Source organism: Sus scrofa, chromosome 3, assembly GCF_000003025.6.
Source record: "Sus scrofa isolate TJ Tabasco breed Duroc chromosome 3, Sscrofa11.1, whole genome shotgun sequence".
NCBI lineage: Eukaryota > Metazoa > Chordata > Mammalia > Artiodactyla > Suidae > Sus > Sus scrofa.
In genome coordinates, this window is record NC_010445.4 from 71,907,053 (window position 1) to 72,189,720 (window position 282,668).

The 282,668-nt window shown below is 44.5% G+C and overlaps 1 protein-coding gene and 2 long non-coding RNA genes across 4 annotated transcripts; 1 reads left to right on the forward strand and 2 right to left on the reverse strand.

The window, feature by feature from the left end:
* On the reverse strand, nt 20,925–42,977 carry LOC110259992. The gene is made up of 3 exons (XR_002342579.1): nt 41,775–42,977; nt 35,956–36,033; nt 20,925–21,069 (listed from the first exon to the last, which is right to left on the reverse strand). It is a non-coding gene; the product is annotated as an uncharacterized LOC110259992 (long non-coding RNA).
* On the forward strand, nt 41,180–147,205 carry TGFA (transforming growth factor alpha). 2 transcript variants are annotated; one of them, XM_021085860.1, is made up of 6 exons: nt 41,180–41,414; nt 76,076–76,129; nt 128,511–128,628; nt 136,667–136,816; nt 139,407–139,516; nt 142,164–147,205. In XM_021085860.1, the coding sequence occupies exons 1-6, from the start codon at nt 41,375–41,377 to the stop codon at nt 142,169–142,171; spliced, it is 480 nt and encodes a 159-aa protein (XP_020941519.1). In that variant the 5' UTR covers nt 41,180–41,374; the 3' UTR covers nt 142,172–147,205.
* LOC110260138 lies at nt 238,723–250,597 on the reverse strand. The gene is made up of 3 exons (XR_002342988.1): nt 250,474–250,597; nt 241,600–241,711; nt 238,723–238,966 (listed from the first exon to the last, which is right to left on the reverse strand). It is a non-coding gene; the product is annotated as an uncharacterized LOC110260138 (long non-coding RNA).

Here is a 282,668-nt window from a genome sequence, read left to right on the forward strand (position 1 = left end):
ATCCCTCAGGAGAAGTGAGAGTGGTCACTATTTGCTCTGCAATAGCTCTCCATAACCTGCCTTTTTTCTTTCTTATTTTACTTAACATCTTTGTGAGAAAATTCACATACTATAAGTATACAATTCACTGATTTTTTTGTAAGGGTGAAAAGTTGTGCAACCCTTAGGGGACCATTGATTGAAACTGCCCACCTTGGCCAGGCATGATTAATACATGCTTGCACGAGTTGTCTCACAATAGGAGGCCCTGAGAAGGAACATGGTGCTGCCCTGAAGACTAACTGGGAAGATTTGGGAGGCGCCAATAGGAGGGAGGAGACAACGAGCCTCCCAGAATCCTTGGCGCTGGAACTCATCTTGGCTGGGAGGTATGTGCACGCCAGGAAGGACCCTGGGCCAGACCAAGTATCAGCCGAGCAAGATGATCGGCCAGAGACAACCCAGAAACTAACCCCATTCCCAGAAAACTGGAGACTGCAAGCCTCATGGCAGAGCAGTTTTCCTGGGTTCCCTTACCCTGCTGCTCTCCACCCAGGCACCCCTTCTCAATAAGGTCTCTTGTTTCGTCAGCACATGTGTCTTCTTGAAAAATTCATTTCCAAGTGTGAGACAAGAGTCCATTCTCAGGCCCTGGAAGGGGTCCCCCTTCCTGCAACACAACTGTTACCACAATCTAATTTTAGAACATTCCCATCACCCCAAAAAGAAATCCTGGGAGTTCCTGGTGTGGCTCAGTGGGTAAGAACCCAATTAGTATCCATGAGGATGTGGCTTCAATCCCTGGCTTTGCTCAGTGGGTTGGAAAATCCAGTGTTGCCCTGAGCTTCAATGTAGGTTGCAGATGCGGCTTGGATCCAGCATTGCTGTGGCTGTGGTGTAGGTCGGCAGCTGCAGCTCTGATTTGACCCCTAAACTGGGAACTTCCATATGGCACAGGTACAGCTCTTAAAAAAAAAAAAGAAAGAAAAAGGAAGAAAAAAAGAAATCCTGTATCCTTTTGACTCTCCCCATCTCTCCCCTTCCTACCCACTCCTAGTTTCCTCTTTTGTATAGAAGCCTATGGTTAAGGTGAGTCTCTTTACCAATTTTGAGGCTAGCATTGCCTCCATACTTAAAAAAAAAAAAAAAAAAAAACAGTTTAAAACAGTGTCCTCTGTTCCTTTGGCCGAATTCTAAAGAATCCAGGCTAACCCAGGTTTAGAGACTGCAGAGCACAGAAAGTCAAAGAGAATAACATGCCCTTGATAGGCCTGGATGTTACCGTGCTGAGCTGACTTCTATTCCCACACTTTGCAAGCATCTCTTGAGGAAGGTTGCCAGTGTGCTCTGGAATGAGCATTTGGTGTGATTTAGTTCAGTTTACCAGGGACCATCTGCCTAGGAGAGGGCGGAACTTATGATCCACCTTTGAACACTGCAGACAGTTTTTTAAAAAGAAGCCCCTCCTTCTTGTTCACCTCACTGTGATAAGTGAGAGTGACGCAAGAATAATGTCAGCCCCACATAGCACTGAATTGTAAGGGGTGCTGGGTGTTTCAGGCAAAAGCACTGCATGCAGCAATTGGAGGCTCGCCAAAGGCTTCCCAAATCCACGTCCAGGACACCTGGGGCCCTAGCAGAGGCAGGAGAGTTTTATAAAAATGCAGCTTTTGGGCTGGGTCCTGAAGTGAAGGTGTTCTGGGCACAGCTGGTGCTCGCTTCTCCGCTCCCCACCACAGTCTTTCAGGGAATGAAGCTCGCATCCTGTTTGCTGAATGCACAACAAACACGGAGCCTTGGAAGGAATGACTACTTCCTGAGAGGTTATTTTCATGTTGACTCTCTAACCAGGACCAGAAGGCTTAAACTGTGAAAATACATCTGTAGCAAACTACCCTGGCCAGACATTTTCAATTAATGCAATTAATTCTGTCACCCCCCCACCACCACCAACTTTCATGTTAATAGCATCAAGCTAATCCTTTAATCAGCCACCTACTTCAGCCCACCTCCACAGGGCTTTTGGTTAGGATTTTTAATCCTCTTTCCACAAATAAGCCTGTAGCCATTACATTTAAACTAAAACCAAGACAACTAAGTTCTCTTACTCTTCTAACTTGTCAAAAGATTTTAGCAAAAACTGCCATTACCCAACCTATTTCTCAGAAAATGTTTCAACCCTCCCCGAGTCCAAAATGACTATTTCTGGGGATATAGAGGAGGTGAGTGTTGAGGAAACACCCTGGAAGGTGAAAATAAAGCTCAGGAAAAGGTTTGAAATTTCTCTAGGGTTCACATATGAATCTAAAGTTTCACCAGCCTCAAACTACTGTCCCTTCCTGATGCTCTCAGCTGTTTGAGGACTTTTTTTTTTTTTTTTTTTACAAAAAAATCAAAAATGAAAGAGGAATTCAATAAAATAAAATAAATTATAAAAATTAAAAATAAAAGAGACCTCTAAAAGACTTGAAAAGTGGGAAATGGTAGATCCCAAACACTCAGAACCCTTGGGGCACCAAATATGAAGCTGATTTCCAAACAAGGTGTAATTGCTCAGACTCAGCACATTTCTCCTTTCTGCACCAGCCCCTCTCCAGGTACACACATCTGAGCCATCCCTTTTTCCCAAACAGATGAGAAAGCTATTTCACACCCTCAACATGAAACCACAGATACTGATTTTTTTTTTTTTTTTTTTTTTTTTAATGCTCAGAAAAGTAGAAAGAAGGTACTAATCCACTCAGGAATTCTTAAATCATTAGCATCTTACTGCAAGGTCTTGGCCAGTTAGACCATTCCTGGTTTGGCACACACAAACACACACAGACATGCACATGCAACAGCACCTACCCCCACACTCCCCACATGTCCATATGTATCGCCTGTTGTAGCTTCTTCATGGTACAGGTTTATAAGAATGAAGCTGGGGTACTTTCAGTTTTCAGGTGCACAGATAGGAACCTGGGAAGTTGCTGCTCCATCCTAATAACAAGTAAAAAGCTGAACAGAATGAAAATCAACAGCATTTCTTGGATCCGTAAGAAAGGGGAGGGCTTGGGACAAACAGCTGCCCCCAGATTGGAGGGACAGATCAGCCATACAGGGAGTCTTGGCTGCCCCAGCAGAGACTCACACAGGGAAACCATCACAGGAACTGGTGCCCAGGTATGGAAACCTGAGCTATAGTTGGTGAATTGCTGGAGGCTCAGTACAGACAACTCTGATATTTAAAAACTCCAAGAGCATCTAGGCAGAAGGGACCCTCTGGAAATTTTGGAGATTTACCTCCAAGAGCTTGAGCAGGTTTCCAGAGGAAATAATGGAGAAAAATCCTGTCGAGCTTCCTGAGAGAGGTGCGGGAAGGGGTGGAGAATGACATGACTTATTCTCCAATGTCCAGAGTGCTCTGCTTTTCTTAACACGGCCTGTCCTAGCGGACACCAGTTAACCAAAGCCCAGTGTATTATCAGAGCAAAACTAACCTGGGGGAAGAGAAATATCCAAGCCAAGATCGGTCTATCCATCCTCTCTTACCTAATGGGGGAGTAAAGATTTTAAAAACATTGGCTTTTAAAAACACAGTCCAGAGGCACAGGCTCACTAAAAGATGGAGACCTAATTCTAGTGCAGATAACTTCTCCTTTTCCTGAAACTCGTTACCACATTATTAAAGGATTTATTTATAGCAGTTCCTTTACTTGATACTCCATGTCCAACTATCAGGACAAATTACAAAACATACCAAGGCAAAAAACACAATAGAAAGAGTCAGAGCAAGCATCAGAACCAGAAAGAGCAGGGATATTGGTGTTATTAGAGTGGGAATGTAAAACAACTATGATTAATATTCTAATCAATAAAATAGCATGCAAGAACAGATGGGCTGAAGTTCCTATTGTGGCTCATGGAAATGAACACAACTAGTATCCATGAGGACACAAGTTCTATCCCTGACCTTGCTCAGTGGGTTAAGGATCCAGCATTGTCATGAGCTGTGGTGTAAGCTGCAGACACGGCTCAGATCTGGCATTGATGTGGCTGTGGTGTAGGCTGGCAGCTGTAGCTCTGATACAACCCCTAGCCTGGGAACTCCCATATGCCACACCTGTGGCCCTAAGAACAAAACAAAACAAAAACAAACAAACAAAAAAAACCAGATGGACAATATGAGAAGAGAGATGAGAATCCTATGAAATAACCAAAAAGAAATGCTAGGGATCAAAACCACTGTGACAGAAAGGAAGAAATGCCTTTGAACAAGCTATAATGGAAAAAAATAAAAATCATTTTTAAAAAAAAGGAATGCCTTCAATGGGCTTATTAGCAGACTAGACACAGCCAAGAAGAGAATTGCTGAACTTGAGGATCTCTCAACAGAAACCTCCAAACTGAAAATCAAAGAGATTAAAGACTGAAAGAATAAAACAGAATACCCAAGGACCATGGGGGCAATTACAGAAGATGTAACACATGTATAATGGGAATACCAGAGAAGAAAATGAGAGAAAGTGATAGAGAAGATATTTGAAATAATAATGACCGAGAATTTCCCCCAAATTAATGTCAAACAGAAATTCACAGATCCTGTAGCTCAGAGAATACCAAACAGGATAAATGCAAAAAGCCAAATAACAACAATAAACCCTACTCCTAGGCATATCATTTCCAAATTACAGAAAATCAAAAAGAAGGAAAACAATCCTGAAAGAAGGAAAAAACAACTTAGCCATAGAGAAACAGAGTTATATCTGACTTCTCTTCAGAAACCAAACAAGCAAGAAGACTATGGAATGAAATACTTGAAATGTTGAGAGAAAAATGCTGCCAACCTAGAATTCCTTACCCTGCAAAATTATCCTTCAAAGGTGATGGGGAAATACTTTCTAGACCAATGAAAAGTGAGGGAATTTGTTGCCAGCAGACCTGCCTTGCAATACATGTTTTAAAAAGTTCTTTAGAGAAAAGAAAGATAATACAGATCAGAAACTGAGGTCTGCATAAAGAAGGGAAGAGCATCAAAGAAGGATTAATTGAAAGTAAAAAGCACAAAGAAAGTTTTGAGGAGTACAAGTAGGTCTTCTGTAGTTGGTAGAAGACACATGGAATGTGGTTCTGTTACTAAGAGGGCTCAACTGTTGTCAAAACAATTAACTGTAGATTCAGTTAATTTGGAAGTGGTAGAGAATGAGGAGGAGGAAGGAAGAGAGGGAAAGGCAGCCTTCTACTTGAGGAAAGCAGTTAGAGAAGTCCCTTAGGTGCCATGTAGCACCTCTTTATAGTGCATAGACTTGCCACATCCTCTCCATGACACTAGAGCCCACTTTAAAAAAATCAAACCTCTTATGACATCTGAAGGTTTCCAATATCAGGCTCATGGCCGAAGACATCTAAAGATGCACACAAATTCGGGAAGCATATAAGAAGCTCTAGCTCTGTCTTCTGATATGGAATTTTCAGATTCTCCTCTTCAGCAAGAGTTCTACATTCAGCATTGCTGGGTCAGGTTTGAAGATGAAATTGTGAGTTATATGCTTCCCATTGGACTGCAATGCTTGGGTGATGTTTGGAGATAAACTATGTTCAGATTTTAAATATTTGCTTAAATTTTAGCAGGAAACATATTTTTATTATTCTATTAAAAGTTAGGTGGTTGGGAGACTATATATATATATATGTATATGTTTATGCATTTGTGTATATTATGTATTTATATATATACAATAAGCATATATACGTGTTTACAAATATATTTGTACATATATATTTACTTGTTGACAGAGATGTAGAGATGAATAGCAGGAAACTTGTTTTCGAGCTGCATATTGGGATAAAGATCAACTTTATGCAGTTGAGGAAGTGACATTAGGCAGCAGAATGAGGGGATATGGGGAGAAAATCCATCATGGTCCGAGGAGGTTCCCTGGGCAACTTGAGGTCCTATCAGGGCATCTCCAAGCTCCCAAATTGAAAAGTGACTTTATAAATTTACATTGTCAGCCATTTCCTCTCTCTCTCACTATTTATGGCCACACCTGAGCCATATGGCAGTTCGCCCACTAGGGGTTGAATTCGAGCTGCAGCTGCGACATAAACCACAATTTTCAGCAACCCTGGATCCTTAACCCACTGAGTGAGGCCAGGGATTGAACCTGCATCCTTAACCCACTGAGCCATAACAGGAACTCCATTTTTTTCCCCTCTCTTAATGCCAGGTAGTCAGACTGACAGTTTAATGTAGAACTACTCACAGTTAGAGATTCTAATCCTCCATTCTTTCCACTGCAGTGACCAAAGTTGGATTCCTTTCTTGTTGCTCAGTTGCTCCCTTGCTTGCCATCAGCAAGCTATCAACAACATCCCAGAGAGCTTACAAGGAAGACTACATTTATCCATGGATTCATCTGTGGCACTACCTAAATTCTGACATCAGGGTGCCTTGGATTAGAGGACTCTATTGAGACAATGGACTCTATTGAGACAATGATCAACTACACCAGTATACAGAGAAATGCAAATTAAAAGTTGGCAAAGCTGAAAAAAGAGAATGAAAAAGCTGTTTGCAGAGTGTTGCTAGGAATGTGAAAAATGATTCTTCAGAAGTTTCCAGTGGCAGCATAGCCTCCATAACTGCCAAATTGTCATTTCCTTAATTATAAGCTAGAGTTGTGTTCGGGAAACCCTAGAATTGCCCTTGGTACCCAAACCAGGCTTCAGAAACCAGAGACAGCAAGGCTGAGACTGGAGACTCCCACACACATACGCATCCTAACTGCTGCAGAATGCTGGAAAGCGTCTGACCTTGACCTTAATCTTAATGGATTTTTTTCCTAAAAGGGAAAAAGTCTGAGAAAGGCACAGAAATAATATTAGAATGGATGAATAATATCAAAATGAGGATGCAGGTTCGAACCCTGGCCTCACTCAGTGGGTTAAGGATCCGGCATTGCCATGAGCTGTGGCATAGGTCGAAGACTCGGCTGGGATCCCACGTTGCTGTGGCTGTGGTGTAGGCCGGTGGCTACAGCTCCGATTGGACTCCTAGCCTGGAAATTTCCATATGCCGCAGGTGCGGCCCTAAAAAGACAAAAAGACCAAAAAAAAAAAAAATTAAAAATTAAATAAAATTTTTTCAATTTATTTTTTTCAGCCCAGGTCCTATAACAAAGGCCTAGAGCATCTATTGGGTGACTTTTCAGAGTACATTGATCTTGAAGATATTTTTTACCTTCAGCATCATCACATTGACTTAATTCACTGATATCACATTAGCTACAAACTCGATACTGATATGTCTCTAAATCACATTTCAACGTGCTGCAGAGCAATTGAGCAATTCCTGTGGATGTTGAGGTTAACACAATTGTGGTCTGAAGCCTGGGTGGAGCACCAGATGGATGCAGTCTGTTATTTACAGCTGTGTGATTAAAACCAAACTACCTAATCCTAAAAGCTCTAATTACAGAGGTGATAATTTGTCTTTTCCTGCTTGTTTTCGGGAAGAGTAGGACAAAATCCCAGCTAATGAAGCAGACCCTCTTGTTTCCTGAAGGTTCAAAAATTCATACCTCCAGCCTAGACCAGTATATTTAGCCATCTACTTGACATTTTTGCTTAGACATCTACTTTTAAACTTAGCTTTTCCAAAACTGACCTTCCCCTCAAAAAACTTGTTTTAGTTCCTGAGCAACTAGAACAACCCTTGGTATGCAACTATCACTGTCTTTCCTGCATCCATAAATGGCATTTCCAACCTCCCGTTTGTTCAGGCCCAAATCTCTTTCTTTCACTCATCCTTCAGCTAATCCTGCAGCCCCTCTCATCAATATTGACCCCACATTCATCCACTTTGCAACAGCTCCATAGGTATCATCCTGGTCCAAGTACCTATTTCCTTCTGCCTGCATTAAAAAAAAAAAAAAAAATTTGTTGGACTATAATTGGTTTTCAATGTTGTATTTGTTTCAGGTGTACAGCAAAGTAAATGGATATATGTATACAGATATATATCCATTCTTTTTTTCAGATTCCATTTGCATTCTTGCAAGTCTTCCACCTGATCTCCCTGTGCATACTCTTGTACCTTTTACTGGTACACCATACTCCTCCATCCTGCTCTGGTCATGGCAGCCAGTGATCCTTTTCAAATATAAATAATATTATATCACCCCCTCTGCCTAAAACCTCCAGTGGCTCCCATTGTCTCACTCAGAAAAAAAGTCCTTACAAAGATCTACACAGTCCTGCACAGCCTGCACCACCCGCTGTCTCTACTTCTCCCATTGCTTCCCTGTGCTCACCTGTTGTCCCCATAGAGGCAGGCATGTTCTTGCCCCAGGACCTTCACACTTAGAGTCCCTTATTGGGGCCTACTCATCCCCACAAATCTGCATGGCTTACTCCCTCATCTCCTTTAGAACTTCACTCAAATGTCATCTCTTAGTGAAATCTTCCCTGACCACTCTTTTTAAAATAGCTACTCACTCCCTCATACCCTCTCCCCTTCCCTGTTTTAGACTTTTTTTTTTTTTTTTCCACACCAACAGCATGCAAAAGTTCCGAGGCCAGGGATTGAACCCACACCACAGCAGTGACCCAAACCACAGCATTGACAATCCATTGGGAAAACTTGTCTTTTCTTGTTTTTTGCTCTCTGTGTGTGTGTTTGTGTGTGTGTGTGATTCTCTATCAACTGAGTTAATTAATACACCCATCACTTCACATATTTACCTTCTTTTTTTCTTTTGCAAATTTCAACTGTTATACATGATATCAACTATAGTCACCATGTTTTACATCAGATCCTCAAACCTTATCTACTTATTATTGAAAGTATACTTTTGGAGTTCCCGTCGTGGCTCAGTGGTTAATGAATCCGACTAGAAACCATGAGGTTGAGGGTTCGATCCCTGGTCTTGCTCAGTGGGTCAAGGATCCAGTGTTGCCTTGAGCTGTGGTATAGGTTGCAGATGTGGTTTGGATCCCGCATTGCTGTGGCTCTGGTGTAGGCCAGTGGCTACAGCTCCGATTAGACCCCTAGCCTGGGAACCTCCATGTGCCATGGGAGCGGCCCTAGAAAAGGCAAAAAGACAAAAAAAAAAAAAAAAAAAGAAAGTATACTTTTTAACAACCTCTTCCTCTTTTCCTCACCCCCTAGACCCAGGCAACCACTTTTCTACTCTAATTCAATGAGGTTGACCTTTTTTTTACCCCACATTTAAGTGATACCATGCAATATCTGTCTTTTTCTGACTTGTTTCACTTAGCATAATACCCTTCAGTTTCATTCATGTTGTCACAAATGATAGGATTTCCTTCTTTCTTAATACTGAATAATATCTCACTGCTCTCTCTCGGTGTGTATGTGTTATTTTCTTGATCCATTCATTCACTGATGGATACTTGGGTTGTTTCCACACCTTGACTTTTGTGTATAATGCTCCAGTGAACATGGGAGTACAAATATGTCTTCAAGATAATGGATAATGTTTCAGGAGTTTTCTTAAAGCACAGTGAGTTAAGGATCTGGTATTGTTACTGCAGTGGCTTGGGTCACTGCGGTGGCATGGGTTTGATCCCTGGCCTAGGAACTTCTACATGCCACAGGCATGGCCAAATAAAAAAAATTAAAAAAATATAATGGTTTCATTTCCTCTAAATATGTACCCAGAAGTGGGATTGTGGATCATATGGTAGTTCTATGTTTAGTTTTCCGAGGGTCCTCCATACTATTTTCCATAGTGGCTCTACCAGTTTACCTTCCCGCCAGCAGTATACAGGGATTTTCTTATTCTTGATATCCTCATCAGCATTTGCTACCTCTTGTCATGTGGTCAGCTAATAGTCCCCATCCTCCACCTGAGTGGTTTGTTTATATAGAACTTAGAAACTTCTTAGTTTCTATAGAACAACTCAAAGATAGGCATCATGTTATCAACTTCAGCGGGAACCAGGAGTTCTGTGATTCTACTGTCCTATTAACTTCTTGAGCCCACTCTTTGGAACTAGGGGAAAACCTAGAAGACTAAAGCCTTTTTTTTTTTTTTGTTCTGCCAATAAGAAACAGGGGACAGGGAGGGGCCCTGCAGGGTCCTGCTCAGTTTCAAAACCTCCCTTTTCTTTGGTACTCCTCAATACTGAAGGGAACAGGTGTGGGACAAGAAAGGGAATAATGTCCTGGACAGAAAGATTAATCATAAACTCAGCAGAGGACCTCAGTTTTAGGGGAACTAAGTTTCACTTACTAGTAATTGATCTGTTCAGATTGTCTATTGGTTTATGACTCAGTCTTGGTAGTCTGTACGTTTCTAGGAATTTATCCCTTTTTTCTTCTTGTCCAATATTTTGGCATATAATTTTTCATGGTAGTCTCTTTTGATCCTTTGTATTTCTGTGGTATCAACTAAAATATCTTCTTTTTCATTTCTAATTTTATTTGAGTTCTCTCTCTCTTTCTCCCCACCCCAAACCTACCAAAGGGTTTATATATTTTGTTTCTTTTTTTAAAACTGGCTCTTAGTTGCACTCCTTTTTTCTATTATCTTTCTAGTCTCTAGTTCATTCATTTCTACTCTGATCTCTGCTATTGCCTTCCTTCCTTTTACTAACCTTGGGTTTTATTTGTCCTTTGATTAGTTCCTGTAAAGGTTGTTTATTGGAGATCTTTTTTTTCTTTATTTAGGCATTTATTGCTATGAACTTACCTCTTAGAACTATTTTTGCTGCATCCCATAAGTTGGTATGCTGTCTCATTTTTATTTGTCTCAAAATACTTTTTAATTTTGCTTTTGATTTCTTCTTTGACCCATTAGTTTTTCAGTACCATGTTGTCTAATCTACTCATATTTAAATTTTCCAGGAGTTCCCATCGTGGCCCAGTGGTTAACGAACTGGACTAGCATCCACAAGGACGTGGGTTCAAAGCCTGACCTCGCTCAGTGGGTTGAGGATCTGGCATTGCCATGAGCTGTGGTGTGGGTCGCAGACATGGCTCAGATCCCACGTTGCTGTGGCTGTGGTGCAGGATGGCAGCTACAGCTCCAATTGGACCCCTAACCTGGGAACCTCCATATGTTGTGTGTGCAGCCCTAAAAAGACAAGACAAAAAATAAATAAATAAATAAATAAATAAATAAATAAATAAATAAATTTTCCAGTTTCCTCCTTGTAATTGATTCTGGTTTCATACTCTTGTGGTTGGAAAATATGTTTGATCTGATTCCAATCTTCTTAAATTCATTAAGACTTATTTTGAGGCCCAGCATGCAGTCTATCCCAGAGTATGTTCCATGTGCACTCGAGAAGAATATGTGTTCAGCTGCTTTGGGATGAGATGTTCTATAACTATCTGTTAAGTCCATATGGTCTAACATGGTCTAACGGCACTAGAGCCAAGCAATCGGGGATTGTGTTCCCTGGGTGGCAGCTACAAAAACAGGGATGTCAGTTGTGTATACAAACTTCTTCCAGGAAGATACCAGGGATTTGGAACGGGCTTCAAGGAGAATGCAGAGGTGATGTCTGCTGGTTTCCCTGTCTCCAGGAAGGTTTGCAGTCAGCTTCTAGGTATGTGCTAAACTAGAAGCCTGACCCTCAGGCAGCAGGCTTTAAAGTAAGAAAACAACTCTCTTCTAGGGAAAGACCAGAAGATGAGCTTTTCTATTTGGTTTCTCTGTGCTGGGCCCTGGGGTTAAAGCTGGTTAAAAAACTGTTTCTTTGTTTGTTCATTTTCTACAAAGACCCACAGATGCAAGCCAAATTGGCCACCAGAGCCAGGTAACCAAGAGGGGTGTCCCTGGGGAAGCAGCTACAAAAGTCAATGCATCAGATGTGTGCACAACTTCCTTCCAATGACCTGGCCAGAGGGAGAATATGCCAAAGGCAACTGCCAGGGAAAGATCCCTGTCTCAGGGAAGCATCATAAATGTATGCTAAATTAGAATCTTGGTCCCCAAGCAGTAGCTTTTGGAAAGACTCGAAGATAGGCATTTCTGTGCTGATCCCTGAAAGAGAAGGCCACGGTAAATCCTGACCCCATTAAGAAATATTTCTTGGAAGTTTCCATGTGGTGCAGTGGGTTAAGGATCTGGCATTGCCACAGCTGTGATACAAGCTGCAACTGTGGTGAAGGGTCTATCCCTGGCTCAGGAAATTACACATGCTGTAGGTGTGGCCAAAAAAAAAAAAAAAAGAACTGTTTCTTTGCTTACTAATGTCTGGTGGGTTTTGTAGATACAAAGCCCCAGTGGCTTTTAAAAATAGGTGCTGTCAACTGAAAAAAATGCAGAACTAGAAGTTGAGAGTTACGTTTTATTTGGCAGACGTTCTGAGGACTTCAAGCCCAGGAGACAGTACTCTCAGATCATTCTGAGACTGCTCTGAAGAGGCAAGGTGGCACAGGGTGGGGGAGGGGTGTCACCAGGATATATAGGATATATAGGAGTTTTATAGCAAAAACTAGGTAGTCAGAACATCAAAAGATTCAAAAGATTATTGTTTTTCATTTATTTGTTTGTTTTGTCTTTTTAGGGCCGCACCTACAGCATATGGAGGTTCCCAGGCTAGGGGTTGAATCAGAGCCGTAGCCACAGCAACGCCAGATTCGAGCTGCCTCTGAGACCTGCACCACAGCGCATGGCAACGCCAGATCCCCAACCCACTGAGGGAGGCCAGGGATTGAACCTGCATCCTCATGGATACCAGTCAGATTCATTTCTGCTGAGCCACAAATGGAACTCCAGATTATTGTTAATTAAAGAAAACTAGATCTCTCGAGTTAAGAAATTTAGCACTTTTCTAAGTATGGAAAGATTCAAGAGTCTGGGCTTATTGAAATCATTCCTTTGATATGCTCCTCATCTACCTGGGGCCAGTAACCTGCGCTTTATCATCCGGAATCTCCTTAGGGTGCACTGTTGGGGGTGGTGGCTGCAGCCGCTCACTCTGCTCCACAGCAGGCATCCTGTTTCCATCGTGAGTTCCCTCAGGGCTCACTGTCAGAGAGGCTGTAAGGTGATGGTTTGATGGCTGCAATAGCCTTTGTTTACTGATACTGTAGGCAGTATTTTTCATTCACAGCGTTTTGAGGGCCCATCCCTCAGGTGGAAGTCTTAAAAGCCATCATGGTAGGTTTTGAGTGCAAACCTTTTGTTCCTTTTGTCCCTTCCAATTGATTGTCACTCTGTGGAGGATAAGTTTTATGGCAAGAGTGTGTCTCAGCCTTTCCCACCTGTTTTGATGTGGGTATTTCCTCATTTGCCCAATGTGTAGGAGTCACTCAGCTCATTTCTAGATTTTGTTCAGAGGGACCTGATCCACGTGTACATATAGATTTGGCGTGTCCATGGGAGGAAGTGAGTCCAGGGGCCCCATTGTCACCATCTCGGACTAGAACTTTCATCAAGAAGCCCCGTGACATATGTCTTGTGTGGACAAAGAATGTCACCTGCCATAGCAGTAAACAAAGGATGTTGTGGCCTTCAAGATGTCAGCCATGCAGCCCCCTCCCCCAACAGTGCACCCTGAGGGGAAACAGGATGGAGAAGAACAGGATACTGGCCCAAGGTAGCTAAGGTACATATCAAAGAAATGATATCAGTGAGCCCAGACGCTCATATTCCCATACACAGAAAAGCACTTAAATTCATTAACTTGAGACATCTGTTTTTTTCTTTAATTAGCAGTAATCTTTTAATGTTCAGCTACCTATTTTGTTTCCTTTTTTGCAAAAACTCCATATACCCTGGCTCCTCCCTAACCTCTTTGGAATAGCACCCCAGAGCTAGTTGAGAGGCAGTATCCCAGACTTCAGTCCTCAGTGATGCCTCTAAAACATAATTCTCCATGGTTAGGTTGTGCTTTTTTTTTTCAGTCGACACTTTGCAGTGATTTTTTTGGATGACAGCAGAAGCAAAGGAAACATAACCAAAAATAAACAAGTGGGGCTACATGAAACTAAAATGCTTTGGCGGAGCAAAGGAAACCATCAACAAAATGAAAAGGCAGCCTCCACAATGGAAGAAAATATTTGCAAACCATATATCTGGTTAATATTCTAAATATATAACAGACTCCTATAACTTCGTAACAAAAAACAAATAACAAGGTGTTAAAATGGGCAAAGGACCCAAATAGACATTTCCAAAGAAGACATACGAATGGCTAAAAAGGTGCTCAACATCAATCATCAGAGAAATCACAACCATAATGAGATAACACTTCACTCCTGCTCTGATGTCTTTGATTATTTTTTTAAAAGGTAAATATTAGCAAGGATATATAGAGAGAGAACCCTTCTACACTGAGAGTGGAACTGCAAATGGGTATAGCCATTAGGGAAAACATTTGGAGGTTCCTGAAAAATTAAGACTAGGACTACCATAATGATCCAGCCGTCTTAGTTCTGAGTATTTCTCCAAAGGGACTGAAATCAAGATCTTGCAGAGCTGCCTACACCCCCATGTTCACTGCAGCACTACTCACAATAGCCAAGATACAGAAACAACCTAAAATGACAGATGAATAGTAAAGAAAATGTGATATATACATACTGCTATAGATTGAATGTTCGTGCCCCCTTCCACTCATACGGTGAAATTCTAACCCCCAAGGTGATGGTATTAGGAAATGTAGACTTTGAGAGGAGATTAGGTTGTGAGGGCAGAGCCCTCATAGATGGGATTAGTGTTCTTCTGAAAAAGAAATTTCCTTTTCCCCTTCTACCATGTGAGGACACAGTGCACATATGCCAACTATGACAGGAAGTGGATCCTAACAAGTCACTGGATCTGCCAGCATCTTGATCATAGACTCCCCAGCCTCCACAGTATGAGAAATAAATTTCTGTTGTTTATAAGCTACCCAGTCTTTCATGTTTTTTAGAGCAGCTCAGACTAAGACACATACAATGGAATAGTATACAGCCTTAAAAAAAGGAAATCTTGCCATTTGTGACAACACGAATGGACTTGGAGGACATTAGACTAAGCGACATAAGCCAGACACAGAAAGACAATACTGCATGATCTCACTTATACATGGAATAACCAATCTCATAGAAGCAGGAAATAGAATGGTGGTTTCCAGGGGCTAGGGATGGAAGAAATGGGGAAGTGATGGTCAAAGCATACAAAGCTTCAGCTTTGCAAGTGTGGGCAAAGAATGTCAGCTGCCATTTCGGTAAACAAAGCATGTGCTGGCCATTAAGCCTTCAGCCACTGCTGCCACCCACAATGGTGCATACTGGGGGCGATTCAGGGTGGAAAAGAACAGGCTACTGGCCCTGGAGCATTAAGGTGCATATCAAAGGAATAATTTCAATAAGCCCAGACTCTTGCATCTTCCAATACATAGAAGAACACTAAATTCATTAACTTGAAATGTCTGGTTTTTCTTTAATTAGCAGTAAGAGTGCAATGTTTCACTACCTGGTTCGTTGTTTTGCAAAAACTCCTATAGACCCTGGTTTCTCCCTTAACTCTTCAGAACAGTCCCTCAGAGCTATCTGCGAGGCTGTAGCCCAGGCTTAAGTCCTCAGTAATGCCTCAAATAAAACACAATTCTCAGCTTTTAAGTTGTGCATTTTTCTCAATCAACACAAGATAAGTAAGTTCAGGAGATTTTCTATACAGCATTATGCCTATAATGAACAATACTCTATTGCATACTTAAAATTGCTAAAAGAGTAGATCATATGTTGTGTTCTTACCACATGTGCACACACAAAATATTAATAAAAGGTGTGGGAGGAAACCTTGGGAAGTGAAGAATGTCTATGGCCTTGGCGGTACAATGGTTTCACGGGTATATACTAATCCTCACACTTGAGGTGTGTACATTAAATACGTATAGCTTTTTACAAGTCAGTCATACTTCAATCAACTGTTTTATTTTAAGCAACATAGTGACTGAAAACGGCAATCACTTTATTATTATTTCCCTTGGTTCCTGTGGGTCAGAAATGTACAAAGGGCTTAGTTCTATGTTTCTGGGATTTCACCTAACTCTAGTTGGATATTGGCTGGACCTGGAGCCTCAGGGAACTAAAATAGAAGGAGGCGGACCAGGCAATCATGCATTCTTCTCTACATAGAGTTTGGGGGACCTCTATATGATTTCTTCACATAGGCTAGTTTGGGCTTCCTCACAGCATGACTCCTCATGGCAACTGAGGTCTCAGTGTGAAGAATATAAAGAGTAAGTATTCCCTTAAACCAGTTTGAAGCTGCGTTGCCATTTATGACCCGTCTAGGAAGACTTGTAGCATACAGGCTAATCTAGATTCAAAGAAAGGATCACTGGGAGTTCCTGTCGTGGCTCAGTGGTTAACGAATCCGACTAGGAACCATGAGGTTGCAGGTTCCATCCCTGGCCTCGCTCGGTGGGTTAAGGATCTGGCGTTGCCATGAGCTGTGGTGTAGGTCGCAGACGCAGCTGGGATCTGGTGTTGCTGTGGCTCTGGCCTAGGCTGACAGCTACAACTCCAATTAGACCCCTAGCCTGGGAACCTCCATATGCCACAGGTGTGGCTCTAAAAAGACAAGAGAAAAAAAGAAAATAAAAGAAAAGAAAGGATCACTATGCTCCCTGTATTAATGGGATGGTGGCAAAGTCACATTGAAGAAGAGCCTGTGGGATTTGGATAGGGAATATAATCCAAATATAATCCAGAGAATTTATATCGAAACAATATTATGTCTTTTGACCAGTGAACATGGTATATTTCTCCATTTATTTTGGTCTTATTTTTTTCCTCCTCAATTTTTTTTAATATCTCTTCAATTAACTTTTTTTGTAGTTTTCAAACATAGAGATCTTGAATATCCTCTGTTATATTTATCTCATCTGTGTATTTGATGATTAAGATGCTCTGGTACATAGTACTTTTATTTCATTTAAAAAATCGTTTATTGCCAGTATATAAAAATTAACTGATTTTTTTTCTTTCTTTCTTTTCTTTTCTTTTTTTTCTTTTTAGGGGTGCACTCTCAGCATATGGAAGTTCCCAGGCTAGGAGTCAAACCAGAGCTACAGCTGCCAGCCTATACCACAGCCACAGCCACACAGGATCCAAGCTGTGTCTGTGACCTACACCACCGTCCACACAGGCAACACCAGATCCTTGACCCACTGAGATAGGTCAGGGATCAAACCTGCATCCTCACGGATACTAGTCGGGTTCATTTCTGCTGTGCCACAATGGGAATGCCGAAATTAACTCATTTTTTATATTGACCTGTATTCTGTATCCTTGCTGAAGTCACTTATTAAAACCAATTGTTTGTACATTCTATTGGATTTTATACATATACAATCATGTTATCCTCAAATAATGAAAGTTTTACTCTAAGCTTTATACACCACCTCTTCCCCCAAGACTTTCAGTGCTATGTTGAATGGACATGGTACAGTGGCCATCATGGCCTTGCTCTCAGTCTCAGAAGGAAAGCATTCATTATTTCACCAGTAATTACAATTTAGGTTGTAGGTTTTCTAAAGTACACTTTTATCAGATTAAGGAAGCTCCCTTCTATTCCTAGTGTGCTGAGAGTTTTTCCATGAACCTATGTTCAATTTTATCAACTCTTTTTCTTCATCTATTCAAATGTATGTTTTCTCTATTCTGCTAATACATGAATTACACTGACGTTTACAATGTTAAAATAAATTTACATCCTGGAATAAATCTCATTTGGTCATAATGTATTATCTCTTAAAATCCTCTTCTGGGTTCTCTTTGCTAAAATTTCATGTAGAATTTTTAATTTTTATGAGAGATATTGGCCCATAACTAGCATCATTATTAACACTGCCTCTTTGCCCTCTAAATAAGTTAATTAAATGATTGCCCTAATAAATATTACATCTTTTTGCATATTATTATTAAGTTGTAAACTTCCTGAGTTTTTCTTCTGGTTCTAAAATAGACTGTTTCAAATGGTCTTGGAATTATATTCCCTTTTCCTTGTTCTGATGGATTTTTTCCATATGCCAAGTTTGGAGATAGAAACAGCAGGATTTAGTTGTTTTTTTTGTTTGTTTGTTTGTTTGTTTTTCTCACTTCAAATGAAGATGAAAACTTTCCAGACTAGATATTGGTCATTAGTGAGGGTAATTGTGTTGCCCTTGGTCACTCTGCCAATCTGCTGTGTGACGAGCATCTTTTCAGACCTGGAGTAGAACTTGACATGCATAGTGTCCAAAGCAATTTTTCAGTCTCTACAGGCATGCACCTGCCATGGCTCCACTCTACTGAGACAGCACATTCCTCCAGCCGCTTTTCTATTCCTCTGACCCACAGAGTGACCAGCAAAACTGCAACTGATATTGTGTACTGCTATTAGGGATCTTCCTGTCTCCACCCCTGCCTCTAGTGTTTAACTTGTGAGTATGGCACCTCCCAGGATACAGTACAAAATTGCTGGTTCTCCTTCCTCCCATCCCTCCCCCACACATAGACATGCACATCCTAACCAGTTATTTCCTGGGAGGGGCTACCTCTAAGTAGATTATTATTAGCATCCTCAAAAAGCAGCACTTCCACGGCATATGGATAGCCACCTGTGTTCCAGTCGATACCAACTTTGGATCTATATGTCTCTAACAAAAAGTAGGGGCAGCTGGCTTCCCATTGTGCTCCATCATGTGCGCCATAATCTGGATAGGTTTGTACCAATCCACTATGTCCCACTTTATGATGAATGAAAATGCCTCCTAGACTCTGGTCAAGCCATTGACTAGGTCTTAGTTTCTAGTGCCCTTTTGAGCTCTTGTCTTTTTCTTTGTTTTCATAAATAACATAAGGAAAGTTGGGAGAGGCTGCCTCATACACTTTGAGCCAAATAGCATTAAAGCCAGAATTCTTTTCCTTGTGGCTAATATATATATGTGTGTGTATGTTTGTGTGTGTATGTGTGTGTATGGTATATGTTGTATATTAGGTATGTGTATATATGTCATTAGGGAAAGAGGTGGGGTACCAGCAATCTGTGAACTGGGACTGCTTGTATTTGGTTTGGCATGAATGGCATAAAGAAATAGAGTCCAGACTTTATAGAATGCTATGATCTTGTCACCTGCAGTGAGCTACTTACACAGGACCTGTTTTTCTATGCACACATCAGATAGCACTGCATTGACTGCAGCACAAAGAGACCCTCTTTCCTCTGCTCCTCCCCAGTCCCCTTCTCCAGAAGTCACTTTTCTAACCATTGGGCCACTGTCTTTCCCATCAGTTGGGAACTCCAATCAGTGTGTACTCTGCAAAATCTCGGCTGCCTATTTCTCAAGTCTCACTCCGGGTTTATTCTTTCAAAACTGATCAGGTGGTTAAGGCTGAAGAGATGCAAGGAGAGGGCCAGTCCGGGAGGATCCAGCAGAGGTAGAGGGTGAGTACATGATTAAGGCACCTCATTCACAGGGGCTTGAGGCCCACTCTTGGTGAAAGTTATTCTTACCTTTAAAAAAGCAAAAAAAAAAAAAAAAAAAAAAATCTGTTTTTCAAAAATTGTGATTTCAAACATTCAGGGCTAACATAGGTGTCTCAAAAACATGTTGGGTGATGGTAATTTTACAATTTATTTTTGTAAAAGTTTCCCAAAAGGGGGGGGTTGGCGATGATTGAAAGACTTAAGAAGTTTTCAAAAATTATTTCACGGATTCATTGAAGGAATAGTTATTGAGAATCAACTACATTCTAGACTGCACTAGGCTCGTAAACATCTAATGGGGAAAGACAGACATAAAACCAACAATTTTAGAAGTTCTTATGTAACTATAATTGTGGCATGGGTATAATAGTTATGAATTTAGACGAAGGAAGAGATATTTTACTTCTCCCAAGTCAAATTAAGTCTCACTGGAGAAGCCACTTGCCCCGGCTGATCAAGTTCACCATCATGATCCTGCCACCTTTGAGCTGATATCATACAGGAAAATAGCAAAGGGCCCATTCCTCAGGCGTGGTGGCTTCCACGTTGGCTGACTCTTATCCTGGCCCATGTTCTCCTGCAGTGGCAGCCAGTTCTTCTGGAGGTTCCATTCTCTCTACCCAAGTTTGACCAATGAGAGCTCCCAGCAAGGGCTCAAGTCTGCAGACTTAGGGCCTAGGTTCCATAGGCACTTTAGCCTATGGTTGTTTATCAGAGGCCTTGCAACTCCAGAGAAGATGGGGGGATGTGGTCAGGCTCACAGAATCAGCAACCTTCTCCTCCAGCCCTGATCCCTCACAGTTCCAAGGCTCACCTTGGCTCCCACTCCCACTCCCTTCTGGGAGCCTTCCACTTAAAGTTCCAGGATCCTTTGGAGCCCAAGAGAACTGAAGGAGGGGTGGGATGGGCAGGCACCTGTATCTGCCTTTTGAGGACAGACAAAACACCCTGAGATGGGGACAAAGGAGATGCTATGAGTGCCCTTGAGAGAAGCCGGCAGGGTACTATCAGAGTTCATGGGTGGCCCCAACCAGGTCTGAGGAATCGGAGGAGGCTCCCCAGAGGAAGTGATATTCAGACTGAGCCATGAAGAATAGGAGTGAATCAGGAAAGTTTTAGTCTTGGTGGCATGGGAGGCTTTGCGTGTGTGTGTGTGTGTGTTTCCTGAGAATGTAGTAAGGGTGAAAATTTTCTTAATAGAATTAGAAGGATAATTGTGTGTGTGTGTGTGTGTGTGTGTGTGTGTGCGCACGCGTGTGTGCTTTTTAGTTCCCAGGCTAGGGGTCAAATCAAAGCTACAGCTGCCAGCCTACACCTCAGCCACAGCAACACAGGGATCCGAGCTACATTTTCAACCTATTTCACAGCTCACGGCAACGCTGGATCCCCAACTCACTGAGTGAGGCCAGGAATCAAATCCGCATGCTCATGGATACTAGTCAGATTCCTTTATACTGCACCACGATGGAACTCCAAAAGATAACATTTTGATTGTAGGTGTAATTTGATGAGGAGGGATACTTCAACTAAATCTCACATTTAGATATTTCTTACCTTTTTGGAAATTTTGGAGACATTCCCAAAGGGACAGGTGTTGGTTCTTACTTCCCAGCTGCATTCAGCAAGAGCCAGGGAATTTGGTGATGTCTCCCAAATTTTAGGTTATCTAGAATGGTCAACAGAAGTACACACAAGTCAGAATGGCCATCATTAAAAAGTCTACAAATTACAAATGCTGGAGAGAATGTGGAGAAAAGGGAACCCTCCTACACTGTTGGTGGGAATGTAAACTGGTGCAGTCACTGTGAAAAACAGTGTGGAGGTTCCTCAAAAAATTAAAAATAAGTATGTCATATGATCCAGCAATCCCACTCCTGGGCCTATATGTAGAGAAAAATATAATTCAAAAAAATACATGCACCCCAATGTTCAGAGCAGCACTATTTACAATAGACAAGACGCAGAAGCAACTTAAATGTGTATTGACAGATGAATGAATAAAGAATATGTGACATATATATATGACATATAAAACATCTATCATATATATAATGGACTATATATATGTGTATGTGTGTGTGTGTGTGTGTGTGTGTGTGTGTGTGTATATGTAATGGACTATTACTCAGCCATAAAAACAAATGAAAAATGCCATTTGCAGTAACATGGATGCAACTAGAGATTATCATACCACCTGAACTAATCAGAAAGGAAAACACAAATACCATAGGATAACCTATATGTATAATCTAAAATATGAAATGGACTTATCTATGAAATAGAAACAGACGCACCAGACATAGAGAACAGACTGTGGTTGCCAAGGGGAAGGCATGGGGGAGTGATGGATTGGGAGTTTGGGATTAGCATATGCAAACTATTATGTATCAAATGGACAAACAAGATCCTACTGTATAGCCCTGGGACCTGTATTCAGTTTCCTATAATAAACCATAATGGAAAAAAATGTGAAAAAGAATATATGTATATATATATATATATCTGTCTGTCTACCTATCTCAAGTATACATCTGAATCATGTTATTGTACAGCAGAAGTGAACACAACATTCTAAATCCACTATAGTTCAATAAAATAGAAAATAATAATGATTGGGGAAAGTGTTTAAAAAAATAAAAAAAAAAAAGAATGACCTTCAGAGGTAAATCATTAAACACGTTCCAGACTCTCCTTTGTTCTGACTTTGATTTCTTTCAAATCACTCACCAGCATACGTGTGAGAACATGTCTGCTGTCAGGACTCCTGTGTGTGGAGATCCGCACAGGGGAACCCCTCCCAAAGGGAAGCATGCTCATCATTCCTCTTTCTCTTAGTCACTGGTTTCTCTATCCAGCACCTTTGAGGCTTCTTCTGGCTGTAATATTTTCAAACGTTTTTTTTTTCATTGTCCTTTCTCCTTTCCCCCGTCCACAAGTTTTCAAAAAATTAGACATGGGCAAAGCCAGGTTTCTTTTCAGAATCAAAATGTAGAATAAGGCATTGCCGCTGTGGTGCAACGGGATCGGCAGCATCTTGGTACCACTGGGGCACAGGTTAGATCCTTGGCCCCGAACCGTGGGTTAAGGATCCGGCATTGCCACAGCTGCGGCTTGGGTCACAGCTGTGATGCAGATCTGATCTCGGGCCCAGGAACTCCATGTGCCTCAGGGCAGCCAAAAAGGGAAGAAAAGAAAAACCTGCAGAACAAATGGGAAACTGATTGTATTTAACCTTCCCAAGTGTGAGCCCCACAGGTAATGCAACCAACATTTTCAATAGCCCCTCTAGATACAACCCCTCTTCTCCAACATGGTTCCAAGTTCTACCCTCATTTCCAATTACGCCAGTTCTACTGTTATTTAAAAAAAAACAAAAAAACAAAAAAAAACCTTTTTGGTTATTGTCAGAAACTACTATATAGCTTACCCCCCTCCACCAGCAAAGCACAGAAAAGATGCAGTGAATTCGCACAAGACAGAGTCAAATGTGATTCACGAGGATCACTCAGTCCTTCCAAGAATCTGGTTGTTAACCCTCCTATTACATCATGACAAAGACTACTTACTGACTGTTATTTTCTGTGAGAAATGAGGGGATTCCTTTCTTTTTCATGCAGCTAGTACATAAAAGAGCAGTCTCATCAGCTGAGCTGTCAGGGAGAATCCAAAGAGGCCAACAGAAGGAGTTCCCATTGTGGCTTAGCAGGTTAAGAACCCGGTTAGAATCCATCCATGAAGAAGCAGGTTTGATGCCTGGCCTCGCTCAGTGGGTTAAGGATCTGGCATTGCTGCCAGCTGTGGTGTAGGTCACAGATGCAGCTTGGATCTGGTGTTGCTGTGGCTGTGGGGTAGGCTAGCAGCTGCAGCTCCAATTCGACCCCCAGGAACTTTCATACGCCAAAGGCATGGCCCTGGCCTTAAAAAAAAAAAAAAAAAAAAAAAAAAAAAGAGAGGCCAAGAGAGCTCTGAGATCTGAATACTTGTCCTCACAACAGGACTGTGTTTTCAGTTCCTCTTTGCCGAAGGTCCTGGCGATATTAACCATCTTTTCCTGGAAAGGTGGCCCCACAAGAGGGAAGAAATGCCCTTTGTTTGTGGCAGGTATGATGAGGGAAACGAAGGTTTACTGAGCCCACTGTATATTCTGAACTGGAAGTTGGCCGGCCAGAGTTCAGATTCTTGCTCTGACACTTCCTGGCTGTGTGACCCCAGAAGAACAAAGTTTCTCTGAGTTTCAGTTTACACATCTGTAAGTTGGGGTTACATTAGTAGTTTTATAACACACGGTTGATGTTAAGGATCAAATGAGATAATTATTCGGAAGCTGTTTGCAAGTGCTACCATGAAAAGGAATCCTTGGGTTATCTTATTCAATGTGATCCAAGCACAATACCTTAGAACCTGCCCCACCTGGAGGTACCATCCAGGGGAATTCCAAGGTCTTGTCCAACTGGAGAAGCCAGTCACTTGGCAGATCCCTGTCTGGCACCAGACAGCTGGCAGGCCAGATCTCTAGTGATAGGTCAGTGAGGGACCAGGCAAGAGACACATGGTCAGGCACACTGGCTCTTAGATCTGGGGTACCATTTCAGGCATAGGTAAAGGCTGAGCTGTGGTCAGGAACCAGATTATACTGAACTGTTTATTTCTATATTTGCAAACATGTGTCCTGAAGTTTATGCCAATGCTTAAAATATTAAAAACCAGAGGTCCAATCCTATGAGGGTAAGAAATAAAATGACAGCATCAAATATCTTGCAGATCAGGATAGAAGTCAAAGGATTTTTGTTGTTAATTTGGGATATCATACACTCTAAAAGGGAGAAAAAATTAAGCAAATCATGTGAATCACTGCATAAAAGCCAACAAATTTTAGATTTTTAAAAAAAATTTTTTTGGAATTCCTATTGTGGCTCAGTGGGTTAAGAACCTGACATAGTGTCTATGAGGGTTCAGGTTCAATGTCTGGCCTCACTCACTGGATCAAGGATCTGGTGTTGCTTGAGCTGTGGTGTAGGTCACAGACACAGCTTGGGATCCTGTGTTGCTGTGGCTGTGGTGGAGGCCGGCAGCTGCAGCTCTGATTTGACCTCTGGCCCAGAAACTTCCTTATGACGTGAGCGCAGCCATAACAAGAAAAAAAAAAAAAAAAGGTTTTTTTTTATTAAAGTACAGTTGATTTACAATGTTCTTAAATTTTTTTAATTAAAAAAAATAAGGGGTTCCCTGGTGGCTCAGCAGTTTAAGGATCCAGGATTGTCACTGCTGTGGTTCTGGTTACTGCTGTGGTGTGGGTTTGATCCCTAGCTCAGGAACTTCACATACCCGATGGCGTGACAAAAAAAAGATAAAGTGTCAACATACCATCTTAAAAGTAAAGGTAAAATATAGACTCTCATTACAATTAAATACAAAATCACTTGATCCCATATATCACTTTTATGAGGAATCTAAAATATGACACAAATGAACAGAAAACAGAAACAGGCTCACAGACATAGAGAACGGATTTGTGGTTGCCAAGAGGAGGGGGGTGGGGTGGGAGAGGGATGGATCCGGAGTTTGGGATTAGTAGATGCAAACTATTACATATAGAATGGATAAACAATAAGGTCCTACTGTGTAGCACAGGGAACTACATTCAATATCTTGCGATAGGAGTTCCACGGGTGGCTCAGCGGAAATAAGTCTGACTAGCATCCATGAGCATGCAGGTTCAGTCCCTGGCCTCGCTCAGTGGGTCAAGGATCTGGCATTGCCGTGAGCTGTGGTGTAGGTCCCAGAGACGGCTCAGATCCCACATTGCTATGGCTGTGGTGTGGGCCAGAGGCCACAGCTCTGATTGGACCCCTAGCCTGGGAACTTCCATATGCTGCGGGCGTGACCCTAAAAAGACAAAATATATGTATATATATTGTGATAAACCATAATGCCAAAGAATATGAAAAAGAAATGTATATGTGTGTGTATATGTATATTTATAACTGAATCACTTTGCTGTTCTACAATAATTAACACATTGTAAATCAACTATGCTTCAATGAAATGAATTTTAAAAAGTATTGGAATACTCACTTTCTTACCCTGCTGGTAAACAGAAGAAGAAGGTGAGAGATGGGCAGAGTAAGGGAAAGAACAGCAAAAATTGGCCAGAGCACCAGGCAGGGTAAGGAGCACCTGGGCGAGTGGAAATAGAGCCAGAGAAACTGCTCTTGTCACATGAAGCACAGACCTCCAAATAAGTTATCACTGATTTTGGTTTTCTGATTATTTCTCAGATCCTAGAAATAGCTCCTCTACCTATTTTAAGAAGCAGTGCTTGTTTCCACTGGTACACTTGAAAGTTTGTGATATGTGAAGGAATGGCTTAAGTTTTAGGAATTTGCTTTGTGGGATCTTAGTTATCTCTTAAAATCTGTTGGCCTTTTTTTTTTTTTTTTTTCTGTCTTTTTGCCATTCCTTGGGCCGCTCCCACGGCTTATGGAGGTTCCCAGGCTAGGGGTCCAATCGGAGCTGTAGCTGCCAGCCTACGCCAGAGCCACAGCAAGGCGGGATCCGAGCCACATCTGCAACCTACACCACAGCTCACGGCAATGCCGGATCATCAACTCACTGAGCAAGGGCAGGGATCGAACCCACAACCTCATAGTTCCTAGTCGGATTCGTTAACCACTGCGCCACGACGGGAAGTCCTGGCTTTTTTTTCCCCCCCAAAGTTCCCGCGGGTGGCCAATAAAAACCAGTGGAGAAAAAGAAGTAGGAATGCCCTGCCTCACTGGACAGCTGTTCCACTGCCTTGTGCCAGATCCTCGGAGAGTCAACTGTTTTAGTTCCCTAAAAGATCTGATGGAGGATCGTAGGATCTCAGGATCTCAAATGTGACAAGTACATGTCAATTCAGATATTCGGCTCTGATGATGATAGTAAGTTTGGAATCGATAGGCTAGAGAATGATACCATGGAGGTAAATTAGTGGTCTCACCTCCCCCCTTTTCCATATTGTTCACCTGAACCTCCGCACTTGTGCTGGGGGCCTCGCTCATCGCAGGTGTCCTTTCTCAATCTCTCCCCGCTAGAGGAGCACATCCAACTCCAAAAGTAGATCCAACGTTAGCGCAAAATCTCCTCCCCAAGGAGTTCCTGCTGTGGCTCAGTGGGTCAAGGACACAAGGCTGTCTTTGTAAAGATGCAGGTTCAATCCCTGGCCTTGCTCAGTGGGTCAAGGATCCAGCGTTGCCTCTAGTTGCGGCGTAGCTCACACGTGTGGCTAGGATCCGATGTGGCAGTGGCTGTGATTGAGGTCTCCGCTGCAGCTCTGACTCGACCCCTGGCCCCGGAACTTCCATAAGCCACAGGTGTGGCCATAGAAAGAAAACAAACAAACAAACAAAAGCTCCTCCCCAAGGTTCCTACACCTGCCCCGTTTGATAGTTACTGATACTATGGGAGTTGCTTGAGAACAAGCCAGCCTCCGACAGAAAGTCACTGTGCTTTGCCAGTCCTGCAAGTGCACCAATTTTCCAAACTGGGCAAACACTGCACCTGCCTATGCCTTATGAGGCGACAACTGCTTCGAGTCACAGCAGTGACATCTACCAGGCACCAAGCGGTTTCCTTCCATCGAGCTCGGGTTTCACCCTTCACACACATCATCTCATCTAATCTTCCATGATGACTCTATGTGCTGAGGGTTATGACGACTCCCATTTTCTAGGTAAGACAACTGCCACACAGGAAGGTTCAGAAAGCTGTCCTTGGGTCATTAGTGCCAGAGCTAGGATTTGAACTCAGAAAGGAAGAAGTTCCATATCATTACCCCAGGCCATTCCCTATAGCCCCAGGCACAGTCTTTCAATGTAGAACCACCTTGACCTTGAAGATGTGAAGACTCCTTTATCTGATTAAACTTCTATCCATTTTTGAGAGTCTAATTTTCTAAGAAGGGCAGGTTTGAAAGAATATCTGAAGGGAAAGGAGTTTTCCGTATGAGCGGTTGGGTAGAAGGAAGGAGGCAGCCTGGCCATGAATATGTGGGGGCTTCCAGCCTACAATGAGCTGACTGCAAAAGGTCAAAGGTCACTTGTTCCAGCTGACGGAGGCACTGGGAATGCCCCATTTCCTGGGAAATGAATGGACAATTCAGGGGCCTCGTCAGTGCCTGCTACTTCCCAGCCTTTAAGCCATAAAGCTAAAAAAAAATAATAAACAAGGGAAGCTCTTTAAGACTCCCTCAGCAATCTAGTCTGATTGATTTTTATTCAGGGAAGATGCCAAAAAATTCCCAACTCACTACAATTTGTTTTTTTGTAAAGAAACTGAAAAGAGGGAAAACTCAAATGTTTTTGCTATCCCTCATCTGAATGTTTCTAATCCAAAGTAAACAGGGGACCTCTGTCCTTTGTGTTGGACAGTGGCAGACACAGGGCCCTTGTTCCAGGAACGCCGTATCGGCCCATCACAGGCCCCAGTGCACACTGAGGTCCCTGTGTCCCCGCCAGTGGGATGGGCCCTGATTCCACCACACTGTGCAGCAGTGCAAACAGTTGATGCTCAAACAGTTGATGTTCAAACTCTCCTGGACCCCTGTAATCCTCTCTACCTCAACAACAAAAAAAGAGACGCCCTCTCGTCTCTCATTCTTGGCGAGTCTGAAACCCACCAAACGGTGCTCGCTGCCTTTCTTTTGGAGAGAAGTCAGTTTGTTTCTTATTACAAAAGTAAAATAAATTCATAGTGGAATATTTAAATCAGGAGAAGAGAGAAGAATAGACAAAGAATCTCTCAATTTAAGACATAAGTGCTAAACATTTTAGGATAGAGCCTGTAACTGTTTCTCTCTGCATATATATTAACATTTATGAGGCAGGGGCAACATTTGGATCACGCTGTACAGTGCTTAGGGATGTCCTGTAAATCATTACCCAAAAATGTCAGTTGGACTAAAAAATTAAATATAAAAGGTGATGGAATAAATACAGATGAATATTTATTTCAGTGGTTAACCTGGGATCCATGCATAAGCTTCAGAGAGTCTATAAATGTGTATAATCAGAAGCTCAATTTGGTATACAAATACAGATATAAACTTGAACCTAGATAAAGACATAGCTATTTGGGGTGGTGCAGGGAAGACAGTTCATAGTTTTCATCAGATTCTCCAAGATATACATGACTCCAAAAGCCAAAGATTTATACGAACTTGGCTTGTGGGAAAACTAAACAATGTAAGAAACTACCTACCACCCAGCTGGTCGGAACATGAATTGGTTAAATATTTCTGCAGAGCAGTTTGGGTGATTTTGTGTGTGTGTGTGTGTGTGTGTGTGTGTGTGTGTGTGTGTATGTGAGATTTGATTTGATTTGATTTTTTTGTCATTTTTTGTCTTTTTAGGGCCACACCCACAGCATATGGAGGTTCCCAGCTTGGAGTCTAATCAGAGCTGTAGCTGCCATCCTACGCCACAACCACAGCAATGCTGGATCCAAGCCGCGTCTGCAACCTACAGCACAGCTCATGGCAACGCCAGATCCTTAACCCACTGAGTGAGGCCAGGGATCGAACCCATAACCTCATGGTTCCTAGTCAGATTCGTTTCCGCTGTGCCATGACAGGAACTCTGTGTGTGATTTTAAATATCCATAAGAACACACTATGAAATTAAAATAATGCAAAACAGTGTAAGCTGGGTAGCAGAGATAGACAAAGTATTAACACAGAATATAAAGCCTGGGGTGGGCAGGACCAAAAATAGCACAGATTAGTGGTATGTGTTATGATAAAGTTATTATTTCACATCAGTAGGGAAAGAATTAATAAAGTTAATGCATACCAAAAACCTTGAGATTCTTCACCAAATTGTACAGAGAGTGCTACAGAATGATGGTTAGATTAGCATCCTTGTTTGGTTCCTGCCACTAATGTTTTCATATGAAGAATTTTATTCCCACTGATTTGACATAGGTATTACTTATGTTAATGAGGTAGCCTATATCTAGTTAATTTTCCTGGAACTACAGCGATAATTATGTTTAATCTTTGATTTTAAAATATATTAAAAAATAATTTGTTGGATTTCTTTTGTGGCTCAACAGGTTAAGGATCCAGCACTGTCACTGTAGAGGCTCAAGTCACTGCTATGGCGGGTTCAACCCTTGGCCCGGGAACTTCCACATGCCACTGGTGGGGCCAAAAGAAAAAAAAAAAAAAGGAATTTGAGGGAGTTCCTATTTTGGCTCAGCAGAAAGGAATCTGACTAGCATCCACAAGGACGCAGGTATGATCCCTGGTCTCACTCAGTGGGTTAAGGATCTGGCGTTGCCTTGAGCTGCAGTGTAGGTTGCAGATGCGGCTCAGATCCTGCATTGCTGTGGCTGTGATGTAGGTCGGCAGCTACAACTCAGATTCGACCCCTAGCCTGGGAGCCTCCATATGCCAAGGGTGCGGCCCTAAAAAAGACAAAAAAATAAATAGATAAATTATTTAAAACAATGAACTATGTGTCAGATGGCTTTTAACTAGATTTACTGTGGTGATCATTTCACACTATGTGCAACTGTCTAATCATTATGTTATACACCTGAAACTAAAATGTTATAACTCAATTATATATCATTTTTTGAACGTAATTATTAATAAAATATTACCTGAATACCAGAACAAACTCTACTTGTTCCTAGTATATAGTTTTTAATAGCAATTTGGATTTATTTTGCTAGCATTTTATTACTTTTTTCATCATTGCTCTTAAATCAGATTGGTCTTCAGTTTGTTTTTTTCCTTTTTTGTTTGTTTTTGCTATTTTTGCAAGTTTGGGATATCAAGGTTGCTTTCATTTGTTTTTTATTTTTATGTTTTGGCCTCATCCATGGCATATGGAAGTTCCTGGGCCAGGGATTGAATGGGAGCCACAGCTGCAGCAACGCCAGATCCTTTAACCCACTGCGCCCAGAGAGAGATCAAATCTGCACCTCCACAGAAACCCAAGCCACTGCAGTCAGACTCTTAACCCACTGCACCTCAGCAGGAACTCCTGGGTTGCTTTCATTTGAAAAACTGAACTAGGACACTTTCCAAGCTCTTTTATGTTCTGGAACATTTAAACAGAATAGACATTAAATTTCTTGATGGCTAAACTCCGTGGAAACAGCATCTTTTATGGAGTAATTAACAACTTTTCCATTTCTTTTCTGTTTACTAGTCTTTTCTAGTTTCCGATTCTTCTTTAGTTGACTTGATAATTATATTTTTCTAGATGATGTATTCATTTTAATGAGACTTAAATTCATTGACATTGAGTTATATATACTATTTTCTTATCATTAAAAAATCTTTTCTACATATGTTCTATCACCCTTCTCATTCCTAACAGTGTAAATTTTTAAATTTTCCCTTCATTCTTTATGATTAGTCTTGTCATGCTAAGACTTTATTATTCTTTTCAAAGATGCTCTTTCACTCATTCTCTGATTTCTGCCCTAATTCATTATTTGCTTTAATTGTGACCCCCACATTTTTGCTTTCCTTAAATTTATTTTTATTTTTTAATTTCAATTTCAGTTAAGTTGGTACTTCATTTAGTTTAATTATTTCTTAATAATGAAAGAAAATTTGTGGCTAAAAATTTCAGCTTTGGCTGAATCCCAAATATTTTGACTTTGATCTCATCTCAATTTTGAGGCACGATTTTAATTTTCTCTTAGATCCAAGAGAAATTAAGAGAAAACATATTTTTACTGTATGGTTAAGTTGTCCTTTGTCATTAAGTTCTAATCTAATCGAATTAGAGTTTATGACAGGAACCTAAAAAGTTTTTTTCTTCCTAGAATTTATTAAGGTTTCATTTGAAGATTACCATATGTTCATTTCTTTAAAATCGTCTAAGGATTTTTTAAAAGAGAGTATTTATATTTGTAGGGAAAAAAATCTTAATTTGTACATACTAAATTAATTATATTAAATATAATTAGAGCCATATTCATCATAAGTTTATTAAGTTTCTTTCCTTTCGAGGTACCACAGAAAGAGAGAGATGCTATAGTTTCACAAAGGGTACTCCTCATCTACGGCTGCATAATAAATCACCCCAAAATTTAATGGTTTAAAACAATGACATTTCACTTATTATTTCTAGGATTCAGATTTGGCTGGGTTCACTCTTAAGGCTGAATCCAACTGAATTCAAGCTGGATTGAATAAAGGCTGTGTTCGGGAATGGTAGCTCGTCTCTGTTCCATCTGGCCCCCCCATCCTCTAGTTGACCACACTGGTGGCAGAATCATTCTAAGATGGCAAGCTTTAATGCACAAGAGTTTTTCAAGTCTCTGCTTATAGCCTCTTATTAACTGAAGTCCCAATGAACTAAGAAAGACACATGGCAAAACCCAGACTCTGTGGAAGGGGGCAATTCAAGGACATGGGTAATAGGAAGTTTGGGTCATTGGGGGGCCACTGATGTGACAATCTACCACACAATAGGATGATAACTTGTCTTTGTAGGTATCCTTATATTTCCCTTAGTTTTGATCAAAATAATCTTGTTTATATATGAATTTATTTTTTTGCTATGAATTTTAGTTTTCTCATAATTACGTGACCCCACCAGATTTCCTCTGGTTTGTATTTACAGGGCAATTGTTTTTGATTTTATATGACTGATAGGTAAGTTTCTTTAAAGCCTTTAGTTGGATTTTGTATTTTAAAGGGGGAATTAAAACTATTCATGTTTAATTGGAATATAGGTACATTTGTGCTTACTTCTGCCATCTGATATATATGTCATTTTTTACATTTCTTGGACTTTTCCTCATTTTCTCTTCCTGCTGACTCTATCTCTATGCACCTTTTTTTTCCTTTAGAAATTTGGATGTTAAATGTTTTATTTTCATTCCATTAGTAGTTACTTTTAAATTTTTGAATGAATTCATATATCTATCAAAGAAAATAGTTTTATAGTAGTTACTGACTCTCTTCAATGAATGATAACAAAAGAAGCACATTGTTACTTTCCCTTCTCTGCCACCCTGTCCTCCCAGTTTCTATGACAATAATCTGGGCCTTTAGATTTGGGTTTTTTTTTTTCTTTTTATGGCCGCACCCACAGCATATGGAGGTTCCCAGGCTAGGGGTCCAATCAGAGCTGTAGCCGCCAGCCTATGCCACAGCCACAGCAATGCCAGATCTGAGTCATGTCTGTGATCTACACCACAGCTCACAGCAACACCAGATATTTAATCCACTGAGTGAGGCCAGGGATCAAACCCATAACCTGGAGTTCCCGTCGTGGCGCAGTGGTTAACGAATCCGACTAGGAACCATGAGGTTGCGGGTTCGGTCCCTGCCCTTGCTCAGTGGGTTAACGATCCGGCGTTGCCGTGAGCTGTGGTGTAGGTTGCAGACGCGGCTTGGATCCCGCGTGGCTGTGGCTCTGGCGTAGGCCGGTGGCTACAGCTCCGATTCGGCCCCTAGCCTGGGAACCTCCATATGCCGTGGGAGCGGCCCAAGAAATAGCAACAACAAAAAAATACAAAAGACAAAAAAACAAACAAACAAAAAAAACCCCATAACCTCATGGTTCCTGGTCAGATTTGTTTGCACTGCACCACGACAGGAATGCCTGATTTAGATTATTTTATGCTTTAACCCCAACTCCTAATCCATGTATACATATTTTCTTTCAAGTATAATCTTCAATAGTTTTATCAAGTTTCCAACCAGACCTTCAGCTTTACCTCAGAGTGGCTCAGATATTAAGGACATTTAGTTACACCATATAGAAAGAAGAGTGAGTGGAAGAAGATTTATCTTTGTTCAGCAGCTCTTAAATGTCAAGGTGTTATGTGGGCATCTCTCAGATTCTCTTGGCCTTCTCATGGTCGCAAGATGGATGCCACACTCCAGATACTTCATCCTTAGACAACCATCTTCAAGACAGGAAGAAAAGTCAGTTTACCTCACTGCCTGTTTATCAAAAAGCAAATTCCTAATAAACTTAACCAAAGAGGTGAAAGATCTATACATTAAAAACTATAAAACACTGATAAAGGAAATTGAAGATGATACAAAAAAATGGAAGGATAACCTGTGCTTTGGATTGGAATAATTAATATTGTTCAAATGGCCATACAACTCAAAGCCATCTACAGATTTAATGCAACCCCTAACAAAATATCCAAGACATTTTTCACAGAACTAGAACAAACAATCCAAAGATTCGTATGGAACTAAAAAAGGCCCTGAATCACCAAAGTGGTCTTGAGAAAAAAATAACAAAGTCTGAAGTTTATATCCTACAGACTTCAGACTATACTACAAAGCTACAGTAATCAAAAGAGTGTGGTACTGGCTCCAAATGGACACATAGATAGATCAATGGAACAGAGCCAAAAAAATATATCCACGTGCCTATGGTCAACTAATCTACAACAAAGGAGACAAGAGAGAAAAGACAGTCTCTTCAACAAGTGGTGCTTGGAAACCTGGACAGCCACAAATAAAACATTTCCTCACACTATACACAAAAATAAACTCAAAATGGTTGAAAAACTTAAATATAAAAATGGAAATCATAAAAATCCTAGAAGATAACAGACAAGACACTTTTTGACATAAATCACAGCAATATTTTTTGTATTAGTCTCCTAAGGCAAAAGAAATAAAAGCAAAAATTAACAAATGGGACCTAATCAAACTTAAAAGCTTTTGTGCAGCAAAGGGAACCTCAACAAAATAAAAAGACAACCTATGGCTGGGAGAAGATACTTGCAAATGATGTGTCTGACAAGGGATTAATATCCGAAATATATGAACAGCTCATAGAATTCGATATCCAAAAAAAAAAAAACTCCAAACAATCTAATCAAAAAATGGACAGACCTGAATAGACATTTTCCCAAAGACGTATAGATGGCTATCAGGCACATGAAAAGAACTTAACATCACTAATAATTAGAGAAATGCAAATCAAAACAACAATGGCATATCAACTCACACCTGTCAGAATGTCTATCATCAAAATGTGTACAAATAATAAAGACTGGAGAGGACTTGGAGAAAAGGGAGCCCTGGTACACTCTTGGTGGAAATATAAATCGGCAATCATTCTGAAAAATAATATGGAGATTCCCCCCAAACTGAAAATAGACCTATCATATGACACAGCAATCTCACTCCTGGGTATATATCTGCAAAAGGAAAACTAAGACACTAATTTGAAAAGATACCTGTACTCCAGTATTCAGATAAGAAGATGTGTGTATCCATGTGTGTATATGGCTGAGTAATGTTCCACACAATGGAATATACTCGGCCATAAAAAGAATGAAATTCTGCCATTTTCAGCAATGTGGATGAATCTAGAGAATATTATACTTAGTGAAATAAGTCAGAGAAAGACAAATACTGTATTTCACATATGTGGAATCTTTAAAAGAAACACAAATGAATGTATACACAAGAGAGACAGACTCACAGATACAGAAAACAAATTTGTGGTTATCAAAGGGGAGAGGGAAGAGGGAAGGGACAAATTAGAGGTATGGGGTTAACAGGTACAAACGACCATGTATAAAATAGATAACAAAGGAGTTCCCGTGGTGGCGCAGTGGTTAACGAATCCGACTAGGAACCATGAGGTTGCGGGTTCGGTCCCTGCCCTTGCTCAGTGGGTTAACAATCCGGCGTTGCCGTGAGCTGTGGTGTAGGTTGCAGACGCGGCTCGGATCCCGCGTTGCTGTGGCTCTGGTGTAGGCCAGTGGCTACAGCTCTGATTCGACCCCTAGCCTGGGAACCTCCATATGCCGCGGAAGCGGCCCAAGAAATAGCAAAAAGACCAAAAAAAAAAAAAAAAAAAAAAATAGATAACAAGGATATACTGTATCTTGAAAGGAATTATAGCCATTACCATGTAACAACCTATAACAGAGTAGAATTTGCAAAAATACCCAATCACTAGTCCATAACCTGAAACTAATATAATATTGCAAATCAATTAAACTTCAATTAAAAAGAAAAAAGAAGCAAATTTATTCCCAAGAAGCCTAACAAGAGACTTTCCCTGACATTTTATTGGCCTGAGCTTAGGCACATGCCCAGCCCGAAGCCAATTATCAATAATGTTGCTTCATCCTCTGGGTCACAGCATGTCATCCAACACAAAATTGGGATTTTGTTAGCAGGAAGAAAAGGAAAATATTCATTCTGTTGGCATCCAGCAAGGAGTACCACAAGATAGTAAACATTAGGAGTTAGGCTCAGCAGAAGCTTTTACTGCTTTATCACTCACTGCCATTGCTTCTGTAGTATTTCTTTTACATCATTGAGTTTATTTGCTTGGCTGGAATATTTTCTTGTGGAGCCTTTTCATTTATTTATTTCTTCTGCTGAGGTGATACATATTGAATAGTCTACTTTTTTATAGCTGCTTGTCTGAAATACCTTGGTTAAGAAACAGAATTCTGCATCACAATCATTTTTCCCCCAAATGCAGTTTCCATGTTTTGTTGTTTGGGGCATTTATGTAGCAAGCATGAAAATGACATTTCTTTCAGAGCTTACCTGATTCTTTTGCCGGAGGGACTTCACAGGGCAGACTTCACGTGGCCATTGTTGAAGCCCTAGTGCCTCACCCACTGCCTGGAACATAACAGACTTGTTGTCATGGATGTGTGTGTGGAATGCAGGTATGAAAGAAAACGAGAGCCATATGTCTGTGGAACTCTCGAAAGATCAATTTCACCTTTAAATCAAAGAGTTTCTTTCTCCTGCATGTTGCAACCACATAATGCTAGTGGGCAGCCAGTGTGGCTACCCTCACCATTCCCTCCTTGGCAATGTTCTCTCTGTGCCAGGATCCCTCATAGGGTCCGTGTCCTGTGTGCAACCCAGTAGCTGGGCACTACCTGGATGCTTCAAGAGGATGGAGATTTGCCCCATCTCTCTCCCTTATGATTCTCTTTTTTTTTTTTTTTTTTTTTTTTGTCAGCTCTTGTCACAACCAGCCTCCAGAGCCCTGGTGGGGGTACCTCCCTGGAGATGCCTTTCTTTTCTGTGAGATGAATTGAAGGTTGTCAAACCCTCTCTTAAGCTGGTCTCATCAGCGTTGTCTTAGAGAAATTCCTTGAAATGTCTGGTATGTGGGTGGAATCCTTTTTCAGTTTTGAACAATGACAGATTTCCCCCACCATGATTTTCCTCTGGCTGTTTCAATGGGAGTTTGGAAGAGAGGCAGAATGAGAAGTTCAATGTGACAGTTTAAATGTCTCTCACAGAACGAAAAAGTCCTTGAACTTTTCACTTTTAGACAAAGTCCCCTTCCTCTTTTAGACCTATGGGCTATATAACCTCCACCTCTCATCACTGACACCCTCCTGTCTTAGAAGACAGGAGTATTTTCTCTTTCAGCAATATGCTCCCTTTCTGGGCTCTCTATTAAAAATATTTGGGGTATTTTGATTTTGTCTTTCTCTGTCTCATATTTTATCTCTCAGTATTTTTTTTCCCTTTGCCTTTGAGTTCGGGGAGAATTCTTGTGCTTATCAGGCAGATTAATCCACCACTAAAAGATAAATTATTAAGCCCCCTTTGCAGTTCTCTTTCTTTGATTTTTCCTTCCTCAATTCTTTATGGTTTTTTGCTATGTTGCATCTCTCGATCATCACTACCCTGTTCCATCAACATCATTCTTTCCACTTGTCTAAGGATCTCTGGGCATTGACACAGGACCTTCCCTGGCACTAGCACCCCTGAGAATATGGGAGGCAATCTTTCCAGTCTTCAGAGCTATAGTTAAGGTTGCCGGGGTCGGGGACAGCAAGAAAGCAAAAGCAGAATTGAACACCTAGCTCTCCTGCCTCCATGCATGCTTAATGGACTGGTTTGACATCAGCTGTGCTGAATCCTCTGGGTACCTCTCCTGCATCCTGGTCAACTAGGCAGTTCACGAGCTGGAGGAGATGATAATGGTTTTAGTCGCAGCAGCCATGTGGTAACTCTGAGTCTTAGAGCCATGACATCTTGGAGCTGCTTGGACCATCCGTGGAAGCATCAACCTCCAGATTTTGATACTGGGCATTGAGCCATCCTGTGATAGCTCTTGGGAAGGAAGGATTCAAGCTGAAGGCACAACTTGAATGTGCATTCCCAAGGTACATCTGAGAGCTGGGGGGTAGAAGAAGTTAAGAAGAAGGTCAGACCAGTCTTTGGATCACACTGGCATGAAAACCACCCAGGTAGCTGAGGACAAAGCAAACGCCTCTGATGGCTCTGTACCCACCCATTATGCTGGTGATGAAAACTGTGAGAACGGAGTCAGTATAAGGTTTCCTACGTCTCCTGTTGGCTAGAGATAAGGACTACACTAAGAGCTGAGGCTTCAAAAGGGCCTGATACTTGAACAATACCTTACTTTGGATTAGATTTCTTCTCCTCAGTCTCATAAGACATTAAAATCTCACTCTGCCTAAACACGGTTTTCTGGAATCCTTTATAAAACTTTTCTCTTTTTCTCTCTCAGACCCAGATGACATCTGACCTTTGACATCCTAGGCAAACAGGAAAGTCAGGCACCCTCTTCTGGTTTCCCTCTGAGTCCCCCTGTCTCTGCTGCTCCCACCCGGGAAGGTCCTGCAGCCACCTGAAGCCTTCTCTGCTCACTGCTCTCTAAGGCTTGTCTGCAGGAATTGTAATTCCTTCAGTGCAGTGGCCCATGGCTGTGCTTCCTCCCTAAGAATGTCTGGACTGTTTATTCACTGAGAGCTGGGGTAAGTGCCGATCTAAACAGCGAGCTCGGCTGGCCTGAATCATTCCAGGAGGACTCCAGTGCCTATGGCCTCACCGACACTTCCACGAATGAATCAGGACGGAGGGAGAGGCTGATTACAGCGAAGAAGCGGACCCTTTAAACACACACTCTGTAATAAGTATCCAGAAGAAAGGAAAGGGAAAACTGGCAGTGGGACTTCACTGGCCTCTGAATGGAACATAACACGATTCTCCTGTTTGCACGGGGAGGAGAGGCTGTGAGTGGCTTGTTATAGAAGGGATTATCCTTGAGCTCAAGGCCAGCTGAACCAAGTGTGTGCAAAGGTGGCCCAGGCATATTCCTAGCAGGCAGGCCACAGAGCGGCCAGGGTTCATGTGCACACACAAACAGAACTCTTAGTGACCAAGCCAGACAGCTGCAGTGCTTGCAGGTGAAGGAACACAGTGGTTCCTCCCATGCAGTGTCCAGGAGCTTCTGCAGGAATTTCACTCAGCCTGGAATGCAATGTATTCCATACTGCTGAAACGCAAAGAACATCACACCACCCTGCAGGAAAAATGATTTCTTGGCTCTAAACCACAGTCTGTAATTTTTTTCTCATTCCTCTCACACCACAGGCTGAGAAAATTCATAGCTCCTGATTTACCTGTTAAACTACCCCCTTTAGGAAAGTGTACCTATGCACAAACGAAGGAACTGATATGGAAATGATTAAAAAAAAAAACTATAAGAGTAGGACATTGAGGGGGGGAAGTTATTTCACTGAGTTTTGTTTAAATAATAGCTATACTTGTTGATATTAAATAGTGTGCTAAGCATACAAATAAATTCTTCCATTTAATCCTCACATTAACCCCATGAGTTCAGTCTTATCCTTATTAAAAACATGGGAACTGAGGCAACATAACTCAGAAGCCAACATATAGGCCTGGGAACCAGCTCGTCCCACTTTCAAAATTGGGTTTTGCCACTTGCTGGCTTTCTACCTCGGAAAGTTAGACCTACTAAATTCTCTAGGTCTCCACTGGTTTCACATAAAAGGAGGATGGACTCTATCTCATAGGGTTGTTGTAAGGACTAAAGGAGATATATAAGATACCAAAGCCAGAGTGTTAACACTTTAGAATATTGGGTTTCCTCTTAGTTGTATAAATGTTCAATAGTTATTTTTCAGTTTACAAAAAAATGTTGTCGATGTTTAGAAAAATACCGCAATACCTGATTACCTCTTTGATTTAAAGGAGTTGGCACGTTAATAAAACTACAGATGTAGAATGGCTCTTGAAAATGTTGGGGAAGAATTAATGATTCCCAAGCATTAAAATGTCCTTTGATTTGGGTATTCTTTAGCCTACAAGATATCAACTTATCTCTTGATGAAAAATATTTTATAATCCTGAAGGGGACAAGTTCATTGGCTTGATTTTACTGCTACCTTCCCTCCATCCACAACTTTGCATGCAGGCAGCGGGCAGAGAGGGGGAAACTGCTGAACCTGGCTCTAGCCAGCTTGGACAGTCAGCCCTCAGCCACAGTAAACTTGATGTGGGTGTCCCAGTAGGAAACAAGCTGATAGGTCAATTTTCCAGTCCTAGTTGGGGGTCCTGGAGAACAGGAGAAGGGGATGGAGAACGCCTGACTTCTTCCCTCCTTTAGCCAAGGCAGGCTAGTCTAGGCAGTCAGAAGAGCCACAGGAACAGGTCAAGACTGGTCAGAAGGATGAAGGCACAGGTGCTGAAGGCAGTCAGGGACCACTCACTAAAGAGAGTGTGTGTATGTCCTGTACATCCATGGATGAGGACTTATCATGACACCCTCACCACAGATTATTAAGGGTTGAAAGAGCAGCAAAGTATCCTCTGATGAATGGACTGCAAGAAATGGTTTCTCAAAGTAAATTTACACTGTTTCCCAAATCCCTTTCTACACTCATGTTTCCTGCTCAAACGTTGAGGCCAATCGTCTGGTACTTCCTTTTAGAAACTAGGCCCCTCAGCCCCTCAGCCCCTCAGGCCCTCAGGCCCTCAGGCCCTCAGCCCCTCAGGTAGGCTGCAGGGATCAGGAGAAGAATTAGTCCCCGAGTTCCAGGCATCTGGAGAATACACTGGTCACTGACTCTCAAGGGCACACTGTCCCCTATGGACGTCCCCTATGATCCTTCCATTCTCTGCCCAGAATGTCTTCCCTCTGCCCCTCCATTTCCCCAAACTCCAGCCCCAGGGGCCAGCACAAGGCCACAAGTCCTTGAAAGAAGCATCCAGGTAGCTTCAGCCCATACACCCCTCTCTCAGGGGCATGTGGCTGCATGCTACCTTGTTCTTGGCCTCAGCTGGCTGTGGCAGGATGGGGTGCGGTGGCGCGGGGGTACTGGTGGTGATGGATAACCAGGTGCCCCCATAGACAAAGACCCGTCTTCATTGTCAGCACTTGGCCAGAGGTATGAGGGCCCGCTGATTTAACAGTGTGCCCGCCTGGGAACTGGGATGGCTGTGCTCGGGCAGCAGGCGTCCCCAGAATCCAGTGTTCCCTCGGATGGGGGCGCAGGTGGGAAACGTGGTTGAACAAATCCTTAGATTGATTCTGGGGTGCACTTTTCTTGAGCCAAGTCTCGGCAGGCGTGGGCGCAGCTCGCAAGTCTCGTCCCGGGCCACGGGAAAGCCCCTTGCAGCGGCTGTCGGCGCAGGTGACATTCGCTGAAGTGGCTCTGCTACCCCGCCTGGAGCCTAGGAGCGGCCACCGCGCCCAGCCACTTGGGCTCCGCACTGAGCTGCTAGACTGAGGGTGGTGTCTGAGGTCGGGCGCTTCCTGCCTTTCTCTCCGCCAGGGTGCCAGGCTCGCGCGGCGGGCTCGGAGATTCCCGGGTCGCGCTGCCCCGCCCCGCCGCCCGCACCCCGCACTGTGCGCGCAGCGTCCCCGCCCCCGCCCCACCCCTGTGCCCTCGGGGGGGCACCCCCACCGAGGCGGGAGGGTGGTCCACCGGTCCCGGTCGCCGAGTGGCGGAGGTGACGGTAACCGCCTTCCCATTTCCGCCCGGCCGGCGGCGCGGTGGGGCCAGTGCCAGCAGAGGCGCGCGGTCCTCCCTCCGCCCGCCCGCGCCGGGGGCTGGCCCTGCCTCGCCGGCGCCTTTTTCCCCCGCACCGCGGCGCCGCTTCGCCACTCGGGCACCACAGGTAGGGCAGGAGGCTGGAGTGCCTGCTGCCCGCTGCCCGTAAAATGGTCACCTCGGCTGGACAGTTCGCCCTCTTCGCGCTGGGTATGTACGCTGCCTGCTGCGCGCCCGGCGCCACCTGCCCTCCGCGACACCCCGTTTTTCCCTGTCCCCTCCATTTCTCTCTCCCGAGGGTGTTCTGCGCCCGCCTAGGAGAGGAACGGGAGGCGAATGCTTCTTGAGGCTTGGTGGCTGGGAGGCAAGGGGAGTCACTCGGCTTTACTAGGGATTTGGGGAGCCCGTTCCAAAGAGGGGACCATCGAGCGCCCAGGCTTTCCCTGGAAAGGGGCCGCCCAGCAGTCGTGAGAACGCCCGCCGGGGAAGGGGGAGCGGTGTGTGAACAGGCTTGAACTTTAATCCGCCGCGGCTGGGTGCTTGTACACTTGCCCACACCTACCTGCTTACCTGGCTGTCTGCGAGCCCTTCTCCACCGGCGTCGGTAGCGCTTAGACTCGGAGAGTGCTGTCGGCGTCCCACCCTCTGACCGGACCTTGGCTACTTCCCTTTCGTACCCCGTGAGCCTCAGTGACCTGCAGAGCTCACCCTCAGCAGCGGCGCCTCAGTCTTCTAACTTTGCGAGTTCTTGAGCTGTGGAGTGGGTTTTGGATTTTTGCGTGGATTAATTGTTCTTTTAGTTAACTTCCCTGGGAGAAGTGGTTTAAGTGTCAGCCGAGGCCAGGAGCGAAACCCTAGACGCAGCGTGGCCAATTTCCTTGGAGTTTGTTCTTGGAAGAGAACGAAGGATGGGGGAAGGGAGGGGAAGTTAAACCCGGCAAACCCAGGTCGGGTCTGGGGAGCCGGTGAGTTTTTCAACAGTGAGGGTCACTGCCCGGCAGGCTCTTGCCTCTCGCGGTGCCAGGTCTCTCGGGTGTTGAGATAGAGATTAACAGCCCAGGTGTCCTGGTCATGGCCGTAGCTTCCGTGAAATGAATTGTTCAGTCGCTCTCTCCTGAGTTTAGCCCTGCAAAGCAAGTTACTCGCTACAGGATCATTTATTAGAGCCTGAGAAAAGCTGTGGAACCCCTCCCCCAACCCCAAAATGCCCAGAGCCGCAGCCCCACCCAGTTCCGTGTACAGTTTCAGGGGGTTCATGGACCCGCCCGTAATCCTGCCCATGAAACGCTGATTAAGAACCGAAGCAGAAGGGGAGGCATCATCTGAAGGAAATACAGAGCAGTCGTGGAACCGGATTCCACGGCTGCTCAGAGGTGTACCCTCACCTAAAACTCACCAACTCACCAACGCAACCAACATGACTATGAGTGGCTCCCCCCAACCCGCCTTTTTCCAAGACCTGTTTATATTTTTGTATTGATGGTGGTTCTAATTTTAGATTTTTTTTAAGCAGTAAGTCATTAGGAATACAGTAGAAGCCTCCTGGATATGGGTCCCAATTCTAATTGTGTGTGTGTGTGTGTGTGTGTGTGTGTGAATGCCAGTAGCAATAACAATAATAGCTAACACTGAGCTCTTACTCTGTGCCAGGCACTGTTCTGAGTGCCGTACATGTACTAACTCATTTAATTTTCCCATCAGCCTGATGAAGAAGGTATTACCATCCCCGTTTTATAGAGGAAGAAAGTGATGCACATGGCCCCATAGTTAGTATGTTAGTTGGGCCAGAATTATGAGAGTGTGGAAGGAATGCAGATGCTAAAAATCATCTAACTGTGGTCACTCCATCTCCCAGGATTCAGACTTCTCAAGGCAAAGTTGTACGGAATACTTTGGAACTTGCTTTTGATTGGGTGTTCTTGTGGACTCCCAGGATCTCGAGATGGTCTTAGGTCTTATTCAGTGACAATTTGAAGCAAGAAATGATGAAGATAAGCAAAGCTAAAGCAGCCATGGGAATTCCCATTGTGGCGCAGCGGAAACTAACCCAACTAGTATCCATGAGGATGCACGTTCGATCCCTGGCCTTGCTCAATGGCTTGGGTATCCCTCATTGCTGTGGCTGTGGTGTAGGCCAGCAGCTGTAGGTCTAATTCCAGCCCTAGCCTGGGAACTTCCATATGCTGTGGATGCACCCCTAAAAAAAGCAAAAAAAATGCTCTTGTCCCCATCATTGTATACTTGCCCATGAAATCCACATTTGTTCATCATGTAATTTTTGTCTATTACCTAAGAGTTCAACTCGATCTTTGCTTCCTTATGAAAAAGATGTATAAACTTAGAAAAATTGATCAGTAACGTAAAAGCTGGCTCATACAGTTCCAAAATATGAGTAATTGAAAAAAAAGTGGAAGAAGAAGGAGGCAAGGGTAATTTACACTAATATAAAAGCCATTAGTTCTGTGCATTAACTACAACTTCTGCCTCCCATCTCATTTTCTGCTAGATTACTAAATACTCATCAATGCCCCATGCATCTTTAGTCTGCACATTTCCTCCAGAGCTGCTTTTCTCTCTAAGTTTTCTTAAATTAGTTGAAGGCAGTTCCAGGCAAATCAGCCAGTATTCCATCACTAGTCAAGGTCTGGAAAACTGGGATCTTTCCCCTTCTTCCCCACCCCTGTGGGGACAGTCTGAGGAGGAACTGTTAGGAGTCTCCGTTGATTCTCCCGATTACTTGATTGATGTTTTGGCGGAGAGAGTGTGGAGACTGTTACTTAAATGGCAACACTGAGAAGGAAATCCAGGTTCCTGTGGCGGCTGCCCTCCCATGTCAGGTTTACGTCACTGGCGGGGCAAACCTCGCAGGGGCTTGGCAACTCCAGTCCCATGTCCTCCCTGACGTGTAAGCCTGGGCAAGTTACTTAGCTATTCTGGGCCTTGTTTTGCTCATCTGGAAAATGGTGGTGTTAATATAATTATTGAATATAATTAATGAACCCGGAATGGTGCCTGGCACATAGGAAGAGTTTAATGAATCGATCTTGGTGCCCTCCTTATTGTCTTTGTCACTTTGAACCTCATAGGATTCCAGCTATCATTGCAGGTTAGATCTTTGTAACTAAGAGAGGTTGTCTTATTTGTCTCATCTCCCAGCTCCCTGCCCTTTCTAAGATAAAAACTGCCACCTAAACTAAACATATGTAGTGATTTTTGTGAGTGTCGCTCGGCAGATGAAAAATTCAAGAAAGTTTGGGAGTTCTTTTGGACTTGATGAATTCTCTCATTTTTGATGCAAAACATTTGCATTTCCTCCTTATTGTTCGGTGGTCAGTTGTTTATTGAAGTCAGCACCGCATTCCGGTTTTCTTTATCTATAAAGTGGGGATAATAAAACTGTACCCGTCTTAGAGGTGGTGATGAGAATCATACGAGAGGGTAAATGTGGAAGCTGTTTATAAACTTTAAAAATAAAGGGCTACACACAAAATGACATGGATCGTACAATACAGAAATGGGTTTTATAATCCAGAAATAAACATTATGATTTTTATGGCCTTGCACAGAAGTAGGGCTGGATGTAAACTGAAAGAAGGACGTTCTAGGACATGAAATGTCATAAGGGCTGTGGTGAGAGAGGAAACAGGTCAGCTTCCCTGGGGATTCTGGGCAGAGGGACCAGTAGGGGGCATGAAGTAAGACTGCTCTCTTTTCCATGACATGGAAATGATGTCTTTCAGAATGAACCGGGGAGGTTTGCCCAGGACACATGTTTTCCTTATTGGATAGCCATAATTAGGGAAAGTTGACTTCGAATAAGGGCTATAAAGGTGTATATGGAAGGCTTGGAGGCTAAGTTTCCTGTATTTGCTTTTCCAAAATTTGGTTTCTTAGGATAAAGGGATCTTTTCTGTAAATATTCAGTGTCCCCTGCAAAGGAGACCTTTTTATAGGAGTAAATGATGCTTCTTGTTCCCATGGTAACACGTATGAAAAATAAATGGTTTTTCCATTAGACCTATCTCTAAGGGCCTTTTGAAAGTATGTTTTGAACAAGATCCTGCTCTTTGGGCTGCCGACGAAAAGAAACGGGTATTGGGAAGAGGAGGTTGTGTCAACCGAACTATAACTGGCCTGACACACTGAATTGGGCATCTTGTGCTTCATTTCACACTCAGAAGCTCTGTAGTCTTTTCCCCAGCAGTGCCTTTAAATCACAACCACCTAGAGGGCTTGGTAAACCAGATGGCTGGGCAGGTGGGAGAGTTCCCAGGTATGGTTTATGCTGCTGGTGACAGGGGAGAGGAAAGGAACCCTGACACCCACCACTCCACAACCGCTGTTAGGGAAGCTTCTGGTTTAATCAGTTGCCTTTTGTCTAAGGTACATTCTGATGTTTAGAAATACCACTAAACCACCATTATTAAAGGCACTTCCACGGCCTTATTGACCAGACAGAAGCCGTGCTGAGAACTCTTAACTGTCCTAAGTGGTCTTATACTTTTCCCATGAAAAAGGTAATGATCCTATGTTATTAAACTTAAGCTGACCTATACTAATCATGTCATGCTTTCTTTCCTATGGTTTACCAAAAAATGACCAGAGTTTTGCTGTCATTTCAAACATTTTTAATCACTTCATTTTAAAGTCTGAATGTAATTCTGTGCTAAAGTTGGTATGTTTCAGATAGCATCTTAGAGGACTAGGGTACTTTCATGGTGACTCTTGATTTTTTTTCTCTATGAAATGTCAAGTATAAAAAATCTTTTGTAGGAAGTTCCTGTTGTGGCTCAGTGGTTAACGAATCTGACTAGGAACCATGAGGTTAAGAGTTCGATCCCTGGCTTCGCTCAGTGGGTTAAGGATCCAGTGTTATCATGAGCTGTGGTGTGGTTTGGATCTGGCGTTGCTGTGGCTGTGGCACAGGCTGGCGGCTGCAGCTCTGATTAGACCCCTAGCCTGGGAACCTCCATATACCTCAGGTGTGGCCCTAGAAAAGACAGAAAAAAAGGACAAAAATCTTTTGTAGAATCAGGAAAACCAGAAATCTAGACTACCCGAGCCATCTCTTCATGTCAAGCACAAGGCACGTTCCCTTTAAACCAACTCTAAAAATCTGGGTAAATTCTTTTGAAGTATCATGAATTAGTAATATTAAATATTACTTAATAGTTGTTACCTGGACTTAGAAAAAGTTGGAAGTGTACTGAAATGGAATTTTATGTCTCTGCTACTACTTTTCTTTCTCTTAAGTCAGAGGAAATAGCTTTTTTTTTTTTACTTTCCTAATCAAGTGTATTGTTACTTTTGCCTTTATTTTTTGTTGTCCCCTTACCTTGAAAAGCTTTCAGGTTTCTCACCTTAGTGTTTGCACTTTTTTTTTTCTTTTTTTTTTTTTTTTTGCATTTCAGAGTCACCCCTGCAGTATATGGAAGTTCCCAGGCTAGGGGTCGAATTGGAGCTGCAACTGCCAGCCTGTTGCTGGCCTCTGCCACAGCCACAGCAACACAGAATCCAAGCCACATCTGCAAGAGCCACATCTGAGACCTACACCACAGCGCACGGCAGTCCTGGAGCCTTAACCCTCTGAGCGAGGCCAGAAATCTGTGTTCTTATGGATACTAGTCAGATTTGTTTCTGCTGAGCCATAACGGGAGCTCCACAAGAGACATTCTTATACATAAATGTTTGGCATGGAGTTCCCGTTGTGGCTCAGCAGGTTAAGAACCGACTAGTGTCCATGAGGATTCGAGTTCGATCCCTGGCCTTGCCCAGTGTGTTAAGGATCCAGCCTTTCCGTGAGCTGTGGCATAGGCCAGCAGCTGCAACTCCAATTCGGCCCCTAATCCAGGAACTTCCTTATGCCACAGTCGTGGGCATAAAATAAAAAAAAAATATAAAACATGTTAAAAAATGTTTGGCACATCTTTGATTATTTAGGATCATTTTCTAGAAATTGGCCTTTTCTCCCACTAGCAGTATATGAATGCTCACTTTCTGGACTCTTCCACAATCAGAAATTAGTTTTAACATTTGCCAAGTTGATTGGAGGAAAAAAAAAAATCTCAACCCAGTTTCATATTTAATATTTCTTAGGGTGAGTAAATTTGCTTGTAGGTCATTTGTCATCTAACATATAAGCAATAACTATTTGCACCTTAACCTTTTCAAAACTTTTTCTTATTGATTGATCATCCTTTCTTGGAGCTTTATAACACACCTGATATAAACAGTTTATTAATACTTGGCAAGTATTCCCCCATTTATTGTTTGTCTTTTACTGTTTTTTTGTTTCGTTTATGGTGTTTTTGACATGCCTAGGTGTTTTATTTTTATGTGGCAGAAACTATAAATCTTCCCCTTTAAGCTTTCTACCTTTACTTGTGTAATTAGGAAAACCTCCCCTATACTAAGATGAGGCAAATATTTTTTTTTTTCCTAATAGTATCATTGTGTTGAACTATTCCACCTATAATTTATTTTAATGTATGGTGCAAGATACAACTCATGTTTCATTTTTTTTATATGCAGCACGTCTTCTGTTATAGTTGGTTTACAACGTTGTGCCAATTTCTGCTGTAAAGCAAAGGGACTCAGTCATACATGTATATACATTCTTTTATGTTTCACTTTTTTTTTTTAAACAGGCAACCCATTAACATTCTTAATTGTCATTTGTGGAATAATCTATCCTTTTTACTGTGGTCGAAAATCCCATTTTTTATCGTATGCTAAATTCTTCTAAGTACTTGAATCTGCTTGTGGAATTTCAGTTTGGTGCTTTCATTTTCTATTTTTGTCTTTGTTGTGAATGTATTTATTCATCTAGTCTACAGTCATTTATTGAGCACCTATTCTGTGCTAAAACTGCTTCTGAGTGTTAAGGAATCTGCCGGGAATGATCTGTGTCCTCATGGATCTTGTGTTCCAGTGGGTGAGATCTTTTCCCTTGCTCCATATTCTAATTGGTTATGGCCGATTTATTAAAGCTTTTTTTAAAAATATATTTACAGTTGATCCCTGAACAGCATTACGATTGGGGGGGGTTGACCCTCCAGATATCCACCTAGAATATGTAGTTGGCCCTTACATCCTCAATTTCCCCATAATCAAGTCTCCCCATCTTCAAACTCAATCAACCGAAGATCAGGTTGTACTGTAGTATTTACTACCAAAAATTTACATATGAATGGACCCATGTGGTTCACACTTGTGTCATTCAAGGATCAGTTGTATTTTGTAATGGGTTTTGTTAATTCTAATAGTCCTCCAGTTGATTCTCTTAGGTTTCCCAGGTAGAGGATCATGTAATCTTGAATAGCAATAACTTTGCCTCTGTAGTATTTTTGTCTCATTACTTTTTCTTATTGTACTGGCTACAATTTTAAGAACAACATTTTTTTAAAAAGCAGTAAATATCCTTGTATCTTGCTTGACATACTGATAATTTTTGTAGCAGTCAAGTATGAGGCTGACTTTTCAGTTATTCATATATAATATGCATATGCATGTGACTCTGTGTGTGTGTATACACGTGACTATATGTGTGTGTGTGTGTATACATATAAGCTTTATTGTGTTGTTAAGATATACTTCTCTTTATAACTTACTAAAAGATTTGGTATTTTGCTTGTTTTTTAAAGCAGGGGAGATAATGTGTTGGTGTTTTTTTTTTAATGTTTTGATGATGTTTATTGACTCGATTAAATTAAAGCCATTCTTAAATTCCTGGAATGAACCTTCTTGGCTATGTAGTGTTATTCTCTGTATCTACTGGTAGATTTGATCCATTCTGAAGTATTTGAGGCCTTTTTTCTTTTTAGGTTTTGATATCAAAAAGTGTTATGTCAGCTTTACAAAATAAATTTTAAACCATTCCATCTGTTTTATGCTCTGGAGTAGCTAAAATACCATGGAACTCAAATGGTTCTTTAAAGGCTTGAAAGAAATTGTTTGTGAAACTTGTGAGCCTGATCCCTTTTAAGTGGTCAGTTCAAGTTTTCTACTTCTTGAGTCATTTTTGGTAATTATTTCCTCACAATCTATTCAATTCAGATTTTTAAAGCTTTAGCACAGATTTATAAATGATCTCCTTTTAATTAAAAATCTTTCTGTTGCATCTGGAACCTCAGTTAACATGACTTTAACAAATATGAAACAAAATAAGCACTTAGGCCCCCCAAATAAAATATATATTTAATTTGTTTTTCTTGATAATATTTTGAAGAAAAATTTCTTCTTTTTTTTTTCTTCTTTTCACTTTTCTTTTAAATGGCTGCACCCACACCATATAGACTTTCCAGGCCAGGGGTTGAATCTGAGCTGCAGCTGCAACCTATGCCACAGCTGCAGCAACACGGGATCCTTTAGCCCACTGTGCTGGGCCAGGAATCAAACCCACACCTCCACAGCAGCCCGAGCTGCCACAGTTAGATTCTTAACCCACTGCACCACAGCGGGTATTCCAAGAACAACTTCTTTTTAACCATTAGCCAAATTCAAGTCAAAATTTCATATCTGATAGTTTATTTGCAAAAATGCATGTGCCAGAGTTGTTATAGTGATGCCATTTCTGACTTGGATGCTCACGACACTGTCATTTCTAGCAGAGGCTGCTCCGTGGCTTCCTGATGGTTTCTTAAGCTGTAAAAAGTTAAAAAATCTCCAAATCCGCTTTGGGTCCATTAGGCCCTACTGTAGTATTTGGAGCAAGATAGGAGATTTCTATTGTTTGCTCATTTACTTTTTGATGTCGGGGTGGGGGTGTTGGGGGGTGTTTTTAAGATCAGTACTTCTAGGTAAAAATGTTGGGTTCTTACAAAGAGACCATGTCTTCATCTTGGATTTTAGGCCTTTAATCTGTGTTTGAATAAGGTTGGTAAACAATTCTCCTGGGTGTTTGAAGGACAGATATACCTTTACTGCTCTTTCGTCATTTCTTTCCAGGGCTGAGGCACCCTCTGGGTAATTACTGTACTTCCAAGAGGGACAGGAGATTAACCGGCTAAATGGTACGGGTAATGCGGTGACACAAAAGCAGCCAAAGCTGATAAACGAGAGGTTTGCAATTACACACTCTGCTCCCTTCCCACTGTGAGGCCTTGGCAACCAACAAGGAAAACACACACTTGGGATACTTTTCTTGGTTGAAAGAAACCGCATAAGACCTGTAGCTTTCACCTTGGCCGTGGCGCTGAGGAATTGGCATGTGCACTCTGGAGGGACATACCTGGTCACTTTGTCCCCAAGCTCAGCTGGAAACTCTGGGCTCGGGCACCTCACACCTGGGGCGGCTTTCTGGGTTACCACGTTGGCACTGAAGGGGCACATCAAGGGGCCGGTTAGCACACGGTACACACTCCCTGCCAGCAAATTTGAACAATGACAGATGTTTTTTTGCACAGAGCAGACCTTGGGTGTTATAATTAAGGTTTCAGGGGATGAATCATAGGTCCCTGAACTGGAATGAATGCAAGCCCAGGGCCTGAGCATTTTTTTAAGGGAGGTGAGGTACAGTCGTAAATCACAGAGATGGGGAATCCTTCTGGATCTGAACTCTCCCTTAAACCTCACCAACCACTCCCTTGCCCCTGCCCCCACAAAAAAACACACCTTTTGTGCTGGCCCCAGTGCAGGCCCCTGAGTGTTACCAGGACACACACACCCTCCGGTCACACCTCCCCGAGTGGGCCACTCAGGGTACACTCCTCTGCCAGCCTTGGCTAAATCCCATTCATCCTTTTCCCACAGGGAAATAGGAATCAGAATCTACAAACAGAAGAATCTAGAAAACACCCTCAAGCTCGGCTCACCAGAGGCATCCTCATATGAGGTTTAACAGCAAGGGAGGGATCTTCCCAGATGTCTGTGTGTGTATGGTTACAGATATTTGCATATTCACTCGATTTCCCTCAAAAATGGCATGTGGTGTTTTAGAATCTGCTTTTCGCTTACAGCATGTTGGGAAAATATTTCTGTGGCAAAGAAACAAATATATCTATTGATCTATTCTTAATGACTAACCCCCTCCATTATGCAGCTCTGCCATTGTGTATTTATTCATCCCCTGTTGATAGAGATGTAGGTTGTTTCAACCTTTTACTTACTTATTTATTTATTTGCTTTTTAGGGCCACACCTGCTGCATGTGGAAGTTCCCAGGCTAGGGGTGGCATCGGAGCTACAGCTGCAGCAACCGGGGATCCGAGCCGCATCCTCAATCTACACTACACCACAGCTCACGGCAACGGCATGTCCTTAACCCACTGAGCGAGGCCAGGGATCAAACCCATATCCTCATGGATACTAGTCAGGCTTGTTACCACTGAGCCACCAGAGGAGCTTCTGGTTGTTTCAAACTTTTCAATGTTCAAACCTGAAATGAATATGTTTACAGCTAAATTATTGCCAGCATCATTGAATTATTTTCCACAGTCAAATGGATTACTAGGTGACCTCTTAATATGTTCTGACAATCTGCCCTCTAGAAAAGCTAGAGAGATGTATCCTTCCATCCAGGCATGAGTGCCTATTTATCAGCAAACTTGCCTACAATGAACATTATTATTTTCTAGACTTTGTTAATCATGAGGGCAAAATGGTATCTCTTTGTTTTAATTTGTATTTCTTTGGTTAAAACCAAAGTTTGGCACCATTGAGTCCTTTTTCATGTTTGAGTATTTGAATTTATTTTCTTGAGACTCACCCATTCCTATCCTTAGATCATGTTTGGGGTTGGCAAATTATTTTCTTACTGATTCGGAAGCACTTTTTTAAAAGATATATTACATATTTTCTTTATTTTGTCATTTTGCTATTTAAACTTACGTGTGCTATGTTTGAGTTACAGAAGTATGCTTTTGTTTTTAACTTTTAAGGACTTAAAATCTGTGCATCACTTCTTTGATTTCTACTTTCACCTTACGGTGGAAGGGATTTGCTCTGATCCATCGATCGCTCATTTCCCCTTGTATTTTTATGTTGTTACTTTGGGAGTTGAAATTTCACTTCTTTGGGAATGCATTTTGGTGCAAGTTGGGAGATGAGAACCTAACTTGCTTTTTTTGTCAGAATGATCCAGTTACTTGAACACCATTTGTTGAATAATCCATTCTCTGCACACTGATTTTGAATCCTGCTTTTGCCGCTTGAGTCATTCTTAGGCGTCCCTTGGGTCTTTTTGGAGTCTCTCTTCTGTTCCATTAACCCGGGGCTCGCCCCGTAATGAACCATTCTTTTGGGTTAGGAACATGTCATTGCCCCAGGAAGTCGAGGTGGAAAAGTCTTGAGAAGTAGGCAAGGAGACAGTGTATTATAGTGGGTGTCATTTCGCTTCTCCGTTTCATGACAAGACCTCACATCCCTCTGAGGAAGGGTCTGCTGGAGGAGGAAATGCTTGTGGGGGAGGAGGAGGAAAGGGTCCCTTTACCGTGGTGGGGGGAAGGATTCCATGTTTTAACCTCTGGGGAGAAAGGATGCCTTGCCTCATCCCTCAGTGTGCTTACAGATGCTGGGCACTGGGTCTCAGTGTCCTCAAAGGCATGGCCAACCTGCCTTTGCCCTCCTGTTCTGCCTGGAACTTTGTGTGTTGCAGGAATTGGGGGTCACGAGGCAGGCCTGCGTCCTCCATGTGACATTCTGGTTAATTTAAACTGTGTATTTTCATGCCCCCTTCTCAACTGGGAGGGCTGTCCACCTGGAACCACAGACCAAACCTGGCATATCTCCCAGGATATATTAAAGGAAATAATTAAAGAATCAAGAAGGAACTTAATTAGGAAGTCATAACATAACTGTAAAGTCTATGTGAAAGCAAACACAAGTATATTAGCAAAGAGAATGCAAGACTGAACTATCCAAATTAATTCGTAGGTATAAGACTTCAAATAAATTGTGATTGATTTCCTTCAGTTGTTTCAGGTTGCAGCCCAAGACTCTAGAGGAATGTGTATGAGTTCCTTCTCTTTGCATTTTGGGGGTTTTAATGGAAAAGGTTGAGAAGTACTCACCCATGTGGATGACTAATTTTCAGATACTTAAAAGTGAGCAAATAGTAACTAAAACAAATAACTTCATCATTCTTCTGCTTGCTTTGGATATAATTTGCTTTTTTTTTTTTTTTTTCTTTTTATGGCTGTGCTTGCGGCATATGGAATTTTCTGGGCCAGGAATTAAATCAAAGCTGCAGCTGCAGACTATGTCACAGCCATAGCAATACTGGATCTGAGCCGCGTCTGTAACTATGCTGCAGCTTGTGGCAACAACAGATCCTTAACCCACTGAGTGAGTCCAGGGATCAAACCCACATCCTCACAGAGACAATGTTGGGTCCTTAACCTGCTGAGCCACACTGCAAACTCCTTGCCTTTCTTTTTCTAAGTTTTCCTAAGGTAAAAACTTAATTTTTGATTTTAGATCTTTCTTCTTTTTTAATCTATTCAGTCAATGATGTAAATTTTCCTCTAGGCACTGCTTTCACTACACCTCGCAAATTTTGATTTTTAGTTACTTCATTTTTCCATTTTTATTTACTTCAAAATACTTTTTGACTTCTCTTGAGCTTTCTTCTTTGATTCATGTGTTTAGAAGTGTGTTGTTTAATTTCCACTATGTGGAGATTTTCCAGCTATATTTCTGTCATTGATTTCTACTTTAACTCTTTCATTGTCTGAGAGCAGACATTGTGTGATTTCTATCCTTTTAAATGTGTCAAGGCATGTTTTATGGCCTAGACTGTGGTCTATCTTGCTGAATGTTCTTTTTTTTTTTTTTTGTCTTTTTTTTTTTTTTTTGTCTTTTTGCCATTTCTTGGGCTGCTCCCGCAGCATATGGGAGATTCCCAGGATAGGGGTCGAATCGGAGCTGTAACCACCAGCCTATGCCAGGGCCACAGCAACACGGGATCCAAGCCGCGTCTGCAACCTACACCACAGCTCACAGCAACACTGGATTGTTAACCCACTGAGCAAGGCCAGGGACCGAACCCGCAACCTCATGGTTCCTAGTTGGATTCGTTCACCACTGCGCCACAATGGGAACTTGAATGTTCTTCTGAACTTGTAAGAATGTGTTCTGCTGTTGTTGGATGAAGTAGTCTATAGATGTCCATTATATCCAGTTGGTTGATGATGTTGGGAGGTGTTGTCAAGTTCAGCTTATTTTCTGCCTGCTGGATTTGGCCATATCTGAAACAGGGGTGTTGAAATGTCCAGTTATAATAGAGGATTTGGCTCTTTCTTCTTGAGGTTCTATTCATTTTTGCCTCATATATTTTGATATTTTATAGTTAGGTGTATACAGGTTAAAGATTGTCATATAACTTTATTGTTCTTTAATGATTCAGGGTATCCCCAGTGCCTGAAGATCCTCACTAGTAAATCCTTTGTCCCCATGCAGTTAATGCAAAATTACCATTACTACAAGTGAATGAGAAGAGCTTTCTTCCTGACTTAGGCAGAACCCTGCTCTTTTTTTTTTTTTTTTCCCCTTTTTAGGGCCTCTCCCACAGCATATGGAAGTTCCCAGGCTAGAGTCAAATTGGAGCTGCAGCTGTTGGCCTCCACCACAGCCACAGCAATGCCAGATCCTTAACCCACTGAGCAGGGCCAGGGATCAAACCCATATCCTCATGGATTTCAGTTGGATTCATTTCTGCTGTGCCACAACGGGAACTCCTAGAACTCTGCTCTATTTTAACTTTCCTTCTGGAGAGAAAAAAACATATAAAAGGCATTATTCCAAGTTCCTGGACCAGTGCTGTTAGGATCGAGATAGAACCTTCTTTAATTGAGGCCGTCCTTTCAAATAAGTTCTTATTTTGAACCCTCTGTAGGTTGTAGAAGGTTTTGGCGAATGGATTGCTTATGCCCCAGTGAATCACTTGAAAGTTAGAGATTTACGCTTAGGAAAACAACATCAACTCACTATGTAATGTGAGCTTATTTTCTTGTGAAGTACCTCCCTTCCCCTGCTTGTGGAACCTAGGAGAAAATAAAAAGTCCTTTCAATTACTTTGGATATTTTGGATTTTAGATAACAGGCAGGACACTTTTCTTCTAACGGCAATAACAGGAGCATTTCCTGTCATCCTATGTAGAATACAACTAAGTGGTCAAACAGAGGTTGTGATTTTTGTGAACTGGGCCTAACGTAATGTTTTATTTGTCATTCACCCAAGGTAGCTACTTTATTTACTTACTGTTGTGTTGTAGACCCAAAAGAGATAAATAACAAAAATCTGTCTGCTCCAAGTGAGGGATGCTGTTTATTTGTTTATGTTATTTTATACATGGGCGCTTCACTTCAGCAAACATTTAACTGTGTATGAGACCTTCTGCTGGTGATATTAATGCAAAGAGGACTATGACCTAGCCCTTGCTCCCAGCCCCTGAATTCTTTGTAGATTGTGGCAGAAAAAAACAGGGTTTTTCACAATATGACGTCAGATACAAAGTAACCACTTTGGGCTCAGCAGGAGGGTTCCTGGTATGGCAGAGCAAGGCACCCTTTGAGGAAATACGGCATCATTCAGAGCAATGCCTGGCCATCATTTAAAACAGTGTTTGACAGGTAATTTTTTTTTAAGATTTCTATTTTTTCTGTTATAGTTGATTTACAGTGTTCTGCTAATTTCTGCTCTACAGCAAAGTGACCCAGCTATACATATATATATATATTCTTTTTCTCACATTATCCTCCATCATGTTCCATCACAAGTGACTAGATATAGTTCCCTGTTTCTTTTTTCTTTTTTTTCTTTTTTTTTTTTTTTTTGTCTTTTTGCTGTTTCTTTGGGCTGCTCCTGTGGCATATGGAGGTTCCCAGGCTAGGGGTCGAATCGGAGCTGTAGCCACTGGCCTACGCCAGAGCCACAGCAACGCAGGATCCGAGCCGCGTCTGCAACCTACACCACAGCTCACGGCAATGCCGGGTCGTTAACCCACTGAGCAAGGGCAGGGATGGAACCTGTAACCTCATGGTTCCTAGTCGGATTCGTTCACCACTGCGCCACAATGGGAACTCCAGTTCCCTGCTTCTTTAAATGCCCTATGTATCGCACAAATTACTTTCACCCATCTAGCAATCCTATGATATATGATTATCCCTGCTTTACAGATGAGGAAACTAATGCTCAAAAACATTAAGTAATTTGCCCAAGCTCCCATGGTCCCAAGTGGGAGAACAAGGATTTGATCCCAGGACCCTTGCATGCTATCCATGTCATCCCACTCTTCTGCTTCTCCATGTCATCCATGGAAGACTGTGGGTCCTGAGAGCATCAGTCATGTGTGAGAATGCCATTTCGTAGCAGACATTAGGTTAAGTATAATCAGACTTTCAGACAGCTGCTCCCCTAAATATTTACTGCATTGAGAGTAGCTGTGATGAAAGTAATCATCCTGCTGGCTGAAAAGAAATACTGCTACTTCCCAAAGACATAAAATGTAAAGAAACAAATGTGGCAGAGTTGTTCTTTTGGGGTTTTTTTTGGGGGGGTTATTTATTTACTTATTTACTTTTGCCTTCTTCAATCACAAGCTCAGATGTTCAGGAGTTCCTGTCAGGGCTCAGCGGTTAACAAATCTGACTAGCATCCATGAGGACGCAGGTTCGATCCCTGGCCTCGCTCAGTGGCTTAAAGATCCAGCGTTGCCATGAGCTGTGGTGTAGTTCACAGACATGGCTCTGATCCTGCGTTGCTATAGCTATAGCTTCAGCAAAGGCCAGAGGCTGCAGCTCCAAACTGGAGCTGAGGTTCCCCTAGCCTGAGAACCTCCATATGCTTTGGGTATGGCCCTAAGAAGAAAAAAAAAAAAAAAAGAACCAACCAAGTTCAGATGTTCAGGACACAGATCACAGATCATCACATGAAGTGTGTGTGACTTAACATAATTTGTTGTAACCAGGGAGCCTCTAATAGTCAACTTGGTAATGGAGGCCAGGTCCCATTTCCATCATACATTTTTAGAAAGGTTTTTGTTTTGAAGGGTGATCGCTTCCATTTTTGCAGGCAGCCTGTCCCAGTGGATGACATGCCCAAAGGTCCCAGCACACGTGAACTACAGCCTCCAAGACTCTCTGCTAGGGGGCTGCCTCCGCCCTCCTCACACCCTTTCAAGCCTCCCTGGTTGGCATTTTCCCCAAATGATAGTGGAAGGTGGAAGACTCTTTAATACATTTAGTTCCTCAGAGTCCAACTAAAGATAGAATCTGTGTTTGCACATTTGCTAATAGCTGGCTTACGTTCAGACTCTTCACCCCCAACTGTTGCAATGACATGCACCCACAGCTAACACAGGCATTTCCATTGACTTGATAGAATCGCCGCAGATCAGAACAAAAAGAGCATTTACTGTTTCACTTATACATAGGAACCTCCTTCATTTCCGATGGCAGCTCTTTTGATGGCCTTTGTCCCTCTGAATAGATGGTTTTGTATCTGGGTACCCAGGTGTTAGAACAGTGCCACAGCCTGGACAGTCTACAGAGGTTGAGTAAAGGTGTTTGTTTGTTTTCCTTTAGGTAAAAGCAAGGGTGTCATGGAGTTCCCATCATGGCTCAGTGGTTAACGAATCCGACTAGGAACCCGGAGGTTGTGGGTTTGATCCCTAGCCTTGCTCAGTGTGTTAAGGATCCGGCGTTGCCATGAGCTGTGGTGTAGGTCTCAGACAAGGAGGCTGGGATCCCAAGTTGCTCTGGTGTAGATGGAAGCTACAGCTCCCATTAGACTCCTAGCCTGGGAACATCCATATGCTGCGGGAGCGGCCCTAGAAAAGGCAAAAAGACAAAAAAAAAAAAAAAAAAAAAAAGTAAGGGTGTCATATGATGGGCAATCAGTGTATCACTAACACACAAAGCAGCCATCGGGATGGACTTCTTTTGTAATGAGTGAGCTCCTGGAAAAAAAAAAAAAATGTAACTTTAAAAAATCTGTATTTTAGGAGTTCCCTGGTGGCTCAGCAGATTAAGGCCTGCTGTGGCTTTGGTCACTGCTGTGGCTCGGGTTCCATTCCTGGCCCCGGGAACTTCTACACGCCATGGACCAAAAAAAAAAAAAAAAAAAAAAAAAAATGTGCATCTTGTTTAAAGGACTTTGATAATCCCTTCATAGAACAGTCTCTCCTTAATTGGCTTGTAAGTCCAAATCGTTCACATCTCTGGTCTGCCTGAAGTAGGATGCCTCTACTGTGGTGACCCCCCCCCAAAAAAAAGTTGGCTAGTTGGTAATTGTGAAAAAGCCCCTCCAGCTGGCCGTGAGGGAGGAAAAGTTGATGTTTCAAGGGAGCCAGGAAACGAAGCTCTCTCCTGCAAGTTACCCACACAGATAGTAGCCGCTTATAAAAAGTCCTGCTGTTCTTAGAGCAGAGGGCCTACTCGAATTTTCCATAGGTCTTCTCCACACTGGGCTACCAGCTTCCTTGATCTTTGTTTCAGCTAATCTCTTAGTGATCCGCTCTCTAGTGTTTCTTTCACGGACTGATGCTCTTTAGTTGTGATATTCAACAGAAAGCGGAAAAAAAAAGAGAGAACGGTTTAAACATTTTGGAACAGAGCAATCCTTTGGGGTCAAAATGTCTTCATCTTTTCAGTGTGCACCTCAGAACTCAAGGAACCAAAATTGCACAGAGCTGGTGCTTGATAACTCGGAAAAGACTTGGGCGAGGCTTCCAAGAGGAAGAACATAATTGTTCATACATGCGCTTCACCGCCTCATCAGGGAACAGCATTATTCCGGCTGTTTTCTGTTCTCCTGTGGGAGGAACTGCCCGAATGGGGGAGAGGGTTCTGCTCCAGTGGCTGCCTGTTCACAGGCCAGGGATGGAGACGGTGGGTCTGAGAGGCAGCTCCCGCCACAGAGAGTCCCGTGAGCCCGCCTTGCGGATGGAGAGTTTATCTGAGCCTCCAGCCTTTAGAAGTGAACCCCAGGGTTGTCTGTACAGGTATGTTTTTTATCCCAGAAAGTAGTATATGATATATGCCCTCCCTTGAAAATACTTCCTTAAACAAGGCAGGTGCCGGCTGCGCTGGAGAAAGAGGGGGGAGGGTCAGGCCACAAGGTGTAACCCCCTCCTAGATGCATGGTTTGCATCCCTGAGCGGTGCTGTGACCCCAGAGGCAGGTTCTGGATTAGCCAAGTGTGTCCTCTGGGGGCTGTGATGTCATCTGAGTCTACTGCAAGCAGAGCAAAAGCCAGCAAATGGCCTTGCTGTTTGGCCTTGAAGATAAAGTCGTCAACTTTTGTGAATAAGCATGTTTGGGCTCCCAGTAAGTTCATGAGAAAGCGTTAAAGGACTCTGCATTGTTCAAACTCCGTGGCTCTGTGCTGTTCCTGGTTGTCTCCACTTTCGCGTCTTTTGTAAATGGTTCAGTCACTGTTTTCACTTGGGCTGTTTATCACCTGAGATATTTTCAGAGGTAGCACATGCAGAAATTTTCCAAACCCTAGGGCTTTGATTTATTTATTTATTTTTTTTTTTTGGTCTTTTTTTTTTTTGTTGTTGTTGTTGTTGTTGATATATTGTTGCTATTTCTTGGGCCGCTCCCGCGGCATATGGAGGTTCCCAGGCTAGGGGTTGAATTGGAGCTGCAGCCACCGGCCTACGCCAGAGCCACAGCAACGCGGGATCCGAGCCGCGTCTGCAACCTACACCACAGCTCACGGCAACGCCGGATCGTTAACCCACTGAGCAAGGGCAGGGACCGAACCCACAACCTCATGGTTCCTAGTCGGATTCGTTAACCACTGCGCCACGACAGGAACTCCGAGGGCTTTGATTTATACAAAAGTTTTGCTGTAAGGAGGTGGATAAACTGGTGTCAATAATTACTGATATACTCAGATACTGTCTCTCTTTTCCTGGGGGACAAAAGAAGAATCGACTTTCATTTCTAGTCATGCCAACAGAAGGCATCGTACTCCATTGACAATAATTGTGTGCCAGGGGGTAAGGCTGTGTGTGTGTGTTTCATCTAGAAGTTTCATTTCCTACTTCACGGGCCTTTCCTCTTACCCCCATCCTCAGCTTCTGCAGGGCCTTGCACAATATCTAACATTTAATGGTTGATCCATACATCTTTATTGATGGTAAGTAATTCACCCCCAGAGTCTTTCTGTTTCTCTCTTCTCTTCCTTCCTTCCCTGCCCCACCTTTTACTTTCAAAACATCATTCACATAGCAGCAGGTACTTTTTTTTCTTATATATATATATATTTTTTTGCTTTTGAAGGCCGCATCCGTGGCATATGGAGGTTCCCAGGCTAGGGGTCCAATCGGAGCTACAGCTGCTGGCCTATGCCACAGCCGCAGCAATGCCAGATCCTTAACCCACTGAGCAAGGCAAGGAATCGAACCAGCAACCTCATGGTTCCTAGTTGGATTCGTTTCCACTGCACCAAGATGGGAACTCCAGCAGCTATTTTTTGAGCGGAAGTGGGAAATAGTCACATTTTCTAGGCCAACTGTGATCACTTAGAAGTGGCTATTTCTTTTGTTTGTTTGTTTGCTTTTTAGGGCCACACAGACCACGTATTTAAGTTCCCAGGCTAGGGGTCAAATCAGAGCTACAGCTGCCAGCCTACACCACAGCTCACAGCAACGCCAGATCCCAGTCAGGGAGGCTAGAGATCGAACCCACATCCTTATGGATACTAGTCAGATTTGCCACATGGGATAGTCCAGAAGTGGCTGTTTCTAAGGGTTTGGAGGCTGCTTCTGAGTTCAGAGGGAAATAGTGCTGTGATCAATTAGCAATGTCTGTCATGGGCTCCATATGGAAGTAGTGGCACATGTGCCATGTACGTGCATTCCTGCTTTAGGTGGTGGACTGCTTTTCAAGAATGAAAAAAAAAGAAAGGCATGTTTCTCCATGGAATTAGTTGAAGATGTTCCCACTTATGTTGCTTACATTTCCTGCCTTTTAAAAAGTAGTCTGATTTTTTAAAGGCTTTCTATAAACCTAATACCATAACCATGTAGAAGTGCTACTGAGTCCTGTTAGGCAGGATTAGCATCCAGAAAGGCAGAGAGCCTGTGTGGGTGTAGACTGGTACATCCTGTTGTCATTCAGATCACAGGGGTATTTGCCTCCCTTCAGAGTGAGAAGCAGAAAACCACAGATAACGCAAATGACATATTGATGGTCAATCTGCTGATCTTGGGCCCGTGCTGTGTTATTAGCAGGAGTATTCTGGCTGCCTCCCAGTCAGAAGGGAACACTGATACCTCACTTTCTTAGAAAGAGGGACTCCTTTCCCCAGAGGATACATAGTGTGTCGTGGTGCCCCCCAGCCCCCAGCAGCCATCAGCATCCTTACTCCCGTATCACTGGGGGCAACCATCTCTGTTTCATTGTCCCCCATAGGCACTGTGGGGAGGATAAGAAGGAAAGTAAAGAGAAAGGCCGTATCCACAGGGCCATAAAGAGGTTGCAGCAGAGGAGGATACGGAGGGCAGAGAGTGGCCTCTGGGTCTGTACATCTGCAGCTGCACATGCTCTGGTTGCGGGTTGGCTCAGAGCCTATTCATGTTGCTCCTTGTGGGCCCTTCACCTCTGAGTCTAAGATGCTTTAGACCAGCCTGTGGGTGGTAGCAGAGGGATGAGTGGGATGACTGTGTAGGCTTCCAGAAAACCTACAGCACAGCCATCATTGTCTGGATGCCAACTTGTCCTGGATATTGAATGTGACTCTCCTAAGGAAGCCTGTGGTTCCCTTGGACTAAGATTCCTAGGATCTATCTGGGGGTGAGCAATCACAGAACATAGCCATTTCTGTTTGGCTTATTTCACTTAGGAATAGACCCCTAAGGTTCCTTCATGCCTTTTTGTGGTTTGTTAGCTCATTTTTCATCACTACATAATACTCCATTGTCTGCCACAGTTTATCCATTCACCTACCAAAGGATATTTTGATTACTTCCAAGTTTGGGCAACAATAAATAAAGCTGCTGTAAACATGTGTGCAGCTTTCTCTGTGTGTGTGTGTGTGTGTGTGTGTGTGTGTGTGTGTACATAAGTTTTCAATCATTTGGGTAAATACCAAGGAGCTCGATTGCTGGACCATATGGTAAGCCTATGTCCTCCAAAGTGACCACCACACTGTCCTCTAAAGTGGCTGTGGCATTTCATCAGCTGGTTCTGACTCCCACACCACACCACTTTCATTTAGAAGAGTCTGATTTTTCTGGGAAGTGCTTTGGAAATACCCTGACTTCTCCACGGATGCCACCTGCATTCTTCTTTCTGTCATTTTCCTTTTCTTGCCAGAGCTCAACCATCCCAGCAGAAAACTTCCTCTTCTTATTCCTCTTCCTTTTCTTTGGCTTCGCATCTCTATCCTTCCTCACCCCCCAAAGTCAAAGAGGTAAATGGGGAGAGCACAGGAGCAGGGCTGGTGAGGGGAGGTCCCACTCCCACTTTCGCATGGAAGAGCTACCATAAGTCCACAGGGGTTTTTTTCATCTTCCTATAAAATGATTAAGTTGACACCCCAAAAAGGTATGTGATACTCTCCTCCCCAAAACTCTGGGGTCAGGCGTGCCTTGTTCTCTACTGGTTTGTCTCCAGTCAGTTAAGTGAGATGCTTCCCAAACGACTAAGTGCTTTGGGGGCATTCACGAAACAGCTTTGCTATATGAGAACATGCGTTGGCCCCAAGGGAAATACCTCAGGGGCCCTGCAGTCTGGCAGAGCTCCAAGACTCAGTTGCCTGCATCACCACCCCTGCATCACATCCCTCTCTCTCCACACTCCCTGGAGACTGTTTGGAGCCCCTGCCACTATAAATCACTGGCAGCAGGTTTGTTTGTGGCTTGTCCATCTCGTTACTTTTTAGATAGGCTTCCTATTGTCCAACCCAGATGCTTCAGGGTGTTATAGAGAGGCAGACACATGAATGTAGATCAGAGGGAATTGCTGAACAGGCAAGGGAGCATCCCAGTGTACTGAGGGCAGGCTGATACCCACAGTCCCATGGCGAGCTCCCCTAGACCATTTGCAAGGTTCTCAGGAGCCGCCCTGTCCATTCATGTGACTGCCAGCTTGTTCCGTTTCCCTTGCAGTTGGAGGCTGAATGACCTGAGGTGGAAGGGACTTGCCCTGCTGGGGTGCAGAATTTCTCAACAGGACACATTATTAGCATCTTAAGCAGGCCAAAGGCCTGTGCTTTACAGTAATCTAGCATCACTGCTCTCACCCACTGAATGCTAGGAGAGCCCACATCATTGTGACAATCAAAAACTACCCCACCCGTTATCCGATGCTCCCTGGAGGTGCTAGAAGGATGAGAACCCCCGGGCTAGGGGTGGTCTGGTGAGGGTCTCGCAGTGAGAGGTCGCTCCGAGTGCCTCCTGCCCTGTCCTGGTCCAGGCCCTTCTCAGCAGCTGGTACCTGCTCTTGTCACCCACACCCTTTCTCGTCTGCTGTCTCCTCTTCTTCCTCCTCCTGCCCCCTCCCTTCCAGGGCCCAAGGAGAACTTAGACATGGTCCCAGCCTGCAGGGTGCGGTGAGGGAACTTCAGGGTGTTTTCTCCTCAACTCTTGAAAATCTGTGCTTCTGAGGCTTTGTTTCCTCCATTTGCACTCTGCTTCTCCATCGTGGTCCTTACGCAGTCAAATGAGGTCTCCTAAGGGGTATTCTGTGTGCAGCCCTGAGAACACAGAACAAGCCAGCCGTGTGACCGTGATGGTTAACATGGGTGCAGCGTCATCCCCTCTGCCCACCCCTCCCCCAGCCCCCAAGGCCGATGCTGCGTAGATCTGAAATTCTTCCAGTCACACCGGTATTTATCTTGGCTCCAACCTCAAGCCTCACTGTGCCTTCTGCGGGGTGGTTCCAGGGGTGTCCTGAGTGCAGTGGTGAGAAGGGGCGAGTTTGTCATCACTCAGCTATTCACGTGGAGGAAATGGGGCAGAGTTCAAGGATTGCTTATTTTTTACCTCCTGCCCACTCATAGCCTACTTCCAGACCACTGGTGGTGAGCGATGTGTGCATATGGCCTTGACCGAGCTGAGGGATGGGCCTGGCTTTGATGGGGCTGCCAAGAGGCTAATTCTGCTGGTCTGAGGGCCACATATGCAGAGCCACTGATGACCCTGAGCCCAGAGGATGGCAATTATGGGGCCACCACAAGGCCAGAGGGAGCTGAGGCAGGGCCAGTGGGTCTCCGTGGAGCAGGAGGGGCTTGCTGTTTGATTCCTGAGTTCCCTAGTGGCTGGGTCCACGCTCCACTGGTTCACAGTGCAGAGGGCCCTGTGGACGGTGCCACTGCATCGGCCACTTGATCCCATCCTGTCTCTAGTCTGCTCTCCCACCCCTTTCCTCTGGGACTCTGGGAAAGTCAAGGGTAGCCCTTTGCACAGACACCTCGATGCCTCAAATCAGTGTCAGTGGCTGGTACAGGGTTGCGAGCACCTCAGCTTGGCACAGCTTCTGCCACCTCAGAGCTCGGCCCTGGTAGAACCTGTTGGTGATTCAGCAGCCAGAGAACTCCAGCCAGCCCAGGAGGCCTCGGCGATACTTGCCCTGCTGCCCTGCAATCCCCGGCTAGGACTCCCTGGCCAGCCAGCACGGGAGCAGGGCCTGCGGAAGAGGAAGCTTGACTCAGCCCCCAACCCTGGTCCAGGTCTTCAGTAAGGCTTTTAACTCTGCTTCCTCCTAACAAGAAAGGGTGGGGCACAGATGGGAGGGCCTCAGGGCCTTCCTCACCCAGAGGAGATGCTCGGCGCATCCTGGTTAACTGGTGGTTTGACAAAGATATTCTGCCCCGTGTGCTACTGGCTTTGTAGGAAGGGGTGTTCTCAGACCACCGAATCAGTGGGCAGCCCTGCTCTGTAAGGCTTTGGCATGGGTGAGTCCTGGGGAGAGCAGAGAGGAAGATGTGTCTGTAGCAGTGTGAGGTGTTGCATCACACCTGCCAGGCCTTAGAAACAGAGATTGCTCAACAGGGCAGCACCCACCCCCTCCTGCAAGGGTCTCTGCAGCTTCTTTAGTTGGTCATTTCTTTTTCGCTTACTTTTCCAGAAGTCAGGAAGGGCATGTCACCCGCTTTTATAGCTGTGTTACCTCTCTGATGCCTGTGCATGTGGTTTAAGTCCTGGGCGTTTAATAGGACTTTGACTCTAAGGAACCCAAAATGTTTTGCAGATATTTCATTTGCCCTTTGAAGTAGGGAAGGGAAAGTAGTTTTCTTTTCTCCTAAGTCAGAGACGGTGGGAAATGAGGTCTGGGCTTGGGCAGCTGCGTGGAAGTGAGGTCAGGGCAGCCTAAGTGTTTTGCAAGGCAGGTGAGAGGAGCAAGTGAGACTATTTAGGAGACCTGGGTCTCGATGGACACATGGGGTCAAACAAAGGGCTTGAATAGGGAGCGTGGGAGAGGCTCTCGGAGCACAGGTAAGTGTTTGCTTCCACTGTGTCTTCAGGCTTTCTCATAAAGATTTCAGGAAAAACTGACAAGTTAAAAGGGTAAAACCTCTCAGAGGGTCGGCTCAGGTGACTGACCCACTCAGGAGCACCTTGGTGTGATCTCGGTTCCAAGGACTTGGTCCAGGCTCAGGTGAAGGGTGATACCTCCCATCCTCCGTGGTCCCCTCTATACTCTAGTGAGACTCATTCACCATGATTGGAAGAGAAGAGGCATCGTAACTCAGCCCCCAACCAGACGGTGGTACAGCCGGACGTGTATAAACGGAGTTTAGCCTGACGGTGTCCAAGAGTCAGAAGGATGATTTCCATAAGAAGAGTCCAGTGCAGAAGTGAGAAAAGGGACTTTGAGCCCTTCTCGATCTCTGCAGCCTCTGGGATAGTCTCTGCCGAGTAGCAGGTGCTCAATGAATGCTGTTGAATGAGTGACAGTCACATGTCCATGTTCTCCAGCTCCACTGAGATGGAAATAAGAACTGGTGCTTAGAGCTGTCGCTGGGGGACAAGTGAGGGGAGACTTCCTGAGAGTCAGAGGGTTGGCCTGCTGCAACCTGCGCATGCTCAGTCCTCACCTGCCTCCAACTCTGTTTGCAAGCCCGTGACCTCTTAGATGAATTCACTTCAACACGTATGCATCCAAAATCTAAGTAGGTGCCAGGCATTGCACCAAGTGTGAGGGCAAAGATGAGTAAGACTCGGCTGCCGACCACACCAGAGGGGAAGCGGGGTGAGATGTGAAAGCTTCTTAACTTCAAGGTTAAGAAAGGTTAAGGGCTTAACTTCAAGGTTAAGGACAACTCTGAGAAAGAAATGACTCTTCCAGACATTTGGGCTCGGGGTTCAGAGCCAAAGTTGATTCCCACGGGTAGAGGAGGGGGTGGGCCAAACAGCCCCACCTCTTTGTGACTCGTCTGCTCCATGTACTGCATGTGCGGGAGCCCCCTCGTTTAATCTGTACAGTAACCATGTGGCAGATGGCTGGCTTGCTCTCTTTACAGCAGAGGAAACTGAAACACAGGTAACTAAACAGAGGTCAGACAGCTGCAAGGACTTGAGCTAGGACCCCGGTGGCGTGAGCCCAAGGCACCAAGCTGGATGGAGACAGGTCGTGTGCGGGGAAGGGGGACAGTGCCTGGCAGCTGGAGGCAGGGTGCCTGACAGGAGTAGGGTGGAGGGACCAAGTGGAAGTGGCGGTTGGGACCAGGTCACGCGCCTGGAGTCTCTGTTCAGGACTTTGGACGTGCGCGGGGTTCAGAGGAAAGCAATGTGATGGTCCCGAAGCACCTGGGAAGCTCACTCTGCCAACAGGAGCAAAGGTTTAAAAAAAAAAAAAAAGAAATGAAAAAAGCTGTGATCAGGAAAACCAGTTAGGCAGCTATTGTGATAGCCCAGGAGAGATGATGAGGCCTGAATTGGGGCAGTGGCAGTAGGGATGCAGGGGGACGGATAAGAAGGGGAAGGTAGAGGCAGGATGTGTAGGAGGCCTTGGCTTGGATACAGGGTAGAGCAGAGGGAGGGGTCCTTGATGGCTATTGGGTCTTCAGCCCCACCCAGGACCCAGGAGGAGGAACAGGTCACACGACCAGGTGATTTTTGAACACATGGTTTGAGCGACATGCCACTGGAGAAGGGTCAGGGCTGGAGACGGTGCCTGGGGCCTGGAAGTGAGGCAGTGACATGGGAACATGGGTTTTGTGTGTTGGCTTTAGCAGCGCAGGCTCATCTGCCTTTGCTATAGCAAGGAGGAGTCCTTTTTCCTCCATTCATTTTATTTAATCCTTGCAGTAGTCACGTGAGGAAGTGTGATCCATATTCGTGCATGAGAACACAGAGGCTCAGCAAGGTTAGGTAACATGGCCGAGATCCCACCCTTAAGGAGTGGCAGAGCCAGGATTCGAATCCAAGGCTCCTTTCTGCTCCACCGTAATAGACCCTGAGTCAGGGTTAGAAAATGGTACAGGGTTGCAATGCAGGCACCCACCTGCCTGTCTCTCCCACCTCCCAGATCTTGAAGGTTCATTCTGAATACCGTGGGTTTTCGCATTCTGGTTTATATGGGCACAGATATGGAAACTACCCAGGAGCTTATTTTCCGTGACGTCATAGTCATGAGGTTCTGCCTTAGACTCATCAGGTTGGACTTTGCTGCTTATGACCACTGGGGATCGTTAGGCAGGGAAACTGAGGGTCCCAAGCTCACCGACCCAAGAGCACTCCTCATGGACTGTAGGCTTGGAATATATCATCAAGCCAATGTCAAGACTGCATTGAAAATGTAGAAATAGAAAGTGCCCTTTTAGGTTTCAGTTTGGGATCATTTCCATCTTTTGATATTTGATGGAAATGCCATGCTAAATTGGAAGACAAAATTATCGTAAACCAAGCACACTCAGGGCGACAAGCACTCACACCCTGCGTCTTGCCTGATCCTTCTTCAAGGCAAGGGCTCCATAATGGAATGAGCAGTGGAATGAGGCCAAGTATGTCCACCTCCTTTCCCCAGATAGATAGTTGAGGAAGACAGACGGCTCTGTATCGTTAGAGACCAGGCAGATCTTCTAGCCCAACGTTGTCATTTAAACATAAGGAATCCAGGAATGAGAGTGAAGAAGGGACTTGGTAAAGGTGACACCACTCACAGATGACCCTAATCTCTGGGCTCCCGGTTAGCGGGTGTTGCCCACATCACAGTACAACTGGCTTAGATCCAGGAGAAAAGAGGAGGGGGAGGACTTTTCTGGCATGTCTTGGCTGTACTTAACAAGAGTGAAGGAAAGAAAAATAGAGACAGCTGGGTCCATAACAGGCAGTGTTACAAGCTGGGTGACCTTGGGCAGGTGACAGTCCCCTGTACCTGCATATTCTCACCTCTAAAATGGGGGCATCGTGGAGTTCCCGTCATGGCACCGTGGAAACAGATCTAACTGGGAACCATGAGGTTGCAGTTTCGATCCCTAGCCTCACTCAGTGGGTTAAGGATCCTGTGTGGCCGTGAGCTGTTGTATAGGTCACAGACAAGACTCAGATCTGATGTTGCTGTGGCTGTGGTGTAGGCCAGCAGCTGTAGCTCCAATTGGACCCCTAGCTTGGGAACCTCCATATGCTGTGGGTGCAGCCCTAAAAAGCAATGAATAAATAAATAAATAAATGTAATGGAAGCATCATTTACCTACCTCCTAGGACTGGCTTTGAGTATTGAATGAGATGATTCAGCATGTGTCCTACATGCTCAGGTGTTTCTGCTATTATCATTAATAATGCCATCATAGTTACCATATGATCCAATAATCCCACTCCTGGACGTATATCCAGATAAAACTATCATTCGAAAAGATGCATCCCTATGTTCATAGCAGCACTATTCACAATAGCCAAGACAATAGCCAAACAACCTAAATGTCCATCAACAGATGAGTGGATGCAGAAGATGTGGTACAAACACACAATGGAATACTACTCAGCCATAAAAAAGAATAAAATAATGCCACTCACAGCAACATGGATGCAACTAGGGATTCTCATACTAAGTGAAGTAAATCAGAAAAAGAAAGACAAATACCATGTGATGTCACTTATATGTGGCATCTAAAATATGGCACAAATGAACCCATCTACAAAACAGAAACAGACTCGCAGACATAGAGAACAGCCTTATGGTTTCCAAGTGGGGGGTGTCTGGGAGAATGAAGTGGGAGGTTGGGGTTAGCAAATGTAAGCTATTCATTATACACAGAAGAGATAAGCAACAAGGTCCTACTATACAGCACAGAGAACTATATTCAGTGTCCTATGATAAACCATAATGGAAAGGAATATTTTAAAAAAGAATGTGTATGGGGAGGTGCACATGCGCATGTGTAACTGAATCACTTTGCTGTATGGCAGAAATTAACACAACATTGTAAATGTTCTTCAGTTTAAAAAATAACACTGTCAGCCACAATGATAATTATGGCTGAACAATGTGAGGAGGGAGCTCAGGAAACCAAACAGGCTCTGGGGATCTTCCCTCTACCACCCCCCTGGCATACAAGTGTCTTCCTGTTTCACCTGTCCCACGTCATGGCTATCTGGGTGCAGGGTCAGGACCCCCCCCCCCCAACAGAGTTGGTTTCTCTGCTCTGTGCGTGTGGACCCGCCACCTGAAACACAAAACAAACCATTTCAAATAATTTCTCAAGAAGACTCTCCTTGGGTAGCAGGGACCCATCTGTGTTTTGAAAGCAGTGTTCCAGCTGCTGGGATGGTGAAAGAAAGAACCCTCTGTCCCATGAGCCCGTCTGCCCAAGGTGATTCACTCCCGTGTCACATATTTCTAAACCCTCCTTGCCTTCCCCTGCGCCTTCCTAATCCCGTCTGGCCAGTTCTGCCACAAACTCCTCTGCCCCTTGGCCTGCCATCCTCTGAAGCCCGTGTCACTGGTGTCTCTGTAAGCGGGGGCACATGGGAACTGTCACCCCTTCCTTGGAGAGAAATACTGCACTGAGGAAACAGGGATGCTGTGTGGCTGCTTTTGATCATGACCTTTATGGATGTTCTCTCGGGGGCAGAAAGGGGGTGGCTCCAGTCTCCTGGTCCTGCCATCTTCCCACCTTGCCTCTGCCTGCCTCTTTCTACCTAATCGGTTCTGACCCTGAAGCCAGCATCTTCACCTGGCTGTCAAACCTCTTGCATTTCAAAATACTGAGATATAAAAAGTCACACAATACTGCAGTGGGTTGGTTTTTTTGGTGGTGGTGGGGGTGTTGATTGTCTTTTTAGGGCGCATCTGTGGCATATGGAGGTTCCCAGGGTAGGGTTCCAAACAGAACTGTAGCCACCAGCCTGCACCACAGCCAAAGCCACACCAGATCCGAGCCACGTCTGTGATCTACACCACAGCTCACAGTAATGCTGAATCCTTAACCCACTGAGCAAGGCCAGGGATCGAACCTGGGTCCTCTTGGATGCTAGTCAGATTTGTTTCTGCTAAGCCACGATGAGAACTCCCAATATTGCAGTTTTTGCTATGCAGTTAGCAATCCCGCCCTGTGTACAGATAAAATCCCAATGTTGGAATATAAGTCACAGGAGAAACTACCTTAGAACTTGGTGCCGGAAGGTATCATAGCGCCAGCAGGTCCTGAGTTCCTCGTGACCCACTTAGACATATTTTTGCGCCCTACATGGCTGTCCATGGGCGTCACCTGAAGACCTCGTGCTGAGACGCAGGATTCTCACCTTCTAGGTCCCACCCTCACTTGCTGAGCTCCTGCTCTGCCCTTTATGAATCCCCAGCCCCAAGCACAGTAGGAGAGGTGGGGGGGACCCTGGCTGCCCTCCAGACACCCACACGCCCTCCTGCCTCTCTCACCTGATTCCCGCCCCTCCCGCCTCCATCAGTTGTTTCCTCACCACCCCCTCCAAATCCAAGACATCCGTCATCCCCAAGGACCTGCTGCACCCTCAGTCCATCCTCCCCACATCCTCGACACCAAAACCTCACCTTAGGACACCAAAACCTTCCCTTAGGAAGCCTAGCTTAGGGGATCTAAAAATGGGTGAGACATGGAGCCCTCAATTTTCTAGAGCGAACCACCCGTCTGTAGAGTGGAGTCGGTAGGAGCCTGGAAGCAGGTACTGGCTGCAGCAGAGGCCAGAGGAAGGCATGGTCAACTCTGCCAGGGTGACCAGAAGATGCTTCTCCCAGGTCAGGGCACTACAGCCGAGTATCCACAGAGGAGGGGAGGTGGTCACCAGGCCGATGTCAGGGGAGAGGATGAGGGAATCCCATGCTGAAGGCACAGGCTGGGTCCCCATCCGTCATGCATGAGGAGCTGCACGGAGGGGGTGCCCTGCGCTGTGGCCCAGGGGTGATGGGCACCCTGATCTGTCAGCAGCATTTTCCATTGGCACAGTGGTGGGTGGCTTCATGGTGGCTGCACCTCATGGGCTCAGCAGATAAATAGGGTGGCCTCTCTCGACATTCTTTCCGTTGGAACCATCTCTCTGTGTTCCAGAGAGCGGAATTAGAAGCACTGCCGTCCTTTCTGGAGGGCGGGCTGGGTTCCTGCTCTACCTTGAGGTGGGGGATCCCCCTTTCACAAGGTCTTTCTTCCTTTGCAGATGGTTTTCCCCTCTCCGCCACCCCCTTTTTCTTTTTCAAGTTCACAATCCAGGGATTCCCCTCTTTGCAGCTATTTAAATAGAAATAGGATGCTGGCAGGAGCAGCCTTGCAGGGATACCAGAGGGGGGCTGGCTGGGTGGCCCTGTGGCACACGCGTCCAGCTTTGAACTTCAGGTGAGAGGCCTCAGTGGCTGCCAAGCCTCCATCTGAGGTGTGTGTTGGCTTCCCCCAGCCACGGACTGTGGCGGCTGTCCCTGCAGCTATACTGTCCCACACAGGTGCTCCAGGGAGGGATTTCCTGTGTGTCTGAGGAGCTTGAAGCCTGCCAAGGCCACATGTTTCTGGAAGGCCTTTACACAGCCCAGCTTTTGCAGGCATGATCCCTGGGGGCTGGCAGTCTGGGACAGCTGGCCTTACAAAGATGGGACGGTCTGGAGTCTGGCGTCACACCCTTAACCCTTCTCAGCAGACCTTGCTCGTGGGGGGTGGGGCCCCTGGAGGCAGTGGGAAAATGCCCAGAGGCCTCAGAAGTGACCTGTGGAAGAGGCGGATCAAATGTGGAGGCTAGGTCTGCTGAATCTGTTGTCTGGGCTCATTTAGGGGATGAAAATGGTAAATACACACCTACCAGTGTGTCGTGACAGGCCATGGTCCAAGTAACTGTTGTGTGGGGAGGTAATAATTAAACACTATCTCGGGCACAGGAGGTAGACAGACTTGAGTTTCAATTTGGTTGCAGGGACTTCCCATCGTGGCGTAGTGGTTAACGAATCCGACTAGGAACCATGAGGTTGCAGGTTCCATCCCTGGCCTTTCTCAGTGGGTTAAGGATCTGGCGTTGCCGTGAGCCGTGGTGTAGGTCACAGATGCAGCTCAGATCCCATATTGCTGTGGCTGTGGCGTAGGCTGGTGGCTACAGCTCCGATTCGACCCCTGGCCTGGGAACTTCCATCTGCCGCGGGTACAGCCCTAGAAAAGACAAAAAAAAAAAAAAAGTTATTAAAAAAAGAAAGAAAGAAATGAATTTGACTGCAGGAGCTTGGGCAAATTTCACAACCTCTCTAAGCCTCAGTTTCTTCATCTGTAAAATTGGGTGTTTCCATGGGCTGGACCAAAAGGCAGGGGAGCCGGGAGGTGCCCTATATTGTGGGTTATAGTGAAGACTAAATAAGATAATCCCTGTAAAAAGCCTGGTGCTAAGCCTGGGATTGGCACCTGCCCAATAAGTGGTACCCACCCACCTGAGAAGGGAAAGAGGCCTGACCTTGTCTTCTTGATTTGGGACCCTCTTAGGGAAAGCAGAGGCTTCACCTCCCATCACAGGGTCTCCACTGAAGATTGCAGAGAGAGCCCAGAGCACTAAGAAGTTGTTTTCCATGGGATATAAGGGTATAGAAAGGAACCATTCTTCTCATATTGCTTCAATTATGAATAAAAACCCAGTGTCTTTCATCTGTGGATCATGGTGGTTTTGCAAACTCTAATTAGTTCTCCAAACATCTTTGCAAGTCTGGCGGCTGGGAGCATCCAGGTGAGGAGCAGAGGGGATGAAGGAACTCGCTCTGAGGCTGGGGCAGTTCCCCCTCAGCCCCGTACCCCCCCATACACACCCCCGCCGCCGCCGCCACCGCACTCCCTGGAGACTGGTGAGTGGCTCTGTTCTGTCCTGGCTGCAGTCAGGCAGTGTTTGCTTTCTTGTGGCAATTTTGTTTAAGCAAAGGTTGGTGTGGAGTCCAGACACTGTAGTGACTGGTGGGATACGGGGCCAGGGAGGAAGGTGGGAAGTCAGTTTGTTCTTTCAGGGATGGTTTGTGACAAGCCAGTGGCACTTCCTCTCAAGAGGTATGCAGAGCATTCCTTTCGGTACCGCAGGTCACTGGCTACCTTTGACCCAGAGTGGTTTGTGGCAGTGCCAGCAAAGGCAGATGGTGACAAGTTCCCAGCTGACTGTGTGGAACCACTCAGATTTTTCCTGCCTTTGGAAGGAAAGCCTCACTTTAACGCTTGGTGCGTGGATTACAAACCTGGCCTCCCAGATCTGCCCAGGGGACCCCCAAGAGCGTGCTTCCAAAGTTCGTGACTGTTCAGAGAAAGACAAATGTCATATGAGATCAGTAATATGTGCAATCTAGTAGAAATGATACAATAGAACTTACAAAACAGAAACAGACTCAAAGATTTCGAAACCAAACTTATGTTTACCAAAGGGGAAACGGGGGGGGGGGGTTAAATGAGGAGGTTGGGATTGATATATGCACACTATTACATATAAAATGGACGGGTAACAAGGAACAACTGTATAGCCCAGGGAAATTTACTCCATACAGTGTAATAACTGATATGGGAAAGGAATCTGGAAAGGAAAGGATATGTGTATACATATAACTTATTTATTTTGCTTAATGCCTGAAATTGACACAGCTTTGTAAGTCAACTATATTCCAATAAAATTTTTTTTCAAATGAACCAAAACAAAAACAGGAGTTCCCATTGTGGCACAGCGGGACCGGCAGTGTTTCTGCAGCACCAGGACGCAGATTCGATCCCTGGCCCAGCACAGTGAGTTAAGGATCCCGTGTTGCTGCACCTGTGACTTGGATCTGATCCCTGGCCCAGGAACTCCATATGCCACAGGATGGCCAAAAGAAAAAGTGTCTGTTGAGCGGCAAGAAAGAATTGTTCGGGGCAGATGTGTGATTTTACTACCTTTCTCTCCTCGTCCCCCACCCCATTTTGTCCCCCCACCCACCCACCCAACTCCAGCCCAGATGAGTGGTTCAACACTCTGTAGGAATATTTGGGAAATCCAGGCCAGGCCTGCAGTAAAAGCAGTCTGAAGTTTCTGAGATGTTTCTCATGTCAAGAGCCTAAACGAAAGTTGTGAGCAAATTGCTTTATCTGTCCAAGCGTGTTTCTTCCTTGAGAGTCAAGGGCTTCTGTGTCTACACTCTGAGTAAAAGGGGAAAGGAGCCCTCACAGCATGCACGGCCGGGGCAGGGGGCACTGATCCTGAGCACTGGGGTGGGGGGGCGGGTCACAGCGCAGAAGTTTGCCTGTCTTTGTCGTTTCCGGGCTACCCCACAGGTGGCACAGCCTCTGTATGGCCATCCCAGCATCTTTTTTCAGAGTTCAGTTTTAGGAAGTCATTCTAACTTAGTTCATGCTGATTGCATAACGCATAGAGGTTCCTTCTTCCGTTTCCAGAAATCTCCAGTACTGTAACGTGCAGACACATAAGGTCATCTGCTGGCAGGGGCACCCTCATGGGTATGCAACCCTTGTGGTCGCAGATCCTTGGGCTCAGGTGGCCTTGGGGACTAACACCAGGATGCTGCAGTCTTGAAATTCTGAACAGTTTTGTCTTTGCATTGGTATCTTGTGAGTGAAGTTCCCTGGGACAGTGGAATATGAGGGGGCTGGGGAGGGGGCACTCGGATCCTGTGTTCCCAGCTACTGCCACCTCCCTGCCTCTTCTGGGTGGATTCTTGCCCCTGCCACTCAGGAAGTTGACACAAGAAAGGTTGGAGTGAGGTGCAGGTACCCCCACGGCATCTTGGGCAGGGCGTGGTGACAACCTCCCCATCCAGGCTGGCAGCCCCGCTGCATTTCCTTGGATGAGGGATGGGGTGAGCTTCTCCCCTCCCCCATCCAGCTTCCCAGGGTGGATGTTGCAGCACCCTCGGGGGGATCACTGCCCACCTTGGGTGGGGTCAACTGACTTCTGGGAAGAAGAAACCCCTGACCAGTCTTCCCTCCCTCCAGCTGGGTCACACACATCCATCCCCTCGCTGGCCGAGGGGAAAACCCGTAGTTGATGGTCACATGCGCACTTGTGCACTGTCCCTGGGGCCCGGGGGCCCTCCAAGGGGCCGTGCTCCGCCCCCACCCCCTACTGCAAGTCGTGTCATACCTCAAAGACAGCCAGACCAGAAAGAACAAATAAAATACATCCTGACGCACGCAACAGCGTGTATGTACTTAAAGCCGCTGAACTGTACTCTCAAAAAGAGTTAAAATAATAATTGCTGTGTATATTTTACCACATACTTATAAAGTGTTTAAAAACAAAAACAAAAACGAAACAAGAAGCACCATGACACTTGGAGAAAGACAGGCAGGGAACAGCTTCACATTGTATTCACCCTAAGAGGTCCCTTTTCCCTGCTTTTTGAACCAAGGGTCCCACATACTCATTTTGCACTGAGCTCCGCCAGTTCGGTCACTAAACCTGCCTGCTGCCCATTTTGTAAAATATCAACTCTCACCCTTGCTGGGGGCTGACCCTCGAAGCCTGAGAAAGTCCACTGCTGACCAGACCCTCACCTGTCCTCTCATCTTCCCCCCGACAGGTATCTTGTTGGCCGTGTGCCAGGCCCTGGAGAACAGCACGTCCGCCCTGAGTGGTGAGTCCTGACCCCTTGATGTGGGGTGGTTGCAGACCCGGGCTGCTTTGTGGAGCCTGGGTGCGCCCTAAGCTGCCTCGGGGGGGTTCCTGCCCAGTGAGGCACAGCTGTCCTCTGAGCCCTCTGTGCCAGGGGCCCAGGGAGCACTCCTGGGTGGTCTTAACTGCTGCCCCCCACCCCCACCACCCCCCCCACCCCCGGGTGGCTGCTCCTGCTCCTGCTCCCTCAGGACTTGCCCTCTCCCATCTCTGATCCAACAATCACTGTGGGCAAGGCTGCCGGAAAGCAAAGCCTGCAGGATCCCTAGGCTTGGAACCCTCACATCATAATCCATCTCAAGAAGAATCCAGATTCCTAAACCCGCTTGTCTACCTCTGCCTGCTGATCTTTGTTTAGTTATTTTCCAGTTTCTCTTCTGACATTTGTAGCAATATTTCCCTTGTTTCATTTTCAAGATCCTTGATCAACAGATGGGAAAGTTGGGGAACGTGGGAGGCAGACCGCTTGCGGGCAGAGGATCACAGAGGCAGTCTCTGCACCATTTGCACATGGATTTTAGCCTTTGTCCACATGCGCTGATATTGTTTTACAATTAGTCGCGGTGAGAAAGCTATTTGGATGCCTGCTTTTTCAACTCAAGGTTAGGAGTTGTGCATTTTTCCACGTTGAAATGTATCCATTTAAAATGTCACTATGTTCCATTAAAATGGACATGCGTGATTTAAATAGGCATTTCCCATTGGATTATTTCTTTTTGCCTCGGGTTTAAATTATAATGCTGCAGCTTGATGCCTAGAAGCGATTTCCTTCTTTTGGATTCTTTCCTTAGGACATAATCTCCAGGAGCAAGAATAACTATATTTATGACCCTTGTAGCAAATTGTGGAAGAGCTTTCCAAGTGAATTGAGCTGATTTTTTCTGCCAACAATACAGGAATCTGCCAGTTTCACTGTTCCCTGGTTGACATGGAATATGCTCCCATCTGTTACTGTGGTGGCCCCTGCTGTATCTCCCTGGTTATTTCAGGGAGGAGCCATGGCAGGGGGTGGTCCTGTGTATTCGTAAATTCTCTAACCAGCCACACAGTGTCCTTGGTACTTTGCTCTTCTCTTTCCTTCCAAATGCAGTGGAAGTGATGCTGCCACTTCCACTGGGTACCAGCCCCACAGCCTCCCCTTGGGGTTATTATCCTTGATGCCCTTGAACCCTGAAGGTACCCAGGCCCCTTGGTGGCCCATGATGCCACAGAAGAAAATTCCTCTCTTCCTCGGTGTTACACTTTGTTGGGACTGGGGGTGGAAGGGTCTGTCCATCAGAGAGCAGTGCTTGCGGAGTCCAGGGTCTACCAGAGTTTCCATGAAGTCGTTCTTTCACTTTTTCATTACGTCCCCCATCATGAAGGGCTCAGATGTGACTACATAGGGAGGGGGAGATAGCTGGATGACTCCCCCGGACTCTTTTCAGAATTGTCCCAACACCCCCCCCGACTCCCGGGCTGCATTTACCCCCACGTGCATCTCCAGCCCTCCTGACTCTCACTGGAGGACCCAGAAGCCAAGAGCCGGGTTCTCTTCTGTCACTTGCAGGTGACAGTTTGCAGCAATGGCAAATACTCCAAGGGGATGGGTACTCCTGGTTACTTTATCAGCTCCTCCCATTCCATCCATCATACAGGAAAGGCCTAGGGGATGTAGTTTCCCTCAGGGGCCTGGTGTGGCTCCTGCCCAGGCCCTTTGGGGTTTCCCAAGCTCTCCCAGGTAGCCATGGGAAGACCTGTGACATTTATCCAGAAAATGATTGTCCTTGCTGCAGTGGTGGGCAATCTCTGTTCCATCTTTCCTTTCTGGCCTTGCTTCTCTGAGACTGTCTCTGGTGTCAACAAGGACCTGAGGCTTCCTCTCCCTCAGGATGATGTAAGTTCAGAAAACCGTAGCCGTGTCCTGCTCTTTGGCCCATGACCCTGTAACTGGCTGAATGCAATTCTGTGGCTCAATGTAGTGGGTGAGAGCAGGGGCAGTGCCATACCTTCTTGGGTCCAGGGGACCTTGAGATCCCAGAGTTGGTTGGTGATACATGAGAAAGAGTGATGGACATAAGAAGGTTTGGGGGAGTTCCTGTGTGGCTTAGAGGTAACAAATCCAGCTGGTATCCATGAGGATGTGGGTTCGATCCCTGGCCTCACTCAGTGGGTTAAGTATCTGATGTTGCCATGAGCTATGGTGTAGGTCACAGATGAGGCTCGGATTCTGCATTGCTGTGGCCATGGCAAAGGCCGGCAGCGGCAGCTCCAATTTAACCTCTAGCCTGGGGACTTCCATATGCCACAGGTGCAGCCCTAAAAAGCAAAAAAAAAAAAAAAAAAAAAAAAAAAAAAAAAAAAGAAGAAGAAGAAAAGAAGAAGGTTTTGGTTGGTACATTCCTTGAGAGTTTGTTTGGAGGTTCTATCAGGGGAGCGCAGCTACTCATATGCTCTTGACCGAGGAATGGTCCTCCTCTATCGGGCATGGTCGTCCTCTTCGACTGAGCGTGTAGCTTCGGGAGGGATGCACATGGAGCGGTGAGGGAAGAAGGGGACACCCGCCTAGCCAGCCAGATCAGCCAAATCAACCCTGGTGATCAATGGGGTGACAGATGTCGCAGCCAGATCACCCTCACATCCAGGTTTTGGTACATTTCGGATTGATGCTGCTGGAGCCAAGGGCTGCAGGCACACTCAGGATGAAGTTCTAACAATTTGACTGGACAGAGCAGCAGAGAGAGAAAATTCCAAACTCTGTGTGCCAGTTAAGGGTAGAACACAAGCTTGATGAAATGGGAGCTGAACCCCATGTGGCTTTTTTGAGTTTTTCAAAAAAAAATTTCCATGTCCTCATGACTCCTCACAGTTTCCCTTAGACTTTGTAGTTGAGGTTTCATTGGTTTCCTCCAATCATCCTTTCTCTTAAATCCCCAAATGCAGAGGGTAGTTGATGCCAGAGGCATAGGAGCCTGGCATTATTGTCATCAGCAAATGCTTCTCAGACATCTGCTTTGGGTGAGACATTGGAAGGATACATGCCTTAGGCTGGAGGTTAGGAATCCTGGGTATTGGACCCATCTGGTCTCAGTTTTGCCAAGTCCCTGGGCAAATTATTCATCTGGTTCCTGTTTGGATCTTAGTTTCTTCATCTGTTGGCCTTGAATCAGAATAGCCTGTAAGACTCTTCACATGTCCACTCTGATGGATTGATAGAGACTACTTGGAAAGCTATGGTAAGGATTACAAGGCTACCTTCAAACTGTTAGGAAATAGGCTAGTGGTAGTGTGATGGCAGTGATGAATTGGTGATGCCTGCCACAGGCGTCAGGTGGGCTAGTGGTAGTGTGATGGTGGTGATCAACTGGTGATGCCTGCCACGGGCCTCAGGTAGGCTAGTGGCAGTGTGACTGCCATGTATTTCATTCTTTTGGAGTCAGATGCTGTTTTACATTCAGGTTCTAACATTATAGTCACTGGACAACTTCTACGTCCTTGTCCTCAGAGAGCCCACCACACAGGTGAAAAGACAGCATGGGAACCCACAATGAGATCCTCAAAGTGACATAAGGCAACCACAGCTGACTGCTTGGTACCTGATTTAGAAAATAATTGCTACAGGAGCAAAGTCTGAGGGTCAGGACAGAAAATTTGGATCTGGTTGGTTGTCCGTTTGGAGAGCATGCAGAGAAACATTAGCTGGAGGCAAGATGAGGGTGGCAGCACCTATAGCTTAGAACTTCACACCCTTCGCAGGGGAAGAGCTATGACCTGTCTTCAAAGGCACCTTTTCATGCCCCTTACAAGGGACAGAATGCATCTTGGTTAAGTTGTTGGGTGGCTGCTTGCTTAACCCTCTGAAATGTTGCATAGTTCCCAGGCTGCCCATCTGGTTCTCATATTTTCATGAGACTCACTCTAATGACTGAGGGGTGTGGTGAGGGCTGTGCTCAGGCACCTGGGAGCCAGGCCCCGGGCTTCCCTCTGCTACCTGCCCAGCATGATCGGATGCCCGGGGTGGCTCTTTAAACCTGAACTTCTGTTCCTTCCTCTAGCCTGTGTCTCATGCCACCCACCTGGAACTGGGCAGGGTTTGAAGCCTTGCTTAATTTAGCATCTGGGAGACTTTTCAGAGGCAATGATGCTAGAACGTGGAGAATTCACCGCTGTTATTGACAGGGAAGGTCGCTGTTATCAGCTTGCTTGGGGAGATGGTGGTCAGATTGTGGCAGGGACACTGAGCTTAGCTATGGTGAGAGGGGGAGTCGAGGCCGCCAGAGGAGGGCAAATCAGATTATAAGGAGCAGCCTCTGAAGGCGTTACTTGTTTGAGAAACAGGTAGAAGCCGGGTCAGCCAGCAAGCAAGGGATCTGTTTATTGCTCATCTCGCCTAACAAAAGCTTTTCAGAGCTGCAAACTGCTTCCCCATTCCATTGTCTGGAGCTTTCCCATGTGGAGCTGAAGTCATTCTAAAATTAGAAGACTCACGTGTTCCACCCAGGTACACGGTTCACTGTTCCAAAGAAGTGTCTGTAGCACGAGAGACTTGATTTGTCTTCTTTGCGGGCTCAAGGCACATGCATCGCTGGGTGCTGGGACTAGCTTGGGACACTTAGAGCCTCTGGAGAGAAGGAGGGAGCCTTCTTTCGTCTTTAGGATCTCTTCGTGTCATACAGTTCCTCTTTTTTTAGTTTTATTTTTTTTTTAAATTTGTTATAGTTGATTTACAGTGTTCTGTCCATTTCTGCTGTACAGCAAAGAGACCCAGGTACATGCGTCTCATTTCCTCATTTTGCCTGCTACTTTCTGCAAAGGTAACTGTGCTGGGGCAGAGGGAAGGTTGTTCCGCATAGTAGAGGGGCCATAGGACATGGAATCCAGGATCATAATTCTGACTCACGAGCTGTGTGATATCTATAGTGCCCTTCAATCTCCCTGAACCTCAGTTCTCCCCTCGATAAAACGAAGGAGTGGGATTAAAGCAGTGTCTTTCCAAACTGTGAGTCACAAAATCCCCTTGGCGGGTCACAACCAACCTTTTTGAAAATGGGATTGAGGAGTTCCCTGGTGGCTTAGTGGGTTAAGGATCTGATGTTGTCACTGCAGTGGCTGGGGTCACTGCTGTGGCTCAGGTTCAATCCCTGGCCTTGGAACTTCCACATGATGCGGGCACAAAAACAAACCAAAAAACCCTCATGATTTTAATAGTTTAGAGAATTTCAGAGTGCATGACATGAAGGAAAGACGGATAATGTTTTATGACACTCTTGTTTTAGTTATTCGTGGATTATATATTAGCATTCTGCATTTGTTCACTTATATAAGCTGCACCCATGTTGCCGCCTCTGTAATTTGCAGATTTGATTTCTTCAGAGAACTTAGACACTTGCAGAATAAGTGTCTTTACAAACCTGTACATTTCCGCACACACACCTAGTCTTTTATAGTTGTCTTGTTCACCCTTAATTTGACAACAGTTCTTTTCATTTATTCACCCTTGTCAAGTCTGTCCAAAACACGCCACTATTATAACAGAAACAACAGGTCCTTCCTTATGCATAGATATCTCATTAGTTTATGTAATATGTAATTAAATTACGTAAATACAGTAATGAGGACAACTGACATAAACAGGTTTGGGAACAAACACAAATGTCCTCTTGGTAAATATATAGCTTCAGTGGTAAAACAGAAATGGGCTGGTAAACTAGAGTAACCAACTAGTTGAGCTTCTGCCTGCTGAGGACCTAGGTCTAGACATTTTAACAGAGGAATGGAAAGGATCGATTGGGTAAATCAAGGCCATGGTTTAAGCTGAGGTCAGATAAAGTATCTCCCAGCTTTGAAAAAAGCAAAGCAAGTGACACAACTCATAGATTTCTAAAAGTCAAGGCCTATGGAAGCCTTCCTGTTCCTCCACTTTTTAGGGTTTTTTTGTTTTTGTTTTTGTCTTTGTTTTTTTGTTTTTGTTTTTGCCTTTTCTAGGGCTGCACCTGCGGCATACGGAGGTTCCCAGGCTAGGGGTCTAATCAGAGCTGTAGCCGCCGGCCTACACCACAGCTCACGGCAACACCGGATCCTTAACCCACTGAGCAAAGCCAGGGATCGAACTACAACCTCATGGTTCCTAGTTGGATTTGTTAACCACTGAGCCATGACAAGAACTCCCATGTTTTAGTTTTTGATATCTATTTAGCACAGACTTACTGCTGAGTAGCCAGGCCCCGCAATTTGTGGCCATTTACTCTGAACCTGCTGTGAAGATATTTCTAATACCAGCTCATTCCATCCCCGTGCCTCTTAGCTCAGAGTCTCAAGAGAGAGAATTGGATGGGTTTGCTTCCTCGGTCAAGTGGTTACCCAGCAGCTGTGGCAGTGTTGGGAGGGGGAGGCTGCACTGGGAACAAGGTGCCAAAAAGCAGTGTAGCCTTTGGGCAGGCAGAGTTCCTCATTAGATGTGGAAGAGGCAAAGACCAGCATCCCTGGTCCAGAGTGATTCTTTGTATCATTCATTCAGTCAATGAAGATTTATTGAGCACTTGATATATGCTAAATCCTAATCAAAGCAAAGTCTCTGTTCTTAAGAACCTTGTACTCCACTGGGAAAGATAGATACTCTGTTACATTTTAATCTATCAAACAGGAGTAGTTTGGGGAAAGCAAACACTGAGTGCTGGTGTGTGTGAAGTGAGGCAGCTACATGTATTATTTATAGCTGTGTATATTAGCTTTCTGGGAAAGAGCTTAGTATTAACGGGGGACTTGATTCCTTCGTATTAGTAAGAACATTAAAATTGTCCATACCCTGCGACCTAACAATTAGACTTTTGGCATCTACTTTACAAAAATAATCAGAGACGTGAGATTAATATCCATTATAGTAAAATATAGCCAGTTCAAATGTCAGCAAGAAGGAAATCATTATGGGGCAGGTGAATAGATTTTAAAGAAAAGCCCTTTAAAATCATTTTGAAGAAGAATATTTAATGATGTGGGAGAATGCACATGTAAATAGATAAAGTAATAAAATTGAGTGATGTATCTGAGCTTTTCCCATTGTTTAAAGTTTTATTGATGTCTAGTTGATTTACAATACTGTGACAATTTCTGCTTTACAACAAAGGGATTCAGTTACACACCTACACACATCAATTCTTTTTCAGATTCTTTTCCCATATAGGCTATCACAGCATATTGGGTAGAGTTCCCTGTGCTATACAGCAGGTCCCTGTTGACCATCCAGTCTGTTACAAGAGGGTGCATATAAACTATGCACACAGATGCAAAAATAAAGGCAAAGATCCTATAGTATTAACGTTAACGATCTCTGGTTAATAGGAATATGAATGACTTTAATTTCCTTTGTTCTTGCCTGGTTTTCTACCCTGTCTCCAGTGAGCATATTTTAATACTATAATCAGAAATAAAAGGAGTGACATTTTTTAAAAGGAAAAAAAAAGGCCATGGCTGCTGTGCTACCCTGCAGATCTGCTGGCCAGCACAAGTTGAGTGCAGGCTGCCTTGGTCTTGCTGTCCCAGAGCTGCAGTGTCACTGAGGCTCGGGCAGTGCTGCTGTTTCTGGAGCACAGGGACCTGCCATACTGGCCTGCATGAGCCACCCCCCCACACACACCCTGGTCCCTATAGCTTGGCGCCCACCCTCAGGACCTCACTGTCTGGAGAGATTGGCCCCAACAGAATAAGTCTAGGTTCACCTCCAAGTTCTAGGGATGCTCATCCAAACTCTTCTTCAATGGCTCCTAAATCCTGATCCATTTTTATCTCTGAGTTTCAAAGGAGAGGTTGGGCTTTTCTGGGCCCCCAGCCCTAGAGTCAGTCTCTAGAATCTGAAAACTCTGGAACTGGACAGAGTTCAAATTTCCCCTCTGCCACCTAACAAACTGGGAGACCTTAAGCAAATTACGTAACCTCTCTGTATCTCAGCTTCCTTATCTATGAAATAAGCATCTGATCTTACCTGCTTTTAGGGTTGTTTGTGAGAATTAAGAGATTATATGTGAAGCACTCGGAGCTCTGTGCACACGCACATAAGTGCTTTGCTGCTTCCACTCTTACTATGTTATTGGTGACACAGGTATTATGACGCAAGACCTGTGTCTTCATGGTGCTTTTATTACCAGCAGTTAAGCCCTAAGACAGCGGTTCTCATGCTTCAATGTGCAGAGAAGTCATCCTGCAGCCTGTGTTGAAGTGCAGATTCCTGGCCACCATCAGCATGTGGCCCAGACATCTGCCCTTGCTAAGGCCAGAAGGGAAGAAGCTGCGTGGCACACACCCTCATGGTGGTACCCGCCTTCGTGGTGGTACCTGCCTTTCTCCTTAAGGTAGCGGCCCCTTTCCATCCCTGGAACTCACGCACCCCCCTCAGTGGGACACTGCCAATTTCTGGGAGTCTGTGAAATGTTTGTGTTCAGGGCTGACTTTCTAGCATTCACCCGGAAGCTTAGCAAAGAGAATCCAAAACCTCAGAACTTGGGCCATCACCTTGAAACATCCTCTTTCCTGTTAACCTTGCTGTGATGAAATGATGAGCACAGCAGCTTTGAGTAAGGCATCAGCTTTGTTTTCTGAGCACCCAACCCAAACCTCCAGTTTCTGAGTTTGGGGAACAGCTCGGGGTGTCTGGTTATTTACCGATGTCCTTGGCTGTCATCAAGCTGAATTCAGGTGCCTCCTTAGCCGTCTCAGTAACTGTTTAATTTATAGTTCATTTTGAATCTCTTCTTCATTTCCTGTCTCGAAAGTTATGCCCCAACTTTATCAGAATGTATAATAGAAGGGGATTTCACACATCTTGACCATTTCATCACTAAAAGGACTAAATATTTCTTAAATACCAAAACATGCTAGCACTGAACAAGGGAAAAAACAGACAGGATGAAACAGGAGGAAGGGCGCGGGTCCCTCACGCTGGTTCCCTGGAGCTGGGGCTCAGGAGGATGATATTCTTGCCAGCTGTCATTTAGCCTGGGCTAGGAAGCTCTCCTTCTGGGCCTTTTTCTGTCCTGACTGCTGGGGGGTTGGATATAATAAACATCTCTCCCCACCTTACATGGTAGGTCTAGGAAGGCATTTTTTGAATCCTGAAAGTGAAAAATGTTAGCTCTTACTATGAAATCTGCCACAGACGCATCTTCCTGGTGCTCTGGGATATAACAAATGGAAATATAATCATGAGTCATGTAACCATCCACAGGAGCCCCTATAAAAGTCTGGGTCTAGCCGGCTTTCCGCCTGATAGCCCATTAAATAAACACAACCCAGGAGCGCAAAAGGCTCTAGAAACCAAGGTGCATATCAAATCAGGTGATAGCCACATCATTGTCAGCCTTGTAGGCATTTCCTAAGGAGGTAACCCGAGGTCCCTGCTTCCTAACCTTCTTCAGAATCAAGACCCAGTTTGAACATCAAAGTATGTGACACCCCACAGATAGTAGTTGTGCCTTTAATATTAAATTCATTAGGAGTTCCCATCATGGCTCAGTGGTTAACGAATCTGACTAGGAACCATGAGGTTGCGGGTTCGATCCCTGGCCTTGCTCTGTGGGTTGGGGATCTGGCATTGCTGTGGCTGTGGCGTAGGCCGGCGGCTACAGCTCCGATTAGATCTCTAGCCTGGGAATCTCCATATGCCACGTGTGCGGCCCTAGAGAAGACAAAAAATAATAATAATAATTAATTCATTAATATATAAAGGCTGCTATGAGAACTCAATCACATGTTAAAATGAATTTGTATCTTATAGATCACAATAGATTTCATATAGTGATATGACCTAACATTTATGGAACACTCACTTCACTATATGCTGGATGCTGAATATATACATGCATTTAATTCCTACAACTCTAGGATGGAGGTGTTATTATTAGCCCCATTTTACAGTTGGCAAACTGAGGCACAGAGAAGTAACTTCCTGGACCACATAGAAAGTGGCAGAGCTAGGCTTTGGGCTTTGAACCCAGGTAACAGCAGCATGTAAGCACTTCACTACTATGCTTTGAAATTACACACTCAGGGCATTCCCGTCATGGCTCAGTGGTTAATGAATCCGACTAGTAACCATGAGGTTGCAGGTTCAATCCCTGGCCTTGCTCAATGGATTAAGGATCCGGCCTTGCCATGAGCTGTGGTGTAGGTCGCAGACATGGCTCAGATCCTGTGTTTCTATGGCTGTGGTGTAGGCCGGCAGCTGTAGCTCAGATTCGACCCCTAGCCTGGGAACTTCCATTTGCCGAAGGTGCAGCCCTGAAAAAAAAAAGAGAGAGAGAGAGAGAAATACACATACCTCTCATAGGGACCACAAATAGTGCTTGAAGGAAGATTTATAAACACCCACCATTAAATAACTCTGATTCTCTTTTTTTCACCTTCCACAAGACAGATGGGAAACTACTTGCTTGGGTTTTGAATCCTCTTTTCCACTACAAGTTAGATCTACACCTTAAAGCAAAGTATGGGCACATATACGTGTGTGTGTGTGTGTATACACCTGTGCCCACATGAGTATTCCTGTGTGTGCACGCACATGTATACATAAGCTTCTGTTCAATTTACGTTCTTCTTATCACAGAACTTGGAAGCTTCCTTTCTACATTCCTTCTTCCATTCAACAAGGCCTGGCTCGGTGCTGGGACATGCGGAGTCCTAGGGGAACAACTCAGGCATCGTTTCCGCAGCTGTCGAGAGTCTCGGCATCTCAGAGCAGAACGATTCAGCTGACAGATAATCACACTCTGCTCTGTCGGGTGGGCTGCGCAAGGTGCCCAGAGAGGGAGGGAGAGAGGGGGGAACCCCAAACTTGTTCTTTGGGAGGAATCAGGAAAGACTTCTTAGGGGAAGTGACTCTTTTTCCTTTTTTTTTTTTTTTTTTTTTTTGCTTTTTAGGGCTGCACTTTTGGCCTATGGAGGTTCCCAGGCTACGGGTCTAATTGGAGCTACAGCTGCCGGCCTACACCACAGCCACAGCAACACAGGATCAGAGCCGCATCTGCGACCTACACCACGGCTCATGGCAACGCTGGATGCTTAACCCACTGAGCGAGGCCAGGGATCAGACCCGCAACTTGATAGTTCCTAGTCAGATTCGTTTCCACTGAGCCACGACGGGAACTCCAGGAAGTGGCTCTTGAACTGAGCTTTGGAGGCTTAGATGGAGTTGGGCAGACAGACTGTGGGGGAGAGGACGTGCTTGCAGGTGTGTGGAGGTGAGGCTGGAAGAAAGCAGTAACCAGCTAAGAACGATGGTGCATGGACTCTGTCCTGAGGTATATAGATTATTATCATGTAAATGTTTTGCATAGATCCAATCACAGAGAGGTGCTTCCTAAAGGGACCTTTTTATAGATTTATCTAAGATGCCTATGACTAGGCTTTTGAAACACAAAGGGTTAAATCTAGAGGGTTCCACAGTCACAAAGTCCATGTGGGTAATAACACAGCCCTCCTGCTCTGTAGTCTTATCCTGTGTGGTGGCCCCATTAGCTGGCTGCCTCAAGTGTGTATCCAGTGGGGTGGTTTCTAGGTTAGAAATTCTCAGTTGTTCTTGAAGCTTAAGTTTCACTTGAGTTCAGCTTTTCGTTAGCTGGAGAGGGAATTATGCCTTTTCACCTATTTAAATGTGGCTTGATGAAAAGATGCCTAAAAATAAAAATCCATATGCCTCAGGTGCAGCCCTAAAAAGAAAAAAAAAAAAAAAGGCAGTAACGTGGTCAAGGACTACACCAGGGTTAGCCACATAACTCAACTCTCAGGGGCTTGCCCTCGAAACTTAAAGGACAGGTTAGAGGAAGCCCATCAGCCTGCTGGGAAGTGGTCTTATACAACCTGCTACCTGAAGATGCCAAAAAATGAAACTTCCCTTTTAGAATTGTGGAACCCGACAGAGAGCAAACACAGCCTGGCCCTTCGGTGACAGTGATGGGAGATGTGGAGTGTCATCCTCTGTTCAGAGCAGTGAGATCTAGGAAGGACGTAGACGAAGCTGGGGAAACCAAACCACCATGTGGAACAGCCAAAGGCAGGAGGAGCCGAGGCACCGGCGGGCAGAAAAGGAAGGCGAAGCTCTCGGCTCCCTGGAAGGGGTGCACATCACAGGCTGTGGGAGTACAGAGGTGGAAACAAGACAGTTACATGCTTGAGGGATTTAGCATTCTCATTACGTGGAAGACCTTTGACACTGCTGTTTAAAGTGTGCATGGGTTGCCCTTCTCTCCCGTGATGGCATGTGGGGTCCATTTACAGCAATTCTTTTTTTTAGGGCCATACCCTCAGCATATGGAGGTTCCCAGGCTAGGGGTGGAATCAGAGCTGTAGTCACCGGCCTTCGCCACAGCCACAGCAACACCAGATCCTTAACCCACTGAGTGAGGCCAGGGATCAAAGCCGCATCCTCAAGGACATGAATTGGATTTGTTATCACCGAGCCACCATGGGAACTCCTATAGTGATTCTATGAGAAGACTTCCTCCTAATTCCTCTTTGGATTCGAATGATTCCAGAACCTAAGTGGAAGCACAGGTTAGACATGCAGAAAGATGGAGAAATAATTAGATGGTTAAACTGAGAACAGAGCTCATTGAGGAAGTAGTGCTATTGGGATTAAATGGCTTTTAGGATTAACCATCCAGTAACAACATGCCAGAAAAATCATATCTGCTCCAAAAAAAAAAAAAAAAAAAGTTATTTGGAACCCTTGAGAAAGAAGACATTATACTGAAGGGATCTTTGGCCCAATTTGAGTTGACTTTTTTTTTAAGAGTTTTTTTTTTTTTTTTTTTAATATTCTTATGAGTTCCTGTGGTGGTACAGCAGTAACAAATCCAACTAATATCCATGAGGATCCAGGTTCCATTCCTGGACTCACTCAGTGGTTAATGATATGGCGTTGCTGTGGCTGTGGTGTAGGCCAACAGCTACAGCTCCAGTCTGACCCCTAGCCTGGGAATTCCATATGCTGAGGGTGCAGCCCTGAAAAGACAAAAAAAAAAAAAAAAAAAAAAAGTCATCAGCTTTGATCCTGAGGGTTGGTACTACAAAGCTATCCAGATCGTCACCCTTGTAAAAAGTCATATTGGCTAATGAAGTCAAAGGAATTCTTCAAAGGTCTATTTTGCCATTGATGCTGTGGGTTGGATTTTTTTTTTTTTTAACTTGGCTTAAGTAGTATAACTTTGTGGGTAAATAGAATCCCCTGAGCCAGGGTGTTGTTAGGGGAGTGGGCTTTGGCGCAACAGAAATGAATCTGACTAGGAACCATGAGGTTGCGGGTTTGATCCCTGGCCTTGCACAGTGGGTTAACGATCCAGCATTGCCATGAGCTGTGGTGTAAGTTGCAGACACAGCTTGGATCTGGTTTGGATCATTGCCTGAAGCAACTCATATGGCCATACCTAACTTCAAAAGGCTGGGAAGACCAAGCCTGTGTGCTTATAAGTCAAGGAATATATTGTGTATATTGCATATACTACTATATATTGATACACAAGCCAAATGTGAATCTCTGAGGGGAAGCCAGGGAATCCACATTTGTGACTCCTTGGTGGTCCATATTCACACTAAAGTTTGGGGGCCACTGGGTAGGACAGGAGTTCTCAACCCTGGCTGCATGTTAGAATTATGAGGGTGGGGAGACAGGTTAAAAACACTGATGTCCAGGCCCTGCCCTCAGAGATCCTCATTCACAGGGGCTACGGGTGAAGTGCAGGCTTCCATCGTTGTTCAGTCTCCCCAGAGGGTTCTAATGACCAGAGTAGGGAACCACAGGTATAGCAAAAAAAAAAAAAAAAAAAAGCAAAGGCCTTTGAATTGTGATGCCAGTAGAGACTGAGCCTCTGTTTGCAGACCTTGTCAATGGCAATGAAGATCTAACAAATGTGAAAGTATTTGTCAGCTACAATATTGAACACACATCAGCTATAATTATACACTGGCAGGTGTGGACTTTTTATAAACTGGATTCATGTTCATTCTTATATGCTTTTGCCATTTCTCTCCTCCCCCACATGAAGCCAGGAGGGGGAAGAAAGTGTCTTCCATAGGCTAGCATGTGCCTTCTTTTGCAGGCGGTAAATGGTGGCGGGGGTGTGAGTGGAGGTCCCTTCTCCAGCCCCTCTGCTCATCTTGGTGATGAAGGGGAGAGAAAGAAAAAAAACCCTTCCCACTTCTCCCCCCTCCCATCTTTTGTTTTTTTAGAGCCGCCCCCGCGGCGTATGGAGGTTCCAAGCGTCCAATTGGAGTGGTAGCCACCGGCCCACACCAGCGCCACAGCCACCTCAGATCCGAGCCGTGTCTTTGACCTACACCACAGCTCACGGCAATGCCGGATCCTTAACCCACTGAGCAAGGCCAGAGATCGAACCCACAACCTCATGGTTCCTAATCAGATTCGTCTCCACTGCACCACAAGGGGAACTTTCCCTTCCCCACTTCTATCTTCCCCTCCCCTGTCTGTCCCAAGACCCTTAGCCTAGGGCTCTTCTTGTGCCATTGGCTTCTCAGGCCTCACCATTCATTCTCCCTTCACTCTGAGACCTGTGCCTTACCCCTCTAATCCCTCAGAGCCCTGTCTCCAGCCTCTCCCTGTAGCTCATTTGCCACGGACACACCAGTCTCATGTCAGGACAGACAGGAAGCACCCTTCGTGCTTGCTGGTGGGTTGAGCCTTGTAGGAAATCCACATTCTCAGAAAATTCAAATCCAAGCCCTGCGAGCCCCCTGACCCTCTCCAGCTGCAGCTCACATCTCTTTCCTCCCGAATTCCAGAGTCCAAGTCTCTGGCCTCCTTTCTTTTTCTCAGAGGAATCACACCCATCTCCATTTCTAGGCTCTGGCACTTGCTGTTCCTTCTGCCTAGATGCTCTTCCCCCAGTTTGCCGATAACTGACTCATCTGTGTCCTTCGGGTCTCAGCTCTCTTTCCAGAACCTTCTCAGAGTAGTCGTCCCCGAATGGTGACCTCCAACAGCAGCTCTCCGTCACACCTCCGCTCCTTTCCTGCGTGGCACTCACTGCTGTCTGTAATGATTTCATGTGTTTATTTACTTAGAATTTGCCTGCCTCCCCAGTCGACCTAAGTTCCTTGAAGGCCAGTATCTGGTCGGGCTGGTTCATTAATGGCCCCGCAGTGCCCAACACGATGCTTGGCACATAGAAGATACTTGATATTTAAGTGAGTGTGTAAAGAAAGAAATGAATGAATGAAAAAAAAGAAAGAAATGAATTTGCACTTCACATCACCACTGCATCTTTACCACGCTTACTGTGGATACATAGGGAAACTGAGGCCCAGAGGGTTTCAGGGGCTTGCCCAAGGTGTGAATTAGTAAGAAAGGAGTTCCTGTCCTGGCACAATGGAAACGAATCTGACTAGAAACCATGAGGTTTCGGGTCTGATCCCTGGCCTTGCTCAGTGGGTTGAGGATCTGGCGTTGCTGTGAGCTGTGGTTGTAGGTCACAGATGTGGCTCAGATCCCGCGTTGCTGCGGCTGTGGTGTAGGCTGGCAGCTGTGGCTCTGATTGGACCCCTAGCCAAAAAAGAATTAGTAATAAAGAGCTGAGATTTGATCTCAGTTTGCCTGCCTATCTGCATAAGTTTGTTTCAGAGGCAGGACTGAGGTTTTGGTTCAAGTTTTTGCCTTATTCTGTACCTTCATAGATTTATTAATAGGAAGTGTTTTGTTTATTCCTATGGCTCAAAATTTCTTGTCCGTGGCCCTTGAAATAGATCATTTCTTACAGTTCTATGCAAAAGAACCTGGTGGTAACAAGGCAGTGTTCCAGCAGGAGCATATTTTGGAGGGAGTTATAGATCTTTGCTTCAGCCTGAGGATTATGGATGATTTTTTTTTCCTTTTAGGGCCACACCCGTGGCATATGGAGGTTCCCAGGCTAGGGGTCGAATCAGAGCTGTAGCTGCCAGCCTACACCACAGCCATAGCAACACGGTATCTGAGCCTCATCTGCGACCTACACCACAGCTCATGGCAAGGCCGGATCCTTAACCCATTGAGCAAGGCCAGGGATTGAACCTGCAACCTCATGGTTACTAGTTGGATTCGTTTCCACTGCACAACGGAAGTAATGCACGTCTTAGCCTAGTTTTTGGAAAGTAAAGTAAAAATAATGATGGCAGCAAATGGAAAGCAGGGCCAAGCTCCAGATACATTAGTGATCAGTTCTCCCAGTGGCAGGAGCTTCTGAGGTTCATCCATGTGGATGTAGCAGCAGCTCTGCAGCGTCCCTGAGATCTGTGATAGCCAGACCTCTTAGACTAGAAGCCTGACAGAGGGTGCCCAGGAAACTGCTTCGAAAGGAGATAAATTACTGTCTTTACAAACCATATCGTTATATACCTAGAAAACACACATAAATCACCAGAATGCCTGTTAGAAATATGAAGAGACGGAGTTCCCATCAGGGCTCAGCGGTTTACAAACCAGACTAGCATCCATGAGGATGCAGGCTTGATCCCTGGCCTCGCTCAGTGGATTAAGGATCCAGCATTGCCATGAGCTGTGGTGCAGGTCGTGGACGAGGCTCGGATCCCATGTCGCTGTGGCTGTGGTGTAGGCCGGCGACTACAGCTCTGGTTAGTCCCCTAGCCTGGGAATCTCCATAGGTGCAGCCCTAAAAAGACAAAAAAAAAAAAAAAAGAAAGAAAGAAAGAAAGAAAGAGAGAAAGAAATATTAAGAGAATCCAGTAGGGCGCAAGTACGAAAATAATCAGTGGTTTCCTAATAATGAATTAAAAGTGTACTGAGGAAAAGAAAGTAGTTACAAAACATAGACTGTAGACAATGTAGGAATAAACCTTAAAAGATATGCTCAGAATCTATTCGAAGAATCCCCTAAAGCTTGCCTTTGGATGTAATTTTTTGACTAAATATAAAGAGAGCCATGCCTCCATAGCAAAGCACAATGGTATGAATTGTTAGTTCTCCCTATTATTACTTTAGAAACCTAAGGCAGTTCTAGTAAGTCTTCCCACAGGATCAGAATGAGTAAGGGGGAATTTGACTAAATGATTCAAATTTACCATTAAGAATAAGCCACACGAAAACATTGTTTTAAAAGGTAGAGGGGAAAAAACTAAATTAATTAATTAATTTTTAAAAGGTAGAGGGGGAGTTCCCATTGTGGTTCAGCAGGTTAGGAACCTGATGTAGTGTCCCTGAGGATGCAGGTTCATGAAATCCCCAGGCTCACTCAGTGGGTTAAAGATCTGGCATTGGCATGAGCTGTGGAGTAGGTCACAGATGAGGTTTGGATCCTGTATTGCTGTGGCTGTGGTGTAGGCAGGCAGCTACAGCTCCAATTCCACCTGTAGCCTGGGAACCTCCATATGCTGCAGGTGCTGCCCTAAAAAGAAAGGGGAAAAAAAGGGTGGAGGGATTTGTACCATCAAATAGTAACAAATAATGTAAGCTGCACAGATTTAAACATTGTGACACTGGCACAAGAATAGATACATACATGAGCCAGTGTGGAAAGCTCCAGAAGCGAACCAATTACACATAACAGGTTGACATGATTAAAGTGGCATTCACACCCCTAGGGAAAGAGAGGGTGTTGTCACGAATGATTCTGAGGTCATAGGCTAAACATTGGAAAAGAGAGAAAGATATAAATGAAAACCTAGTGACATTTTAAAATAAGTTCTAGCTGACTGGAATATTCCTTAAATGGAAGCATAGAATTTATCTTTAAAAAGATACGTGAATAGGTAGAAAACTTACACAAAAGGAGAACTAATCAGAACACTGAAGACAGAAGCCATAAAGGGAAATAGAAATCTAAAAATCATAATATTCTGGATGTCACAAAAAACACTGTAAAGAAAATTGAGACAATGTCTGCCAATATTAGAATCCTAGAAGGGATTCAGATCTTTAATGCCTCAAGTCTTCTTACAAACCAATAACAAAAAAATTAATATACCAGTAAGAGAACAAGCGAATTATTTGAATAGATAAGTCACAAATGTCAATAAATAAAGAAAAGATGTCCAGTCTTGCTAGTCATGAAAGAAATGCAAATTAATGCAAGATATCATTTTCATTGATCAAATTAGCAAAGATAAAAAAAAAGAATTATTGGGAGTTCCTGCTGTGGCACAGGGGGTTAAGAATCTGACTGCAACAGCCCTGGTCACTGCAGAGGCACAGGTTCAGTCCCTGCCTGACACAGTGGGTTAAAGGATCCCACATAGGGATTACATAGGTCACACCTGCGGCTTGGATTCAGTCCCTGGATCCAGGAACTTCCACATGCCATACCAATAAATAATAATATTAATAATAATAACAATAAGGATTGGTGTACAAAGTAGATAAAGTTGGAAAATCATACTGTTGGGCATGTGTGTCATAAGTCTCACGTGTACGAGAACAATTTGATGACACTCATCGTGAGGCTTTAAAATGCCCTACTTACCCACTGACCCAGAAATACCACTTCTAAGAATAAATCTTAAGGAAACAAGCACCGGTAGGTTTGTGTGACTTAGCTACAGTGATGTATCAGGAAACCTCCAAGTGCTGAGATGGTAAGAAGTGCTGGGGAAGGTTTGGGATGGCTTTGAAATGAATGGGCAGAGCCTTTGTCCGTGTTACTGGACCATACAGAACATTTAGTGCTCAGGTCACCATCTGAGACTCAAATGAAGCTTACAAGTAAAGAGCAGTGATGCATTTGATGGCCTGTCTTTTGGGAGTTTTGTTTTGTTTTTCCATTTTGATGGAAGTTTTTCAGTTTTGTATCAGGTTACTATGAATTGAAGGCCAGATTTCTCATGTACAGTCTTGAACTATTGAACACTTGCTTAGGTTTGTGTCATTCTAGTGGACATGATCATTTCCTTGAATGTCCAATTTGTATTGGTCCTTGGACTTTAATTGTATGAACAAAGTCATAGACTTTCTCTTCCTCCTGCTCTACCTAGTTTTGCATGTGAGAAGGGCTATCAAGCTTGCAAGTATTTACTGCAGACAACAGATAACTGGACAAACAGAAGAGAATTCGTTTTGTTTGGTGCGGTAGGCTGAATAAGGGTTCCCCAAGAATGGCCGCATCCTGAGCCCAGGAACTTGTACATATGTTACCTTACATGGAAAAGGGGACATTGCAGATTGATTAAATTAAGGGCCTTGAAATGGAGAGATTATCTTGAATTATCTGGGTAGACCCAGTGGAATCAAAAGGGGCCTCGTAAGAGGGAGGCATGAGGCCCAAAGTCAGAGCAGGACGAGGAGATGAGGGAAGCAGAGGTTGAAACGATGATGTTCCCAATCAAAGACTAGTTCTAGCTGACTCTAGAAGCTGGGACAAGCAAGGCAGCCATTCCCCCCTAGAGTCTTTCGAAGATAGCCCTGGTGACACCTTGATTTTAGCCCAAGATTCATTTAAGACCTCTGACCTCCAGAACAATAAAATGACAGCTTTGTGCTGTTTTAAGTCACTTGGTTTGTGGTAATTTGGCATAGCCAAAGAAGAAACCGGAAATATTTGGAAAAGAAGGAAAAATCAAACATATACTTGAGCTGCAGTTATACATTAGTTGGTCCTGGGCAAGAAGTTCAGAGACCTAGCATCTGGTCACAACCTTGGGAAGTCGCCTCTCTAGATCGCATTGCTTCATCCTTGAGGGTCACATCTCAACTTCTGGTCGTTCTTCAGCATCTTTTTACTGTCATTAGATACATGATTGTTATGACACTGATAAGTGTGGGTGCAGCTGGCAAATAGATTTTAGATTTGTTTTGGACACTGGCTGCACTATTGTTAGCATTTTCCTTTTGAGGGCGTGTGCCGAGGTATGAGGTATTCTCATAGGCCAGATCTTGGAGTTATCGCAGTGTGTGCAGTGGAATCAAGTGAAGATACACACAGAGGTCTGAAGCCATGAGAACTATAATGATTGGATTGTGAAGTGCCCTAAGATCGTTCATGCAAGCCTGGGGGACTCTCCCGTAGTTATCTGAGAGCTTTCTAGAAGAATTTTTTCCTAGAAAATCCCTCTTACTCAGACCCCCTACTCCAAATCACTGCAAAGTTCTGCACATACAGAACGAGAAGTTTGAGATTATAATGTCACATCAAGCCCCTGTTGTGGAGCAACCCGTGTGTCCATAGTCACTAGCCCAGCACACCCACAGGACCTGCCCAGAGAGAGAGTGGACCTTCTTCATCTCTCCTCACATGCAGTCTGCTCTCTGGCCCACAGAAGGCACAGGGTGATTGTTGCTGAAGAAAACTGTCCAAAACACTAGCAGGGAGAGTTATACCACCTGATACCACAGGGTGTTTGCATGTTTAGTAACTTGGTACATGGGCATTTGGGGTTTTATCCCATACATCCTTTGCTCTGCATATAAGTGCAAGAACCACAATCAAGATCCATTATTGTTTGAGTTTGACTATGTTCAAGATAAATATATACATCTAGTTTGCAAATTGAAGCTTGTGTCTATAAGGGATCCAGGCTACATTTTAAAATGAGAATGGGAGTTCCCGTCGTGGTTCAGGGGTTAACGAATCTGACTAGCATCCACAAAGACGCGGGTTCAGTCCCTGGCCTCTCTCAGTGCGTTAAGGATCTGGCATTGCCATGAGCTGAGGTGTAGGTCAAAGACGTGGCTTGGATCCTGCATTGCTGTGGCTATGGTGTAGGCCAGCAACTATAGCTCTGATTCGGTCCCTAGCCTGGGAATCTCCATATGCCACAAGTGCTGCCCTAAAAAGCAAAAAAATAAGAAAATAAAAAATAAAATGAGAATGAATGAATGTCTTCCCCACTGGGAACAAACCACTCTAGAATTTCCCATTCGCACCAAAAGTAAAGCTTTGTTTATCAGGGAATAGCTTGAAAGACACTTTTGTTTTTCGGCACATAATTGGTAACTGAGAAACATGCCAGGGGGTCGTAGTTATAACTTGTTATCCCAACATGGGGAGGCATTGTGAAATGGAACTGGGGTTTTTTTTTTTTTTTTTTTTTTTTTTTTGTCTTTTTTGTTGTTGTTGTTATTGTTGCTATTTCTTGGGCCGCTCCCGCGGCATATGGAGGTTCCCAGGCTAGGGATTGAATCGGAGCTGTAGCCACCGGCCTACGCCAGAGCCACAGCAACGTGGGATCCGAGCCGTGTCTGCAACCTACACCACAGCTCACGGCAACGCCGGATCGTTAACCCACTGAGCAAGGGCAGGGACCGAACCCGCAACCTCATGGTTCCTAGTCGGATTCGTTAACCACTGCGCCACGACGGGAACTCCAATGGGGTTTTGAAGTGAAGGAAAACCCCTCCTTTACGCAGAGTCAGTTCAGTAATCAAAAGGGCTATCAAGGAACAGCTAGGGGAACAGAACAGGCTAGCGTAGTAAACAAGGGGGGAAAAATCCTCTGGTTGCTTAACGAGACAGTCCCTTCCATGGCTCTGGTGCCAACCAGCAAAGCAACCTTGGGCAAGTCACTTAATCTCCTGCATCTGTTTCCTTGTCTATTAAATGAGAAAAAGTACTACCTGCTTGACTGGTAGCAATGAGAAATAGGGATGAGATGGCCACTCATCTGGTGCAGGCTTGACCTCAATGGATGAACCATCTAGACGAGAAGATGCCAGGGCCACACTCAACTGACCATGATCCAAGATGCAGGAGCTCATTCATTCCTGCTCTAGAACCCTCCCCCAGGCCCCACCTTGGCCAGGTGAGGAGAAGCAAAAGCCACATTCGAGTACCTGTTAATGCCCATGGTAGGCTGTGGAAGGCTCCCATTAGTAGGAGACAAGCTCTGTCGCTCTTCTTCCCCTTGTCTTTCCTTTATTGTGCTGAGGCTCAGGTTTATCTATAGTCTTGCCTCCTTTCCTCTCATCTTTTTTTTTTTTTTTTTTTTTTTTTTTTTGGCTTCAGTATGCAGTGGCTCAGTGTGGGATCTCAGTTCCCAGACCAGGGGTTGATCCCAGACCACATCACTGAAAGTGCCAAATCCTAACCACTAGACCACCAGAGAACTCCCTCCTCTCATCTTCTTGATACCTTTGTTTTTCTCTCCTTTGTATCAGCACAGATCGGAGTGCGGGTACTAACCTTGCCCAAGTATGAGATCTTTGAAAGTAGGGCATGTGTTGCTCATGGTTTTTCTCTTCTATACTGTTTTCCTGCACAGGTAAAGAGCTCAGTTAATATTTGGTTTTCTAAAATTGTAGAATTGGAGTTCCCTGGTGGCTCAAAGGGTTAAGGATCCACTGTTGTGGCTCTGGTGACTGCTGTGGTATGAGTTCAATCCCTGGCCCAGGAACTTTGGCATGCCACAGGCACAGACCAAAAAAAAATTGTAGAATTGAAGGTCTCACCTCCATGACACTGAAGATGTATCCTCATGCAACTCATTTCCTGGGCTTTGTGAATTCTTCATCCATGAGGTGTGGCATGGTGCCCTAGGAGTTCCCAAGGGACTCAGTAGAAAACAGAATCGTAGTATCTTCCACACTACAAGCTGTATATGAGCCTTTTCTTGGTTGGGGGGGGGGGGTGTCAGAGAAAGCAAAGAAAGACTCTCACTCATCGGAGTAGAGCCCTCCTGGGAAGGAAAGTAGTATCAACAGTCCTGGGCATAGGACCCTATTTTGCCACTGTCTCCAGGAAGGAGGCCTGGCCGTCTGGGGACAGGGTGAGAGAGACTTCTCATAGAATACACATGCATTCCTTTTGAATTCTCAAGAGGATGAGGAAATGGAGTTCCCATCGCGGCGCAGTGGTTAGCAAATCCGACTAGAAACCATGAGGTTTCGGGTTCGATCCCTGGCCTTGCTCAGTGGGTTGGGGATCCGGCGTTGCCATGAGCTGTGGTGTAGGTTGCAGACGCGGCTCGGATCCCAAGTTGCTGTGGCTCTGGAGTAGGCCAGTAGCTACAGCTCCGATTTGATCCCTAGCCTGGGAACCTCCTTATGCCACGGGAGCGGCCCTAGAAAAGGCAAAAAAAACAAAAAAAAAAAAAAAAAAAAGAAGAAGAAGAAAATGAGGGAATAAATGTCTTTAAAAGGCAACTTTCATATAGACCATTTCAAGTTCAAGGAGACTCATGGAAGCGCAGGTGGGCTTGAGGGGAGCCCTGTGGGGTTGAGCAGCTCTCCTCTGCCCATGCATGGTGAAGTGACTTCTAGATCATGCCACGATGCAAAGTTTGGTTCAGTCTGGAAAGTTGCTGGTCCCCTGTACACTGTAAGCCACTGGGCCTGGCCAGTCTCGTGACACCTCATCATTGTCACATTGACCCTCCACATGGGTTCGTCCTGGTGGGGGATCCATGCGGGCGCCACTGCTGATGCTGAATATCTGGGACAAGGACCATCCAGCAGGTCCAGTCCTTGTCCTCAGCCCAGCTCTCAAAGAACTTGCTGGGTTTCTGCTAGGGTGCGGGAGCTAACAGTGCCTTCTTTAGCAATTAAATGAGGGGTGGATGGGTGGGTCAGTGAACTCTGGGCTACCCTGGGTTTGAAATACTGAATAGTGACTGTTTTTTCCACTGTCATTTCCCAGGGAATATGGTCATGTCATATGTCAAACCTGATATGATTGGGGAGATCTGAGCCAAGAGTCACTTTAGATTTTCCTGAGTCACTTTTATGAATGACTTGAATTGAAAGGAAAAGCGCTGACTGGTACACAGATATGTCCACACCTTGTTGTTTTGGCCCCAGGACCAGATAAACGTGCAAAGTGCAGGAAGCCCTCTAAGCCTAGACTTGGGTGTCCTGCCCAGGTGGCTGAAACGCGAGGGCAGATGTCGTTTCATAGTTCACCTATGAGTTTAAAGCAAAATAAGGCAGGAAATCAGAGAGAGACCAATTCATACCCCCTTGATTATTTACTCAACATGATGCTGAAAGACATTTGTGTTTTTTGGAACTTCTGTTCCCTGGCAATGAAATAAAACCTCCTTTCTAGGCTAGAAAGATTGATGTCCAACTACATTAAAGGAGTATGTGAGTAAAAGGAAACTCTGTATTCTGCAAGGGAACACAAGAACTGCCACTGTTCTTATGGAACCATGGTGCAGAGTGCATTATCAGACCCCAGATTTGCAAGGCAGAAATAAAATTGTTCATGGAGTTCTCTTGTGGCACAGTGGGTTAAGGATCCAGCCTCACTGCAGCAGCTTGGGTCACTGCTGTGGCACAGGTTCGATCCTTGACCAGGGAACTTCCATGTGCCAAGGGCGCAACCAAAATAATTGTTCAAATAAGACTGAAGAACAAAAATATTCCTTCTTGCCATGGTTTGCAAGAAGAGAGTAGGATTCAACCTTGTTTTTATTTTTTTCTTCTTGAGGACATCATCTATCGACACCCTGTGGGAAAAGCACATCACACAAGCGGTTCTATGTTTAGTTTCTTCTCAAAGAATTTTGCTTAGTTGTTTGCAAAGTTTTCTATGGTTCTGTTCACGGTCCAGGAATTCCGGAAGGAATTTAATTTTTTCTTTCAATATATTTAGGTATCACACTTGCTGCGTATTAGAATCACCTGTGGGGTCTTAAAGACCTCCCAGTGTCCCAACAGTACCCAAGAACAATTAAATCGTCGTCTCTGCAGGCGGACCCAGGCATAGGTACTTCTGCAAGGTGATTCCAGTGTGTAGCCATGATTGAGAAGTGCTGGACCAGAGCAGCACTTAGCAAACTGCAGTGTGCACACAACCCTCCATGAGGCGTCGGGGGTGGGGGAGGGCGGTACCAGTAGCAGTCGCGAGGGTCTGGTTAAAATGCAGATTCTGATTCAGCAGCTCTGGGGTGGGTCCTGGCACTTTACATTCCAGCAGGCTCCTGGGCAGTGCCAATGCTGCTGGTCTGTGGACCACACTGGGCCGCGAGGCCTGGACTATAGAAGAGATAATACAGCTAGAGGCCAGATTGCAGAACATCGATGATCAAAGGCTGCCTGGGTTCTCCCTTGTCCTCTGACACCTGTCACCTCCTGTGTAAACAAACAGCAAAGCCACCAGCGTTAATCTTCCTTTTTCTGTAAGGTTTTTTAACATTATTGTTGTTATTTGCAAACCCCAAAGGAAAAGCGCCTCTTTCTCAGACATCGCCTGATGGCTGTCTTGTCCTTAAAACTAGGAGTCACCCTCCAAGGTGCAGATTGGTGTCCTCCACCCTTGAGCGGTTGTTCGGGCTCCACAGTCTGCAGGGTGGTGACCTGTGTTCTGTGCACCGGTGGCTCGCCCAGTTGTGGGAACATTCCCCAGGCTGCCCCCGGGAACCCTGGTCTCGTGCTTCGTCTGGTGGGGAGGAGAGATCTTAGTAAACAGTGTGTGGGAAGAAGAATGAAATGGGCCGAGAATGAGGTTAAGGATTGGGTGTGTGAAACGCCAGGTTGAGCGAGGCCAGGGTGCCCCCGAGCAGCATTCCAACGCCCACCTCGCCCACAGCTGGTGGGAGCAGACGCTCACCTGCCAAGGGAGGCGGCGGTGTGGGGCATCAGGACGCTTGTGTCCGAGAGGCAGGAAGGGGCCTGGCCCGGCTCTGGGCTCTTGGCCTGTCTGCGCCTCCCTCTGCAGCCTGGGTGTGGCCTGGAGGGGCAGCTCCTGCCCGCGCCTTCCTCCTGGGCACCCCAAGTAGGTCTCCAGGCCCCAGCCTGTGTCCTGGGCCAGGAAAGAGCATCTTGCTCTGTGTTCCGCACGCCCTCTCAATGCCTGCCAAGGTCTGATTCAAGGTCAAGACCCCTCAATTGGTTTACCTGGATTCTTTGACCCTCTTGGAAGCAAGGAAATCTTAGGACTGGACTGGACTTTCTGGATTAGGCCCTCTCTGTAGAGAGTGGGTGAATTCTGTAGAACAGCCTCCCAAGCCTGAGCGAAAAGAAAGAGACGTATGAAGACTTGCCCAAATTCTGTTTTCCCACATGACTGCTCTCTAGTCTTGAGTCTACTGTGGATCCCACTTCACAGGCACACCAGACCCCAGCTGCTCCCCCACCTCTGGCCTCTGTTCCTTTGCACATCTGTTCTGCCCTGGGGCACCAATGCCATATATTTCCTGTGCCTTTATGAAGAGCCCACGTTCAAGTTCGCTTCTCCAACAAGCTTCCTCAGATTAAATGAGCTGCCTTTATCCCTACTCCTTCAGCACCCAGCATAGACATCACCTTTTAATTTCTGTGAGACTCCAGCCTCTTCAAAGGGCTCTCTCATCCACCATCTCACTTTTGATAGAATCAGAGTTTTAAGAGGAAGGGAACCTGAGCTGTATCGGGGGAACCAATTTTACAGAGGAGTAAGCTAAGGCCCAGGAAAGGGAGTGACTGGGCCAAAGTCATCAAGTGGGGGTGTCCCAGCCGCCACAGGACTCAGGCTGCCAACTCAGTGATTCGTGTTGCCATCCCTCCAGCCTTGGCGCACCCTTGCAGCCTCTTTTGCACAAGGCTGCAGCAGGCCAGCGAGCCTGGAGGCCTTTGCAGCTCCTATCAGGAATGGTTAACTCTATGCCAAGGGCATTACAGGACAGCAACGGTCGTGGTGTACAGGAGTTCCAAGGAGCATTAGTACCGGATGCACAAAAGAAGACTTGAATAAATGGAAAGGCAGAGCATGGTTGTGATTAGGAAAACTTCATACTTAAATGAACCAGTTATCTCTAATTTATTTTTTGGAGGGGGGGTGGTGCTCCCATTGCATGTGGAATTTCCTGACCCAGGGATCAAACCCACGCCACAGCAGCAACCCAAGCTGCTGCAGTGACGCCACCAGATCCTTAACTTACTGTGCTACACAATTATCACTAATTTCTAATGTCAGTCTCCAAAAGATTTGGATATCAGGGAGGGAACTTGGTAAATGATTCTAAAGTTGAACTGGAAAAAATAAGCCGATAATTATCTGTTTTCAAACATGAGAGAGCTCAAGGGAGAATGGCCAGTTGGTACTGTATTGTAAGGTTACAGAAGATAAAGGGGTTTGGTACTGATATCAAAATAGAATCTCAAGGGAACTAAATAGAAAAACCAAAAAAATAAGTATGGTTATGATAGAGGTAACCTTTCAAATCAATAGAGAAATGATGAACTAGTCAATAAATGGTGTTGGGGAAATTGGTTGACTGTTTAGAAAATAATAAAGTATACCCTATACACTAAAATAAATTACAGATTGTTTAAAATTAAATGTAGATAGTGAAATAGTAGAAGAAAATGTAGATAAATATTTATATAATCTTAAGGAAGGGAAAGCCTCTAATCATACTGCTGAGGTGATTTCTGCATAAACAAACCACAGATTACTGGCATCATATATATATAACAAGATACCAAGTTATTCTTATTATTTTAAGGAGCTCTTACAAATAAATAATAAAGAACATATCGATACAAAAATGAAAAAAGATATAAGCAGCTAATTCAGCAAAGTTGAAATACAAATGCTAATGATAATATGAAAAAAATTCAATGTTGTAAGTAATCAAGAAAATACAAATTTATATGGGAGATTCCCATATGAAATTAACAAGGGGGAAAGAGAAGGTAATATCTAATGTTGGGAAGGAGAGAAACAAACGTTTATCTCCTCCTTATGGAAGGAAGACATTAAGAATGTCTTGGATTGCAGGAGTTCCCATCATGGCGCAGCAGAAACGAATCTGACTAGGAACCATGAGGTTTCCGGTTCGATCCCTGGCCTCATTCAGTGGGTTAAGGATCTGGCATTGCCGTGAGCTGTGGTGTAGGTCGCAGACTCGGCTTGGATCTGGCGTTGGTGCAGCTCTGGCGTAGGCCAGCAGCAACAGCTCGGTTCCTTCCATGTGCCATGGGTGTGGACCTAAAAGGACAAAAGACCAAAAAAAAAAAAAAAAAAAAAAAAAAAAAGAATGTCTGGATTGCAGCTTAATGTGATATGTCTCAGAACTCTTAGAAATGAGCATTCCTTTGTCATACTAATCCTGCTCCCAGGAAAATAATCATAAATGTGCATTAACAAAGATCTACCTGGAAGGGTATTCAGTTCTATTTTATTTGCAAGAGTGAGTTGTTGGGAAGCTATCACAATGTCCAACAAGAGGAAACTGATTAACAGAAATGGATCAGTGGGAAACCTCAGCCATTGAAGATTACCTTTTCCTATAATATTACGGAGTTGGGGAAATGTTCATGATAGCATCATTTTATTCCTATTGGGAACAGAGTAGGGGCACAGACTAAAGACAAAGGTTATACTTCAAAGTGCTAATACTGATTATCCCCAAGTGATGGGCTAATACCAGTTATCCCTGAGTGATGGGCCAACAGTGGTTATCCCTGAGTGATGGGCTTACAGATTACATTTTTTTTTCTTTTCTTTGTGCTTTTCTGTTTTCCCAAGTTTTCTGCCTTGAATATATGTTGCTTTTGCAGATTTCAAAAAGTTACTAAAACAAGGGGAAAAAAGGCAAGGCAGGAGGTGCTGTCGTAAGAATCTGGGTGGGATTTTCTCAGCTGTCTTTCAGAGACCATGTGAGAACTTGGGGTTGGGGTCTGCTACCACTAGGAGACGTGCACCCTAAAAGTGCCCAAACCAGAGCCAAAAGAGGTAAAGTATCCTGCCCTTATTCCCCAGGCCCTCCTTCCCGTTAGGGCCACTGTAGAATACATCAGAACATTCGTGGTTTCACTGCCTGGGTCTACAGAGGGCATTTCTGCTAAGTTGTCCAGAGGCAAAGATAGACCTTCCCATTCATGAAAAGTATCTCCCAAGTGGGTACTTGCAGAACAGCTGTGCTCCAGTGGACAGTAGAAAGCAATAACTTGTTGACTTGGCAGGCTAGGAAAAATATATGCAGGACAGGTTAATTAAGAGACCGGCTGTGTGAGCATTTGCCTTTCAAATACCATCACCTTGACAGCTGGAAGAGTAAAAGACCCTAAGAGTCCTCAATTCCAGGAGGAGGCAATACAGTTGTAAATTGTGAATCCTGGTGAAGGGTATGGTGTTGACCTGATGTAACTAATTAGTAGGTATCTGGTCTTTCTTGACCATTTATCTGAGACACAGTGGCGAATGGCCAACGCAACCACCAAAATGAGGTTGTTGTCCATAGAAACATTTTATATATTTATATAAAATTTAGTTTTTATTTATATGTATGTATATATGCACATATATATAAACATGGCCTATAAATATTTCAGCAAGAGATGGATGATAGGTTATTTACAGGGACATAAGCACATGTTTGGGGAAAGAACCCCTCCAAGCTAATCCATATGTCCTTAAACAGAAACTTGGGAGAAGAAAGATAAAGACTCAAATAAAACTATAAAGCCAGATGCTATGGAGAGGGGTGACAGGTATAATTTGAAAATTAAGCACCACTAAGCCCCTTTGAATTGGTTCTCAATTTTCAGTAAAATATTGAATTTATTTTTAAATTTCAGAAAACATTAAAGAAGGCCATGAAGCTATTTATTAATACAGGAAGGGAGAGCTTAAGAAAGAACATTACTAATGCACAATACAGCATTACGATAAACAGCGCTTAAGGAGTTCCCATTGTAGTGCAGCAGAAACAAATCCGACTAGGATCCATGAGGATGCTGGTTTGATCCCTGGCCTTGCTCAGTGGATTAAGGATCTGGCATTGCCATGAGCTATGGTGTAGGTCTCAGACGCTGCTCAGGTCCCACGTTGCTGTGGCTGTGGTGTAGGCCAGCAGCTGTAGCTCCAATTCGACTCCTAGCCTGGGAACCTCCATATGCCTCGGGTGTGGCTCTAAAAAGCAAAACAAACAAACAAAAACAGTACTTAAGAATTCAGGTCACTATAGTCTTTGAGCTCACTTTGGAGGCAATGAATAAGTTAAATTTGACATTTTAATCCAGTTTATGCCTTGTGGGCTTGTTAGGGAAATGTTACTGTGAAACAAATGGATGAGTCCAGTGAATTAAATGGGTGATTCTCAGATGCCGTGGGTGTTGGAGACTTGATGGGAAGGACATCATTGGACTAAGTCATTGGAGAATATGCCTTGTTCATATCACCTGGGGTTCTTTGGTTGCAGACATCAATCTGGCTAACTTAAACAAAAGTAGCCTTGTTGGAAGGCTAGCAAGAAAGCTAGAGAATCATACTTGGAAATGAAGAAAGCTAGGGAGCCAGGAATTGGGCATTACAAAATCCATCTCAGAACAAAACAGTGTTCAACACACCGTAGTTATAAGGCCTGAACTCCACCTGCATGATCTCTGTGTCTTCCCAAGATTCAAATTCTAGGTAGAGAGACTATGAGGGAAGATAAGTGTCTGATTGTGGCCACAATGCAGTATAAACCCATGGTGGAAAAGGTTAATTCCTTCAAAGAAAATCTGGGTGCTATTTGGAAGTGGAGAAATATTTGCTAGGCAGCCCCAAATTGTTGCGCATAAGCTCAACAGAGACATGGATGTTTGAGAAAAGAGAAAAAGGAGGGAATAGTGGAGTTCCTGCTATGGCAAAGTGGGTTAAGGATCTGGCATTGCTGCCGCTGTGGTGTAGGTGGCATCTGCAGCTCAGGTCTGATCCCTGGCCCAAGAACTTCCATGCGCTGCAGGTGTGGTGAAAGAAAAAAATGAAAAGAAGGAATACCAAAGGCAACATCATTGTGGATCAATTCTATGGATAGATGGTTTGTCCAAGTAACTGACTAATCCTGCATGGATTCTGATTATAAAGTAGTCATGAGGATAGAATGTGGTTTGACGGCAAGCATCAGATTGTTACATTTTTGGAAATCTCAGTGTGCCACAAATTGAACACCTGAAAAATTCTTTACATGCTTGTTGGCTGTCATATTACTCAGAAGGTAGAGAAGACAGAGGCACCTGCTTTTTTGAATGCCGTCTTGACTAGAAAGGATAACAAGTTGGTATGTCTATGTGTCATTTTATTTTTTTTAATTTTTTATTAGAGTCTAGGTGATTTACAGTGTGGTATCAATTTCTGCTGTACAGTATCACTTAGTGACCCAGTCATTTTAAAGTTTCTAACAGGAAAAAGGAAACCCTAGGCATAGTTCAACTTCAGAAAAGTAAATTCTACAAAATTCAGGTAAAACCCAAATGTGGTCCCATGAGTAGGATTCTAGAAAGGAATATGGCCTGGGGAGTTGGAGGACTCATACTGGTTTATAGTCAGAGGATGCATGGAAAGACAAGGACTAAACATTTGAAGAAGACCTGTGTGTATCCAGAGAGGGAGTTTTCTGCTGTACCATTTAATAAGCGGTACGGAGAAGATTAAAAGAAAGACATGTCCCAAGAGATGACAAAGAACAGTACTGAATGGCACTTTGTTGAGTCAGCAAGCCTGTTGATGCCTCCTAGGAGGCAGGTGTTACTCTGGGTGCTGGCAGGTGTTTACAAGAATGTCAGGAAAACTGAAGGACATGGGAAACAGACGCTTCTCCACGTGGCTATCGGCCACACAAGAAAAAGGCTTTGAAAAACTATACTTGGCGGAGTTCCCATTGTGGCTCAGCAAAAACAAATCTGACTAGCATCCATGAGGATATAGGTTCGATCCCTGGCCTCGCTCAGTAGGCTAAGGATCCGGCGTTGCTGTGAGCTATGGTGTAAGTAAGTTGCAAATGTGGCTCGGATCTGGCGTAGAGGTAGCCAGCAGCTGTAGCTCCAATTTGACCCTAGCTGGGAACTTCCATATGCTGCAGGTATGGCCCTAAAAAGCAAAAAAAAAAAAAAAAAAAAAAAAAAGTTACAGCAGACTAACTTTATTTCCTTTTAGTGTTATAGGATTGGTAGCAACAGTGTTGCTAGGATAATGTGATCCAGATAATACAGTTTGATTTAGCAAGGCACATGACAAAATCCAGGTATTTGGTAGGAAAGGATGGAGAGATGAGTTAAAAGGGTGGCCGGTCAGCGAAATGGAACAATGAGAGTGACTTCCTTAAATGGAGGAATCCCCAGGCAAACCCTACAAAGGTTCACTGTCAACTCTGGGAAGAGCGGCAAGTTTGTAATCAGAACACACCCAGAAAATCTTCGCTGATGTATTCATATTGACCTGGAGGGGCTTCAAGGGTCCACCAGCAGGATTGTCTTCCTTTCCTGTTAAGAATTAAATGAATGAATTGAAAAAAGACATATAAGGCAAATTTACCAAATTCTTTTTTTTTTTTTTTGGTCTTTTTTTTTGCCATTTCTTGGGCCACTCCCGAGGCATATGGAGGTTCCCAGGCTAGGGGTTGAATCGGAGCTGTAGCCACCGGCCTACGCCAGAGCCACAGCAACGTGGGATCTGAGCCACGTCTGCAACCTACACCACAGTTCATGGCAACGCCGGATCCTCAACCCACTGAACAAGGACAGGGACCGAACCCGCAACCTCATGGTTCCTAGTCGGATTCCTTAACCACTGTGCCACCACGATTCATTTTTTTAATTACTTTTTTTTGGCCACACCCATGACATGTGGAAATTTCCTGGTCAGGGATCAAATCCAAGCTGCAGCTGTGAGCTGCACCACAGCTGCAGCAATGCCAGATCCTTAGCCCAATGGCCACAGCAGGAACTCCAATTTATCAAATTTAGAGGCAACAAAAGCCCGGAATGATACCTGAAGGGTTGGATGATAGAATAAAGGTGGGGGTGGGGAGAGTATTGAGCTAGAACAATGGATCAAAGCCAACCAACTAGATACATTGAGCTGTGACACATTCAACAATATTTAGGTTAAGAATAACCATTTAATTAGGAAGGATAAGAGACCAAGTCTGACAAGAGTTTACGTGGAGAAAAGCTAATGGCTTTAGTTGACCACAAGCCTATATAACCCAACAGTGTTCCAGAATTGCTAGCACACTGATGAAGAACTAAGTTATGCTAGTGTAGAAATCGCATCACAGGAGATGGATTCCTGCTGTCCTCTGCTTCCATTGCCCAAAGCTTTAGGGTGTGGGCTCTAGGGTCATGCCACTGTTTTTGGATTTCCCCTCTACTTATTCTAATTCTTTGGCCAAGACCCTAAACCTCTCTAAGCCTGTATTCCTCATCTATAAAATTGTTAGACTTAATAGAACTATGTCACAGGACTTTTACAGAATTAACTTAGATGGTGCATGTAAAACTTTCAGCACCTAGCCCAACCCTAAAGCATTTGGTAAATGTTTTTGTAATAGTTGTTATTGTTGTTATCACTGTTACCTGGCAGTGGACTGTTTTAAGAAAGACACTAGGAGTTCCCACAGTGGCGCAGTGGTTAACAAATCCGACTAGGAACCATGAGGTGTGGGTTCGATCCCTGGCCTTGCTCAGTGGGTTAAGGATCCGGCGTTGCCATGAGCTGTGGTGTAGGTTGCAGACGCGGCTCAGATCCCGCGTTGCTGTGGCTGTGGCATAGGCCGGCGGCTACAGCTCCGATTCGACCCCTAGCCTGGGAACTTCCATATGCCACAGGAGTGGCCCTAGAAAAGGCAAAAGACCAAAAAACAAAAAACAAAAACCACACACACACAAAAACAAAACAAAACAAAAAGTCAGCATCTGTCCTGAGGTAAAAAGTTACAGACTTTCTCAGTTCAAGAGCATTTATAGGAATTTTAAAAGTGTGTGTAGTTATCTATTGGTATGTAACAAATTACCCCAAATTTAGCAGCTTAAATCAGTAAAATTTATCTCACACAAGTTCTGGGAGTCAGGAATTCAGAAGCAGCTTCACTGGGAGGTTCTGGTTCAGAGTCTTTTATGGAGGATGCTGTCATCTGATGGCTTGACTGGGGCCAGGATAATGGCTCATCCATAACTCTTGGCTGGAGATCTCAGTTTCTTGCCACATGGACCACTCCATTGCATGTCCTGATGACATGATGACAGGGCAGCTAGCTTCCTCCAGGGTAAATGACCCAGGAGAAGAAGAGGCAAACATTACAATGCCTCTTCTGACCTAGCCTCTGAAGTCACATACCATCTGTATTCTCTCATCACACAGCCCAACCCTGAGACAGAGTGGGAGGCAGATCCACAAGGCCCCAGACGCCAGGACCTGGGGATCCCTGGGAGCCATCTTGGAGGCTGGCTGTTGCTGGAAATTTATCACCACAAAGTATTAGAGATTTGGAAACTGACTGCAGATACACGAAAGGACTGTTTTCTGGAAGAGGGAGACTTATTCTGTGTGGCTTCCAAGGACAGAGTCAAACTAGTATGCAGAGAGGTTTCAGGGAGGCATATGTCAACTTGCCTTAAGGAAGAACTTCCTTGCAATAAACTGTTCCAAATAGAAGGAATTGTCTTGGGGATAGTGAGCCCCTGTGTACAAGAAGAGTGGAGCACAGGCAGGGAGCCCGCTCAGGGACACCAGAGGGAGAGAAGGGCTCTGGGCTGGCTAGAGTTAAACTTGAGCACCTCCATCTCTGTAATATTTTTTTTATTGTTATTTCCCCAACACAATTTTTTTTCCACTGTACAGCATGGGGACCCAGTGACACATACATGTGTACATACTTTTTCTCCCATTATCATGCTCCATCGTAAGTAACTAAACAGTTCTGAGTGCTACACAGCAAGATCTCATTGTTAATCCATTCCAGAAGCAATAGTTTGCATCCGTTAACCCCAAGCTCCCAATCCATCCCACTCTCCCACCACCACCCCAGGCAACCACAAGTCTATTCTCCAAGTCCATGATTTTCTTTTCTGTGGAAAGGTTCATTTGTGCTGTATATTAGATACCAGATGTAAGTGATATCATATGGTATTTGTCTTTCTCTTTCTGACTTATTTCACTCAGTATGAGAGTCTCTAGTTCCATCCATGTAGCTGCAAATGGCATTATTTCTTTCTTTTTTATGGCTATCATTAATAAGTCCACAAATAACAAGTGCTGGAGTGCATGTGGAGAAAAGGGAACCCTCCTGCACTGTTGGTAGGAATGTAAGCTGGTACAATCCCTATGGAGAACAGTACAGAGGTACCTTAGAAATCTATACATAGAACTACCATGCAACCCAGCAATCCCACTCTTGGGCATATATCCGGACAAAACTTTCCTTAAAAAAGACACATGCACCCACATGTTCATTGCAGCACTATTCACAATAGCCAAGACGTGGAAACAACCCAATGTTCACCGACATCTCTATAATATTTCATTTCTGGGCTAGGGAAGGATATGGGGAGATGGAACTCTTTAGGGATTTATTTCTATTACTTCACTTTCTTTTTTTAACTTTTTTTTCTGCTACTTTACTTTTGATGGAAAAGACATATTTCATCAAAATGTAAGATCTTGGAGTTCTCTTGTGGCACAGCAGGTTAAGGATCTGGCATTGTCACTGCAGCGGCCAAGTTGCTGCTCTGGTGCAGGTTCCATCCCCAGCCCAGCAATTTCTTTATGCCACAGGCACAGCAAAATAAACAAATACATATTTTTAATTAAAAATTTTAAAAAGAATCAAAATGTAAGATCTTCATTTCTGAACCAATGTGACTTGGAGAAACTATTAAAGATAAAATGACCTTGGGGTTTCTGGAATTCCCTCACATTTCTCTTTTTAAGAACAAAGTTCTGATGTGGTTGGTTTAACCTGTGGGGTTTAAACAGGAATATCTAACTTTTTACCAGAAAAAGCCTTTAGCTCGTGGAAGGGGCAGAATCATTGGCCATGAGTTTTCTCTTTGGGAATCCCAGCAGACCTTGGAGGAAGGGGTGAGGATGCAGCTCTGGGGGACACTGGCCCAGTGAGGCTCACACATCTGCCATAGCGAGAAAACAGTCCACCCTTTGAGCACACAAAAGCACTTGCTGAGACTTCGCTGGGGATTCTACAGGAAGAACTGAGAATGCACTCATGTTTAAAATAGCTTCCTGATAAATAGCAAGGTCCTACCATAGAGCACAGGAAACTATATTCAACATCCAGTGATAAACCATAATGGAAAAGGATATGAAAAAGAATATATGGAGTTCCCGTTGTGGCTCATTGGTTAATGAATCCAACTAGAAACCATGAGGCTTCGGGTTCAATCCCTGGCCTTGCTCAGTGGGTTAAGGATCCGGCATTGCCATGAACTCTGGTGTAGGTTGCAGACGCAGCTCGGTTCCCACATTGCTGTGGCTCTGGCTTAGGCTTGGCAGCTACAGCTCCTATTAGACCCCTAGCCTGGGAACCTCCATACGCAGTGGGTGCGGCCCTAGAAAAGACAAAAAAAAAAAAAAAAAGAATATATATATATATATATATATCTGAGTCACTTTGCTGTACAGCAGAAATTAACACAACGCTGTAAATCAACTATACTTCAATAAAATTTTTAAAGAATTATACAGTCAAAAAAATTAAATAAAATAGTTCCCTGGAGAAACATCAGTGCCTGGTGGAGAGGCAGTATTGCTTTCATCACCTTGTGCGCACATAGTGTAGCAAACGTCTATAGGCAAATGAAGGGGGACTTGAGCATCCCACCTTCACTGCTGCTTTCTCCCATCTGCCCTTAGCGTCTCATTGAAATGAGTGAGTGATCAATGGAACATGGAACTGTTTCTAAACAAGTATCAGTACCAGCAGCTCTGAAGAATTTCTGCCAGGGCATGTGCAGATGGGACCCTCCCTGCCCCCGAGCAGCATCCACTTCTCAAGGAGGGCAGGGGATTGTCAGGAGCAGAGTCACACCAACAGTCCAACCTTGGAAGGCCAGGGTATGGGGGTGAGAGCTGGCCATGTGGCAGTGGGGCTAGGGGTGGTCTGTCTGGGTCCCGTCTATACCTCAAGAGAGGACACCAGTCAGGGCCACACTGAGTGCTGTACTTGGTCAGCTCTTACTCCTACGGCATGGGTGCGTGGCAGACAAGGGAAGAGAAAACCTTCTGGCCCAAAGATAAAACCCTCTTCGGCACTTTCTGTGCCTTCTTCTTCTACCAAACAGATTCCCAGATATTTAAGGCCAGTATTTAGACTTTCCCTTTTCTCTCTTTATCTGGGCCCCCCAAAATTGGACAAGGCCACACTCTCATGGAAGCTCTCTTAACTCTCCCTCATACTCAACAAAGTAGATCTGTGTCTGTAAAGATGATGATGCAAGAAATTACTGGCCACATGAAAAGATATATTATATGAGAAGAATATTCTTGAGGAATTTCAATGACTATGTCTCCTTCTAAAAAAATGAGAGGAGCTCCCATCGTGGTGCAGTGGAAACGAATCTGACTAGGAACGATGAGGTTGCGGATTCGATCCCTGGCCTCGCTCAGTGGGTTAAGGATCTGGGGTTGCCATGAGCTGTGGTGTAGGTCACAGATTTGGCTCGGATCTGATGTTGCTATGGCTGTGGCTATAGCCTCAGCAGCAACAGCTCCAATTAGATCCCTAGCCTGGGGAACTTCCGTATGCTGCAGGTGCGGCCCTAAAAGGACAAAAGACAAAAATAAATAAATAAATAATAAATAAATAAATAAATAAATAAATAAATAAAAAGGAAGAAGATGTTGAATAACCTCTGATTCGTGTCTTCAAGCTGACATTGCATCTGTGAAACTGCAGTAGGGAGCTCTTTGTAAAAAACAGCTGCAAGGAGGTGAAAAAATACGGCAACCAGTTTTGAATTCACAATGGACCAGTGAGTAACAGATTGGATATTACAGCAAATCAAATCAGTGAATTTTTTAAAAATGACCTGGGAAATATCTCTTAGAGCTCAGAAGGTCACAAAGATAATAATACCGAGGAGAAAAATCTGAAAAACAGAATTAAATGATCCAATAAGCAGATAATAATTATTCCAACAGAAGAAGGAAGAAAGCCAATTCAGGTTGACACAGTCATGGATGAAATCAAGAGAACTCTCTTTAGCTGAAAACTATGTGTCCTTAAGATTGAAAGCATTGGGAGTTCCCCTTGCGGCTCAGCGGAACGAATCTGACTAGTATCCATGAGGATGCAGATTCGATCCCTGGCCTTGCTCAGTGGGTTTATGATCCAGCGTTGCTGTGAGATGTGGTATAGGTCACAGGCATGGCTCGGATCTGGCATTGCTGTGGCTGTGGTATAGGCTGGCAGCTGTAGCTCTGATTCGACCCCTAACCCTGGAACTTCCATATGCCTAGGGTGTGGCCCCAAAAAGCACACAAAAAAATAAGACTGAAAGCATTAAGTTTCAACGTAACTCAGTAAGTTTTCATTACAAAGAAAAAATCTCATATGCAATCCAGGTGAAAATAAGCAGAATTCTTACAAAAGAATAGAAGAAAGCGAGCTTCAGGCTTCTCATCCACTACAAGCCACAAGTCAGTGGTGGGAAGTCTCTGGGTCTACAGATTGTGACCCAAGTTGTCATTTACATACAAAGCCATGAATGTGGATGAGAACACGGGAGGATGTTTTCAGATGCATAGGATTTCATGATGTAGACAATACCCCTCACCTGCCCGTCCTGGGAAAAATATTCAGTTTCAAAGATCCTCTGCAGCTGGATAACAATTGTACCAAGATAAAAAGCCCCAAAATGGGACAGACGTGATGTAGAAAAAAGAGTGATAATATGTGTACAAGTAACTGTTGTTGATGTAGTTAGTACAGGTGTCAAAACTGTCAAAATTACACAATAATAATGTAAAAGGGGGAGGTCCCGTTGTGGCTCAGAAGTTACAAACCCAGTTAATATCCTCGAGGATGCGGGTTCGATCCCTGGCCTCGCTCAGTGGGTCAGGGATAAGGCGTTGCCGTGAGCTGTGGTGTAGGTTGCAGACATGGCTTGGATCCCACGTTGCTGTGGCTGTGGCGTAGGGTGGCATCTGCAGCTCTGATTCGACCCCTAGCCTAGGAACTTCCATATGCCACAGGTACGGCCCTAAAAAGCAAAATAATAATAAAAATGTAAAAAAGATAGAAAATCAGACTGTAGTAAGTGGGAACTGGAAACAAGAGGAAGGAGAAGTCAAAATACACTAAATTTCTCATCTAATGAAACATCCAACTTCATTCTTAACATAGTAATTAGACAAAATAAGTTAAATATTTTTAATCTAAAGATAACCACAGTAGATTAAAAAGAGAATACATGTATGCTAAATCATTATAAGGGAAAAGAAGTCAAAGAAACATAGTCCCTTATGTAAAGGACAACAGCAAAAAGGGAAAACTGCTAGAAATAATCAGCATTTGTAAAGTGTTCTGTAAAAGCCGTGGTTGTTTCTCAGTTATGGCAAGTAATTTTCTTAGGATGTTTGTATTTCCTAAAATTCCTACAGTGAACATGTATTACTTTTTAAATAAATTATACAGCTCTTTCTTAGGCTGTTGTAAAAAGTTGTTTTATATGTAACCCACTACCAATAAAACAAAGGCTGGATGGAAAGCCCCCAGTGATATTGATGAGATATTATCAAGATAGTCTGAGCTAAATTGCTATGTATTTTTTTCTCCTGGTGACTTAAGTTTTCGTAACTGGTGAGATGCAAGATGTGGCAATTTGAAGAAACTAAAGGGCACTACTTTCTATATTAGGAAGACTGAAGATAAGGCAGACACAGTGCTGTCCTACCTTGGTGATTTCTTTGTCCAGAGGATTTTGATAATCTAGTAAATTGACATCAACTGTGTCATTTCAAGACAGCTGGGTCCTCCAGTTGTGGTAGAGGTGCTTTATATTTTGTTGTGTTCTCAGACTTACACTCAAAGAAGTAGCCTTTGCCCCATCCATATGCTTTGCTCAATTACAAGTACTGACCTCATAAACATTCAGCAAGGACCTGTCACTCCTGGCCCCCAAAAGGTTATTACCAACCGCCAGCCTACACCACAGCCACAGCAACGTGGGATCCGTGCCTCGTCTGTAACCAACACCACATCTCACGGCAACACCGGGTCCTTAATGCACTGAGCAAGGCCAGGGATCGAACCCACATCCTCATGGATACTAGTCAGATTCATTTCTGCTGAGCCCCGACAGGAACTCCCCCCACCACTCTTTCGACATCTCAGTGTTTTCCTTCTGGAATATCATCTTGATTAAAGGACTTTCATATAAGGGAAGCCAAAAATCATCAATATAACACCTTGAAAAGGAAGAGTCACATATTTATCACGAGACAAAGTCCTAGCCCCAAAATTGCGTTTATGTTTTTAAGGCTGCTAAGCTTTGCATGAAATCTACCCCTGGATGCCTCTGTTTCCTCATTTAACATGAGGCGCCCCCTTCATCAACCCAGACTGTATCTGCAGATGGTAAATGAAAAAGGCATCTGTTACAACTTCTGAGGGCCTAGAATGTCCTAGAAAAACAGTCATCCCAGTAGTGCTTCCATGTACTCCATGAAGGGTTTGAAGGGATTATGGTTCAAAGACTCAACAAGAGGAAGCATTTTTTTCCTAAGGGGAGATTGAGGGTTTCTTGCCAACCCCTTTACCTAACAATTTTATAGAAATAAAGAGGAGAACAGAGACACACAGAGACTGCAAACCTAGGTAGCCCCAGGCTCCAACGGGGCTGTTCCTCTGACAAAGCCCAAACAGAATTCCCCATCCAGCAGGACTCAGCTCTAGTTCCCAGAGCTGTTCACATTTTGACTCAAAGCTGGCCAATGAGAGCCGAACATAGATGTCCTTGTGTACTTTGTAAATGGAAATCTGAGGTGAAGTAGTTTCAAAATGCCGGTTGACACCCAAGAGGATGTAATTAGGAAAAGGGACTTTCTGGTTTGAACAGTGAAAGAAAGAGATGATCCGTCTCTTTGAAATCCCACTATTAAATAGTGAGAGAGAGGGGAGGCTTGGCTTTCAGTCTTCAAAGCACAATCATGACCGGCAATTTTCTTAATTGCTTTTTTGCTTCACATCACCAAGGCCAAGGTAGAGCGAGAAGGGGCTGGAGAACAGGGTTGTGGGGAAGAGAAAGAAGAGCTGACTGGGGAGGAGGTGATCTTCTGAGTCTGGTGCCTTTCCCTTCTGTTTCCCTCTTGTTTTAACCGTCTGTAAGTTTAAAATGCAGGGTGGGGGCTTTGGGGGGCATGTCTCACGCATGCCTGTCCCTCATGCGCTTTGGGGGGAGGAGGCGGTGTTGCAGGTGGACACAGGTAAGAGGTCAAATTGAAATCTGTATGCTGTGCATCTTTGCTTCCCTTGATTTCACTGAGATTTTATTTTAGATTCCTAAGGCTTCTTTGCTAATTAAAACCATTTTGCCTTGGGACTTGTAGTTCTTTTAATTCTAAAATAGCCCTGAGAATTTCATGGTAATTCCTGATTTGTTTACACTCCAAATGAAAGAGTTGTCTGAACTACAGGAAGTGCCCATGAGAATTTAACCCTCAACTCATCCATTCTCTCTTTCTCCCTCTCCTCACCTCTTTCTCTCTCTCTCTCTCCCTCGCTTTCTCTGTCTCTCTCACACACACACACACTCCCCAAAGTGACAAGATGAGACTGCCAGTGTGACAGTTGAGAGGCTGCCAACCATGAGTTCTCATTTCAACTCTGCCATTTGCTAACCTAGCCACATCGAACAAACGTAACCTCCTTCAGCTTTTTTTTTTATTTGAAAAAAAAAATTAATTGTATCTGTCCTAAGAGAAATTCAATTAAAACTACATAAAGGTACCGTTTCTCTTTCATCACCTTTAAACTTTCCTCATCGGTAAGCCTGGGATAGTGCTGAGTAGCTCACAGGATTTTTGTGAGGCTTAAACAGAATTCTCTGTATAAAATGCTGGGCATGGCACTTGTATGTAGGAGGTATTATTAATAGTAATAGTCATCATTATTGTAGTCCAACCTCAGAAAATCCACCTTGGGGAAATCTCCAAGTCCAGGTACTTTAGATAGGAGGGGAACCTAGCCCAGGATTTGTTCTGTTCATGTTATCTGGGCCTCTTCTGTTGAATTAGAAAAAGGCATCAAAATAATGTCGAGTCTGCTCTTGCCTTAGAAAGAAGCACACTCAGGATGAACCGGGATTGGGGTCAAGTACTACCGGTGACTCTAGCTCTGAATGTGTGTCTCTCTCTCTCTCTCTCTCACACACACACACAGAGGTGTTGTTAAAAACCAGCATCTTTTTTTTTTTTTTTTCGGTCTTTTTGCCATTTCTTGGGCCACTCCGTAGGCATATGGAGGTTCCCAGGCTAGGAGTCAAATCGGAATTGTAGCCACCGGCCTACACTACAGCCACAACAACACGGATCCGAGCTACATCTGCAACCCATATCACAGCTCATGGCAACGTCCGATCCTTAACCCACTGAGCAAGGGCAGGGATCAAACCCTCAACCTCATGGTTCCTAGTCAGATTTGTTAACCACTGCGCCACAAGGGGAACTCCCAAAACCAGCATCTTTGGAGGAAAGTAGGAAATACATTATCTATGTTGTCTGCATCTTCACTGAGACCTTTCTTTGAATTTGGTTCCATCTCATCTGATTCCCCTGGGGTTTTACCTGAGGAGAGAAATGCTCAGAGGGAGTTAAATTAGCTCAGATGTCCCTTAGGTCCCTCCCCCCCTCACCCAGCATTTGATTTAAAGCTGCAAAAGCCATTCAGAGTCCATGTGAGCCCTGCTCTGAGCCAGAAGCTCCCGATTTCTTGGTCATGAGCCTTGTGCAGCCCAGAGGTTGGGGCTGAGGGGAGGGCATGCTTTGGGAGAGCACTGAGTCCTGTCCCCCGAGGACCAGCTCCCACCCTGCTTCCAAGCACTCCTCAGTTAACCTTCATCTGCGGGTGGCAAGAATCTCTTTTGCATCTATGTTTTTCAGCCACTGCTCCCTTGTGGGAATAATAAGTTCCATCTGTGTAGTTCCCCACTCCTCCCCCAGATAAAGTAATACTTCCTCTTGCTTCTCCTAAAAGTACCCTTTTTGATTACTAGAAAGTAATTTAGTTTCCTAACTGCCTACCAAGCTAAATGTTCCCCTTCCTCTTGGCCACATGATTTATAGATTTTTGATTCTGTGCCTTCCCAGCATTTGTCTTCCTGGACTTGAATAGCATTCTCTGTTTCTATACCTCTTGATGCTGTTAGAATCAGAGGGAACGGATTAAATTCCAATTCTAGTACTTTCTAGCTACGTGCAGTGGTAAGGTTATCAAAGCTTTAGTTTCCTTGCCTCATCTGAAAAAGAGAATACTAAGGCTTATCCCACAGGATGATTTGAGGTTTTAGGAGATAATATGATGTGAAGTTCCTGTCGTGGCTCAGTGATTAGCGAATCTGACTAGGAACCATGAGGTGGCAGGTTCAATCCCTGGCCTCGCTCAGCAGGTTGAAGATCCAATGTTGCTGTGGCTGTTGTGTAGGCTGGCAGCTACAGCTCCAATTCAACCCCTAGCCCAGGAACTTCCATTTGTCACATGTGTGGCCCTAAAAAGTCAAAAAATATAATAATAACAATTAAAATAAAATAAATTTAATAAGTGTGTTCAGGGATCATGTTATAGGGAAAATATATATATATATATATCTTTCAAGTATAAGATTTACTCATAAAATTGAGAATTTGGGGGTGGGGGGTGGTAGTTGAAAACAAATCCTGCCACCCTCCCCACCAGCCCCCACCTCATCAGTAGGATGGCAGGAGGAAGTGCAAGGCTCCTGAGAGTTACCTTTCTCTCATTCCTTAATTAAAACAAATGACCCTTCTTTCTTATTGTGAAGCAGAATGCTTTCAAATTGCTTTATACTTACTGTTTTTCAGGTATTCACTGTTGTTGGTTTTAATTGGGTTTGAGTTGAGTGATTATATTTATTTCATCCCACCAGCATTCTCACATCCCCATATTAGCAAAATAGAGTTCCCCTTGTCAGTAGCCCTTAAGAATAAGATGCATTTTCCAACTCCTAGAAAGTAGCTGGGATTCCTCTTCTGTACTCTGCCAGCTTCCGATGCCTTTTTTTTTTTTTTTTTTTTTTTTTTTTTTGTCTTTTCTAGGGCAAAAGTGGAAGTTCCCAGGCTAGGAGTCGAATCAGAGCTACGGCTTCCGGCCTGCGTAATACCCACAGCAAAGCAGGATCCAGGCCACATCTGTGACCTACGCCACAGCTTGCAGCAACACCAGATCCTTAACCCACTGAGCAAGGCCAGGGATCGAACCTGAGTCCTCATGGATCCTAGTCAGTTTGTTACCGCTGAGCCACAATGGTTACTCCTTTTTTTCCCCGTAATTGAAAACTGCCCCCAAGTTCTTCTGCCTCCTCACACAGCCTCAGGAAATGCCCTTAGAGATTGTCTTCCTTGACCAGCCGTTCATCCCTGTGGTAAAGGGCGGGCAGGGTTGCTCTTCCTCTTCGGGATCATTTCTAAAACTCTGAAAAGTTCTTATTCTCACCCCAAAATCCCAGGGGGACCGGCCCCCGCTCACCGATCTTCATCTGGAGAGGTGCCTGTGTTCTGTACTTCCAGTCTCTCTAAGCCCTGGCACTTAGGAACTGGTAGCACTCCGCCACCAGGTGTAAGCCTCTGTACCAGCCTTTCCTCCAAACGCCGGCTAGCTTTGCAGGATCATGCACTGCCTCCTCCGGGCTTGGAGCTCCATTCCTGTAAAATGGGCCTGCTGGGGGCCTAAAGTGAGCCTTCTCCGTCCCGGACCTGAGCCCACAACAGTCTGTGTCTTAAGCTCAGCCCTGGGGTGGATGGAGGCCTTGGCACTTGGGAGCTTCCGAGTGTGGATGTTAGATGCAGTCCGGTCCATACGCTCCCCTAGTTTCACAGGGACCGCTGACCAGCTCCCATCTTCATTCAGTTCATCAACTGTCTTTTCTCCTAGACATTCCCGAAGCATTCATTGGCTTTCCCATTGTTGTGTTCCAAGAGAAAATACTTAGCCCAGGGTCAAAAACCTGGCTGAAATTTCCAACTAAAAAGCCAGGTGGTGTTCTTAAATCATCAGAAAGTTAGGCATGACATTCAAGGAAGCAATGAAATGGCTATAAATGATGTAAGCTTTGCAACAGGCAAATGCGTTCGCAACTTCTGACATCTGGAGAAGGGAGTGAGGAGCTGGCTCCCAGCGACCAGCCCAGCAGAACATCCAATTAGGGATGCTTTTCACGGGGGTGACCGTCCTTGGTGGTGTGGACACTACTCCCCAGGGAACCGGGCTGTCGGAAGGTGCTGTCCAGATGGCTGCCTCCTGGCGCTTCTGAACTGGGGAGACCCCTTCTGTGAATTGAATCCTTGGTTTCCGCGCCCCTCGAGTGCTATTCCAGACTCTCCTCCGGTGAGCAGGGCAAGGCTCCAGCCCCTATTAGCGGGTCTGTGGTCTCTGGGCAGAGCTTTTCACAGCTTCTCCGGAGAACAGTGGCGTCTGCAAGATAGGCATTGGCTTAACAAGCGGAGGGGCCGCTCATAAATTTCAGAGCCACAGAAACTGAGGAGCTTTGAAACTCCAGCTGTGGACGGGCTTGGTATGAGGTCTGTTCCGCAAACCAGAGCATTTGATTTTCCAAGCAGCCCGAGTGCTCATCAGACCCGGTGCCTGGAGGAGAAAAGGGCAGGGTCCGGGGCCCGGGAGAGTGGGGAGCCCACCCCCTCATCCCTGGGGAACCCACCCACCCACCCCCGCCGGACATCCCTGGGCCTCCTTGGAGTTTTCCTGTCGGCTTCACTGCCATCCTTTCCTAAGTAAGGTGGGTTAGGGGGTTTTTTTTGTTTGTTTGTTTTTCCATTTTGAGTGTCTAGGGCTTTCCTTCTTTGGCATGCTATTACCTTGAGTTTTGAGAAAGAAAAGAAAGAAAAATTAAAAGGGGAAGACAGTCGAGGAGGGTAGAGAGGAGAGAGAAGGAGGAAAGGAGAAAGGGGCAGAGAGAGGCTGTGAGACATTTGTAGGAAGATGGGGAATTGGGAGGTTTCCCTTTTTTGTAAGATTTCTATTTTTTTCTATTATAGTTGCTTTACAGTGTTCTGTCCATTTCTGCTGTACAGCAAAGGGACCCAGTAATATATATAAATACATTTGGTGGGGGGGGGTCCTTGTAAAGCTTATTGTTTAGTATTAAAGTTACTGGTGGCGTTCCCACTGTGGCTCAGCGGTAACAAACCCGACTAGTATCCATGAGGAACTGGGTTGGATCCCTGGCCTCGCCCAGAGGGTCAAGGATCTGGCGTTGCTGTGAGCTATGGTGTAGGTTGCAGATGTGGCTTAGATCCCCCGTTGCTGCAACTGTAGCTCCAATTCGACCCCTAGCCCAGGAATTTCCATATGCCCTAGTGCAGCCCAAAAAAAGACAAAAAAAAAAAAAAAGTTACTGGCAAATCCTCTGCTGCAACTGTAGCTCCAATTCGACCCCTAGCCCAGGAATTTCCATATGCCCTAGTGCAGCCCAAAAAAAAGACAAAAAAAAAAAAAAGTTACTGGCAAATCCTCTGCCTGTTGCAACCACCTACCTGCCTCAATGTAGTGACAGTACCTGACATGGAACTCGCACTTAGAAAGTGGTGACCTTTTTCCTCTTTGCTCCTTGTCCCTTTCCTCCAGAACGTCCCTAAAGCTTCTGGGAACATCAGTAGGACCTGTCTTGTCTGTATGGGCTGACCATGCAGTAGTGTGGGCGTGTTCATTGCTGATTCTGGTGGGATCTGCAATAAACACCTTTAAAAGCCCCAACACAAGAACAGTGCCTCCCCTTGACCCATGGGGAGCTTCACAGTCTGGGCAGGGCTTTTAAATCCCTTAGTCCATGAGGCTTGCCCAGCACACCCAGGCACATGGGCCTACGCCTCCCTCTAAGGCTGCAGCAAGCGGGGAGGGCCAGTGTTTGGTCCTCTCCTCCCCACCCACTTCCTCGGTGCAAACCACATCCTCTGTTCCCCACCTGCTGAATGTGCTGTTGGAAACAGGACCCACTGAGCTGCTCAGAGTTAGGGGTCAGTTCGGCACCTATGCAGAGTCTTGCACTAAACACTCACTTTTAAGATAATTTGGAATTACATCAGGAAGATAAGCTCAAGTAACAGAATAAAACAGAAAGTTGACATGGATGTGTATGTGTGTGTGTTTGTGTGGGTGTGTGCGTGTGTGTGTGTGTGTGTGTGTGTGTTACAGCACACAGCATGTGGTTACATAGTTCTCCCTAAGTGGTGGATTAAAGATGGGTTTTGTCTTCTAAGATGCTTTTTATTCTACGTTGGCATTTACAAAACGTTTCTACAGTGATGTATCACTCTCGTAAGCAGAAAAAAAATTTTTTTAAATAATCTTCTAGAGATGCATCATGGTCATTGACTAGCATCAGGGTCCCCCAAGCCCTTTGGGTCAAGTTGGAACAGTGGGATTGTGGAGGACCAGGAGCTTGCATTCTAAGCATCTGACTCCCCATCTCGCCCTGTCTTGACTGCAGGGAGCAAATCAGTGAGTGTTCACTGCTGTCACTATGACCAGGGCAGGGTGTTTCCTCATCACCCAGGTTCTTTGGCTCTAGTGAGCTGTTAAAGGACAAACGGTTTACACTGGCGGATGCTCCTGCATTGTCTTCCCGGAGGACAGACATAATACAGGAAGTCCCCTTCAAAAGTAGCTGCAAAGAGAGGTTTCTTTCTTTTTTTTTTTTTTTTTTTTTTTTTTTTTTGGTCTTTTTGCCATTTCTTGGGCCGCTCCCGCCGCATATGGAGGTTCCCAGGCTAGGGGTCTAATCGGAGCTGTAGCCACCGGCCTACACCAGAGCCACAGCAACGCAGGATCATCAACCCACTGAGCAAGGTCAGGGATTGAAGCCGCATCATCATGGTTCCTAGTCGGATTCGCTAACCACTGAGCCACAACGGGAACTCCAATAGAGGTTGCTTTCTAACCTTAGACTTGGGCAAAGCTAAGCCCGTTCTGCATGTGCTAAACAGTCTTCTGCCTCATGAGCAGTGTGCATCCTTGCTTACCCAGCCAGGAGGCTTGGAGCTTCAGCACGTGCTTGTGACTTTCTGACGTGTGTCTCGGTAGGTTAGCAACCTGATCCCTGACTTCTTCACTCTTTTTGACCCCTTCCTTTATCATCCTTTGCTCTGCTCTGTCCTTCCCTTTCTCACTGCCTGTCTCTGTCGCTCTCTCCATGTTTCTTCCTCTCTCCCCAACTCCCCTTCTCTGCCCCCACTCCATTTCTCTATCTCTGTCCCTTCTTCCATCTCCATGTATGTGTGTGTCTGTCACACACACACACACACACACACACACACACACACACACGTCTTACTCATTTGCATCTCCTTTTTATGCTACCTATTTTTTTAGTCCTTTTTTTCTTTTGGCCTCACCCATGGCATGTGGAAGTTCCCGGGCTGGAGATCAAACCTGAGCCACAGCAGTGACAATGCCAAGTCCTTAACCACTGCCTTGAGGGGACTCCTTTATGGTACCTATTTTTATAAAGCCTCCACAAGTCATTTATGAGATGAGGCAAAATATCCATGAATACAGATTAAACGAGATTGTGGCATTGAGTCAGCCCCTCCCGCATCAGTTTTGGAGAGTTCAGTTCCCAAAGCCGGATCCGGAGTTTTTCCTTTTAATGCGTTTCTATTGACCTGACCCTCTACTACAAAGAACCTTAGCAGGTTCCAGGCTTTAGTGTCAATCACACTGGAGTCTGAAGAGCTGGAAGATGATCAGCTCCAACAAGGATCTCCTTTCAGGGTCCCCAGGTTTGACTTTTCTGAGAGGCCTTTTGTCTCTGTCCTTTGTTTCCTGTGGGACAAGCCTGTCTCTCAAACATGAGTGCACGCCAGCATCACCTAGAGGGCAAACAGTACTGTGTATCAATTCTATCCAGTAAACCTGGCTTTTGGAAAATCACCTGGAGGGAGTTCCATTGTAGCTCTGTGGTAACGAACCCGACTAGACGTGGGTTCCATCCCTGGCCTCATGAGTGGGTTAAGGATCTGGCATTGCCGTGAGCTGTGGTTTAGTTCGCAGACGCAGCTTAAGTCCCGCATTGGCTGTAGCTGTGGTGTAGGCCAGCAGCTATAGCTCCCATTCGACCCCTAGCCTGGGAATTTCCATATGCTGCACATGTGGCCCTTAAAAAAAAAAGTAAAAAATAAAAATAAAAAAATAAAAAATTGGAGTTCCCATCGTGGTGCAATGGAAACAAATCTGACTAGGAATCATGAGGTTGCGAGTTCGATCTCTGGCCTTGCTCAGTGGGTTAAGGATCTGGCGTTGCCATGAACTGTGGTGTAGGTCACAGATGCGGCTTGGATCTGGCATTGCTGTAGCTGTGGTGTAGGCCTGGGAACCTCTATATGTCACAGTTGTGGCCCAAAAAAGGACAAAGATAAAAATAAAGATAAAAAATCGCCGTGGTGTAGGTCTCAGATACATCTCGGATCACTTTTGTGCTGTGGCTGTGGTGTAGGCCGGCAGCTGGAGCTCCAATTTGACCCCTAGCCTGGGATCTTCCATATGCTACGGGTGTGGCCCTAAAAAGCAAATTAATTAATTAATTAATTAATTACCTTAAAAATCCCCTGGAGAGCTTGTCACACAGATTCCTGGGCCCCACTCCAAAGATCCTAATTCCACAGTCCAGGGTGGGACCCAGGGACTTGGCTTCCTGACAAGCTCCCGGGGATGTGAAACTGCTGGGCCACAGACCACACTTTGAGGAGCCCGGCTCTCAGTCCTGACAAGGGGCTGCCACTAGCTGCTTGGAGGTGGTTGTCTAAATGGCTTTTTGTGGAGCTTATCAAAAGCCTTTTTCAATGTCTAAATCAAATTAGATGCACTCGTCTCCACCATCCTTACTCCTTGATGAGTTGAGTGAGCACAGAGAAGCCAGTTGTGTGAACCACAGCAGACCCTTCCAGCCTCATTTACCATCCCAGTGTCTGCTGTCAGTGGGTGGCAAGCCACTTATCAGCCCCCCAGGCCTGGGGCTCACAGGTAACTCTAACCAGCCAAGGCAATCTGACCCGGTGTCCTGGGGGCTCTGCTGGGCAGGGATGTGGTGCAGCCAGGTGCTGCCAGCAGAGCCCTGGGTCTCCAGCTCCACCTGACTTTAGGCTTCTCTGCTTGTCCTCACATGTGAAAGTCACTCTCATTAGGGGCTGATGGGCACACTGGACATTTAGATGCACTGCACCGAATTTATGGCCAGAGGGGGAGATTATATGCTAAAGAAGGGACTCAGCCTTGGGGGACTGTCAGTGATGATAATAGAAGAGCACAGAGCTGAGCAGGATGTACCAGTTTGCTGAGAATGGTACTTAACAAGCTTGGCCTCGTTCAGCCTCAGAGCCAGCACAAAGCGGTGGACTCCCCATCTCATCCAGGTGGCAGCTCAGGTACTTCATCCAGGTAGCAGAGGCAGACTCAGATGCATGTCTCCTAAGCCCACCTTCATAACCTCTAAGTGCCTTCTTGCCTTCTGCATCAAAGATTCTGCTATATTTTTTTTCTTTTACGGCCACACCCATAGCCTATGGAAGATCCCTCGGCCAGGGATTGAATCTGAGCAACAGCTGCGGCAATGCCAGATCCTTTAACCTACTGCCCTGACCTGGGGATAGAACCCGCACCTCTGCAGTGACCCAAGCGGATGCAGTCAGATTCTTAACCCACTGCACTGCAGCAGGAACTCTTCTGCTGTATTTTTAGCCTTTGCTTTTTCCACTGGCATTATGAAACTTAGAAAATTATGATTCTCCTAGAAGCAATTTATGAATAAAGAGACAGCAACGTGGTTGGTCTAAAATCCCATGAATGGGCATGAAATGGGTATTAATTCACTCAAAGAGGAAGAGCTCCAAGCACATATTTCTTTTCCCCAAAAAAATACATGAGAAAGACTCACTCCTCAAATGCTCAAAACACAAAAATAAGAGGACTCTTTGAAAGACTCAACAGGTGGAGTTCCCCTTATGGCACAGCGGAAACAAATCTGACTAGTAACCGTGAGGTTGCTGGTTCAATCCCTGGCCTAACTCAATGGATTAAGGATCTAACATTGCTGTGAGCTGTGGTGTAAGTCGCAGACACGGCTCAGAGCCTGTGTTGCTGTGGCATAGGCCAACAGCAGTAGCTCTGATTCAGTCCCTAGCCTGGGAACCTCCATATGTTAGTGTGGCCACAAAAAGCCAAAAAAAAAAAAAAAAAAAAAAAAAAAAACAAAGATGCAACAGAAATATCTATTGTGCCATCTTGAAACAGCTACCTACTGTGTCTCAAGGGTTATTTGGACAGAACAAGGCTATTGAAGTCTAATAAAATAAATCCAAATAAATCCAGAACAGCACCCTTTGGGCTGGTCAGCAGGTCTCTCCATGTGTGGTTCTTTATGGTGCTCCTGGCTGGCCAAGAAAGGAAAACTCTGAGAGGGGTGGTGATGCCCCAAGCTCTTGAGAGTTACAGGTGCCGGGGCTGTGAGTGGAATCGCCTCTGTTGCCTCATCTTTCCCATCTTGGTTTTCCCAGTATTGCCTGTGCCACTTCCATGTGGACTTCTGTGCATTAAGTGTCCTTCGTGGTGTCATCATGCCTACTCCCACCACCCCAGAGAGGACTGGTACCATTTGCATGTGTATCCTTCCCAGATTTTTTTGCATCTATGTTTCTGTGTTGGTTTATATACAGTCATGCTATGCAGATTACATTGCAATGTACTAGTTCACTTATAGTCATATGTCCTGAACATTTTTTTCCATCATTATTCTGCCTCATCATCAATTTAATGGCTATAGAGTATTCTTTTGTAACTTTCTTGCCTTTAAAACAGATTTTTATGAAAACTATCTTTTTTTTTTTTTTCAGCACCAAAAGCGTGTGGAAGTTCCCAAGCCAGGGATGGAACCCGAACCATAGTAACACCAGATTCTTACTCTGCTGTGCCCCATGGGCACTTCAGAAAGCTTTCTTTTAAAAATGATCACAAGTGGGAGTTCCCATCGTGGCTCAGTGGGTTAACAACCCAACATAGTGACCATAAGGATGCAGGCTCAATCCTTGTTCTCACTCAGTGGGTTAAGGATCCGGCATTGCTTTGAGCTGCGGCTCAGATACCAAGTTGCTGTGGCGGTGGTATAAGCCTCAGCTGCAGCTCTGATACCACCCCTTGCCCAGGAACTTCCATAAGCTGTGAGTGCAACCTTTAAAAAAAAAAAAAAAAATCGCTATCCCTTTGCAGAAGTAAAAGTAGGTCGTTCTGGGGGAGGGCTTTAAATAGTAAAATTGCTCTGGTTGCTCTGAATGGCACTGAGTCCTTTGGAGAGATTTTTATTTTCTACAAAGTCAAGTAAATACGCGCCACTGGAAAGCTCACAGTGCAGCATTTCTGGTCCTGGACTAGCCATTAGAAAGTTAGAGCTGAGGAGGAGATGCTGGTAGGGACAAGAAACCCCAGCCATCCAGGCTTCCTGGGGGGTTAGGTCCTCTGGGATGTCTTGGATCTGAACCAAATGTCTTTTCTCTCCCCAGCAGACCCGCCCATAGCTGCAGCTGTGGTGTCCCATTTTAATGACTGCCCAGATTCCCACAGTCAGTTCTGCTTCCATGGAACCTGCAGGTTTTTGGTGCAGGAGGACAAGCCAGCATGTGTGTAAGTGTCCCCTGGGGTTCTGGGGTTTTGGGGGCTTCAGGCATCCCAGCAACCAATTAAAAGAGCATTTAGCTCCACAGGCCATGCCAGCTTATGCTCAAGCCATCCCTGAGAGCCCTGGAGCTGGATCTGTTAGAGAATCAGAACAGCAGGCTGAGCAACACCTGCTTCAAACCCAGCTGGTTAAAACCCAGGTACCAGAGCCCCAGTCCAGAGCCACTGAGGCAGCAGAACTCCTAGGGATTAGAGCCTGGGGATCTGTATTTTTAACAAGCACCTCACGTGACTCCTGGTGAACAAAGCCTGAAAATTCCTGCATTCAAGTTTTTTTTCTTTTTTTAAAAAAGTATAGTTGGTTTACAATGTTGTATTAGTTTCTGGTGTACAGCAAAGTGATTCAGTTATACATCTGTATTCTTTTTCAGATTCTTTTCCGTTATAAGTTATAACAAGATATTGAATATAATTCCCTGCGCTATGCTGTTGGTCCTTATTGTTTATCTATTTGATATATAGTAGGGTGTATCTGTTAACCCCAAACTCCTAATTTTGGATTCAAGTTTAATTCACTAGTTATAATTTCTAGAGGACAAGGCACTGGGTTGGATCCCTTTGAATAGCCGGAGTCTCTTAAGATGAGGTCTCTGTCCCTCCAGCATCTTTACAGTTCAACTAATAAAATAGTCTGGAAGTGCATGCAAAGGATTGGTATGCATGAGTGGTTAACAGAACAAAACAATTGGAAATAAAGATGCATGCCAAGACCACGCCCGTGGCATGCCAAAGTTCCCAGGCCAGGGATCAAACCTGAGCCACAGCAGTGACAAGACCGGATCCTTAACTGCTAGGCCACCAGGGAACTCCGGGGACTGCTCCTGAAAATATAGCTAAGGCCCATCCCAACCCAGTGAATCAGAATTGCCAGGAATGGGACCCAGGGGTCACATTAATTAAGAACCACCAGTGATTGCAACAGTCAACCATCCCAGGCAAGAAGAGCACATAAGGAAAGCCCCTGGAGCAGGTGTCTATGTTTGGTTGGTGGGGAGAGCAAAGAGGTTACTCAAGGCCTGGAGTGTCAGGGGACCTGCTGTTTTAGGTCAGTGTGGCCACAGCAGGGAGGAGACAAGATTGGTGACAAATTGGAGGCCAGAGCCTATTGGAAGTGGGCCTTTATTCTCTAGGCAGTCAGAGCCATGTCAGTTTTGAAAGGGATGTTTTAAGAAAATTAATCTCAAAAAAATAAAATAAAAATAAAAAAGGAGTTCCCGCCGTGGCGCAGTAGAAACCACAAGTAGGAACCATGAGGTTGTGGGTTTGATCCCTGGCCTCACTCAATGAGTTAAGGATCTGGCATTGCCGTGAGCTGTGGTATAAGTCACAGATGTGGCTTGGATCTGGCGTTGCTGTGGCTGTGGTGCAGGCCGGCGGCTACAGCTCTGATTCAACCCCTAGCCTGGGAACCTCCATATGCCGCAGGTGTGGCCGTAAAAAGACAAAAAGACAAAAATAAATAAATAAAAGAAAATTAATCTGTGCATTGTAGAATACTATTAGGTGGCCTTATACTCGCCCTCTGCACTGTTGACATTTGGGGCTGGATAATCCGTGTTGTTGGGGTTTGCCTGTGGACTAAAGGATTAGCATCCCCGGCCTCTCTACCCACCCCCACAGTCATGACAATCAAAAATATCTCCAGACATTGCCATATGTCCCCCAGGGTTGGGGCGGCATGAGGGAAGAGGCAAAATTAAAAATCACTTATGAAGTTGCCATTTTTATAGGTGGAAAATGGTTAAAATCAGCATTTCATATGGTCCTACCTAATACCAGTAAATAATAGTAAATGTTAGTAAAAACTAGCATTTACTGAGCTTTGCTTCATGCCAGGCACCGCTCTAAGCAGCATCCACATGTTAGGTCCCCGAATGACCCCATTAGTTGGGCGAAGAGCCCGCATTCAGACCTGGCCTGTCTGGCATCCGCAGCTGTGTTTTTAACTAGGATGCGTGAGGGTATCAGACGAGGAGCCCAGGAGGGACTAGGGACCGGGAGAGCCTGCCACCATTAGCAGTGGGGGAGGGCTTTCCTCTTCCCGAGGTGCAGCCGTGTGGGCCTGGGCAGGCTCCTCGGGGTGCCTCTCAGCCTCACCTGGAGAGGCAGCCTGGCCACCTTCCTCCTGGGAGGACTGGGTGGAGCCGCCAGGTCGCATCTGCAGAGCTCAGAGCCCTCCCCACCCCGTAAATCCAAAGCACAAGGATGAGAGGAGTCACCGCCACCATCATTCATGATTATCATTCTTATTAAAATACACGTAGGAGCCTCCAAGGGAACGATGGGAGTATTTTTCTTAGTAGCCTGGTCATCGTGGAAAAACACTGGCCCTGCCAGAAATGTTGCCCTTGACCCAGATCTCAGGAGGCCTCCCAGTGCAGCAGGTGGAAGGCCGTCTCCCCTCCAGCAGTGCCCAGTGCCAAGCCCCGCGCTACCCCAGGCTGTGCCCTGGGAGGTTCTTCTTTGGAGAGAGAGTGGAGTTCTGGCCAAAAGAGTATCAGAAGCTCAGTTTTTCCACCAGAAATTTTGAGAGCCGGCAGCCTGGAGCCTGGATCTGCAGATGACCCCAGGCAATAAGCTTTCCCATGGCCCAGCACACATCGCCTGGCAGAAGTCTTCTGAGAGCAGGGGGCAGGTGGCTCTCTTGTTCTCCTTAGTCTGGGACCCAAGCCCCGCTAGTGGCACAGGGAGATAATTGTCCACCACGTTTACTCAGCATTACCTGTTGGGGATCAGGACAACCGCCTGTCCCTCTCCCCACTCACACTGTGACTATCACTGACAATAATAATAGGAAGCGCTCAGTAAAAGCTGCAGCGCTGCAGCAGGCCCGGCTCCCAGCAGTCCGCATGCCGTGACTCACAGAGTCCCCCTAGCCTCCCTCTCAAGTGGAGATCCTCGCCCTTAGTGTGCAAATCAGAAAACTGAGGCTCAGAGAACTTAAGGCAACTCACCCAGGGTCCCAGAGCCAGCACATGGCAAAGCTGGGATCCAGTCCCACGGATTCCAACCCCCAAACCCAGGTCCTCAGCTGCTGCCCCAGAGGGCACGCAGCCTCGTCTTCACAAAATTCTCCTCAAACAGCTAAGCTCTTGTTTCCAGGAAGGGTGCTGGCACCTTCCCCCTGCAGGTAAACGTCCCTCCAGAGGAAGGTCAGGGTCATTCCCCAGCTCATTGCCCAGAGCACAGACTCTTAAGGAATCCGTCCTGTGGGCCACAGGCAGGGTCTATGGAATCAGCCGAGATACTTTTGCAGTTTGAAAAAGCTGACCATTCCAAAGGCAATAGTTTGCATCTATTGACCCCAAATTCCCAATCCATCCCACTGGGGTTAGTAGGTACAAACTGTTGCCTTTGGAATGGATAAGTAATGAGATCCTGCTGTGTAGCACTGGAAACTATGTCTAGTCACTTATGATGGAGCATAATAATGTGAGAAAAAAGATTTTACACATGTATGTGTGACTGAGTCACCTTGCTGTACAGTAGAAAATTGACAGAACACTGTAAACCAGCTAAAATGGAAAAAATTAAAATCATCATAAAAAAAAAAGAAAAAGCTGACCGTCCATGGGGAGGCGTGGCCACGCAAGCCTCTACCACCTCTTTGCCTCAGTTTCCCCAGTAGATCTTGGCCCGGGGCAGTATTCACTCCACAGACATGTTTCACCTGCCGTGGAGAGTGGTCCATATTGTTCTTTGGTGGTCTGAATTAGCTGTTAGCATTCTGGAAGTCAGGCTTCACATCTCCAAGCAAATGCCCAGCTTCCCTAGAACACGGCCTGCCCCCTCCAATTCTCCAGTTTCCACCTTTCCCTGATGCTCCCCAACACTGAAGCCATCATCAGCCCCTCAATATCTGTTGTCCCCTCTACTTGGCTCACACCAGCCTGCCTTGCTCACTTCTGCCACCGCATGAGCTTATAAGCTCAGTGCAGCAGGACCATGCCTCATACCTTTTTGTATTTATAGTGCCTAGAAGAGGGTTCTCATTCATTAATTCTCATTAGTCCAGAAACTCAGAGTCTATGCAGAGAAAGCAAAATATGTTGTCCCCACTCTTAAGAACCACCCCAACTTTGGGGAGCTGACACACTCCTAGTCGATAAAACTGACAGACCTTGAGGTAAGGCCACGTTAGAGCCTTACAAGGACAAACCCACAGGGCCCCAAGATTAGAGTCTGAAAAGAGGGAGCGCTTCTAAAATATTGTCATTCTTAAGCTTTGTTTTCCCTGAAAACAATAGTCCTCAGGTTTCCAGAGAATGAAAATGACATCTCACACTAAAATATGAAATAAAGGGGAAAAAAAAAAAAAACTTAAAACAACTAGTCAGAAATCACCAAAGGTAGTGAACATTATCCTTAAACATTTATGCTGCAAATGACCCCTAGATTGTATTGTTGGTCCCCCTTTAATAAATCCCCACTAGTAGCCAACTACTTCAGAAGACAAATAGGCAAAGAATTTCCAAAGGCAGTAAGTAAAACCATAGAAGTGCAAGGTCAGGACTCAGACACCAGTTTTTCCCTGAGGCAGATTCTGCAAACAGTTGGTCTGCTGCCTGCAGAAACCTTCAAACAAAGGAAAACAGTTGAAGGAAGCCACCCAGGTGACACATTTTAAGGGTTCCAGTGTTGGCAGCCAGTGGCAACTGGTTGAAGTGTCCGAATGTTCCTCAGTGACTGACTTCCTGACAACTTTCCCACAGCAAAGTGGGAAAACACACTGCTGTCAGCCAAGAAAAACATTCCACATGGCTCTGGCCACGGTACCTTCCAGGGGGAATCAGAACAGACACCCAGAGAGCAGGGACCACCATCCCCTCGGGAGCCTGTGTGACAGAGAACTCAGCCTCCCAAGAGATCAGGATTGGGGAGTCGTTTTCTTGTGGGTGTTTGAGCCACTTTATGTAGATCTGCTGTCATCTCATCAGCCAGCAGATGGTGGGGTATAGGGATTAAGTTAGGGCATCACCCAACCACAAGCCTGGAAAAAGTGCCCGCCCTCTCGCTATCCCACCAGAAGCAGATGCTGAGGGTTGCACAGCAGGCAGGATAACGCAGCAGGTTAAAGGCACAGATTTGGAGGCCAGACAGACCTGAGTCTCTTATACAAGTGACTTGGCACCAGTAAGCCTCCGTTTCCTGATGTATAAAATGGGGCTATTAGTACTTCTTAGGATGGTAATGAGGACCCAGTGACCACAAGGCAGGTGGAACTTTTGCTGTCCAAGACAGAAGCCACTAGCCATGTGTGGCTACTTTATTTTTTTTTTTTTATAGTTGATTTACAGTGCATTTCTTTCTTCTTGATTCTTATTTTGGGGAAACAGCCTGCATGTAATTCCAGAGCCTCGTTTTAAGAATTAAGAAGACATAATCAGAATTCCAGAGCCGGGTGTTTGGCCATATCCAGTCTAAACAGATGAAATGGAATGGTCCAAGGATATGAGAAAATGGTCAGGGAATTCCCATCGTGGTGCAGTGGTTAATGAATCCGACTAGGAACCATGAGGTTGCGGGTTCGATCCCTGGCCTTGCTCAATAGGTTGACGATCTGGTGTTGCCATGAGCTGTGGTGTGGGTCGCAGACGCGGCTCGGATCCCACGTTGCTGTGGCTCTGGCGTAGGCCGGCAGCTATAGCTCTGATTGGACCCCTAGCCTGGGAACCTCCATATGCCGCGGGAGTGGCCCAAGAAATGGCAAAAAGACAAAAAAAAAAAAAAAAAGAAAAAAAAAGAAAAAAGAAAATGGTCAGGCTTTCACATATGCCATTCCTCTTCATGATAAAAAAACTCCTATTCTGTTTTGATTCCTTTCTTAAACAAGGGTGCTACATCCCCCATCTCTCCTGCACCCGAACCAGAGGGCCTGGGGTTCAGCTCCCACCCTGGGGAAATGCCCAGAGAGAGACTGGAAAGTGGGGAACGGGAGAGGGGCAGATTTTGAATGGTTAGTTCTCAATTCTGTGTCCTTCAGGTTCTACCTCCATGGTGCTCAGGCATAGCCACACATTAGGGGCACTTGGGGGCCCCCACCAAGTGGATGGGCATCTCCAGGGGTGTGACCATGGCCCTGGCATTTTCCAAAGCTTGCCAGGTGATTCTAAAGTGCATCCAGGTGGGAGCTAGCTGAGTCAAGCATGATTCATTTGTGACCAGTGAGGTGACTCTGCCCCTCCTTGTGTGACTTGTGCTAAAATAATCTGCGTGATTAAGTCTAATATTAGTAGAGGCTTTGGAAATTAAAAAAAAAAAAAAGTATGTCACCAGACTTTTTCTTGCTCCCCCCAATAAAGAACAACAACACTGTAAATCAAGTATATTCTTGAAAGAAAGGAAGGAAGGAAGGAAGAAAGAAAGAAAGACTAACTTTAAATAAGGTACATAAAAATTGGGCTTTGGGATAAAGAGACTTTTCCATTAAGCAGCCTTAAGGACAGAAGCTATATGCTCCGGAATCACAGGTGATAGCCGTAGCAGCAATTTTTGCAGTATCCCTTGTTTGCCATCATCTGAAGCCCATACAGTACCTGTTCCTTTAACATTAAAATGATTAAGTTTGGTTAACATTGAGAAAAATCTATGTTCCAGGAAAATATACTGTATTTATCCTCTGACTCCTTCTGGCATCTGAACTGGGGTCTGGCAGCTCAGGAGACCAGGTTTAAGGGAATCATAAATGTCGACACCCCTGGAGCCAGCCCTAGTACAATAGCACACACACCAGGACCCTTAATCCACCTTCATTTTCCTTGTTCTTCAAAGGTCTTTTAATCTGAAAGTGAAGGTGACAAGCAGGTTACTTCATCAAAAGATAGACTCTTAAAAAAAAAAAGTTTAACTATCATTGTCATGTCTGGAGGGTAGAACAAAACCTTTAAATCCCATGTGTGATGTTTGGTGCAAGACCGCTCCTTGGGGAAGTCCCGTGTGGGAAGGAAGCCACCCCACCTGAGAAGGGAGTGGTGATCAAACATTTTTATTACAATAAGAAAGTCACCCTAGACAAAGGAACCTTGTGTAAGCTAAGTATTTTCTACTGAGAAGAATCATATGCTTGGAGGAGAAAAAGAAAGTGTCTGCAGCAGAAAATGACTGTCACTTCCTTATAACTAGAACATGTCCTGAGGAATCATCATGCAAGAATCACTGCAGTTCCCACCCCAGAATCTGGGTGGGGGGAGTTTAACATAAGTGAGAACTACATGGAAGAAGCAGTATTAGCCTTCAGTACATTAGAGGGGGCTGTTACTGAAAAGATTGATGCCAAAGAGTCTCCAAATAGTAGCAACACCAGTGATACTATCACCTTGTGTTGGTATGGCCCTTTACAGGCTGCATGCACGTTCACAATAATTATTCTGTGCCCTTACTAATCCTCTAGTGGAGAGAGGGCACCTTGTGGGAAATGAGGACCAGGATTCCTAAGAGACTACTGGCTTTTCAAGTCCTACAATTACCAGATAGTGTTGCTAGCTCCTAGTTCAGTACCCCATGCACTGGACCACCTAGTAAATGCTTGCAAAACTAATTAAACTTAACGAAGAAGACAAAAAAGCAAACCACAGTCTGTCTCCTGCTGGTTTAGCATGTTTTCTTTCTCTCATCACTAGAAATTCTGAATACACATGCTGAGTTTAAAAATAACCTGGATTTTTATGAACTACCAAAATGAACTTCATGTCATAAACATTTTCCGCCTTCCTCACTCCCCCAGGATTTGGCATGGTAACAATAATAAGAAGGGTTTCAGCAGCATCTTTCCCCCTCAGATGATAAGCTAATGCGTTACCCCTGTTCTCCAAGCAAGAGGTGCCTGTGCAGGGGAGTAGAAATGATTTTGCTGAAGCCTTTATCTCCAAGAGCAAAGGCTGGAGGAGCCCCTTTGGGTTTGGGTGCCTCCAGCCCAGCCTTCCTGGGGAGTGGGGAGAATGAGACTTCTGCCTGGAGAGTGTGCTGACATCCCTGTCTTTCTCAGCTGCCACTCTGGGTACGTCGGCGCACGCTGTGAACACGCAGACCTCCTGGCGGTGGTGGCCGCCAGCCAGAAGAAGCAGGCCATTACCGCCTTGGTGGTGGTCTCCATAGTGGCCCTGGCTGTCCTCATCATCACATGTGTGCTGATACAGTGAGTCTTTGCTGCCCCTGAAGCCAGGACCCCACCTGCCCTCCTGGGGCCATCTGCAGGGAGCCTGGATAACAGGGCACGTCGTCACCGCTTTACTGCTCTGTTATCTGATTGGTGTTAGCAAAACAGAGAGGAACTTTGGTGACACCATTGTGATGAGGATGTGCAGGGATGCCAGAGGCACTAGAAATGGCTCCCAGTCTCCTATGCACAGCAATAGCCACGCTTCCTCTCTGCAGAAGGCACTTTGCAAATCCTAGAGCCACTGTTGCTATTACATTAGGTCTTCCCCTTTCCCTATTTCTCTGCCTTCCTCCTCTTCATCCTCCAAAACTCAGTCTCTGCCTGGCATCTTGCAGGAAGCCTTCCTGAGCCCTAGACCAATTGAACTCCTTTTTGGGTATTCCTTAGCCCCATTTGCTTGCCCCCATCTCCCAACTGTTCTGCAAAGGGAGAGACCCTGTGGTGGTATTTCCAGCATCTGGCCAGATTTATTCCCTGGAACTCTCTGGAGATCTCTAAGTCACAGAGCAAGCCCTCAGAGTATGTTACCTCATTGGACACATGCAAGGGACTGACACAATAGCCCAAGGCTGCGATTGGCTCAGCGTAGAGTAATTTGTGGTGGAGACAATAAGTAGACAGGCCCTTCTGGCAGCGTGTTCCTGCAGGAAGCCACACTTGAGCCCTCTGAGGTTGCCTAGGGTTTGGGGCAAGTAAATAAGAATCTCCATCCTGTTTGTTTATTGGTTTGTTGCTATTGAGGCATCTAAAGCACACACTCCTGGTTCTAGTAATGAACTGAGTGCCCCAGCTTGTTAACAGCAGCCACGGCCCACTCACATCCTCCTCCCGGATCAAGCCAGCTTTAAGAGGAGCGGGTTGAGGTCTGCACTGGGCTGGCCTTTCCTTCCTCCACAAGTAGGACATCTACTCCCCTGTGTCTTGAGAAACATGTTGGCAGGTGGCAAATGTATTTTCAGGCTGGGATATGGCTCAGCTTCTACCACTCATGAGGACAGCCCCCCCCCCCCGGGAGCAATCTAATGACCCTGACCTCAAGTCTCATGCCCAGCTGGCTAAGTGTGCACATCCATTATTCCCATAGCCCTGCTTCTGTGGCCAGGAGGGCCCAAGACTAGGTGCCCTCGTGGGCCTCCCCAGAGGAACTGAAAAGAGACTCGTGCCATACTCTCTGATGACACGAACAACCCAGGATAGCCAGGCAGCCTCTAGTCCCAGGGAGACAGCCTTCTCATCTCTCCTCTGTCCTTTAGAAAAGTCCATCCTTGCTAGAGATCAAATTCAAAATCGCTAAGGCAGCATCTAAGCCCTCACTCCCTCCAGGCTGCTGTTTTTGCCCAGGCACCAAGTCCCTCCTGAGTGGCAGAGGTGGTTGGGACCAGTTCATCCCATGCCAAAGGGATCTAGAGGCCTGGATCTCACTGTCTGGGAAGTGCCTGAGGCTGGCACCCCTGGCTGGGTAACTGCAAGACAGCGGTCACTGGTCATCTGGATCAAGGCCTAGGTCCCTCTTGCATGGGGTAAGCTGGTCCCAACCTAGACTGTGTTCCTCAGGAGGCACCTGGGCACACTGCTCTGGCCACCCATGGCAGATTGGGCAGAAACGTCACAGGGTCCCTTCTCAGCTCTGCTGCCCAAAGTTTCAGCAGCTCCAGTAACCTTTCAGGGCAGTGCGGAGAGAGTTGGGGTGGGGGTAGTGCCTCTCATTTCCTCCTCTGTTTCCAGGCTCATGTCAGTCAGGAGACCTGCCCAGCCCTCGTCAGTGGATGTGTAGGTTGTATATACAGTGTCAGATTGAGCAGAAACAAAGTCCTCCGAGGTGTCCCAGGGGAACAGGCATCAGTGTTTGTAGCTGTTTAAGGTCATAGTGCTTTCTTCTCTGCTCTTCTCTCGGGTCCTCTGGCTCTTTTTTCAAGCTGACTCTGCAGACCATTCATTCCTGCCTGCAGAGGAAGGCCGGAGCGTTCATGGCCCTGACGCTTCAGGACTCCAGGCAGCAGGTACACTGAGAAGATGAGTCTTCCACGGCCTCAGAAAAAGCCTTGAAGCCACGGGGATGCATGACTCATTTTTTCATTCCTTCCATGGGTCCACGCAGCCCACACCCGCAGTCCCTGCTTCGCTGCTCTCACTTCCTGATGGATGACCCCCCCTTCCCAGCTCTCACAGCCCTGCCAGCCTGAAGCGGCCACTGCTGATCCTGACAGCAGTTCTGAGATTGTTACTTCATTTCTGGGGTTCCTCAACTGCTGCTTTGCGGAGCAAAAGTGACAGGTCCCCTCTGACAACTGGAGCCAGGTTGCCCTGCCAACCCAGAGCAAAGGGGCCACATGGAACTGGTCCTTCCGGGTGGCCAACAGGTGCTTCCTTGGGTGTCCAGCTCCCACCCCAGAGGCCACTGCCCTGCAAATTCCTCAGCCCCCTGCTGGGTCTGTCCCTCCAGAGGCCTCACGGGAAGGCTGGGTTCAAGCCCAGAGCTGCTCAGTAGGTCCCTTGGGCAGACGCTGTGCCAGCCAGGCACTCATGCCAGGCTCCTCCCCAAACCATGTTCTCTGCATCTTTGCAGCTGCTGCCAGGTCCGAAAACACTGTGAGTGGTGCCGGGCCCTCATCTGCCGGCACGAGAAGCCCAGTGCCCTCCTGAAGGGAAGGACCGCTTGCTGCCACTCAGAAACAGGTAAGGGGCTGCGTTGAGGAAGGGCCTTTTCCCCTTGGGAGAAGGACCAGCTCCTCCGATCAGGGCAGAAGTTCTTGGAGGATGAAGCAGAAAGAAGGGAGAAAAAGAAGAGGCTGTTTATCCCACCAAGTCAGCTTTAGTTTATTTGAATCTTTATTTTACTCAGAAGCGACCTCTTTTATCCCTGCTGGTGACTGTGTGACTTTAACAATAACTTAACCTCCCTGAGCCTCTGTTTGCTTTTTTTTTTTTTTTTTTGTCTTTTTGCTATTTCTTTGGGCCGCTCCCGCGGCATATGGAGGTTCCCAGGCTAGGGGTCGAATCGGAGCTGTAGCCACCGCCTACGCCAGAGCCACAGCAACGCGGGATCTGAGCCCGTCTGCAGCCTACACCACAGCTCACGGCAACGCCGGATCGTTAACCCACTGAGCAAGGGCAGGGACCGAACCCGCAACCTCATGGTTCCTAGTCGGATTCGTAACCACTGCTCCACGATGGGAACTCCTCTGTTTGCTTATTTAAAAAATTTGCAAATTGAGTAAGTACTGATATAAAGTACCTGGTATATTGTCTCACAGGCTGCAGACATGCAACAGATGTTCATTCTCTTGAGAAATCATCTTTCCCATCAGGGAAATGAGGGAGTTGGCCTCTCTTGAAGCTCTCGAAGGACGCAAAAGTCTTAGAATCCTGTGATCTTCATTCAGTTGACCATTGTTTCATGAGTGTTTTCTCCAACATCCACAAAAAATATTGGATGTCTGCACATGAGGCCAAATCCACGTCGCAGGAGCCTTCATCTGAGCATCGCTGGCTCAGGGCTCCTGGAATCCAATAGCAAGTTTATCCAGACCAGCTCTGAAAAGTCTGACTCCCACCAGTATTTCTGGAACCCTGGTTTGTCCAATAGTGCCCAGCATAAATTCCTTGTTAGGAAGTGGGGGGTCAGGAGACAGTCACCACAGGCTTGTCCACCTGGGGGCGTCCTTTTCTAGTTAACAGTCTGCATTCCAGAGGCTCAAGGTTGCCTGGCAAGGGCAGGAAGAAAAGCCATTGAGGGAGTTCCCATTGTGGCTCAGCGGTAACAAACCCAACTAGTGTCCATGAGGGCTCAGGTTCAATCCCAGGCCTTACTCAGTGGGTTAAGGATCCGGCATTGCCGTGAGCTGTGGTGTAGGTCGCAGATGCAGCTCGGATCCCAAATTGCTCTGTGGTGTAGGCCAGCGGCTGCAGCTCCAATTCAACCCCTAGCCTGGGAACTGCCTATGCCTCAGGTGCGACCCTTAAAAAAAAGACCAAAAAAAGAAAAGCCACTGGGAAGCTGCATCACTGCCGTGTTCATTAGGCCTCCTGGTGATCTGATCTGGAAGGAACTGAAGGCCCAGAAGCACCCTTTACTTGGTCTTCATTTCAAGATCCATAGTCATTGTGCATAAGCGGTCTTTCGATTCAGGAAGGTGCTGATTCATCAGTCTTCACAATAGCCTCATGGAGGAGGGCATGTGTAAACTAAGTCTGCCCAAGGCCTGCATGGGTCCCACCCTGAGGCCCTGGGGCGCTAGGATGAGACCAAGGGCCTCTGAAGGCCCCACTCATATCTCCTCCTCTACACCGGGGGACCATCCATGGAGCTAATGAGGGCAAATGTTCTTATTTTGTCTTTTAGCAGCAATAGGAAAAGGGTGTATGCCTTTTAAGAAAATTTAGAGTAGACGTGCCCGTTGTGGCTCAGTGGTTACACCCAGCTAGTATCCATGAGGATGCGGATTCGATCCCTGGCCTTGCTCAGTGGGTTAAGGGTCCAGTGTTGCCATGAACTGCAGTGTAGGTTGCAGCCTCAGCTCGGATCCTGAGTTGCTGTGGCTCTGGTATAGGCTGGCAGCTGCAGTTCCAATTCTACCCCTAGCTTGGGGACTTCCATACGCCACACATCAGCTCTAAAAAGCAAAAAAAAAAAAAAAGAGTAGATTTTGTACCATCAGTCTGCTCCTCTCTAGAGTCCTTTAGGGTAGAGTAAATTTCTTATTCATGTCCTTCTGCTCCACCCACATCTAAGAGTAGGTTAGCTTTGAACCTGGGATGGGTCTGACCTTCCAGAGATGGTCACCAAGGCTGAAGCCCCTCTCTGAGATAACAGGTACCTCCCCACCTCCAGAGAAACCATGGGACGACCAGGGCAGGAAGATGTTCAGACTGGGCTGGATTCAGGGGCTGCTGGGGACTGGGGGCATGCTGCCCCCCCATGACAGAGCCAGGATGCCTTCAGGGCCCAGCCCTGAGAAGCAAGGGGGTCTATGTCTGAAGGGCCTTAAGGAAGCCATTTTGTGGCCAGAGCCCCGACCAGCTCATGAGCTGCCCACTAAGCCATCCCTGTCACCTCCCATTGGAGAAGGCCCTTACCCCAGCATGCACCCCTGTCCTCTTCGGCCATAGCCCGTTTCCCTTTCGGTCCGCTTTGCCTTGGGCACTGAAAGCACAGTGCCAGGAGCTGCTGCCCCTGAGGAGGGACCTCAGAATGTGGCTTGGACAGCCCAAGAGAAGCTGGTGACTTTGGCTGGGGCCTCCCCAGGTATCTGTCCCAAGCCTGTTTGCCCAGCCTGGCTGGGGTCTGGCCCGCAGAGCTTAACCTGTTTTTCCTTCTGTCCAGTGGTCTGAGGAGCCCAGAGGAGGAGTCCTGCCAGGTGGCCCGCGGCAGCCTGAGGAAGAAAGGACTTCTTGAGGTCGGGACAGCAAGGGCGGCCTGGGACGTGCCCACAGACCTTCCCGACTCTGCCTGCGATCGCCTATGCGGCCTTTGCATCTCTTGTGGGCCTTTCTTCCAAACTCTGTCAAGAACTCTGTCTGCTTGGGTTTATGCAGTGTGACCTGGAGAAGAAATCAGTGCACCACAGCTTAACGACTGGTCCAAAAGGACCAGCACGGGGCGGACCTCCCATTTACCTAGTGAGGTGTGTGCGTCCCATCTGCTTCCAGGGCTGTGTGAGTGTGTTCTGCCATCACGGATGCCAGGCTGTGTTTCTCTTTAATGGGCCTATCTTCCCACAAGGCTCCATCCTACCCGACACCAGAGAGTCCCACAGTTGGTACAGTTTTTTTCTTATCCGCTCATGGGGGAAGAAGGTAGAAAAGGCATAACTGCTTTTTGCTACGTGAAGACACCAGAGGAGGGCACGTCTGCTCTCTGTCCACGAAACCCTCAACCAGCCTGAAGTCTTCCATCGTCGCATGAGGTTGAAGACCTTCCCAAGCCATCACCACCCTCAGAGATGAATTCTTATTTAGTAGATGGAGAATGGTTTTATTTTTAATCTCCTAAGTCAATGTCAAAAATGTAAAACCAGGAGTTCCCATTGTGGCTCAGTAGTAATGAACCTGACTAGTATCCATGAGGACACATGTTCAATCCCTGGCCTCGCTCAGTGGTTTAAGGATCCAGCATTGCTATGAGCTGCAGTGTAGGTCACAGACGAGGCTTGGATCTGGCTTGGCTGTGACTGTGGCGTAGGCCTGCGGCTGTGGCTCCAATTCAACCCCTAGCCTTCGAATTTTCATATGCCTTGAGTATGGCCCTAAAAAGACAAAAAAGAAAAAAAGTAAAACCCTTTCAGACATGTGCAGTAATGATGTATGTATTGCTGGCTAGAAAGTTATACTGATTAGAAATGCCTGGGAGTTCCCATTGTGTCTCAGTGGTGACAAACCCAACTAGTATCTATGAGGATGCTGGTTCGATCCCTGGCCTCCCTCAGTGGGTTAAGGATCTGGCATTGCCGTGAGCTGTGGTGTAGGTCGCAGATGCGGCTCGGATCTGGTGTGGCTGTGGCTGTGGTGTACACCAATGGCTACAGCTCCAATTCACCCGCTAGCCTGGGAACTTCCGTATGCCACAGGTGTGGCCCTAAAAACATCAAAAAAAAAAAAAAAAAAAGAAGGAAAAAAAAGAAATGTCTGGTCTTTGGGAGACAGCTGAAGCTTGAGAAAAGCCGCCCAAGATGGGTGGAGATGGAAGCAGATGAATTGCTGATGGGAGCAAAGATCAGGGTTCAGAGGTCATGCCATTTAATACCTGAAGCAGGTAAATGCCCCAGGATACATTCCTGTTGAAAAGTTAGTGGATCTGTCAGTGGAGATCTGGCACCTTGTCGAGGAAGGGAGTATGTGTGTGCGCGCCTCTGCCTGGGGAAACACAAGAGTAACTGCACGGCTCTCTTCTTAAACATGTTCCCCTTCTAGTGGGCCCTCCAAGAAACTGTTTGGAAACAGAGCATTAGCAGAGAGCCACAGGCATTTGGGTCTGCGTCCATGGAAGCAGGACCGGTCACTTATTTTCCATGTTATGACTTGGTGGATTTGATGCTTTATTTTTAAAAAGGAGAAATTGAACTTTCCTGTTTATTTTCAAGCATTAGAAGAAATATCCAAGTGATTTTTTTTTTTTCTTTTCCAGTCAGGATACTGGTTTTATTAACAAAAACCCTAACAAGCCACCTCAACAGTGTGGGTCTCGCTTTTCCCTCAGAGAAGGAAAAATTGTTCTTTGGGTCCTTTTCAACGCAGTGGGCCTGCCTTTGGGAAGCGTGGTTTCCTTCAACTGCGCACAGGAGCTCCTCCCTAGGAACTGTCATTAAAATCTGAAACAGGGAGTTCCCATCGTGGCTCAGCAGTTAACGAATCTGACTAGCATCCATGAGGACGAGGGTTCAATCCCTGGCCTCGCTCAGTGAGTTAAGGATCTGGTGTTGCCGTGAGCTGTGGTGCAGGTCACAGACTCGGCTCAGATCTGGCATTGGTGTGGCTGTGTTATAGGCCGGCAGCTGTAGCTCTGATTAGCTGTAGCCTGGGAGAACCTCCATATGCTGAGAGTGCGGCCCTAAAAAAAAAAAAGGCTTAATTTAAAAAATCTGAAACAGGAGGAGTTCTCTTGTGATGCAGTGGGTTAAAGATCTGGCATCGTCACTGCGGCAGCTTGGGTCACTGCTGTAGCGCAAGTTTGATCCCGGGCCCAGGAACTTGCACACACTGCAGGTACAGCTAAAAGAGAAAAATAAAATAAGCAAAATAAAATTTGGAAACAGAATAACAATGAAATAATATATAAACTCCTCATGTCAGGGAACTCTTTATTCACTAATAGTGGAAAAATGGAAGATTTCTACCTATTAACCCTCCAGTGCATCTAGCTCCTCACAGCGAGAAAGTGATCTGTAAACTCTGCCAAGGTGGCTTGAAATTTCTACCAACTCATTTTGTCCTCCCCACATTCTTCTGCCCCAGTCTGTCTATCTCAATGAATTCTCTCTGTATTCCTTACAACCGAGACAATGATATGACCCATGTCTTAATTCTGGCACTTTCATTGAATGATGCTGCGCCCGAGGCACCAAGAGCAGAAATGGGATCTGTTCACCCGCTGGCCCTCGACAGTGTCACTGACACAGCTCCTGGGGTTTTGGTCATAAAAGAACATAGGCTCAGGTGTGCATTCCTTAGGCCGGTCCTACAGCAGCAGATCTGCGGGCTGAGGCTTGACCATAGGAGACCATCGCAGTTGACACTGGTTTGCAGACCCCAGTTTGTATTCCCTCTTCTCATCAGGCTCTCCTGAAAGTCTGATTGCCGTTCAGAGAGACTCGTGAAAGTGGAGTAGCATCATGTGTTTTTAATGTGAGATCCCGCTTGTACTTTGGGACAATCTGCCTCAGTCTTTTAGAAACTCTTTGAGGTCTGGTTGCCTTGAAAGAACATGAACTGAGGTTGAGAACATCCTGTGGGGTTTTCTCCCCCTCATGGATGGAAGGATCAGTGTAAGTCCAAGAGCCTTTGCAGAAGGATGAGAAGATGAGGGTGGAAGCAGAGGCAACCTTCTCAGTTCGCTGGGGGGACTTCACTTGCAGTGTCTGTAAATGCTCCAGTTCAGCAAGTACCAGCTGCCAGTGCTTCCCTTCTTGTGCCTGTACCACCACAGCGTGCACGGGCACAAACGTGTGCCTCCCCAGAAGTGCCTCTCAGAGCAGCAGGTCTGAAAAGCATTGGAAGCAGAAACTGGGGTGAAGGCAGGCCGGGTCAGCCCTTTGTCCATGCTCCAAGAGATGAGAACCTCGCTTCTTTACTGATTTCTCTTTCAGAAATCAGATGGCCAACAATCATTAGATTTTTGTGCCATTCATAGTATTGGGACTTCTTGGGTTAGCTATAAAAGTGCCCCCCTTTCAGGTTAAAAATCATCTTCTAATCCATCTCTGTAGGCACCGTGTGTTTCCTTGCCTTTTAGAAAGCCCAGTTCAGCGTTCCCGTTGTGGCTCAGCAGGTTAAGAGGATGCAGGTTCAATCCCTGGCCTCGCTCAGTAGGTTAAGGATTCAGCATTGCCACAAGCTATGGCATAGGTCACAGATTTGGCTCGGATCTGGTGTTGCTGTGGCTGTGGTGTAGGCCAGCAGCTATAGCTCCAGTTGAGACCCCTAGCCCAGGAACTTCCAGATGCCTCAGGTGCCACAGTAAAAAGGGGAAAAAAAAAAGCCGAGTTCATTATGATTAGGGAGTCATTCCCAAGAGCTGACCTGGTAAGCAGCCACACACCTGAGGGTGGGGAACAAAGCTGTTTCCAGTGTGTCTCAGGAGAAATGAAAACCCCCTCGCTTAAAAAGGGGGGGTGGAGGGAGTGCTTCCACATCTTTTATGGAGCCTGGATTCTCCCACTGCTTCATGGGCTGTGACTTCCTTAAGCATACTGGCCGGAAACATCGTCTTCTAGATGGAAGGTTATATAGCAGCCTGTTGTATCTGGGAGACACTTCGGGACCCACGTCACGTGTAAGCAAGCCAGATAGGAGCTTGTCATAGTGGCCAGCAGAGGACAGGGCGGAATGTCCCCAGAATCTATTTTCCCGTGGGAGGAGAAGGTGGAATTGACATTCCCCCACACACACTGGGGAAGGAGGAGGTGTGATTCTAGAGTTTCTTGGGAGCCTGTTGTTTGCAGGCAGAGAAAGCGTCTGGCATCTTCAGGTTTCTGAGGTCCAGCGTGCCTCTGTGCGCACGAACCCCTGTCCGCTCTTCCAGGCAATTTTGGCAGCAACTGTTCAATGAGGCTCCAACCCTGCTCAGGAGATCCCAACCCTGTAGTAGGATCTGGGCCTTGATTTCTCCCAACCTGCTCAGTGGAGGAGGGGACAGGGGGATGATTCAAAAGCCCAGGACTGAGGGGGACATCCCAGAAACAGGACCAACACATACGTTTGTTCTTATTGTTCTAACGTAAGACCTGTTCTCTCTAGCCACTGATTTTACCAGGCTTTCTAAAAGATCTCGTGGTAAATACACACATGGTACTGAAAACAACCCCTCTACCCAGTGTAATAATTTACTGAAGTATTCAACTCTTCATTACCTTTATGATAGCAAACCTGATGCTTTTTTTTTAAGAACTTGTTACTCTGACTTCTGTATATGTTGCACTGAAAAGGTTAATATTTAATGTTTAATTTATTTTGTGTGGTAAGTTAATTTTGATTTCTGTAATGCCTTAATGTGATTAGCCATTCTTTTCCTTAATATCTGAATTATAGTTATTTAAAGAGTAGTGAGCGATATAAAATGCAGTTGTGTTTTTCAGTAATATGTATTGTTGTTCAGTTGTACTGTACCTTGTTTGAAAGGATGAAGGAATGAACTCTTTTTTTTTTCCTAAATCGAGACTGGAGCTTTTCTTTCATGAGATTGGGATATGGCTGAAGCATATTAAGATTTTTCTCTGCACATGTCAGTGATGAGGGGGGGAAAAAATAGATGCTCTTTTGCAAAATGTGGGACTCCTAAAATTAACTATAGTTGATCCCTGTCTGCTTGTAAAAACAAAGTTCTCTGAAGTTCTTCTCAATACATAAGTACTTCATTTACTAAGTGTCCAACAATATGCTAATTAGTGTGGAAGGAAAAAATTGAAATAATCTCTGCCCCCAAAGGAATCAAAATCTGGCTGAGAAGGTCAACGGACCTGCAGAAAGGAATTCCACACTAATTCCAGACAAAATGAAAATAAAGCCCAACACTGTAAGATAGAGAGCGTGTGTTCACAGCTATAGTTCTCCAAGCATGGTCCCCAGATCAGTAGCCTTGGGAACCTGAGTACTTCTTAGGAATGCAAATTTCCAGACCCCACCCCACACCTATTAAACTCTGGAGATGCCCCAAGGCCCCTCCACCTTCCAGACGATTCTGATACATGCTCAAGTGTGAGAACCACTGTGCTTTGGGGCTCGGTGAAGGGCAAATTCATGTGGGGCTGCAGTTTTTAGGAAAAGCTTTCTAGAGCTTTTCAGAGGAGGTGAAACAAAACACAGTTTACCCCTTAGTGTTCAAAGTTAATATCCATCAGGAGTTCCTGTTGTGGCTCAGCGGTAACAGATCCAACTAGTATCCATGAGGACCCAGGTTCAGTCCCTGGCCTCACACAGTGGGTTAAGGATCCGGTGTTGCTGTGAGCTGTGACGCAGGTGGCAGACGCAGCTCAGATCTGGTGTTGCTGTGGCTGTGGCATAGGCTGGCGGCTGCAGCTCTGATTGGACCCCTAGCCTGGGAACCTCCATATGCCGTGGGTGCGGCCTTAACCAGAAAAAGAAAAAGAGTTAATACCCATCAGACAGTATGATCTCGAAGGAAGGGCTGCACTCATTTGGCTCTTCTCTGTTCAGACTAGTTGAAGGAAAAAAACAGCCTGGCCCTCTTCCTCCACACCTCACTCACACCCCCGTTCCCCACCTCCCCGTTTCTGACCATAAGGAACTCTTCCAAAACTGTCAACCCAGTTCTTACAAGCACGGCTGCGCTTGAGTTCCCTTGGTTAAGCCTCTGCTCCTCTGACCCACCTGTGGACTCTGCATGTGCAGCATAAGCTCAGGGAGAAGCGGTGGAAAGTGAAGCAGTTGCTGTGTGATGCACGGTCTGGGTCCTAAGGAAGGTTCCGCTCTGTGTATGAGGGATGAGCAGGTGCAGCTCATGGTCCAGGCCAAAGAGGGCTTGGGATTGGCCTAACTTACAGGGAGACAGCAGCCCAGCTACGGCCTTTTCCAAGTGCCTTGGCCTGGTATCTGTCCCTCAGCAGAGCCTTTACCACCTTGGAGGAGCGAGAGGGAGAAACCTCTGCCCATACTCAGTGTCCCCCTGGTGGCACTAGTCAGTCTTCAGGGACATCCCCAGGCCCGATTTTTTTTTTTTTTTCCCTTTTTCTTTTTAGGGCCACACCCATGGCATATGGAGGTTCCCTAGCGAGGGGTTGAATCAGAGCTGCAGCTGCCAGCCTACACCACAGCCACAACAACGTGGGATCCAAGCCACGTCTGCAACCACAGCTCACGGCAATGCCGGACCCTTAACCCACTGAGCAAGGCCAGGAATTGAACCCCTGTCTTCAAGGATACTAGTTGGGTTCGTTTCCACTACACCACAACGGGAAGTCCCCAATTTCTAAATCATTGGATTTTCTACTTAGCCCCTTCCTTCTCCTCCTCTCTGATTTCCAAGCCCTCCTGCCAACACTGGCTCTGCCACTACCAGTGTCTGGTGGCCATGCAGGTGCACTGCACTGAGGGGCTGGAAAAAGCCCCCATGAACTTGGAATCATCCAGACCTTCCCTCATGTATCCAGGTGATTTTGCTATTGCCAACTTGAATCCGTGACCTGACCTAGTCCTGTTACAGCCTAGTCTTTGGGCTGCTATTGGCCCAAACATCAGACCCCTCTTTTGCCTGGTTTCTGTATGTCCTGATTCCTGCCTGGCCCAGAGTGAGGGTGCTGGAGTGTAACCTAGTCTTGCCTCCACTCTGGCTTCTTGCCCAGCAGCAGCCTGGAATTCTAGCACCAGCATTCTTTCCCCGTCTCCTGAAACTCCCTCTTCCTCTGCCACGTTTGCTCTCAGCAAGAGTTGTTCTGTACCTAGCCCCTGAGCTTTCTGTCTCGGCCTTTTATCTCTAGACGTAGGAAATCACGTGCCCATGATCACATAAACTGGGTCTAGCAATGTCTTTTCCACTAGGCTAGTGTCTCTCACCCCAGATGAATTGAATTCTAGAATCTGCAGGGGTGAAGCTGGGGTATCTTTTTTATTTTTTTTATTTTTTTATTTTTTGTCTTTTCTAGGGCCGCACCCGTGGTATATGGAGGTTCCCAGGCTAGGGGTCTAATCCGAGCTACACCTGCTGGCCTACACCACAGCCACAGCAATGCAGGATCTGAGCCGCATCTGCTACCTACATCACAGCTCACGGCAATGTCGGATCTTTAATCCACTGAGCAAGGCCAGGGATCGCACCTGCAACCTCATGGTTCCTAGTCGGATCCATTAACCACTGAGCCACAACGGGAACTCCTGGGGTATCTTTTTCAAATCTTTTCCCCTGATTCTAGTCCAATCCCTACTGCCCTCTGGAATACACCAAGCCCCAGGGAGCTCATGGCCCAGGAGAGGTTTGATGCCTGGGACTGAAATACCCACCCCCTGGTCCATGCTTAAGTATCCATTAATATCCAGCAGGTTAGACCTGGGGAAGCATGGAGGCTTGGACCTCCTTTCAAGTGGGATCATCTAAAACAAAGAAGTGAGGTGTTCCCGTCATGGCGCAGTGGTTAACAAATCCGACTAGGAACCATGAGGTTGCGGGTTCGATCCCTGGCCTTGCTCCTTGGGTTAAGGATCTGGAGTTGCCATGAGCTGTGATGTAGGCTGCAGATCCAGCTCGGATCTGGTGTTGCTGTGGCTCTGGCGTAGGCCGGTGGCTACAGCTCCGATTAGACCCCTAGCCTAGGAACCTCCATATGCTGCGGGAGCAGCCCTAGAAATGGAAAAAAGACCCCCCAAAAATTAAAAATAAATAAATAAATAAATAAGTAAAGCAAAGAAGTGACATAACACCTATGGGAAGAGGGGCCCCTAAGGAGTACCACATGGCTGGGGTTTGAGGTCACGCACAACCGGGTGATGGATTTTTGGAACCAAATTTTGATAGTAGGAATAAAAATATGGTGACATTTATACTGAAAAGTAAACAAGAGAGGAAAAAAATCCTCTCTCCAGGGACATTTACTCCAATAAAAGCCTCAGGCTCAGACAAGCAGCCACACAGGTACCCTAGGGCAGGAAGAGCCCCTGCCACCATGAAGTCCTCCAGGGCAAGCTCAAGTCCAGGGCAGGGAGCCCCTCTCAGGAGGTCAGGGGAGTAGAGTGGCAGACAGGGCAAGGGAACAGCTCCACGCCCTGGGCTGGTCTACCCTGCATGTTCTAGGGAAGGACCCCTCGGGTCTAGAAATGTGACAACGCAGAAGGACAGTGCTGTAAAGAGCTGGTGTATTTAAACCCTGTCCCACCAGAACAGAATAAGCACCAGTGCCCCTCTCCTGCAGCACAGCTCTCCCACTTGCCTCTGTAAAAGAAGCCCCCTAAACAGAGCCCCTGTGATGGAAGGTGGTCCAGAAGTAAAGATGGGATTGGCTGCAGCCCTGCTTCTTGGCTGTCACCCTGGGGTGTCACTGACACTTGCTGAGCCTTCCATGTCTGTCTGTTTAGCTCCTGCCTCTTGAGCTCAGGGAGCTGTTGAGATAAAACTTATAAACTACCACTTGCCCAGCCTGATTCTCGGGATTATAAAAAAAACCTGGTGCCATCCTAAATGCCATCATTGACATGTTGGCCAACTCAAGGGAATCCTTGCTCCACCTCCTCCAATGACATTCAGTTCCTAATAAAAGAAGACACGGGGAGGGGTGAGTGTATAAGGACTATTTTCAGAGAGCCAGTGATAAAGGAGGCCAATCCAGAGGGTTGTGGTTCCAGGACGCCACCTTTGAAGTGGTAAAGGACCCAAAGGAGTGAGGAAAATGGTCCTTGGATGTGGGAAGGTGTTCAGTGTGGCTTCAAGGAGCAGGGCCAGAGGCAACGAGGTTGACCTCAGCTCAGTAGAGGGTCTTTCTCATCATCCAAGCTGCCTCCTGGGCTAGTGCATGTCCCAATATGGAAGTGACTAAGCAGAGAGACTGGGTGATCACCAGGAACACAGGGGTAGCCTGGTGAACTAGAGCATGAGCCAGGAAGACCTCCGGGGCCGGTCTGCCTCCAGCATCCTGTCCACCATCTCCTGGCCATGGGTCTGTGTTTCCCCAGTGCTCCAGACCTCCAGTTCCCACAGCATCCTTCTGGAATAGTCTTTGTGAGCCCAGACTTAAACCTCTGTCCCTCCTCTTGTCCTTCTGTGGGTCTTTTGGCCTCCCAGGGCTTCCTGGTGATTGATGGGCATCTCAGGCCCTGCCCAGCCCCCTTCTTTCCCACCTGCTGGCTTTAGAGCCTATGGCTTAACCCTGCTCAGGTAGATACCCAGGGACTACAGCCTCAGTGACTGTTAGGAGAGGGCCTTTCCTGGCTCTTTCTCGATCCCCAAGTACCAAGATATACCCTTCCAGAGCCACTCTCCACCATCCTCTGCCCCGTGCCCCACTGTCAACAGCCTCTGTAGGGCTCTCTTCCCCTCTGGCTTCTGGTTCAGTTACTGGAAGGCCCTGGAGGAGAGACCAAGGTTTTTTTTTTGTTTATTTGGGCCACTCCCATGGTATGCAGAAGTTCCTGGGCCAGGGATCAAACCCACACCACAGCAGCGACCAGGGCCACAGCAGTAACAATGTTGAATCCCCACCCCACTGAACCACCAGGGAACTCCTGTTTGTTTTTATGGTGCAATTCTTTTCTGTTACTTTTTTAACTTATGTGTAGTTGACCAATAATATTATATTAGTTACAGGTGTACAGCCTAGCGATTCAATGTTTTTATATACTATTCTCCATTTAAAGTTACTACAAAATAATGGTTATATTTCCCTGGGCTGTACAATATCTCCTTGGAGCTTGTCTGAGACCGAGGTATTTTATCCTCACTCCCTTCCTGCTCCAGTGCTGTATCTCCAGTAATTACACCTCCAGGTCTAGGCTCTTCAGGTCCCTCCTCCCCTCTCCTCACTTCTTTTTTTTTTTTTTTTAAGGGCTGCACCCACAGCATGTGGAGGTTCCCAGGCTAGGGGTCTAATCAGAGCTGTTGCTGCCGGCCTATGCCAGAGCCACAGCAACACCAGATCCAAGCCGTGTCTGCAACCTACACCACAGCTCACAGCAACGCCGGATCCTTGACCCACTGAGTGAGGCCAGGGAATCGAACATGCAACCTCATGGTTCCTAGTCGATTCATTTCTACTGCACCACAATGGGAACTCCTCTCATCACTTCTTCTACACCACTTCCTCCACTTGTTCTTTTTGCCCTGGGGTGGTAAATGGCTTCCCACATTTGCTAGTTTTAACTCTGCCAATCTCACCTCCCGCCCCACCCCCTCCACCTTCCTCTCTAATTTCCAGGAATGCTTAACCAGAGGCTAAACATGCAAATACTTCCAAGTGAAGCTGACAGTCTGAAGTAGTACAGTTGCTGGATGGGAGCATAAATGCCCATGAGTAGTTTGAATCTGGAATGGGAGGTGGACATGGTGATACAATGGGGTGCACCGACCTCTTCTGAAGGGGGCAATTACTTCTCAGTTCCCGTTCACAATGGATATCCTGTAGGTGGCCAGATTTTCCATGCTTTCAAGAGTAGCAGAAAATCTAGACTTTTTCATGAAATAGCTCCATATCTAAATGTGGTTCAAATTTATAAGCCACTCTGTGGCCCCACTGAAATCTGTCTGCAGGTCACGTCCGATTGCAGCCTTCACTCTCAAGCTGTTCTCTTATCGCCAGCTCTGCCAGACATTTTCACGCCTCTCTGCATTCACAGTTTTCTTTGCTGAGAATGTTTTTTCCTGCTTCTTGTCCTGAGAAACCTCTGTTCCTTCCAGAGCAGGCTCATACGTCTCTTTATCTCTGGAGCCTCCATGCAGAACTTTCCCAGCACCCAGGGCACTTGGTACATAATCTGTTAAGAGACTCATCTCACGGTGCTGTTACTGTTCGGTGTCAAGCTTTTATGGGTTTCTCCTCTGCCTGGGAGTATCTTGCGCCCTGGGTGATGATAGTCTTCCAGGAGGATGGAGAAAGACCCCACCCCTCAAATGTGGCTGTTCACCTTGGAGACCTGCGGCGGCCAGGGGTAGGGTCCAGCACAAGATCTAAACCCTTTCCCAGAAGGTCGAGCATAGATTAACCACCTACAAGGATTAACTGCCCTCTGTCCCAGGACTCAACCTCCTGCCCCTCCCTTGACCTTCCCCTCCTCCTCCTTCTTTGTCGTTCCTTCCACACGTTTCCACCGTGAACTCCAGCCACAGATTCCCGCCCCAGATCCTTTATAAGCTCAGCTCCTCCTCACAGTCAGGGCCAGCGCCATCTTGAACTCAGCCCAGGTCCCTCCCCGATGCCTTAATAAATCTCTTTTGCTTTATCAACTAGGCCTTGCACGTTCCTCCCTCAGCAAACCTAACAGGTGATGAGCTTCTCAAAGTCAAAACCTTCTGTCCTATGCATCTTTGTAGCCTAAACATTTAGCCTGATGACTGAAGCATGGAAGGTGATGCCATAACTTTTTGTTGAACAGAATCCTCAGCCACACTGGCCTTTGGTTGGACCAGTGTCCATCTCTGGAGGCAGGAGAGCAATGTCATGTGGGATCACTGGTTCCTGTGGGGCTGCCTTATCCAGACTCGCTATTGGATGCTACCTTCAGGCATCTCACAGGTCAAATAGGTCTTTGGGACTCTCCCTGGTACCCTATCTGTAGTGAGACTTTTTTTCCTGTTTTCTTCTAAAAGTTTTACTGTTTCAGATCTTACAGTGAAGCTGTTAATCCATTTCAAGTTAATTTTTGTGAGTGTTGTAAGAGAGGGGTCCAGTTTCCTTCTTCTGAATGGAGTTATCCAGTTTTCCCAAAACCATTTATTGAAGAGACTATCCTTTCCCTGTTGATTAGTCTTAGCTCCCTTGTCAAATATTAGTTGACCATATAAAATTAGTTGATACAAATAAAAGTTTATTTCTGAGCTTTAAATTCTGTTCCATCACTCTATGTGTCTGTCTACTTTATTGTTTGTTTGTTTATTGTCTTTTTAGGGCCACACCTGCAGCATACGAAGGTTCCCAGGGTAGGGGTTGAATCAGAGCTATAGTCACCAGCCTACACCACAGCCACAGCAATGTGGGATCTTAGCCACTTCTTCGACCTACGCTACAGCTCACAGCAATGCCAGATCCTTAATCCACTGAGTGAGGCCAGGGATCGAACCTGCATCCTCCTGGATACTAGTCAGATTCGTTTCCACTGAGCCACAACAGGAATTCCAGTGTGTCTACTTTAAAGTACAGGAATTTTTAAATCCTTAACCATTCTACCCTCTAGGGAAGAAAAGAGCAGATTCTTCGGACAATATGCACTGTTTTCGTGGCTCTATTTATTTTCTCTCTGATAATCCATACCCAGTAGTCTTCCTCCAGAAAACTAGTGGATCCTAACCACTGTGAGCTGCTTCTGACTGGTAAGGAGAAGGTTATATAGGGAGAGAGATGAGAGGGCAAGATGGGAGGGTTTTCTCCTAAGCCTTTATCTACATGATTTCCCTCCTTGAGGTTGGTTCCTACGAATTTTAATATGTTCTCTCAGGAGGCCTCCAATCAAAACAGGTAATGATGTGAATTGTAGTCCTGTTTCAACTGAAAGAGGACAATTTTTCAGTGTTGGAAATAGGCAGTACAGCAAGTATAGGAGCAATCTAGCAACTGACTTTGCAAAATTACGTCTATCCTCCATAATGCCAAACTTCAAATTTTGTCTACTTTAAAATGTGCGTTCCAGAGTTCCCATTGTAGCTCAGTGGTAACGAACCCGACTAGTATCCATAAGGACTCGGGTTCAATCCCTGGCCTCGCTCAGTGGGTTAAGGATTCAGCGTTGTCACAAGCTGAGGTGTAAGTTGCAGACACGGCTCGGATCTGGCATTGCTGTGGCTGTGGTGTGGGATGGCAGCTACAGCCCTGATTCAACCCCTAGCCTGGGAACCTCCATATGCCACGGGTGTGGCCCTAAAAAAAAGACAAAAAAATAAAATAAATAAAATGTGAGTTCCCCCCAAAGTCGTATCTGAGATAACAACTTGAAGATAGAGCGTTTATTTTGGAGGTGATCCCAGGAAATTGGAGTGAGGAACCAAAAAGTAATCAGATAAAGAATGAGGCAAAGCCAATGATAGGTATTTTGAGCTGGTTACCACTATGTGAAATGGGGGCCAAGTTCTACTGGGCACTCACTGAATGTCACTCTCAAACTGAGCCTCTGAAGGTCCGAAGGCTGGGGCATTTATCTATAATCCACTGGTTAGGCATTGACACTGGGTCATTAACTTCCACCCCCAACCCACCCACCCCCAACACAAACACACTGATCTTAGGGATCTCTGTGTGACACTAACAGTAGAACAATCTTTCAAAGCTTCAGCTGAAATTAAATGGTCCAAGAGCATATGATGCAACAAAAAATCATCTGCTATAGTTATTAAATGTTTAATTAAAAATCGTAATAAAAATCAACTTTTTTCATGAAATCTGGATTTTTTTTTCTTGTAAGCCAGAAGTTTTTTTGAAGATGGAGCTATCCCAGTTTAGTAGGACACTGAGCTAACTAAAACAAAGTAAAATAATATACAATTAATAAGCTAATGGGGGGGGGAGGCCTAAAACATAAAAAAAATAGGAGTTCCTGTCATGGCTCAGCAGTAACGAACGAACCCAACCAGGATCTGTGAAGATTGGGGTTCAATCCCTGGCCTCACTCAATGGGTTAAGGATCCAGTGTTGCCATGAGCTGTGGTGTAAGTTGCAGACTTGGCTCAGACCCTGAGTTGATGCGGCTGTGGTGTAGGCTGGCAGCTGTATCTCTGATTCGAGCCCTATCCTGGGAACTTCCATATGCCGTGGGTGTGGCCCTAAAAAGCAAAAAAGAAAGAAAGAAAAGGAAAAGAAAGGAAAAGAAAAGAAAAAGCTAATTGATTCAAAATAAGACAAGAGAAGAAAAAATATTAAAAAGTGAGACAAATGATAGGATTAAACACAAGTAAATTCATAATTTGTTAAATGTAAATGGACTAAATGTTCCAGTTACAATTCAAAGACTGGGTATTTTTAAAACATAACTATAGAGGGAGGAGATCAAGATGGCAGAGCAAGAGGACACAGAACTTAACTCTCCCATAATCACATCAAAAATACCTCTACATGTGGAAAAATTCTCACCGAAAGCTAACTGGAGACTGGCAGAAAGACTCCTGCACAACCAAGTCTTTAAGAAAGATCCACGCAGTTGTGGCTCAGGGGTTAATGAATCCGATGAGGAACCATGAGGTTGTGGGTTCGATCTCTGGTCTTGCTCAGTGGATTGAGGATCCGGCGCTGCCATGAGCTGTGGTGTAGGTCACAGACGCGGCTCAGATCCCATATTGCTGTGGCTAGGCCAGCAGCTACAGCTCTGATTCAATCCCTAGCCTCCATATGCCGTGGGAGCAGCTCAAGAAATAGCAAAAAGACAAAAAGACAAAAAGACAAAAAAAAAAAAAAAAAAAAAAGATCCATGCAGAATCAGGTAGGAAGGAGAGAGAAGTGATCACATCAGGCCTTATACCCCTGGGAGGGGACTCGCAGGAGCAGAGAAATTACATGGACAGAAATCCTTCCTGGGGAGTTAGAGCCACTTATCGGATGCCTGAGCCCTAAGGCCTGGCACCAGGAAGACAAGACACCTTGGCTGCTTAGAGGGTTGATGGGACTAACGGGAGGGGTGTGGGAAGCCTAGGTTCTGCCCATGAAGAGCATGTGCACGTGTGTTTTCTCCAGAAGCAGAGTGGAGAGAGAAGATCTTAATCTTCTGCACAAGTGGGAGTTCCCGTCATGGCGCAGCAGAAGCGAATCTGACTAGGAACCATGAGGTTGCGGGTTCTTCAGTCTCTTCAGCAAATGGGTTGAGAAAGTTGGAGAGCAACGTGCAAATCAATAAAGACTTAAATATAAGACATGACACTATAAAACTCCTAGAAGAGAATATAGGCACAACATTCTCCGACATAAACCGTACAAATGTTTTCTTAGGTCAATCTCCTAAGGCAACAGAAATAAAAACAAAAATAAACAAATGGGAACTAACCAAACTTATAAGTTTTTGCACAGTAAAGAAAACCATAAACAAAATTTAAAAACCTACAGATGGGGGGAAAATATATGCAAATGAGGTGACTAACGAGGGTGTAATTTCCAAAATATCTAAACAGCTTGTACAACTCAATAACAACAACAACAAAAACAACCCAATCAAAGAAATGGGCAGAAGACCTAAATAGCCATTTCTCCAAAGAAGATATATGGATGGCCAATAGGTACATGAAAAGATGCTCATCATTGCCAATTATTAGAAAAATGCACATCAAGACTACAATAAGTTACCACCTCACACAGTCAGAATGGCAAGAAGTCTACAAGTAATAAATGTTAAGAGAGGATTGGAGAAAAGGGAAATTTTTCACACTGTTGGTGGGAATTTAAATGGGTGTAGCCACTACAGAAAACAGTAAGGAAGTTTCGCAAAAAACCAAAACTAGAGGTGTGATATGATCTAGCAATCCCACTCCTGGGCATATATGCAGACAAAACTATAATTCAAATAGATATGTGTACCCCTATGCTCATAGCAGCCCTAGTTACAACAGCCAAGATATGGAAACAACCTATACGTCCATCAACAGATGAACAGAAAAAGAAGATGTGTTTCATATATATTTATAAAACGGAAGATGTGTTTTATACATATATAAAACGGAATATTACAGCCATAAAAAGAATGAAATAATGCCATTTGCAGAACATGGATGATCTTAGAGATTATCATTCTAAGTGAAGTAAGTCAGAAAGAGAAAGATGAGTACCATATTATTTCACTTATATGTGGAATCTAAGATATGGCACAAATGACCTTATTGACAAAATAGAAACAGATACAGACATAGAGAACAAACTTGTGGTTGCCAAGGGGGAGGAGGGTTAAGGGAGGAAAAGATTAGGAGTTTGGAATTAGTAGATGCAAACTAGAATATATAGATGAATAAACAACAAGTTTCAGAGTTCCCATTGCAGCGCAGAGGAAGCAAATCCGACTAGTATCTGTATTAATTGAGAAAAGCCGCTGAGTAATGCTAATTTATTTTCATAATTTCAGTAACAGATTTATGGAATTCAGTTTTCACTCCCTCAAATTAAGAACGAACTTCAGATCATCACCTTCATTACTGGAAAACTGACTTTTGCGTGGGAAAGTGAGCCAGGTTATTTTTTCTTGGATAAGTTTCCCACAGACACAAGTTCTCTAGAATGAATAAACCACCCGTTTCAAATCATATATTTGAGGAACCATTTGTGAAGGCCCTTCAAAGTCATTTTGGAGGTATTGTCTTTTTAGGGCCGCACTCATGGATGAGGATGTGGGTTAGATCCCTGGCCTTGCTCAGTGGTTCAGGAATCCAGCGTTTTAGTGAACTTTGGTGTAGGTCGCAGATGCGGCTTGAATCCCACATTGCTGTGGCTGTGGTGTAGGCCGGCGGCTACAGCTGTGATTCAACTCCTAGCCTGGGAACCTCCATATGCCATGGGTGCGGCCCTAAAAAGACAAAAAAATAAAATAAAATAAAATTCATATGTAATTGCAAATGATCCGGAGTAGCTAAAACAAAGAACAAAACAGAAGGACTCATAGTTCCTGATTTCAAAACTTAAAACGATGGGAATCAAGGCAGTGTGGCATTGGCACAGGGATGGACAAAATTGATCTAAAACTTGATTAATAGAATAGAATTGAAAGTCCATAAATAAAGCCATACATCTATGGCTAACTGATCTTTGACAAGGGTGCCAAGACAACACAATGGAGAAAAACAATCTTTTCAACAAACAGTACTAGGACAAATAGATGTCTAGCCCAGCAAATGAATGAAGTTGGACCCCTATCTCACACTATAGATAACAATTAACTCAAAATAGATCATAGACTTAACTATAAAACTCTTAGAAGAAAACACAGGAGTAAATCTTTGACCTTGGGCTAAGCAACAGTCTATGCTAAGACAATAAAATTACAAGCAACAAAAGAAAAATTAGATAAATTGGATTTCATCATAATTAAAATCTTTTGTCCTTCAAAGAACACCATCAAGAGAGTGAAAAGAAAATCCACAAAACGAAATTTTTTTTTTTCTTTGGCTTTTTAGGGCCACACCCTCGGCGTATGGAGGTTCCCAGGCTAGGAATCCAACTGCAGTTACAGCTGCTAGCCGGTACCACAGCCTCTCAACACCAGATCCGAGCCATGTCTCCTACCTACACCACAGTTCACGGCAATGCCAGATCCTTGACCCACTGGGCAAGGCCAGGGATCGAACTCTCAACTTCATGGTTCCTAGTCGAATACATTTCCGCTGCACCATGACGAGAACTCCTAAAATACTTTCAAACCATATATCCAGTAAGAGTCAAATATCTGGAATATATGAACTCATAAAACAACAGAAACACAAATAGCCCAAGTTTAAAATTAAAAGGGGCAAAGAATTTGCATAAACATCTCTCCAAAGCTATACAAATGGCCAACACACATGTGAAAAGATGCTCAGCACTATTAATCATCAGAAAAATGCAAATCAAAACCACGAGATACTACTTCATGCTCACTAGAACAGCCAGAATCAAAAGGCAGATAACAAGTGTTGGCAAGGATGTAGAAGTATTAAAATCTGCATGCATAGCTGGTGGGAATATAAAATGATGCAACTGGAAGTTCCTGCCATGGCTCAGCGAAAACAAATCTGACTAGCATCCATGAGGTCACTTGTTCAATCCCTGTCCTTGCTCAGAGGGTTAAGGATCGGGGCATTGTGGTGAGCCGTGGAGTAGTTCACAGATGTGCCTCGGATCCCTCATTGCTGTGGCTCTGGCATAGGACAGTGGCTACAGCTACAATTCAACCCCTACGCTGGGAACCTGCTTATGCCAAGGGTGCAGCCCTAAAAAGACAAAAAATAAAAAATTTTTAAAAAAATGTTGCAACTACTTTGGAAACAGCTTAGCAGTTTCTCAAATAATTGATTATGGAAATAATGACTCAGAAATTCTGCTCCTAGGTATAAACACAAGAGAAACGAAAACATATGTCAGCATCAAAACTCATGCTATATATGTTCATAGCAGCATTATGCATAATAGCTAAAAAACAGAAAAATTCAAATGTCCACCAACCAATGAAGAGATTTTTTTAAGGTGGCATATCCATACCATGGAATATTACTTAGCAAAAAAAAGGAGTAGGGTACTGACCATACTATAACATAAATGAATCTTGAAAATATCCTACTAAGTGAAAGAAGCCGGTCAGAATAGACCACATACTGGCATAATTCCTATTAACATGAACTGTCTAATATGACAAATAGGTAAATCTGTTGATTAGGGGTTATCATGTGCTGGGGAAGAGAGTGTGTCTGCTAATGGATATAGGGTTTTTTGGGGGAGTATTGAAAATTCTAAAATTAAGCAGTGGTGATGGTTACACAATTTTGTGAGTATACTATAACCTGCTAATTGCATTCTTAAAGTGGGTAAAATTTATGGTATAGCAAATACATGTCAATAAAACTATTACTAAAACAAAAAGATAACTAAAAAACAGTCAGATGGGGAAAAAAAAATCACCCAACTAAAGAAATGGACCATTTCAATCATTTTTGTCTCAACACGAATACACATTTACCGGAAATACTGTTGCTCAGCATGATGAAGATAGTGTTTAAAACATTCAGGGCAAGTTAGGCAGAAAAGACTAGGTAATTTGCCATTTTTTTCTTGTAATTGATGAGAACGTAGTTATAAAAAATATCATACAGCTAACTAAACTTATTCATGGAATCCAATAAGTATTTTTGGTTTTGGTTTTGGTTTTTACGGGGACTAGAGGTTAACACAAGCGAAGAATCTTCAGACACATGCCCATATCATACATAATATGGAGGACTAAATTATTTTGCATTGAGAACATTATGAAAAGCTAATATGCACAGATGAAAAATTAGTCAGCCTAGGGAAGTTCCCTGGTGGTCTAGTGGCTAGGATTTTGTGCTTTCATCGCTGTGCTCTGTGTTCAGTCTCTGATCTGGGAAATGAGATCCCACATCAAGCCACTGCATGCTGCAACCAAAAAAAAAGTTTGTTTTTTTTTTAAGTCAGCATAGCTTCAAACAGTGCTATGGTGATGTTGTGTTAACCTGGGACTTCATATGAAATTTAATTCCACGATGGCCTCATTCTGCATGGAAACAGAATTTAAATTCATTGTGTCATTCACCAGGAACCTCTTTGCTGCTAAAACATTACAAAGAGAACACATGGTGAATGGAATAATTAACTCTGTATACTAGATCCCCGCCCTGGCTTGACCCAGACCTTAGGAGGCACAACAGATTGGCTGCACAGTGTGGCGGGCTGCTGTGCCACACAGAAGTTTGGTGACTAACTAGTGTCTTAATGCAAAGGCAATTTTTCTAACTTGTGAGTGAAAGTTGTGTGGCTCGTGTCATCCGAGGACAAGTCTCTACCTCAACCCATGGATTAAAATTGGATTAATTCCCAGCATTTTTCTTTGTCAAGACAATACCTCCAAAATGACTTTGAAGGGCCTTCACAAATGGTTCCTCAAATATATGATTTGAAACGGGTGGTTTATTCATTCTAGAGAACTTGTGTCTGTGGGAAACTTATCCAAGAAAAAATAACCTGGCTCACTTTCCCACGCAAAAGTCAGTTTTCCAGTAATGAAGGTGATGATCTGAAGTTCGTTCTTAATTTGAGGGAGTGAAAACTGAATTCCATAAATCTGTTACTGAAATTATGAAAATAAATTAGCATTACTCAGCGGCTTTTCTCAATTAATATAGATAGTGTGGATGAGGAACTATAAAGAGGTTTTTTTGTTTTTAATGTGCAAATATTTGGGGGGTGGGGGGATGTGCTTGGGTTATGGGATGGAAATCCTGTGAAACTGGATTGTTATGATCATTACACAACTACAGATGTGATAAATTCATTTGAGTAATAAAAAATGTGCAAATATTCTATCTCTGTTTAGGAGTACGACTTTTTTTTTTTTTTTTTTTTTTTTTTTTTTTTTGCTTTTTGGCTGCACCTGTGGCATGTGGAAATTCTCAGGCCAGGGACTGAACCCGTGCCATGGCAGTGGCAATGCCAGATCCTTAACCCACTGCAACATGAGAAAACTCCAGGAGCACCACACTTTTAAATGGGTATTTTTCATTCTGAAAACTAAGTATAGCCACTACAGAAGGGATTTCAGGCTAAATTGTACCTTCACATCTATTTAAAGGAAAATAATACCAATCTTGGAATTCTTCATACAAGGGTAAATAAAATTGGAATTCATGTTCTACAAAAAAAGAATAAGAAATCATGAGAAAACGAAAAATATCCTTTAAAAAAATTCTTTTAACTCCATATTTAAAAGATAATTGCCAATATCATGTGTATTTGCATCACATTGGATGTTTTTCTTCGCAATTCAATAAAAATAGTTTGATAATACTTGAGGCAGATTGTTTTTTCTACCAGGCTTGTTTTGCTCAATTGTATTAGTTCCATCATTCCTGCAGGTATTTTTATCCCTCTCTTCCATGCTTGGTAGACACGTACAAATCTTTATACCCTTACGGAAGTTTTTTTTCCACAAATAATAGATTATACTTTAAATGCTAACTATTTAATTTGCTATTTTTCACATAATATATCATGAACTTCCCCCAAGGTCAATAGACGTCAATCCAAATCTTTCTTTCTAATAGTTATATAACATTTTACTATATGAATATATACTACATTTTATTGAACCCTATGGCTATTGATAGGCATTCCATTTGTTCTCAGTTGTTTGCTTCCACAAATCAATATTATATATAAATTCTATGTAAATTTCTATATACTGGTAATTTCAATTCTTTAGGATGGGTTCACACATGGGAATGGCTGTGTTAAAAGTTATATATGTGTCTGACTAGAGGTATATTTGACTATCAATAACCAAAACCCTACCAACAGAGGTTTAAAAAAAATAAGGATTGGTTTTTCTCACATAACAAAGATCTGGCGGTAAGTAGTGGGTATTGGGTGAGAAAGCCAAGCTCTTGTATGTTTTTCTGCTCTGATATCTTTAGTGTGAACAAAAAGAACAGTGTTAGTCATCAACCAGTTGCACAAAGGGTTAAGTCAAAACCCACTGCAGTCACCCACCTACAGTGAGCCCTGAGGGGAATTCAGGAGAGAAAAAACCAGGATAAAGCATTCTGTGCTTTGGATAAGTGGGCCCCTAGAATGTTAAGATTCGTATCTCAAGAAGAATTTCAATAACCACAGATTCTTGCATCTTCAGATACCTAAAAAAGTACTAAAATCATTAACTTGAGACATCTGCTCTGTGTGATTGGCAGTAGTCCTCAAGCTATATGCTTGACTATAGGTATTTCCTAGCCAAAAAATTTGTACCTATACTGGCTCCTCCCCTACCTCTTTGGAGCCATTACTCAGAGCTATCTAAGAGGCTCTTTCCTGCCTTATAGGCCTCAGTAAGGCTCCTCGATAAAATCAGCACGCACAACATTGCATTTTGGCATTTTGTTTTCATGCTTGCCTCCTCAGGACTGCACGATGGCTGCCCCAATCATGTTCACATTCAAGGTAAAGGCAAAAAGATAGCAGCAGCTACACGGATACCTTACATCAGCAAGGCAGCGGCCTCCCCAGAGATCTTTCAGCAGTCTTTCCCTTACATTCTGTTGACCAAAACTGGGTTATGGGATCACTACCAAGTGCAAGGGAATTTAAGAAGTTGAATAACTGGGAAAAAGCAGGATTGTCATGATGGCTTAAATCAATGACAATTTACCACCTTGCTTCCATAAACAAAATTAGGATTCTACTGCAAGGAAGAGAAAGCTCTGCGTATTGGATAGACAACTAACGGTGTCTACCATAGCATTTGTTTGATTTTAATAGGTATTGCTAGGACGGTTTGCAAATAAATTGTAATAATTCACGTATCTGTCAGAGGAAGACTGCCTATTTTTTGTATCCTTATCAACCCTGTGTGTAGTAAGAAGCCATTTTCGTTTTTACTGGTCTGATATGTGGATAAGTACGTCAATGATATTTTAATTTACATTCCATAACAATTAATGAGATTGAATGTCTTGTTATATGATAATTGGCCATTTGGATTTCCTCTTCTCTGAATTATTATTCAGATTCTTTCTATCTATCTTTCTTTCTTTCTTTTTTGTCTTTTTAGGGCCACACCCACAGCATATGGAGGTTCCCAGGCTAGGGGTCAAATCAGAGCTGTAGCCGCCAGCCTACGCCATAGCCACAGCAACGCCAGATCTGAGCTGCGTCTATGACCTACACCACAGCTCACGGCAATGCCAGATCTCTAACCCATTGAGCGAGGCCAGGGATCAAACCTGAATCCTCATGGATGCTAGTCTGATTATTTCCACTGAGCTACAACGAGAATTCCTCTCTATTTTTAATCTGCTTGTTTTTCTTTGCTTATAACTTGTAGAATCTGTCTGTGTGATAGTAATTATTTTTGTCGTCTGTTTTAAAAATACTTTCACAAAGTATATTTTGTCTTTTGATTTTATTTATGATGTATTTTGCCATGTTAAAAAGTGTTATGTACATGATCAATTTTGTCTATTTTTTTTCTTAATTGATTCTGGGTTTCTTGTCTTGCTTAGGAAAGTCTTCCTTTTCTCCTTCAATGAATTAAAATCATTCCAGAGTTTAGAAAGCTGTCATTTCAAATTCAAAGCAAATGTGACTGGTGTCCAATCAGGGTGAGAGAGAGACAGAGAGTGAGAGAGAACTCAGTCTCACTTATAAATGGATATTGAAAAATTCTAAATAAAATTTTAGATTTTTTAGATTTTTTTAGATTTTTTTTCCATTTGAAGTCTATTTAAAAAGTATCACAATCAAGAGGGCTATCCATAGAAGAACAAAATTTGCCACCCCCAATATGTCTCCTTGGCATGCAGATTATTTCAAGCTGAAAGCAATCAAAGCCCCCCAAAAAACTCAAGAAGGAACTGTGACCATCTCAATTAACTGCCTAAAGAATGTAGGTAGAGGAGTTTCCTTTGTGGCTTAGTGAGTTAAGAACCTGACATAGTGTCTGTTAGGATGTGGGTTGGATCCCTGGCCTTGCTCGGTGGGTTAAGGATCCAGAATTGCTGTGGCTGTGGTGTAGGATGGCAGCTGCCGCTCCAGTTCAACCCCTAGCCCGAGAACTTCCATATGCTGCAGATGTGGCCCTAAAAAGAAAGAAAGAGAAAAGAATGTAGATAGAGAACCTGTTCCAGGATGGGACCCATCACCACAGGTCACTGTAATTTGAACTGGGTGTGTAGACAGGGCGGAATCCAGCAAAGTCTTCACATTAAAATTCTGTCCCATTGTCTCTGCAAGGCCTGCCAATTATTTATTTACCAAACATTTGCTTTTTCATCTCCACGTGAAGTCCCAAACCACTACGCCCAACATCCTCTTTTGTCTTTAGCTGAAGATGGTATTTATGGGGAGGCTTCGGCCAGTGTGGTGAGTTACTCAGTTTTCCTGGTCTCTCCCATGTATACACGTTATCAGACTTTGTGGGATCTTCTTTTGTCCATCTGTTCCCGACACACAGCCCCAGTCCATCTTTGCTGAATAGAAACATGGAGACAGAGTGTTGGGTGAAGGAGAAAAAGAGAGCTTTATTGCTTTGCCAGGCAAAGGGGGCCACAGCAAGGCTAATGCCTTAAAGACTGTGTCCCCCTTGGGAGAGATTAGGAGGCAGTTTTATAGTTTGGGGAGTGGAAAATAGGGCCATAGACAAGGTTTGGGGTAGAGGCAAGTTTGCATTGTTTCTCAAAGCTGGAGTTTATTAGCCCCAGGCCCGTTCTGGGTGTAGGTCGCAGACACGGCTCGGATCCAGTGTTGCTGTGGCTCTGGCGTAGGCAGGCGACTACAGCCTGGAAACCTCCATATGCCGCGGGAGCGGCCCTAGAAAAGGTGAAAAAGACAAAAAAAAAAAAAAAAGAAATATAAATATATGTTGAAAAAATAAAATGTTATGGTGATTTAATTGTACACTTAGAAAACCCTGGCAAAGTGAACTAAAAAATACATTGCAATTAATTTAAAGAGTCCTGTTCATACACCAATTGAAATATAAGCTTTACAAAAATTGGTAATATTCCAGAGTTCCCATCGTGCAGTTCCCGTGCGGTGATAACGAATCTGGCCAGCATCCATGAGGACGCACATTCAATCCCTGGCCTCACTCAGTGGGTTAAGGATCCAGCATTGCCCTGGTATAGGTCTCAGACATGGCTCTGATCCCACGTTGCTGTGGCTATGGAGCAGGCTGGCAGCTACAACTCCGATTTGACCCCTAGCCTGGGAACTTCCATATGCCATGGGTGAGGCCCTAAAAATCTAAAAAAAAAAATTGTAACATTCCAGCTCTCATGCGATTTTCTTAGGAAGCTCTCCTTCACCCCTCCTGGCCAACTTGGAAGTGTTTCGTTTTTCTGTTTGTAATATGTTCTCATGGGCCTCAGTTTCCTCATTATTAAAATGAAGATATTAACTGTATCTAAGTCAGGGAGGTTTTGTGAAGCTTAAATGAGTTAACACCTAAAAGCTCTTAGTCCAAAGACTGGCACATAACAAATGCTTGATAAATAGCTATTGTGTTATTATTAGCACTACAAACAATCTGCATTGCACATCCGTTTGTTTTGTTGGTTTCACCCTCATTGATCCTTGGGAATCATGTTACGCGTTAGGGACACACAAAGCAGGTGTGTTGTGAATGATCTTTGAAGCCGGTTCCCACTACCATGTCAGGTGTCTGTTAAGGGAACACTGTGTTGCTGAGGGGAGCCAAGTCCTCGCAGGGGATCTGGGCCAGCCAGGTTTCATCATGCCAGCTGCCTGGGAAACACATGCAGACCTGTGCCTGGCGACTCAGCCGTCATTGCACAAGGTGCGGGAACACGCCCTAGGGAAGGCACACGTAGTCACAAGGCAGGCATAGTGTGTCTGCCAGGGCCCCCCACCTGTAAACCAGAGGGCAGTGAGAGGTGACAGACACAAAGATGGGACTCAGAAGCCATGAGGCAGCCTCATGCCTGAGGGACTCCCGTAGGCCCTCCTCACTTACACCCCTTCTAGCCGGCCCTGGGGCCACCTGCCCCACAAGGGCCTCATATGCTGACTGACTAACTGTTGAAAATTGCTGCTTAGTGAGTGCTTTTTTAAAAAAGCATGTTTTTAAATTGATGTGTAGTCGATTTACAATGTTGTGTTAGTTTCAGTCGAACAGCACAGTGATTCAGTTATATATATATATATATATATAAATATATATGCAATAATATATATTCTCTTCAGATTCTTTTCCATTATAGGCTATTATAAGATAATGAATATAGTTCCTTGTGCCATAGGGTTGGTCTTTGTTGTTTCTCTATTTTATACACAATAGTGTGTATATATAAACTCCTACTAATTTCTCTCTCCCCTACCCCCCCTACCACCCTTGGTAACCACAAGTTTATTTTCTATGTCTGTGAGTCTATTTCTGTTTTGTAAACAAGTTCATTTGTATCATTTTTTTTTTTTTGATGCCCATCTCAGCATGTTGGCAATATTTCCCTCACAGCTGCAAGTTGGCTGCTGTGGTTTCAGGAAGCACTTGCATGGATGGTAACATCTGTGAAGAAGAAGGGCCTTTTCTTCCCAAATACATTTACTGTCACAAGGGCAAAAAAACCTAACCAGAAGGCTTCCCCTAAGGTCCTGTTGGCCTAAGCTAATCACTGAAACAGGAATCACTGTGGTTTGTTCCAACCAGTCAGGATTCCCTATCTGTGGCTAAAGTCAGAAGCAGCTTCCCAGAGCATATTGAGAATGGGAACAAATGGCCCCACTGTGGCAAAAAAAGAATGAGGAATGACTGAAGTTCCCTGGTGGCGCAGCAGGTGAAGGATCTGGCATTATCACTGTGGCGGCCTGGGTAACTGCTGTGGCGTGGGTTTGATCCCTGGCCCAGGAACTTCCATATGAAGTTTTTTGGCAGGTGCAGCCAAAAAAAAAAAAAAAAAAAAAAAGAATGGGGAATGACTGTTGGATGGATGACTCATGGCACTGCCTACCTAGGAACACTTCAAGGTCCACCTCAATTTCATCTGCCTCTGGAACCCCATCCCAGAAAGCCCCTCAAATCCTTTGAACCAAGAGGTCTGATTTCCTGGATGTTTTCATTGTAATTAATAACTCACAGTCCTGGGGCACTTAATGAGTGGGTTCAGCACAAATACATGTCAGTTCTCACAGAATGGCAGGTGAGTGAATGCATGAATGAATGAATGAGTGAATGAATGAATGGTATATGATTAAATGGTCTGGGGGGATGTGATTGGAGGAAGCAGGTCAAATGCATGCATTCAGCAAAGGGAGAAAGGACTTAGACTAGAACATATTTTCGAGTTATTTGATAAGATCTAGTCACTGGTAAAACAGACGGTAGGGGAGGGTTTGGGAGGACTTGGGGATGACTGGGTTTTCCAGCTTGGACTCCAATTCTATTCACAGGAAAGGAAAGCTAGAGGCTCCCAGGGCCTTGACTGTGCCCTCCTCTTTCTGCACTGCTCACTAATGCTCTGGGCACAAAAAGAAACCTGGGGAAGAGGAAAGAGCCCAGTCAAGAGACTGGAGCCAAGACTATGGCACTGGGGCAGAGGCAGACAGACAGCAGGGCGAAGGCTGACATCTGGGTGGTTACCTGATGGCTGGAAACTTCCTGAGTGCAAAACCCTTGCTCAAGTCCCATGGCAAGAGGGGAAGCCTCAGCTGCAGAGTGGGGCTGCTGTCATATGAACGCTGCTGCCAGTCAGCATCCAGGCAGAGGATGTAACATTACGGCAGAGCCACTGTAAGCACGGCAGGCCCAGGCTTCTAGGGAGGAAGGGGAAAGGTTCCAATCACCACAGCAGAAGGTGGGGTGGAAAGAGCCTCAAACTTTTAACTACACAAAATCACATTGACCAGACCAATTTCTCTAACTTAATTTTAAAAAAGGAACACAGAGCTATTTGGAAGCTCATGCTCCATGATTTGAAGTGTAGGACGAATGGCACCAGAATGATCTCCAATTGAGCTGAAATGTCTCTAAGAATAGAAATGTAGACTAGAACTGGCCCATATAATCAGAAAGCCCTTCCTTACACTGAATAAAGCCCACCTGGGAGAACTGAAGTAGGTTGCTGGTCAAAGGAATACACATCAGCCACCATTCTCCAACGACTCACCATTCTGAAATGTGAGGCTTGGAGTTTCCATTGTGGCTCAGCAGGTTAAGGATGGGATGTTGTCTCTGTGAGGATGCGGGTTCAATCCCTGGCCTCTCCTAGAGGGTTAAGGATCTGACATTGCCTCAAGTTGTGGCGTAGGTCACAGACGCATCTAGAATCCAGTGGTGCTCTGGCTGTGGTGCAGGCCAGCAACTGCAGCTCTGATTCGAACTCTAGGCTGCAGGTATGGCCATGAAAAGACCAAAAAAAAAAAAAAAAAAAAAAAGAATTCCTTTTCTCCTCCACACTGCCCCTTCACTTTTTTATTCTCTGGCCTCGAAAAATCTTGCTTCATTTTGCTTTTCTAAACTTACTTCTTTAATCACGTCTGCTCATTTCTGTGGCTTGTTTCCTGTTTCTCTTCTGTGACACTTTCTAATGGCTTCAGCAGGATGTCAGGAGCCCAAGCTGTGCCCAACACAGTGAGGAAGCTGCCATCATGCATTTTTCTGCCATTCTGAACTTCTTTTCCCTGAAAAACAGGCAAAGGCTATAAGCAGGCATATAAGTGGCCAGTAACATATGCCCAACTACACGCATAAAGACATGCGAAGCAAAATAACAATAGAGCACTTTTTACCTATGAGATAAGCAAAGATAAACATGATTCTTTTTCTAAATTTTTTATTAGCATATAATTGATTTACAATGTTGTGCCAATTTCTGCTGTACAGCAAAGTGACCCGTCGTACACATATACAGATATATTCCTTTTATTATATTATTTTCCATCAAAGAGACTGGATACAGTTCCCTGTGCTATACAGTAGGTCTTCTAAAAATGATTCTTTTTTTTTTTTTTTTTTTGGTCTTTTTGCCTTTTCTAGGGCCACTCCCTCAGCATATGGAGGTTCCCAGGCTAGGAGTCTAATGGGAGCTGTAGCCACTGGCGTACGCCAGAGCCACAGCAATGTGGGATCCAAGCCAAGTCTGCGACCTACACCACAGCTCATGGCAACACCGGATCCTTAACCCACTGAGCAAGGCCAGGGGTCCAACCCGCAACCTCATGGTTCCAAGTCGGATTCGTTAACCACTGAGCCACGATGGGAACTCCTAACAATGATTCTTAACATTCAGTGTTGATGAGGGGGATTTTCAAATTCTAATGATAGAAATATAATTTGAAACAAATTTTATGAGGGTAGGGCATAACTTGACAGTTGTATTTAATTTTAAGATGTAATCACTATCATCCATCCAAGTTTCTCTAGTGTAGATTAATCCTTCAGTTATGTTAGCACAAATGTGCAAAGATAAATGAAAAGAGCAGTAATATTGTTCATAGTAGGAAAAAAATGGAAAAGAATCTTCACATCCGGTAATAGAGATTGGGCAAATAAATAAAGGCACAGACACACAGTGGATTCCTATGCAACCATTAAAAAGAATGACGCAGGGATGGACTGGGAGTTTGGAATTAGCAGGTGCAAACTATTATACGTAACATGCATAAACAAGAAGCTCCTATAGTATAGGACAGGGAAATATGTTCGATATCCTGTGATAAACCATAATGAAAAGAATATGAAAAAGAATGTATATATATATGTATATATACATATATAGGTAAAGCTGAATCACTTTGCTGCACAGCAGAAATTAGCATAACATTATAAATCAACTACACTTCAAGAAAATTAATTTTTTTAAAAAAGAATGATGCAGATCCTAATCTACAGATTGGAATGATGTCTTATTTTGTTAAATGAAAACAAACTTTAAAATTATAAGGAGGAGTTCCCATCACAGTGCAGTGGAAACAATCCAACTAGGAACCATGAGGTTGCAGGTTCGACCCCTGGCCTCGCTCAGTGGGTTAAGGATCCGGCATTGCTGTGGCTGTGGTATAGGCCGGCAGCTGTAGCTCCAATTTGACGCCTAGCCTGGAAACCTCCATGTGCCTTGGGTAGGGCCCTAAAAAGCATAAATAAATAAATAAATAAAATTACAAGTAAATCATGGGTCTACATCTAACAATCTGTGTGTATACATGCACTTGTATGCGCACAGACAAAAAAAAATGCAAAACAGTGGGGTTTAAAATGAGGTCCACATACCAGCAGCCTCAGCACCATTAGGGAATTTTTTTGGCGGTGCAAGTTCTCAGGCCCCCACCCTAGACCAGCTAAATCAGAATCCCAAGGGATGATGCCCATCAATCTGATTTACAAGCCCTCCAAGTAATTCTGATGCTCCCTACAATCTGAGAATCACTGTTCCTGAAGGAGCATTTGTCCAGAGGTGGAGAGAGAAGAGACATAGCTCAGGGGGAATTTTTGACTTGTTTATTCATTTCTGCACAATTGAAAACCATTTAATTATGTTAATGAAGAATACTTCTCAAAGTCATGTACACATCTTCTTAGGTTGTGCTAATTTATCAGTTGAATCAACATCTGTGCACACTGAAGAAAATCTAATGTGTAAAAATTCAGATTCATGACACCAATGACATCGGGGAAATATAATACTGAATGGTTTACTTTACAGTGTAAAGTAAATGAACACACACACATTGGGAACTGAACTTGGTTCTGCTGTGTGAGCTGAGGAAAGGGAACTGAGCCTCTGAGTCTTGGTGGCTGAGGATGCCACCAGCCAGCTTGTCTCCTCACAGGTCACATGAAGCACAGGTGACACACGGAAAGCCTGCTACAAATTATCATATATTAGCACCAAGGTTTCTTTTTGTTTCTTTCTTAAAATTTTTATTACTGTTATTTTTTATTGCTATATAGTTCATTTACAAGGTTGTGTTAGTTTCAGGTGTACAGCAAAGTGATTCAGTTTTACATACGTATGTTGTATATTTTTTTTTCAGATTCTTCCCGTATAGGTTATTACAAAATATTGAGTATAGTTCCCAGCACCAAGGTTCCTTAAACATCAAAATGTCCTCAACCACTTGATCAACTCACTCATTTTTACAGAAACAGCATCATTGCATAAAATCACCCTGGAATGATCCTCCTGGTAGAAAGGGCTCTGCCAGAAAGCTTCGACACATACCTGCCCAGATCACTTTTACTACTGAAACATGTGAAACTTTGATGAGCCAGTGAATGCGTGCAAATGATTTCTGCTCCGGCCATTCCCAAGCCCTCCCACCCATCCCATCCGCCCCGAGCCTGCTTTGTGTGCTGTGTCTCTTTTATGGTCTGTGAAAGGCGTCTCTCTCACCTCCCTGTCCTCAGACAACAAAGCCGGCTTTTCTGTTGGCACACAGTGCTTGTTGCTCTCTTGAGCCATGAGAAAACGTGGAGCAGAAGAACAATAATGTACTGCTTCTTTCTGCTCCAATAAAAAGAGTTATGAAACAGAAGCCCGGGGCCAAAGCAGGCTTGCTGTCATGTGTTTTGACAAAGAAATCATTTCTGTAAGCACAGTCCCCAGGCAGACAGCAATAAACTAGTCCGTGCAGCACAGATCATGCAATTGGGAGGCTCCTGTCCTGTCCACAGGACCTGGTCTCTGGACCCAGCAAGCGGGACCGCCCCCCCCCCCGCCGGCCTTCCACTCAGAAGCCCCTCCTGCTGCCCCAGGGAGGAGGGGGGTGCAGGGGGCTCCCCACAGCTGCTTGGGATTGGGCCCCTGGGGGTAGCCCCAGCTCCCAGCCCCTCAGAGGTCTCCATCCGGCCCCAGGGAAGCTGTTGGAACAAATACAGGTGTATTCTCAGTTTTCCTCACTGAGATACTGATTTAGGTCTGGGGCGGAGTCTAGCAAATGGCCTTTTGTTGTTGTTGTTGTTGTTGTTGTTGTTAACTTGTCTAGATGCTTCTGAGCAGCCAAATTTATGAAGCTGTTTTAGTGTCATCTAAAGTGTTTTCCCAGCTGTGAAACCCTGTCTCCCAAGCAGAGCTGGTCTCACCACCCACCTTGGCCTTCTCCCTGTTCTTCACATAGGCCCAAAGGAGCCCCTACCGATGCGAGACTGCCTACTCCCTGGCCACATCTCTCACCCTCCAAAGGCGAGTAGGGGTCTGGTCAACTGGGTCTAACACCGAGCTTTGTCACGTTATCAGTCCATGTTCCTGGAAAACTGACTTAAGCCTTTGAACCTTTCAACTGTAAAAGGAAAATCATAATTACCACAAAGAGTAGCTGGCTTGAAATGGACAAGCTATGGGAAAGCCACGGGCACTTATTTGTAAAGCATCAGCTAAAGCTAACATTGCTGGAGTTCCCGTCATGGCTCAGTAGTTAACAAATCCAACTAGGAACCATGAGGTTTCAGGTTCGGTCCCTGGCCTTGCCCAGTGGGCTAAGTATCCCGCATTGCTGTGGCTGTGGCATAGGCTGGCGGCTACAGCTCTGATTAGACCCCTAGCCTGGGAACCTCCATATGCCGCAGGAGTAGCCCTAGAAAAGACAAAAAATAAAACTAACATTGTTATTCACAGGCCTTGGTTCAGAGCTCTCTTCCCAGCTGCTGATCCTCAAACTGGCTCCTGGCCTTTCATAGACTCCACAATGAGCAGCATCTTTCGTCCCAATCAACCATTCTCCTGTGTAAAGAGGAGAGGGACCATGAAGGCCAGCAGACAGGGCCTTGAGTTTAGGGGTGCCCTGCTTGAACTACAGGAACTCTACTTTCCGCACTGTCTCCACCCCCACAAGAGTTCCTTCAGAGAAACTGTTCTATGCAGAAATAAAACCAGGTGAGGGTGGGAGGAACCACTGAGGCACATGGGATCAGGGGTGTCTCCGCAGCACAGGGACACAGGTTTAATCCCTGGCCTGGCAGAGTGGGTTAAGAATCCAGTATTGCCACAGCGGCAGCAGAGATCACAACTGCAGCTTGCATCTGATCCCTGGCCTGGGAACTCCGTATGCCTCAGGGTGGCTGAAAAAAAAGAGGAGAAAAAAAGGGTGGGGGGAGGGTGTGGGGGGGGGCTGTGTGTGGAAGGATGGATTCCCTTATGTGCCAGAAGCTCTATTTGTTATTGGGACATAAGGAAAATGATAAAAGCAAGACTTCTTCACTCGATTTTCAAAAAGAAATCGTTCCCTTTGGCTTGCTGCTTTTTGATCCATCACTGACTTTTCCCATGCAATGTTCCCAAATCCCCGAAGTTCCTCAACATGGCTCTAAAAGACCCTTTAACAGTATTAAAATGTGCCACTCGTGTCCAATGTTTATACCATTCCCAACCCCACCCCCATCAGCACTTTGGGGCCTGAAGTTCAGGAATATAACAAAGAGCATAATTCCACTAAGTCCCTCCAACTTCACTCTTCCCTCTGCCCCCTCCTCTCCTTTCCATTCTTCTCTCCATTCTAATACTTCTTATTTTTTTAGGGCCGCCCCCACGGCATATGGAGGTTCCCAGGCTAGGAGTCAAATCGGAGCTATAGTCTGTGGCCTATGCCACAGTCACGGCAACGTCAGATCCAAGCTGACTCTGCAACCTACACCACAGCTCACAGCAACACCGGATCTTTAACCCATTGAGCAAGGCTAGGGACCAAACCTGCATCCTCATGGATGCTAGTCAGATTTGTTTCCATTGAGCCATGATGGGAACTCCTCCATTCTACTACTTCTTGTTTCAAATCTTAAGCAATGTTTTTTCATTTTTTTGTGGCCACAGCTGTAGCATATGAAGTTCCCAGGCTAGGGGTCATATCAGAACTGCATCTAAGGTCTACACCACAACCACAGCAACACCAGATCCAAGCTGCATCTGCAGCAATGCTGGATCCTTAACTTACTGAGCAAGGCCAAGGATTGAACCTGGATCCTCATAGAGACTACGTCAGGTCCTTAACTCACTCAGCCACAACAGGAACTCCCTAAGCAACATTTTTTTTTAACATCATTCAACAATTTTCTTTTTTTTTTTTTTTTTTTTTGTCTTTTTAGGGCCACACCCACAGCAAATGGAAGTTCCCAGGCTAGGGGTCCAATCGGAGCTGTAGCCACCGGCCTATGCCACAGCCACAGCAAGGCAGGATCCAAGCCCTATCTGCGACCCACACCACAGCTCGCGGCAATGCCAGATCCTTAACCCACTGAGCAAGGCTAGGGATCGAATCCACATCCTCATGGATACTAGTCATTAACGCTGAGCCATGATGGGAAATCCAATATTCTTGTTCTGATAGATAAATGCTTCTTAGTTTTTTGCCTTATTATTTTCTTCGTATTTCAGCCAGGAAGTCCAGAAGTGTTTCTCCAATACTGTATGGCTTTTTGTCTTTTGCTATTGCATAAGAAACCTCAAAGAAAGACTCTAAACCTCTTTTATTAAGTTTAATAAAATTTCTTTTCTTTTCTTTTTTTTTTTTGTCTTTTGTTGTTGTTGTTGCTGTTGTTGCTATTTCTTGGGCCGCTCCCGCGGCATATGGAGGTTCCCAGGCTAGGGGTCGAATTGGAGCTGTAGCCACCAGCCTACGCCAGAGCCACAGCAACGCGGGATCCGAGCCGCGTCTGCAACCTACATCACAGCTCACGGCAACGCCGGATCGTTAACCCACTGAGCAAGGGCAGGGACCGAACCCGCAACCTCATGGTTCCTAGTCGGATTCGTTAACCACTGCGCCACGACGGGAACTCCTATTCTTTAATTTCTAAGACAGTTAATATAGATGGAAATAATCCACACAAAAAAAACTTGTTAGAAACTGCAATTATTTTTTTCTTCTAACGAATTCCTAGTCGGATTCGTTAACCACTGCGCCACGATGGGAACTCCAATAAAATTTCTTTATAAACAAACTGATTTTTCATGACATTTCTGAAAAACCAGAGTCCTGCCTTCACACTTTCAGTGCTTAGTTTTTAAATACATTGCTAAATGTGATGGTTGTATATCTCAAAACAGGCTGTGAACTTAGAGAGAGGGTCACCTTGAAGACTGTGGGAGTAAATTAGCAATCCGAACAGTCTTTACCAACTTTCTCCTTTGTACCAGCTTCCCATCAAATCTGATTGGATTGCCACTGCTTTTATTTTGTAAAATGATACAGCTCATTCTGGAAGTAGAAGCATTTCCTTACCGGTTTTTTGTCATTTGCTTGCATTTAACCTATGGCCTCTGGTTGTCTTTTTTTTTTTTTTTTTTTTTTTTTTTTGTCTTTTTGCATTTTCTAGGGCTGCTCCTGCGGCATATGGAGGTTCCCAGGTTAGGGGTCGAATCAGAGCTGTAGTCGCTGGCCTACACCAGAGCCACAGCAACTCGGAATCCAAGCCGGGCCTGCAACCTACACCACAGTTCATGGCAATGCTGGATCTTTAACCCACTGAGCAAGGCCAGGGATCGAACCCACAATCTCACGGTTCCTGGTCGGATTCTTTAACCACTGAGCCACAATGGGAACTCCTGGCCTCTGGTTGTCTTATCCACTTTGTGAGGACTGTTTTAAAATCCATAAATCCATTCATGTTCATTGAAGTTTGTCTCAATATGCTAAAATGAACACAGCAAAGCCTGGAGGTGGCACATCGGCCTCCATGTGGCTGTGACCCCCTTTCTACTCTCAAGATAAATCCTGTGCCAGGCATGCAGGTGCTAGTTTTCATTAAATACAAGTACTTACAACCACTATGGAAAACAGTATGGAGGTTCCTCTAAAAACAATATAGAATTACCATATGATCCAGCAATCCCACTCCCGGGTATATATCTGGACAAAACTATAATGGAAAAAGACATATGTACCTCTATGTTCCTTGCAGCACTATTCACAATAGGCAAGACATGGAAGCAACCTGAATGTACATCAACAGACGAATGGATTGAGAAGATGTGGCACATATATACAATGGAATATTACTCATCCATAAAAAAGAATGAAATAATGCCATTTGCAGCAGCATGGATGCAACTAGAGCATCCATGATGTAAGACAGAAAGAGAAAGACAAATACCATATGCTATCACTTATATATCGAATCTAAAGTATGGCACAAGTGAACCTACCTACAAAACAGAAATTGACTCATAGACATAGAGAACAGACTTATGGTTGTCAAGGGGGAGAGGGGAGGGAGTGGAATGGACTGGGAGTTTGGGGTTAGATGCAAACTATTGCATTTAGAATGGATGAACTATGAGGTCCTACTGCATAGCACAGGGCCTTATATTGTCTCTTGGGAGAGACCATGATGGAAGATAAGAAGGGGAATGTATATACATGTATGACTGGATCACTTTGCTGTACAGCAGAAATTGGCACAACATTGTAAATCAACTATACTTTAAAAAAAATTTTTAAATGTAAGTATACTTAATTTCTTTCTTATTTCTTGGATTAGAAAATAAATATAAGTAGAAGACTTGGGTGCTCTTCCTGCTCTCCAGTGGTCATCCTAGAGGATCTCACACCCCACTTTGGAAAGCATTAAAACACATAGCAGGTGCCTCACACATAGCAGGGGGGCCTACTTAATGCAAGTTCTCTTCCCTGGGGGGATCATGCTCCAAAAAAGACACTTGGGATGTCAACCAGTCCTCAGCTCTCTGAATCGCGGAGGTTTAACTCTATAGGCAGGACTCAGGGAAGAGCAAGAAAGGGAATCAAGTGAGTGGGGCTCTTGATGACCCTTGAGCTTGGCCAAGGCTGGTGTGAGATCAGAGCCTGAGGTTAAGGGGTGAAAGTCACTGAGTCACCAAGTCCATAATCACGGGGATGACCCTCAGCAAAAAGAGCTCACGCAGATATTCTTGAAGGCAGACCCTCCAGAAATGGAGGGAAGACTCTGATGGGAAGGTCCATGTCCCACCCAAGCAACCTGGCCTGCTGATCAGCTGCCTGTAGCTAGCAGGAGCCACATAGGTCCTTGCAGACATGGGTCCTCCTTCAGATTCCCAGTAACACACTCTGTCTTGGATTTTAAAATGCGGCTCTTCTAGGACTCCCCTGGTGGCTCAGCAGGTTAAGGATCCAGCATTGTCATTGCTATGGCTCTGGTTACTGCTGTGGTGCAGGTTCGATTCCTGGCCCAGGAATTTCAGCATGCCATGGGTGTGGGGAAAAAAAAATCAGCTGTTCTACTATCTATAAAATAGATAACCCACAAGAACCTACTATCTACCACAGAGAACAATACTCAGCTGTTATTCTATAATAACATATAAGGGAAAATAATCTAGAAAAAAATACATATATATGTATATATGACTGAATCACTTTGAGGTACACTTGAAACTAACACAAAATTGTAAATCAAATATCTTCAATTAAAACATTTAATAAAAATAAATAAGAGTTCCCATAGTAGCTCAGCAGAAATTAATCTGACTAGCATCCATGAGGATACAGGTTCCATCCCTGGCCTTGCTCAGTGGGTTAAGGATCCGGCATTGCAATGAGCTGTGGTGTAGGTCGAAGATGCTGCTCGGATCCCACGTTGCTGTGGCTATGGTGTAGGCCAGTGGCTGTAGCTCCAATTTGCCCCCTAGCCTGGAAACCTTCATGTGCTGTGGGTACAACCCTAAAAAGACAATAATTAATTAATTAATTAATTAATTAAAAAATAAAATGCAGCTCTTCTCTCTCTCTTTTTTTTTTTTTTGCTTATTTATTTATTTATCTATTTTTAGGGCCACACCCACAGCATGTGGAAGTTCCCAGCCTAGAGGTCTAATTGGAGCTACAGCTGCCAGCCCACACCACAGCCACAGCAACGCCAGATCCAAGCCATGTCCGTGACCTACACCACAGCTCATGGCAACGCAGGATCTGTAACCCACTGAGTGAGGCCCGGGATTGATCACACCTCCTCATGAATGCTAGTTGGGCTCGTTACTGCTGAGGCACAATGGGACTTCCTCAGCTCTTCTCTTTACCAAGTGTTCTCTGGACAAAGTAGATGGAGACACAGCCAAAGTCAGGTGTGACCAGGAATACTGCTCGTGCTGCTTCTGGATCTGGGCAAACCCCATAGGCCTCCTTCTCCCTCACCCTCCTCCCTACAGAGGGGATGGAAATCAGCCTGTGGCTCCTCCGAGGGGCAGCCCGACAAGGAGGCTCTGTGCCCACACAGGAACAGCTCTGTGTGTCCAGCTGCCAGCCCCTGGCCTTTGATAAAGCCACACAGGGAAAGCCTCTTTCAGGCAGCAAGCACGGCTAGCAGCGCGTTTACTGGCCCGTAGCAGTCCTGTGATGGCAAGTCGCCGCCTCCTCCCTCCAACCCACTTCAGAAGCACAACTTAAATAACGGCTTTCATGTTTAAGCTCTGGAGTGAGCCAAGGGCTGGGAAGCTCCTGGCTCTTAAGATGTGGCTTTCCTCCTGTTTTGAATGGTCTCCTTTGACTAACCCTAAAGCAAGCTATCAATCAACAAAAATTTATTGAGCACTTACCGCTTTTCATTTCACAGCAACAAACATTTTTCTTAACATGCTCACTTATACCCAGCAACAAGCAAACCTGCAAATAAAGAGAGACAAGCTAGCAAAGAGAGGCATGGTCCAGGGATGTAAGGGACAGCATGGTGACTGTGGCCAACAATACTGTATTGTGGATTTGAAAGTTGCTAAGAGATACATATTAAAATTTCTCATCACAAGAAAAAATTATTTGTAAGTATACATGGTGTTGGATATTAGCTAAACTTACAACAGTCCCCTTTTATCGATGGGGGATATGATCCAAGACCCCAGTGAATGCCTGGAACCACAGGCAATACCAAACCCAATATAGTCTACGTTTTTTTTCCTATTCACGTATACCTGTGATAAATATTAATTTATAAATTAGGCACAGTAAGAGAGGAACAATAATAGCTAAAGAGAAAGTAGAGCAATTATAACAATATGCTGTAATAAAAATTATGCGACTACAGCTTCTCTCTCAAAACATCTTGGACAAATTTCATGCCTTTTCCATCGAAACTAAGCACTTATCGTGCACCGTCGCTGTAATTTTTGCAGTTGGAGGTGCAACAACAAGACCAGCATGAATTTCATTTTCCTTCTTCACAATTTCACAAAGAGAAGATCTGTTCTTACTGGAGGTCTTAGCAACCTCAGATGCGATTTTTTTTTTTCTTTCCTGATTAAGCTGAGGATTTTCACCTTTTCACTTAAACAAAGCCCTTTACACCTTCTTTTTGGCATACCTGAATGACCAGCATCCCTACTCTTGTGCCTTGGGGCCATTCTTAAATAAAATAAGGGTCACCTTAGCCTAAGCATTGTGATACTGCAACAGTCTCTCTGATCTGGTAACCAAGACAGCTACAGAGCAACCAACGGGCAGGATGTGCTGGACAAAGGGATGATCCACGTCACAGGACAACTAGAGATTTCATCACGCTACTTAGAACAGTGCACAATTTAAAATGCTACGAACTGTTTGTTTCTGGAATTTTCCATTTAATATTTTTGGACCGTGGTTGACCAAAGGTAACTGAGAAACTGAAGATAAAAGGGTCCTGATATATTGTGGTAATTATCTCACAGTAGACAAAGGTATCAAATCTTTATTTTACATGCCTAAAACTAACACAGTGTTGGAGTTCCCTCCTGGCTCAGCCAGTTAAGGATCCAGCATTTTCACTGCTGTGGCTTTGATTACTGCTGTGTCACAAATTTGATTCCTGGCCTAGGAAATTCTACATGCCACGGGCACGGCTCCTAAATTTTTCATTTGCTTTTTTGTTTTTGTTTTGCTCCTTAGGGTTTCACCTATAGCATTTAGAAGTTCCCAGGTTAGGGGTCTAATCAGAGTTACAGCTGCCTGCCCACACCACAGCCACAGCAATGTGGTGTCTGAGTCTGCGACCTACACCACAGCCTACAGCAACACTAGATCCTTAACACACTGTCAAGATCAGGGGTCGAACCCACATCTTCATGGGTCCTAGTCAGGTTCATTACCACTGAGCCATGATGGGAACTCCACCCCAAATTTTTTAAAATAAAAAATAACTAATATAATGTTACACGTTGATTATATCCCAATGTTTTAAATTTAATAAAAAATTTTAAAACTAAGAAAAGCATGGAGGAGTTCCCATTGTGGTGAAGCAGAAACGAATCTAACTAGTATCTATGAGGATGCGTATTCAATCCCTGGCCTCAATTATTGGGTCAGGGATCCAGTGTTGCCGTGAGCTGTGTTGTAGGTCGTAGAGGCAGCTCATATCCCTAATTGCTTGGCTCTGGAGTAGGCCAGCAGCTATAGCTCCGATTCAACCCCTAGCCTGGGAATCTCCATATGCTGTGGGAGCAGCACTAGAAAAGGCAAAAGGCAAAAAAAAAAAAAAGACAAAATGGGAGTTCTTATTGTGGCTCAGCAGGTTAAGGACCCAACATACTCTCCACGAGGGTTTGATTTCTGGCCTGACTCAGTGGTTTAAGGATCCAGTATTGCTGAAAGCTGAGGCATAGGTCACAGATGCAGCTCAGATATGGTGTTACTATGACTGTGACACAGGCCTCAGCTGCAGCTCCAATTCGATCCCTAGCCTGGGAACTTCCATATTTTGCAGATGTGGCTGGGGAAAATAAATAAATAAATAAATAAATAAATAAATAAAATATATGCATCCCTATGTTCATTGCAGTAGTATTTACAATAGCCAGGATGTGGAAACAACCTAAATGCCCATCTATAGATGATTGGATTAAGATGTGGTACATATATACAATGGAATACAACTCAGCCATAATAAGAATGAAATAATGCCATTTGCAGCAACATGGATGGACGTAGAGATTATCACACTAATTGAAGACAAAGAAAGTTCTTTCTCTTTTCTTTTTATCTTTTTCGGGCCTCGCCCATGGCATATGGAGGTTCCCAGGCTAGAGGTCAAATTGGAGCTATAGCCACTGGCCTACACCAGATCCAAGCCATGCCTGCGACCTACACCACAGCTCAGGGCAACACCAGATCCTTCACTCATTGAGCAAGGCCGGGATTGAACCTCTGTCCTCACAGATATCATTCAGATTGGTTTCCCCTGAACCACAACGGGAACTATAGGAAAGTTCTTTATAGTAGAATTCCAACAGGTTATATTATCTATGTAATGGTAATGTATCTCCCCAAAAGTAATAGAAGGAAAAGTAGTTACTTCACAGGGGAGAAAACAAGCATATGCCAGATTTAACTGAGGCTACAAAATTGACATCACCAATAATGGGACAAATAGATACTTTCCATCTCCTATTATGATGCACTGAAAACATATCCATTTTGTGATATTCTTGGCAAACTGTATTATTTAAATCTAATCATGAAGAAACATCAAATAAACTCAAACTGAGGAACATTCTACACATCCACTGGCCTATATGCTTCAAAAACACTGAAGTCATAAGAGAGACAACAGGCAGAGAAACTGTGCCAAACAAGAAACTAAAAAGGCATGGCACTGAAGTACAGGGTGTGGGCTAGTTTGGGACCATGAGTGTTTTTAAGCTATAAAAGATGTTATTGGAAGAATTGGTGAAATCAACATTAGGTAACAGCACTGTATTAATTTTAATTTTGTGATTTGCATGATTGTACTTTAACAGATGATCCTTATTCTTAGGAAATATGCACTAAAGTATTCAGGGGTAAGGCTGCAAGGTGACTGCAGTTTAGTCCTATATGACTCAGGAAAAAATATATATATTTTACCTACATACATACAGTCAATCCTCATCATTCATGGATTCCATATTTGTGAATCCTCAGATCTTTTTCAAGTGCACTATTTTTAAGTTATTCCTCATATTATACTGAGGTTTTTTTGTTTGTTTGTTTTTCGTCTTTTTAGGGCCACACCTGCGGCATATGGAGATTCCCAGGCTAGGGGTTGAATTGGAGCTACAGCCGCCAGCCTACACCACAGGCACAGCAACACAGGGATCCAGCCCTCGTCTTCAACCTACACCACAGCTCACGGCAACACTGGATCCCAACCCACTGAGCGAGGCCAGGGATTGAACCCGCATCCTCATGGATACTAGTTGGGTTCGTTAACCACTGAGCCACTACGGGAACGCCTCATACTGATCTTTTTTTAATGAAGTGCATAACTTAACATTTTACCCTATTAAATTATATCCTATTCCTTTTAGTCAATTACTATCAGGATGGACTTTATAAGCTTAATTCTGTGACCCAACATAATATGTAAAGCACCTTTCTATTTTACTGCCTCTATTCTAAGATGCAGAATTTTTCACATGTTAATGTTGTGGAAATCAAGACATAGCTTACTATCAATATCAAAAGGACTTAGCCACCAGGCACAGAAATAAATTAAAATGCTGTAGCTATTAGCCATGCACGTAGGAAATAATCCATGCATTAAAGTATTTGTTCATCTGACTCTAGTTTCCATTGAATATTTGCATTTTTAGTGCCATTCACTCTTTTAACTTAAATCTGTATCCCTAATTACAAATTTAAGTACATTTGAAAAAAGATTTCATTATGACGAAGCTCCGAAGCAGAAAGCTGTGTTACGTAGAACTTTTCCTGTCACATACAAAGCAGCTCAGTTAAATAGTCTCTCAGAATAGACTCTAGAATTTTCAAAGCTAGGAGAGATTGGAGCAATCAGTCACACCTGTTGTGTAGAATTATCCACAAAGGGCTGACTATCTATCTGTGAAACCCTCCCAGCTGATTTTCAAAAGACGTCTTTAATTTCCAATCATATTAACTCAACAAAACAGAGTTTAACTAAGGTTAGGCCAGGTAACCAACAGGCAGGTGTTCTTTGTTGCCCCTCGCATTTATCTTCTTAGTCCTCAAAGTCCAAGAGCTCCAATTATGAACAACCGCCACCACCTCAAGCATACACTCCATTTGAGCTTAAAAAATTATGATGCCCCGTCCCCAGACAGAGATGGGCTTCAGAATAGGCTGGTCACCCTGTTCTTGGAATGAGAAAAGAAAAAAGCCATGGGACTTCTAGAAAAATGTCTCCTTCCTAAGGAAAAAAAAAAAAAAAAAAACCCTGAGCAACATCTTTCTTTCTGGACCTTGCTGTTTCTGGATACAGTGCAGGAACTTCTCCATCCAGCTGCCAGCAGCCTGAAGGGGACGCCAGTTCAGTCCGAAAGGCAGAGAGAAAAAATGGACACAAGCTGCGACACTGATGACGTTACTGAGTAGCTGAATCAACCAGCCCTGAAGCTTGTTTGACCTCAGAACTTCCAAACATGTAAGATAATATATTTCCTGATTGCTTAAGCTGGCGAGTGGGAAGAGGGAGGGAGCCTGTCACTGTGATTACTGTCCATGGATAAGACCAATTTAGAAGAATCATTAAATTCTGAAAGGAACATAATGTTTTGGTTTTCAAAAATCTTTTATCAAATTTATGATGCAGCGCAGACTTGGTGGTATCTTGGAATCCAGAAAATATAGCATGTTAGACGTGCTGCCCAGAATGAGAAGATGAATTTTTTGGAAGGATCTCAATTCCTTCAAAATAATTTGTCAGTTTGTTTTGATACCAATTGAAATGCAAATGGAATTATCTTGAAACTTGACGTCATAATTTGGAAGTTCAGCTGGAAAAAAACAAAAATATGTAGCAAAGAAATATTCGAAGATGAGATTCATTTAGTTCTTGTCTTATCTGATATTAAAACAGGCTGGGAGTTCCCATCATGGCTCAGTAGGTTAAGAACTCGACTAGGATCCATGAGGACTTGGGTTCATTCCTGGCCTTGTTTAGTGGGTTAAGGATCTGGTGTTGCTGTGGCTGTGGTGTAGGCCGGCAGCTGCAGCTCTGATTCAGACCCCTAGCCTGGGAACTTCCATATGCCATGTGTACAGCCCTAAAAAGACCAAAAAAAATTTTTTTAATAAATGAATAAAATAGGCTAAAAACTGAAAGATTGAAAACAATGTGGTATGGTAAAGAAATAAACAAATCAGCAAATCAGAATGGAAAGTCCAGAAACAGACCCAAGTACATACAAAAATTAGATACATGAAAGTAAATGGTCTCAAGAAAATGGTATAATACACTTAGATAAACTTGCTGGGAGGAGAGGGAAGAACTATCCCCATACCTTCCACCATTTATCAATATAAATGACAGATAAAGATTTAAATTATAAAATGAGGAGTTCCCATCATGGCTCAGTGGTTAACGAATCCAACTAGGAACCATGAGGTTTCAGGTTTGATCTCTGGCCTTGCTCAGTGGGTTAGGGATCCGGCGTTGCTATGAGCCGTGGTGTAGGTCGCAGATGTGGCTCGGATCTGGCGATCTGGCGTTGCTGTGTCTCTCGTGTAGACTGGCGGCTGTAGCTCCGATTGGACCCCTAGCCTGGAAACCTCCATATGCTTCAGGTGCGGCCCTAAAAAGACAAAAGACAAAAAAAAAAAATTATAAAATGAATTGATGATGAGTTCCCATTGTGGCACAGCGGAAATGAATCCAACTAGGATCCATGAAGACACGAGTTTGATCCCCAGCCTCGCTCAGTGGGTTAAGGATCCAGCATTGCCATGAGCTGTGATGTAGGTCAAAGACTCGGCTAGGATCTGGCATTACTGTGGCTGTGATGTAGGCTGGCAGTTGTAGCTCTGATTTGTCCCCTAGCCTGGGAACCTCCATATGCTGTGGGTGCAAGCCCTAAAAAGCCAAAAAAAATTGTTTTAATAATAAAATAAAATGAATTGATGAAATAAAAAGTAGATGCACACTTACGCAATCTTGGTGAAGAGAAATGATTTATGAACATGATACCGAAGACAGAATCCATGAAGGGTAAAGATTGATAAATTTAACTACATTAACATTTAAAATATTGATATCTCTACATAGGGGAAAAAAACACCTTAACTATAAGTTGAAGGTTGTATGATTAACTATGGGAAATATTTTCAATATAGAGAGCAATCAATATATAAAATGTCTGTACCAATCACTAAGAAAAAAATAGAAAGAAGTAAAGAAAATTAACCTGCAACTGACAAAAGAAAAGCATGCAAATGATCAATAAATGACATTCAACTTGATAAATAATGAAAGAGATGCACTGTAGAGCCAGGACCAGGCCTGAGATGCAGCAGGTGTTGCTGATAAAGCCATACTCTCTGTTCAAGTAGACTGATACCTCTGACTGGCTAACAAAGAGCTGCTACCCAGAGCCCCCTACACCCCACTCCACCAGCTGTCCTGGCACCTGCTTCACACCGCCATGATCTAGCAACTAAAGGGTTGGTGTATAACCCGCAGAGGAGCTCCAGGATCCTGCATCTTCTTATGGCTGACATCTCTTTCCTGGTATTTCCAACTCTGGTTATGATATCCTGCATAAGTTGTAAATATACAATAGCAACAACAACGACAACAATAATAGATGTGGGCTAGGGTGTGGGAAGTAGTCCCCTACTCTACTGGAGAAAGTAATTTGGCACAGCCTTCTTAGAAGAGCACTTGGCACCATAATAAAAGCCACAAAAACAGGTATTTCCTTTGACTCGGCAATTTCATTTCCAGGAATGTATCCTGAGGAAATATTATAGGAAGTAAATGAAAATATAACTGCAGAGTGAAGATCTGTCCAAGTGAAGATCAAACTCTCCAAAAACTGAAGAAATGAATCTTGATATGACAGGGAGACACTGATTTTTCCACCATCCAATTGACAGGTTTAGGCAGAAGGGCTCCAGTTGTGTGTGGGGGGAATGGGGAGCACCGGATCTCCCCAAAACTGCTAGTAGAAACGTGAATGGACCCAGCTTACCTGAAAGGCATAGACATTGTTTTTATTGTCTTTATTGTTTTATTTTTTATTTTTCCTTTTTAGGGCCACCATTCAGCTCTTCCACTTCTAGAAAGTTATTCTGAGAAAATCATCATGAATGTGGAAAAAATTTAACTATAATGTTGTTCATCAAAATGTTCATAATAGGAGTTCCCGTAGTGGCAAAGTGGTTAACGAATCCGACTAGGAACCAGGAGGTTGCGGGTTCGATCCCTGGCCTTGCTCAGTGGGTTAACGATCCGGCGTTGCCGTGAGCTGTGGTGTAGGTTGCAGACTCGGCTCGGATCCCGCGTTGCTGTGGCTCTGGTGTAGGCCGGTGGAACCCTAGCATGGGAACCTCCATATGCCGCGGGAGCGGCCCAAGAAATGGCAAAAAGACAAAAAAAAAAATGTTTATAATAGAATTCCTGTTGTGGCTCAGTAGTAACGAACCCAACTAGTATCCACAAGATTGCAGGTTTGATCCCTAATCTCACTCAGTGAGTTAATGATCTGCTGTGGCTGTGGCTCTGGCTCTGGCATAGACCAGCAGCTGCAGCTCTGATTTGACCCCTAGCCTGGGAACCTCCATGTGCCACAGGTGCAAGCTCCAAAAAGAAAAAATATATATATTTATAATAGTGGGATGGACTGGGAGCCTGGGTTAGTACATTACCTATTACCTTTAGAATGGATAAGCAGGAGTTCCCGCTGTGGCTTAGTGGTTAACGAATCCAACTAAGAACCATGAGGTTGCGGGTTCGATCCCTGGCCTCGCTCAGTGGGTTGGGGATCTGGCATTGCTGTGGCTGTGGTGTAGGCCGGTGGCTACAGCTCTGATTCGACCCCTAGCCTGGGAACCTCCATATGCCACGAGAGCGGCCATAGAAATGGCAAAAAGACAAAAAAAAAAAAAAAAAAAAAGATAAGCAATGAGGTCCTACTGTACAGCACAAGGAGCTATATCCAATCTGTTGGGATAGAATATGATGGAAAATAATATGAGAAAAAGAATATATATATAATGTATGATTAGGTCTCTGCTGTACAGCAGAAATTGACTCAACATTGTAAATCAACTATAATTTTAAAAAGCGAAAAAAAGTTTATAATAGATGAAAACTGAAAACTGCTTGTTACATACATCAAAAGAGAATTGGTTGAATAAATTATAACATCAATATTATGGCATTCCTGTGAAGTCATTAAAATTATGAGATAAGAATATTTAATGATAGAGACAAAATGCCCCAGGTGTTTTATTCAAAACTATTGTTTTGGAGTTCCCGTCATGGTTCAGTGGTTAGCGAATCCAATTAGGAACCATGACGTTTCGGGTTCAATCCCTGCCCTTGTTCAGTGGGTTAAGGTGTTGCCGTGAGCTGTGGTGTAGGTTGCAGACACGGCTCAGATCCTGCGTTGCTGTGGCTCTGGCATAGGCCGGCGGCTACAGCTCTGATTGGACCCCTAGCCTGGGAACTTCTATTTGACTCCAGTGCGGCCCTAGAAAAGACAAAAAGACCCAAAAAAAACATTATTTTGTTCAATGTAATTCAAGCAGATTACAAAATAGTATGTACTGCACAATTCTACTTTCATAAAATATTTATTTACACACACACATACACAAATGTTTTAAATGAGCTTGTTGGTGTAAAGCACTTAGAATAATAACTGGCCTGCCCATCAATTCAGTAAATGATAACCATTACTTTTTAATCCTTACATCCACCCTAAAAGGGAGCTGCTATAACTACCTCCATTTTACAAATGTGAAAACAGAGACACAAGGCGATGAAGTAACTTGCTCAAGATCACATAGATTGTACGTAACGGAGAGTTAACCTAAGTGATGCACTGAGAAAAATTAGCACTCCATTATTTTATATTGTTGGAATCTTGTCAAAAATACATATATATGTAGATGTATCTGGATATTACCTTTTCATGGGAATTTTTGGGAAAAAAAATTCTTAAAAAAAAGCGCCCTGGAGTTCCTGTCGTGGCTCAGCTGTTATGTGAACCTGACTAGCATCCATGAGGATGTGGGTTCAATTCCTGGCCTTGCTCAGTGGGTTAAGGATCCAGCATTTCCGTGAGCTGTGATATATGTCTCAGACACGGCTCTCATCCCCAGTTGCTGTGGCTCTGGCATAGGCTGGCAGCTATAACTCTGATTCAACCCCCTAGCCTGGGAACTTCCATATACTTCAGGTGCAGCCCCTAAAAGACCAAACAAACAAACAAAACCTACACTTGACCATGAATAAACCTACCGATACCTCCTTTGCTTATTCCTGAGCCCTATGTTCTCTCTCTAAGCTATCCCCCGTGCCAAGGCAACCCTTTTTTTTCATGGTATTCAGGACAGAACCTCATAGAATCATCTTTGAGGGCCAAAGCCAGGTATTGGCCAACTCCAGTGGATGGAGGGGCGGGAATTTTCTCCTCCTGTACCTGGAGCCTGGCCCAGAGCCCAGGGTGATTTCTAGGGACAGCTGGTGTTTCCACTGGATTCAAGCTGCATGAAAGCCTACCCATTGGTGTTTCTTTATACTCAGTGATGCCTTCTCTGGAATATTCTATGGAAATAGGATCTTGGAAATTTCTCAGTCATCAAAAGTCTTCTTCACATTTAAAAAGTAAATATGGGGAGTTCCTTTGTGGCTCAACAACAAACCTGACTAGTATCCATGAGGACACGGGTTCAATACCTGGCCTCGCTCAGTGGTTTAAGGATCCTGCATTGTCACAAGCTGCAGTGTAGGTTGCAGATGTCGCTTAGATCTGGCGTTGCTATGGCTGTGGCGTAGGCCAGCAGCTGCAGCTCTGATTCAACCCCTAGCCTGGGAACTTTCACATGCTACAGGTACGACCCTAAAAAGAAAAAATAGAAGATTTGTTCAACACTAGCCAGTGTTTCATTGTTATGGTAGACGTCTTAAAAGTTGAAGATGCAGAGAAACACTTGGAAAGTTTGGATTTTTCACATTGATGCTGAGTTTTATCTGGCAAGAACTTAAAGATCAAAACCTTGAAAAAGAGGAATTCCCGTCGTGGTGTAGCAAAAATGAATCCAACTAGGAACCATGAGGTTGCAGGTTTGATCCTTGGCCTTGCTCAGTGGGTTAAGGATCCGGTGAGCTGTGGTATAGTTTGTGGTGTAGGTCGAAGACTCGGCTCAGATCTGGCATTGTTGTGGCTGTGGTGTAGGTCGGCAGCAACAGCTTCGATTCGACCCCTAGCCTGGGAACCTCCGTATGCCGCAAAATAAAAAAAAAACTTGAAAAATAATGGGATGTTCAGGATGATAAGTTGGAGCACACACTACAGTTCTCTGCCTTCTCACTCCTGCCGCTAAAGCACAAGCTGTTTTGCTAGCATACAGTTTGCTCGGGGCTTTCCCTGCACTTAGAAAGAAATTACCTAGAATTATGCATATCAGTAGCTGTATGTGCATTTATACCAATCAGTGAATAATTTAGATGTATAATTTGGTCCATAGTCTTCGAATCATTCCAGCTCGAGATCACAATAATGGAGATGGACCGCCCCTAATCAGACAACCACTGAACCCTCTTTAGCGTCCTTTCTGGTTCAAGGCAACCCTTTCCCTCCTAAGGAGCTTTTGGTGGTCACTCACTTCCCAGGGTCACTTACCTCACTGTCCCTGAGGGGGTGTTACTGCTGTTCTTTTGAATTCCTTGTGGTCAGCCATCCTGACTGAATAGTATTTTGATGATACCCAAGTATGTGAGGACCTGTACCCCAACCAGAGATACCAAAATCCAGAGAAACACCCTCCTGGCCTCAGGGCCAGACTCTGGGTGACCCTGGACCCTATGAATGGCAGTTCTGGCTGGAACACTCTTAGGCTCACTGGCTTTTCCTGTTTCAGGGCTTTATTCCCAGGGGCCTAGCCCCTGACTCTCACAGGAGACTATGTCTGCCAGTCTTGAGATGATACATTCCTTCAAATTTTCTGAGCATAGTCAATTCAGGCTCTCATGGGAGGACACTTCCTATTCAACCCATCCTAAACAATGCCTTTGGGCATCAGGCCAGAAATTAGTTTCCAGAATCTCCTGGACATGGCTTTCTCTCTTATTTAGCTGAGCCCAAGCATCAGTCCCTCTTGGGACTAATTAGCTCTTCCAGATCAAGTTGATTTATTTACCAGTTTTACCTTTAGGAATTCACTCTCCATTCCTACTGCTAGCTTCTTTATTATTATTATTATTATTATTATAGTTGATTTATAATGTATATGTGTGTGTGACTAAGTCATTTTGCTGTACAGTAGAGATTAATACAACACCATAAATCAACTATATTTCCATAAAAATTTTTAATTAAAAAAAGGAGTGGAGTCTGTGTTCCCTCCCCTTGGACTTGGGCAGAACTTTGTACTGTTTGAGCAATAGAATGGGGTGGATGTCACGCTGAATAACTTTTGAGGCTGAGTCATAAAAGTCAACACAGTTTCCACCTGGCTCTCTCTCTCCAGATCTGCACCTGGGGCATCCTAAGCTGACAGGTAAGGAGTCCAGCTACCCTGAAGCCACCCTGCTGGAGAGATCAGAGAGAAAGACCATGTAGAGAGAGAGGTGACAGAGCCCTCAGATCTTTGAATCTTCCCAGCATCATCTGCCAGATCTGTGAGTGATGTTGCAAATGATTCTAGCCCCAGGCTTCAAGCTGCCGCACAGTGGTGAGTCTTTTCCACTGTGCTCTATCTGAATCCTTGACTCACAGAACTTGGGAACATAATAAGTAGTTGTTTTATATCACTAGATTTTGGAGTAATTTGTTAAGTAGCCACAGTATTTGGAACAGGAAAGGAGGATATTTCCATCTCCGACTAGGAAGTAGAACCCACTATTTCAAAGGCAACTTTGCAACTATCTGATTCATTATGTGTTGAGTTTCTTGGTCTTTCTCTCAGAGTTATGGGATTCTCAGAAGATGCTGGGTTCGCCATCAAAGCCTTGGTTACCAGCATAGGTGGGAGGTCAGTTCATGACCTGCTCTTCACCTGACAGCAGTCTTGGGCCTCCTGATTATTGTAACATGTCAACAAGACTTCAAGTAAACCAGAGAAGGCTACCCTGCCAGAGACGCTGGAAGAGGCAACCCTTTTAAAAAAAGAGGCTTCTTTTTAAAAAAAAAAAAAGTCTCTTTGCTAGATAGTAATTGGATGCATGCCTCTTAAATTGTTCCCTTAATCAATCAACTAGGAATCTATTACATGCCCCGTATTGATGCTGTGGAAGATACATCTTTCCAGACTTCTGTATGAGTTTTAATTGTTTTCCGCTATAAGAAACAGAAACCTCAATTTAAAATGGCTTAAAACGTGAAGTTCCTGTTGTGGCTCAGCAGTAACGAGCCTGACTAGTATCCATGAGGATGCTGGTTCGATCCCTAACCCTGCTCAGTGGGTTAAGGATCCCACGTCGCCCTGAGCTATGGTGTGGATTGCCGATGTGGTTCAGATCCCACGTTGCAGTGGTTGTGGCATAGGTTGGCAGCTGTAGCTCTGATTCAACCCCTAGCCAGGGAACTTCCATATGCCACAAGTGTGGCCCTAAAAAAAAAAATTAATTAATTAATTAAATAAAATGACTTAAAACAATAGGGAAATTTAGGTCACATAACCAGAAGTCCAGAGTAGGGTAGCTCCTGAATTGGTTCATCTGATGTCATTAAGGATCCAGGTTGCTTGCATTGTTCTGCTCTACCATCCGTGGCATGTCCTTACCAGACTAACTTTCCTCATGATCCCAACATAGCTGCCACAGTTCCAGGCATCAACATGCAAGCATCAACACCACACAGGATAGTGACTGGAAGGAGAAAAGGGACTATTTCTTCTGCATCTACTTGATTTTGACTCTTCGTGGTTTACTCTGTGGGGCTGGACACAGGGTCCCTCTGAGGATATAGAAGGTGGACAGCAGGAAGTAGGTCATAGGCAGCATCCAACATCTCTGCTCCAAACTCTAAGTCTGGCTAGGGAAGTAGGACTAACTGAATGAGACAACAAACTTTACTCTCTCGCAGAGTACTTAAAGTTTCTCTCTTGTTGCTTCCTCCTTCCTCATTCTGAAGATGCCATAAGCCATGGCGTTTGTTCACAGTTCTTGCTACAGAGCCCTCAGCTCCTTGGAGAAAATTTGTAACACAAAGGACTGAAAACTTCACGTTTATTTATTTCTTTATTTATTTTTATGGCTGCATCCACAGGTACGTGGCATATGGGAGTTCCCAGGCTGGAGGTCGAATCAGAGCTGCAGCTGCCAGCCTACACCACAGCCACAGCAACTCTGATTCAAGCCACATCCTCAGCCTATGCCACAGCTTAGGGCAACACCAAATCTTAACCCAGTGAGGGAGTCCAGGGATTGAACCCACATCCTCATGGATACTAGTCAAGTTCTTAACCCACTGAGCCACATGGAGAACTCCGGAAAACTTAAGGTTTAGCTTTACCTTTTGCTCGACGATAACTAAATTATCATTTCCGTCTTAACTGACACTCCTGTGGTGAGAGTTGGTTGCCAACCATTGTCAACAGAGAGACAGGAAGACCCAGAGAGGGGGAGCGGTGGGGTGGCATTTGTCATTTATCAAGCTGCAAAAAGTGGCTGAGCAGGGGGCTGACAGGGCAAATCCAGCCCACCACATTTTGGGATCTGGTACACAAGCTAAGAATGGTTGTTTTTTGTTTTGTTTTGTTTCTTTTTGCCTTTTCTAGGGCCGCAACCACGGCATATGGAGGGGGCCAATCGCAGCTGTAGTCACCGACCTGCGCCACAGCCACAGCAACTCGGGATCCGAGCCGCGTCTGCAACCTACACCACAGCTCACGGCAACTCGGGGTCCTTAACCCACTGAGCAAGGCCAGGGATTGAACCCGCAACCTCATGGTTCCTAGTCGGATTCGTTAACCACTGCGCCACAGCGGGAACTCCAAGAATGGATTTTACATATTTAAATGGCTGGAAAAAAATCAAAAGAAGACTATTTCAAGATGTGAAAACTGTATGAGATCCACATACAGGGTCCTCAAAGAAAGTTTTGGAAGACAGCTGTTACATATTGTCTGTGGCTGCTTTCCCACTACAACAAGCAGGGTTAAGTAGCTGTGACACAGACCAAATGGCCCATGAAACCTAACCTAACAAGTGGCCCTTTTGCAGTAAAAATGTGCCAACCCCATCTTGCAGTAGATGTCCTAATGGGGCCTCCAGGCATTGGGTGGGGCTGTGCCCAAAGCCTCTGGAGCAGCCAGCCTTCAGCCCCATTCCAGACAAGGCTCTTCCTTCCCATCAGAGCTAGAAAGGAATGTTCTGTCTAATCCATTTAGAACAGGGTTCTCAGACTGGCTGCACAGTAGTATCACCTGGGGAGCTTTTTGAAAATACCAGTCTTGGTCCCCACCCAGACCAATTAAAGGAACATCTCTGGGGATGGGCCCAGGTATTTGTGTCTTTGAAAAGCTCCCAGGTGACTGCCCAGTGCAGTCAAGTTTGAGAAACACTGCTAGAGACTCGTTTGCCTAAGTCGGATCTGGTTTCTGGACCTTTTTCTAAGCCAACACCATCACCCACCCCCTTGCAGGTGTTTGGGGAACAGCACACGAGCCCTGTGCTAGGGTGGAGCAGGACAAGAAGAAGTGGAGAAGCCAGCCAGGGTTAACCCCAACTGTTCATTTTCACAGGTGTACAGTCAAGTGACCTCACCTGTGTACAGGTAAGTTCCTGAGGTTTCCCAGGCTGAGGAGTCCTCACCACCGGAGCGCTCCCCATATCTCACGCCAACTGTTGACAGAAACACAGCGTCTCACCCTTTACATTCCTTCACCTGAGAGGTTGCAAACAAAAGCCTGGTGTCTGCCTCCCTCGTGGACAGTGGAGACGTGCATCTTCCTCCCTGCCACCAGGGACATGCCTTCTCCTGGGCACGTAGTTGGAGAAGGTGGGCTACATGCTTCCTTCAATCACTCACTCGGCAGATGTTTATGAAGCACCAACACCTGCCACGCACTCTAGCCTGTATGAATGCAATGAGGAGGCATCAGCCCAAAGGACCTCCTTGCCTAGGGAAGAGGCAGCCAAATTTAGCCACTGCCCTACATAGCTGAGGGCTGTATGCAGGTGGCTGTGCAGGTGGCACAGTGGGAAATGACCATCTCTTGAAGGGAAGATAGGCTGGCACTTGTCTTGGAGATTTCCTTCTCTGCTGAAAGGAAGCATTTTGTGTGAAGGAGACAGCAGTCACATAGATGCTGAAAAGACACTGAGATGAAGATGACCAGAGCAGGGGAGAGGGCTGCTGAGGGTGGGCAGGGAGCTGAAGCCACGTAGGCATCATGGGTCACCAGAAGCAGAGGAAACTGGAGGAGCTTTGCAGGAGAGCTTCAGAAGAAAGCCCTGGCTGGGTGTGCTGCTGGATTCTGGAAGGTGGCAGGAACAAGGAGCATGCCCATTGCTCATAGTGAGATTTGACATCAAGTACTGACCTGGGTGTGGGGTGGGGGTGGGGGGTACAGAAAGGAGAAGCTAGATTCAAGAAATGCTTCAGGAGTGCAGACAATGTGACACAAATGAAATCGCTACAGAACAGGTACAGACTCACAGACGTAGAGGACAGACTTGTAGTTGCCGAGGGGCAGGGAGCGAGTGGGATGGATGGAGAGTTTGGGGTTAGTAGATGCGAACTATTCCACTTCGAATGGATAAGCCATGAGGTCCTGCTGTCCAGCACAGGGAACTATATCCAATCTCTTGGGACAGAACATGATGGAAGATAATACAAGAAAGTGAATGTATGCGTATGTGTGACTGGGTCACTTTGCTGCACAGCAGAAATTGGCACAACAGTGTAAATCAATTACACTTTTTTTTTTTTTTTTTTTTGGAAGAGAGAGAGAAGAAAAGAAATACAGACAATAGAACTGAGAGATCAGTGTGATAGGTGGGCCAGAGAGTCCCTGTCACACCCACCCACACCTCTCCCCAGCTCCCAAGGTTTCCACCTCCCCAGCCTTCTTCTCCCATCCCCGGCCAGGCTGCAGGAAAGAACAACAGGAAGGGAAATTATGGGTGCTGTGGGAGGGCTTTTTGTTTTTATTTATGTTCTTTTTCATACTTATGATTGTTGTTAAGTTCCCCCAAAGTTCCCCTGGCTACCGTTCAGGATGGATTTTTGGAAAATGACTCCATGCACTTCCACTTACCACTATTCTTGTGTGCACCTCAGTGATGCTGCTGAGAGGCCGCGATGCTCACCAGCAGTGCCTGTGAGCTCTGGCGTCAGAAAGGTCTGAGTTGGAATCCTGGACCTACCACTTGGCAGCTGCAAAACCCGGTCAAGTCCTATAACGTCTCTAAGTCAGCCTCATCTGCCAAATACATGTCATAATACTTCCTACCTCTACGGCAGTGTTGTAGTGAGGATTCAAATGAGACAGTAAGCGGGTGTGCCAGGAACCTGCCATATAAAAGAGATTGATAGATTTGAGTTGATATCGTTATTATCTATGTTTGAGGCCTCAAGGCTCATTCATTCATTCACTCGTTAGAATGAATCTTAAAGAATATTTATGGGAGTTCCCATCGTGGCGCAGTGGTTAACGAATCCGACTAGGAACCATGAGGTTGCGGGTTCGATCCCTGCCTTGCTCAGTGAGTTAAAGGTCCGGCGTTGCCGTGAGCTGTGGTGTAGGTCGCAGACGCGGCTCGGATCCCTCGTTGCTGTGGGTCTGGAGTAGGCAGGTGGCTACAGCTCTGATTCGACCCCTAGCCTGGGAACCTCCATATGCCGCAGGAGCGGCCCAAGAAATAGCAAAAAAAAAAAAAAAAAAAAAAGAATATTTATGGAGGGCTTTTCACATTCTCGTCATAATTTGGACATTGGGAATACAGAAGTGAGCAGAAAGTAAAGATCCCTGACCACTTGGAGTATCTATATTTAGAAAAGAGAAATGAAACAAAAACGAGTAAAGGAAACAATAAATATGCTAAGTACACATGGAGATAGAGGAAAAGAAGTAAACAGAAAGACATCAGCAACATGAAGAGACCCTGACATAATGACAGAATAAAATGTTCAAGAAACTAAGAGAAGGAAAGTTGGGAGTGCCCATTGAGGCTCAGCAGAAACGAATCCAACTAGGAACCCTGAGGCTGTGGGTTCGATCCCAGGCCTCCCTCAGTGGGTTAATGATCCGGCATTGCTGTGAGCTGTGATGGAGGTCGCAGACGCTGCTCAGATCTGGCGCTGCTGTGGCTGTGGCTGTGGCTGTAGGCCAGCAGCTATCACTCCGATTAGACCCTTAGCCTGGGAACCTTCATATGCTGCAGGTGCTGCTCTAAAAAGACAAAAAAAGAAAAGTTGGACATAGTAGCAGCATGGGGGTTGGTACAAGATGGGAATGGCTTGACAGGCAGGGGCCAATCTGTAGCAGGCTTTACAGCTCCTACTGGACTTAGGATTTTATTCTTTTTTTTTTTTAATGGAAGAATAGTAGACTTAAAATGTTGTGTTAGTTTCTGGTTATAGCAAAGTGATTCAGTTATTATATATGTGTGTGTGTGTATATATTTATATATATATTCCTTTTCGTATTCTTTTCCATTATGGTTTGTTACAGAATATTGACTATAGTTCCCTATGCTGTACAGTAGGACCCTGTTGTTTATCTATTTTACATATAGTAGTTTGAATCTGCTAATCCCAAACTCCTAATTTATCCCTCCCCTACCCCCTTTCCCCTTTGGTAACCATAAGTTTGTTTCTATGCCTGTGAGTCTGTTTCTGTTTCATAAACAAGTTCATTTGTGTCATATTTTAGATTCCACATATAAGTGATATCATATGGTATTTGTCTTTCTATTTCTGCCTTACTTCATTTGGTATGCTAATCTCTGGGTCCATCCATGTTGCTGCAAGTGGCATTATTTTGCTCTTTTTATGGCTGAGTTGGATTTTTTTTTTTTTAATTCTGAGTCAATGGGAAACCATTAAAAGATTTCAGGCAGGGGAGTTCCTTTCGTAGTGCAGTGGTTAACGAACCCAACTAGGAACCATGAGGTTGCGGGTTCAATCCCTGACCTTGCTCAGTGGGTTAAGGACCCCGAGTTGCCATGAGCTGTGGTGTAGGTTGCAGACGTGGCTCGGATCCCGCATTGCTGTGGCTCTGGCGTAAGCCTGTGGCTACAGCTCCGATTCAACCCCTAGCCTGAGAACCTCCATATGCTGTGGGAGCGGCCCTAGAAAAGGCAAAAAGACAAAAAAAAAATTAAATTAAATTAAATTTTAAAAAAAAGATTTCAGGCAGGAGAATGACATAATGATTTACCTTTTTTTAGAAAAAAAAAACACACGCTATAGTAAAAAGATTGAGGGAAAATAAGATAAAATTGGAAACTCCTAATAGAAATCCACAGCAGATTCCATATGAGAGATGACGACTCGTCAAGGATGGCTGGGCAGTGGAAGTGGAGCTCAGTGCCATATCTAAAATACGCCATGAAGTTAACACTGACAGGGCTTACTGATAGTTTAGAGACAGAGTTATGAAGGGAAAGGGAAGAATCCAGAATGACTCCTAGGTTTTTAGCTTGAGCAAATATATACCATTTACTAAAGCAACCCTGGAGAAGAATCAAGGTTTTTTTCCCTTTGTTTTTCCTTTGTTTTGTTTTCTGGTTTTGCCTTTTTAGGGCCAAACATACAGCATATGGAAGTTCCTGGCTAGGGGTTGAATCGGAGCTGAAGCTGCAGGCCTACACCACAGCCACAGCAATACCAGATCCGAGATGAGTGCGCAACCTGCACCACAGCTCACAGCAACACCAGATCCTTACCCACTGAGCAAGGCCAGGGATCAAACCTGCATCCTCATGGTTACTAGTCAGATTCATTTCCTCTGAGCCACAACAGGAATTCCAAGAATCAGTTTTGAGAAGAATCCTTAGTTTTGTTTTGAAAGTTAATGTCTGAGGTGGTTTACGGTTGTCTTGGTGAAGATATCTTGTGTTAGTATGCTTGAATCTGGAGGGGTTCACTGATGAGGTCAAAGCTGAAGATGGAAATTAGGCAGTCAGAAGTCTGTTGGTGACAATGAGTAATATGTGGATGAGACCAAAGGGACTGGGAAGGGCTTGCCAGTGAGTTTGAAAGCAAACAAGGGGAAGGCAGATCTGGGAAGCTAAAAGGGGAAAGAGGGAGAGTAAACTTGTTGGATGCTGATGATCAGCCCAGTAAGAGGAGAACAGGGGAGGGGCCATGGCATTGGAAGCGTGAGGGTTACCAGTGATGGGGTAGAACAGCTTCAGTGGAGCGACAGAGGAAGAATCCAGAGAGGAGCGGGCTAAGGAGGGATGCGAGGTGACCAAGTGAAGGCAGAGGGCGAGGACCACTCTCCAGGAGATTTTCACTGAGAGGGAGAAAAAATCGGGATGATGGGAAGATGCAGAGTCAAACATGAATTTATTCAGTTTTGTTTTAAAGTAGGAGATATTACAGCATGTTTACATGTGGGAGAATGGATCCAAGAGAGAGAAAATGGATGCATGGAAGAAGGTGGGGTGTTCCCATTGTGGCACAGCAGAAACAAATCCGACTAGGAAGCATGAGGTTGCAGGTTCAATCCCTGGCCTTGCTCAGTAGGTTAAGGATCTGGTATTGCCATGAGCTCTCGTGTAGGTCACAGTCGTGGCTCGGATCCCGCGTTGCTGTGACTGTGATGTAGGCCAGCAGCTGCAGCTCTGATTTGACCCCTAGCCTGGGAACCTTCATATGCCACAGGTGCAGCTCTAAAAAAAAAAAAAAAAAAAAAGGAGTTCCCGACGTGGCGCAGTGGTTAACGAATCCAACTAGGAACCATGGGGTTGCAGGTTCGGTCCCTGCCCTTGCTCAGTGGGTTAACGATCCAGCATTGCCGTGAGCTGTGGTGTAGGTTGCAGACGCGGCTCGGATCCCGTGTTGCTGTGGCTCTGGCGTAGGCTGGCAGCTACAGCTCCGATTCGACCCCTCGCCTGGGAATCTCCATATGCTGCAGGAGCGGCCCAAGAAATGGCAAAAGGACACACACACAAAAAAAAAGAAAAGAAAAAAAAAAAAAAAAGTGAGTTAACCACAGGAATAAAGTATGGACAGATGCAAAAGGTGGAAATTGTGGGTACAGGTATGGAGAGGCTTGTAGACCGGATAGCAGGAACACATAGGTATTTCTGACCAAATCCCTCAATTCTCTTTGAATTATGAGGTAAGGTTTATCAGCTGAGGGTGGCTGAGGAAGACCTATGGGATTTTTAAGAAAAGATAGTATAAAATAGCGACCTTGATGAATTGAAAAGCAAACTTCCTGGGGAAATATCTAGGCTGTGGTGAATGCCCATTTAAGACAAGCCAGCATGCCATCACATGGGAGGAAAAACAGCCCTGTTGTGAGATTTTTCACAGCCACATTCAGGTGCAACCACGTGAATAGTTGGGCTCAGCTATAGCTGTGATTGTGCCAAGAAGTAGAACCTTGGAGTTCCCGTTGTGGCTCAGCAGAACCACAACGGGAACTCCAAGGTTCTACTGTTTAACAGGGGAAAGAGGAGGGAGTATGATAAACCCTTGATTCTAGACTGGACAAGGAGGTAAGTGGCACCAAAAGGAAAGATAGGACTAATGGCAGAGGCAGAGGGTCAATGGATGGGCAGCCAAGAGATCAGGGAATTGTGCGGTGTGGGTTCCAAAGCGAGGGAGCCAGAAGAGCAGCTCATTCTCAGAGGAGAGGATCCCTGAAACTAAATTTTAGAGACAAAGGTGGTTGCTAGTGACAAGGCGATCTAAGGTGTCAACAAGAGAGTGGAAGGCTGAGCTCGGTTGTTGGAAGACAATTTTGAAGATGAGGTCAAGGAACAAAGAAGCCTGGGTGTTGGATGGAGCATGCAAATAGGTGTTACCAGTGACGACAAAGATAGAGATGGAGAGGAAAATGATGCTGAAGTAAAGGAAGAGAATCTCAGCTATGAGGAAGGATAACAAGGTGGGGTTGGCAAGATGGCACAAACTGTCAAGAGGCAGAATCTTTTGGTTGCTTAGTGGTTGATTTATTTGTGTTTATTTTAGGGAAGAACAAGAAGGAATGTAGTATAAGGAAGACACCTCCTCTAGCTCCTTGCTTATCAAAAGGTGAGCCATGCTCTTGAAAAGTTTTCTGGAAATCTACTAGGAGACAGTCCAAAATGTTAGCATGGTTGGAGGGGGTACATGTTCTAATGATCTATTGTTGCACAACCAACCTCTCCAAAACTTAGTGGCTTAAAATGGCATTCATTTTAAAATGTATAAACAACAGAGTTCTGTTTTCTTCCTGTTGTTTTTTTTGTTTGCTTTTTTAGGACCAAGAAAGTATGGTCTATGGAAATTTGCAGGCTAGGGATCAGGTCAGAGCTGCAGCTGCTGGCCTACTTTATAGCCACCCCAACGTGGGATCCAAGCTTCCTCTGCAACCTACACTGCAGGTCTCAGCAACACCAGATCTTTAACCCACAGAGCAAAGCCAGGGATCGAACACACATCCTCATGGATACTAGTGGGGTTCCTTTCTGCTGAGCCACAACGGGAACTCCAAGTTTCTACTGTTTATCATAGGGAATTATGTTCAATATGCTATAGTAAACCACAATGAAAAAGAATACAAAAAAATACATATATGTATAACTGAATCTCTTCGCTGTGTACCTCAAACTAACACAACATGGTAAATCAACCATACTTCAATAAAAATTCTTTTAAAAAAAAAAACCTTTACTGGGAGTTCCCGTCATGGCACAGTGGAAAGGAATCCGACTAGGAACCACAAGGTTGCCAGTTCAATCACTGGCCTTGCTCAGTGGGTTAAGGATCCCGTGTTGCCGTGAGCTGTGGTGTAGGTCACAGACACAGCTCGGATCTGGTATTGCTGTGGCTGTGGCTGTGGCTGTAGGCCAGCAGCTGTAGCTCTGATTAGACCCTTAGCCTGGGAACTTACATACGCTGCAGGTGCGGCCCTAAAAATAAATAAATAAATAAATAAAATTTATTTCGCTCACAAATCTGCAACTTGGATAGAGTTTCAGCAAGGACAATTTTCTGCTCCACTTGGTGTCAGCTGGGATGGCTCAAAGGCTGGAGGCTGGAATAATCTGAAGGCTTGCTCATCCACAAGTCTGGCAGTTGGGTCTTAGGTGGGACTGTGACCAGAGTACCTTGTGATCATGGCCTCCTCTTGTGGCAGCTTGGCTTCCTCACAACATGGTAGCTGGGTCCCAAGGGTGAATGTCCCAAGAAAGCCAGCAAAGTAATATCCACTTTTAGGACTTAGCCTTGGTAATTACATAGTCTCCCTTCACCCTAGTCACAGGCCCACCCAGACTTAAAGGGGATGCAGCAGAGACCCCATTTTTCAATGCGGAAGTGTCAAGTTCACACTTACAATATGAAGTGGAATATGTAGTGCTGCTGCCTTTGGAAAATACAGTCTATCCTAGTGACTTTTACTTTTTCCCTCTTTCACCGTGTAATAGGATGGTCCCCAGTGAAATGAAAATTTTATTTATCTAATATGTTTTTATCCAGAAACCTGATCACTAAAAGTTATTTATTTATACTTTCATTTTGGGAAGAATCACTTAAATGGCCCCTTTCAGGTAGGTAGGTATAAAGCAAGAAGGCACACATGGTGCTGGAGAGACAAAGGTCAAAGACTTCATGGATTTATTCATCTGAATATTACCATTCAGGGTTGTCGGCCTTTTTCTTCCCCTTGTCTTGCTTGCTTGCCTTTTTTTCCTTGTTTTTCCTCCACATCCACACTATGTGTAAGATCTGGGGGCAAAGGATCGAACTCACAGCACAGCAGGGACAATGCTGGATCTTTAACTCGCTGAGCCACCAGGAAACTCCTAGCTTCTTAATCCATAGAAATTGATAAGAGGCCACACAGGAAAATTCAAGCAAGGCTTTATAGGGGCCCCTGCTGCAGCAGAGAGGAGCAAAAACAAACAATAGTTTCCCTTGCTTGCTGCCTCCCTGAGGCAGAGTGAGCTGGTTCCTTACATGGAGTGAGGGTAGGGGCGGGTCCAGGGGTCAGGTCGGAGGGGTAGCTTAAGTGGCGATGTCAGTGATGTGTGCAGGTGCATGGGCAATACCCTGCTTCTGCTCCCGACACCCTGATTTTGCTCTTCCTCTTGACACTTCAGAAATGGCAATTAGGTTTTTAGTTTTTTGTATCTTCTTGCCCAGAATTTGCTCTGGCTGCATGTGTACATAGTTATTTTTAGTCCCTTATCATTTCTTTGTGTTTGGTTGCTCGAGGAAATATTTGTCCAGGTGGAAGCATTGCAGCCACTGCAACGAAAGGTCCCAGAACCCAGGTCCCAGGCTGTCTCATGATTGTTTTTATTTTTTGCTTGGTAAAGTCCTGGGCTCAGTTCTATAAGCAGTTAGAATTAGACTGACGGTGCTACATACTCATTAATAAAAGAAATTTTTAAATTATGAGAGATTTAGTGGGCAGATTTGCCAAAGGGTCAAGGAGCTTTCTGAAAGGAAAAGACTGAATACCTTGACCTTTTCCAATATTCAAAGTTATTACAACAGCTTCATTGATTAGAGGGGCCCAACTGCTAAAAAAAAAGGCCAGCATGGTTGCCTGTCCCATAAGGAAGAAAGGTGGGTGCACGTTTACCTGGGCTCAAGACAAGAGCCTAGTCATCGGAGAGGAAGGCTAGTTCTGAGAGTTACATGGGCTGATGTTAGCATCCTTCCCCAGCCAGCCTGGTACTAGGGCATGCCTTGAGAGGATAGCTTTGTGTATGTGTGGGTGTTTATGATCTGGTGTCTATGCCACTAAAAAGCAGGAACACTGGGAGCCCTGACATGCTCAGGCAGGGAGCATGACATTAATCCCAAGAAAGAGGCACCTTTCCCTCTCAGAGTGCAGGGTGGGGGGTGAGGGCGGGACCACAGCCACACTAGCGTCCTCACCAGTAATTGATTCTCACTGATTAGACTTCCCATGTCTGTTGCAAATGAAAAGCGAATATACATTTGAAGGTTTTAGTATTTTTACTCCATTTACTGATTTACTGATATTTCTGCAGTAGTAATACCCTGCTTCACTTTTATCACTTTGTAAATTTTAATTTTTATATCATAAAACAAAAATTTTAAGAATTTCTCCTCTATTCTTTTTTTGAAGGGTCACGGGGGGCTATCTGTGGTGCCCAGCCTCATCATTCGTTTATGAATGGTCCTGTTTTATTTATTAGATTTATAATAAATACCCAGAGTACACCATCCAACCCCAAGATCTGAAACATCACTGTTACTTGCATATACCAACATGCTCTTTCTCATCCCAACTCCCTGCCTCTCCCATCCCGAGCCCAAGAGCTAGAAGTATCTTCAATTCGTTGGGTTTATCATCCCTTTATTTACATATATATAATCTATCATATAGCTACTTAGGCCAAAACAATGTAATGTCTAAGTTTTGCTTACTCTTCACCTTTAGAAAAAGATATCATATTGTATATAAAATCTAGGACTTGCTTTTCAATCCGACCTATCTTATTAACAGGTATCGCATCTGTTTTCGCTGCTGTGTAATGACCCATCATTCGAACACAGCACAACTTTTATGTCCATTTTCTCCATGATAGCGGCCCAGGTTGTTTCCAGCTTTTCACTATCATACTTGGTGCTTCTGTGAACAATCTTGTACCTCCCTGCAACCATGTGCAAGAGTTTCTCTCATATGTATGTTTGGGGGCGGATTTGGGGGGACATGCAAATATTCAGCTTTGCAAGAGAATGCCTAGTAACTTTTCCAACACTGGCTATTGCCACACTTCCTAATCTTTGCCCATCTAGTGGATGTGCAAATTCACAGTGGTGTGGCTTTGCATCTCCCCCAATGCTGGGAATGCCGAGCCTCCCTTCATGTATTTATTAGTTACACGTGGTATTTCCTCTTCTGTGCAGTAGCAGTTCATGTCTTCAGACACTGTTGTCCACATTCTTTTTTTCCTAAACTTTATTTTTTAGAATAAATTTAGGTTGAGAGAAATACTGCAATGATAGTGTAATAGGGGAGAACAAATCTGACTCTATATTAGATCTGTTCCTTTTATTTTAACCTGACTTTAACCTTTGTCCTCTGTCACTTGTGCTTAGTCATCCTGGCTCTGCACCTTTTGCAAAAGGATGCCGCTATAGCCTGAAATGTACACAGGCTAGCCTATTCTTAAGGCTATAATACCTTGAAGAGTAATGCATTTTTAGATAAAAAGTTGTAGAACAGAGGATAACATCTGTTTTATTGGAAGTTTACAGGAACATCAGAAACCTGCCCTACATGGACACCTACAAGAGCAAAGGATTCTGACACCAAGAAATATGCAACAACTGACCAGGCCCCTCCCTCATCCTGCCTTTAAAAGGGCTTTACTGAAAGCTTTCAAGAATTTGGGGGCTTTATTGGGCTGATCCACCCATCTCCTTGCTGGCCCCTGCAATCTACCCTTCTCTGCCACAAACTCCAATGTTTCAGCATCGTTTGGCCTTATTGTGCTTCCGGCACAGGGACTTGCATCTTGTTACAACAGTTCCCCTGCACCCCTTCCACCCAGTTCCCCTGTAATTAACATCTTATGTTAATAACGTTCATTTGTTACAATTAAAGAACTAATACTGATATATTATTATTAACAAAAGTCCATATTCTTTTTTAATCTCCTTAGTTTCTACTGAATGTCATTTTCTGATCCAGGACCCCCTCCAGGATACCACATTACCTTTATTAATCATGTCTCCTTAGGTTGCTCTTGGCTGCGATAGGTTTCAGACTCCTGGTTTCTGGAGATCTTGACTGCTTTGAAGAATACAGGTCAGGTATTTTGCCGAATGTGCCTGAATTAGAATTTGTCTGATGTTTTCGTCTTGATTAGACTGGGGTTACGTAGTGTGGGGAGAAAGACCACAAAGTGTCATCATCGTATCTTATCAAAGGTACATACTATCAATGTAACTATCGCTGGTGATGTTGAACTTGATCCCCTGGCTGAAATAGCATCATCAGTTTTCTCCAACGTAAATTACACTTTTTCCCTCTTTTCCTACTGTATTCTTTGGATGAAAGTCTCTTTACATGGATCCCACTTCAGGAGTAAGGAGTGTGGTAGGCTGAATAATAGCCCCCAATAGAGTCACATCCAAATCCCCAAAACTTGTGAATGTTACCTTATATTGCAAAAGTGAAGTTGCAACTGCGATAAAGATAGTGATATGGTAAGATGATCTTAGATTATCTGAATAGACCTCAATTGCTATCATGTGTATCCTTATAAGAGGGGGGCAGAGGGGGGTTGTCACAGAAGAAGAGAAAGCAATGTGACCACAGAAGTGGAGGTTGGAGTAATGCAACCAGCAGCTGCAAAGGGCAAAGAGTGGACTATTGACTAGTGCCTTCCAAGGACTCACAGGCTGTAGACACCATGATTTCATTTCAGCGATCCCAATTTTGGACTTCTGACCTCTACAATTATAAGAGAATAGATTTCTGTTGTTTTAAGTTACCAAGTTTATTGTAATTCATTACTTCAGCCACAGGAAACTAACGCAAAGAGTTATATCTGTTAGTTATGTCCTTGAGGGAGGAATTTCTACATAAATTACTCAGAATTCTGCACCAGAGTTTTATCTCTTTGCCCTCATTTATTTATTTAATCAATTATTTATATTAAGATGGACTCATAGATGTTTATCTTATACTTTGGGTTGTAATTCAAAGTTGTTCACATTCTTTTTAAAGACAGAATGTCCTTTGTGCAGGTATCTCACCCCATCAACAGGTGCCTCTGTCAGAGCTCATGAGAAGGTTCCAGAGACTAGGTGAGGGTTTGGAAGGTGAGTATGTCCAACCTTGTGACTGTGGTCTGAGGGCTGGGCGGTACAAACTTTTTAGGGCCACACCCGTGGCATATGGAAGTTCCCAGGCTAGGGATCAGAGCTATAGCTGGAGCCTACACCACAGTCACAACAACACGGGATCCGAGCTGTGTCTGTGACCTACAACATAGCTCATGGCAACGCCAGATCCCTGACCCAATGATCAAGGCTAGGGATCAAACTCGCATCCCCATGGATACTAGTCAGATTCGTTTCCACTGCGCCACAATGGGAACTCCTAGGGGTGCAAACTTTGAAACGGATACTGAGTTAATAAACTCACCATCAAAGCAATAATGCAAAAAACCAATTTACTCAAGAATACACAAACTAGACTTTGCATAGAAATGAATAAATATCTCCCAAAGCAACAGAAATAAAAGCAAAAATAAATGAGTGGGGCCTAATCAAACTGACAAGATTTTGCATAGCAAAGGAAACCATAAAAAAAAAAAAAAAAAAAACCAAAAAAACATCTTACAGAATGGGAGAAAATAGTTTCAAATGATGCAGCTTACAAGGACTGAATCTCTAAAATATACAAACAACTTATACAACTCAACAGCAAAAAAGCCAACAACCCAATTGAAAAAGGGTTGAACAGACATTTCTTCAAAGAAGATATTCAGATGGACAACAAGTACATGAAAAAAAGCTCAACATCACTGATTATTAGAGAAATACAAGTCAAAACTACTATGAGGTACCACCTCATACCAGTCAGAATGGCCATCATTAATAAGTCCACAAATAACAAATGCTGGAGAGGGTATGGAGAAAAATAACCCTCTTTTTCATTGTTGGTCAGAATTAAGTTGGTACAACCACTGTGGAAAACAGTATGTAGGTACCTTAGAAAACTATACATAGAACTACCATATTACCCAGCAAACCCACTCTTGGACATATATCCAGACAAAACTTTCCTTGAAAAAGACACATGCACCCACATGTTCATTGCAGCACTATTCACAATAGCCAAGACATGGAAACAACCTAAATGTCTATCGACAGATGAATGGATTAAGAAGATGTGGTATATGGGATTCATCGTGGCACAGCAGAAACTAATCCAACTAGGAGCCATGAAGTTGGGGGTTCGATCCCTGGCCTTGCTCAGTGGGTTAAAGAGCCGGCATTGCCATGGGCTGTGGTGTAGCTCACAGATTCGGCTTGGATCTGGTGTTGCTGTGGCTATGACACAGGCCAGCAGCTACAGCTCCAATTTGACCCCTAGTCTGGGAACCTCCATATGCCGTGGCTGTGGCCCTAAAAAGACAAAAAGACGAAAACCAAAAAAGGAAGATGTGGTATATATACACAATGGAATACTACCCAGTCATAAAAAAAGAACAAAATAATGCCATTGGCAGCAACATGGATGGAACTAGAGACTCTCATACTGAGTGAAGTAAAGTCAGAAAGAGAAAGACAAATACCATATGATATCGCTTATATCTGGAATCTAATATACAGCACAAATGAAACTTTCCACAGAAAAGAAACTCATGGGCATGAAGAACAGACTTGTGGTTGCCAAGGGGGAGGAGGAGGGAGTGGGATGGATTGAGAATTTGGGGTTAATAGATGCAAACTATTGCCTTTGCATATGCAATGCAATCCTGCTGTGTAGCACTGGGAACTATAGTCACTTATGATAAAGCATGATAATGTGAGAAAAAAGAATGTATACATGTATGTGTGACTGGGTCACCTTGCTGTACAGTAGAAAATTGACAGAACACTGTAAACCAGCTGTAATGGAAAAATAAGAATCATTATTAAAAAAAGAAATGAATAAATGGAGAAGTAAGATCTGTCAAATATTATGTTGATTCTTTTCAATAATATATCAAGGAACTTGATATTTAAGAAGAAAAAGTGAATTCATGTGTTGGCTGATGTCATTGATGGTTTGTCATCACCCCAGACTAAGCAAGCAGAGCAGCTGTGGTCTGCTTTCTTCACCAACACCTCAGGGAAGCCACTTGACACCGTTCCTTAGCTCTCATTCAAAGAATTTTATGCTCCTTACAGACAAGGGTTTCCTTGTTCCCAGAAGAAGTCTCTTCTGCTTTGATTCCAACTTTCAGCCTGAGAGAGAAAGAGAGTATGTGTGTTTTCAAAAAGTTTTTCAATGCCCAAATAGGGTTAGGGGCAAGAAGGGCTGCAAAGGCAGTGGTCTTTGAGAGAAAGGTGAAAGGAAAAGGGCCCTTGTCTCAGGAACAGACATGCAGCCCTTTAATTTCCTTCAAGTGTCATTAGTTTGTTGTGAACAAGCTTGTCAAATCAAAGAGTTTGGGATTAACATATATATACATATATATAAAATAGATAACCAACAAGGACCTAGTGCAGAGCACAGGAAATTATACTCAATATTTTGTAATAACCTATAAGGGAAAAGAATCTGAAAAAATGTATATACATAAATAAAATATATATAATTATATGTATAACATGTGTGTATACAGTTGTATACATATATGCATATGTGTATACATATGTATACAGGTATATGTGCAAATATACATGTCGACATATATCCCTCTATATACACAGGGATATATGTCGACATGTTTGTGTGTGTGTGTATGTATAACTGAATCACTGTGCTGTGAACCTGAAACTAACACAACATTGTAAATCAACTACACTTCAATTTTTTAAAAAAGAATACTTTTCTCAAGGAAGGAGGAGGTCACAATCCAATCTCAGTCTCCAGGGGTTAAGACAGCCTGAAAACAGAACCACCATATGATCCAGCAACCCCACTCCTGGGCATATATCCAGATAAAACCATAATTTGAAAAGATACATGCACCCCAATATTCATTGCAGCACTATTTATAACAGCCAAGATGTGGAAGCAACTTAATTGTCCATTGACAGAGGAATGGATAAAGATGTTGTAAATATATACAATGGAATACTACTCAGCCATAAAAAAGAATGAAATAATGCCATTTGCAGCAACATGGGTGGATTTAGAGATTATCATACCAAGTGAAGTAAGTCAGATAAAGATAAATATATGATATCACTTATATGTGGGAATTAACTTTTAAAAAATGACACAGAGAGTTCCCATCATGGCTCAGCAGAAGACAGTCTGACTAGTGTCCATAAGGATGTGGGTTTGATCCCTGGCCTCACTCAATGGGTTACAGATCCAGCATTGCTGTGAGCTGTGGTGTAGGTTGCAGACATGGCTCAGATCTGGCGTAGTCTGGCAGCTATAGCTCTGATTCTACCTCCCGCCTGGGAACTTCCATATGCCATGGGTGTGGCCCTAAAAAAGGAAAAATAAAAATAAAAAATAAAGAAGAAGACAACCTGAGGTTTAGGACAACCCTGAGTTTTAGTTCGGGCTATACCTCTTAGCACTGAGTGACCTTGAGCTTATTACCTCTCTGGGTCCCATTTTTCTCATCCGTAAAATAGAGACCACATCAATGTCACAGGTTACATGAGGAGCAGAGAGGATCAATGCTCACGCAGAACAAAGCAGAGCTCTACAACCACTACTGCTATTATTATTGTTATAGTTTTGCTGTTATTTGTTACGGTTATTTAGTAAAATCAAAATAACAGCACAAGTTCTGGCATCAGAGAATGTTGGTTTCAAATCTCAGCTCCACCACTATAACCCTGGGGCAAGTTATTTGACTTTTTTTGTGCCTCAATTTCTCCATCTATAAAATGGGAGATCTCTCATAGGATTATTAGGAAGATAAAAATTAAATTAAATTAAGCTAAATTAGATGATGCATGAAAGGCCCTGAACATACAACTCAGCACATGGAATGAACTCAATAATGTGAACTATTATTATCATATTAGTATCATATAGTCCACATCATACCTATATATGATACTATATATGGTACATATACATACGTATCCTATATTCCACATCAATATGTGCCTTTGTCCCACACTGGCCACAGCTCCTAAGGGCTCACAGGCACAGCCCCTGGTCCAAGCACAGCCCCGGGTCCTGAGCCAATTTAACCCAGCCGGCAGTATATTAGGAGTCCAAGAATTGAAGGCAGTGAGAATAATTGGGGAGTCCATCCTCCTGTCTCTTTTCTCCACTACACAGATGGGCTCCTAAATAGTTCTTATTCCCTCCAATTATTATAGCCCCAAGTTGCAATCTGCAATCTTCCCTATAACTCTAAATAGGAGCCCTCAGGCCAAGAATCCAACTTCTGCCTTGGGTTTCTGTGTATACCCTTGAGGAAGCTAGAACTGAGCCCCAGCACACATCCCTTAGGCCCTGACTCCTTGCTCAGCAGGCCTAACTCCCCCTTGGGAGCCCGGCACATTCTACCTTTACCCTCACCTGCTGGCTAATTTGCCTCCCTCTACAGCTAGGGCCTTGATCAGAAACCCCCCTGCCCTCACCTCAGACACGCCCATGGATATTGGCACAGGCTGCCCATGCTGAAGTTCACTGTGCCCTCTAAGATGCTGACATTCCAAGTACCACCAACCTCTCAATCCCTCTAGCCCTAGCCCACCCCTCTAGCCAACCCCTTCTTTGCTGCTAGCAGCTCGCTTCACAGCTGATGCACTGGAAGCTAGCCATGGCCTTGTTTTACCCCCACAATTCTTGAATGGTCTCATTTCACAGATAAGGAAACTGAGCCCCGGAGATATGCAGAAATGTGCCCAATGCCCTGCATCTCATAACTTCCAAAGAACTTGAGCTCTTTTGACCTCTAGTTCAGGGCCCCCTCAGTTTCCTGTGTCCCAGATCCAAAGCTCCAGAGAGCCAGCTCTCTAATTTTCACTTTGGATGAAAACCCAACTTTAAAGTCTTGGCAGGTAGCACTCTTCCTGACTCCCAGGCGCTTGGCATTGGTTGGTGTATGTTTCCAGAGATATTTTTCTGCCCGGAGGGAAAAAAGCAGGGATATAGTTCTGTTTGACTAAGAAACATGCAATCCCAAGGACTCCACGCATTTTTAAGCCTTCAAATAGCACGAAGACCTCGGCAACTGGGAGACAGGAAAGTCCTGAGTCCGGTGGAAACATATAAATTTTATTGCAAGGAGGCCCCTTTAGGATATAAGTGCAGTTAACATGATCCCAAGAGGAGGGGGAAAGGATTTTCCAAAGATCTCCCACACTCAGTGATGCTCTGTATTTCAGAGGACTTGGGGGCCTTTGAGTCTCAGAAGTGAGAAGCTTTGCCCTGGAGGCCCATGTGTACACAGGTCGGTACTGTGGAATTAGCCCTGGTGACCTTAAAAGCCACATTCAACATCATCAGGGGTCTTTGTTATGACAAAGCCTCCAGTACATGAGTCTGGAGAAAAAGAAGATGTTCCCACAGCCCTCATCACCACAGGAAATGAACTTGTTATTTTAATTGTTTGCATGGAGCTATTTCCACGTATGTCTACGGGGTCAAGGACATTGATTGTTCACTGCTGGATCTGCAGCTCCTACAGTAGTGTCTCACATGGCAAGAAATCAGTAAATATGCAGAGGGCATCTTTTATAGCTTCCAGCTCAGATCTTCTGTGTTAGCTGCCAGCAAGACAAAGGGTCTTGCACTCTTATTGGCCATGGGGTGGAGAAAGCCAGATAGCCAGACTCAGTCAGCTGCCCAGTGGTCAGAAGTTATTTCAAGGTATGGCCAGCACCAGTGGGGGGGGCAGGTACCTACAGTACTATATCTCTACCCAGTATTTTTGATATATATTTGTTTGCATTTTTGTTGTTGTCTTTTTAGGGCCCTACCCATGGCATATGGAAGTTCCCAGGCTAGGGGTCAAATCGGAGCTATAGCTGCAAGCCTGCACCACAGCCACAGCAACAGCAGATCCAAGCTGCATCTGTGACCTACATCAGAGCTCACACAGCACCAGATCCTTAACCCACTGAGTGAGACCAAGGATTGAACCTGTGTCCTCATGTAGGCTAGTCAGATTTGTTTCCACTGAGCCATAACAGGAACTCCTATTTGTTTGCTTTTAATAACAAACATTATAGTGAATATCTTTACCAAATGGCCAATCTCATTAAATCTACCAAATATCTTTCCTATCCAAACCTTAGCTATAAGTAATAACTATAACTATTGGCCATATGATTTACTAATTAACCACTATGAGCCATGCATATATTGTCTCATCAAGTTTTTTTTTTTCTTTTTATGGCAGGTGCAGCATATGGAATTTCCCAGACTAGGGGTCAAATCAGAGCTGCAGCTGCTGGCCTATGCCACAGCCACAGCAACACCAGAGCTGAGCCACATCTGTGACCTACACCACAGCTTATGACAAAGCCGGATCCTTAACCCACTAAGTGAGACCAGGGATCCAACCTGAATCTTCATGGACATTATGTCAGGTTCTCAACCCACTGAGCCACAATAGGAACTCCTGTCTCACCAAGTTTTTAAACAAGTATTATATTTATATTATTATCCTTATTTTAATTGATGGAGAAACTGGGGCTTGAATAAGCTGAGAAACTTGGCCTAGAGTATATGGTGGTTAGGCAAGGAACACAGATGTGAACCAAGTGAATCTAAAGCCCCTGCTCTTGACCTCCATGCCATCCTGCCTCCCACGAGGTCACAGAATAAGTGAACTGCTTTTTTTTTCTGTGTCAAACTCCACCAGGAGGAGGGTGGGGGGATGTGCTTGGGCTGTGGGATGGAAATCCTGTGAAATCAGATTGCTATGATCATTATACAACTACAGATGTGATAAATTCATTTGACTAATAAAAAAAAGCAAATAAAAATAAAAATAAAGAAAAAAAGAAAAGAGAAAAAAAAAAAAAAAAAAGCAACTCCACCAGGAAAAACACCTAGCCCAAATTTCTCCTGTCAGACCTGGCTTGTTCAGGTATTTGCTAGTAAGCAACAAATTTCACTTTTTTGCTTTGTTTTGTTTTTTGCTTTTTAGAGCTGCACCTGTGGCATATGGAAGTTCCAAGACTAGGGGTCAAAGCAGAGCTACAGTTGCTGGCCCACACCACAGCCACAACAACACCAGATCCGAGCCGTGTCTGCGACCTACACCACAGCTCATGGCAATGCAGGAGCTTTAACCCACTGAGCAGGGCCAGGGATGGAACCCACATCTTCATGGTTACTTGTCAGGTTCATTACGACTGAGCCACAACAGGAACTCCTACTTTCTTTTTTTTTTAATTATTGTTTTATTTTTTTATTGAAGTGTGGTTGATTTACAATGTTGTGTTAGTTTCAGGTGTATAGCAAAGTGATTCAGTTATATATATATATATCTTTTATATCTACTTTATACATATACATTTTCAGATTTTCCCTTTTAGGTTATTACAAAATTTTGAGTATAGTTCTCTGTGCTACAAAGTAGGTCCTTGTTGGTTATCTAATCTATATATAGTAGTGTGTATCTGTTAATCCCAAACTCCTAATGTATCCTTCCCCCTCGACTTTCCCCTTTGGTAAACATAAGTTTATTTTCTATGACTGTGGGTCTATACCTGTTTGGCATATTAGTTCACTTCTATCATTCTATTTAGATTCCACATATAAGCAATATCATATATTTGTCTTTGGCTGGCTTTCTTCACTTAGTATAATAATCTCTAGATCCAGAAAAAAAACAAGCAGGAGGCATAACTCTCCCAGACTTCATAATATTACAAAGCTACAGTAATCAAGACAGTGTTGGAGTTCCTGTCGTGGCTCAGTGGTTAATGAATCCAACTAGGAAAAATGAGGTTGTGGGTTTGATCCCTGGCCTTGCTCAGTGGGTTAGGGATCTGGCGTTGCTGTGAGCTGTGGTGTAGGTTGCAGCCATGGCTTCAGATCTCGAGTTGCTGTGGCTCTGGTGTAGGCCGGTGGCTATGGCTCTGATTCCACCCCTAACCTGGGAACCTCCATATGCCACAGAAGCAGCCCAAGAAACGGTAAAAAGACAAAAAGATAAAAAAAAAAGGGGGGGGGGCAGCATGGTACTGGTACCAAAACAGACGTAGAAACCAATGGAACAGAATAGAGAACCCAGAAATAAACCCAGACACCTGTGGTCAATTAGTCTTCAACAAAAGAGGCAAGAATGTAAAATGGGAAAAAGAGAGTTTTTCAGTAAATGTTGCTGGGAAAACTGGACGCTCGCATGTAAATCAAGGAAACTGGAACACACCCTCACACCATGCACACAAATAAACTCAAAATGACTTAAAGACTTAAACCTAAGATAAGACACTATAAAACTCCTAGAAGAGAACATAGACAAAACATTCTCTGATATCAACCATATAAATGTTTTCCTAGGTCAATCTCCCAAGGCAACAGAAATGAAAGCAAAAATAAACCAATGGGACCTAATCAAACTGACAAGTTTTGCACAGCAAACAAAACCATTAAAAAAAAAAAAGGACAACCTACGGAATAGGAGAAAATAGTTTCAAACGATGCAACTGACAAGGGCTTGCCGAGACCAGCTCAGCTGGTGAAGGCTGAAGATCAGGTGCTGTGAAACTTAAGTAAAAGTTCCCATAAAACAAGACACAGAGACATTTATCTTAAAGGTGGGAACTGGGGGACTCAGGGTCTCAGGAACCAAGGGTGCCACCTCAAGAAACCACACTGCTTTTATTGTGCTTTTCAGGATTACATTAAGTGAGGAGGGGGGTTAGGTACAGGGTACAGTTCTTTTATTATTTTAAAAGTCATGGCTGGTAGCTGGTTAAGCTTTTATTCTGACCTTTAGGCATTTAACAATCATTAGCATTGAGGAAGCTTGGTGTTAGCTGTCTATGCATAGCATCTAGAGAATCATCATTGCTGCATGCCTATCTGCAGCAACCCAGTGTGCCTAGGTTTGCACCTCATTCTCCTTGCTGATGCATATTCTGCTAACGACCGCTCATAACCCCCGAGGCCATGAGGTTCCTCTTTCTCTTATTTTAACAGGACATATCATGCTGTGCAAATGGTGTGCCAATCTGCACAGGTCCAGTATGCCTAGACCAATGTATTATGTCCTCGTTCAGCTGAACATATGAATAATTTATGCCTTTTGGTCTTTGTTCTTAAGCTTAAGTTATTTACCAGCACTGCGAATGGTTTTCAAGCAGGAATATGGGGTCAAGTAAAGCAGGACAAGATGGAGTTTTCAGCATAGAAAACAGAAGCAAAGAGGCTAAGAAAAGATTGTAGAAACATGTCTCCTGACATTTCCCCCTTTTTGTTCTTGTAGGACAAAATAGATCTTGCAACTTCTTTTTTCATTACTGCTTGGATTGCTCGCTTCGTGCATCTATAGACTAAATAGAAAATTATTAAGAATCCTAGAAACACAGTTAATGATTCGATCATTCCTCCACCAAAATCTTTAAACCATTCTAAAATATTAATTATTTTTAAATCTTCCAGAATATTATCCAGTACCTCTTTATGAGGTATATTTGTAGAGAGGCCTTTTGAATACTCAGGACTCTAGTCTGCAGTTTCTTTATATCCAGAGTCAGCTAATCCAAGTGACCTCACAAATGTCTCTTAATTCGTTCCCATGATGTTTCACTAGAATTGTACTTACAGGGAGTAACACAGTAAGAAGTAACATTCCAATCACACTTGAGCTGAATTTGTAATCTCCAATTTTGGACTTCATCTCCCAGAACCAAAACAGCATTTTCCAAATCAGTAAATTTATGATTAATTTGTTCATCAATGTGAGTCTGCCATTCCTGTACAAACTGAGTTGTTTGCAGTTTGATGTAAAGCTATTCCCACTACTGCTGTGTGGAAGCTATCGCAATGATTCCTATAATAGTAGCAATTAATAATCCTATAAATCTTTTTGATCTTTTGAGAATATCTGTCATTATAGAGATTAAAGCATGTACATTGAATGACAGTTCCCAAGTTCTCTCCTGAGATACCGGAATCCAAATCCCTACTCTTCTTGGTAGTAAAAAATATGTCATGGAGGGAGTATATATTGTATTATTAAGATAAGTAGGAGTTCCCGTCATCGTGGCGCAGCAGAAACGAATCTGACTAGGAATCATGTGGTTGCGGGTTCAATCCCTGGCCTTCCTCAGTGGGTTAAGGATCTGGCATTGCCATGAGCTGCGGTGTAGGTCACAGACACAGCTCGAATCTGGCATTGCTGTGGCTGTGGCGTAGGCCAGCAGCTGTAGCTCTGATAAGACCACTAGCCTGGGAATCTCCATGTGCCGTGCTGTGGGTGCAGCCCTAAAAAGATTTAAAGAAAAAAACAAAAAAAAAAAACAAGTAAACAGATGGCAATCAATACAAGTCACAGCCCTCTTTTTTTTTTTTTTTTCATCTGTATGTATGTCTCACACCAGAAAAACATAGGGGTCTTGTACACATACACTAATATAGAAGGACCAATTGTCAAAGGAATTAAAAATTAATTGATATTCCTTTTTGACTTTTCATAAGTATAATTTCCATCCCAGATTTGAGTATTTTCAAAGCTAAGAGGAATTTTCCACAAGTCAACTTGAGGCTTGTTATTACCAAATTGAGGATAGAGAGGTACAAGGCCTTTCTTTCCAACTTATGGGGCTTTTGGCTTTAGCTACTATTTTTTGTTGGCCTGGAGACCATCCAAGAAAGTAATTCATTAACAGAAAACAGAGGTTGATGGCCCATACAGGCAGGAATCGGCTTCCCCTCAGGGGACAAATCCCATACAGTTCCATAGGAACCATTAAGCAGTATGACCCCCTCTGCTGCCCTGCATATATTCCAATGAATTTGATTTTTCATTCTCTCAGAGGTACCTGTCCTTTTTAAGGAACATAAAGGCCTGTTAGGCATCCCCATATTAACTGGTTTCACCTGACGGTAAGCGAAGTTCCAGCCTATGACTAAATGTAAATCTTCACTGGTGGGCATATCTAAATTTCCTGAAAACCACATCTGAGTTTCAGGAGTTGAACGTTAGGTTCCTTTTCCTATACAAATGAGCCAATTTTTAAACCCTAAAATTTGATTAAAAGGTGTCCCTTCTTCTTTTCTAAAATAGGATAGTCTGTCATCCTCTGGCCCAGGGACCCAGAAGGAATCATTAACATATATATATATATATTAATATATATGCTCCGGAACCTCACCCCATTCTACAGGTCTCAATAAAGGAGGATTGGGGACATAGGCCCAGTAGATATAATCAGTTTCTCCCGCTGCTGTTAAGGGAATACTCGTTGTGACAGAAACCAAAGTAAAGACAGCCAGGACCAAATTATTTGGAGTGAGAGGTTTTCCTTCTCTTCTTAGTAGATTTTTGGCTTCTTGGGTTAGATGTTTGATCTGGCCCCAAGTGAGAAGATGAGCCCTTCGGGTCTGCGGCAGCGACACTCGAGTTGCTGTCACTCGAGACGTTGCTGCTATATCCACGGTGGGCAGCTCTGGATCCCAAATCATGAATCTGGGTCTCTTCAGTATGTTCTCATCCATCATCCTTCTTCTGGGGTCCAGAGTAGAGGGATGCTTCCCGGGCTCGCTCATTTGATAAGGTTTGATTCTTCTTGATGGATTACAGGTTGTAATCCATGACCTGGTGAAATACAAGCATATCCCCTACCCCATGTAATAAGTTTTTCCGGGGACCAGATGTTTGTTAATGGATCCTGTCACCAAATCAAAGGCTGTTCAGCCTGAGGAAAAATTGATCTTGTAGTATTCTGTATTAAAATGCCTTTCTGCAGCTGTTTTTTCCTTTGAGGCCAAATTTAAAAAATTTAAAGTGAGTAAGGTTTTATTTAAAAGTGTTTTTCATGACTTAACTATTTCTGTGTCTCCCCCTATTTGTTTTTGAAGAGCCTGTTTTACATATAAATTGGCTCGTTCCACAATAGCCTGTCCTTGGGGGTTGTAAGGGAGACCAGTGGAGTGAAAAATATTCCATGTATCCAGGAATATTTTAAGTTGAGAACTGATATAAGCTGGACCATTATCAGTTTTAATTGCTTGCAGCAGGCCCATAACTGCAAAACAGGCATGTAAATGACAAAGAACATGTTTAGCAGATTCACCAGATTGAGCAGTAGCCCAAACAAATTTAGAGCAAGTGTCAATACACACATGAATAAATGACAATTTTTCAGAAGATGAATAATGAGTAACATCCATTTGCCAGAGAGCATTTGGGACAAATCCCCAGGATTAACTCCAGGCCTGGACTGAGAAGGATTGTTAGTAATTTGACATGCAGGACATTGACGGACAATTGTCTTAGCTTTAGCCCATGTTATTCCAAATCTCTTTTTAAGGCCTTGAACCTTTAAGTGTGTTAAATCATGAAAATGTTGAGCTTCTTGAAACACGGGTGTCACCAAGCGGTCAATTTCTTTATTTCCTGCAACGAGAGGCCCAAGTAAGTTAGTATGTAATATATGAGTAATATAAAATGGATACGATATGAGTAATATAAAATGAATATCTTCTTTCCCTTACAACAGTTTGTAATTCTGTAAACAAGTCAAATAACAAGACAGGTAAATTCTGTTTCATGGTGGTGGTTTCAATCATTTTGGCAGTTATGAACTACATATGCCGAATCAGAAAGGATACTGATGGGCTCAGGATAGTCCCTCAAGGCATGGATTACAGCAGTTAGTTCGGCCTGTTGGGCGGAAAGCCCAGGAGTCTCCATAATTTTAGACTGATTAGCCACATATCCAGCCCTCCCTTTACTAGTCTCATCAGTAAAGATCACAGGGGCTTCGATGGTGGGTGAATCCTTCACTTTTTTTGGAAGAATCCATTAAGTTCACTTTATAAATTGTAGAATATGGTTTTTTGGATAATGATTATCTATTGCCAACCTATATGGTTTTGAAAACAATTTTGGATCTCCTTAACAGTTAAGCTAACAATTACATGATTCAAATCTTTCCTGGACATTTGTACACAATGAATATGACCTTTTAGAAGGTCGTGCCATTTTTGTCTCCGTACCTGTGCCATCAGGTCCAGGTACAGAGACAAAGATTTTGTGACATCACTGGGAAGAAAAAGCCACTCGAGAATATTTTCAGATTGCATCAATATTCCCGTGGGAGAATGAGGAGAAGCTATAATTACGAATTGAATGGGCTGCTTCAAACTGACCCAACTTAGTTGGCTTGTGGAGGAGTGCGACATTGTTTTTCAGTATGGCCTGTCTTGCCACAATTAAAACATGTTTCTGAAAATTTGTCTTTAACTTTTGAATTAGCCATTGCTTGTGCTAGCATTGAGGCCTTAAAGGACTCCATCCCCACTCCCCAACAGGCTTTAATATGTTCAGCAAGGTTAGCTTTTCCTTTTAACAATTCTATGGCCTTTGTGCAATCAGTATTTGCATCCTCATACGCTAACAATTGAAAAATAATATCATAGGCCTCAGAGTTAGTAATTTGTCATTTTAATGCTTCTTGTAAATGAGCTAGCAATTCAGTATGAGGGTCCTTAGGGCCCTGTAGGATCTTTCAAAAAGAAGTATTTGTTTGACCCTTAGATTCAATTTTATCTCATGCTGTTAAACAACATTGTCTAATATGTTCAATAGCCAAATCATTCATTCTCATTTGATCTTGAAGATTACTCCAAGGACCAATCCCTAACAATTGTTCCATTTTAATTGGAAGATTTTGAGCCTGATTATGACTAGCAGTAGTCTGGGCATGATCTTGCCACCAAAACTTAAATTGCAAATATTCACTAGGTGACAGCACAGCACAGGTTAAATTATGCCAATCAGCAGGAATCATACGATTTCCTTCAGCTACTCCCTGTATGATTCCTTTTGTAAAGAGAGAATTAACACCATAGTTTTGAACAGCCTGTTTTAATTCTTTAAGAATTTTAAAAGGGGAGTTCCCATCGTGGCACAGTGGTTAACGAATCTGACTAGGAACCATGAGGTTGCGCGTTCAGTCCCTGGCCTTTCTCAGTGGGTTAAGGATCCAGCGTAGCCTTGAGCTGTGGTGTAGGTCGCAGACACGGCTCAGATCCCGCATTGCTGTGGCTCTGGCGGAGGCCAGAGGCTACAGCTCCGATTGGACCCCTAGCCTGGGAACCTCCATATGCCGCGGAAGCCGCCCAAATAGCAAAAAGACCCAAAAAAAAATTTTTTTTTAAGGAAAGGGCTCATAAATGAACTCATAAACTCCATCAGGGTTGGTGGGATCAATGCCTGGAGCCATTGTCTCCCTGACAGTTACTGGAAAGGCTAGATGTATAACATCTAAATTGCCTTTCCTTTGAGCCTGAAAATTCCCTGTTGAATGGATGATAGATGGCGCTCAGGGATAACGCTCATTTTCTTTACAACCCTAGAAGAACTAGAGGCTTGATGAATCCTCATCACTTCACTCCTTATAGGAGGCAACTGGGGAGCATCAAAATCAAAACTTGGAGCCAAAGATTCTCTAGACAATTTTCTTCAGGGACTACATATTTAGCTTCCTCAAACAAAGGTGTAAACTCCCTTCCTTCTTCCTCTAAATTCTCCGTAGTCTATAAAGTTTCTAAAACTGATTTAATTAAGCTCCAAGTGCTCCAAATGGGCCAAATTTGGAACGCCCTTATCACGTAATATTTTAAGTTCCGTTCCTACCTTTTCCCATATTTTTAAATCTAACTTTCCTAACGTAGGAAACCAATCACAATGTGTCTCAATAGCCTGAAAAAGTTCCAAAAGCTTATGTTCACTTGTTTTTGCACCCCCTGCTTTAAGGAGTTGTCCTAACAGACAAATATATAAGGACTACAGTTTCCTGCAATTACATTATTTCCCATGTTACCCTGTAAATACCTGAGAAAGGGAACTTATCTGCAGGATCTCTTTAGGGTGGCCATGCAAAATTCTTCCCTTCCTCTCAGGGCTCCACAGCACTTCTAGTGAATGAAAATCCACTGTGGTTGCAGGCCTTTGTTCCTCAAACCCCACGTTGGGCGCCACTAGTTGAGATCAGCTCAGCAGGTGAGGGCTGAAGAACGGGTGCTGAGAAACTTGAGCAAAATTTAACATAATACAAGACACAGAGACATTTATCTAAATTAAAGGTGGGAACCAGCAGACTCAAGGTCTCAGGGACCAAGAGCACCGCCTCAAGAAACCACACTGCTTTTATTGTGCTTTTCAGGATTACATCAAGTGAGGAGGGGGGGTGTAGGTACAGGATACAGTTCTTTTATTATTTTAAAAGTTCTTTTATTATTTTAAAAGTCACATGGCTGGTAGCTGGTTAAGCTTTTATTCTGACCTTTAGGCATTTAACAATCATTAGCATTGAGGAAGCCTGGCCTTAGCTGTCTATGCGTAGCATCTAGAGAATCATCATTGTGCTTCCAAAGACAGGCATGCCTGTCTGCCACAACCCACAACCCCATGTGCCTACGTTTGCACCTCATTCTCCTTGCTGATGCATATTCTGCTAACGACCGCTCATAACCCCCTGAGGCCATGAGGTCCCTCTTTCTCTTATTTTAACAGGACATATCATGCTGTGCAAATGGTGTGCCAATCTGCAGAGGTTCAGCATGTCTAGACCAACACATTATGTCCTCATTCAGCTGACCACGTGAATAATTTATGCCTTTTGGTCTTTGTTCTTAAGCTTAAGTTATTTACCAGCACTGCGAATGGTTTTCAAGCAGGAATACGGGGTCAAGTAAAGCAGGACAAGATGGAGTTTTCAGCATAGAAAACAGAACCAAAGAGGCTAAGAAAAGATTGTAGAAACATGTCTCCCGACAAATACGCAAACAACTTACACAACTCAACAGCAAAAAAAAAAAAAAAAAAAACAGCCACCCAATTGAAAAATGGGCAGAAGACCTGAATAGACATTTCTCCAAAGAAAACCAACGGGCACGTGAAAAGATGTTCAACATCACTAATTATCAGAGAAATGTAAATCAAAACTATAATGAGGTACCACCTCACACAGGTGGGAATGGCCATCATTAACAGGTCAACAAGTAACAATGCTGGAGAGGATGTGGAGAAAAGAAAACCCTCCTACGCTGTTGGTGACAATGCAAATTGGTATAACCACTATGGAAAACAGTATGCAGTCACCTTAGAAAACTATACATAGAACTACCATTTGACCCAGCAATCCCACTCTTGGGCATGTATCCCAACAAAACTTTCGTTGAAAAATATACATGCACCCGCATGTTCATTGCAGCACTATTCACAATAGCCAAGACACGGAAACAACCTAAATGTCCATCAAAAGATGAATGGGTTAAAAACATGTGGTGGAGTTTCTGTTGTGGCACAGTGGTTAACGAATCTGACTAGGAAGCATGAGGTTTCGGGTTTAAGCCCTGGCCTCACTCAGTGGGTTAAGGATCTGGCATTGCTGTGAGCTGAGGTGTAGGTTGCAGACGTGGCTCAGATCCTGCATTGCTGTGGCTCTGGCGTAGGCCGGTGGCTATGGCTCCCATTAGACCCCTAGCCTGGGAACATCCATATGCCTTGGGTGTGGCCCTAGAAAAGACAAAAAGACCAAAAAAATAAATAAATAAAAAAGATGTGGTATATATACACAATGGAATACTACTCAGCCATAAAAATGAACAAAATAATGCCATTTGCTGCAACACGGATGGAACTAGAGACTCATACTAAGTGAAGTCAGAAAGGGAAAGACAAATACCATATGATATCACTTATATCTGGAATCTAACATATGGCACAAATGAAGCTTTCTACAGAAAAGAAATAAACTCATGGACATGGAGAACAGACATGTGGTTGCCAGGGGGGAAGGCAAGGGAGTGGGATGGAATGGGATTTTGGGGTTAGTAGATGCAAAATACACACATACACACACATATATACAACACACACACACGCATATATACATATACGTATATATGACTGTGTCACTTTGCTGTGTGTGTGTATATATATATATGTGTACACATACACACACATATATACATATACATATATATGACTGTGTCACTTTGCTGTACAGTAGAAATTGACAGAACACTGTAAATCAATTATAATGGAAAAAATAAAAATCTTTAAAAAAATCTATAGGTCTATCCATGTTCTTGTAAATAGTATTATTTCATTCTTCTTCCTTATCCATTACTCTGTTGATGGACATTTAGGTTGCTTCCATGGGTCGACTGGGTCACCGAGGTCATCCATGGGTCGACTGGGTCACCGCTCTTCTTGCTATACCATCAGAGTCAGATGGAACAACTAAAGTGGGGACCAGCAGAGTTCCCATCGTAACGCAGCAGAAACGAATCTGACTACCATCCATGAGGACATGGGTTTGATCCCTGGCCTCCCTCAGTGGGTTAAGGATCCAGCATTGCCATGAGCTGTGGTGTAGGTCACAGAGATGGCTTGGATCTGGTGTTGCTATGGCTGTGACACAGGCCAGCAGCTACAGCTCCAATTCAACCCATAGTCAGGGAACCTCCATATGCCATGGGTGCAGCCCTAAAAAGACAAAAAAAAAAAAGTGGTGACCAGCTACAGCAACCCCTAACCACCGAAGAAGAATGCAGGTGGAAGCAGCATATTTTTCAACTTATGCTCTTCCCTCTATGGACCTGCCCTCCCCCTCACCTATCTTGGAAAGACATGAGCCTAAGTGAAATAATTTACAAGAGTATTCCAGAGCTCTGGGAAGATGCCATGTCTAAGGCCCCTGACATAATCATCTTTATCATCTTTACCATCTTTAATGAAACTCTTATTAGATCACATGTCCATTACTCTACCTAGAAATCCAGATTTCTAATCCACTTGCTCCATCCAGATCTCTTCCTGATGATATTTTAAATTACAATGGTACCATGGCTCCTGGCATTCTTCAAAGAAGTGAGTCTCCTGCCATGTTTAAAAAGAAAACCTGCCCTCTCCTGATAGATACCTGTTTTCCCGTATTAGCTTGACAGGGGCTGTTGCTGCATTCAGCATCCCTCTCTTCCCTTGAGTCCTCAGACCTCACCAGGTCACACATCGCACTAACTCCCAAGACAACGTCATCCCTGTCCCTGGAGGAGAATGTGCCTGGGACTCCATCTAGAGGGGGTCATGGTCCTGACTGATTCAGGAAGGAAGGGGTCTATCAGTGTCCCTTTTCCAGAAAAGAGTTTTATAGGCAGCCCAAATTCCACCCTCTCAGAAGAGCCTCCCCGCACCATTTTCTAGTGACTGCCTCAAAGAAGGCCATGCAATCACCCTCCACTTTCCATCAGGGCTGACAGTCCAAAATCAATCTCTCATCTGCTCCATTGGCAGTGCACTCCATTTTGGGTGCCAAGAAAGTGGTACTTTAGCTGAGGGAGGTCAAGCGGAAAGGAAAAGATACATAACTGCAGCTGCACTGAGTCATGACGTCAGGGTCTGGAAACTGAAAAAGGCATAGGCTGGAGAAAGGGGAGGGATGTTTGTTTGGAAACCATCTCACACAGTCCAAATTAAACAAGCTGTTTTTCAAGTCCACTTTCCATCTCTGTCCCATCTCTCTATTAAATCTTACTTTTTTGCTAAGAGCCCTTTCCCTCAATCCAATGTCTCACTTCTATCAGAAACTAGGAAATTCTGGAGTTCTTGCCGTGGCGCAGCGGAAACGAATCCGACTAGGAACCACGAGGTTGCGGGTTCGATCCCTGGCCTCGCTCAGTGGGTTAAGGATCTGGCATTGCCATGAGCTGTGGTGTAGATCACAGATGCAGCTCAGATACCATGTTGCTGTGGCTCTGGTGTAGGCCGGTGGATAGAGCTCTGATTCGACCATGGGTATGGCCATGAAAGAAAGAAGGAAGGAAGGGAGGGAAGGAAGGAAAGGAAGGAAGGAAAGGAAGGAAGAAAGGAAGAAAGGAAGAAAGAAAGAAAGAAAGAAAGAAAGAAAGAAAGAAAGAAAGAAAGAAAGAAAGAAAGGAAGAAAGGAAGAAAGAAAGAGAGAGATCCTGTCACGGCTCAGTAGAAACGAATTTGACTAGTGTCCATGAGGACTCGGGTTCGATTCCTGGCCTTGTTCAGTGGGTTAAGGATCCAGCATTGCCATAAGCTGTGGTGTAGATCGCAGACGAGACTCGGATCTGGCATTGCTGCGGCTGTGGTATAGCTCCGATTGGACCCCTAGCCTGGGAACCTCCATATGCCATGGGTATAGCCCTAAAGACAAAAAGACAAAAAAAAAAAAAAAAAAAAAAAAAGAATCTAAGAAATTCTTTCTGATTCTCCAGAGTTGAAACCCACATAAGCTTGGTATCACCTGTCCTATTTAAAAATGCCAAGAACAGATCAAGACCCACATCTTCTCTGTGAAGTCTTTCCTTAACATTGTAGCTGTCTCTGATTTCTCTGTGTCTTCACCAGTCTTAGAACTAGCTGACCGGATCATTCATTTGAGCACTTGAGCATCTATTCTGCCCAACAAAGACATAGCTCTTACATCTTAAGTATTCTCAGATGGTTTTTCTCTTTTTCTTTTTTCTCTTTTTTTACATTTCTAGGGCTGCACCCATGGCATATGGAGGCTCCCAGGCTAGGGGTCTAATTGGAACTGTAGCCGCCGGCCTACACCAGAGCCACAGCAACTTGGGATCCAAGCCACATCTGCGACCTACACCACAGCTCACAGCAACGCCGGATCCTTAACCCACTGAGCGAGGCCAGGGATCAAACCCTCAACCTCATGGTTCCTAGTCGGATTCGTTAACCACTGAGCCACGATGGGAATTCCCTCAGATGATTTCATGTAAGTATCTTATCTTCCAGGGAAACCCGTGGGCTCCTCAGAGTCTCGGACTGAGTCATGTAATTCTTTGGGTAAGTGACACTGTGTACCCTCATGGTTCTGAGTATATAGGAAGTATTGAAATGTATGAAGTTGCATGAACAAAACAGAATTAAAGAAGGCACACGGCAAAATATAAAGCCACTGGGCACTCATGAGGAAAATGGTTAGTGGCCTCCTGTTTCCGGTGAGTAATGCCTAGGATGGGCCCAAGCTGTGTGCCAGAATGACAACACATGGTCTGGTACCTGTTTCAACAGGTCAGCTGACAAGGCACTCCAGGATTGAACATGGAGATGGAAAAAGGAGGGAAAGCCCTCCTTCATTTGGATCAAGACTTAACACCAAACCATAGGCCAAGCCAGGCTATAGAAATGGTAAAAGCTTCCCTGGCATAGAGGCCAGGTTCACAGGCCTTTCAGCTCCTTCATCGTTTTTCACACTATTTTACATCTTCATGATCATCCAGTTTTCGAGGAACATCAGATTTTGCCTCAACCACTGCCTGTGTTGAAACAAAAAATAATTCATCAGTGCAGCTCAGATCTGGCATTGCTGTGGCTGTGGTGTAGGCTGGCAGCTGTAGCTCTGATTCGACCCCTTGCCTGGGAACTTCCATATGCCTCAGATGCCACCCTAAAAAAAAAAAAAAAAAAAAAAAGACAAATCGTGATGGGAAAGACAATGTCCTTTGAGAGCTCACTAAGAACCGCAGAAAAAGAATTTCCACAGAACCCCTAGAGGTGGTCAAGAAGCTCATATGCCAGAAGCACCAGCAGCCCCAGACCCAGTGTTTTCACTCACTAGGGTGCCGTAACAAATACCACCGGGCTTAAACAACAGAAACGTACTTCCTCACAGTTCTGGCGGCTGGACGTCTGAGATGGAGGTGCCAGCAGGGTTGGTTTCTTTCGAGGCCTCTGTCCTTGGCTTACTTTTGCCTGTGTCTTCACACCGTCTTCCCTCTGCAGGCACCTGTTCTGGTCTCCTCTTCTTATAAGGACACCAGTCATATTGAATTAGGACCCACTCATCTGACCTTATTTAAACTTAATTTCCTCTTTAAAGGTCCTGTCTCCAAACACAGTCATTCTGAAGTATTGGGGGTTAGGATGACAACTTCTGAAAGCGAAGGGGACACAATTTATCCATCACACCCACTAACATTTTATTCCGCAGATACTAGTGGACAGTTATCTAAATTCTCCTCCTGCAAAGGGGGTTAGAGCTCATCTGTGGGATCTCGACCTAGAAGCTACGCTGAGGCTGGAGTCCCTCAGTCCATCGAACACAGGAGGACCGAGAGGCCCCCTCAAGAGTCTCACGCCACCCTTTACAGAGCTACTGCTCTGAATCCTTGTACTTCTGTCAGATTCTCCTCGCCCATCTCCACAGATCTCCACATGCAAAGGCAGAATAAACTGAAGACTTTCCAAAAGAAACAGGGTCCTACCTCTTCCATATATATGGGAGAGACTCTTTTTTTTTTTTTTTTTTTTTTGGTCTTTTTGTCTTTTTAGGGCCGCACCCTCAGCATATGGAGGTTCCCAGGCTAGGGGTCGAATCAGAGCTATAGCTGTCAGCCTATATCACAGCCACAGCAATGCCAGATCCAAGCCACATCTGCGACCTACACCACAGCTCATGGCAACGCTGGATCCTTAACCCACTGAGCGAGGCCAGGGATCGAACCTGCAACCTCATCGTTCCTAGTCAGATTCCTTTCCGCTGCACCACAACGGGAACTCTGGGAGAGACCTTTTGAGTTAAAGAGTGAGGGGCGAAGACAGATGAAGGTTCTGCTGTGGCCCTGGCCTGGGCCTAAATGAGCAGTGCCCTCAGGCCCTGCGGTTGGTCAGGCTGCTGCCAAGCCAGCCTACACAGAGCGGGCGAGCCAGGGTGGGGCAGCACCTCCCTCCTCTGGCTTCACACTTTCTTCATATTCTTCCCACATCTGCAGCAGCTTCCTGCAGGCAAATCTGTCAGTGCCTGCCTATGTTTGGAAAGCCACCAAAGCAAAGATCAAAACAGCATCCGAATGAGTAGGAAAGGGCATTTTAAGTCTTGAAAATAGTTGCTCTTCTGATTCTATAAGAAACTGACCATAAAGATTGCATAGAAATTGGATCACTCCAGGCACAGAGTGTGTTGATTAAGTTTTTTTAAAGGCAGTGAGTGGGAGCTAGACCATGAATTATGCCTTGTATTTGAACACTGGGACAACCACATTCATGGTAAGATCAAAAACACTCCTCTAGGAGTTCTCGTTGTAACTCAGCGGGTTAAGAACCTAACATAGTGTCTGTGAGGCTGTGGGTTCCATCCCTGGTCTCATTCAGTGGGTTAAGGATCTGGCATTGCTGGGAGCTGTGGCGTAGGTCACAGATGCATCTCTGATCCAGCATTGCTGTGACTGTGGCGTAGGCCTGCAGCTACAGCTCCAATTTGACCCCTAGCCTGGGAATCTCCAAATGTTGCAAGTGCAGCTATAAAAAGAAAATAAATTAATTAAATTAAATTTTTAAAAAATTATTTTTAAAAAATACTCCTCTAACCCTGCCTGGACTCACTTAACCATTTGCAACTGAACCTTGTCTACCTACCAATGTGCATGTCTCTATGAATAAGATGAAACTTTGGTTATTTGTTGTACCTTGGCCCAAATTTGTCAGAGGGACTAGATAATATTGGACAAGGCAAAATGCCAAAACCCATCAACATCTTTCGTATTCACACACCATAGCAGTTACAGGGCTTTCCTTAACAAAGTTGGCAGGGCAGGCCAGTCACCCAAGGTGTCCTCGCATGAGTTAAGGGGTCTTCCCACCTCAGAGCTTGATGTCCCCTTGCTTCCCATTGATGATTCAGCATTAGCCAGTTCCTAGGGACTCTTCATAGGCCTGGCACCCAGCACTGCCTTCATGGAAAGCATGACATGTTCAGAGAAGAGCAGATGGCTCTCCATGCCTGGCACCTCAGGTGTGTTTGGCTTTGCAGGAGGTGAAATTTGCTTCTCGATGTCCAGCTACACATGAACTTCAAAGAGAGCTGATTAACCAGGTGCACAGTATACAGGAATTTAAAAGTTAGAAAAGCCAGGAGCTCCCGTTGTGGCTCAGTGGTTAACGAATCCGACTAGGAACCATGAGGTTGCAGGTTGGATCCCTGGCCTTGCTCAGTGGGTTAAGGATCCAGCGCTGCCGTGAGCTGTGGAATGGGTCGCAGACGCAGCTCGGATCCCGCGTTGCTGTGGCTGTGGTGTAGGCTTGGCAGCTGTGGCGTAGGCTTGGCAGCTATGGCTCTGATTAGACCTCCTAGCCTGGGAACCTCCACATGCCGTGGGTGCAGCCCGAGAAAAGGCAAAAAGACAAAAAAATAAAATAAAATAAAATAAAAAATAAAAGTTAGAAAAGCCAACGTTCATGGGTGGAAAACAAAGCATAAAGAGAACACACAAGAAATGTTGTTCTCTTATTTGGAAGGACTCAGCAGACGTAGAATAAAAAGTGAGTGAATGAATGGTCCTGACTAGTTGGTCCACACTGGTCTCCATCCTTGGTGGAAAGGAAGGTGCCCATTTATCTTCCTCCCCTTGCAACTGGATTCCCAGAGGGTACTCCGCAGGCTGCTCAGGGAAGGAAGGGCAGGACGTGAACTCCCTATTCCTTGAATGTGAGATTTTTTTCTGCTAGAATGTCAACGATAATCAGTAACATCCACACTGGTTTAATGAAAAAGGTTCATCCCCACCTCCCCATATAATCAAAATGAAATTTGGCTCCAGAATGGAGCTCTAGTATATAAAGGCAATTAGACATCCCCGTGACACTGGCAGCATTCATAGCACAGAAAGCTAATTGTTCTGCAGAAAGAGAACAAGGCAGATAAGCAGTTTTGGGGGTGAACTTACAGCTCATTTTTCCTTCATTAAAGAAAGGCCACCCACTCGCCAAACTGAATTATTATCCTAATTAGGGGAAAGGGCCAACCCCGATACGCAATAGCCTTAAGGAAGGAGCAGGGCAGGATGAATCAAACCAACCCGCCAGGATAACAAATCGAAGAAGAGATCAGTGTGTGGGAGAGGTTGAAACATAACCTTCACAGCCTAGGTGAGGATGGGGAGTGCCAGCCCTGTGCAGGAACTGGCCAACGGCCCATGAGAACATTCTGCCAGGGCCATACTTCCTGCTACACCGTGCCCAGGCATCCAGGATGCACAGGTAAAGTAGCAGCCCAGCCCCAGCCCTGCCCTTGTGGAAATGACAGTCCTTCTGGGAAGAGAAGACTAATATCCATGGGACTATCAGAAGCCAAATTAGATTGTGTGTAAGGAAGTAGAGGCCTGGGTGTTCCCCTTCCAGAAAGGCAGATGGATGGGGTAGCCCAGGTGAGCTAGAGAAGAGGCTCAAGAAGGGGGAGGACTTAAGAGTTTGGTGTCTAAGAGATAAGATGACTAAGATAAGGACTTCCTGCAGCAAGGTAGAGCCTCCAGCTGGGGGATGGGGGAAAAGGGGGAGAAAAAAAAATTGCTTCGGAAAATGGAGTCACTTCTAAAGAGTTGGTGGGAATTTCAGCCAGAATGATCATCATCAAAACGTCGACAAACAGTAAGTGCTGGACAGGGTGTGGAGAAAAAGGAACCCTATTGCACTTTTAGTGGGAATGCAAATTGGGGCAACCGCTGTGAAAAACAGTATGGAGATGCCTCAGAAAATTAAAAATAGAACTACCATTTGATCCAGCAATCCCACTCCTGGGCATCTATCCAGAGAAAACCATGACTCAAAAAGATACATGTACTCCGATGTTCATTGCAGCATTACAAACAATAGCCAAGACATGGAAACAACCTAAATGTCCACTGACAGAGAAGTGGATCAAGAAGATGTGGTACATACACACAATGAAATATTACTTAGCCATTAAAAGGAAAGAAATAATGGCATTTGCGGCAACATGGATGGACCTAGAAATTATCATGCTAAGTGAAGTCAGTCAGACAGTGAGACACAAAGATCAAATGCTGTCACTTGCATGTGGAATCTAAAAAAAAGGACACAATGGGAGTTCCTGTCATGGCTCAGTGCTTAACGAATCTGACTAGGAACATGAGGTTGCAGGTTCGATCCCTGGCCTCTCTCAGTGGGTTAAGGATCTGGTATTGCCACGAGCTGCAGTGTAGGTCGAAGACGTGGCTCAGATCCCACATTGCTGTGGTTCTGTTGTAGGCTGGCAGCTACAGCTCCAATTAGACCCCTAGCCTGGGAACCTCCATATGCCACGGGTGCAGACCTAGAAAAGACAAAAAGACAAAAATAAATAAATAAATGTTTAAAAAAAAAAAAAAAGGACACAATGAACTTCTTTGCAGAACAGATACTGACTCACAGACTTTGAAAAACTTTGGTTTCCAAATGAGATATGTTGGGGGATGGGGGGATGCGCTGGGGGTTTGGGATGGAAATGCTATAAAATTGGGTTGTGATGATCGTTGTACAACAATAAATGTAACTGAGTAATAAAAAAAATGCTACAAAAAAAGAGTTGGTGGGAATTTTCTGTGCCATGGGTTATTAATTATAGAGATCTCATGCTAGCCTGCTTCCCTCTCTCTACTCTTCCACCCTCCCTCCCCTTTCTCCTTCCCCTTCCCTCTCTCATGTTGATGTGGATTTCATCCAGTTATGAAACCGGAGGGCATTATTCTATAATCAGCGCTTTCAGGAGAGTAGAGACAGACCTTTGAGTTGGCTCGGAGTCATTTAACAATTATCATTACTCAATAAGGATGACTCTGCACAGCTCCTCCTAGGCAAGTGGATCAGGTAGGAGAGGGTCGTGATTCACTCTTCCTCACACCAGAAACCAGGCTCCCTAACAGGATAGGACACAGTCTCTGACTTCTCCAAAGCCACTGACCAAGACTTTCTGGTGGGTTGGATGAGCTTGTTCAGCCTACCGTCTCCTAAAGGGCACAGCTCAGGAAGGGAGTGCCTGGTCAACGCTGGGGAATTGGGGCATCAAAACCAGAACCCACTGCAGTCTTCATCCACCTTCCACAGATCTTATTATGAGACCACGTGTCTCATAGGTGCAAAATATAGGTCCCAGGAGTTCCTGTGTGGCTCAGTGGTTAACGAACCCAACTAGCATCCATGAGGATGCAAGTTTGATCCCTGGCCTCACTCCATGGGTTAAGGATCTGGCATTGCTGTGAGCTATGGTGTAGGCTGCAGACGAGGCTCAAATCTGGTGTTGCTGTGGCTCTGGCGTAGGCCAGCAGCTACAGCTCTGATTCAACCCCTAGCCTGAGAACTTCCATATGCTGCAGGTGCAGCCCTAAAAAGACTATATATATATATATCCCAGAAGATTGGCCACATGGATGGGCCCTATTAAATACCTGCTTATTTCAGAACATAAATTCTGAGGAATTGAGTGACCTAAGGCTGCAGAGCTAATACCTAGCAGACTGGAGAGAGGAGAAACAGAGGGAAAGAATGACCAGGGCCAACCAGGAAGCAGAAGTATGACTTCCTCTCGGCTTCTTGAGAGAAATTACTCACCCTTGTCATCCTTTTCTTCCCAGCAGACTTCTTCCCTGGGGCTCTCTGTCCTGTGACTTTGTTTTCTGGAGCTCTGCTCTGCTCAAGGCAAGGGCCCTCAGTTGATTCTGCCTAGGGTAGCCACAGGTGCCTACTTTATTCAGTTCAACAGGCCCCAAATGTACAGTCAAAATGTCAGATTGTTGGGTGACCAACCATCCCAGTTTTTCTAAGACCATTCCAATCTTAGGATGAAAAGTTCTGCATCCTAGGAAACCCTTCAGTCCCAAGCAAACGGGAGGGTTGATCATCTCTCAGTGTGCCCTGAACAGGAACAGTATCCAAAGGAGTCTCATTGAACATCTAAACTCAAAGATTTTAATGCATCTGGGAGGTACCCTGGTCTATTGGTTGACTAGTTAAGACTCTGGGGAAAAAAATTGGGAGTTCCCATCATGGCTCAGCAGAAACAAATCTGACTAGTACCTATGAAGATACAGGTTCAATCCCTGGCCTCACTCAGTGGGTTAAGGATCTGGAGTTGCCATGAGCTATGGTGTGGGTTGCAGATGCAGCTCCAGTCTGGTGTTGCTGTGGCTGTGGCATAGGCCAGTGGCTACAGATCCGATTCAATCCCCAGCCTGGGAACCTCCATATGTCAAGAAAAAAAAAAGACTCTGGTGTTGAAGTTTTAAGACCTAGGATAGACTTTCAACTCTGCTGGTTAGAGTTTCCTCAGTGTCCTCTGAGGGGGTCAAATTAGCACACTAGCCAAACAGAGAAGGAGGAAGCACTAGGGAACCAGTCATGGGAGAGGGCCAATTGGGGCTTTGGCATGTGCATGAACACATTTGGGCCCCCTGTCTATTTTCTTTTTTTTTTTTTTTATTTTCCCACTGTACAGCAAGGGGGTCAGGTTATCCTTACATGTATACATTGCAATTACAGTTTTTTCCCCCTCCCCTGTCTATTTTCAAGATGCCCAAATTCAGTCTTCTTCCTCTGGGAACCTGTTCCCCTCTTTCCTCCCCCAATTTCCCTTCTCCTGTGCTCCCACATCTCTCTGTATGTCCCTTCCATAGACTGTGTTGTTTTATGAGCATATAATTATCAATTTAGCTTGTCTGTCTCCTAAACATTGATCTCAACACCAGCCACTCCTGTTCAGCACAATGTCCTAGGTGCCTGGAAAAAAACATGCCCAAAAGAGGTCCCATCAATAAGTGTTCATTGAGGAGTTCCCGTCGTGGCGCAGTGGCTAACGAATCTGACTAGGAACCATGAGGTTGCAGGTTCGATCCCTGGCCTTGCTCAGTGAATTAAGGATCTGGCATTGCCGTGAGCTGTGGTGTAGGTCACAGACGCGGCTAGGATCCTGCGTTGCTGTGGCTCTGGCGTAGGCCAGTGGCTGCAGCTCCGATTCGATCCCTAGCCTGCGAACCTCCATATGCCATGGGAGGGGCCCTAGAAAAGGCAAAAAGACAGAAAAAAAATAAAATAAAATAAGAGTTCATTGAAAAAGCAATGTATTAATTCAAGAGGAAGAGAAGGGTATTCTCATGAGACTTTTTAGGACACAGTGAATGCCCTCTCTTCATATTTCTTCCTTTATTTCTTCCTTCCTTTCTTTATTATTTATTTGGAGGGGCCATGTTCATAGCATGAGGAAGTTCCCAGGCCAGGGATCGAACCCACACCACAGCTGAAACCAGAGCCACTGTAGTGACAACACCAGATCCTTAATCCACTAAGCCATGAGGGAATACCTTTTTTTTTCAAACTTTTTATTTTTAGGTAAATAGTGGAATGATAACCCAGTAGGAATCTGAGCACATAGTGAGTACATTTCAAGCTTTTTCCCAGAGGTTGTTACAGCACATTATAGGGTCATTTATGGTCAACTGATTTTCAACAAGAGTACCAAGACCATTAAATGGGGAAAGAACAGTCTTTCAACAAATGATGCTGGATAGCCGCATGCAAAAGAATAAAGTGGGAATCTTACCCTACACCACAAGAAAAAAAATTAATTCAATTGATCATTAAGAACATGCAAACCAAAATTACAATGAGGTGTGAGCTCCTGCATGGCTCAGCAGGTTAAGGATTCAGTGTTGCCACTGATGTGGTTCAGGTTACTACTGAGGTGCCAGTTTGATACTTGGGCCAGGAACTTTCAAAAGCTTCGGACATAGCCAAAAAAAAAAAAAAAAAAAAAATACAATGAGATGCCACTTAACATCCACAGTATGGCTATAATCCAAAAAATGGAAATACATGTTGGTGGGGATGTGGAGAAATTGGAATTCTTACGCATTGCTGGCAGGAATATAAAAGGATGCAGACTCTGTGGAAAACAGTTCGGTAGTTCCTCAAAAAGACTTCCTACTGTGGTGCGGTGGATTAAGAATCCAACCATAGTAGCTTGGGTCTTCGTGGAGGCGCAGGTTTGAGCCCCAGCCCAACACAGCAGGTTAAAAGATCTGGCAGGTTGCTAATGCTACAGCATAGGTTGCAGCTATAGCTTGGATTCAATTCCTGGCCCCAGAACTTCCACATGCCATGGGTCTGGCCATTAAAAAAAAAAAAAAAGATTGGAGTTCCCATCATGGATCAGTGGTTGACAAACCCACTAGCGTCCATGAGGATACTGGTTCAATCCCTGGCCTCAATCAGTGGGTTGAGGATCCAGCATTGCCGTGAGCTGCGGTGTAGGTCGCAGACTCGGCTCAGATCCCACCTTGCTGTGGCTGTGGTATAGGCTGGCAGCAGTAGCTCAGATTCAACCCCTAGCCTGGGAGTTTCCGCATGCCATGAGTACGGCCCTAAAAAAAAAGGCAAAAGTAGAATTACAAAATGATTCATCAATTCCATTCCTAGCTATATACTCAAGAGAATTAGATGCAGAAGACCGAGCTCCGGGGGCTTCCCCACATGACCCAGCCATTACTGAATATGCAGATCAGAGACAGGCTGGCAGAGTAGAAGGACTTGGCCTCACCTCCTCTCACAAAAACTCAGGAGAATTAAAAACACATGTCCACATCGAAACTTGTTCACAAATGATCATGGCAGAGTTATCCGTAACAGCCAAAAGGTAGAAACAACCCAAATGTCCATAAACTGATGAACAGATAAATAAAAAAGTAGCATATACATACAAAAGATTATTCAACCATAAAAAGGCCTTAAACCCTGGTACATGCTACAGCATGGATGAACCTTGAAAACACTATGCCAAATGAAAAAAACCCATCATAAAAGACCACATATGACATTGATCATTTCCATTGATACGAAATTCCAGAGAGTTCCCACTGTGGCGCAACAGAAATAAATCTGACAAGTATCTATGAGGATGCAGGTTCGATCCCTAGTCTTGCTCACTGGATCAGGGATCCAAGATTGCCTTAGGTTGTGGTGTAGGTCGCAGATGCGGCTCAGATCCCACGTTGCTGTGGCTGTGGTGTAGGCCAGCAGCTATAGCTCTGATTTGACCTCTAGCCTGGGAACTTCCATGTGCCTTGGGTGTGGCCCTAAAAAGAAGAAAGAAAGAAAGTCCACAATAGGGAAATCTATAGAGGCAGAAGGTGGCTGTTTAGGGCTGGGCTGGGATAGGGAGAAGAGGTAATTGCTTCAGAATACAGGTTTCTTTTTGAGGTGATAATATGTTCTAAAATTCACTGTGATGATGGTTGTACAACTGTGCACATAAAGGCCAGTGAATGTATACTTTAAATGGGTATATTATATGGTTTGTGAATTAAATCTCAATATAGCTGTTTTTTGTTTGTTTATCCCATTTTACAGCTGCACCTACACATACGGAGGTTCCTAAGCAAGGGGTCGAATCAGAGCTGCAGCTACCAGCCTATACCATGCCAGGGCTACACCAGATCCAAGCTGCAACTTCAACCCACTGCAGCTTGCAGCAATGCCAGATTATTAACCCACTGATCTCAGGGAACACACATCCTCATGGACACTCTGTTGGGTTCTTTTTTTTTTTTTTTTTTTTTTTTTTGTCTTTTTGTCTTTTTAGGGCCACACCCACGGCATATGGAGTTTCCCAGGCTAGGGGTCTAATCAGAGCAACAGCTGCTGGTCTACACCAGAGCCACAGCAACGCCAGATCCTTAACCCATGGAGTGAGGCCAGGGGTCGAACCCAAAACCTCATGGTTCCTAGTCTGATTCGTTTCTGCTGCGCCACGACAGGAACTCCTCTGTTGGGTTCTTAACCAGCTGGGGCCACAATGGGAACTCCCTCAATATAGCTATTTTTTTTACAAAAAATAGTTCCCCCACACTTAACACACCCACACAAAGCCATGCTTTCTTCAGCTTTATGCCTGGAACTTTTTAAAATTGGGTCAGCTCATTCCCAGCCTTTGGGGAACTGACCCTTATTTGAGACTTCTGGGCTCTTTTAACAGTTTAAGATAATTGGCCATTTACTCACAAGGGCAAAGCAGTAGTTGGATGGTTCCTGAAGCCACAGTCCTGAGTGACGAGGGTTTAGAGTTTGGAAAAACACTTCAACCAACTCAACAACCAGGCTTCCATGAAAAGAGGCCTCGGCTTCTGATAACTCTCAAGTACCCTCCCAGCACACCCCACCCCCTCTCTAGCTCCTTCTTTCCCATTTTGGCCAATTTCCTCCACCCCCACCTCCACTCCAACAACCTCTTCCCTCTGAGGAAAAGTAAGCACATTCCCACTATCCCCTTTCCAACCGATCTCAACTGCCTCCAGCCCCCCAGCTCCGCCCCCTGTAGAAAGGCCAACAACTGAACACTCTGATCTGAGTTAAAAGCTTTGTATTGTGTGTGCTCACCAGCTCTGGGGTGGGGGGGTGCCTTTTTTCCTCCAGCTCAGATTACCTGGTTTCCAAGTGGGCCAACTCTGGGAGAAACCCTCCCAATCAATGCCTTCAGTTGAGGTTGAAACGTCCATGCCTCTTACTCTGGAGGAATAAGAAACAGACCAGAGGAAAAACATGTTGCAACACAGTCACTACATTATTTCTGTCTAACCAAGGTCTTCAGGTAGGGTGGGGGATGAAAGGTTTTTGTATTTAATGAATAAAAGTCTTGTAGTCCTCTTTGGCTCCTCTTGAAAGAATTCAGAATGCCTTGCAAATGTTCTCTCAGTCTTCCACGTGCCACAGGGAGGGCGTTAGAGAAGTAAAGCCCATTTCACAGATCCAGAAATGAAGATATCAAGTAACCTGATAACTGTGCTGATCCCCAAACAAGTTCTTAGGCTACGCTTTTTTTTTTTTTTGGCTTTTTAGGGTTGCACCTGCAGCATATGGAAGTTCCCAGGCTAGGGGTCAAATCCAAGCTACAGCTGCCAGCCTACACCACAGCCACAGCAATGTGGAATCAGAGCCGCATGTTCAACCTACACCACAGCTCACGGCAATGCCAGATCCTTAACCCACTGAGCGAGGCCTGGGATCAAACTCACATCCTCATAGATACTAGTCAGATTCGTTTCTGCTGCACCACAACAGGAACCCCATCTTAGGCTACTCTTTTCACCACCAAATTTATGTCCTGTATTTTTCAAATGTTCCTCCTGGACTCCCACTACTTGTCTTCCAAAGTCAAACCCTATGATATGATACAAAAACCCAGTCCATCCAGATACTTGCTTCTCTGGAACATACAAAGTCAAGTTACTAATGATACTGCATCTTGTGGCTGGAGTGCCCAGCAGAATGGTGCCCTGCCAGAGATTAAATTTTGTGGTTTGGTTTTGTTTATTTTACTCTCCTGTAGAATTTTTCTTCTTCTTCAAGGCATGGGCCATGACATGAGGCAAAATAGCCTAGAAAAAGTCTATATGAACGAAACATGGAGTTCCCACTGTGGTGCGGTGGATTAAGAATTCAACTGCAGGGGCCCAGGTCACTGTAGAGGTGAGCGTTTGATCCTGGGCCTAGTGCAGTGGGTTAAAGTATCCAGCATTGCCACAGCTACAGCCCGAATTCAGTTCTTGGCTCCAGAACTTCCATATGCCGTGGGTATAGCCACAAAAGAAGGAAGGAAGGAAGGAAGGAAGGAAGGAAGGAAGGAAGGAAGAAAGAAAGAAAGAAAGAAAGAAAGAAAGAAAGAAAGAAAGAAAGAAAGAAAGAAAGAAAGAAAGAGGGAAAGAAAGAAAGAATTCCTGTCATGGCTCAGCGGAAACGAATCTGACTAGTGTCCATGAGGACTCGGGTTCGATCCCCGGCCTTGTTCAGTGGGTTAAGGATCCAACATTGCCATAAGCTGTGGTGTAGATCGCAGACGAGACTCGGATCTGGCATTGCTATGGCTGTGGTGTAGCTCCAATTGGACTCCTCGCCTGGGAACCTCCATATGCCACCGTGCGGTCCTAAAAAGCAAAAAAAGAAAAAAGAAGGAAGGAAAGGAGGGAGGGAGCGAGAAAAAAAGAAGGAAGGGAGGGAAGGAGGGAGGGAGAAAGGAAAGAAAGAAAGAGAAGAATTTTAAGGTAAAGAAAAAGGATCTGTTGAGCTAAACTGAAACATAAATCAATGGAAATGGAAAGAAATGATCAATATAGAGTAATGAGATAATTAGTTAGCTATTTGTAAAATAAATTTTGATTTAGGTAAGGACCGTGCACCATATTATCAAAGTCAATCACAGGCTCCTGTGGCCTTTTTTTTTTTTTTTACAAATAATTTTTATTCATATGTAAACTAATATAATTTAGAAGGCATTTAATTTTTTTTAATTTTTTATTACTCAAATGAATTTATCACATCCGTAGTTGTATAATGATCATAACAATCTGATTTCACAGAATTTCCATCCCACAGCCCAGGCACATCCCCCTCCTGTGGCCTTTTGATGTCTATGGAATGTGTATCTTTTTAAATGTCTACTTCTTACCTAGCAAAACAAACAAACAAACAAAACCCAAGGTCAATTCCAGAATGACTAAAGATTTAAATGGAAAAAAAAAATAAAATCAAACCTAGTGTGATGGTTAATTTTTGTGTCAATTTTGTGTGTGTGTGTGTGTCTTTTTGTCTTTTTAGGGCCACACCTGTGGCATAAGGAGGCTCCCAGGCTAGGGGTCCAATCGGAGCTACAGCTGCTGGCTTATGCCACAGCCACAGCAATGCCACATCAATGCCACGTCTGCATCCTATACCACAGCACACAGCAATGCCAGATCCTTAACCCACTGAGCAAGGCCAGGGATCAAATCTGCAACCTCATGGTTCCTAGTTGGATTCGTTAAGCACTGAGCCACACAACAGAACTCCTTATGTGTCAATTTGACAGGGTCATCGGTTGCCCAGACATCTCACCAAACATTATTCTTGGTGTTACTGTGAGGGTGTTTGTGGATAAGATTAACATTTAAATCGGTGGACTGAGGAAAGTAGACTACCCTCCCTAACGTGAATGGGCCTCATCCAATCAGTTAAAGGCCTGAATAGAATGAAAGATTTCACCCTCCCCCTAGCAAGAACAGAAACTCTTGCCTGATGGATCTTTGAACTGGAATACTGGCTTTTCCAGCAGTCTTCCAGCCTTGAGACTCAAACTGGAACACCAAAGCCAAAGCTTTTGGACTTACCAGCCTCCATAATCATGTAAGCCAGTTCCTTACGATTACCGCGCTCTCATTCTATTCCAGTCATTCTATCCATTCTGTTTCTCTGGAGAATCCTGGTTACAAAAGAATACACCTAAGGGAAAAAAGGTGGAAGAAATGTATAAACCTCAGGTTTAGAAAAGACTTTCCAGCCTTTAAAAATGAGAGTATGTGGAGTTCCCATCGTGGCGCAGTGGTTAACGAATCCGACTAGGAACCATGAGGTTGCGGGTTTGATCCCTGCCCTTGCTCAGTGGGTTGACGATCCGGCGTTGCCGTGAGCTGCGGTGTAGGTTGCAGACGCGGCTTGGATCCCACGTTGCTGTGGCTCTGGCATAGGCCAGTGGCTACAGCTCCGATTAGACCCCTAGCCTGGGAACCTCCATATGCCGCGGGAGCGGCCCAAAGAAATAACAAAAAAAAAGACAAAAAAAAAAAAAAAAAAAAAATGAGAGTATGGGGAATCTTATGGCAGAAATCTCAAATCTCACCCCAATCTGTGCCTCAGAGTTATTAGGGCCTTGGTCCATTCCCAGGGGTCTGAATTAATCTGTGACATTATTAAAGAACTCGTAATTTTTTTTATTTTGAAGGCATTATTTCTTTATTTATTTTTGTCTTTTTAGGTCCACACCTGTGGCATATGGATGTTCCCAGGCTAGGGGTTGAATCGGAACTACAGCTGCAAGGCTACCCCACAACCACAGCAATGCTGGATCCTTAACCCACTGACTGGGGCCAGGGATTGAACCTGTGTCCTCATGGGTGCTAGTCAGATTCCTTTCCTCTGAGCCATGACGGGAACTCTGGCATTGGTATTTTTTTTAAAGCTTCCTAGTGATTATCCTACACTGGCAGGTTGAGGATTACAGCAATAAAGAAAAATACAAACATTTCTTCTTTTTTTTTTTTTGCTTTTTAGGGCCACACCCACAGCACATGGAAGTTCCCAGGCTAGGGGGTGAATCAAAGCTGCAGCTGCTGACCTACGCTACAGCCACAGCAATGCAGGATCTGAGCCAAGTCTGTGACCTACACCACAGCTCACGGCAACACCAGATCCTTAACCCACTGAGCAAGCCCAGGGATCGAACCAGCATGCTCATGGATACTAGTCAGATTCATTTCTGCTGAGCCATGATGAGAACTTTTGTTGGGTTTTTTTTAGTTTGTTTGTTTGTTTGTTTTTGGCTATGCCCCACAGCATGCAGAGAAATTCCTGGGCCAGGGCACAGCAGTGATAATGCTGAATCTTTAACCCACTGTGCCACCAACTCCAAAACCAACATCTCTAACTACATAAAAGGTAAAGCCCATTTGGCATAGGCCGAAGCTGCATCTCCAGTTCAACCCCTGGACCAGGAACTTCTATATGCTGTAGGTGCGGCCGTAAAAAGAAAAAGAAAATGTAATGCCTAGAAAATTTTGAGGTTTAAGATAACTGTCTAAAGGGGAGTTCTCGTCGTGGCTCAGTGGTTAACGAATCCAATTAGGAACCATGAGGTTTCGGGTTCAATCCCTGGCCTTGCTAGTGGGTTAAGGATCTGGTGTTGCCATGAGCTGTGGTGTAGGTTGCAGACTCGGCTCAGATCCCGAGTTGCTGTGGCTGTGGCATAGGCCGGCAGCTACAGCTCCAATTAGACCCCTAGCCTGGGAACCTCCATATGCCATGGGAGCGGCCCAAGAAATGGCAAAAAGACAAAAAAAAAAAAAAAGATTATTGTCTCAAAGCATTCCTTCCTCTTTTTCTTCTCAGAAAGCACCTTAAAACAATAAGAATGAAAAAAATGCAAACTCCACTTTTGATAAAATTAAGAGCCATCTGTAACATAAATCATAATAAAGCCAGTAGAAGAAGATAACTGATGAGGCAGAGGAGAAACATAAGTACCTGAAGAAAGAGTACCAATTAGAAGCAAGATATTTTCTAAGCAGAACTTTTAAAATGCTCAGGAAATGGGGAGTTCCCATTGTGGCGCAGTGGTTAACGAATCCGACTAGGAACCATGAGGTTGCGGGTTCAGTCCCTGCCCTTGCTCAGTGGGTTAAGGATCCGGCGTTGCTGTGAGCTGTGGTGTAGGTTGCAGACGTGGCTCGGATCTCGCGTTGCTGTGACTCTGGCATAGGCCAGTGGCTACAGCTCCTATTCGACCCCTAGCCTGGGAACCTCCATATGCCGCGGGAGCGGCCCAAAGAAATAGCAAAAAGACAAAAAAAAAAAAAAAAAAAAAAAAAAAAAAAAAAAAAAAAAGCTCAGGAAATGAAAGCACTTCTTACCACTGAATGAGGGAAAAACTATGGCCCTAAATCAGAGACATTGGTGGAAAGTCCATAAATGGAACCCTTTAAACCTGCAAAGACCCCTTCCTCAGGCAGGCAAACATGGCAGCCCTTCCCCCCTCTCCAGGAAGTTTAGTCCCTAGAGAAAGTGAACACACAGATTAAAGACCCCTGGACCCCTCCAGGAAGGCGTGGGTAAAATGCAGACCCCAAACCAGGGGCTAAACTAAAATCTGCACATTGAACCATGGTAAGAACGTCAGCCCCTTGCCTTTGCCTGACTGCCAGGGGCCTATGGCCTGACTTATAACCCTAGACAGGAGACTGACTGCTTGGCAAAAGGTCTGAATTGGGGTATTGAAGTACGAGGAACACATTCTCTTTGCTAGAATCATATAATATGTGGCCTTTTGTGTCTGGCTTTTGTCACTTCACATGCTTTTTAAGTTCATATATGTTGTAACATATATCAGCCCCTGATTCTCTTTTATGGCTGAATAATATTCCATTTTACAGATATACCCCTTTTTGTTTATCCATTCATCAGCTGACGGACATATAGTTTGCTTCCAACAGGTGTTACTTTTGCAATCAGGAAAAAAAAAAAAAAAAAACATAAAGCTTTGGATTGTTGTTTGTTTTATTTCGGTTAACCCGGAGGCAGATGGAAGTTCATGTTCTGGTTTTTTCTTCACCCACTGACCAAAGGCAATTGTCCTATTTTCTCAATTCTAAGGTTCCTGGGTTTTGTTTGTTGTCATGGTTTAGATTTTTTTTAATGTTTCTGAAATGTGAATTCATCTTGTGATCTGTTTACCTTTATAGTAGTGCTTCTTATTTCTTTCTGTAAAGCTAATACTATATTTCTTTTCTGTTGTTTTTTTGTTTTGTTTTGTTTTGTTTTTGCTTTTTAGGGCTGCACCTGTGGCATATGGAATTCCCAGGCTAGGGGTCAAATCAGAGCTGCAGCTGACAGCCTACACCACAGCTCACGGCAACACCAGATCCTTAATCCACTTAGTGAGGCCAGGGACTGAACTTGTGTCCTCATGGATGCTAGTCAGATTCGTTACCACTGAGCCATGACGGGAACTCCAATAAAATATTTTTTAATCTTAGAATCAATGAAATGTGATCTTAAATCTATGAGGACTTAGAATCAAGTTTTTTACCTTTATGTTCTTGCTAAAAGGAATGATGAATAGAAATAGATAAAGAAGCAGCTGTGTGTCCCAGGTGGACCTTTGTCTCTAGGTAATAGAGGAGTTGTGGACATCAGAGCTTCAGGAAAATATTTTAGAAACCATCTAAACTATCATTATTGCACAGATGAGGACCTGTGTAGTGTAATTCAACTATATCAAAAACATAAAGAAAATCAAATTGAAAGAAACAAAATAGTGATTGCCAGGAGTATGCGAATGAGGTTTTTCTGTTCCTGCTTCTTTATACCATTTTGCACTTGGCACATTTTTACAGTGAACATGAATTGCTGTTACAGTACAAAAAAAAAAATCTTTGCAGAGTACTGCTAGTCAACTATAATAAAAAAATATTTTAAATCTTTGAAGAGGAAAGAATAAAATATGTTCTATACTCAAAACATGACCTAAGAGATGGAGAAACAGGTAGAACAAGGATGAGGAAACAATAGCACCTGCAAGACAAGAAGTGAGCAAAGGCCTCCATGGGGGAGATGAGAGGCAGCTTGCCAGGAAGTTGAAGGGCCTTTTGCATTTCATGGGTATTTTATCTTTCCTTTTGACAATGGAAATATGCATGGCTTAGTGCTTGCTCCTAAGAAAACAACTTCTAAACAAATCAGTGTAAAATAAATATTTAAATTTAAATTGTATGTATAGCCTGGAAAAACCCCTACCCAGTCTTTAATCTCCACCAAGATGCTCATTAGGTTTAGTGAATGCTTATTACCTGTCCTCATCAGAGACAGTACCAAGGCTTTTTTTTTTTTAATCGAGAAAACTATCAGAACCATCCAGAATTACACAAACCAGAACAACACTCCAAAACTTTGGGCTTAACAGATGTCAGTCACTGATTCAAAAAAGACATGACAGGAGTTCCCAGCATTGCTCAGTGGTTAATGAATCAGATAGGAACCATGTGGTTGCGGGTTCGATCCCTGGCCTTGCTCAGCGGGTTAAGGATCCGGCGTTGCCGTGAGCTGTGGTGTAAGTCATAGATGTGGCTCAGATCCCGAGTTGCTATAGCTCAGGTGTAGGCCGGCGGCTACAGCTCCAATCAGACCCCTAGCCTGGGAACCTCCATATGCCATGGGTGCAGCCCTAAAAAGACAAAAAATAAAATAAAATAAAAAACAAAAAGACATGACACATAAAGATGACGGTCAATGCTCAAACACGGTAATGAAATGAATTCATCTGACTCAGGGAGCTTAGAGTCTCATGAGAAATCTGCACACACACAGACTTACACAACGAAATGATAAACGCCATAAGTGAGATGTATTGGAGGCGCTGGAGAGTACAGAGGAAGAAACTCATGACCTTACCTGGCAAAAGCCTTTCTGGAATTGCTGTCAATTAAGTTGAATCAAGATGAATGGTTCTTCCACTCAGAGAAAAGAGAAGAAATTTTCTAGGACCAGGAAATAGCTCGAGCTCTTCATATGGAAGAAAAAGACCAACCCTGAAGACCCTGCGGCTTCATACAGCCGAGTGTTAGAGGTGAATGGCCAGAGGCAGAAGCATGGGAAGAAAGGCAGGAGCCAGAATCACGGGTCACGGCCAGGGTGAAGTCTAGGAGAGACTCAGCACAGCAGACCCATCAGTGCCTTTTATCACACTGCTCACTACCTTGTCAGGAATGGTCATGGAAAATGTCATTGGTAATTTAACAGGGATTGCACTGAATCTTTAGACTGCTTTGGGTGACAGTCATTTTGACAATATAGAACTATCACATGATCAAGCAATCCCACTCCTAGGCATATACACAGAGAAAATAATAATTTAAAAAGATAATGCACCCAGATGTTCACTGCAGTACCATTTATAATAAACAAGACAAGGAAGCAACTTAAATGTCCACTGTCAGAGGAATGGATGAAGATGTGGTATATATATGCAGTGGAATACTACTCAGCCATTAAAAGAATAACGCCATTTGTAGCAATATGTGTAGACCAAGGGATTATCATATTAAGTGAAGTCAGAGGAAGAAAAATATCATATGAAGTCACTAAAGTGGAATCTAATTTTATTTTTTATTTTTTTTTTCTTTTGTCTTTTGTCTTTACAGGGCCGCACTTGTGGCATATGGAGGTTCCCAGGCTAGGGGTCTAATCGGAGCTGTTGCTGCTGGCCTACGCCAGAGCCACAGCAACTCAGGATCCGAGCCATGTCTGCGACCTACACCACAAGCTCACAGCAATACCAGATCCTCAACCCACCGAGCAAGGCCAGGAATCAAACCCAAAACCTCATGGTTCCTAGTCAGATTCATTTCTGCTGTGCCACATCGGGAACTCCTAGCAGAATCTGATTTTAAAATGACACAAAAGAACTTTCTCACAAAACAGAAACAAACTCAAAGTTTCCAAAACCAAACTTACAGTTACCAAAGGAAAAATGTTGGGGGTTGGAATAAATTAGGAGGTTGGAGTTAACATATACACACTACTATATATAAAATAGAAAAGTAAGAAAGACCTACTATAAAACATCGGGAAATCTACTCAACAGTGTGTAACCTATATGGGAAAAGAATCTGAAAAGTAATGGATATATGTATACGTATAACTGATTCACTTTGCTGTAAGCCTAAAGCTAACACAATGTTGTAAGTCACCAATACTCCAATAATTTTTTAAAAATAAAAAGAGCAGTCACAGGAAGTTCCCATTGTGGCTCAGCAGAAATGAATCTGACTAGCATCCATGAGGACGCAGGTTCGATCCCTGGCCTTGCTCAGAAGGTTAAGGATCCAGAGTTGCCGTGAGCTGTGGCACAGGCTGCAGACAAGCATCTCTCCTCTGATGTTGCTGTGGCTGTGGTGTAGGCCGGCAGCTATAGCTCCGACTCGATCCCTAGCCTGGGAACCTCCATATGCCATGGGTTCCACCCTAAAAAGACAAAAGAAAGAAAGAAAGAACAGTCACAGGAGGTCACTGTTAAGCCACTTGACAAGGGTCATTTTGATTTATTCATGTATAAACTTGTATAATTTATCAGCATGTCCATGGTGCTGGTTAATTTTATGTGTCATTGGCCATGAGGTACCCAGATCAAATAGAATTTCTGTCAGGGTGTTTGTGGATGAGATTAGCAATTTAATTGGTGGACTCAATAATGAAGATTACAATCCCCAAAGTGGATGTGCATCATCCAATCCATTGAGGACCCCAAAAAACAAAAGGCAGAGAAAAAAAAAGAATTTACCCCTTTTCTTTCCTGCTTTATTGCCTAAGTATCTCATTTCATTTTCTGTGGCCCTCAGCTTTACACCATTGGCTTCCCTGGGTCTCCCACTTGCAGATGGCAGATCATGGGACTTCTTCATCTCCATAATTGAGTGAGTCAATTCCTCATAATAAATTTGTGTAAGAGTGTGTGTGTGTGTGTGTGTGTGTGTGTGTGTGTGTGTGTGTGTACTGGCTCTGTTTCTCTGAAGAAGTCTAACAAATACAACCAGGTAGTTTTTTTGTTTTGTTTTTGTTTGTTTTGGTTTTTTTTTTGGTTGGCTTGTTTGTTTTGGTTTTGGTTTTGGTTTTGGATTTTTTTGGCTTTTTAGAGCTGCACCTGCGGCATATGGACGTTCCCAGGCTAGGGGTCGAATCAGAGCTACAGCTGCTGGCCTACACCATAGCCACAGCAATGCAAGATCTGAGCTGCGTCTGCAACCTACGCCACAGCTCACAGCATTGCCAAATCCTTAACCCACTGAATGAGGCCAAGGATCGTACCCTCAACCTCATGGTTCCCAGTTGGATTTGTTTTCGCTAGAACACAACAGGAACTCCTACAACCAGGTAGTATTACAAATTGGTCTGTTCATGCATAAAATGCAGAGACCCTGAAAACTCTGGAATGAGTTTCTCACAGTGTCAGTAATCTCTTAGAAAGAGAGTGTACAGGTACCATTGTGACTCAGTGGTAACGAACCCAACTAGTACCCATGAGGATATGGATTCGATCCCTGGCCTTGCTCGTTGGGTTAAGGATCCAGCATTGCTGTAATGTGGTGTATGTTGCAGATGAGGCTCAGATCCAGCATTGCTGTGGCTGTGGCTGGCGGCCGTAGCTCTGATTAGACCCCTAGCTTGGGAACGTCCATATGCCATAGGTGCAGCCCTAAAAAGACCAAAAAAAAAAAAAAAAAACCAACAACAACAGAAAGAGAGTGTGCAATCAGCTTCTCTCCTCTTCTGTTCTGGAGGGCTGGTACCCCCCCCCCCCACCGGGGCTTCCAAGCGCTGATGGGGAAAATCACACAATCATTAGGACTGGTACCAATAAAACTTCAAGGGCTCCCTTCCAGATGTGCACTTGGCACCACCCTGCATGCCAGTCATTTCCTCAGTCATTCCCACTTCCCCGGGCCTCGCTTCACACTGCCTTCCTCTCCCCTGGACATCCTCATTCCCGCCTCTGAGAGCTGGAGGCTGACAGGCCTGGGCTCCTTTGACGGCTCTTCTCCGCCTCCTACTACCTTTCCCTCCCTTCTCCCTCAGGGACCCAAGTCATTCCGACCCTAAGCAGATCTTGGTTCATCAGTGATCTTTTAATTCCCAGCCCTCACTGGCACTGGTGGCCTCTCTTTCACCCATTCATCCTTCATCCCCCAGCAAAGGGCCCTCCAGTGTATGGGCGTTGCAGCTGCCCCTGCTGAAAGGGATGATTTTTTTTTTTTTTTTCAAATGTCCACACCCATAGCATATGGAAGTTCCTGGACCAGGGATCGAATCTGAGCCACAGTTGTGACCTATGCCACAGCTGCAGCAATACCAGATTCTTAACCCACTGCACCATAGCAGGAATTCTGAAGAGACCGATTTAAATTAGAGTTGCTGAAAACAGGAGATTCCATGAGCCCGACACCCCGGAAGGAACCAGGACAAGCTTTGAACTAGGGTTAGGAGGACCAGCCTTCTCAAACAGGCACTAACACCTCAATCCTAGGCTGGCCCAGCCAAAGTCTGGGGAGCAAGAGCTTAGCAAACTGAGCATTAATTTCGAAAAGTTTGGCAATTCAGTTCCTGATCATTCTGCTCCTAAAAGGTCAGGGCTGCCCTGTGAGCCTTTGTGGTCAGGTTTGTGAGATGAAAAGTCCAGGAACAGAGGAAAGGGCAGTCAGTTGTCACCAAAGAGCTTGGAAAACCTTTTTGCCTCTTAATGCCTCCATTCTCCCTACGCTCCCGCACATGCTCAGGGCCAGCCACACCGAACCCATGCCCCTCTCACCCAGGCGGCCTCTCTCGGTTCCACCCATCTCAAGAAATGAGCTGTGCCCAGAAGCACATCCCAAGGATTTTTAAAGCTAGTTTACATTTCAAGAGAAAGTTAAGTTGCATTTCGTGATTTACTTTATATTTACCTCTTCTTCTGGCTGGTGCTAAGCCGCTCTATACCTCTCCACAATAAGCCTCTTTTCTTTGAAACAGGAAATGCCTTTTGGCCCTGCCTGAAAGGAGTAGTCCTTCTAGTCCCCTGGAGAAGCGCCACCCGGGATTGGCTCTGGCGCCTCCCTCTGTCCCCTCTTTGGGCTGGGCTATAGGGTGGGATCTGGCAGGCCTCCGAGGAAGCAGGGGGTGGGGCCAGCCGGGTGATGTTTACTTAAAGCTTCTCTGTGCGTACAACTGGCACAACTGGTCATGTTTGCAGGGAAAGACCAGGGTCCTGGTCTCTGTCACCTTTAGACTAAAACAGATTAAATGTCCTCTGCAAAGCAGACTGAATAAGGGGCCACAGGCTCCGGGTGAGTGCCGTTGGGGTGGGCGCTCTGAGGCGGGAGGGGCAGGAGGAACCATCTCTCTTTGCCTTGGTTCCAGGCCCATAGCAGCAGCAGCTGGTTGAGATTTCCCTCCACCCAGTCAGCGCTCAGTTGCCAAAACTACAATTCTGATTGGAGAAGACTGGGCCCAGTTTCCATTCCATATGGTGTGAGGGCAGGCCAAGGGCTCTTGGTGAAAACTCCAGGCTCCGCTGTGGCCCTCCTGACCCCAATCCTCCTCTCCCTTGCTCTAACTCCACCAGACCTGAATTCCCGCTGAGAGATGGAAAGCTCAGACACCCCCTAACAATGGTGGGCTTTCTGGTGGGAGGAAGGGACGGCCCTAAGGGACAGGAGGGCCTCCCCTCTTTCTTTCCAGTCCCACCAAGACAACAGCTGCCTACTGCCAAGGGGACACACCTCCTCTGTGAAGCCCACCCTGCCCCTGAGTTCGCTGGGCCAGAGAGCAGCTCTGTGTGGGCAGGGCCCCTCCAGGCTGGAGTGCATTGAGGTGAAGCCTGACACGCTGGGGACAGGCAGGCAGGAAGCAGCACCAGCTTGGGGAAAACATCAGTCCTTTCATCTGTTTTACTCCATCTCACCTTCTTACCAGGCACAAAGCTGAGGCAGGGAATTTGGATTTCAAGCAGGCAGTCTGAGACCATAAGTTCAAGTGTATAGGAATGAAACAGATGAGGTCACCAGCCCAAAGACTCCTTTTTCTGACCCCAGGGTTCCCACTTACCTGCATTGATCTCTGTGATCAATTTTTTACTCAAGTTCCAAGCCCTCTTTGCAGTATGATGTTACCTCTCATTAAGATGTAGAATCTGGAGTTCTCAATGTAGTTCAGTGGTAACAAACCCAACTAGTATCCGTAAGGATGAGGGTTCGATCCCTTGCTCACTCCGTGGGTTAAGGATCCGGCATTGCCACAGATCTGGCATTGCTGTGGTGCAGGCTGGCAGCTAAGCTCTGATTTGACCCCTAGCCTGGGAATTTTCCATATACCTCAGGTGCAGCCCTAAAAAAACAAAAAAACAAAACAAAACCAAAAAAAAAGATGTGGAATCTATGGTCTCCAGTGCCTGTCTCACCCAAGCAGGCCTTTGTCAGGCCACATTCCCATGGGAGGCACTATCTCATCTTCCCACTCCTAGTCATCCCCAGCTGAAAGATTCTCTCATTATTCATTCACTCGTTCAATAAATATTTGCTCAGTGTCTACTATATACTCAAGCACTGTGCTAAACTCTGGAAACACAGTGGTGAAATGGGAATATTCCCCAACATCCCAGAACTCAGAGTCTAGTCAAGATGGTTTTCAGACACTACTGAAAAAAAGCCACCAATTGCATAGTACAGGGCTCAAGAGGCCCAGGTGGTCTTCATTCAAATTTTAAAGTTTATTACGTTTTTCCCTTTACAAAAGCAATGTGTATGTATTTCATTTTAAAATACAGAAAAAGGAGTTCCTGTCGTGGCTCAGCTAAAGTGAATCTGACTGGCATCCATGAGGATGCAGGTTTGATCCTTGGCCTCCCTCAGTGGGTTGAGGATCTGGTGTTGCTGTGAGCTGTGGTGTAGGTCGCAGACGCGCCTCGGATCTGGCATTGCTGTGGCTGTGGCATAGGCCAGCAGCTACAGCTCCAATTAGACTCCTAGCCTGGGAACCTCCATATGCCATGGGTGTAGCCCTAAAAAGACAAACAAAAAACAACAACAAAACAGAAGAAAAGAGAAGAGAGAGAAGCACCCATTGTCAAATGATAAGCAGACTGCCACATCTATATATACATATGACAGATGGTTAGTTTTATTTAATTTATAGCTGTGATCATACTACATACACAAATATAATCTATTTTTTCACATGCTATTATTATACTTATGCATTTTCCTTGTTTTTTAAATTTTTATGAACATCACTTTAATGACAAAATATGAACATATTTAGCCATCTTTTGAGTACAAAACATTTTGTCCATTTCAATTAATCCATATTATATATAGGGCTTATAAAAATAATCTTTGTGCAAAAAAAAAAAAATAAAAATAGAAACTTAGCTTAGATTTCCAGAATTTGGCTTTGGGTCTCAGAGTAGGAAGGAGGGAAAGGGAACTTCTGGGGGAAACTCATGTTACTCTTACTCATTTTGACATACTATGGAACAAAGTACAATTCCGCAGACTTCACACTTTTGTAGAAAGCACATTCCTGACCTGCCCCTGGAGTTCCCAGAGGAGCCTCCATTCCCACAGACACTTAGGAGAGGCAGGCTGGCCTCCACTCAGGTAGATAAGCTGATTGGATCAAATCCGAACACATGACTCCAAAGCAGCCAGTCCATTGGCTGGCTAGACACCAATCATATTTTTTATCTTCTTAAACCTTGAACTGGGAAACCCAGAAATCACAAAAAACACATGGTAGTTACTTAATGGAGAAAAGACATTAAATCAAAGTTAGGTGGCCAGCCTAGGCCACACAGAAGATAGGCAGCAGAAGCACCTGATCAGTATGAAAAGGGAGGAAAGGGGAGATGTGCCTAGAAAGCAGAAGGCAGCCTTTGTTCCTGCCTGCCTTCCAGTTCCTACCTCAGCTGTGGTGTGGTGGTTCCACGTGATTTCAAAACCACTTGTTTATGACAAAATAAAGCTATTTAGGAATTCCCATAATGGCTCAGTAGAAACTAATCTGACTCTCATCCATGAGGATGCAGGGTCAATTCCTGGCCTCGCTCAATGGGTTAAGGATCCTGCATTGTGGTGAGCTGTGGTGTCGTTGGCAGAGGTAGCCGGGATCTGGTATTACTGTGGCTGTGGTGTAGGCCCGCAGCTACAGCTCTGATTTGACCCCTAGCCTGGGAACCTCCATGTGCCCTGGATGTGACCCTAACAAGACAAAAAAAAATTTTTTTAAATAAAGTTGCTTATAAGTAAAGTTGTTTTGATGTGAAAGTGCAAGTGCGACTGGGTCAGGAGGTTATCCTCCACATCTGTGGTTACCATAGACACTCAGCAGCTCAGATGCTCAGGGGTGCTGCTAGGAGCTTACCAGTAAAAATGAATGAAGAAGCAATTGTAGCTCAACATTGTAAATCAACTATACTTTTAAAAAAATAAAAGTTAAGGAGTTCCCGTCGTGGCACAGTGGTTAACGAATCCGACTGAGAACTATGAGGTTGCGGGTTCGATCCCTGCCCTTGCTCAGTGGGTTAAGGATCCGGCATTGCCGTGAGCTGCACGGTGTAGGTTGCAGACGCGGCTCGGATCCTGCATTGCTGTGGCCCTGGTGTAGGCCGGTGGCTGCAGCTCTGATTCGACCCCTAGCCTGGGAACCTCCATATGCCACGGGAGCGGCCCAAGAAATGGCAAAAAGACAAAAAAAAAAAGAAAGAAAGAAAAGTTAAAAATAAAAGCTACTATGTTTATGGCCAGGTGACATAAACACCCAGAGTTTGAGAGGACTATGCCAGAGTGTTCAGTCTGGGCAAGGCGACTCTCTGTTGAGGTAAATAGCTCTCCGAAGACCTTTGGGCACTAGCTCCTGTCTGGGCAATGCGACTCTGTTCAGCAGTGGCAGCAATGCAAACCCCACAGTGCCCAGGCAGGAGTGCACCTTGCCCGCCAGCCCCTGCGCCTTCCTTCCTACCAAGGAGCTCTAGCAACAAGGAAATTTCTTTTTCCCAGCAGCTGCTGGACATCCTCTCTCAGTTGGCAACCCTCGGTAGAAAGGTACACTTCGAACTAAATTTGGACTTTATTCTTTTCATCACTCCTTGCCAGGAACAGTAGTATAGTTAATCTATCATTGGCTTGGAGAATGTTATTTCTTTATTGGCTTATTAAGTGGCATTTTCCTGTATGCTGTTGCCTTTGAAATTATTAATTCCTACTGCGAATCTGTGTTAAATAAAATATTGGCCAAAACGATCTCAGTCTCTGAGAATCATTTGCCTGGATAAAAAACAGCATCCCAGCTCTATTTCCTGTCCCAGATACTGGGAGACACCCCCTGATCCTTCCACCTCTAAATAAATCCCATTGATCACTTGATCTGGCTTGAGTAGATCTCTATTCTTTTCAACCAAAAGGTCATTGATTAAACAAACAGAATGTCGGAGTTCCCATGGTGGTGCCATGGTTAACGAATCCGACTAGGAACCATGAGGTTGTGGGTTCGGTCCCTGCCCTTGCTCAGTGGGTTAACAATCCGGTGTTGCCGTGAGCTGTGGTGTAGGTTGCAGACGTGGCTCGGATCCCTCGTTGCTGTGGCTCTGGCATAGGCTGACGGCTACAGCTCCGATTCAACCCCTAGCTGGGAACCTCCATATGCCACAGGAGCGGCCCAAGAAATGGCAAAAAGACAAAAACAAACAAACAAACAAGCAGAATGTCTGTATTTCTGAGAGTCAGAGACTCTCGGGACTGAAAGGGTCATGGCAAACAAAGCCCTCCTCTGCTGGGCAGCAGCCATGGTGACTTGGGATTCAGCCCCTCTCCAGTTGCAGGAGTGCAATGCAAGTCAATCAGGGGCACCCACTCACCTCCCCTCAGCATAGGCTGTACCACCTCCTAAAGGTGATAGCTTTAGGAATAGACATTTGACTTAAGACCTCAGAGAAAACTCTCTTCATCTGTGCAGCTTGTGTCTGTTTTAACAACAACAAGGAGGAGGAAGAGAATGAGGAAAAGAGAATTCCTTTCAATATTATGAAAGTAGCATATGTTTCCTGGGGAAAATTTTAAATAGAGGAAAGGAAGAATATATAAATAAAAATAGCCTCCCTGGTCATCAGGGAAATGCCAAAGAAAAACCACGAGACATCACTTTTCATTCATCAGACTGGCAATTTTTTTCCTTATGATCAAGTGTCGACGAAGTTGTGGGAAATGCATTTTTTAATACTGCAATGGGCAGGTCAATTATTACAGTTCCTGTGGAGGACATGTTGTCAGTATCGAAATTTAAAATCTTAGCACCCAGTGTTCTTCCATATCTGCCTTGAGGAAACACCCTTGTACACATGCCCAAGGAGTTGGGTTCACGGATGTTGACTGAAGCATCGCTTGCGATAGTGAAAAATCAAAAATAACCTAAAGGTCCATGAAAAAGGGAACAGCTAAATCAATGTAATAAAGTCATGCGATGAAATAGGCTGCTGCAGTTGAAAGAGTAAAAAAGATCATTGTGTCATAACAGCCAACAAGATGTGTTGTTGAGTGAAAAATACAAGTTGAAGAAAGAAACATAGAGTCCAATGTTATTTACGTTTTTAAAAAGCCATTTACACAGAATAATCGGATTATCATCTGCGAGCTTCTATAGCTGTGTGTGAGACTTAAGAAAAAAAAAAAAACAGGAGTTCCCATTGAGGCGTTGCAGAAATGAATCTGACTAGGATCTATGAGGATGCGAGTTCAAGCTCTGGCCTTGTTCAGTGAGTGGGTCAAGGGTCTGGCATTGCTGTGAGCTGTGGTAGAGGTCACAGGTGAGGCTTGGATTTGGCATTGCTGTGGCTGTGGCTGGCAGCTGTAGCTCCAATGTGACCCTTAGCCTGGGAACCTCCATATACTGCTGGTGTGGCCCTAAAAATATAGAAAGAAAGAAGGAAAGAAGGAAAGAAAGAAAGAAAGAAAGAAAGAAAGAAAGAAAGAAAGAAAGAAAGAAAGAAAGAAAGAAAGGAAGGAAGGAAGGAAGGAAGGAAGGAAGGAAGGAAGGAAGGAGGGAGGGAGGGAGGGAGGGAGGGAGGGAGGGAGGAAGGAAGGAAAGAAGGAAGGAAGGAAGGAAGGAAGGAAGGGAGGGAGGAAGGAAGGAAAGAAGGAAGGAAGGGCCATTTAAAAAAAAAAAAGGAAAAAACCCAAAAGAGTAATGGCCAAAGGGCACTAGCTTACTCTTACCATAAATCATAATTTTGCTCAAGAATAACCCAATAACATATCCCATAACTACTTCCATGCTTTTTTTAAGCAGTGAATATCAAAATCTTTTTGGACAAATGCTTCCCGCTCCCTGTCCTTGTTTGGGTCTGTGTTTGTTTTGCTTTGTCCCATCAGGGTTTTGTGTGTCCCTGCTTCTTGGTGCTCTAAACCCACATACAGTCTGCCTGTTGACTAAGCCTCCACTGCTCCTCCCCCCACCCCCAGGGAAGCTGTGTTTGCAAAGACACACCCAGGTTGCCTGCCCCCACCCTGCCCCACATCTATTCCTCCTGTTTCAGTCTGGCCATTGTGTCCCAGGCAAGCTGCAGAACAATGAATTCTTCGCAGATGATGGCATTGCCCCGTCTCCACGTTCTGACCCAACCCCAGTTATGCCTGGCATCCCGGAGTCAGCGTTTTGTAGGCTTCTGTGACATTTGAGAGCTCACATCCCACTACTTCCAGCATTTGGAAGAGAGAAAGGAAGACAGAGGGCTGCTCTTGTCACCACCAGTGAGCTCATGCTTCTCAGAGAGACAATAAGAAAGCTAAATTTCACCCCAGGAATCAGGAAGCCTGACCTCATGAAAAGGCACACATTCCCCAGCTGCCTGACCCACCTGGCTGGCCTTTCTATAAGCAGGAGAGCTGGACTCAGGCCTCATCCCTTGAATGACTTAACAAATTCAACAAAGACAGGCATCTTTTAGTGAAACTAACCCTTCACACTATCCACTTGAATTCATTGATTTCTATACCCTTTCCAAGGTCACAACTTTTTTTTTCCCAAGCCTCTTGTGGCTGAAGCCACACATGTCCGGGATCCTCTCCCAGATTCAACACTTTGGGCAGTTTAACCAGGAGCAAGTCACTTAACCCCTCTTGGTTTGAGTTTCTCAGTCTGTACACTGGAAACACGAATTCCTATCTTCTTGCATTGTGATCCTAGAGCAAAACGCCCCTGACATTACTCACTGTCTCGAAACAGTGGTGCCATGGGATTCAGTTCATCCCATCATCCACAGTCACTCCAGACCAAAGCCACTGAGCGTGTCATCTCCAGTCTCCACAGACAATGGCCTGGTTCTCCTACCACGGGCTCCTCAGAATGGAGAAGTTTGCCCATGGTTGGCCAACTGGTGTACTTTCAAACTCATTGACCTGCCGGTCAACTTTCCTCCACAGCTGTTAACCATGGGGCAGGTCTGCCCTTGTCCTCTTTCTGAACTGTTGCTTTACATTTATCTTTAAGCATATCTCTTTACTTTCCTCAGTGGGAAATTTTGAAGACTTTGGCATCAATGCCCACAGGATCTTCTTTCTCTCTTGGCCAGCAGCCATGGTCCTCCCCTCTCTCCAAGGTATCTAATTCGCCTTTTTACTCTCCAGTCTTTTGTGAGCCTGCCGTGAAGATTATGCACTGATTCAGAATCTGAGTTTGGTCCAGGCTTAGAGTTTGCCCCCAGAGTGCAATAGCCTCTTCATAGCTTTGTGATAAAAGGTCTCTGTTATGAAGCATATGGCATCAATACACATTCTAAGTTATCCTGCAGTGATTTTATGGGCTGGTGGTCATTATGCTAGACTTCCTCTTTAGTGGTACTAAAACCACTAATGTTTAATGATTTTAGAGTAGTCAGGAACCATACGAAATGAAAAAAAAAAAAAAAAAAAGCTTTTGGGTCCTTTCTTGGTGATTGCCTCATCCATTGATTCAAATCTTCTGGAAAAAAAGGCAAAATTACAGAAATAACAACAAAGATCTGTGGTTGGAGTTTCCTTTGTGGCTTAGTGGAAATAAATCTGACTAGAATTCATGAGGATGCAGGTTCAATTCCTGGCCTGGCTCCGTGTGTTGAGGATCCGGTATTGCCTTGAGCTGTGGCGTAGGTTGCAGATGAGACTCGGATCCCTCCATTGCTGTGGCTGTGACGTAGGCTGGCAGGTGTACCTCTGATTCTACCCTTAGCCTGGAAACTTCCATAGGCTGCAGGTGCGTCCCCAAAAAAAAAAAAAAAAAAAAAAAAAAAAAAATCTGTGGTTGCCAAGAATGGAAGAAGGAAGATGAATAGGCAGAACACAGATTTCTTAGGGCAGTGAAAATATGGCGAATGACATAATAATGATGGATATATGGCAGTATACATTTGTCCAAACCCATAAAATGAACAAGACCAAGAGTAAACCCTAAGGTAAATGATGAGTGATTATGAGTCAAAATAGGCTCATCCGGAGTTCCCGTCGTGGCGCAGTGGTTAACGAATCCGACTAGGAACCATGAGGTGGCGGGTTCGGTCCCTGCCCTTGCTCAGTGGGTTAAGGATCCGGCGTTGCCGTGAGCTGTGGTGTAGGTTGCAGACACGGCTCAGATCCTGCGTTGCCGTGGCTCTGGCGTAAGCTGGCGGCTACAGCTCCGATTTGACCCCTAGCCTGGGAACCTCCATATGCCACGGGAGCGGCCCAAGAAACAGCAAAAAGACCAAAATAAAATAAAATAAAATAAAAATAAATTGAACGAAGCATAAAACTTTGTGACAAAATAAAAAAAAAAAATAGGCTCATCCTTGAAACAAAAAATGGTCTTTTCTTTTTCTGTTCTTAACTATTCTGATCATTTACATCCTCAAAGAGTTTTAAGTGCCCTGACCTGCATACTGAATTAGGGAGGACATTAAACCAATGAATAGTATCCTTATAAGAAGAGGAGACACAGAGACACACAGAAGAGGCTGCCATGTGAAGATGGAGGCAGGATTGGTGTGATGCAGCCATAAGCCAAGGAATGCTAGGGATTGCCAGCAGGTACCAGAAGCTGGGAGAGAGACATGGAACAGGTTTTTCCTCAAGGCTTCCAGAGGGAACCAATCCTGTCATCATGATATCTGACTTCCAGCCTCTCTGTGAAAGAATGAATTTCTGTTGTTTTAAGCCAAAAAATAAAATAGAGTCAACAGTGACTGATGATGGCAGTCCTGGCTGGGATCCTGCATTGCTGTGGCTGTTATTTTTATTTTTCTTTTATTTTTCTTTTTTTCTTTTTCCTTTTTAGGTCTGCATCCACGGCATATGGAGGTTCCCAGGCTAGTGCTCTAATCAGAGCTTCAGCTTCGAGCCTACGTCACAGCCACAGCAATGGCAGGATCCGAGCCTCACTGGCAACCTACACCACAGCTCACGGCAATGCCGGATCCTTGACCAACTGAGCAAGGCCAGGGATTGAACCCACATCCTCATTGATCCTAGTCTGGTTCATTAACCCCTAAACCACTAGGGGAACTCATGTGGCTACTATTTTTTTTTAATTGTGTCCTGACCTGCCTGCCAGTGGCCTTGCTTCCAACCACTTTTAGGATGAGCTTCAGAGGCTTCTTACAGATTCCTCATAGATGCATTTGTCCTGCTCATGCTTCTTGCCTATGTTGATCCCAATCCTGGGGCCTGCCGACCACACTCCCCTCTCCACCAGTCCAGGCAGAGAAAAAAAGAAATTAAAAACAAAACCAAGGAGTTCCCATCGTGGCTCATCAGAAACAAATCCGACTAGCATCCATGAGGACGAAGGTTAGATCCCTGGCTTCACTCAGTAGGTTAAGAATCCAGCATTGCCATTAGCTGTGGTGTAGGTCGCAGACTGGCTTTGCTGTGGCTGTGGTGTAGGCCAAGAGCTACAGCTCTGATTCAACCTCTAGCCTGGGAACTTCCATATGCCACAGGTGCAGCCCTCAAAAAACAAGAATATAAAAAATATTGTTTTAAATATAAAAAATAATAACAAAAACAAAAAAGTAGATGTCTTCAGGCTTATATTCATTGGCCCACAGAGCTATTTTAGATATTTGTCCTGAGAAAAGCAAGGAAGAGCTGAAGTGGGTCTGAGCTTTGTGTTCTCAGATCAGACAAAAGAGGCCACCAAAATCTCCCCCCAACACACACACACACACATACACATACACATACACATACACACACACACTACACACAGCCCACATGTACATATGTATAGTAAGAGCTACAAAGTGCTCTACAGTTGTTAGTTATCTTATTATCCAGGATGTTCTTGGTGGGTAAATTGGTCTTCAAACCATAAGAGAAGACTTTGAAGTTCTTGAAAACAGCCTGGAGAGCACAGGGTGAGGAGGGAAAAAAGGAGTGGGGGAATCAAGGGAAGTGGAGACTCTAAAATGCGTAAGGGAGCTCCTGCTGTGGTTCAGTGGGTTAAAAACCCGACTAGTACCCATGAGGATGCAGGTTTAATCACTGGCTTCACTCAGGGGGTTAAGGATCCAGCGCTGCCATGAGCTGCAGTGTAAGTCACAGGTGCAGCTTGGATCCAGTGTTACCATGGCTGTGATATAGGCTGGCAGCTGCAGCTCCGATTCAACCCCTAGCCCGGGAACCTCCATATGCCATGGGTTTGGCCCTAAAGAGCAATTAATTAATTAAAAAGGCTTAAGACTAGAGTCTGCTCTCTGAGCTCCAGGACTGCCCTGGAACAGCACACCCCTCTTCTCCTCACAGCTATACTCATTTCATGGTTAGATGAAGCAAGGAGCTCACCAAGGAAAGGGTTAGAGCCTGCAAATAGGGATGCTTTCTATTTCATATGTTGCTGGAAGGATAATGCAATCTCAGTGAAAACACTTGATACAGGGTAGGTCTTAAATAGGCATGAATTAAAACTAAACGATCATCTCCATGGGTTGGGGCATTCTTCTCAAGCCATTTGCTCCTCCTCACTGCTTGCTCTGGAAACAGAGGCCACTTGAACTATCCATCTCCCTTTCTCCTTAAACCTCATCTCTCCCCTGTCTTATCGGTTCCTCTCTCTCTCAAAGGGAGTGGCTACCTTTCAAGGCTAACTCATCCATCTGGACCTTGGACCCCACTCCTTTCTGGACCAAGATGTTATCAAGTACTCCCTTTTCATCTGATTTCTCTCTCCCTGTCCCCTTTCCTTGTTTATACACATGCTTAGTCTTGGCCAAGATTTTTTTTTTCTTTGTAGGGCTGCATCCTCAGAACATGGGGGTTCCCAGGCTAGGGGTTGAATCAAAGCTATAGCCGCTGACCTACACCACAGCTCACGGCAATGCCGGATCCTTAACCCACCGAGCAAGGCCAGGGATCAAACCTGCATCCTTATGAATACAAGTTGGGTTCATACCACTGAGCCATGACAGGAACTCACAGCTCCCACACTTTTACTTCTCCCTCCCATCACAACTGAACTTCTGTAATACTCCACCCACCTGGCTGCTTGCTAATGTCATCATAAATGTTATCGACAACCTCCGTGTGGCCAAATCTGGTGGTCTCCTTTTAGTTTGATTTTAGTGCCTCACTTGACCCTCCAGGCTGCTCCTTCTTCCTGGAAACTCTATCCCAGCCCATGCCACCATTCTCACCAGGTTCTCCTCCTGCCTCTTGGACCATCTCTCACCTTCTTAGACTCCTTTGCCACCTCTTTAAAGGTTAACAGCCCCCAGTTTTCTCTCCTTGGCCTCTTTCTCTTCTCACTATATACACTCTCCCTGGACAAGCTCCTTTACTAACTCATCTTCAAAATTTTTCCAAATCATCATTTCCAGTCCCTGAGTGCAGGAGGTGTGGAGCCAACCATGCTTTATTGGGAACTATGGGTTCCATGAGAGTGCTAGCGGTGGTATAGGAGAAAAATGTCCCCATAAAAAGGTAGGAAGGAGAGATCCTGGCCGTGATGACTAAGCAAAGTCCAGCCAACTGCCCCTAACCCCCCCTCCCCTCCACATCTGCTTCTGTAAACTTGCTTCCACATCTACTCCCTTGCCTGACCTCACTCCAGTCCTACCAGCCAAGCATGGACCCGGAAGAGGTAGCCCATAAAAGCCTTGTGAAACCCTTCTTTGGGGCTCAGATTCCAGAGAGCGATCTCCTCTGAGCCCGCCGGCGTAATAAACCTGAGTTCTCCAACCCTCAGAGTGCTCGCTTGGTTTCTCGCTGGGTAAAAGAGCTGAGACACTGCAGCCACAGAGCTGCTGGAGCTGGTACACTACAGCCACAGGGCTGTCATTAGAGCTGATAAACTGCAGCGCAGGGTTGCTGGGCAGCTGCTGTAACAAGGACACTATCCCACTTAAAGCTTGAAGTTCTGCCTGGTGACCCACAGGCACATCAGGCTTATCTGTCACAGCAGATCCATGTGCAAGGCCTTCTGATAGATGAGGGGGTAGGATGCACATAAAGTCCTGCAAGTTGACCACCAGCACCCCCTCTCCTAGGACAGCCACATGGCCATGCACACATCCCTCCCATCACGTTCTATGCAACAGAAACAATGATCAATTCAAAAAGGAGGATTATTCCACCTTGCCAATACCCAAATTCCTTTTCTCTCTTCCCATCACCCTACCCATCACTCCACCTCATTTCCTGCAGTGAAATCGACCGAATGTCATTTGACAACAGTGCCCTCTAAAGGAGGGTTTTCCAAATTGCAATAACGCCCTCTAAGAGGGTGTGGCGGATTGCATTTCCCAAAGATAGTCACATAATTATCTCCTATCCCAACTGCCCTTCCTGCAATGCGACTTCAACACTCCACCCATCAAGAGGTAGAGTTTATGTTGTCTCTTCTTCGATTGGGGCGAGCTTGGGATGATGGAGGAAGTGATGCTAGGTGACTTCCAAGGCTAGGCTCCCATGTGCCTTGTTCTCACCTTTGGATCCCTTAGCCACCTGTAATTAATTCAACTGTCCTGAGGCCTCAATGCTGTGAAGAAGCACAAACTAGCTCATACAGAGAGACCACATGAAGGGACTACATGAAAAACATTGATTCAGGCTCACAGCATTCCAGGCCCAGCTACTAAATGACTACAACCTCTTAGGGACCTAAATCAGAACAGCCCTGCTGAGCCCTTCCCAAATTTCTGCCCCACAGGAAACAAGGAAGATAATAAAAACGACTTTTGCTGTCTTTAGACACTTTGCTTTGGAGCAGTTGATTATGCAGTAATAGATAACTAGAACAGTGGGTCATGAGTTCAATCTAGTACATCATGACCAAATTTTTTTTTTTTTTTTTTTGACCATACCTGCAGCATGTGGAAGTTCCTAGGCCAGACATCAAACCTGGGCCACAGCAGTGATCTGAGGCCAAAGCAGTGACAATGACAGATCCTTAACCGGCTAAGCCACAAGAGAACTCTGACCAGTGTGTGTGTGTGTGTGTGTGTGTGTGTGTGTGTGTGTGTGTGTGTGTGTGTGTGTGTGTGTGTACATGCTTTTTAGGGCTGTACCCATGGCATATGGAAGCTCCCAGGCTAGAGGTCAAATGGTAACTGCAGCTGCCGGCCTATGTCACAGCCATGGCAATGTGGGATCCGATTCATCTACAACCTATACCACAGCTCACAGCAACACTGGATCCTTAACCCACTGAGCAAGGCCAGGGATCAAATTTGCATCCAAGTATCGAACTTGGATACTACTTGGATTCATTTCCATTGTGTCACAATGGGAACTCCCTGACCAGTGTATTTTTTAAAAATAAGTAGAACAGGGAGTTCCCATTGTGGTTCAGCGATTAAGGAACTGATGTAGTCTCCATGAAGATGCAGGTTCGATCCCGGGTCTTGGTCAGGGGGTTAAAAATCCACCGTTGCCACTAGCTGTGGGGTAGGCTGCAGATGCAGCTCAGATCTAGAGTTTCCATGGCTGTGGCACAGGCCTCAGCTGCAGCTCAAATTTGACGCCTAGCCTAGGAACTTTCATATGCCTTGGGTACAGCCATAAAAAGAAAAGGAAAAAAAAAAAAAAAAAACCTAAGTAGAACAGTATAGAATGGAAAATATAGTAAGGGTGTATGTATTGTTGAGAAATATTTTTCAATAAATGTGTATGTGTGTGTGTGTGTGTGTGTGTGTGTGTGTGTGTGTGTTATACAGGATCAAGAAGTAAAATGTATTGCTTCCTATGAACAATATAAAAAGCTTTAAGTTTTGTTTGGTAGATCCCTAAGTTCCTAATGGATGGGGCGTCCCAACAGTTTTTCTTCTTTCATTCCTTGAATTATATCCATATTAGTATAGATTCTTTGGTCTAAAAGGAAATTTAGAGATCCTACAATCCAATGCTTTCTTAAGAAATTTGACCATAATTTTTTTTTAATCATCATCCATTGATGGAATGTAAGTGGGGCCACTTGGATTCAACGAAGCAGCCAAAATGGTCTCACAGGGCAGTTAAATGCTACACAAATGTATTCATATTTTTTTTGTCACAATAAAATGAAAATATTAAGAAAAAATAAATGTTTTTATTGTCTGAAGAACAAAATGCACCAACTATGATAAAATTGTACAAGAATTACAAAACAAGATAGATGCCTCGCATGGTCAACAAGTAGATGATGGGTCTTGACCCCACCATCATCATTGGTAATTGCTGCCTATCCATGCACCACACCCGCCGTCTGGCTCACCACTCCTTAAAAAGAGTTTATTATGTAATAATAATTATAATATATATTTGTTTCTATTTTAAAACATGTTTTAAATACGTTTATTTTGTGCATTTGGTTGGTTTTAGGATTTTTATAATCACCTCACAGAAGAGAAATTTAGAAACATTGATTTAACCTCATTTTCAATGGAGTAACTAAGTCCAAGAAGAGGAAATGACCTGTCCATGAGGGCAGGGGTTTTGTTTCAGATCTCAGGAGGAAAAAAGATGTGGATGGACGAAATCTTAAGATTATCATATTAAGTGAAGTAAGCCAGACAGGGAAGAACGAATATTATATGATATCACTTATAGGGAGAATCTTTAAAAAGGACACAAATGAACTTATTTACAAAACAGAAATACTCACAGACAGAAAAACAAACTTACAGTTACCAAAGAGGAAAGGCAAGGGAGGGATAAATTAGGAGTTTGAGATTAACACATACGCACTCTAAATATAAAATAGATAAACAACAAGGACCAACTATATAGCATAGAGAACTACACTCAAGATTTTGTAATAATCTATAAGAGAAAAGAATCTGGAATATAAGTATGGGTGTGTGTGTATATATATATGAATCACTTTGCTGTACACTTGAAACTAACACAACATTGTAAACCAACTATACTTCAATTTTTTAAAAAAAGAGAGAACCAACTAAAAGGAACATTTAGTGAAAAAGAAAAGATTCAGAGAAGATTCTCAAGCATGATAAGTACCTCCTGGTCTTCAATTTTGAGGGGACTCTGGGGCCCACATGGACTAGTGGGAGTCATGGTCAGTCAGAACTAGAGCTATTGCTGGAATTTCCAAGACATTAAGTATTTAAAATGGAGATCTGGTCCTTGGGCCTTACTTAGAGATTGTATTATTTTCCTGAGATGCATGACCATCTAGTGAGTTAGAAATAACGTGCAATCTGATTGGCGGGGGGTGGGGGGGGTGGGGGGGATCTAATTTGTCAGTGTGTCCTTAGTTTCAGCAAGACTCTGGAAGTGGATACACTCCCGCTTGCTATGACAATGCTGGCAGAAGCCACAGGAAGTCAGATCCATTCAGTATCGCAGTGCTCACTGGCATAGGTGTACAGACCCCCCAGGATAAACAGCAGGTGCCCAGCTGCCATGGTTCCCCTTGGTTCACATCAGGAGGCTGGTGGGAAGCTGCCACCTGTTATAACCTTTCATGCAGTGCCCCCTGCTGCTGGGACCTGGAGATGCCCAGAATGCCAACTTGGGAGGAGCCCTGGCCCCTCTGCTCTCCTCATACCCAAAGATCTTGCCCAAGGCCCACACTGGTCTAGAGCAAAGCCCATGCTTGTCAGGTGTTTGCACAGATTCCAGTTGTAAATTAGGAGACAACACTGAAGAGAAGACCGGGAGGCAAGGACTAGCTAGAGAGGTATGGAGATGGGCACAGACAGAGCAATCTAGAGCCGTTATATTCAAATTTGAAAAATGTGTAGACTTCTCTTTTTTTTTTTTGCTTTTTAGGGCTGTACCTGCAGCACATGGAGGTTCCCAGGCTAGGGGTCTAATTGGAGCTACAGCTGCTGGCCTACACCACAGCCACAGCTACTCGGCATCCAAGCCACATCTGCAACACACACCACAGCTCATGGCAAAGCCAGATCCTTACCCTGCGGAGCAAGGCCAGGGATCCAACCCCCAACCTCATGGTTCCTAGTCGGATTTGTTTCCGCCGCGCACAACAGGAACTCCGACTTCTTTTGAGGAAAGGAAAACTCCAGGCCTCAGCCTGTTTTCTGCAGATTTGTCCGCTGGCCTATCCAAGGCTATGATCAGAGGAAATACTGCAGTTTATAAGTGTTTTAAAAAATCACTTGGGGGCATCACTTAGAGCCAGTGATGTAGAGCCAGGTAAACACAGGTACAAACATGAGCCCTGGAATCATATGGGAGGATCTAGTCACAATTTTGTCATTTGGATAGTATAAAATGTGCTTGTATTATTGTGAGATTATCAACAAAATAAAAATAGAATACAATGAAAATTTGTATAGAATGCACATACTCTAAGAATGCCCTGAGGTCCCCAGCTGGAGAAACCCTGGGTGGGCTAAGTTTGGACTTGGACAGATGGCTGTAATCCAGAGAAGCAAGGTGGGTGTGCAGGGCTCACAGAGCAGTTTGCTTCTAATAGGAGAAAAAAAAATTAGTCTCCCCCACCCTAAATAAGACCAGACTTAGACTGATAAGTAATGAAGTCACTGGGTCTCATGTCTGGACAATCGGGTCTTATGAGTTTATCTGGACTGCCCCGCCTGCTCCATCAGCCATGAGGGGTGACTAGTCCTAGGAGAAAGGTATTCAAAGGCCGTGGGAGCGGCCCAAGAAATAGCAAAAAGACAAAAAAAAAAAAAAAAAAAAAAAGAAATGAAAATCCATTTGAAAAAGAGAAGAGGGTCAGGAGAGCTGAGCTGGCCCTAAATAAAGGAGGAATGGGATGAGGCCACTGAGGTCAGGGACACAAGCTGAAGCAAGACCCCAAAAAGTGACCCACTAAGTGACAGTACGCAGGCAGAAGCAAGTTGGGCCCCCAGTGATAATTTCACTAATCTACCCATGGATACAGTAACTGCTGTTTGGGCAAAGACTAATCAATGCAATATAATCAGAGACTTTCTCCTCAAAACCCTACATTTAAAGATAGACTATGGGTGTTCCCTGCGTGGCTCAGCGGGTAACAAACCCGGCTAGGATCCATGAGGATGCGGGTTTGATCCCTGGCCTCGCTCAGTGGGTTAAGGATCCAACGCTGCCAAGAGCTTTGGTGTAGGTCACAGACACGGCTCAGATCCCACATTGCTGTGGCTGTGGCGTGGGCCACTGGCTACGCTCTGATTGGACCCCTAGCCTAGGAACCTCCATATGCCTTGAGTGTGGTCCTAATATAGCAAATAAATAAATAAATGTAGACTACGGGAAATGGGAAGATTCCATAATCTTACTAAATGTGGAATCCAAGGTCAGTCAAGAAAATTACAAGGGAAAAAATTATATAGGCCATTCTCATTTATGAACAGATTTTTTTTTAATCCTAAATAAAACATCTATAAATTGAACTTAGTATTTTTTTTTCATCTTTTTTAGGGCCACACCTCAGGCATATGGGAGTTCCCAGGCTAGGGGTTGAATTAGAGCTGCAGTTGCAGCCTATACCACAGCCACAACAACACAAGATCCGAGCTGTGTCTGCAACCTACACCACAGCTCAGTGCAACACCGGATCCTTAACCCACTGATGGAGGGCAGGGATTGAACCCGCATTCTCATGGACTTAGTATTTAGGACTTAGTATCATGGACTTAATACTGAACTTAGGATTTAAAAGAAGTATGGGAATTCCCGTTGTGGCACAGCAGAAATGAATCCAACTAGGAACCATGAGGTTTCGGGTTCCATCCCTGGCCTCACTCAGTGGGTTAAGGATCTGGCATTGCCATGAGCTGTGGTGCAGGTCGCAGATGCGGCTTGGATCTGGCATTGCCATGGCTGTGGTGCAGGCCAGCGGCTACAGCTCTGATTAGACCCCTAGCCTGGGAACCTCCAAATGCTGTGGGTGCAGCCTAAAAAAGACAAATAAATAAATAATAAAAGAAGTATGTATTATAACCAAGTATGATTTAACTTTAAGAATGTAGACTGGAGTTCCCATCGTGGCGCAGTGGTTAACGAATCCGACTAGGAACCATGAGGTTGCGGGTTCGGTCCCTGCCCTTGCTCAGTGGGTTAACGATCCGGTGTTGCCGTGAGCTGTGGTGTAGGTTGCAGACGCGGCTCGGATCCCGCGTGGCTGTGGCTCTGGCGTAGGCCGGTGGCTACAGCTCCGATTAGACCCCTAACCTGGGAACCTCCATATGCCATGGGGGCCCAAAGAAATAGCAAAAAGACAAAAAAAAAAAAAAAAAAGAAAGAAAGACAGTTCTACAGTGGAGTTCCCTGGTGGTGCAGTCAGTTAAGGATCATTGTCACTGCTGAGGTTCAGTTGCTGCTCTGGCGCTGGTTCCATCCCTGGCTTCAGAACTTCTACATACCATGGGTGTAGTCAAAAAAAGAAAAAAAAAAGGACAGTTCTACATTATAAATGCTTTTAATATAATTTGTTACATTTATATTTAGGTTAAGGATGAAAAGCCCTATGATCATCTTAATAAATGCAGGAAAAGAATTTGGTAAAATTCAATACTCATTCTCGGGAAGGAGGGGGGAACTTTTCGCCAGCGAGGAAAACAGAACATTTTCCTTAACTTCATGCAGTTGATTTACCTTTAACCAAAGAAAACCTGAAGTGAATACTAGAAGCATTCCCACTAAAACCAGAGAGAAAACAAAGATACACTCTACCATAATCACTGTGCCTACGCCCTGACCAGTGCATTAAGACCAAAAAAAAAAAGCACACAAAGAGAGCATCATTATTTTCCTTATTTATTAATCAGGCTCTGGTGTAGGCCGGCGGCTACAGCTCTGATTCGACCCTAGCCTAGGAGCGGCCCAAGAAACAGCAAAAAGACAAAAAAAAAAAAAAAAGAAAGAAAATCTCTAGACTACCTATACACCAATGACAGATTCTCCCCCAGATCCTCCAGAAAGAAACGCAGCCCTGCCAACACCTTGATTTAGCCCAGTGAGACCTGTGTCAAACGTCTGACCTCCAGAGCTGTAAGACAATAAGCGTGTGTTTTTGTGGTTTTGAGCCACTACATTTGTGGTAATTAGAGTAACAATAGAAAACAAATACAGGAAAGATTCAATATCATTTAAAAAATTAATAACCCCTAAATTATTATCTATAATTCAATGTAATCCCAATCAAAATAACAATGTTTCCTGAAACTTGATAAACTGATTCTGAAATTCCAACTGGAAGAGAAAATGTGTAACCATAGCCAAGACGGGAAAGAACAACAATGTGGGTAGACTTGCACTACCAACTATCAAATCGTCCTACAAACTATGGCAATAGTGGGATTAGTAAATCAATAGACAAGTAAAACAATGCAACTAAATAAAAGCATTGAAGTAGACTAGAGTATAAATGGAAACAGTGTATGACAAAGGAGCATTTCAAAATGGTAGAAAAAGAATGGCCAATTGAGTAGATGGTGTTGGATTATTTGCTTGGAGAAAAGGGAAGCTGCTACATTTCTACCTCACATCATACCCTGTAAGATAAATTTCTTTTTTGTCTTTTTATGGCCACACCAACGGCATATGGAGGTTCCTAGGCTAGGGGTCTAATCAGAACTGTAGCCACTGGCCTACGCCACAGCCACAGCAACGCCAGATCCAAGCCACGTCTGCTATCTACACCAAAGCTCACAGCAACACTGGCTCCTTAACCTGCAGTGCCAGGCCAGGGATTGAACCCGCAGCCTCATGGATCCTAGTAGGGTTTGTTAACCACTGAGCCACAATGGGAACTCCTAAGATAAATATTTTTCATTTAAAAGCTACAAAAGTATTAGAAGAAGTAGGTGAAAATATGTTTATGCCCTTGAGGTGAAGTAGACCTTCTTCAAGCAAAACACCAAATACAGGAGTTCCCACTGTGGCTCAGTGAGTTAAGAACCTGACATAGCGTCCGTGAGGATGCGGGTTCGATCCCTGGCTTCCCTCTGTGGGTTAAGGATCTGGTGATGACATGAGCTGTGGTATAGGTGGCAGACGCAGTTTGGATTCCTTGTTGCTGTAGCTGTGGTGTAGGCCAGCGGCTACAGCTCAAATTCGACTCCTAGCCTGGGAACCTCCATATACCATAGGTGTGGCCCTAAAAAAAAAAGAAAAGAAAAGAAACACATTCTACCTCAGCTCCTCTTCTAGACATCTTTTGCAAATTAACTCTTCCTTCACATATTCTTTTTGGCCACTTCCAAACATTTTTATTTTGGAATGAGGAGGTGCTGACTAAAGAGACAAATGAGGAGTTCCCATCGTGGTGCAGTGGTTAACAAATCCGACTAGGAACCATGAGGTTGCGGGTTCGGTCCCTGCCCTTGCTTAGTGGGTTGACGATCCGGCGTTGCCGTGAGCTGTGGTGTGGGTTGCAGACGCGGCTTGGATCCTGTGTTGCTGTGGCTCTGGCGTAGGCCAGTGGCTACAGCTCCGATTTGACCCCTAGCCTGGGAACCTCCATATGCCGCGGGAGCAGCCCAAGAAATAGCAAAAAGACAAAAAAATAAAAAATAAAGAGACAAATGAAATTGTTCCCAGTGGAATTATATTGACTTACCACCTTCATGAGCATTTCAAAAATGTTTTGTCATGGGAGTTCTCTGATGGCCTGGTGGGTTGAGCCTCCTGAGTTCTCACCGCTGTGACAATGGTTGCTGCTGTGCGGTGTAGGTTCAATCCCTGGCCCAGGAATTCCCACATACTGCCTGTGTGGCAAAAAAGAAAAAAAGTGCCAAAAAAACTTAAGAGAGAGCCTGAAATAAACATTGCAACTCTCATTTAAAAAATAAATGTTTTGGAGTTCCCGTCGTGGCTCAGTGGTTAACGAATCCGACTAGGAACCATGAGGTTGTGGGTTCAATCCCTGACCTTGCTCAGTGGGTTGAGGATCCGGCGTTGCTGTGAGCTGTGGTGTAGGTCACAGATGCGGCTGAGATCCCACATTGCTATGGCTTGGGCATAGGCCGGCGGCTACAGCTCTGATTAGACCCCTAGCCTGGGAACCTCCACATACCTCGGGAGCAGCCCCAGAAAGACAAAAAGACAAAAAAATAATAAATAAAATAAAAAATAAATGTTTTGTCATTGTCCTGGTAATATTGCTGTTTTGATCGCTACAATATTTTGGAGGCACTACTGGCACTTAGTGGGTGGCCCAGGGGTCTTACGTGCCACAAAATGCAGGACAGTGCCCTACAATGATGAACTGTCTTGTGTCCTGAGTGAGGTTTGAACGTCAAGCTAGATGTGTACGATGATGAAAAAACTTGAACATTTGACAAAATACTGAAAAGTAGAGAAGAACACACAATTTTACCTATTTCTACCTTTAAAACAATTCTGCAAATGTATTACTATATTTCAAGTTGTTACAAAACTTGCAAGTTTGGAGGGAACTTCCTTATTAACAAAGTTAGAGTGAGTCCATCAAATATGTTTCGTTGTCCTAAAAGTCACATGGCCAGGGCAGCGCTCCCGCATCGAGAATAAGCCCAAACCCCCTTCCCCTGTGCTACAGGCTGGCATGGTGGGATCCTGCGTGCCTCCTTGTCTCATTCCCCAACCCACTGGCCTCTCTCCCCACTTAGACTCTGCTTGTCCTGGAAGGCACCACGCCCTCCCTACCTCAGTGTCCTAGGATGGGCTGTTCTGCTTTTCCACGTGTTTCCTGGCAGCCTCTCAGCATGGGTCACATCCTCTCAAAATTCAGATCTTGGTTCTGGGTCTCTCCTGACCTCCTCACCACCACCTCGGTTAAAACCCCTCCGTTATTCTCACTCCTAACCCTTCTACCTTTTCTGAATGGTCCATCTCCCAATCTACAATGATACACTTTTTTTTTTCCCCAGAACCTGAGGTATACAGAAGTTCCCGGGCCAGGGATGGAATGCGAGCTGCAACCTACCCCACAGCTGCGGCAATGGGATCTTTTCAATGGACTGAAACCATGCCACCGCAAAGACAACGCCAGATCCTCAACCTGCTCTGCCACAGTAGGAACTCCGACTCTTTCATTCTCTTGCCTGTATGCCCCCCCGCCGATGGACCCTTCAAGAGCCACATCTGTTTTGCTCACGTCTGTTAATCTCCTTGGTGCTCCCTTACTGAACATCTTCTGTTTCATCTGCTCCATCCTAATTTACTCTCAGACCCACCACCCTCTAACCTCAAATTCAATTTACATTCTCTGCACCTCCTGCAGAGTGTCCATAGCCATTTCTCTCCTCTAATAAAATGAAGCCTCCTTCCTGTTTCTCTGCTTTATCCGAAAGGCGAACAGTCCTCTCTGCTCCCACCCAGCCTGACCCGGAAACAGCTACCTCTATCCAGCGCCGGAAGTGACTAAAGAGTTCATCCCGCGCGTCTAGTGCAATCAAGTTTTAAGCCATACGGAGTTCCCGTCGTGACGCAGTGGTTAGTGAATCCGACTGGGAACCATGAGGTTGGGGGTTTGATCCCGGGCCTCGCTCAGTGGGTTAAGGATCTGGCGTTGCTGTAAGCTGTCGTGTAGGTCGCAGACGCAGCTCCATTCCCATGTTGCTGTGGCTGTGGCGTAGGCTGGCGGCTACAGCTCCGATTTGACTCCTAGCCTGGGAACCTCCACCTGCCACAGGTGTGGCCCTAGAAAAAAAAAAAAAAAAAGTTTAAGCCGTAAGGTTCTATTGGCATCTCTGGGCACCTGGAGGACGCCAAGGTGCAAGAGAGGGAGGGCCTGACTCTGAGCCACACAAACCAAGAGCTGGAGGGATGACACTGAGATGTCCTCTAGCTGCCAGCTCATCACTCCCACCCTCCTTAGGCACGTGGGAATCTTCAGAGGCAGAGATCCTCTCTCTTGGGTGAGGCAAAGTACATCCAATTTCATTATTCACAATAGTCATGTTTTTTAAATTTTCCAGGAACATTGAATTAACAAAAAAAAAACTGCTGTGCCCAGAGAAAAGACAGAGTTGGATCCCTGCCAGCCTCTGGTTCCAACATTTTTGTCAACTGATCAATATACAACCTTTGATAAATAAATAAACTATTTATTTACTACCAAAGATATGCCAGTCCCAAGCATGTGGTTATTTCGTGTACTCCTCAGAACAGCCCAGAAAGGTTTTGGAGAAATAAATAAGTAATCCAAGGTCTTTGAATATGCTCTTTAGGAACCAAAGTGGTTATAAGGGCACTGGGCACATACCCAGAGCCACTCCTCTCCCCAGCATGCCAGCGGTCTTAAACAACAAAGAATACAAGGCAGGACCAGTCCCATTTGACAGGCTTAACCTCTGATCACAAATCTGTCCTTCAAAGGAAAAGCTACTCCAATGTCTGTCCTTAATCATCCAAGTTCCACTTCACTGATGAGCTCAGAAGAATGAAAGGAAAAAGTCAGCCAAGGAGTTCCCGATATGGTTCAATCAGATCAGCAGCGTCTTTGGAGTGCTGGAACAGAGGTTCAATCCCCTGCCAGTGGGTTAAGGAGCCAGCATTGTCATAGCCGTGGCATAGGTCACAACTGTGACTGGGATCTGACCCCTGGGTCAGGAACTCCGTATGCCGGGGGGCAGCCCAAAATGAAAAAAAAAAAAAAAAAATCAGCCCAACCAAAAGCATCCTCAATATTAAAATAAATAACAATTATGGAACACCTCGTAGATCCTAATGTGTATATATGTGCATATACATATGTACATGGAGATGTTAATAACAGATCCTCTGATTATGATTAACTCCTGTAAACACATTATCAGGATGCCTCTTGGGCAGGACTGTGCATCCTCTGGCAAGCCCGTCAGAATAGAAGTCAAAGCTCCATCGTGTCCCTTTTCTTCAGCTCACCTGCTTTCCCAAAGCTACAGACAGAGGAAAGATAATTCTGTTAACCCTTAAAATGATTGACATGGTCAGGACAGCAGGAGACTGAATAGGAGGGTATTTACTTCAAGTCGAAGGAGGTGAGAAGCGGAGGGGGCGGGGAACACCGCTTTATGGCAATGAAATTCTTGGTACCAAAGATAGAGCGACTTACTGGCAAGGAGGCGCTGAGCTAGGATGGGTCATGTCCTGGAGAAGCAGCATGGCATTCTGTGATCCAAGAGGGAAGGAATGCCTTGCTCAGGAAGCCAGGTAAGGAGACGCTCTCATTAAAGCCGTGTGGGCAGAGCTGTGATTACAGACGAAATCAAGATGAAAACAAAAATCCACAGTGCCAGCTCCCTGCTGTGTGCCAGAACTTTCCCATGCTCCTTTTGTCCACTTAGTCTATCTGGGCAGTGATGTGGCCTTAAGGCTTTGTGGGGAAGAATAAAAAATTATAATTGTAAAGTGTTGCTGTTTTGAGTGACTTGCAGTATTACAAGAGCTGACCAGTTCTCACTCTCTCGCTCCTTAATTATGATGGGATGTTCTAACTTGAGAGGATATTTGTGTAACCGAGGGAGACATATTTATTGAGGAAAACATGGAAACTCTGTGTAAACATTCAGAAGAAAATTCTAATCATTTGTAATCCCATCACCCATATGTAACAAAGCTTAACATTTTATTGTGTAACTCACTAAACTTCTTTCTGTGGATATATACAGGTTTGGGTTTTTTTTTGTTTTTTTTGTTTTTTTTTTCTTTTTGCCTTTTCTAGGGGTTCCCAGGCTAGGGGTCGAATCACAGCTGTTGCTGCTGGCCTATGCCAGAGCCACAGCAATGCAGGATCCGAGCCACATCTGCGACCTACACCACAGCTCACTGGCAATGCTGGATCCCTAACCCACTGAGCAAGGCCAGGGATCGAACTCTCAATCTCATGGTTCCTAGTCAGATTCGTTAACCACTGCGCCACGACGGGAACTCCTGTTTGTTTCTTATAAACATAAAATCATTCTGTACAGGCTCTTTTGTTACTTGATTTCTCAAGTAACTCGATCAATTCAATATAATCCATGTCAACAGAAACCACTCACACAGCACCTTCATGTCTTCAGGGTACTCCATTGTATAGTACTTTCACTAGGTTGTTTTGTTTTTTGTTGTTTTTTTTTGGGGGGGGTCTTTTTAGGGCTGCACCCACAGCATATGGAGGTTCCCAGGCTAGGGGTTGAATTGGAGCTGTAGCCACTGGCCCACACCACAGCCACAGCAACATGGGATCTGAGCCTTATCTGCAACCTACATCACAGCTCACAGCAACGCCCGACCCTTAACCCACTGAGCAAGGCCAGAGATCGAAAACCACAACCTCATGGTTCCTAGTCAGATTCATTTCTGCTGTGCCATGATGGGAACTCCTCCTTTCACTAGTTATTTAGCCAATTTTCTACAGTTATGTAATTAGTTGCTTCCAAAAATGGAAGGCTAAAATGAATTTATCACATCTGTAGTTGTATAATGATAAATTCATTTGAGTAATTTAAAAAATGAAAAAAAATGGAAGGCTATAAATGCTGTACTAAACATTCTTGTTCACATATCTTTCCAAACATGTCTGATTATTTCTCTAGGTTCCTCCCTGTAGAAAGATTATTGGGTCAAGGAGTTTTCATGTATTTATGCTTTTTGATATATATTGTCAAGTGTTCTTCCTTGCCCTATAGATAAGTTACATCATTTAAATCTCCACCACCATTGTATAAATGTTCCTTTTCCCCTCATCTTCACCTGCACTAGGTCTTATCCTGCTACCTAACAAGTTGAACCATGGTATAAAGAATAGTGATGCATTTTATTTTTGATTTCTTACATATATAGTGAAGCTGAATATTATTTTACATGTACATTAGTTTCCTAGGACTACTGTAACAAAGTATGACACATGGGGTGGCTTAAAACAACAGAAATGGAGTTCCCATCATGTGGTTAAGGAACCAAACTAGTATCTATGAGGATTTGGGATCAATCTCTGGCCTCACTCACTGAGTTAAGGATCTGCCATTGCCACAAGCTGTGGCATAGGTCACAGATGCAGCTAGGATCCAGTGTTGCAGTGGCTGTGGCGTAGGCCAGCAGCTGTAGCTCTGATTCAACCCTCAGCCCAGGAACTTCCATATGCCACAGATGAGGCCCTAAAAAGAAAAATAATACAAAAAAAATAAAAAGGCTCTTTTCTTTAAAAAAAAGAAAAGAAAAGAAACTCCTTTTCCTTTAAAAAGTTTATATGATGGAATTCCCACTGTGGTGCAATGGGATGGGTGGTGTCTTTGGAGGCATGGGACACAGGTTCGATCCCCAGCCTTGAGCAGTGGATTAAGGATCCAGCATCGCCACAGCTGAAGCTTAGTCACAACTGGGGCTCGGAACTGATCCCTGGCCCAGGAACTCCATATGCCACCGGGCCAGGGGGAAAAAGAGAAAGCTCAAATGAAGCCAATTAAGCTTTATCTTGCCATGCTCCTTCCTTCCAGGCAGTCTTCCCAGCCTCCTTCACATCAATAAGCTGAGAAGAGGAAAACGCTGCCACAGGTCCCCAAAATTCAACCACTCTCCTCTCTAGAGGGAAAAACTGCCTTGGGGAAGGAGGCCTGCCCTGCTGCTCCTTCTATGGCCCGTCAGAATACTTCTGAGACACTGACCATGTAAATGGACAATGGCCAAGATTCTATTTTTATTTATTTATTTATTTTTTTACAAGAGCAGGTGCAACATATGAAAGTTCCCAGGCTAGGGGCCAAATCAGAGCAGCAGCTGCCAGCCTATACCTTGCCCTATAGATAAGTTACATCATTTAAATCTCCACAGCAATGCCAGATCCAAGCCATGTCTGCAACCTACACCACAGCTAATGGCAAGGCAGGATTGGATTCTTAACCCCCTGAGCGAGGCCAGGGATCAAACCTGAGTCCTCATGGCTACAGGTCAGTTTCGTTTTTGCTGAGCTACGACAGGAACTCTGACAATGGCCAAGATTTTAAAAATATAAAATAAAAAAGCAAAACTAAAATAAAAGGACAATGGCCAGACCATGTCTAAAAATGAAACTCTGACCCACAATCTGCAGCAAGCTGTCCGGGGAAATCAATCCCTTTATTGCCAATAAACAACCCAGGAAGCCACCCTGCTGGAAGTCAGATTTGTAGGAAGCCAGACTGCTATCTCCAGTGACAATCCAGGAGGGTAAACAGTAACTTCTACAATGATCAGCCCCAAATGACCAGAACTTGATCAATTTCTAAGCATCCCTAATTTTGGACAGCTTTTCTCAATTTTGTCCCCACTTCAAATTTAGGATAGCCTACAGAAAGCCAAATATGCACCCCTAACTAATCACACAGGATGCCCCGCTTCTATTTAGCCCACCAACGACTTCCCCAGGCCATCAGCTTCCTATTGGAGCATACCTGAAGCCTTCTCTTTTTTCCACTATCGAGTTTTCCAACTCCTTTGCCTGCCTTTGAGTCTCTGCCAAAACACAAGTCATGGCAGTTCCCACTGTGGCTCAGCAGTAATGGACACAACTAGCATTCATGAGGACAGGGGTTCGATCCCTGGCCTCGCTCAGTGGGTTAAGGATCCGGTGTTGCAGTGAGCTGTGGTGTAGGTCGAAGACACGGCTCAGATCCTACGTTGCTGTGGCTGTGCTGTAGGCAGGCAGCTGCAGCTCCAATTCAACCCCTAGCATGGGAATTTCCATATACCGCAGATGCAACCCTGAAAAAAAAAATTGCTCTTTCAATTATCAGTTGGATGCATAGAGGTTCATCTGGAGCTCTTCAACCAAGGTTGGTCATAGCAGAGCTTCTGTCTGTCACTCATTGTTAACACGAAGTTTAATCAAGGTGGCAGCAATGAACAAACTTCACCTCCTCCTATCATCCCAGACCTCCAGGGCCCCTTTATCCCACCCTCATCAGAATATAAGAAAGAGTCTTGGTCTATCTAGTACTATTCTTTGTCTTTGACAGAGTGGCTGAAAGTATTTCAGTCGCTCTTGGGCCACCGCCAGGGTCTGAGCGCAGAGCATCACATGCAGGAGAGATGGGAAAGGGACCACGATTACATAACTGACCAACTAGGACCTTAAAAGGACCTTGTGAGTCAGCTAAGGCTGGGGCCAGACTAGATCTGGAATCGTGAAACCTCATTTCCTACTCCCATAGCACAAGGATAATAACACAAACAGGTACCAAAGCATCCTAAAATGAGATTAAACTAATTCCACTACAAAGGTTTCCAAAGCCAATTGAAGTCAGGAAGTGTTTTTCATAAATACTAGAGAACTATTCATTTCATATGCACCAACTAGCAAGGCTGCATTACTCAAGGACTCTTTTTCATTTTTTAAAAGTTTTATTGGGGTATAGTTCATTCACAATGTTGTGGTGATACTCAAAGACTTTTAAAAATTCATTTTATTTTTTTGGCCACGCCCACAGCATGCAGAAGCTCTTGGGCCAGGGATCAGACCTGCACCACAGCAGAGACAACACTGGATCCTTAACCTGCTAGGCCACCAGGGAACTCCTTAAATTCATTTTACATGATTAACTGAGCTCCCACAAGTAGGACTTGCTGCAGAGATTCAGTCTCACATTTCAGAAATAAGGGGAGAAAAGTGAGAAATTTCAGATTTTTATATAAAGAAGTAAGAATTTCTCCAAGGAATATGGAAACATAAAATATAAACATTGCCAGTCATGACTGATTTTCTACTTCATAGTCTGAAGTCAACTTATGCAGGTTGGAAGTGTAGCTCCACCAGTTCTAGCTTCTAAATATTCAAGCTTTGGCAAGTTGCTTCACCTCCTGAGGAGAAGAAAAGTGGGTAATAAAGTTCTCACCTCATAGGATTGTTGTGGGAATTAAATGAGATAATCCATAGAAAGCACTTAGAATCTGTCACATTAAGTAATGGCTGGGCATCTCCCTAATTCCAGAGGCTGTTGGTAGCCACCACTAGACTGGCTTGAAGTATAAAGGCTGTCTCAGACCCTCAACAGTGGTTTCCTAGAAGTTACCAGCACAGGATCTAGAGAGGGCCTGGAGTTCCCGTCGTGGCTCAGTGGTTAACAAATCCAACTAGGAACCATGAGGTTGCAGGTTCGATCCCTGGCCTTGCTCAGTGGGTTAAGGATCCAGCGTTGCTGTGAGCTGTGGTGTAGGTCGCAGACACGGCTAGGATCCCGCTTTGCTGTGGCTCTGGTGTGGGCCAGCGGCTACAGCTCCAATTCGACCCCTAGCCTGGGAACCTCCATATGCCATGGGAGCAACCCGATCGAGAGAGAGAGAGAGAGAGAGAGAGAGAGAGAGAGAGAGAGAGAGAGAGAGAGAGAGAGAACGCGTCCGCGCCTGATGCTTTGGGTTTGACCACCCATTGCCTTCAAACCAGAGTTCTCCTGCCATCTAGTGTCCAATGGCAGCAAACACCGAAACTCCAAATCCAGGGCCCCTTTCCATGCATCCTCACTCATTAGTCTTCTTTTCTACTCCAGGCTCCAAGTCAGCAAACCCACTCGGCTTCCCCAAAGCTTTCAGCTCTTTCACACTCTTTTGTTCAGGCAGCTCCCTGTGCCTGGCATGGAATTCTTTTCACTCTCTTGTGTGCCAGGCAAAAACACCCAGTTGTCATATTTTCTAAGAAAGATATCCTGAGGCACTTGGACACCTCACTTCCTTCTCGCCAGCCCATGTCTCCCCCTATAGCATATTTATTCCAACACTGCCTGCCTGGCCCCTTCACCTTGACCGATGCTCCTGTCTAGACCCTCACCCCTAGCACAATGCCCCAGGCCTAGCATGCACCAGATACAGTTGACTTGTATCCAAGTGGTGCTGGGGGTGGGGGTGGGGGAGGGAGGATTGTTCTAGGACCCATACAAAGCCATACAAAGTCCTTAATGCTGATGCTCAAGTACCACAGTTGGTACTTCATATTCATGGATGCAGAACCCAGGGATACAGAGGGCAGACAGTATGTGTTTAATAAATGATTGCATTGGAGTTCCCTGGTGGCCTAGCCATTAGAGATTTGGCATTGTCACTGCTGTGGCTCCAGTTCAATCCCAGGCCTGGGAAGTTCCACAAGGCTTGGGTGCAGCCAAAAATAAAAATTAAAAATAAATAATAAATGAATGCATGGGATAGTAAACTTGGAGGTGTGGTGGGTGGGGCATCCCAGATAGAACTGTTCCAGGAGCTCAGAAATATCTCCCTGTTGCTGACCCAAAAATTTTCATTCTTGGTTGAATATCTGTAGCCCCTGCATTGCACTTTTGAGGCTATTGTTTTTTATTAGAAATAAATGCATAAGAGTTCCCGTCGTGGTGCAATGGTTAACGAATCCAACTACGAACCATGAGGTTGCAGGTTCAATCCCTGGCCTTGCTCAGTGGGTTAAGGATCCAGCGTTGCTGTGAGCTGTGGTGTAGGTCGCAGACACGGCTCGGATCCCGAGTTGCTGTGGCTCTGGTGTAGGCCGGCGGCTACAGCTCCGATTCGATCCCTAGCTCCGATTTGGAACCTCTGTATGCTGCAGGAAGCGGCCCTAGCAAAGGCGAAAAGACAAAAAAAAAGAAAAAAAGAAAGAAATGCATAAGCATACATCCACCAACAATCTAAAAATTTTGAAACAACACAACTTAGATTGAGACTTGAATCCATAGGCTGGGACTTTAACCCAGCCAAGACAGATTGGGACTCAAACGCATTGTCTTTTAATTAAAATCACACACCTGGTCTTAGGACTCACTACATTTCAGATTTTTTGTGTCTCACTGCAGAAGGAATTTAATGAGAGGCAAAGTGATAGGTAAGAAGTAGACTTATTGAGAGAGATAAACAAAGTGTGGGCGATCTCAGAAAATGTGAGAGTAGGAGTTCCCGTCGTGGCACAGTGGTTAACGAATCTGACTAGGAACCATGGGGTTGTGGGTTTGATCCCTGGCTTTGCTCAGTGGGTTAAGGATCTGGCGTTGCCATGAGCTGCAGTGTAGGTCACAGACGCGGCTCAGATCCAGCATTGCTGTGGCTCTGGTGTAGGCCGGCGGCTACAGCTCTGATTAGACCCCTAGCCTGGGAACCTCCATATGCCACGGGTGCAGCCCTAGAAAAGGCAGAAAGACGGGAAAAAAAAAGTGAGAGGAGCTCCCTCTGTGGCCCAGTGGGTTAAGGACCCAGTGTTGCCCCCAGCTGTGGTGTAGGTCACAGCTGCAGCTTGGATTCGATCCCTAGCACAGGAATCTCCATATGCCTGGGGTGTGGAAGTAAGGGTGAGAGTGAGAGCTCAGCCCTGGGAGAAACACACTCAAGAGGTCCTAAAATATGGAGTAGCCAGTTTTTATTTCTTTTTTTTTTTAGAAGCATGTAGAAATTCCCAGACCATGGATAGAACTTGCACCACAGGAGAGACTTGAGTTGTTGCAGTGACAACACTGGGTCCTTAACCTGCTGTGCCACAATGGAAGTCCTATGTAGTGAATTTTTATGGGCTGGGTAACTTCATAGGCTAATGAGTGGAAAGATTATTTCAACTATTAGGGGAAGAGGGGTGAGGATTTCCAGGAATTAGGCCACTGCCCACTTTTTGGCCTTTTATGGTGGGCCTTGAAACTATCATGTCACCTATGAGCATGTCATTTAGCAAGCCAGTGTATTACAATGACCGAATAATGAGGCTTAAGGTCCATTGGAAGTCGAATCATCCACCATCTTGGCCCTAGTTGGTTCCAATAGGTTCCTGCAATATCCTCAAGGGCTAGGCCATTCTCTCAAAGGTT

Excerpts from the sequence above, each read along its gene's own strand:
- TGFA (XM_021085860.1), top strand. The coding sequence starts at position 41,375 with ATGGTCACCTCGGCTGGACAGTTCGCCCTCTTCGCGCTGG. Across the intron at positions 41,415-76,075 it reads GTTCGCCCTCTTCGCGCTGG|GTATCTTGTTGGCCGTGTGC; the intron begins GTATGTACGCTG and ends TCCCCCCGACAG. Across the intron at positions 128,629-136,666 it reads GAGGACAAGCCAGCATGTGT|CTGCCACTCTGGGTACGTCG; the intron begins GTAAGTGTCCCC and ends TGTCTTTCTCAG.